Raw genomic sequence first — 254,289 nt, forward strand, 5'->3', positions numbered from 1 at the left:
TATTTTGTGTCCAGCGTGTGTGGTGGCAACCAGGTGAAGAGTACAAAGACAAGTGTGTCTTGCCTACAGTCAAGCATGGCGGTGGGAGCGTCATGGTCTGGGGCTGCTCCCCCTCCTCCCTTTTTTGGAAAGGGGAGGGGGGGAGGTGATGATACTGCTGTTGGATACACTGTAAATGACCGGTCACACAAAATGAGTCGCAGCAGGAAGCTGTGGGCTTTAAGTGTTTCTTATTTAATAGAGCAGACGTTTTTCATAACTCGTCCAGAAAAGGGGTATTGATAAGATGTCCACAAGCTGCCATTGTCTTCTTGCCGTCCATAAATTTTCTTGCAGCCTTGATTAGATGAAATAAGAGAAATGATATCGTGTGCCATCGTCCTTTCCTTCCTTGGAAATTGAGCATTGTTAGCAGTCACTTTCAGAAGACACTCACCTTGACCACATGTTCCCGGGTGATGGCATCGATGGCTTGGAGAACCGCCTCGGGCGGCCGGTACGCTGCGGTCTCCAGGGCCTGAGCGCCAATCTCGGCCATCAGGCCGTCCGAGCTCTCAGTTGACAGCAGATAATCCACTTTGGCCTGAATCCTGCACACAAAGTGTGGGTAGCAATGTCACATCTCTGCAGTCTGCATTCTTCGTTTGGATACATTTCAAATTGTATGAATGCTGAAAATGTCAGCTTCTCAACGGTCAATATCTGTTGTCCTCCCTGATAGCAGATAGATGTGCTAGATCAATACGAAACATTTGCGCTTATTATGGAAAAGAATGATGAAAATGTTTGGCAATTTTCTGACATGTTAATCAGTGTGCCAGTTTGAAACAATGTCGTGTCTTTGACACTGAAAGCGTATCTCTGCAATCTTCAGCCCAAACTCACTTTGCTCTTGTGATGTCATCCTCTGTTACGGTGCCCTCGGCCACGCTGCCCACTTGAGCGATGGCCACTCTGATGGCCTGTACAAGATGGCGACGACAAGGAGCATTGGGTGATTTGTGAGCTAAGGTCAGCTCGGCCTTTTTTGTGCGTGTGCGCCAGGACTCACGTCTCTGGCGACGTTCGCTTGCGAGATGGTGTAGACGCCGAACAGACCCGAGTCGGAATATGAGGCGTTGAAGGCTGAAGCCTGACAGAAAAGCAGAGACGATTTAAGTCGGGACAACACTATGTTGAAGATCATCTGTGGTGATTCAAAATAAATGTTATTTTTGGTCCTACAGTTTGTTCCAAGGAACTGTCTTTGTGTTTCCGCCGGAGGTGCGGACTTCACCATATGGATGGCCGTGTTCGGCTGCAACCAGCGTCGCTAATTGTTGCTGTTGGCTCAACGGGTAACATGCAACACCATCCCAGCGGCCAAACCAGAGGTTACCTTGGTGACGCCCTGGCTCAGTTTACTGGTGATGCCAGTGCCCCGCTTAACGTGTGGTTCAACTCCCAGGATCTTTTGCAGCACGGCAAAGGCGGTGGCCTCCGTGCCGCCCGCCACGCCGCCTTCGCTGACAACCAGCGCATGAACCTGGCTGTCCTGGTTCTGAACACGAAGCTCACCTGGAAGCAACGGAGCGCGGTTACGGTAGACGGCGGGGACGGCGATTTCATGAGGTGAACGAACATGGTCTTTACCGCCACGGTAAGTCGCTTGAACGAGTGGCGCTCCGGCCCCACTGCGGACACTGAGGAACCTCTTGCTCAGCTCTGTCAGGTCAGAGTGCTTTACTCCTGAAAACAGACACGTCGGAGGCAGGATGTTATGAAAAAAAAAAAAAAGGAGCCACCATGAGGAGCAGACACTCACCGAGCCCTACGACAGCCATTCGGCCGGTGGTGAAATGGTCCTCCACAAATGAGTGCAGCTACATGTGGAAGACAACAACACAGAGGCGTTCAAAGAAAAATCAGCTGCTTGCTAGAAAAAGGTTGAGCAGCTAAGCAGGTGCATCCAAATGTTTTCAGAGGCTCAAACTTAGATCAAGGAGCAAAAGCATCCATATATACCATAAGAAAGTAAGTAAACAATAAAGAGTGGATGAATGTTCAAGAAGAGCCCTTTGCTAGAACCGGGCGCTTGATTGATCAATAAATGACAATGTCAACCGGTAAAAACAGATCCACATTTCAAAGTTTGAAGAAGAAAAAAAAAAGTGCAAATTCATACTTGCTGAGGAGAGACTTTTCCGACCATGTGCTCTGGGCAGTACAGCGAGTTGGACAGGGTGTTTTTATAAGCCGCTTCATGCAACTTCTCAATCACACCTGAATGGAGAAGACGGAGGAGACTCATTCCAAAATGTGCATTGGGGTGCCTTTGCTGGGATGAAAAAACATCATCAGTTGGCAACATGTTAAAATGCTGCTCTAGGTCTTGTCTCATCAAGATGGGATGGGCACGCGGCGGCCTCCTCGGTTCTTTTAACCAGGTTACATAGTCGAGGGCAAGGGTCACCAACCTTTCTTAAACCGAGAGCTACTTCCTGGGTACTGATGAAGACAAAGGGCTACCAGTTTGTCACACACTTGTGAAATAGCCAATTTGCTCAATTTGGCTTTCACTATGTGTTATTATTGTCATTTCCAGTTCACATGTAAGTGTGATTTTAACAAGAATAGCAAAAATACAGTCAAACATTGGTTTTTGACCACAATCCGTTCCAGAAGGCGGTTCGAGAAGCAAATCGGTCGAATTCCGAATCTATTTTTCCCATTTCAAATAATGGAAAAAACTTTAATCCGTTTCAAGACAAAAAAAACCTCGCATTTTTAAGCATTTTTTCATTTGCGCATATTTGTCCGATCGCGCAACCATAGCGCGTCGCCCACCGCGCAACTGCACCGCGCTGGTTGCATTATTGTGACAGAGCCGTCGCTGAAATTTAGAAAATATCTTTAAAGTCCTGATGTACTTTCCAAAATTTAAGTGGACCTAAGTGCGCAGGGAGCTTAATTTTGTCCGATCGCGCAACTGCAGCGCATAGCCGAACACGCAACAGTAGCGCGTCACCGACCGCGCAACTGCACCGCGCTGGTTGCATTATTGTGACAGAGCCGTCGCTAAAATTTTGAAAATATTTTTAAAGTCCTGATGTACTTTCCAAAATTTAAGTGGACCTCAGTGCGCAGGGAGCTTAATTTGGTCTGATCGCGCAGGGAGCTTAATTTGGTCTGATCGCGCAGCAACCGCAGCGCGCCGGGCGCTCACTGTCGCATTGCTTTAAGAGCGTCTTTGTGTTTTAGTATGGCTTTACTGCTCCCACTTGCGTTCTTTGGAGGCATGATTAGGGGTTAATAAAATCCTCAAAGTAACGAAAATACAATAACAACAGAGTCAGTTGGCATCCGGGCCGCACGGTCGGGTTTTCTCGGGTCCTCCCGGCTCATCTCGCGAGGTTCGACCTCCGAATTTTGTTCGACAACCGAAGCAAAAAAATCTCGAATTTTTTGTTCGAATTCTGATTTGTTCGAGAACCAGGACGTTCGAAAACCGAGGTTTGACTAAAATAAATAGATGCAGCTCACTGACAAGTGCCGCTATTTGAGCTAATTTTAGAACAGTCCTGCGGGCGACTCATGCGGTCCTCACGGGCGACCTGGTGCCCGCGGGCACCATGTTGGTGACCCCTGGTCGAGGGTGCGGCCTTGAGCACAACAGTTTGCCAAAAGCATGTGGCCACAAAAGCCGATTGCCACGCGGTGGCCGGGCGCTGAGACCACTGACCTAGCTGAGGAGCTCGCTTGGCCCGATCCTTGTCGGCAATCACCCTGGATGTCAGGTCACACACCTCCCAGGGCCTGAACTCCTGTGCCGTGGTCACGTTGACCAAATACTCCAAAATGTTATCTCTGCTCACACACAAAAACATTGGTGTCAGCACGCGGCACGGCATCCATCTCTGAGCGGCAACTCAACGGAAGTGGGCCGACGGCATCCATCCTTACAGGTCATCTCTAAAGCAGCGTGCGGTGTAGACCATGGTTTCTCGGGACAGCGCAGCACTGCGGGTGGATGGCCGAGAGCACAAACAGGATCACGCTTACACTTGTCAGATAGGCACTCGGCGAGCACGAGAGAACCTGACCTCAGATTGGCTCCGAGTGCTTCAACGCCACGGCAGAGCTTGAAGGCAGAAACGCCTTTAGTGGTCTGCAAAACAAAAGGAACCTGTGAGGAAAAATCAAACCCATACCAAAGCCCAGAGCGGCACATTGGACAGGGCCACGACAAACTGGCCTCTTCTTTATCCTCTTGGAAGAGTGAGCCAGTGTTGCGGCCACCTTTGCTGCAAACATCTGGCAACTCTTGGATTATTACAATTCTACGACGTTACACCATTTCTGTATGGTTTCACAAAGTCCAACACTGCAGAGTGGTATTCTTCTTTTTTAAAAACACACGACAAAACGTTTTGCTAGGTATTTTGGGGGACTGGAACAGCTTAATGGCATTTCCATTCATTTCAATGACGATGGTGACACGTCCCGGCGAAAGGTTCAAAGGGATTGGACACGTGCCAACTTACCAGGCTGGCAGCCAGCCGCAGCACATGAGCGACACCCTGGTTCTCCACAGACTCATAGCGACTCCCCGCTTTCACAAACACACCCACGCTGGACAGTGGTGAGTAGTTCTCCAAGGACGCTATCACCAACCCGTTTGGGAGCTTGGACACCTGATGCGAAGCAGACGCTTACCTTTGACCAAGGCCGGCAAAATAAATTAATCCGTGAAGTAGCACCAACCTGGACATTTTGAGGAGCGGGCAGCGACACTCCGGACGACTGGTATCCCGTGTAGGACTCAGTCAGCGCTTCACTTGGCCTGGCAGCTGCATAGCAACGCTTCTACATGAACCACAGAGACACAAATTAAGGCTGGGGATACGGCCTTGAAATAAAATATTCACACAATTAGTGTGGCGATGAGAGCCAAAGAAGCCAAAAAGAAAAATTGTCATTAACCTAGTCCTACACCCAAAAAAATTGCATTCGACAACATTTTAATGCATACACCTTTCCACTGAAACTCAAACAGTTGCGGATTTCATAAGGCAAAGTCGACCTCCAGAGTCCAGACAGTCGCTGTCTAATAGTGCACGTTTACATTGCATTAAGGGGAAGTTGATTGAGTGTACACCAGACCAGCAAAACAAAACATGTTAGCGTCCATCTTGATTTAGTCACATTCAAGTTAATGTTAAGTTGAGAACGGCACAAGGATTGTAATTAAAAGGAGCGTCCATTATGATTTCAGTCCATACGGTTGGGACATTTTTAATTGGTGCTGTACCGTGAGATTTTTCCGATGTAAATGATGAACTTTGGCTCATTCAACGCGGGTTGAAGAAAAAATGCTTTACTAATGCAGGGAAAAAACAAGGCATTCCGAATATGACCTTCAGGTCGTGTCGAACTGAGGCAAGTAGAAGAGCACACGCGCATTGTCGCATATTTGACGTTTGGCACACTAGTAATGACCCAACGGAGACAAATGCACATAACTGCAGGATTTTTTTTTTATTCTTAAAAAACGCCGCATTAGCCAGCCCTGACAAGCTAACTAGCCGGTCGGCTAACCACAAAACTAAGTGCGAGTTCACATTTGTCAACTAACGACCGGTGGCCAAACTAAAATGAACAGCAGTGACAAGAAGAAATCCCACAACTCACAGAGAGATTGTTTAAGGATCGAATTCCCCTCATGTCTCCGACGTCGACGGCCAGAGGAGGACAAATATGGCGGACTAGTGACGTCAATGGGTCCGCTCCACCGCGGTGTCTGATGGCCACATTCGGTAAAGTTAAAGTCCCAATGATCGTCACACACATACCTGGGTGTGGTAAAATTTGTCCTCTGCATTTAACCCATCCCCGTGTGATTTTAATCCATCCCCTGGGGGAGAGGGGAGCAGTGAGCAGCAGCGGTGCCGCGCTCGGGAATCAGTTGGTGATCTAACCGCCCAATTCCAACCCTTAATGCTGAGTGCCAAGCAGGGAGGCAATGGGTCCCGTTTTTATAGTTTTTGGTATGACCCGGCCGGGGTTTGAACCCACAACCTTCCAGTCTCAGGGCGGACACTCTACCACTAGGCCACTGAGCTTAAAGAGCCAAATAGTTTGCAATCAAACGTTCTATCTTTGTAAACTCCGTTTTTGATGGATACTTGAGGACAAAGGCTGTTCATGTGACGTGCTTTATTTTTGCATACCAGAGTTGGTCCGTATGTCCTAAATATGTAAAGAATACCACACAAAAACGAAACACACAAAATGTATCATAGCGTACACTTGGATTCGATCAGAGTATGCCAGCTTGTTCACAACGAAGACAACAGTTCTTTGGTTCTGATGTTTACTGTGAGCTTGGCTTTCTTTTACAAGTCAAGACAAGCAGATGTTTTAAAATAACATTTTATTAGTCACTTTTGATTCTATTTACTGACACAATTACAAAAATAGTCAACATGAAGTTAATATAATCCTGAAAAAAAAAAACATTTGCAATAGAAAGCACACCTTACATTTGTCAGAGTACCTGAAAATAATATCTTAAAAATATTCACAGTTGGATTTGTTTGCCCATACAGCATATTGCTGATAGAACAATTGTCAGCATGTCCTTCTCACAGTTTGACGTAGTTCAAATAAATAATCCAAAAACACAGCTACAAGGACCATCGTGCCGTGTCCCCTGTAGCGAAAGGAGACTCACGGGCATCGTCACTTAGCTGTTTGGCAAAGCGGGGAAGTAGTGCGACACACCGTCTTTCCTCAGCAGAAGCGACACGCAGCTGAGCCAGCTTCGACTGGTGGGCATCTCGCCGACAATCTCCCATGTGTCCGTCTTGTCGCAGTATCGCTCGATAGTGTCGTGATATCTGACAGGTGGTGGGGAAGATCAGACGTCCATTTGTTAACGCGACAGAAAATGCAAAGGTGTGGACAGCTTTGCTTTCACCTCACCGGTCCCATCCTTCCTCCCCTCCCAGGACGAAGATCTTTCCATCCACCACAGCGACACCGGGCCGGTAGCGTCGTTCTTTCATGGGAGCGCACATGGTCCACTGGTCTGTCTTGGGGTCGTAGCACTCTACCTTGTCTGTGTTTTCCTTGGAGGCGTGCCACCCACCTAAAGTTCAGAACAAAAAACCTCAGGTTGCCATTTGATTTACTCAAGCAACTGAACTTGATACCCAAGTTAGCATCACACGGGGTTCGAACATTTACCGTATTTTCCGCCCTAAAAGGCGCACCTAAAAACCTAAAATTTTCTCAAAAGCCGAGTGCGCCTTATATATGGATCAACTGATGAATTTGTTGATCCATACTGGTTGTACACAGTGCTCTGCCAAAATGTTTCAGTACGTTTTAGTACGACTAATAAATTACAAGGTCGCATCGCTTCCCAGCATTACGGCAACTGTAGTCAGGGGGCGTCACCGAATAGCTGTTGTACCCGCGAGGCTATTTCCTGTCAAAATAGGCTGCTCTGTTAATGTTTCGAGTAAATCTACGGATCGATATGGAAGGGAAACATAGGTAAGTAGTACCAATGAGTTAGATCGAACTTTAGTCAGTTCCGATCATTTTATAGGAGATCGTTTGAGAAACGCGATTGTTTACACTTTGCTGAGGCTCATGGGAGATTGCGAGGTGAGGCTCGTGAGACTTTGCGGATGGCTAATGCTATTGCGATAGCTGCTATACGTACCAGGCTATTTCATGTCAAAATAGGCTGCTCTGTTAATGTTTCGAGTAAATCTACGGATCGATATGGAAGGGAAACATAGGTAAGTAGTACCAATGCGTTGGATCGAACTTTAGTCAGTTCCGATCATTTTATAGGAGATCGTTTGAGAAACGCGATTGTTTACACTTTGCTGAGGCTCAGGGGAGATTGCGAGGTGAGGCTCGTGAGACTTTGCGGATGGCTAATGCTATTGCGATAGCTGCTATACGTACCAGGCTATTTCATGTCAAAATAGGCTGCTCTGTTAATGTTTCGAGTAAATCTACGGATCGATATGGAAGGGAAACATAGGTAAGTAGTACCAATGCGTTAGATCGAACTTTAGTCAGTTCCGATCATTTTATAGGAGATCGTTTGAGAAACGCGATTGTTTACACTTTGCTGAGGCTCATGGGAGATTGCGAGGTGAGGCTCGTGAGACTTTGCGGATGGCTAATGCTATTGCGATAGCTGCTATACGTACCAGGCTATTTCATGTCAAAATAGGCTGCTCTGTTAATGTTTCGAGTAAATCTACGGATCGATATGGAAGGGAAACATAGGTAAGTAGTACCAATGCGTTAGATCGAACTTTAGTCAGTTCCGATCATTTTATAGGAGATCGTTTGAGAAACGCGATTGTTTACACTTTGCTGAGGCTCATGGGAGATTGCGAGGTGAGGCTCGTGAGACTTTGCGGATGGCTAATGCTATTGCGATAGCTGCTATACGTACCAGGCTATTTCATGCCAAAATAGGCTGCTCTGTTAATGTTTCGAGTAAATCTACGGATCGATATGGAAGGGAAACATAGGTAAGTAGTACCAATGCGTTGGATCGAACTTTAGTCAGTTCCGATCATTTTATAGGAGATCGTTTGAGAAACGCGATTGTTTACACTTTGCTGAGGCTCATGGGAGATTGCGAGGTGAGGCTCGTGAGACTTTGCGGATGGCTAATGCTATTGCGATAGCTGCTATACGTACCAGGCTATTTCATGTCAAAATAGGCTGCTCTGTTAATGTTTCGAGTAAATCTACGGATCGATATGGAAGGGAAACATAGGTAAGTAGTACCAATGCGTTGGATCGAACTTTAGTCAGTTCCGATCATTTTATAGGAGATCGTTTGAGAAACGCGATTGTTTACACTTCGCTGAGGCTCGTGAGACTTTGCGGATGGCTAATGCTATTGCGATAGCTGCTATACGTACCAGGCTATTTCATGTCAAAATAGGCTGCTCTGTTAATGTTTCGAGTAAATCTACGGATCGATATGGAAGGGAAACATAGGTAAGTAGTACCAATGCGTTAGATCGAACTTTAGTCAGTTCTGATCATTTTATAGGAGATCGTTTGAGAAACGCGATTGTTTACAGAGGGCTCGTTGGTTATTGGCTAGTGGATGCATACCGCAACCCTAGTCAACCTCAGTTTGATGCAGTATAGCTTCTATTTTATGCGCCTTATAAGCCGGTGCGCCTTATATATGGACAAAGTTTTAAAATGGGCCGTTCATTGAAGGTGCGCCTTATAACCCGGTGCGCCTTTTAGGGCGGAAAATACGGTATATGGGTGATTCTTTTGTGTGACAATGGAGGGAGCACATGTGAAAAACTACTGCTGCGGGGGGCACCACAATTACAAATGAATTTAGACAGTTTTTCTAAAAGTGCTTTTTTTTTTTTTTTTTTTACAGTTTTTAGATTTGCAACTAAAATAGTAGCAGAATGTGTCATCATAGCACCCATTGAGAATAAAGCTAATGCTTCATTTTCTGTTCAGTGTCAACCTTTGACACAATGAGAGTCAAGTAAATACAGTCAAGCCAAATACTATACCTATGACGTAAATCTTTCCATTCAGCGTACAAGCCGCAGAACCCGAACGACTAATCTGCATCCGAGAAACCTCCGTCCACATAGCAGTTTTCGGGTTGTACACTTGTGTGAGATCGGAGCCGTCGCCGTCTTCCAAAACGGCTCCGCCTACGGGACAGACAAAAGGCACACACGGTCAACAAGAGGCCAGGATCGTTTGACAATTTAGAATCTTAAAGTGAGGCGCTTTATTATAAATTAGGAGGGCAGCGTGTTCTACCTGTAACATAGAGAAGACCGTCCAGCGCCACGACAGCAGGACTTGTGACTGCCATCTTGACGCAGCCCACAAACTGCCAGCAATTGGTGTGAGGGTTGTAGCACTCCACGGAGGCCAGACGAAAGTGACCTTCCCAGCCGCCCACAGCATACACAAAACCATCCAGCATCACAAGGCCTGCCAGCAAGGACAGTGAGAGCGAGAGAGAAAGATGCTCATGTAGTCCAATGGCTATTTTGTTTTGTGTTTTTTTAAATACGATGACACAGAAGTTGCACGTCTTGCTGCGGCGAGTGAATGGAGAGCACTGCGACGTGAAATGAAACAGACTCACCGAGTTCTGAGCGAGACGTGTTCATGGGAGCCATTTCCATCCAGGTGTCGGAGCACGAGTCGTAGCGCCACATCTCCCTGCTGGCCGAGCCGTCTGGAAACTCCCCTCCGGCTAAATAAAGGGCGGAGTCTACAGGCGAGACGAGAGCAGGCGCACGCGGCTTGGTGGGGCTTGTGATCTCTTGGAGATTAATTGAAGTTCACGAGGATAATAAGAACCATGGACTTTACGGTCACTTTTGTCTCAGCCCACCTGACACCACCAGCCCGTGCTTGCTCACAGCGAAGGGCAGGCAGGCATGGTCCCTCCACTTATTCGTCAGGGGATCGAAGCTCTCCACGCTGCGCAGCACCACTTTGTCATCCTCGCCGCCAACTGTTATGATTACTTCCGATGTCCCTGTTACCATGGAAACATAAGAATGGTAACAGAACCCCCACTCCGGTAACATGATGCGAAGGGTGGCACTATTTTTTGACAGTCAAATAAATTACTCCCACGCAGCGTCTAACATCTGTAATGGTAAAATGTTGACCTGTGGATCGGCGCGGCCGTACCCGGGAGCAGAAGAGCTCCCTTCGGCGGTCCTTCAGCAGCAGGTAGTCTTTGGCTTCTGAGATGAGCCTCTGGCATCTGCGGTTCTCCTTCACCACTTCCAGAGATTCAATCACATCATGCAGATAGTAGGGACTTATGAGGGGCAGGCGGACGTGCTCCAAGACCTGCAGGAAAAGAGCTAAGAGTCGAGCTCTTCGAATTCCACCGCAGCACGCGGCAGCTACGAAGCGTTCACTTCAAATCCCACCTTGTCAAAGCTCTGCTTGCGAGTCTGACATTTATTTTGCCACAGCATGGCGGCCTCGAACACCAATTCCTCTCTGGACACGTTGAGGTGGTCGCTGGCGAGGATTTCAGTTAGTTTGTCCACACACAAGGTCAAGAACTCCTCCTGCGAGAAAGAATTCAAACATGAATCAAACCGCCCGAGATTTGTGAAAGTACGACACAAATAGTACAAAGGAATTCCCTGAGTGGATTGGCGGCTTGGGCTCCTTAGTTTATGGCAGGCTTTCATTCCGCAACGTAACACACCTGTTGGCAAACGCCGCTAAAGTGACTGAGAATGTAGTCCATGCTTCGTTTCTCCAGCAGTTTACAGGAGTGGGCCTCGGCAAAGCAGTGGATCCCCACGCAGTTGATCTCGTCCATCTGATGCTCCATGAAGCTGCAGCAGGCCTCTCTCACGGCCATCACGTCCAGCATGTTGGCTGCTGCCAACAGCGCCTAGACAGAGCAGAGTCGGTCAGGTTTCCACCACATCGGAGGGAGGGAGGGGCACGTAGACAGATGGCGGAGCTATGACTGAATTTGCCAACAGCCATGGAAAGCTGTGTGGCTGATGTTGGCTGCAGACTTACTCTTTTGAATGAGAGGCTGCTGACGTCATGCAATTTATATAACCGTGCGCTTGTGAATTGTGTTGAGGTCTGGCATAACAGTGCACAAGGGTGGGAAAGCTTTGCGAGTATACGTTCTGTGCAAAAAGTCAAAGAACAGAATTTGGCAAAACCTACCTGGACATTTGCTTTGGAAATGTAGACCTCAGACGTATAGGCATAGCTCACCAGCATGCCGACCATCTGCGGCTCTACTCCATTGATTGCCACCCGCTCCTGTTTGGACTCCTTCAGGGCAGTGCTAAACATTGTCTGGTGAATGGTCAGCAAAGGGGGATGAAGCCAAGCACACGTTCCACAATTAGGTCATCTGGGGCGGTTGAAACGGGGCGGTCTGAAAGGCACTTTAGGGTGGTATTGACTCATGCGTACCTCAAAGTAAGAGCTGAAGGAGGCCAGCACGATGCGGTGACAGGGGAACTCCTGTCCCCCGCAGCACAGCGTGACATCGCAGAAAGAGTTTTTGAGCCGCAGGGCGTTGAGACCCTGCAGGACCGTGTTGGGGTGCCGGGCTTCCACAAACAGGTAGCCTTCGCCGCACGGGGATCCCGGAGCAACATCTTCCTGGATGTTGCCAATTACAGAGTTGTCTGCCACAATCTCAGACATTTCTAACGCTGGCGAGGAACCCTGCGAGTCCGCCCGAGAAAGGGAGGGTGAAGAAGAAAATAATCGACACTTTGAAATGCTCAACACTGGGTCAGATGCGCTCAGAAGGACTTGGTTTAAAGTCATCTCAACTAGGTTTGAGAAAACATCTCACAAGTCAGTGACATCCCGAGATTAGCTTGTTAGCTCGCTGACTAATGAGGCTTAAGTAGCAGTGTCACGGTGCCAGTTTAGCAGGGGTTTGACTAACTCTTTGACTTCCCCCCTCATTTTAATTATTGGCGATATTGCAAGCTTAAAAAAAATCGAGTGCACTCACCAGTAAGCATAATCGTTAAACGACAGCGTTAACAAACACGTTCGATCCGGGCAGGTGAAACGGAACGCAGACGCTTTCTCTTTTAATAGGCGGTTGGCAAACCACTTTTCGGGCTCATTACTGCCACCTATAGGCAAAGGGGCAATGTAGTGTAACAGAATGCTGGCGTTCTTGTATCAGACACAAATACCGGGACACTACGAAACAAAAAAATTTGACCGTCAGAAAGTATGAACTTGCTCGTTAATCTATCTAGCGTGAAATCTGAAATCTAACTGAAAGCTGATATACTCACTTGTGACTTGTTCTGTGAAATGAATGGCAAGAGGTTGGAAACATGTTTATTGTACCTTCTGACATCTAATGGAAGAGCATTTCATTATCTTTCCTTAACTATACTTGACTGGTATAATGAATGTTATACAGCCACAGAAAGTCAAATTATTAACATTTTATTCATTATCCAGTATGAATGTTTTACAGGTGTATAGATCAAACTAAAGATTCCAAGTGTCATCTTTGATTGAGATCCTCACAAGCCGCTGTCTCCCAAAGCACCCGGTCTCGCCAGTGCATTCTTGCGGCGCGCAACAGCTTCCAAGATCTTCTTTCGGGGTCCCAACTGGATGCGAATGCCTTTCAGGTCTTGGTCGGAGCAGAGCATGAGCGCCTCCAGGTCCAGGTGCTCTCTGGTGAAGGCTAGGGCAAACTCGGGCAAGGAGACGGATGACAAGAATGCATCAAGCGGAGATGTTTCCTCCTCCTCCTCGTCTAGGCCGAGGTCGTCCTGCTCCCACGGGACCTCCGTGTCGGCGTTGCCCTCGAAGCCAGAGAGGTCTTCCTCTCCCTCAATCTTGTCGTTCTCAACGAGGTAGCCCAGGTTTTCATTGTTCCCACCGGCGACGTCGTCCGTGTCCAGGCTCATCCTCTTCATGAAAATAAGACCACCCAGGCCAGGCCTGTTGAAGATGGACTGTTTGACTTGGCCCGCCGATTCATCATCATCATCTCCATAGCCAAGCTCTCCTTCATCTTGAAGCATCCTCTCGTCCCGCTCGTCGAAGATGTCCAAAAACTCAGCATTCTCCGACGCTGCATCTTCCTGCTTGAGGAAAATGACGTTGGCGTCTCTCTGCAGAGTGCCCGTGTCTTTCTTCCCGAGCTTCTTTTGCAGTGTGCCTTTCAACCTGGCTGACAGCGAGCCGGATTTGTCGGAGGCGATGAACTTGGAGAAGTGCTCATCGACGCCGGTTGCGGCGCCCACGCTCGACGAGGCCAACGTGTCGCCGCCCTCTGAAGCGGAGCCGGCACCGTCCACCCCGCGGTACATCTTATCCATCTTGCTTTGGTGTCGCCTCTTCACCTTCTCGCAAATTTTCACCCGTTTCTCCGCTTCCCTGGCAGCCTCTTTCTTTAGCCTGGCGACTCTCTTTGGATTCTGGTTGGTCTGCTGGGAGGCGGCGGCGTCCAGGAAGCGCACGCACTCCATGCGATCCCGCGAAGCGGCCACGTCCATTGCCGTATGCTGCTCGTTGTCCAGCGCAAACAGGTTAGCGTCAAAACTGACGAGGAAGCTGAGGATGTGCATGTGGCCGTTGGCAGCGGCGTGGTGCAGTGGCGTGTTTCCCCAGATGTCACTTCTGTTGGGGTCTCCCCTGTAACACACAAATAGGATGACATCATCTTATCCAAATTATAGAGCTAGAAGTCAGTAAATGGGCGATCTGCTTTGATGAGGAAACTTGTCGTTTCAATAACTTGTTTATTGTGAAACTTTCAGAAAAAAAAACAGCCATTTTTTTTCCTTCAACAGACTGCAAATGTTAGAAAATGCGCTTTTTGCATCGATAAGACAAACATAATCAGCCCATGATTGAACGCAGACAAGAGTAATTGGTAAGCCATTAAGATGTAAAGTCCTCTACAGGCGCGCCTCGGTGTTCCAGCAATAAAAATCATTACAGCAGCAACTGTCGTGCGTGTCCTGAACATTGCGTCGATTGTTCACGGCCACGTTACAGAAACGAGCCTCGCCAGCATCCTGTGAGAAGATTGTCAGCGAGAATGACGTGCGAGTTAGTGAGCAGGCTCTTTTGTGGTGTCTAATGAGGGCTGGAGATGGCACGGTGGATAAAGCTTTCTTTTGTTTTGCGAGACATTTTTTTTCCTTGCTAAAACATTTGGCTCGGCCTGACAGGAAGTCGCTACAAAAGTGGAACAAAATTTTAGATAAAAAGAGAAGGCACTTTTTTTGAATAACAACATACTTTGTTATTCAAAACAAGTAATAGACACGTGTCTATCACTATTTATTAAAAGATTAAAGATTGAAGTCCCAATGATCGTCACACACACACCTGGGTGTGGTGAAATTTGTCCTCTGCATTTAACCCATCCCCGTGTGATTTTAATCCATCCCCTGGGGGAGAGGGGAGCAGTGAGCAGCAGCGGTGCCGCGCTCGGGAATCAGTTGGTGATCTAACCCCCCAATTCCAACCCTTAATGCTGAGTGCCAAGCAGGGAGGCAATGGGTCCCATTTTTATAGTCTTTGGTATGACCCGGCCGGGGTTTGAACCCACAACCTTCCAGTCTCAGGGCGGACACTCTACCACTAGGCCACTGAGCTGGTCAATTAATTTATATCAATTAAAATACTCGAATTGTATTTTGTGAAAGATAAGCTGAGATATTATATTAAGGTCATCTCACCAGGTTGTATCAGGAAAGGATGAAATGAGATCAGCTTAGAAGTCCACTTGGTTTATAGGCTATATTATCATCCAAACCCATCCACTGTTCATTTTTTCGATAAAGCGCACATTCAATACCGAATGATTCTCACCCTCTGCTGCATATGAGCTGAAGCGCATCCACATGCCCGTGAAAAGCAGCCAGCAGGGTGGGCGTCATGCCGTCTTCGTCCGGAGAGTTCAGGTCCTTTCTGGTGGCCTCCTTCAGAAGGTCCAGGTAACCGTCAATGGCCGCCTTGTGGTACCTAGACATGGCGGTCTTTTTCCAGGATTCGAAAGGGAGAGCACAAACAAATTCTTCACCTCCGTCAAGAGCGCAAAGTCTTCAGACCAAGTGAACTCGTGCAGGGCGTCGACGTCAACAGCTCAGAGCCATAAAACAATGGCAAAGTCCAGGTCCATTGCTGCACCTCATCCATCTCCTCCTGCACAATCGCAAACCTCCCACTATGTGATAATGAGTCTGGCCTTCTTTACTGATTCCGTCCTACAATACTCTTATATGTCAATCCGTGGTTAATGATAGCCACCACACCTAAAATCGGTCAATTAAAATGTGTCCATTTCCCCCCCCCCCATTATACTTCTTAAAAATGTACTGTAACGTCGGATACGGATATATGTCCCGGCCCCTTAGATGGCGCTCGTGAGGAATTCTGTCTTGTGCGCGCCACGAAGAAGGAATGCGGAAGCAAAAATGAATGGGGAGGGAAGTTGTCAGTTATCAACGATCTTTTTGTCGGATAGTTTGACATCTCCGCATGAATGATTGACAACTGACACCTATTTACTATAAGCGAGCCGGACAGTTAACACTCGAAGTTCTTGCAGGACCAACCGTGTGCTGTGACCGAGAAAAGGCTGTCAACATGTCCGCCAATGGAAGCTCACCGGTCGGTCTGCTCTCTTACGAGACTCTGGTCCACGCTGTGGCAGGGGCAATGGTGAGTGGAAGAAAGAGAAGTGCCATAACAAGACACGGCGTGGTGTGTCTTGTGTGCGTTGTGCGTAATACGCACAACGGTGATATTACGCACTTTACGCGGTGTGCGTAATATCACCGGTTTCTGCTCATTGTGAATCTCGGTTAGTAATTTTATTTGTCTTTTCAGGGCAGCGTGACAGCAATGACTACTTTTTTCCCTTTGGACACAGCTAAAAGTCGGCTTCAGGGTGAGTTCCTCCCTGAAAAAAGCACAAGTGGCCTGATTTTTTAGATACAAGCTGTTGTTTGGATGTTTTTCTTTTTTGACTCGCCAGCAAAAATTCGAGATAAGATTGCTGTTTGACGACAGTGAGGTCAACTCGCTTTATAAGAAGCAGCAGCTTCAACATCAAAGTGGCTTCAAGTTATTGAGTGCCACTCCTAACTGAAATTTACAAAGTTTAAAATTAATTAAATTACAAGTTGTGTCTTTAAAACAACCCGGGAGCTTTGTGTCATTTTTGTTGTTGTTGTTGTTTTTTAGTTGATGAGAGCAGAAATTCCAAATCCACGCCAGTCATCCTGGCCGAGATAGCGCAGGAAGAAGGCGTGTGAGTATGCCGATGGATTGGAGCCGCTCGAGTGATGCGCGCAAGTGACTCGACGCTCTCCGTCATGACGCGTCCGTGCAGGCTGGCTTTGTACAGAGGCTGGTTCCCGGTTATCTCCAGCCTCTGCTGCTCCAACTTTGTCTACTTCTATACCTTCAACACACTGAAGAGGCTGACGGCCTCAGGGCCGCAGCAGTCCAGACTGGGCAAAGACCTGCTCGTGGGCATCGTATCAGGTGAATCTCATGCCGCTCCGTGACGCTCGCTGGGAAATGTTCTCGAGTGGATTTGTTCCACTTGTCGCCCCCCTAATCGTGCAACCCGGTTGCTTGTGTTGCTCATGAAGGGGCGGTGAATGTGATCCTAACTACGCCTATGTGGGTGGTCAACACTCGTCTGAAGCTACAGGGGGCCAAATTCAGAAACGAGGACCTTCATCAGACGCACTACAAGGGCATGTTTGGTGCGTGCGTAGCTGCCCCCATCTTGTGTGGGGCGGAGGTGTTGCTTACCTCTTTGTGGCTTTCATTCTCTAGATGCCTTCTCCCAGATCATAGGGAACGAGGGGGTGCCCACGCTGTGGAACGGCATGCTGCCCTCTCTTATCCTTGTCCTAAACCCGGCTGTGCAGTTCATGTTCTACGAGTCCATGAAGAGGAAGGCAGGCAAAGGGGGCAGGAAGGTGAGCGGACACGCTACACCATCCAATGTGATAGACTTTGTGGGAAAATGCCCAAGATCCTCAGCCATAAACAAAGCGGAAAGACCACTAGAGAGCTGACCCTCTTGTCACATCTTCAAACGATCTGCTCAAAAGACTTTCGTGCATGGCTGTGCTACAAAACAGGAAAAGGCTAATTGGCTCTTCCACAGATCTCATCTGGTGAGATTTTCCTCATGGGAGCTGTTGCCAAAGCCATCGCAACCACCGTCACGTATCCACTGCAGACCGTCCAAGCTATACTCAGGGTAACTGCTGCATCGTGTAGAAAATTGATTTCTTTGTTGCATATAAATGCTAATTACAAAAAATGTGAGCTGAGCACGAGGCTTTACTAAGGAATGGGCATCAGTCGTGTAGGATGTTGTGGATTGGTCGGTCGTGAGCTTAATGAATGTATTGATTAATTGAGTCTGAGGCAAAAGGGACCGCACGACTCGGTTGCATTCACTCGCCTCTAGTTTGCAATCCGAGGAGGAACTTGCCTGACGCTGGCTATGGCACGTGTTTGATCCAGGAAACATTAACTGCCCCTCTACATTGACAAAATGTTCCCTAAATTGCGTTCTTGCACATTTGTCAATCATTTCCCCACAGGAAATGTGACTTCATCCCTCTGGAACCACGGTAGATTTTTTTCTTGCATTTTGTGGCATCTCTTCATCAAACATGGAGATGTGTCCTGTAGTGGCAAAATTTCTTTCGTGGTTGCTTTCCGACCAAGGTTTGACAGAGTTTGTTTCCTGCGTTTCAAGATAATTTGCTCGAATTTACATGTCGATACAACACATAAGCAGGTTCAAATGATAAGGCAAAATGCACTTGATTATACAACCTAGTCTAAACCGTTACTAAACATTCCTCTGCCCTATTTAACCACAAAAAAAATCTTAATCACTTTCTAATAAATTGGTTATAACACGTCCGTCTTTCCGGCTGAACTGAGCGTGTGTCGTCTTTTCAGTTTGGCCAGTACAAAGGCGATGGCAAGGGCGGCCTGATGGCAAGTCTGGCAAACATCTTCTCCTTGTTGATGGAACGAATTCGGTAAGCGCCGCCCGTTCTCAAGCTGCACCGTCGACCGCCAAGCGTTTGTAGTCAGAATTTAGATTTCTGGTCGGTCGGCTGGGTCGGCCATCCGTCCGTTGCTAAACCCTTGTTGCGTTTGTGACAGGAAGCGTGGCCTTCTGGGGCTCTACAAAGGCCTGGAGGCCAAGCTGCTTCAGACGGTGCTGACGGCTGCCCTCATGTTTGTGGTGTACGAGAAGATCACTGCCGCCACCTTCAAAATGATGGGCCTGCACAGGAAGCTCACGCACTGAGCGGCTCGTCGCTCGCGCTCCCAATCCCTATTGGAGAGGTGAAGGAGATCAGTCAGATCAAATGCTCCATTTGGTGGACTTCGTAACGTGAACTTTGGTTAAACCGACTAATGAGATGAAATGACTCACGGCAAATGATGAAAAGTGGTTTTTGGGGTTGTTGACTTTTGAATGGAAAGTCCTCATGACTGTCAGTCAGTGACATGACACGGGCTCCTATCACTTGTTTACATGATGAAAAAAAAAAACCACTTGGATTTATATTTCCAGTCTTTTTTTACAAGTCAAGAAATTATCTTTTAAAAAAGTGGTTTGTACTGTTTTAGTGGTAAAAGTGGGTTAGTAAAAACATTACAATTTAATTCAGAGACTTAAAGTTTATTTCTTAATAAAGATTTGACGCTTACGCCAGTTACTTCCTGGAATGAATCAACTCGCCCAACCTGCTTGTAAAACACAAAGGAGTGCCTGGTCAGAACACAGGATGGAAGACGTGGTTCAGTTTTGGTTGCTTTAATGCAGTGGTTCCCAAACTTTTGCAGGCTGGCGCCCCCTTTGGCTCCCCAGTGAATTCCTAGCGCCCCCCCCCCCCCCCAAGGCATTTATATAAATAAATAATACATTTATAAAAATAAATAAATAATACATTAATAATATCATTACCAATACGTTGAATTAGTGGGAGCACTGAGTTTGTTTCTCAGAAACGAGCCGGTCCCATCTAGACGTAATCGGAGACAATGACACCCGAAGTGATTTAAGGTTTGTCTTTTATTGCAGGATGCTTGGTCTCCATGTGTTGAAGCAGTTTTGAATGCTTCACTGCCTGGTTAGTTAGCCTGTCGCCACATATTAGCTTTGCGGGCTCGACTGGGGAAACATGTCACGTGACCGGGACGAGTGTCTTGACCTGAATTAATTGATCGTCGATAAAAAAAAAAATTCTGTGCGGCTTGGCGGCCCGGTACCAAGTGACCCACCGACCGGTACCGGTCCGCGGCCCGGTGGTTGGGGACCACTGCCCTAACCAGCTCAACACAACACGGCGCGTTCTGGCGAGTCCCCAATTTCATGTTGACTTGAACTCAAGATGATGTTGACCGCCAGAATGCGGTTTTTATTATAAGATAAAATTCTGAACATTACAAGCTTGAAATTACAAACCTGAGCTTTTACTTTTGTAGTCTATGCTGTCGGATCTGACTGGGCCAGAGCGGCGTGTTGTGTACAAATCGACTGCCGCCCCCCTACCGCCCCTTTCTTCCTCACCGCCCCCCCAGATCTTTCCACCGCCCCCAGGGGGGCGGTACCGCCCACTTTGGGAACCACTGCTTTAATGGATAATTGGCAAAAAGGGTATAGGCACACGTTTGATGATAGAAGGATGGTAGTAAGGTCGTAAGGATGTGAGAGCAAATGTGTGTAGTGTACATGGGTGCGTGTTTGAGTGTGTGAATCAGTGCCGGCTCTACGCAGGGGCAAGAGGGGGCAACGCCCCCTCAAACAGATGTCCTGCCCCCTCGAATCAAACTTTTAGAAGTGAAAAATCCGCTGATAGAAACACACGTTAATCCGCCCCCTCTTCTCTCATGATGGTGCAGTGTGTGTCCTCCCTCACACAGCCTGCTGTCAGGACTCCGCGCCCCTCCGTAAACATCCAATCACTGTAGGTATGCAAATGAGGCAAGACGCAGCCAGAGTGTGTCAAGTTACAGTCAGCGCGGTAGGAGTTGGAAGAAGCAGTAAAATCTCCACCAAACTCATCGTACTGACCCGTGATATAACTAATGATTAACGACAACTCAAATAATAGTTAATATAACATTCATATTATATGTTCCCCCCCCCCTGAGAGATTGCCACCTTATTGTGGTCAGGGGGTTTGCGTGCCTCAGTGACCCTAAGAGCAATACCAGCAGAAGCTTTAATCTTCAGGTGGGACACCCAAGCTGGACAGGTCTTAGTGTAGAGGCCTGACAGAGTGCAATCCACTTCTCCAGGTTGAGATCTGGACACACAGCTAACAACTGCCGTGAAGAAAACACAGTGTTAAAAATGTGTAATAAAAAAAAAAGAACATGCCCCCTTCACATTTCTGACTGCCCCCTCTTATGTGCATTCCTAGAACCGGCCCTGGTGTGAATATGGTTCTTGTGTGTGTGATTCTTGTGTGTATGATTCTTGTGTGATTCTTGTGGGTGTGTGAAGTGTGTGGTTCTGCAACAGACAGAAATACAGCACGTAAGCTCGACTTCTGACGTCACACAACACTGGTAGACGGCACACATTACATAACTGACTGGACGTAACTGCTCCACTATGCTAAACTAACCATGAATGAAATACTCTAGACCAGTGGTCCCCAACCACCGGGCCGCGGACCGGTACCGGTCCGTGGGTCACTTGGTACCGGGCCGCCAAGCCGCACAGAAATTTTTTTTTTTTTTATCGACGATCAATTAATTCAGGTCAAGACACTCGTCCCGGTCACGTGACATGTTTCCCCAGTCGAGCCCGCAAAGCTAATATGTGGCGACAGGCTAACTAACCAGGCAATGAAGCATTCAAAACTGCTTCAACACATGGAGACCAAGCATCCTGCAATAAAAGACAAACCTTAATCACTTCGGGTGTCATTGTCTCCGATTACGTCTAGATGGGACCGGCTCGTTTCTGAGAAACAAACTCAGTGCTCCCACTAATTCAACGTAATGGTGAGTTTTATTTTTGTCATTTGTACTTGTTTTTATGTCAGTCGTATCATTTTATTTCATCGTATTTATATATTTATTATAAATGTATTATTTATTTATTTATATAAATGTATTATTTATTTATATAAATGCCGGTCCGCGAAAATATTTCTGACATGTAACCGGTCCGTGGCGCAAAAAAGGTTGGGGACCACTGTCCTAAATGACTGATGATGATAAATAGAATGCGCCTGTGTGTAATCAAGTCTCCGTATAAATGCACCTGCTCTTTGATAGTCTCAGGGTTCTGTTTAAAGCGCAGAGAGAACCATGAAGACAAAGGAACACACCAGGCAGGTCCGAGATACTGTTGTGGAGAAGTTTAAAGCCGGATTTGGATACAAAAAGATTTCCCAAGCTTTAAACATCTCAAGGAGCACTGTGCAAGCAATTATATTGAAATGGAAGGAGTATCAGACCACTGCAAATCTCGACGGCTAAAACCGGCTGAACTGAGCGTGTGTCGTCTTTTCAGTTTGGCCAGTACAAAGGCAAGGGCGGCCTGATGGGTAGTCTGGCAAACATCTTCTCCTTGTTGATGGAACGAATTCGGTAAGCGCCGCCCGTTCTCAAGCCGCACCGTCGACCGCCAAGCGTTTGTAGTCAGAATTTAGAGTTCTGGTCGGTCGGCTGGGTCGGCCATCCGTCCGTTGCTAAACCCTTGTTGCGTTTGTGACAGGAAGCGTGGCCTTCTGGGGCTCTACAAAGGCCTGGAGGCCAAGCTGCTTCAGACGGTGCTGACGGCTGCCCTCATGTTTGTGGTGTACGAGAAGATCACTGCCGCCACCTTCAAAATGATGGGCCTGCACAGGAAGCTCACGCACTGAGCGGCTCGTCGCTCGCGCTCCCAATCCCGATTGGAGAGGTGAAGGAGATCAGTCAGATCAAATGCTCCATTTGGTGGACTTCGTAACGTGCACTTTGGTTAAACCGACTAATGAGATGAAATGACTCACCGCAAATGATGAAAAGTGGTTTTTGGGGTTGTTGACTTTTGAATGGAAAGTCCTCATGACCGTCAGTCAGTGACATGACACGGGCTCCTATTACTTGTTTACATGACGAAAAAAAACCACTATATTTCCAGTCGTTTTTTTTACAAGTCAAGAAATTATCTTTTAAAAAAGTGGTTTGTACTGTTTTAGTGGTAAAAGTGGGTTAGTAAAACATTACAATTTAATTCAGAGACTGAAAGTTTATTTCTTAATAAAGGTTTGACGCTTACGCCAGTTACTTCCTGGAATGAATCAACTCGCCCAACCTGCTTGTAAAACACAAAGGAGTGCCTGCATACTTTGCGGAGCTTCGACTGTTTCGCAAGCGGTGTAAAAAGATATGCAGTCATCCCTCATTTTTCGCTGGGGTTACGTTCCGAAAACAACCGGTGATAGGTGCAATCCGTGAAGTAGAGGGATTACTGTGGTGCCTCTTTAGCTCATTTCCGTCACGTACCATTCAGGCAGGAAAGAATAAATGGAGTCGCTGTGGATAGTGAAGGTCACGTCACTGCGCGCTTTTCGGGAGAACAGGTAGACCACACTGGAAGACCAGAGAGGAAAAAAAGCTTACAAAATGAAACTGTCCGAGTACTGGAACACAAATGCCGTAGAATTAGCGCAGATGTAGGAAATATGACATCTGTAAACGATCGTCAGCATTCACATAAGTCAAAGTACTTCCAACTCACCGAGGGTTGTCTCGGGTCACCACGCGCTTGACAAACGACAGAAACTCGCTGCAGAAGTTTAGGCACACCGACGGCCTCCAAGCCAAGTGCTCGCCCTGGCCCAGAGAAGACAAGTGCGTTCGTTGTGGGTACGGTTCTCTCGCCACGTGTGGCCGCGGGCAGCCTATACCTGAACCAGGTTTGGAATTTCGGCGGTGTGATAAGTCCGCACGGACACGATGACCCCATCATCATTCTTGAAGCCGGCCACGATGCGAGGGACTCCAAGGAGGATCGACTGTGCCCACCACTTGAGCAGCTTGAACCTGATGATGGAAAAATGCTCCCGAGTACAGTCGTATTATGAAGCTGGGGGGGAGGGGTGCTGAGTCACATGACTCGGGTTAAACACAAATTTTAGGACTCGCTCCGCTAAAAGCTACCTTGATTTAGACACGTCTTTCATCTGAGCTTCAAGGTCATTTTACACCTGTGTCAGATTCCATTATTATTGGTCTTTGAATCAAAGTTGACGTCACACCGATGTAGAAATCGACTCGTGAAAAAGCCAGACTGGATTTGGCATCGAGTTTGGCATCGACTTGCGCGGCATACATGACTCGATTCACGAACATCTCCTTATAGTCAGGCCTATAACAGTGGACTTCAGGTGAGACCCTTCACCACTTTCACCCCTCACTATCCGCAGTAATACTATTCTCTCCACAGACACCTTCAAGTTCCCAGGAACCACAATATCTCGGGACCTGAAATGGACCAGCCACATAGACTCTGTCCGGAAAAAGGCCCAGCAGAGGCTGTACTTTCTGAGACAGCTCAAGAAGTTCAAACTGCCGCGGGAGCTGCTGAAGACCTTCTATACTGCCATCATCAAGTCTGTCCTCTGCACCTCCATCACTGTCTGGTTTGGATCGGTCTCCAAACAAGACAAGCACAGACTGCAATGGACAATCAGGACTGCAGAAAAGATAATTAGAATCAACCTCCCATCTATCCAGGACTTGTACCAGTCCAGGACCAGGAAACCCAGACCCTTCTCACCCAGGTTGCAGTCTGTTGGAACTACTCCCCTCCCGACGGCATTATTCAAGATTCAAGAATTTTTATTCGCCATGTTTGAGCGTGCCAAACAAGGAACTTGACTTCGGTACATCACAGCCTCTGTTCAACATTTAGGTGACTAACAACACTCAGGACGTGTGAAAAATGACAAATATTCTCAAACATCCCCTGATCTTAAACTCCCAGGAGGGCAAGGAAAAACTCAAAACTCCAACTAGGAGAAATGAGAAACCTTGAGAAGAGACCACAGATGGGAGGATCCCTCTTCCAGGATGACCAGGCTGCAATGGATGCAGAGAGGACACATAGTACAATAGTGTAGACAATTCAAAAAAAGGTGTGGAGAGCAGGATGTTATTGCACAACAATGACTCTGAGACTAAGAGTGGTGTGAGTTCATCAGAGCGACAGCCTGGGGGAAGAAGCTGTCTCTGTGTCTGCTGGTTTTGGCGTACAGAGCTCTATAACGCTGTCCGGAGGGGAGTAGTTCAAACAGACTGCAACCTGGGTGAGAAGGGTCTGTAGAGATGTTAAAGTTAAGTTAAAGTTAAAGTCCCAATGATCGTCACACACACATCTGGGTGTGGTGAAATCTGTCCTCTGCATTTAACCCATCCCCGTGTGATTTTAATCCATCCCCTGGGGGAGAGGGGAGCAGTGAGCAGCAGCGGTGCCGCGCTCGGGAATCATTTGGCGATCTAACCCCCCAATTCCAACCCTTAATGCTGAGTGCCAAGCAGGGAGGCAATGGGTCCCATTTTTATAGTCTTTGGTATGACCCGGCCGGGGTTTGAACCCACAACCTTCCAGTCTCAGGGCGGACACTCTACCACTAGGCCACTGAGCTTGCACGTTTCCTAGTCCTGGACAGGTACAAGTCTTGGATAAATGGGAGGTTGATTCCAATGATCTTTTCTGCAGTCCTGATTGTACAGAGCTCTGTACGGCAAAACCAGCAGACACAGAGACAGCTTCTTCCCCCAGGCTGTCTCAGAGTCATTGCTGTGCAATAACATCCTGCTCTCCACACCTTTTTTGAATTGTCTACATTATTTGTACTGTGTCCTCTCTGCATCCATTGCAGCATGGTCATCCTGGAAGAGCGATCCTCCCATCTGTGGTCTCTTCTCAAGGTTTCCTCATTTCCCCTAGTTGGAGTTTTGAGTTTTTCCTTGCCCTCCTGGGAGTTTAAGATCAGGGGATGTTGGAGAATATTTGTCATTTTTCACATATGTCCTGAGTGTTGTTAGTCACCTAAATGTTGAACAGAGGCTGTGATGTACCGAAGTCAAGTTCCTTGTTTGGCACACTCAAACATGGCGAATAAAAATTCTTGAATCTTGAATCTTAAATCTCATGAAATGTGGGGAAACGTAATTTACGTGTGCTATTTTGGAGGCTTGACAAACCTGCGGAATTTGCTTCGCTGTTTATCTGTGCGCATCTGTCCTGATGTCTTGAGCTCCAGGTAGCAAGCGGGAGGAGCCAGGGCGTTGGGGTCTTTGTCCCGGCAGTCCACCTCGCCGGAGAACAGCAGCTTGTGGTCCGAGAGACTAGTTCGGACCACGCTGTAGAAGGCCTCGTTGGAGTTGACCACGCCGCTCGAATCGGGTAAGCCGTCAATGTTGTCTTTGGGGGGGACAAAACATTTTTGTCCCAAGCAATTCCCAAATAAGTAATGATATGTATACTAACAACTTGAAAACAATCACTTGTGGCGTGATACCTAGTTGCTTTTTTTTTCTGCGCCATAAAATGTCAAAGACACCACACTAATGTTGTCCAGTTGGTGTCAAGAAACACTGTTGAAGTTGATAAACTTTGTGTTTTGGGGAAGAGCTACAAAAGTTTAGCCTGGGTTGTTAGTGGCGATAAGGAGGTTTTCAATGCATCTGTAAACCTGTTAAGGTGAAGTAGGAGGAATTTGAAAGGATATGAAATTCTTTTGGGATTACACTTTAACTGCAAACAACAGAATCCCAGGCCGCCAACTAAGAAAGTCCTACCTGCGCATATGTACTGCTCAAACTTGAACCCCCAGTATATATTCTCATTGTGGCTCTCGGTGCGGTTCTGCCGGTCCTGGCAAGCGCTGCCGGTTTCCACTTCGTTGATGTAAATTACTCCTTTGAACTTTGTGACGGCCAGCGACCACTCAGTCAGAGCCTCATACGGTGTGCATAAAACCTTGGTCAAACGGCCTCGGGATGTCACAAAGTCAAAGTCATCCAAAGCACTGGGGAGGAAAAAAACAAACAAAAACACCAAGGGATATTGAGACCCAGAAGTAAGGTCACGTGGAGCCTGGAGATACTTGATTAATTGCTTCCATGACCTCGCTCGGATTAACGGCCGCCGGGTAGTAACTTACGATGACGCGGCTGCCTTCTGCATGAGGTTGGACTTATTGGCCAAGATCCAGTGCAGGATGTGTTCCAGGTTCTTCTTCACATTTTCATCTCTCCTTATGTAGCGGTCATTGTAGCCATCCCTCAGGTCAAAATTTGGGCTCTGCTCAGGTTTCACAAAGTATCGCATCTGACTCTTGTCGTGGTGGAAACTTCTCTGCGTGTCCAGGGAGAAGGAGCCCTCCTCCACTCGCTCTTTGAACGGAGGCTCCTTGCCTCCGTACGCCTCCTTTCTGGTGCTCAGCGTCTCACAGTACATCCTTGTCTGAAGGTGAGTGAGAGTGATCCAAATGAGAAGTGAGGCGGTTGAGCAAAAATCAGTTAGAAGCGGTGCAGGGCAGATGTATCATACATTTGAATTCCAGCGCAAGTTGGCTGGTGTGTGATTCCCTATTTTAAACAATGGGAATCCATAATTGCGTCTTCTTGCGTTCAAATGCCCACCATCCCAATTTCCGCACATGCACATTTTACTTCACTGAGTCAGGAACAACTCTCAGCATCGTACTGGTAGCTGTTGCCCCAATAAAAATATAGTGAGCATTTTGGACTTAGATCAGTACCGGTGTAGCTGACAGCCACTTAATCATCGAGGCTATATTCTCAGAGCTTTTCACCTCGAACATTTGCCCATAATCAAATGAAAGCATAAAGTAAGACATTAATAAGTAGATTTGCTTGATTTTCTACTCTATCAGCAATTTGAGCGCATAGAAATGGGAAGAGTCGCTCTCACCTTCTCCGAGATGGGGTGTGAACGTGTGACGATCCCACAGCACTGCTGAGACTTGTTTTATTCCTTCGGTTGGTTTCGTTTCCTCTGAAGTGGGACTCTGAGTTTCCATTCTCTGAGTGTTTGTTTCACTTTGGCAGAAACGAGGAACACATCTGCCAACAACATGACTTCACAAAGTGTTCAGTGGTCAGCCTGACCGAGGGCCTCATATCTTTGCTTTAACAAAGCTCTCTGTCTAGCTACAGAGTTCCTTTAACTTCCAATCATATACCTCCCTTCCTTTCTTATCTTCCTGTATATGCCTGCGAGAGGCCCTCACTAGTTATGAGTATGTTGGGATAATTTAAGTGAAGCCTTGGCCTGCCAGACCTGGAGGCCTTGTCTTTACATTTTATGACTTTCCTTTTGTTTAGATTTTTCCTTTTTAGTGACAGGGATGTCTTTTGATCCCTGTCAGCCATATGTCTCCTTCCTGTCCTTATGTTATCTGTGTGTTTTTGTTCCTGTAGGAGGCCTTCACTAACAATGAGCCGAGCTTATTTGCATAGGCGAAGTGTTCTTATTTGGTTCAAAGAACTTCATTCCTTTTATCTTACTGTAGGTTTGGTTCATAGATTGTTGTTGGTCAGAACTGTTTTTCTTTGTTAAGTGTTATATACAGTTTGAAGTAGTTGCGTACAAGTTATCCTATATTTACTCAATGTTTGTTTAAGGAACTGCATACCAGTTACCTTACATTTACTTAATGTGTGTTGAAGTGTTTAGGACAAGTTACTTATTATTATTGTGTGTTACTTTACCAAGTAGATAAAGTTACCCAAGGTTTAGTTGCATTGTTCCACAGGAAAGCGGCAATGGATGGATTTACCAAGTAGATAAAGTTACCCAAGGTTTAGTTGCATTGTTCCACAGGAAAGCGGCAATTCAAGTTATCTGATCCCACTCGAGGACAAATCAGCCAACCATGAGAAGAACAGTTGGTTGAGGAAGGAGGGCGAAGTCTGCGGGGGTCACGGGCCGATAATGAAGTGCTAATTCACACCACAATACATTCCTTAGCTGATAAGCGTTGCTACAGACACTATCTCCCCTCCCTTTAGTGTAGCAACGCCTCTGTAACCAGGGCAACCAAAACATTAAATAGAGGAGCACGTGAAGTGAGAACATGGAGATTGTAACTGAGTTTGCTCTCTCTATCGTTCTCCTCGCGAGTAAACCTGTTCTGGTTCTTTTCTCCTCTTCCTTCCAGCGTGTGGTTTAATGTCTGATTGTATTTAGACCTAACAGAGTAGAACGCCTTTGTTAAAGTGTTATAGAAAAGACATACATGTTGAAGTAGATGCATATAAGTTAGCCCATATTTACTCAATGTTTAAGTAACTCCATACAAATTATCTCACTTTTACTTAATATCTGTTAAGTGTTTGCACAAAAGGTATCAAATTATTTACTCAATATTATTATTGTGTGAAACTTAGCAAGAAAGTCTAGTTGCATTGTTCCACAGGAAAACGGCACTCAACACACTTCGAGATATCTAATCAGTCGAGGACGAGGCTGCCAACCGACTGAGGAGAGACTCTGCACTGCCGGGGTCACGGAAAGGCCAAGGTTCTGTTGGCCCGCTTTGTTAGCTAGGCAGCGTTGCTACAGCCACAAACTCCCCTCCCTTTAGTGTAGCAACGCTTTTGTAACCAGGGCAACCTAAAACATTAAAAAGAGTTGACAGCAGACTAAGAGCTCAGAACTGATGGAGATTGAGATTGTCTTCTCCTCTTTGATTCAGTATGTGACTTAATGTCTGATGGTACTTAGACCTGACACAAAGGACAAACATATGCCCCCCACCCCTAAGTGCAGGCCTGTTGGGTGAAAGGCCGGGTCCCTGCCAATTTTTCCCTTCAGTGAAGTAAATCTAGCTTGCACACAGTTTTTGGCCCGACATGAGACAATTTTGATGATGCCTGCTGTTTTGTTTTCAGTCCTCCCAAAAAGAAATCACGAGAATGAAATTACTTCTCTCTATTGTCCGAGAAGACGTTCACTACTTGACGCTTATGACACTTAGGGTATATTCAGACCTGACTGTTTGATCCAATTCAAAAGGACCAGAGTTTGATTCTAAGGCTGGTTCGGACCTTTTATGCAGGTGTGAATACACGAAAACGAATCCTGGTGCTCATTAAAGAACCAGACCGAGACCCACTTTTCAAAGTGGTCTCGGTTCGCTTCCAAAACAAACTCTGGTGCGGTTCGCTTCAGGTGTAAATACAAAAGGAGTAGATCTGAACCAACAGCTCAAATATGCAGAGCAGGAATACAGCACGTAGGACTCGCATGTTTTCCTCCATTTCCGGTTCTGTGCGCCGCCCTGGTCATTGCTGTCCAATGGGAGCACAGATCGTCACAAGCGTGGATGTGTTTACAAAATAAACTTCACTTGCAAAATGTACACTTTGAATAGGAATCGCACCAAACGAAAAAAATTAAGTCCGCTTTGAACAGAGCACTTCCAAACATGTAAACAATGGAATTTTTTAATTTCTTTGAAAAATAGCAGCAGATGATAGCCACTTTTGAAATTTCCACATGAGCGTGACATTTTAGCATTTCTCACGTTTCTCCCACACGCCGTGTTGCTAGGCCACAACACACACCTTCACCTGATTGCGGCACGCTGCATCAAAACGCGACAAGCTGCCAGCGCTTCTGTAAGAGCGCCGATGCTGCGGTTTCGACAGATCTTTGTGTGAACGTTTGTTGTTGCGTGTTCTTATTTAATCGGCCTTTAAAAAAAAAAAGGATCTGGAGTCGTTGTTGAGTGTTCTTATTTAATCGGCCTTTAAAAAAAAAAAGGATCTGGAGTCTTTGTTGAGCAAGGGCACCTCTCACGCGAGAATCTTTAGCTCATTTCCTTGACGTACCAGTCCGGCAGGAAAGAATAAGAGGTGTCCCTGTGGACCGAGTATGTCACATCACAGCCGGGATTCCACCCCAACAGATAGACCACTCTATAAAACACACCACTCATTTCAGCTCCTCATGATTTGTAACAAGATAATGTATGTATTATTACAGACAAACAAGGCAAAAATGTATTTTTTTTCCTCATTAAATATGCTGTGAGCTCACCGAGGATGGTCTTGGGTCGCCACACGCTTGACAAACGACAGGAAGTCGCTGCAGAAGTTCATGCAGACGGTTGGCCTCCAACAGTTGTCCTCGGCCTGCTCCACAAGATGCAGACACATCGCTGCCATTGTCCGCTTTGCATTACACGCGACCAACTCACCTTGATGAGCCGCGAAATCTCGGAGATGCGAAAGGTCTCCACGGAGACGACGACTCCGCGATCATCCCGGAAGCCAGCCACGACGCGAGGGACTCCGGGGAGGAAGGACTGTGCCCACCACTTGAGCAGCTTGAACCTGACGAGATCCAAGAGATTGGTTCATCCACGATGAGCCCCAAAACTGTGTCTGCCTATCTTGATTGCGTTTGACCCCACCTGTGAAAGTTGCGGCGCTGTTTGGGGGTGCGAATCTCCGCGGACGTCTTGAGCTCCACGTAGCAGGCGGGAGGTGCCGGAGCTCCCGAATCTTTGTCGCGGCAGTCCACCTCGCCGGAGAAGAGTAGCCTGTGATCCGAGAGACGCGTTTGCACCACCGTGCAGAAGGCCTCGTTGGTGTTGACCGTGCCGCTCGAATCGGGGTAGCCGTCAATCTTATCTTGTAAGTCAAAACAATTTCATTCGACTTGGTGATATTCATCTACTCAGCCAAAGACAGTTACCATGTTACGGATGTCTCGCAATAATTATGCTGGTGAAGCCTGCTTTCGCTGAAATGCCACATCCCTCTGCAGTTGAGTAAACAACCCAGTCCCGACATATGAGGAAACATGCTACGTTTGGGTCTGAGCATAAAAGTATACAAGGTGCCTCCCTACCTGCACACATGTACTGCTCAAACTTGTAGCCCCAGTACATCATTTCCCGGTGTCTCCCGGTGCGATTCTCTCGGTCCCGGCGAGCGGCATCTGTTTCCACCTCGCTGACGTAGAGGGTGCCCTTGAAATTGGTGACGGCCAGCAACCAGCCCTCCTGCGTCTCGTAGGGCGTGGTCAAAAGTTTGGTCAAATGGCCTCGCCACGTCACAAAGTCCACATCGAAGCCTCTGCTGGGAGACAAAGAAAAAAAAAAGTAAGTGTGGCCACGTGCTTCTATTTTCGTCCAAATTGTATTGCGGAACTTCTGCTTTCGCATGGATACGGATTCAAAGCAGCAAAGCTAGCGGACTAAAAGGCTAAGCTACTGCTATGTGGCTCTTAATAGGCAATGCCATTCAATTAAAGCATGAAATCATGATGCAAAAACTCTTTTGATTTGGCACATTCTGTCTAGTTGCTATGACTGTGTTTTGTATAAGGTACAGTTTGGCGTACTGCTTGAAGAATTTCCATTCATTTAAGTAATTTAGTTTTAGGTTGCGATTGCTGTTGTGAAACAAATCCAAATCGCGTCTGTATTGTGACATCATAAGTCCGCAATTCCCACCTCTACTTACGATGAAGACGACGCGTCCGACCTCCGTGTCAGCTTCGGTCTGTTGGCCAGGATCCATCGGAGGATGTGGTCCAGCTTTTCCTTCACGCTTTCGTCTCTCTTTACATAACGGTCCCTATACCCTTGCCGCAGGTTAAAGTATGGGCTTTTCTCAGGTTCCACGTAGTACCTCATCTGCCTGCTATCGTTGAAGAACCTGCGTTCTGAGTCTAAGGAAAAGCAACCAACTTCGACTGGCTGCTTGTACAGGGGGAAGTCTCTTTCGTACAGCTCACTGCTGGTGCTCAAAGTTTGAGGGCTCGGTGGCCCAGAGGAGCGGTGCTGCTGGTGGTTTGGTTTGGAAGATTTACTATGTTCTCTGTCATTTTGTTCATGATCATCTCTCCATTTCTTGCATGGTTGCTGCTGGTGCTGAAAGCTGGAATTGTGGGATCGGTGCTGGTTCATGTTTGCCTGATATGGAGACAACGTAAAATCATTCCAATCCTGCAAAAAATTAAGAGAAAGTACAAGAAATGATGCAGTGAAGAATTTCGATTGATAAGTCACGAGTAGCGGGTAAGAAAATGCAGGGTTGTCCAAAATACATTGTTAGAATAAAGAGAGACAGGCGTGATGTTACATCACAAATGTGCTACTGGAAGAAGGGTAAAAAAATCCCACAAATTGCACTTAGAAACGTTGTGGAAGGCCTCTAAGGGAGGAGTTACAGCTGTTATTACAGCAAAGGATATTTTATTTTAATGTAATTTTAAACGCTAAGTCAGAATGGAATGACAGATGATACTTTACGCAACTTAGTGTAGTTGCATACAATAATATTGCATATGGACGCGGGTGCATGTGCACTCATCAACTGATAGTGTTGGGGAGCCTGAGGACTGTATAGGGGGTTGGCTCAGAAGGTTATGCTCTTTTCGCCCCCGAGTGCTGGTCAGAACACAGGATGGAAGACGTGGTTCAGTTTTGGTTGCTTTAATGGATAATTGGCAAAAAGATGATAGAAGGATGGTAGTAAGGTCGTAAGGATGTGAGAGCAAGTGTGTGTAGTGTACATGGGTGCGTGTTTGAGTGTGTGATCCTTGTGTGTATGATTCTTATGTGATTCTTGTGGGTGTGTGAAGTGTGTGGTTCTGCAACAGACAGAAATACAGCACGTATGTCACAAGCTCGACTTCTGACGGCACACATTACATAACTGACTGGACGTAACTGCTCCACTATACTAAACTAACCATGAATGAAATACTCTCGACAACACACCAAGCATAAGTCATCAAGACAAACAAATACATTTGCTGGCGACCGTTAGTCATGCGTGTACGCTGCTCGTACAATGCGAGGCAAACTTAAAGGAGCGCGCCGGAGCTGTCAATCAAACTGCGATCGGACACACGACACAACAGTGGACAGTAGTAACAATTAAATGTATGTGCTCACTTTGAGTCAGAAACGCACAATATCACGGCAAACACGCTCAGTCGATATCAGCAACTTCTAACTCCCGTCTGTAACTTACCGCTGCGCAAAAAGCTGCAACAATCGCGATGCAACAAACTGCAACAATGGCAATGAGGTAAATCACGCGAGACTTAAGGCGCAGTGACGTAACTTTCCGACGCGACAACATTCAACCCAAAATATATATTGATTTCCAGCATCAACATAGGAACCTTTCTAACAGATAGACTAAAACAAATTAATTCCATCCGTACATAATCAACGTTTATAGCACTTAAGTCACTTACCTCAGAAGAATACCCCAGCCGGTAACACGGTTTAAGAATACAAAAGTAGTGACATTTTTCTGATTTATTACCAGTCGGAGTCGTAAGGTAAACGTAGGACAATGGTTCTTAACCGAACCGAGATACCGAACCCCACCAGTTTCATATGCGCATTCACCGAACCCCTCTTTAGTGGAATTTTTTTTAATTTTTTTCAAATTCAAGACATCACTGTTTATTACTGGTGCACAAAATGAGCTATGCATGAACATCACATTGTTTAAAGAACATAACACAATGCATGAACTCAAAACAAATTACATACCTGCAAATCAGTGTGAATTCTGCTGTTGCCTTTGCGAGACCAGTTCAGATATGCATCGTCACGAATTTACACAATAAATCAGGTGTGTTTGGACCTCCGCAGTGGAGGCTCTGCCGAACCCCTGAGACCGACTCACCAAACTTCTAGGGTTCGATCGAACCCAGGTTAAGAAAAAAGAAAAGGGACGTAATGGAAGCTAGGAAGCTAGCTAGCTAGCGGTTCGTGGTTCGATTTACTTCCAAACAGCGACCTGTGCTGTAAAAATGTGTCACTGCCGTTTGTTTCGGAACCTAGATCGCATCATTAAGGCAAAACCTGCTAGTTAGATTCGTAAAAATCAGCCCAAAATAAACACAACACCACATCCGGGTCACACAGGTAGCATGTTTGACCATAGATGGCAGTATTGCCATTGAATTTGTATTTCAGTAGAAGAAGAAAAATCCACGTCAATATTTTCGGCATGTAATGTCAAGCTAGTTCTATCGAAATGATGTATAGATGTCTACTATTGCCTCCCAGGTAAGTGCTTAAAGAAACGACGTGTTGTTGCAAATCACATCCCACTATTTTCTTATCACTTTCCATGTTCCTAGTTGGAATAGAATGTAACTTGTAAATTATCCGAATAAAAAAATTAATATCTTTCTTTGTACCAGCTGAAACGAAATTGAAGTTGTATAACATATTTTCTACATTCTCAGGTATGAACAGGAAACGAGCTCTAGTTTCCGATTTTTTCAAGGTGAAGAAAAGCCGAACCGCCACCGAGAAGTTTGGTCTCGAGTGTGAGGAACAAGGTGGGTGCCACTGCTAGGGTGACCAGATTTGGGTTTCTAAAAAGGAGGACACTTTTTCTTGTGGAGGGGGAATTAATCGGAGTACCGGTGTTTATTATGACACAAATGACATGGTGTATGTATAGCAATGGCATTTATTGGCCCGAATAACACAAAACAACATATGTACATTAACCAAAACATATTTATACTAACAAAAACATATATACATTGACATTTTTGAGTTTTATAGTTTTACACTAAGTAAAAAAAAGATAAAAGAAATACAGCCATCGGTGCAGCATTTGGAAAATAAATTCTGGCCGGGCAACGTTAGCCTCGGCGACTCTCACGGGCATTCCCCCGCCCGCTGCGACAACGTATACCCCCCCGCTACTTTTCCGTGCTTTTTCACATTTGCCATTCTCATCCCTGGTTTTAAGTGGCCATAGTTATAGTTGGGTCAAAAATGCTTTCCAACCCAAGGTCCGACTGATGTCCGAGCTAGCCTGGAGTACCTCATGACGCTGTCCCCCAGAAAGCTTTTCAATGACGCTTTGCCTCAAATTGTACTCAAGCACCAACTATACAGCATTCACCATGACAAGACTCAGGTGGACAAAGAAGTGGTGAGATTACTTTTTTTTTCTCAATTTCAAAGCGATTTATTCTTGTTGTAATAGCGTATCTGTGACATGCTTTTGTCCAAATATGTCAAGAGATGTAAATTACACTACACACCCTTTTTGTTCCTGTACTTGACTGATGGACTACCCTGCATCTGGAGCCAGAGAGCAGCCATCTTACATCGCCACTCTTAGTGACGTTCTTTGTTTACTTTTCGCTGAAAACACTGTTTTATGCGTGTTTTATGAAGACTCCCCTTATGGAGTAGCGGGAACCTTTTAAGCAATGAACTTCACTGTTTGCATAATTTATCGAACGCCTTTTAATCAGGAAGGGCTAACTTCGGTCTGTGAAAGCATTTGCCTCGCACTCGTTACCTCGATGGACTGAGTGTAAAAAGCACATACAAAACGCCTACAGAATAAACTGCGCGAGGATGGGGAGCTGCTCATGTTCCAGCTTGGCTTTGACGCCGAGGCGTACGGCCTGGTCTTCACGTCCGACTACAAGGCCAAAGTGTCCGCCGCAGAGGAGGGCAGAGAGACTCGAGGGACCGTGGACAAGTTCTTGGAGAGAGTGTTGTCTCCTTGCACGCATTTGAGCTTCAACAAAGACCAAATGATCAGGGAGTTCCTCTTCACAGATGCTGAAATCACGTATGTGAAGAAAAAAAAAAGTGAAATATTTTGAATATTTGATGGTGAAACTTAAGGCCTTTGCTAGTTAGTGTAATTGTTCATGTGGCATTTGCATTAAATCTCCTGTTCACAGTTGCCTTTGTGATGGTAACCAGAGCACAGGGTAGTAATAGAGCAAGAAAAAAATCAACAATTTTTGGGTTGGCCTCCAGGCAACTGGTGAAGGCCGGGGTCTTGACTGTGAGGGATGCTGGCAGCTGGTGGCTTTCCATTCCCAACTCTGGCAGATTCACCAAACACTTCATCCAAGGTAGTTGAGATATACTCGGACGGATTTATCTTGGTCACATTGATAACTGAAAGTGTGACATGGTGCTGAAAAGTTTTTCAGTAAACGGCCAAACGCTGTCGCCTCCTGCTAGGTCGCAAAGGCGTGCTGGGCATGGTGAAGAAGTCCAGGTACGGAGAAGCCTTGCAGGCCGAGCTTGAGGGGAGGCGGACCACCTCGCAAGTTAAATTCCACATCAAGTACCACATCCACGATCTTGTTGGCGCCGAGCTGGTGGACAGGCAAGTGGCCGTCTCGTGTTCTGTTATCCAGAATTGTCGACATCCGTGTACAGTGGAACAGTTCAGAGTTTAAGAAAAATATTTTTGGGGGAGAACACGTCTCAAGTCAAATAGAACTTGAATTCTTCTGTCTGACAATTATTCAAAGGAAATTACGATCCAAATTTATATTTGCAACTGAATTCTGAAAAGAAACACTTTTTTTCTCTCTCTCTCCAGCATACGGACAACTTCGGGAACTTTGTTACGATTTGTTGACAAAGCGAAATAAGCTGCTCATCTTGTAACGTGTCCGCAAAACCTTCGAAAGGGTCCATCTATTATATACTTTGTTCTTGTCAGGATTTGGATTTAAGTAATAAAAGTCACCTGCATTATTTGTTTGAATTGCGTTGGGCATATCAGTTAGCTAGCTGCCAGGCCTAAAGTCAGTCGACTCTGATGTGACTTAATGAAGAAGGGAGACAAGAAAGTATGTATCACCGAGTCAAAAGTGTATTTTTAACGATGGATGACAACCCTGTTCAATTCTATTGGACTTTATTGGCTTTTTCAAAGACACAAGAAAGTGACAACCGCTTTGTATCTATAAAAACGAAAGCAGTCACAAAGACGTTGGCTTGACTTAAAGCACAGCTTGATATCTGAACACAAAAAACAACAGATGAGCGATGGTTCCTTTAACCCCTTGTACTTGGAAAGAAGCAAAAAAATATATAGTGATACTAATGTTAACATTTTTCAGTATACATCGCACTTGCATGCCATCGGCGTTGAGACACAAAGTAGAGAGGTTAACGTCGGGTTAGTTGTTAGAGGTGGCGAACGAAAAAGCATATTCCTAGTGTTAGTCCAAAAATACAGTGAGTGGAGTGTAAGATACACAAAAAAAAAATCACATATAGCAACAAAGAGTAGTACACTCTACTATGCCAAAATTGACAGTAGTTTTGTTTGCTAACAGACACAGATGCTCATTGTCTAAGTGACTTCACTTTGCCAGTAGTGATGCGATTGAAAAAAATAAAAAGGTTGCTGATAAATGCCCAAGGAGCATCAATGGTGCTCTTGATTCCCCGCCACCAAAAGTTCAAAAAAATCTACATTGTGACAGTTTGCAACATAGCTGGGGGGGAGGGGGGGGGATGCTTTGCCTGGATGGTTTTAGGAGCGTTTGCGGGTTAATAGCACTGTCGGTGTAAAAAAGTAATTGCTGGTGAGGGAGCAAACAGCAGCGCGGATACATTTCCGGAAGCGTGAGGCTGCGTTTTGCAACCCGAGTCCCGCTGACAAGAACTCGGACTGTAAACAAAATGAGAGCAGCGAATGGATCAAACGCAAGGCCTCAAAGTTTGACATTTCCATTCTCATCTCAGCGGTACACAACGTAACGATCCTCGCAATGTCGACTCAATATCTGAACGGGAGAAAGTAGTCGCTCGAACCGCCGCGGCTACGTTTACAGGAAGCAATATGTACGGCGTTATCTGGTGGCTGTGTATACTGGCGTTGTTTCCGCTGGCGTCGTTTTCACCGTCGCGCCTCCCGCCACCGCCAGGATCGACCTTAGAGAAGGCTGCACTTCTTGCCCTTCTTCTTCACGGGCGGCGGGCACAGGACGGCGCGGATGGCCTCATCAAACACAGTTTTAAGGCCACGCTGGGTCAGGGCCGAGCACTCCAGGTACTTGACGGAACCTGAGTGGGTGGGCGAGACATCCGGTGCAACACAACAATGCTAAATAAGTGCGGACGGCCGTGGCATCTGCTTCCTCCGGAGCTGATGACAATTTGTATTTTATTTGGGAGGTACTTACCAATCTCTTTGGCCATGGCAAGGCCTTGGGGATAGGTGATTGGAGTCAGTTTCTTCTCCTTCAGCTTCTCGATGGTGTCTTTGTCATCTCTCAAATCCAACTTGGTGCCCACCAAGATGATGGGGGTGTTGGGACAGTGATGTCTCACCTCAGGGTACCACTGCCGGCCAAAGTTAGCAGAGTTAACCAAAACCAACCAAAGTAGTAAGACTGAAAAAACATTTTAGTTAACTCGTGTTTAAGAAACGAAAACAAACAATATTCTGGTAAAAACAGCCTCTGTGTGTGTTTCGCGTTCCTGATGGGCTTCAAAACAGATTCAGGCGGCATCACGTTGACTCACCTTGGCGCGAACGTTTTCAAAGGAGGCCGGACTAACGAGCGAAAAGCAGATGAGGAACACATCCTGGCGGGCGGGGAGAAACGCTAACGTCAGAGTGCCAAATGCTAATGCGGTTGTGTGCGCTCGCCGTTCCGGTCAGTACCGTTTGGGGGTAGGAGAGCGGGCGCAGCCTGTCATAGTCCTCCTGTCCCGCCGTATCCCAAAGGCCTAGGTTCACCGGCTTGCCGTCCACCATCACGTTGGCAGAGTAGTTGTCAAAGCTGAGAGAATTCACAGATGCACGTGTACAGACTCAAATCTGATTTTTTTTTTTTTTTTTTACAATTGAATTGGAAATCAGAAAACTTCTCCACTTGATGCATTAAGTCAGGAACTTTCCAATTCATGAAAAATACATGAAAAAATCTAGACCCCTCAGGAAGCTTGAGAAACGAGGGGAGGGGCGTGTATCGCCACAGGGCGCCTTATCTCTGACCGCCATGGTCATGAGGAGGAAGACGAAGGCCACTCACACAGTGGGGATGTACTCTCCGGGGAAGGCATTGGTGGTGTAGCTGATGAGCAGGCAAGTCTTACCCACGGCCCTGCAGGAAGGACAGAGAAAAGCAACCAATGTTCAACTGTTTGGAACACTTACTGCATTTGGACTGTACGCAATACTGCCAAATGTCTGTCTGCTCGGATTGTAAATGCACTGGAGTTGAAAAATGTGTCTTTAAAAAAAAAAAAAAAAAAAGCATTGTGATGATAGCAATGAGGAAACACACGTGGATATCCTTAGAACAGGAAATGAAAAATAGTGACGGGAAAGTCACATTTGCATTTTTTGGACTTTGTTCAACTGTATTGCACAATACATAAACTGTCAAACTTGCCCAAGCAGATGTAAATACTTTACAGCGGTACTTAGAAATTCAATTAGTTCCATGACAACGCTCATAGCAAATCAGTTGTGCCCATAAAACTGAATTGAAATGTTCAGACTACAGTCCAGCACAAAAAAAAAAAAGCCAGAATGACAAACAGAAAGTAGCTTTACTTCTCTTACCCCTATTAACCTTTACAGTTCATAAAATAACTACTTCAACTTGTAGCGCCTTCCAGAGAAATACAAATGTTTCTATACAGATACTGTAATATGGGTCATCTTCAAAGATGTTGTGTTCTGTTCTGGCTTGATACTGCACAGACGTTAACTTCCCGTTCCACTCGCTTGACAGTGAAATGACATGACATATTTGTTAATGTTTTCCAATGGTTACAGATCAAGCTAGAAAGAGACATTTTATTTCTGATGGCGCCAGATAAGTAACGTCAGGCATTATCAAATGTTTTACTTTGTTTTAGGTTTACTGTACATTTAACTTCTTCTAATGAACACCAAAACGTGTTGACACCTTTCTCTACCCATTATCTGTCTGTCAAACATCCTTTTTAAGCTTGGCAAGTGGATAATTTCCCTCCCCATTTGTTTGGCAGTTAATAACCTATACCAGGGGTGTCAAACTCATTTTTTTCGCGGGCCGCATTGTAGTCATAGCTTCTTTCGGAGGGCCATTATGACTGTCAACCCAAATAAATGTACGAGCACCTCATATTATATACAATAAAAGTTACAAAACAAACTGACAAATAACTCGTTTTCAAATCAGAGGAGTAAAAATTGGTCAAATATATATAAAAAAAAAAAGATATTAAAAGTGAAGACAATTTGCAATTCTAGTACTGACACACGAATTTGATGCACAATTTGTCTTCGCGGGCCACATAAAATGATGTGGCGGGCCGTATCTGGCCCCCGGGCCTTGAGTTTGACACCCGTGACCTATACGATTAATGCAATATTTTGTGGAAGTGATGCTAGCAGTTTAGACAAGCGACAGTCTAGTTCTATTCCCTGTGGGAAAAATGACAAAGGGAAGCAAGTAAGCACGAAATTAAAGCCTCAGGTCAACATGACAAATGTCCAACGTCGTGCGCGTATGCTGCAGATGTTGGCGGCGGTGTGTCAAAATCAAGGTGAAAAGGAACACCGCCAGTAGATCCATGCATGACTCTGCTGCTGTGGCATTTGCCGCCGCCACCACCACCACACCCAGAACAAGTTAGAAACGCGCACGCGCGCCCTCCCACGCGTTCCAAGATATCTCACACGCACGAGCTCATTTGGAGCCCAAAGCGAAAGGAATGCAAACATACGGTGACCGCCAAGGCATGCAAAATTAAAATAAAACGAGACCATTCTGGGAGTACAAATTGAGTCCCAACTTTTGAAGCAGAGCCAACATCAGTACCAACATTCATTTAAAACACAAAAATACCGACATGCTAACTTTTACGATTGAACAATTTACAGCCAAGTTGAGGGAGCACGAAAGATGCGTTAAATGTTAAACACGCAAGTTGACGCAGTCGCTCGGCTATTCTTGTGCAACGTCTAGAAAATTGTATTATTATGATTACCAATTAAAGTGCAGAGGCCGACTGCCTCGCCCTCGATTGACTTACCCGTCCCCGACAACGACACACTTGATGGCCTGCATTGCGCCGCGCTCGATGGAGGAATGCTAAAAGGTTAGCTCCAGGAGCTAGCCGACGTTAGCTCGCAAGTCTTCCCTTTGTCCGCTATGGCTTCGCCGCTCAAATGGCCCGCAAGCTTCGCACCAGGCGGTCCGTTGAAGTCGCGCAAGTGCTCCGAAGATACGGAAAGAGGCTGTCGTGGAATTTATGGCAACTTATGGAGGAGATTTACACAACTCTTTGATGCGGGTGGTTCCCTCGCTTACATTCCCATGCTGTCGAACGGTAAGCTAACGAAGCAAAACAGCGGCCACCACCCCTAAGAAGAAGGGAGAGGGAGAAAAAAAAAAACAGCTACCGCCCCCAGATGGTGCATCCGGGCTACGGGAGCGTTACTCCCACGATTTATCTTAAAATAGACATATTCTACTTCAATTAATTATATTATATCCGTAAATGTAATGAATTAATTTGAAGGTAAACTACTATTTTGAACAAAAGCAAAATTTTAGGTTTGCGGCGCGTTAAGCTATATAAGGAAAATGCCAGGCGGAAGACTTAATGTGTTACACTTACTGTTGCTCGAGCGGACTTCTGTCTTGCAGGCTGGTTCTCTAATTCCGGGAAGTGACAGCCAATATGCAATTTTTTCAAAATCAGGATCAGGTTACATCACCTTGAATGAATCACCAATACTGTACAAAACTGCAATATAATGACAAGCAACTGTGCCACGGACATCATAGAGGACCAGTGCTCTGGCCCGTGAGTGAACCTAATTCGTTAAAGACAAAATTAAATTGCTTACACTGTTTAAGCTATACCGGCAAGAATTATTGTTTAAGGAGGCCCTAGGTGGATTAGGTAGACAAAACAACATATAGAAGCTGAAATACCATTGACATTTTCTTTTTATCAACATTGACTGGAAGCGGTGAAGCCAAGAGAAGCGTTACGTTCGTTTATTTTGATGTTTTGCCTGACAGTCTAAAGTCGGGGTAGAATGACTTTGCGTGTGTCACAGCATTTTCATTCCTCCCGAATGTCAACAACACCATAACCAGGAATACGAAGAAAGGCTCAGCCATATGGGTGGAGCACTGCTGCATACACAAGTACAACCGAGCCGGTGTCAATCTCGTCGGTGTCATTCGGCGGCATAAGACATGAACCGACGCCGCTCAGCCGCCGCCTCTCTCCTCGCTGTAACCGCCGAGTGAGCCTCCGGGGTTGACTCGTGGGCTTCTATGACGGGGCTGTCTCACTTGGTGCTCCGCTTCTCGGGCACCGCGGGGCGCACCTACGGAGTGTTTTCCAAAGGCCTGACCAGGACTTTATTGATATTCTTCGATCTGGCCTGGCGACTGCGAATCCGATTCCCTTACATCTACCTTGTCGCCTCGATGATGTTTAATGTCAGACTTCAGGTACGTCAAGTGAACAACGCAGATGCAGAAAGCACAAATAAGTGTCCTGCCAACAAATTAAATGGCTGAATACAACCAAATTTAGATTCCTTGATTGCAATTAGTAAAATGTATTTTTCCATTTGTATCAAGCTCTGCTTAAAAATGGCTATAATATTTGAATATAAAATCACTTTATGTTGTTGTTTTATTGCCGGTTTGAATGGAATAATGACATTTCCTTTCTATATGGAACAATGATTTTCTACGTGGTTGAAGTTGCAAATGTGGAAGTGAAGGCATCGTTACGTTTCTGTCCTGAATGTTTAATTTACTTGCCCTCGCTCTTCCATGGTCAGGTCCACATTGAGATCCACTGACGTCGGCGTCCATGACCACGGTCGGACCGAATGCCGAGCCTCCCGATGAGGACGAGGACGCGCTCTCCGCCGGCCACGGTGACGAAGGCAGCTAGCAACGTTTCCTCATGCCCTCCCGCGGCGGGTCCAGTGCCTTTTTGGGGAGGACGGTCACGGTGGCGTGCACGCAGACTATTCGTGAGTGGAGACGATGGGTCCCGTATCAGATTCAGGAGCCGCTTCCGATTTTTTTATCCCCATTTTGCTCTCTGGATGGCAAACTATGATCATCCACTATCAGTAAAATTTGGGGGAAAAAAGGAACTAAAGGGGTTAGTTAGCCAAGGTTAACCAAGCTGCCACTTGTGTGAGTGGGCCGCCAATTTCCCATCTGCCGTGACGGCCACAGAAATCAAATTCTGAACCTGTACGTGGACACGGAGCGCACAAGCATGACTTTTTGTGCGTACACTTGAATTGAGGTTGCGTTGAAGTCCACCGGTTACCTCACCTCAGCTCCCCGAGTGGAAGCTTTGCAGACTTTAATGCAAATGTGTATGTGCTCATCCAGCTATTATGTTCACTTGTTAGTTCTGGGGAAAAAAAAGAAGGTGGCCTTTACAAAGGAAAAGAGAAAATGCTTTTCTCTTCTGTCTATTGCTGTGAGTATGTGTGAGGATGAAAATGAATGAATTTATAATAGCAATAAATTAACTGAGATAAACCATAACTTTCTTTCCACTAAATCAACAAAATAATTTCTTCAACATTTCCTCGAAAATTCTAAAACGTGGTCAGGTAAGATTTGATCCGTTACGTGGCTTGTAAGCACGATAAAAAAAACGTCTATTATTTTTTGTTGCCGGGTACACTCCTTTTTCAAAAATAAGAACAGAAAAGCAAAATGCATAGTAGCTGAAAAGTTTTTATTTTTTAGAGGGGAAAAAACTCAGCGAAATGAAAGAACCAGATGTTCACGACTGGATGAGGGGGAAGTCTGAGCAGCTTTGCTGTTAAAACAATCTTGTCCACACGGGGGCGGTAGTAATTTATGTTTGGCTGGATTGCTCACCTTACTGAACCCAAAAGCATAAATTGCCTTTTTACATTTCATATTTAATCTTAAAGTTAAAACGAACCAAAACAAAACTGTAATGTGCTAGCAAAAAGGGTGTGAATTCATCTTATTCAATCATTTGTTAATTAATTGGTCTTCTTTTGGGGAAACATACATTTTATTTATTTGATGAAGACTTAGTTACACGAGACAATTGCATGACAAATCCTGACTCTTGAATCTTGAAATGATGTGGCTCAATGTTTTTATTTAAAAATCCAATGTGGCCCTTGAGTGCAAAACTGTGCACACCCCTGTTTGAGAGCATAGTCGTCCCAAATGTAAGTTTGGGTAAGAAACAAACTTGCGCCATCCTCAGCTGGCACAAAATGTTCCCAGCAAACTTCCCATCATGATCCCAGGCTGCGGTGTAAAAAGCATCCCATGTTGCCAAGGCAACCACATTTCGCTTAGTGACAGACAAGTTCCCCCCACCCCCACTTGCTGGGGAAAAGAGGATTTATTTTTCAGGGGTTTGCCAGAGGAAAATATTTCAATATAGTCATTATAGAGAGGAGGCTGGCACGCATACATACACCGGTGGAGATCTATAGATGAAGGATAAATCGGATTATATTTACCCCCCGCCCCCTTGCATTGCTAACTGCCACTTGTAAAATGTAAAATGGGCAAGTGAAATAAAGAACATGAAAGCACGTTTTGTCGTTGGCATCTATGCCAGCTCGCAGATAAGAGACGAGAGCCACCGCCACGAGATGTGCTGCGTGCAATCAAAACAAATCCACACAGTCTGCTCCAAGATGTTGGAGTTTCAAAACTGTTTTTTGCCCAAAGGAGGTGATGTCACAGATGCCTCCATGCGAGATGCGATGAGAGGAGCCTCTTTGATCAGCGGCGACTGAGGCCGGCCTCGTTCACGCCTACAACAGTGCAGACCACCCTTATTCATTCAAACAGAGCCGCGTGTGTCTGGGAAATCATAGCTCCTAAACAATGCAAGGCATCGGCATCATTTATTGTTCCGCGATTGGTCATTCGTTTGGACCGAGCAACCGCAATGTTGTTTTCAGTTGACGGCAAGTGGCAAAGGTATCAAAGGTATCAAATTCTTTTGAGTTGTATTTGCACCTTTGAAGTTTGGCTGTTAAAAGTTTGAGATCAAGACCATTTCACGTTCTATTCTTTTCTGAAGGGGGAAAAAACCCTTTGCTGTTAATGTCGTGCCGATCCCAATCACGCGGAACAACACAATGACCACGTTGACGTTGGCCGCCAAGTCATATGCCGAGTGTTTGGAAGAATGCAACGGCGGAGCGTTGAGCCAAAGTGGGAAATCCTGCCACTTCCCGCTTCCCGTCAGCCCTTCCAAACATGCCATCGGCCAAGGTCGCCCTGCCAAGGATGTGCGAAAGACGCTCACATCCTCTCGCTGTGGAACCTCATTGCTTGAGGGAGGAAACCGCACAGAGCGGGTGCTCCATATTTTAGAGGCACGCGAGACAGAGTGAAATAAAGTATCAACACACCATGTTTGGACACCCTGACGTTGGAAAGTAATTTTAAACAGATTGATGCCGGGATTTCTCCTGACTGGGTCTGCAGTGGGGCGTGCCGGAATGCCCCTCTCGGCATCGCCGTAACGACTGGAGCATATGAAGTGGCTCAATCAGGTCACGTGAAGTGGGTCAGGAAACGTGCAGACATATCCCCCCACGACGTTCGGCCTTATCTGCCAGACGTGTGCCGCCTCAGGGGGGAGGAAGGGCTGCAGGGTAGGACCGCCCCCCCCCCAAAAAAAATCCTCACAACAAACCATAAACACTTTATGATGTCAATTGTTGGCTTTGTTTTGCGGTGGCGCTGAATATTTTGTTAATGGCGAGCCTCGTGAGGAGATGGATGGATGGATGGATGGATGGATGGATGGATGGATGGATGGATGGATGGATGGATGGACGGACGGACGGACGGATGGATGGATGGATACTGGTGGTTAGCTCGGTTCAGGGTTAGAATCTGGCCTTCCTGTGTGGAGCCGGACAATTTCCTGGCCTGAAACAAATGAAGAAGCATGAACTAAGCCTCATTTGCGAATGGGAAACTGCAGTGCAACACCTGATACCTCGTCCGGTTGTTTCTTTCTTTCAAAGATTGCAGTAGACTCATTGGAATGCGTACGTGAACGTGGCTAATACAGCTGTAGAAGCCTAACCATTGGAATATGAATAAAAACGGGAAGTGGCAGCAGCCAGCCCCCTTCGGTTGTGTGTGTGTGTGTGTGTGGGGGGGGGGGGGGGGGGGGTAGGAATGCAATAATCCAAACCATGTGTGTTGTAAAACCACACACAGGCTCCATTTGTGTGAACGTGTGTTTTCCATTCCTGATTTCCTCACCTGATAATTACGTAAGACTTGTTGCCATCGTTTCGGCTACACTGGCTTCCTCTGGAACTCCAAAACAGGCAGGTAATCTTTTGCAAAACTTCTCCACGATTCAGACAATTGACATGATTGGTTCATATTTGTCACATTCTGCACATTTATCTTTTTGCACAAAATAAAAACCCATTGAGGGAGATATTTATAACTTTGATTTCAACATTTCTCAGCTCACCCTTGACCGAAACGAGGATAATAATCATTTGAAAATGTATAGATGTGGACGTATATAAAAGACTGAGAGCCATTGAACGCATCAGGGGCGCAGTGAAATATAAGGCATAAAATATTTTTTTTTGTTTCAGTTGACTAATAAAAAAAAAAATTCTTGAAAATGTCAGCATTTCTTGAGTCCGTTTGTGTGTCTCGTGAGGTTCGTCAACGATTACCGCTCACGGTTTGTGTGAGAGGCAGCTTGCCACTGGGTTTAAATGTCAAAACACAACACGTTCCGTTTTAACCTTTCAAAATAAATTTGACCGAGACTCCCCAGTGCAGTGGCACTCACAAGCTTGTGTTTTTATTTTGAAATTACTTTTCCAGGTTAGTGTTAGGTGCCGAGAGGACGCTGCACAGCGTTTAGCTGCCCGTTACCATAGGAAAGAAGGAGGCGTACTTGGTATAGCCAACGCACTCCGCAATTGACCGAAGAGGGCCAGCCACTGACTCGGCGTTGCCGCCGCCTCCTAAAACGCAGCGCAAATGGAGAGCATATCCCCCCAAACGAGAAGCTGTCCGCGAAACGAGCCGTGCGTCGTCTGACGCTGCGCCGGCCGGCCCTTGAGGATTTAGGACGCGCGTTTGAGCCGTATATTGGAAGCTCATTCGTGGGCCGGACGTTTCTGTCAGCGGGGATCCTGAATCGCATGCTGCTAGCATGGACGAGAACAATCAAGGTATGACATGTTCCGTGCGAAAATAGGCTCATGACGGTCATGTTTTGGACTAAAAGTTGGTTTTCCCACCCGGAGTAAGTGTCCTGAAAGCATCTCGGGGGTTGCGCCACATGTGATAACAATGATTGTCAAATCTGCATTGTGCGCATCACATCACCCCTCACTGCATCGTTGTTGTCATCATCATCATCATGATGCAAGTGTCATTTTATTTGGACCCGTGAGTGATAACGTTGTATTTGAAACACCAATTAGGATAAAATATGATGAATAAAAATACATTAAAGCCAAGGATATGAGGGGAGAAACAAGTTGTAGTTACAGCTCAGCTTTGCGCTAAATTGCATGTCAGCTTTAGGACGGTGTGTTTATCAAATACTTTGCTTTTTTTTTTTTAAATATTTTTTTACGATATATATTTTTTTTTTTGTAAAATTGTTTTGTCCACCTAATTCTAAAGTCAGTAAAAGTTTCGTAAAAGTATCTATTTTTTTCTCAAATTGAAACATTTTAATTTTACACAATACATACATATAATTAGGATTAGGGTTACTTTTATTGGTAGCAAGAAGTGAAATCGTTCCTTTTTTTCTCAGAATTTTTTTCCTCAGAGTATTCCAAGTCAATTACTACTTTGCATAAGCACAAAGTGATTGGTGGCAAAAGCTGGTAAGCACAAGAAACGGTACGCCTGTCGTTCTCAAGCCAGCAGCAATAGGTGCAAATCTGCAATAGAGAGCGTCCACGTGAAAACCTTCTTTCAAAATGAGGCCATGTGTACTTGCTTCAAGTTTTTTGGTTGCTCCCAGTTGGAATTTACTGGCACAAAGCAAAAGTAAATGTTGTTGACTTGAACGTGAAGATGTTGAACTGAGCTGAAAGTGTGTGGACGATGAACGGGCATTTGCAGCCGGCACAGAGAAAGCACACGTGCTCTTTTCGAGCACAGATTCAATTTCCTTTTGGTGGAACAAACAATGACACGCATTCAAGATGAAGCGAGACAAGGTTGAGTGGAAAGGATCGTAAACAAATTGGCCCTTTTCAGAGTCTGCTTCATGTCTGGTGCCCCTGGAGTCATGTGGAGGTCTTGAAACTGGGTTTTCAGCAAGCTTGTGCTTGTGGGTCGTGACGCTGTGTTCAGGTTCACTGAGAGGAAGAGAAGGTGCGACGGATGGGAAAAGCTCCACTGATGGAAGTTTGCGTGACACGCAGGAAAAAGGTGCATCCCGTGGGCCGCAGTGCTCGGGCCACACCCGACTGCCCGCTTATCAACTATCGATACCCGTTATGGAAATTGGTTTGCCTGCTTGGGGTTTTGTCCAAATCTGGACTACTTCCAACAGAATTTATGACCACAACGTTGCATGTCACACATTGTTGTTTTGTTTTTGGTTCAGGATGAACGAACCATCACAAGGCGGGGTGCAAAAAGTTTTTTCCTGAAGCAGAACCTTAACACTAATTTCTTCCGATGGCATTTTTGCAAATGTTTGACCGCTCCCAGCATGGCCCCGTGTTTGGAAAGCAAAACCAAGTTTGCTTGCGTGCGTGTGAATTTGCGTGTAGGCTGGACCCCCCGCCGGCCTCCAGCATCTTGCAGCCTCCTCTGGCCACTTTACTGGCACAGAAAAGATTTGTGGCACTCAACGACTGGCTCATTGCGCTCAGTGACTCATTCAGTTCATTGACATGGCTCAGCACATTGTTTAAATCTTTTTTGCTTTTTGCTCTTCTGCTGCCGCTGCATCTTGCAAAATTCATGCGGCGAGAGGAAGAGCCACGACTCGTGGTGGCTGTCAAATGAGTGGCCTCCACTTGACCACAATGGCACATCCGATTCAAAGGAAGAGAAGCATTGCAAAGCTGCGCACGACGGACACGGAAAGGCGGCAATTGACAAAGAGAGATGAGTAGCGGCAAGGAGGATGGGTTTGTTCAGACTGTCTGGTTGTTGTTGGAGCAATGCACCGTGCACTGAGCTCGTGTGTGTGAGAGTGTGTGTGTGTGTGTGTGTGTCTGTGTGTCTGTGCGTGAGAGAGAAAGCACACGAGGCACAATCTGCTAGACTTCTATGTGAAAATGACCTACTTCCTGTCAGCTTACTTTCAACTGGATTGCTGTTTTATGATGAGCCTGTGTGTGTGTGCGTGTGTGCATGGGGGCGGGACGCCGGTGTGTGTCCTGCAGCGGAGGTTGCTGTGGCATGGTTAAATGGCGGATAAGTAGATGTCCCTGGGGACCTGCAGAGCCAGATTGCGTGTGTGTGTGTGTGTGTGTGTGCGTGTTTGAGGTCCTTGCAACTCCCTGCAGTGTTAATTAGCCAACAACAAGTGGATCAAATAAAATGTTGAAGCAGCCAGGCCAGCGTGCCAGATGCTTAGGTGTGACCACTTGCTCTTGTGTGACACTGGCACGCTTGCAAGCGTGTTGCCGTCTTGTCAAGATGGAAGACGGTGGTGCCTCGAGATACGAGTCACCTGATGGACGTTTATAAAAATGCACGCTGTCATTTGGACAATTCTGGGGGCTTTGGCTGAGTGTGAACTGCGGCTGCTGGTTCCTTCTCGTGCTCACTTTGCCCGCTATACGCAGTACCCGAAGACCTGTCGTCGGAGGAGCGTGATGAGCTGCGTAACATCCGTCGCAGGAAGAAGGAGCTGCTGGATGATATTGAAGTGAGTGGCGGGCGGCTCCTCCTGTTGCAGTGGCACATTGTATGGTTTTTCGATAAGTGACGCCATCATTAAACATATTGTGACCCTTATTAGACGCTTATGCTTTTTTTTTTTCTGCAGCGGCTGAAGTTTGAGATAGCAGAAGTCATGACGGAAATCGAGCAATTAACCTGCGTGGGGGAAAGGTGACTATTTTATTCTATGAATATGAGAATGAATGAATGAATGAATGCATGATTTAATCGGTTTTACTGGTCGCTGCTAAATGCTGTTGTTATAAAGAAACAAAACAAGACATGCAGGAGTATTCACGCGAATCGTCAAAAGCGACACGCTTGACTGTGGTTACTTTGCCTCTCGTGTGTGTCTGGAACGGGAACGGCTCGTATTTGTGTGGGACCCTCGTGCGTGTCTTGTCATCCCCCAGACTAAACATTAGCTCGGCGCCTGGCGTAAGCTTTCATGTGATTGGTGGATGAGGTGGAGTGAGGTGGCGCGTCCCAGGTGCGGCAGCCATAGCAAACATGGACGGGGGGGCTACCCACACCAGGCCGGGAGGCTCCACACAGGGCTCCTGCAAAAATGTGATCTCAACTGCCGCTTTTACAGCTTTTATTATGAAAACGGATCGTAAACAAACGTCTTCGGCAAGCGCCGAGCACTTTGTGCAATTTGATGCTCGCCTCATGGCTGTGTCCGTGTGTCCTTCTACGCAGCAAAAGCACACAACGAAACAAACAGATGGCCATGGGGCGGAAGAAGTTCAACATGGACCCCAAAAAGGTCAGCAAAGGATTCTTTGAGTCGGCTCGTCCTTGTAACGCCGCCTTGAGCTTGAGTCTGTGTTGCATTTGAAGGGCATCCGCTTCCTTCTGGAAAACGACCTCCTCCACAACACGCCTGGGGACATCGCGCAATTTCTCTACAAAGGGGAGGGGCTTAACAAGACGGTGATTGGGGACTACTTAGGGGAACGGTGAGTCCCGCTCCGGCATTCTCAGACATCCCGTCTTGCCTCCAGCCAATCGGAGTGCTTGTCTTTCTCAGCGATGACTTCAACATCAAGGTGCTCCAGGTTTTTGTGGAGCTTCATGAGTTTGCGGACCTCAACCTCGTTCAAGCCTTAAGGTGAGTCGGAGTCTTTCCCGCCACAGCGCCGGTTTGGGAAATGGCTTTGCGGGCCCATCTGCCGCCGTGCTCTCGTTCAAACGTCGTCGTGTTACAGGCAGTTCCTGTGGAGCTTCAGACTTCCTGGCGAAGCGCAGAAGATTGATCGAATGATGGAGGCCTTTGCCTCTCGCTACTGTCAGTGCAATCCTGGCGTCTTCCAGTCCACAGGTAGCGCACAGCCACGCACACACGCAAGCTGGAGCCTGAGTCCTGAGTGGATGTCTGCTTTTGACCCGCTCAGACACCTGCTACGTGCTTTCATTTGCCATCATCATGCTGAACACCAGCTTGCACAACCCTAACGTCCGAGACAAGCCGCCCGCCGAGCGCTTCATCTCCATGAACCGGGGCATCAACGAGGGCGGGGACCTGCCAGAGGAGCTGCTCAGGGTGAGACCTTCCGCTCTTGACCTTTGCGCAATGCAAGGTCCGTATGAGGCAACCCTTTGTGTGTACGCTCATTCTTGGTCGGAGTCCAAAAACAGGTGCTCGCATGGTTGCTCTTATCCGGCCTCTATTTTGTTTTCTTAGTTTTTTTTCCCTTGTCGCTGTCCAGAATTTGTACGAGAGCATCAAGAGCGAACCGTTCAAGATCCCAGAGGACGACGGCAACGACCTGACGCACACGTTCTTCAACCCAGACAGGGAGGGCTGGCTGCTCAAATTAGGTCGGTGGCGGCGTTTCATTCACCCCTGCCGAGCTTCCTTCGCACATCCGTCGCTTTAATGCCGTTTCTTGATGTAGAAACGAGCCAGCAGGATCGCCATTGGCTCCATTCGGGTAGCCCCCACGCCCGCAGCCATTTCTCGCACCGGTTTCTGCCGTAACGTCCCTAATTGGACTCTAAAAATAACCCCTAGAGGATGTGAAGCAGGGGGCTACAAGCTCGTGGACGCAAAGCGGAAATTTGGCCTGGCTCTGACGTCTATTGAAATGGAAGCAAAGCAAAGTCACTTGTGGCCTATTTAGCACGGGCTGGTGTCAGGCGCCAAGAAAACAGGAAAGAAATGGAAGTGGAAAGCTGGCTCAGAACACACGTACACACACACGAGCGCATCCGCGCACACACAAACGCGCTTTGACAGGATTTGGAGCGCAAGCAACGGTTTCCACATCCCTCTTGATGTGTTGAAGTCTTACCAATCGCTTTGTTTTTGGGCCACGTGATTTTGATTTGGGTGCAAAAGGAGTTGCCATTTTACAAGAAAAAAAGAAAGAGTAGGAATAAAATCATGATGGTGTCCAATTCAAGAAATAACATTTGACAAAACTGAAGAGGAAAACGTTGTTCGTCTTGCCCTCAGGAGGCCGAGTGAAAACCTGGAAGAGGAGGTGGTTCATCCTGACGGACAACTGCCTCTACTACTTTGAATACACAACTGTGAGTTTCAAGTTGTTGAAAACTCTCGCTTGTTGTCTGCGCTCTTCTGTTAACGTCACCCTTCTGTGGCTGGCCATTCCTGCCTGCTTTTGTGTTGGCGAATGTGCGTCCTTGCTTTACCCGGCCGACCAACCGATGGCGTGCCCTCATCATGAGCCACTCCATCGGCACGGCGCGTTCTCCAGCCTGCCGTCGTCAAAAGTCATTGCACGCCTCGTCCAACAGCAAACTGATGGAGCTGCTCAACCGGTTGCTTTGTGTTCCAGGACAAGGAGCCCCGAGGGATTATTCCCCTGGAGAACCTCAGTATCAGGGAAGTGGAGGAGCCCAGGAAGCCGGTGAGTGTCGCCCCCTGCTGGCCAAAAGCGGACGGGTCACACCAAGTACAGATGCGGCAAAATGATCAAGTTGCCGTTTGCGCTGGTGCAGAACTGCTTCGAGCTGTACAACCCGAGCCACAAGGGTCAGGTGATCAAAGCCTGCAAGACGGAGGCGGACGGCCGCGTGGTGGAAGGCAACCACGTGGTCTACCGAATATCTGCGCCCACGCCCGAGGAGAAGGAGGAGTGGATCAAATCCATCAAGTAAGAGCAAAAGTGCGCATGGCGCGATACTCGGAAGGGCACTCGAGACAAAAGACACGTGCAATTAGAACAGAGTGCAATTTGTTAGCCCCTCTTTGGCATTTGGCTTGCTATCATCAAGAGGCGAAAAGTTGTGAAAGCCTGCTTCTCTGTGTCGACTGGGGCTTACAAAAGGGCGCCAAAACAGCACCTGCGATGGCGTGTCAGTCGGAGGAGAGCGTCACTTCCACCCACAAACCGGGAGGAAACCATGGAAACCAAACTAGGTCACCACCCAAACTCCCCCCCCCCCATCTAATCAAAGCAAGGGCTTCCATCATTTCCATATCAAAGATGCTGGAGACGTCGCCTCCATAGCAGATCCCGCTCACCCACTTGTGTTTGCGTCTAGGGCCAGTATCAGCAGGGACCCCTTCTACGACATGCTGGCCACCAGGAAAAGACGCGTCGCTAGCAAGAAGTGAAGCGTATGGCTGCAATAGCCGCCAAGATGGTGATGTGTTTATTTTTTTAGGGGGGGGGTTGAAGTGAGTTGTACCTGGTGGAAGAGCGACAAGGTGTGCACTCGCGCAGACTTTTTGCATCGGCCTCCTCCCTCGCCTCATTTTACTAAAACATCCTTCAGATGCACATGCATGTGGGCCATCTGAGACCCACGTGCCTGCGCATGCATGCGTGCGTGCGTGAGAGAGATCCTCGCCACTGTGCTGCATGACAGAGACATCCAAAAAACGCCATGAGTCAGCTGGACTGATTTCCTCCACTAGTGAAGGGCAGACAATTATTAACTTGCATTTGTGTTTGTGATGCAAAGTCAGTCAAGTTTTTTTAGGGCTACACTGAAAAGAAAAAAAAACCAATACTTGGAGAGCAAAGCCATCATTTTCACCAAAAAAACTAACATAAGGAGACAAATGTGAGTTTTAATGTATAAAAAATATATATTTTCTTGAGGAAAAAGTCTTTATTGTTCAAGATCACTGACACTAAAAACCTGTTATCTCACAAAAATAAAAATGTAACATGCAAGAAAGAAATTCAGTTATCCGTTTTCTGTACCGCTTTGTCCCCACGAGGGTCGCGGGGAAATTCAGTTATAATATATATAAATTGTATTTCACGCAAATAAAGTCCTATTATGAGAACAATTTTAAGGATTAAATTATTTTTCATATAAAGTTGTCATATTATGAAAAAGTTGAGTTTTTTCTCAAGAAATTTAAGCAAATGTTTTTTTTAGAATAAGGTTATTCTTTTACACTAATAAAGTTTTACTGTGAGAAAAATGATAATTTTTTTACAAGTGAATTTACCTAAAGTTCTTCTATTACAGTATATAAAAACAGGTCTGAGAAAAAAAAAGTTGTTCTTCAAGGAAAATTACATGTTTATAATGATATTTTATAAGAAAAAAAGCAGTCATCTACCAAGAAGGCCTCACATGCCAAGAAAAAACTGTTGCAATAGGAAGAGGAAAAAAGTAATTCCTGAGTTTCAAAAAAGAAAAAAAACGTGTCGTGCTGCTGTGATCAAAAGTTGCCATTTTGTAACACTGAATTCATCTTGACTCTGAAGTCCTAAAATCCGAAGTTGTCATTTTATAAGAACAAAAAAGTAATTTTATAAGAATAGAAGAAAGTACTTTAAAAAATATTTTAAAAGAATAAAGTAATTTTACACAAATACAAAATTGTAATATGAGATTTAAAAAAAGAAACAAAAATAAAGTTATTTCAAAAGAATATAGTTGTAGTTTTTCAATCAAAGTCGTAATTGTACAAAAATGATGTCGATTTTCAACAATAAAATTATAATTTTTTACAGAAGATGATTTTTTTGGGGGCGGGTAAATACCTGCCTGGTGGTCTTGTCAAGTTACACTTTTGTCAACGTTATTATAAAAAAAGCTAATGTCATACTGTCCTGTAATACATTTTCCCCCACATTCAAAAAAATACAATAATGTACACTTATAGCTGATTTTTTTTTTTTTTTTAATGATTCCCTGGTTCTGAAATGTTAATCTCTTAACTTCCAATTCTTTTCAGTGTGGCCTTAATATGCCTCGTTTTTAAAATGTTGGCCAGCAGTCTAATGAAGCTTTTGGGTTTGTTTGTTTGTTTGTTTGTTTGTTTGTTTGTTTGTTTGTTGTCATCGTGGTAACATGTTTTGTTTTTGTAATCTTTGCTTGCTATTTGTGTTTTCCGACTATAATGTCAGTTGTTAATCTTATTTATTTTTAATCCGTGAAGGATTTGATGCCGCCTGTAAATGTGTTCATGTATGTATATAAAATGTGTTTGCTTCAATTTAGGAGTGTTTTTTAGAGCGAGAGAGGGAGAGAGAGAGAGAGAGAGAGAATTGTGACGATGTTTTATCAAAAAAGTCACGACTGACGTCAGTCGTGACTTTTTTGAAAAACATCGTGTGTGTGATATTCCAGAAAATGGTGCTAAATGTGACATTTCTGAAAATTGTAATGGTGATGAAAACAAACAAACTCCAGCCGAATCGGCCACTACAGGTTAATTAAAGGCCATATCATAGAAATGTGTCTTTAAGCGTGTCTTAAATGTTTCTACTGAGGTAGCAGTTCTAATATCCATCGGTAAGGCATTTCAAAGCTCTGGAGCCCGAATAGAAAATGCTCTAGACCAGGGGTCGGGAACCTTTTTGGCAGACAGAGCCATAAATGCCCATTTTAAAAAAATAATTTACCGTGAGAGCCATACCATTATAAAATAAAAATAAAAAAAAAGATAGGCTAAATACAATGCATGTATTTTAATTAAGACCAATGATTTTTTGAGTGTACTAATGTATTCTTTTTAATAACGTTTTAATATTGAAGCCTAGAGAAAAAAAAACCTCACCATTAATGAGACTTCTGGGGCTGCATCAGTTTGCTGATGGCTTTGTAGTCCGGTTGAGGTTGAGCTTCATGCAGGCGTTGAGGCTCTCATCAGTCATAATGGCCGGATCGTGAACAGTTCTTGCTGACAGAGGCATGTCTTTTATCCGTTTGAGTATCTTTTCTTTATCCGTGAAGTCGTCAAAAAGTTCATTAGCCACATCAAGCATAAATGTTTTGAAATACTCGCCATCCGTGAATGGCTTTCCGTTCCTCACAAGTGTTAATGCGCCAGCAAAACTAGCTGAATTAAAGTCACCTTGTCTGGTCCATCCACGGAGTTGCTGTTGAAGAGCTTGGACCTTTCTCTTGAGCTCTTCACACGCTTTCTTTCTGCTGTCCCCAGCTGGGTATTTGGTCACAAATGTAGCATGTCGTGTCTCAAAGTGGCGCTTGATATTGGAGCGTTTCATTGATGCAATTTTGTCATTGCATATGAGGCACGTAGCAGAGCCTCCTCTCTCTACAAATGCAAATTCTACGGTCCACTCACTCAGAAATATTCGGTAATCGTCTTTTGTTTTCTCGTCGCCATCTTTCTTGCTTGCCTGGCACACACCAGCTAGCTAGCTGAAATTTTAAATAAAGCGGATGGAATTTTTACCTCTCATGACCCCGTAGCACCTTTTTTTCCGTCCGACCTGGCGTCACTCTTCTGTACACCGAAGGGCAGCTGGGATTGGCTGATAGGACGCAACCGTGGATTTCAGCGGTAGATAACAGATGGGATGGATTGCAAACGTGATCATATTTTATATTTTGAAAGCTAATTTAACATTTTGATTTCAGTGGGTCTATTTTTTACTTTGATAATATAACGAAATTATTTATGACTTCAATTGTGTAAACAAAAGTCAGATTTGTCCGTGAGCCATACGCAGTCACCAAAAGAGCCATATCTGTCTCGCGAGCCATAGGTTCCCGACCCCTGCTCTAGACCCTGCAGACATTTTCTTGGCCCTCGGTGTCACTAAAAGACTAGCGTTTTGCGAACGAAGGTTACGAGACGGAACATAAGGAACAACTAGGTCGACGAGATATGAAGGCGCTAAGCCATGCAATGCTTTATAGGTTAAGAGAAGAACCTTTAAGTCACATCTTAAATGGACCAGGAGCCAATGTAAGTTGGCTAATATTGGGGTAATGTGATCAAATTTTCTTGTCCGTGAGAGCAGCCTTGCAGCAGCATTTTGTACTAATTGTAGACTTTTGATGCTGGACTTAGGAAGACCAGAGAATAATGCATTACAGTAGTCCAGGCGCGACGTGACGAACGCATGTATAATAGCTTCCGCATCACCGGTCGAGAGGATCGGACAAATCTTAGCAATATTACGAAGGTGAAAAAACGCAATTCTGGTTATATTCTTAATGTGCTTTTGAAAGGAGAGCGTTTGTTCAAATATTACCCCGAGATTAGTTACAGTATCGCTCTGAGTGATAATACGGTTATCTATAGTTATAGTGGTTTCCTTAAATAAGTGTTGATAACGAGCTGGACCAATTATCAACATCTCAGTTTTATCTGGGTTAAGACGAAGGAAGTTGAGAGACATCCATTGCTTGATCTTCGCAAGGCACGCCTCAAGATTACAACAGTCCCGCGGATCTGTCATCGATAACGGCATATATAATTGGGTGTCATCCGGGTAACATTGAAAACTAATATTATATTTACGTATTATGTCCCCAAGCGGAATCATATAAATATTAAATAGAATTGATCCGAGTATCGATCCCTGTGGGGCACCACACGTAACATTATTGAGCTCAGACGATGGACCACTCGGTGCGTCCTGTCTGATAGATAGGAATAGAACCAGCCTAGTGCCGACCCTGAAATACCAACTTTTAAGACGCTCTAATAAAATATCGAAGTCTACAGTGTCGAATTCCACGGCTGCAGGTAGTATCAGCTCTTCTGCAATGGTGTGTGTTTTTTTTTTTGCACTGAGCAATATGTTATGCAGCTTTATATGATGCTTACATTGCTTGCTGATTGACTGAAGTATCATTCACAAAGTGGGATGATTGTTGGCAATATTCATCCAGTTTTCGCTGAAAACCCTTGTTAGGCTACGGATTCTAGCTATTGATCTGACTCCAAATTATGATCAACACTTAACACAAGAGTTGTTACGTCCAAATCCACACACTGTCGCACCTAACAATTTTGCGAGTTCGTTCTGTCAAAGAGAAGACCAGTAGATCAATTAGGCCGAATTTACCAATTGTTTAATCCTGACAAAGCAAACTAATACAGGCCTGGGTCTCGGGTCCCTAACACAAAAACTCGTGTGCCTTCGTGACCATCAAAGACAACACATTCTTCCGGGTTGCCCAGTTTTAAAGAAACACAGTATGAATATTCAAGCATGCAAAATATTGTGTGGTGATTGGTCGATGGTCGATGGTCGTCTCCTCCTGGTTTGGGTTTTTCCCCTGCTCAGCACAGGTGTCTGGACCACAAAGACGAGTTGTTCCTCACCGGCCTTGAGATATCCTCCCTGTCTGGACATCCTGTTCCACAATACTTTGTAGAGAACAAATTCATTGTAGCCTGCACATTCCTTTCCACTTATTAATCACCACACGAGTACACTACTACTGATATGATTGATATGATTATAAGTCTAGCGCTGCCTTAACAAAATATGTTTGCAAACTGCCGAAAGCACATTTCCCTTTATTCCCTCTCATGACCTCATTTATGAGGTCATCACCAGTTACTCTAGTAATCAGCAACCAGCACACTGTCGGTCCTTTCTTCCCCCCGCGGCTCATGTTGAGCCACCAGGGTATATTGGCCCTTCGGTGACAACGGGCCAACGGTTTTCTCGATCAACCGAACAATGAGTGATCTAATACATGGAATACAGCAACAACCGCATAAAATCATTATTGTAGTAAAAATAGCCACAGCAACAAGCACAGACATGATGAGGCCTTTCCAGTTTCCGAACGTTTTCATCCAATCAGACCAAATATCGGTGCGTACACCTGAATGATCTTTCATCTTTTTATTCAGTATCCTTAGTCCTTCCAACGCCCGGGTCAGTCGGCCCCCTGGTGCCGTGTTGTTGGGGATGAAAGTACAACATGCATCACCGAACATTCCGCACACACCATGTTCCTTAGCCAATAGCATGTCCAACGCAATTCTATTTTGGAACGACATCAATGACGTCGCGGCCAATTGTTCATGGACCGCTGCAAATGATTCAGCTGTATAATTACCCAGCCGTTGGACATTGTAATGAACATAATTAATACGGTCAACATTTTTATTGGGGGTGATCCATAAGAAAATGCTTTCGAATCCCGAGGACACTTGATTAACGAGTTTATACTCATCTGGCACACCCCGGGGCACTCCTATAGCGTCAATATATGTCGGATCGTTGTCGCTCAACCATGGGGGCAAAACGTCTCTTTTGGCTCACCTTAGGAGCCCCGCCAGTGGGAACTCCATGTTCCAATTGAGATTCTGTATTTCAATGGGGACAACCACCACAGGCCTTATCAAAGACACAAGGGCACAGATACCTGATGCATTCTTCGGCAAGCGATCATATAATTTGTTGTCACCACACCACAACCAGAGGTCTGCACGAGAGAGAGGAGAGGGGACATTCAAAAACAAATTTATCCTGCACCATGTGTGATCTATTGTCCCAATACTTATGCCGTTTCCCTTTAACTTTAAACATGTCATATTTTGTTGAGTCACATGGCTATCAAAAATGGGCTTTCTTTTCTCCAAGCCCACGACTGGGAAAATATCATTATAAATCAAACAATCGCCACTGGTCCTGGACTGGGTCAACACCTGTAAAACACATGCTGATTCTATTGCAGCTGGAACAATTTTTAACACTACTCTTGCTTCGAGACAAACCACACAATCTTCACCAGTTGCATTAGCAGCTTGTTCCGCCATCAAAAGCCAATTATTGTTTACAGCGGTGACTCCCGTAGTGACCCGAAACCAATCATCTACGCTCCTAATCGCTTTCGCTAAAATTCGGGGGTCTGTTGAGGGACTCAAAGATACTTCTTGTTTGGCATCCTCACCTTGACAGAGGAACATCTGCCAATACGGGTATTTATACACATATATGTTTAACTGGAAACCCCAGCACCCTACTGTGCGTCTTCCTAAATGTAAATCGTGTGAAGCATTAACCCACAAGGTGATGCCTGTCTGCGTTTTTTCCCCTTTTATCATTTGCTGATGTTGTTTTGCTTGAACACTAGTCCCCCATGACTTATACCAATCTTTAGTGTCCCATACCAGATCTTTCCAACCCCTATTTACCAAATCGTTGGTCAAATACCAATCATAATCCCGATAATCCTGTCCTCTAATCTGCCCGTTCACCAAACTTTCAAACGGTATGATAATTTGTACTGTCACGTTTTTAGGGATGCAAACCTGGATCCCCCATTTAAATGATTGGACCGGTTCGCAGTGTCCCCGGTGTGTCTGAGTGACCCCGGTCACTTGTCTTTTGGACCGGATGTTTAAATGATGCTCAGACATGATGTTGTTTGTGGTGTGTGAAATTTGAATCTGGGACGTTTTCTGCTGGAAGGTCTCATCAATCGTCATCACTGTCCACACAAACATACAACTTACAAATAACAGTCCTAAAATTAATCTCGCAAATTTCGAAAAACCATTCAGGCCCTCCCCTTTCCTTCTCCGTATTGCTTCCCCTACTCCTTCTGTTCCCCCCCTCTTGGCCGGGTCCGGGACACTGCCAACCAGGAATACCTTCATCCTGACGGAACAAACTCTGGGGCCGGACGGAGTTGTGAGTAGTGATACCACCGGCGTCCTTTGAAGTCGAGTTGGGCCGCGTGAGACGTCCTGGCCAAGACACGAAAGGGGCCCTTCCACCGGGGGTCCGTCCACTTCCTGGAGATGACTCGGACGTACACGTACGGCGTGAGCTGTTTCTCCACCGACACACCTTCCTCCGCCGCAGCCGCAGCGGATTTTTCTCCAAGCTGTGCAGAAACACTGGACACCAAAGCAGACAAATAGGACCAGTATGCTGTATGAGATAAATTAGGTACCGGAACATCCTCTGGTGGGACGAGCGTCGTCGCTGGTCCCGGCATTAGACGGCCCGTCATCAACTCAAACGGTGCGAATCCAGTGCTCCTGTTAACGGATTGTCTCACAGACAGCAAAGCAAGCGGAAGTGCTTGTAGCCAATTCATTGCCGTCTGAGCCATAATTTTGGCCAATTTCTCTTTTAGCGTTCGGTTAAGTCGTTCAACGCGGCCTTGAGACTGAGGATGGTAGACACACCCGAATCGATGCTTCAACCCCAAAATTGATTCTACCTTGGCCAAGGCTTTGTTGTTAAAGTGTGTACCATTGTCAGAACGGATCAAGGCCGGAAAACCGTGGGTAGGGATGTAATGGGTGATCAAAGCCTTGATCACCGCAGCAGAATCTTCCTTCGAGCACGGATATGCCTCAGGCCAGCCCGAGTAAGCGTCAACCAACACAAGCAAAAAGCGTTTTCCATTCACTCTTGTATTCATGTCTGTGAAATCAATGATCACCTCTGCCCCCGGCCATGGGGCCGGCTGAAACAGGCCGGGCTTAGGCTTCAACGTAGGGCGTGCATTGAACGTCTGGCAAGACTCACAATCCGCAACGAATTTCCAGACCACATCTGAGAGTTTGGGATGCCACCAACTTCGAAGATGGATCATCATGGCATGGGGACCCACATGGGAAGGTGTGTGAGCCTGTGTTAGGATCTCCGACATCAGCCTTCCCTCCGGAAGAGCTGGCTGTCCTTTGGGTCCTACCCACAAGCCATCTGATCGTTTGACAGCCTTTGCTGCCAGCCAGACCGATTTTTGTTCCGGGGACGTGGCACCCTGGGCGGCACACAGATCGGCATGCGAGAGTGACAGAGGCAAACAGGAGTCGGGGTGTTCCCCGTCCACAATTAGTGGACCGCGGGACACCATCATGTCCTCTGCCCCGCCATACCCGGCCGTCTGCTTGGCCAATTCATCAGCCGCTCGATTCCCCCTAGCCACTAAGGTGTCAGCTTTGGAGTGACCAGGCACTTTGACAATGGCCACCTCGCTCGGGTACTTCAACGCCTCAAACAACTGCAACATCAAATCCTTGTGCGCAATCTCCGAGCCTCTGGCCGTCGTGAACCCATTCTGCAGCCACCCTACCAGATCGATTAAAGCCGCCGACACCGCATAAGCGGAGTCAGAATAGATGGTCACGGCTTCCCCCTTGCATTGTCGTAAAGCTAACACCAGAGCAAAGACTTCTGCCGCCTGGGCCGATGGGTGGGTGTTGAGCTTCATCACTTTAAGAGGCTGGAAGGAACCATCCCTCCACTCGACCGCAGCCGCGGCCGCATGGAGGGAGCCCATCCTGTCTCTCCAACAGCAGCCATCTGTGAACACCACACGACCGTGCCCGAGCGGAGTGGAATAGAGGTCAGGTCGGACTTTCGCCACCGTCTGGACCTTTGATGCACACTCATGGGGTCCCACCAACAATTGATCGGCCATGTTCACTCCGGAATGGACATAGTTGACATTTGGGGCAGTCAATATTTTCAACAACCGTGTTTGTCGCAGTGGAGTCAACGTGAACGCCGCCGATGCGACAAATGAAGACACTGCATGATCAGTTAACACATAAACTGGATGCCCCATGACCGTGTGGGCTGTTTTGAGTAAGACCTTTGCCAGGCCAGCCGCATATCTGGAACAATCGGGTTGTCGTTGCTCAATGTTGTCCAAGGGGACGCTGCAATACATCAACACTGCACGTCCATGCTGCATTTTCTGGTACAGAGCTCCATTCACATTTCCCTGAAATAGAAACATCTAGATGGAAGGGCAGAGTGTAGTCAGGAGTGGCCAAAGCCGCAGCAGAGGCCAGCTCCTGCACCAGTGACACAAAGACCTCAGCAGCCTCCGGTGTCCAAACCAGGCAAGCCCTGAGATTCCTCGCCCCCTGTTCGCGGATCAGGGCCCGTAGGACACCAGTTTTGTCAGCAAAACAGGGTATGTAATGTCTGCTGTAGCCGCACAACCCCAGGAATGATAGCATCTCCTGGACGGTGGCGGGCCGTGGGTGTCGGAGGATGGAGTTTCTATGTTCAGGCGACATGGCGAGGCCACTAGGGGTCAACACACGTCCCAGAAAAGTGACCTGTTGGCGACAGCATTGCAGTTTCTTTCTTGACACCTTGAACCCTTTCTCCCCTAACCACAACAACACTTTCTTTGTTCCTGCAAGACACGTCTGCTCGTCTTTTGCTGCAATCAACAAATCATCGACATATTGCAACAACAATGTGCCATCCGGCATTTGGCATGGTTCGAGGAGCTCTTTGAGGACCTGACTGAACAATCCTGGCGAATTTTTGAATCCCTGCGGCATGCGTGTGTATTGCAATTTCATCCCTTTGTAAGTGAAGGCGAACACGTGCCGCACTGAGGGGGAAAGCGGGAGGCAGAAGAAGGCATTAGCCAAATCAATTACGGTGAACCACTGATAGGCAGGGTTCAATGATGCAAGGATTCGGTGCGGGTCTGGCACGGGAAGAACAGGAGTTATAGTGACATCATTTACTGCTCTCAAATCATGTGCCATGCGCCATGTTTTCCCATCTGCTTTTTGGACTGGCCTTAACGGGGTGTTCCATTCGGAGCATGACACTTCCAACACCCCTGCGTCCCAGAGGCCGCACAGAGTGTCTTCCATGCCTTGGTCCGCCTCACTCGGCCAACGATATTGGGGTCGTTTGATAGGCTGCGTCTCATCCATTTGGAGACCAATAGGGGCCATCGAGTGACAAAACCCGACATCAAATGGACCTTGGGACCACAAGGTGTCGGGCAAGGCCGCGAGCATTACTTCAGCGTCCTCATGATCAGTTAATTCCCTGCCATGTGTGCGAGATACCAACATCATCTCCAGCAGCCCTGAGTCTACCATGGGTTGTTTAATTTGGTAAGTTTTCTGAGACTCTGACCAATACAAATTAGGGATGTGTGTTTTCCGCCAGTCGGTTTGCAGCAACAAATGTTTGACCATTGAGCCCAATTGTCTGGCTTCATGACCTGGGGCAAGAGCTAGCGAAATGTGTGGTACCCCTTTTTCTGTCATTTTGAACCACTGCATTTGTTCAGGTGTTAATTCAGTAGCTGCTGCAACTCCCTCTTTACCAATCAAAATGCATGATGAAGTTAAATCCCACATGTGCCCTTCAATTTCTTCAAACAAATCCCGATAAACATCATCACTTTTTCGGTCATAATATAGAGTGCAATGCAAAGGATCAACAGGTGGGTGGTATGGCGCCAGTGAGCAGATCCAGGGCTTCCACAGTAGGTAGGTCGAGAACACACCGCCACCAGCAGGGGTTTCTGGCTCCAGCCTGGCCCAGTAGATGGTTGCAGTTTCTGCTTCTGTCTGTAGGGGCGCCATCAGCCACTGGCCATGTTGTTGTAGCTGCTGTGAGCACGGAATGCTGACACCATTTGGAAATTGAATAATCACTCCCTCCGGCCCACACAGGATCTTAGCTTCAACGGCTGACAGCAAATCCCTCCCCATCAAATTGATCGGAGTGTCTGTAGAATGGATATATTTGTGCCACAGTCTACACCCCGTCTGGGTGATCACCATCTCAAGTGGTTTGGTAAAAGGCAGAGTTCGTGGTTGTCCCGAAAAGCCGACTAAAGTTGTTGTTTTCTTTGACAGTGAGGATACAGGTAGGGCAGTGTTTATTGATGAATAAGTTGCTCCTGTGTCCACCAGCATCTGCACAGGTTTTCCCTCCACTGTCACATGAAGCATTGGCTCCGCCGCGCCACTGCTTCTCTGGCTTCCCGGGCAGCCCTATTCAAATTGTCCACACCAGAGATCATCATGTTGGTAGTACTGACCTCCGTGTGTTTGTGGCTGTTGCCAGGGCCGTCCACCAGATGGAGCTGTTGCTGCCTGTTGCATCGGCGCCCCGGGTTGGGGTGGTGGGCCTCCGGCTGGGCGGGCAGCTCCGCGCGGTCGATATTGTGGGCATCCTTTTGCCCAATGATCGGTTTCGCCGCAGATGAAACATGCGTTGTACGGAGAGGGATGGTATGTCGCCCTCCCCTGGTAAGCAGGCGCACTCACTCCCCGGCCTCTGTATCCACCCCGGAACTGGCCCCTCCCGCGCCCAACCACCTGAGGAGCCTGTGACATTTGCATTTCCTTTTTCTGTGATTTTGACTGTTTAGCTTCACCATGCATCTTTGCCAATTGTAATTTCAGCAACTGTTTTGATAATGCGTCTGTCTCGTTCTCAACTTTAGCTTGTGACTCAGTGAACGTTCTGCAGTGATACAAAAGATGACGTTTAAATCGTGCTTCGGCACAAACCAGAATGTCAGGGTCTGACATCAGCTGCTGCTTCACGTCTGGCGGAAGTCCATCCACTAGCGCCGTCCGGAAGAGCACCTCTGCCTCGGGCGAGAGAGCCGGATGACGACCTGTGGTTTCAATCCAACTTTCCACACATGTTACATAATGCTGTGCTGGTGACATTTTCACATCATAAGGAAACATAGTGGGGGCCAGATCGGTGGGTTGTGGGAAAGTCAATTTAATGTTTTCAAACAGGGGCGCTGCTACTTGTGGCAAGGGCACTTCCCTCCCCAGTCTCGCTGTGCCTGCTGCTTCCTCAATCGCCTGCAATTGTACTAGAGAGCATGCTCCTGCCAATGTCTGACGCATGTCACCGAGTGTACAGCTCTGCCCACTCATCAGAGCCAAAAATTTGTTCAGCCACACTTTACCTCCTCTGTGAAGTGGGGGCATTTTTTCCATCATCGCAGTCACATCACGGAGCACCATAGGCTCGTAGTGCTGGCCGCCTGGTGTGGTCACCAGCGGAGCCATCACTCCGGGGGCGCCGTACGGCGGCGGTCCAACATTGGTCACTCCGAGTGTGGGGGCACTCGGGTGTGTCACATCATGCAAAGATGGATAAATGCCCTTGTATTCATTCCTTTCCTCGTCTATTTTCACCACTTTCTCTACCTTCTCTGCTCTTCTCTCACTCTCTGCATGTTCTACGGGAATTTTCTTTTGAGTAGCGAACAAAGCTGTTGCAGCTGTCGCCAAATTGTGCAGAGAGCGCCGCTCTTCCTCTTTCTCCCTAATGTGCTTCTCTAGCAACCTGCGCTTGCGCCAGTCGGCGCTTTTTTTCTCAACCTCTAGGTCAAGCTTTCCTTTCAACACCACACACTCTTTTTTCTGCAATTGCCTTGCCAGGCGTTCCATGTCCCAAGCTGTTGGGAAGCCCTGAAACAATTTGTCAGCTTCCAATTTCGCGAAGACTTTTCTGTGTTTCATGCGCTCCTTTGCAACTTCTTTTCGGTCAAATCCACTCACAATTTGCGCTTCCACATCAGCATACAATCCTTCAACCTCATTCCATTCATTCCTCTCACCACACACACTCTCACTCCATTCATTCCTCTCACCACACACACTCCCCCCAATTTGGTTGCTCATTTTGGACATTTTAGCGGTCTTATCTCTCACAGGAGGAACTGTTATCACCGGATACTTTTTGAGGAGGCCTCACTTCTCCTCGGGGATCTAAAAAAAAAACCACCCCAGCTATTTGAATACGATCGTCACCGCACCCTTGTCCGCCACGACGAAGCAAAACAAAGGAGCCCGCCCTCCCACCACGGAATTTAACTGTTTCTAAAAAGAAAACAGAGGAGCCCGCCCTCCCACTACGGAATTTAACTGTTCCTAAAAAGAAAACAGAGGAGCCCTGCCCTCCCACTGCGGAATTTAACTATTTTTAATTGTCTTAACTTCTTGCACACCTTATTTGATCTGAACGACAGTCTCCTCTTAAATTTCCTCTTTCAATTTGCAGAATTTCGACATATAGTAACAGGTATTCTGCTTACCTCATCGGTGATGAGCTCAGGGTTGAGGAGACGTCGTACCAGCTCAACGTTGTGCGCTTATTCCTTATTCCCAAATACGCCGACCGGGAGACAGCTGTCCCAGACTAACTGTCCGATGACCTGGATACAGACCACGAGTTTGTCAATTACCCTTCTCTTGACATCACGTTCGGGGTCACCAAGAAATTGTTAGGCTACGGATTCTAGCTATTGATCTGACTCCAATTATGATCAACACTTAACACAAGAGTTGTTACGTCCAAATCCACCCACTGTCGCACCTAACAATTTTGCGAGTTCGTTCTGTCAAAGAGAAGACCAGTAGATCAATTAGGCCGAATTTAGCAATTGTTTAATCCTGACAAAGCAAACTGATACAGGCCTGGGTCTCGGGTCCCTAACACAAAAACTCGTGTGCCTTCGTGACCATCAAAGACAACACATTCTTCCGGGTTGCCCAGTTTCAAAGAAACACAGTATGAATATTCAAGCATGCAAAATATTGTGTGGTGATTGGTCGATGGTCGATGGTCGTCTCCTCCTGGTTTGGGTTTTTCCCCTGCTCAGCACAGGTGTCTAGACCACAAAGACGAGTTGTTCCTCACCGGCCTTGAGATATCCTCCCTGTCTGGACATCCTGTTCCACAATACTTTGTAGAAAACAAATTCATTGTAGCCTGCACATTCCTTTCCACTTATTAATCACCACACGAGTACACTACTACTGATATGATTGATATGATTATAAGTCTAGCGCTGCCTTAACAAAATATGTTTGCAAACTGCCGAAAGCACATTTCCCTTTACCCTCAAGCATCTTATCAGCGTGATTGGGGTGCAATGACTTCATAAGTGCCGCCTTAATTTATTTTGCTTCATACTGTCCGCTGCCAACATTGTAAGGCACAGTCTCCCATCGTAGTCACACTGAAGTGGAGCGCTATGTTCATCGATATACATCGATTAATCGATATAATGCTCTACGATTTGTTGGCATCGATGCTAAACGTAAACATCGATCTATATCGCCCGTTTTTGACCTCGGACATTAGACGCGACTTTATTTTGAAATCCAGTTCATTGTTGCTTGCTTCCTCTTTCCGGGAGCAGTGCGCGGCGTGTTGTGTTGTGAGCAGAGCAGGCACGTGAAAGGGGAGGCGACAACTACGCGGCTCCTGGGCTGGTGCTATGGCTAGTGTCCAAGAAGATGAGGAAATTCGCTCCCCTTTGGGCTTCAAGTCATTCGTTTGGAAGCACTTTTTTTTTGCATTTAGATTAGAACACATGGTCAAGGTGTAATGTTTACTACATTCATTATAAAGAACTTATTTTTGTTTTGTAATTAAATAGTTCAGTAATGCACTTTAAAGTTAATGGTATTACAAAAAAAGAAAGAATATTCATTTTTCTTTACTTACTTATATGAGAAAAAATATAGGAATTTGATAAAGTTCAGTGTTAAAATAAGCACTTTGTATACTACAATACTCTTGTAATTTCCTAAATAGTTTGCAGTACCTTGTTGATTTTGCGTATGAATTGTTATAAATCAGGATATTGTTCTATATCGATCGTAGAGCACTATATCGTGATGTATTGTGAATGAATCACAGCAGGCTTTAAGATATCGGCAAATACCGTATCGTGATTTCTTTGTATCGATATGATATCGTATCGTGACAAAACCCGCGATTTACACCCCTACTATGTACGCTTCGTCATATTTCCTTGTCTTAGCTTTCGTGTGACTCTCAATTCTCTTATCTCCGTCTCTCTCCGCCGTTCTTTTCAACCCTGTTAAATATTTTTTCATGGTGTCCCACTGCACTTTTTATCGCTTGCTCTGTGCTGTGTGCGTATGTTCCGTGCGCTCTACACGAATACTCCTTGCGCACACTCTTCCAGTGATACCGCCACCTACTGCAGTGGATGTCTAATTACCCTTTAATCTAGTACAGCCAAAACGAAAGCATATTCCGTGGGGTCACACGCGCCCCCCTCGGTATCGCGCCGCGCCCCTCGCGCGCCCCACTGTTTGAGAAGCACTGAACTACAAGAACAACCCTCGCTGACGTAAGTAGGGAGAGCGCGCCCTCTAGGGCCTGCGTTGTCTAAACACAGTCTCGGAGAATCAACTTCAAATTTTGTTGTATTTGATCACATTTTAACGTTGAGTTTTTACGAAAATAACGCTAACACCCTCAAGCCATTCAAGTTTTGTACAAACCCACCTTGAAAGAAGTCAGGCCCACACCGACAGCCACCGCTGCATATTTGTTATACTTTATTCATACACAGCAGTCGCCATAGAGCACAGGTGTCAAACTCAAGGCCCGGGGGCCAGATACGGCCCGCCACATCATTTTATGTGGCCCGCGAAGATAAATTGTGCATCAAATTCGTGTCATTACTAGAATTGCAAATTGTCTTCACTTTTAATATATATATTTTTTAAATATTTGACCAGTTTTTGCTCGTCTGATTTGAAAACGAGTTATTTGTTAGTTTGTTTTGTAGATTTTACTGTATATAATATGAGGTGCTCATACATTTATTTGGGTTGACAGTCATAATGGCCCTCCGAAAGAAGCTATGACTACAATGCGGCCCGCGAAAAAAATGAGTTTGACACCCCTGCCATAGAGCAAAGACGAGAGGAACACCAAGACGAGTCGGCAAGAAACAAACAAACAATCATGGCCGTGCTTCCAACTCTGGCAAAACTTCGTCTGTAGCTCGGGAATGTCATTGTTTAAAATACACACGGAAGCTTCGAGTTGTTCCATTTTGACACATAGGCCTAAAAAAGAATATTCTCTGCCCATTTGACGAGCTCCTCCCATCCCGATTCTCAATGTGAGACACGTCAACGTTCTCCAATACTGAATGCGAGTGAATTGGGGTGAAATTTGGCAGCCGTTCAAGTCAGGTGGAATCCAAGAACTCCAGCCGACAGAATTGAGCGCAAGCGAGGCGACGCACTTTTGGCAACAGAAGCAATTCGATCCAAATGTGGAGTGACAAACAAGTGTGCACTGCGTCATGCAGAGGTTCTTGTTCATGCTTGGAACACGCCTCGCCTCACACACATGCACACGGCCCCAACCCGCTCTCCAGTCCACATGTTGGCCCACGACACGAGCGTATTTTCACAATGCTTGACTGCTGCTACTTGGACTGCCGAGTGTTTTGGGACTTGTAAAACGTTTGAGGAGCTCCACGATGGAGAGGAAATGTGACCGCAAAGCCAAATCTCACCTCGATGACGGCGAGGGGAAAGGCGAGGGGGCGGTCGGGGGTGTCCAAGCACATTCAGTTGTTGGTATAAAAGCTTTTTGTAGGCAAAAGTGTTGAATGGGGATGGCGCACGTACAACAAACACAGGCGGCTTCAAACATACGCCGTACGTTTTGTGGTGCTCAACTTTACACGTACGAGTTTGACAACGGGAAAGCTGGCGCAGAGTTGCCAGGTCGGCATGCAGCAGCTTAAGGAAAGAGCTTCTTGGAGCTGGATTGATCGACAGCGCCGCGTAATGGGCCCAAAACCTGCCGGGCAGCCCGTGCTCATTCCATTCAAAGTGCGACCCCTCATAATGTTTGGCCACTTGTACTTTGGCGCCAGTGTTCTTCTTTTGAAATCCCCAAAGTCGACACAGGTCGTACTTGTCGTGCATTGTGGCACGAGGGAGGCGGGCCAGTGGCGAAAGCACAAGGAGTGAGTCTGGGGGGGGGGGGGCTTCACGGGGAGCTTGCTCCTCAGTCACATCATGCAGAAGTGACAGCTAGCTGTCGGAACTTTAGAGGACAAGACAGGGGTAGAAGGGGCCGGCCGGCCCGTCCAAGGCGGTCCAGAGCGGCGCCGGCTCATACCACGCTGTGCAGTGACGGGTGGACAAACTGTGGGTTCATGTAGGAGAAGCCGGCAAACTCGCTCTGGTCGATGTTGGCAATCATCATCTGGTCGGGCGGCGTCAGCATGGGCTGCGTGCGCGTGAAGAACTTGTCAAAGTTCTCCGCTCCCTTGCCGCCCTACGAGCACATTCAAAAGGGAACACGCTGAGCGACTGCAGCCTGTTTTGCGATGTGGCGCTGGGAATTAATTGCACAATACCACTTTGGGCTTGAAGGGTGGCTGAATCTCCTTGTTGGCCAGTCGCACCCAGTCGATGCGGCGGAAGAAGGCCTGCTCCCGAATGTCCCGCTCGCCCTCGGGCCCGCAGCCCAGCCGCTTGGACGGGTGTTTAGTCATCAGCTGGCAAACACCCAGCAAGGGCGACAAAATGCCACTTGACCACTTTTCATTCTTGCAACCCATATTGCATCATTATCATCATCATCATCGCACGTACCCCTTTGCAGATGGACACGGCTTCTTTGGACATGGACTTGGGGTAGGACACGTTGTGCTCCATGATGGACTGGAAGAGCTCGTCCTCATCCTCGCCGTCGAACGGCGGCTGTGGCGGACAAACGCTCAATGTCAAGTCATTTTAAAGTGAGGAGGCGAGAGCCGCGCATCTTTCACTAGATTTGAATCGCAAAAGAACAACCAGTCCCCTTTGTTGGTGTTTCTGGCAACCCACACGGACTTCGGACTAGGACAACTCCTCAAATTGTGTTAGCACTAGCATTTATGCTAGCGTTCCTGTTTAGGGCTAGTCGTGGGCTTCGTGACGGAGTTGAGAGGAAATATTGGTGATTTTTAAAGTGAGGCACCCGGGGGAAAGGGGGTGATTCTAATTGTTGGGAATTTTGGACGGCAGAGGCAAGTAGTCATAAAGGGACGGCATCTCATGTCGTCCATTGAAGTGCGGTTCTTTACCTGTCCTGCCAGCATCTCGTAGAGCAGAACTCCATATGCCCACCAGTCCACTGACTTGCTGTACGGCTGGTAGGCAATGATCTGAGGAAGAAAAGGAGAGCGAGGCTTAAAAATAACAACAGGCATCCATGCCATCCAAGCCCAGCAAATTAACTACAGCCAGCTATTCACAGAGGCGCCAACAAAGGCATTTTCCCCTGCGCCCCAATTTACCAGCGCGCATGTCAGTCCCACGCACGCACTCGCGTGCGCAGAGAGTTGATGGCTTGGTGAGCGCTTCCTCACCATGCGCGCCTCACCTCTGGTGCAATATAGTCAGGCGTGCCACAGAAGGTGCGCGTGGACATGCCCTCGTACATGTTCTCCTTGCACATGCCAAAGTCGGCGATCTTGATGTGGCCCTCCGAGTCCAGCATCACGTTGTCAAGCTTCAGGTCTCTGGAGAAGAGAAGAGGGAGGGAGGGGCATGCAGTGACAGCCACACGCTGTTGAGCGTTTCTTTTCTCTTTTTACTCTTTCATTCGAGCTTGTAAGTACCTTCATACGTAGCTGGCCCTTGAGAACAATATTATTATTGTTTTTTTCTCTCTGGGGTGGAGTTCCCCAGTTCGGGCGCACAGTGGCGCACGTGTCCCCAAAAGCGCTAAGTCATGGTGTCAAGTGCGTCAAGGCAAGTTTTGCTTTGTTTCAAGTTGTGGTCAATTGATTTGATTACGAGCTCATAAAAGAACTCATTTTGATCGCCGTGAATGGGAACAGCTGATCGAGTGGACGTCGCTGGATTTTCGTTTCCTATTCGAATCGACTGGACATGACTGGATGGGTCTTGTTTTGGATTCTGACGTGGAGTGCACAAACTAGCGGCTTCCCAAGCTGCTACGGATCACGGACACGTTTGGATGTCAGGTCGGCCTACTTTTTGTGGAGCATTGAATGAATAGCCAATTCAACATTGTGTGTGCACTTTTATAGAAACAAATGCGATGCGTTGCTTCCAAATAGTATTTTAAGATGTTTAACTGAAAAGTCTTATGTGAGTTTGGTCATGCATGGTATGTGTGTATTTTGATGCTGGGAGAGGGGATTCCGCCTACCTATAGATGATTCCTTTCCGGTGCAAGAAAAATAGCCCGACAGCGATCTCGGCTGCATAAAACCTGTTGGGAACAAAGCGGAGAATAAATAATGACTCAAGTCGTATTGCATCGCAGTCATGGATGGATGGAAAAAGACAAGGGAAAAAGAACAACATACACGGCCTGTGGCTCCTTGAACTTGCCCATCCGCTGAATATGATACATGAGGTCTCCTCCGTTGATGTACTCCATTACAAAGTAAAGGCGATCCTAAACACAAAGGAGACTACTGAGTGGCACGATAGTTTTAACTAAGCGCAAACCAAGCCCTCCCCCACCACCACCACCCAAACAAAACTTCTCTATCTATTTTATGGACCGCTTGTCCTCAGGGGAGTCGCAGGTACGCTGGAGCCTGTCCCAGCAGTCGTCAGGCAATAGGCAGGGGACACCCTGAACAGGTTGTCAGCCAATCGCAGAGCACACAGAGACGAACAACCATTCACACTCACACCTATGGGCAATTTGGAGTGCTCAATCGGCCTACCAGCAATGTTTTTGGGATGTTGGAGGACACCAAACAAAACAAAGGAATATTATTGAGTTTGTCCTGCATCTCATTCCAAATCCTCCCAAAAATGATTAGGCAAACTGGCGTTGTAGCACAGTAGAAGAGCAAAGTGCAACTACGACATGCTTGCCTGCCATCTAGTGGTGATTGGTGAAATTACATGTGCGTGTTTGCACCCACCACGGTCTGGAAGCAGGAGTGGAGCTGCGTGAGGAAGGGCGGCTTGTCCCTCTGCGCCAGCACCCTCTTCTCCACCATGGTGCATTCCACGTCATCGTCCTGAATGACCACGTCCTTCTTCAGGATCTTGATGGCGTACAGCTCCTCGGTAGACTTCATCTCGGCCAGCATCACCTTGCCGAAGCTGCCTTTGCCCAGCAGGGCCAGGAAGTTGAAGTCGCTTAGGCGCAGACGCTCGGCGTTGCCCGACGGGAAGCTGAAACGCCGGTGGTCCGAAGGCGTGATGACTTTCTTGCCGTGGCCCATCTTGGCTTTCTGCAGCAATCAAAAGCGCTCGTGGATGACGACGCCTTTGGTCACCGACGTCCAAACAGGCCGCCTTTTCTGTGACCAAGGCGGCCGTCGCACAAAAAGTGAACAGCTGAGAGAATTGAGTAGGAAATTGTACCGGATGTGCGGCGGAACCGATGCTACGCCAACAAAACAACAGGTTCCAAAATGTGCTTTGGTGACTAAATCCTACTGAATTCTCAAGGGGACGGGCGTAGCAAAGGTTAGAGTTCAAGAAGCTTCTTATTAGACAAAATGGTCGTCTTTTGCACAAAACAGTGTTTCTAGTATCAAGGACCCAACGGAAAGAAAATCATGCATACATAAAAATACATGAACATAACGCTGCAAGAGAAAGACAGTGAACTGATTGTTTCTAATGTCCTGACTTGATTCCGAAAGGCACAACTTTCTTCTTTTGAACGCAGAATAGACACAATTACAGATTAGATGTTTTTTCTTGACAGTGATGTGTCGAGCGTGTGGAGGCAGTGCTTGAAATTTGAAATTTGCAGATTCTTGTTTTTTTGTGCGTGTTGTTTGAGCGTCGTCGTCCTTGTTTGTGGCCTGCGTCGCGGCCTTGGGCCAAGCGCACACAGAGTCAAGTCGAGCCAAGTCGCGTCGAATAGAGCCGAACCGAGTCGAGTCGGTCTGTCGGGCGGGTGGGGGCAGCGTCGGTGACTCATATTCACTTGTGGACGCACAAACACAAACAATCCAGAGTAGAGCATTGAGAAATAGAGAAACACAGGCAGAGCAGGCAGAGTGGCTACCTTCAGATTGTGGATATTTAACTGGCAGGCCTACGGGGGAGAAAAAAAACTCACTGGTTAGCTGTGGTTTTTTTGTTTGTTTGTTTTTTAGTTTCAGCGTAGCGAGCAAAGCCTCGACAAGAACGCTGCTGTTGTCAGAGCATCGAAGGCACGGCTGCAAACGAACGCCGTCACATTTGACCGCGTCTGGGTAACCGGCGCTTGTTTCCACGGCAACCGCGCCACTTCCCGTAAAGGCGAAAGGCAGGTCGGCCGAAAAGAAAGAAAGCGGTGTGGCGAGATGGGCAATAGTTCCGTTATTTTTTTTCAATTGGCCACTATATCATTTGACCCAGATTACAAATTCTGCCTTTACAAAGATAATATTGATTACTGATGTGTACTGCGGGATGAGAACTTCATCAAACTCAAATGATAAAATTATACGTGACAAATTTTGCTTTGCGGTGAATCCATCTAATGTATGACTTTGACTTGTTGAACTCCAGAACAAATTTTTCATGTGGCTTGTGAATGTGCAAGTGAACCTCCTTGGGGCTCGCTTCACCTCAAACTTTTGTCGGAGCTCCAAATCCACCTCGTCCACCTCCGGGATGGGTACGTTGTAGTACTCGCCTTCCTCTTGGTTCAGCAACTTGTACCTTAGAGAGACGCGCACACATGACATTTGTTTTCATCCAAGGAGGACGGCTCCCTCCAAATTCACTAAATTGCCTCTAAAGTCAAACAAACTATTGCAACCGCCCGATGTAACCCGTGTGGTAAACAATCGTCGTATGCTACGCGTCATGCTGCCCTGAATGACGGAAGCGGAGTTTCTAGACTTTGCCTCTGTTTGTCAAAATGCGGCAAATGCGAACGTTGCGCCGAAAGGCGACCGACCAGCCGCACGTGTGCGCTTTCATCAGCTCGGACACTCCGAACGACATGGAGCCCATGAAGTCGTTCCTGGTGGTCCGGTCCCAGTCCCACACCTCGATGGACAGTCGGCGGTCCTTGTCCGACACTTTCAGCTTACTGAGCATACACAAGGACAATTTTTTTTTGCAGTTTGTATTCATATCGGCATAAAAAAAGAAAAACAGCAGTGTGGCGCATGGGCGCATCGCTCACAAGGTGAAGGACTCGTTCCAGCATGGGTTCAGGGATGAACGGATGGTCCTGGTCTTCTGTTTGGTTTCGTTCTTTGGATCGGGGATGAGCTTGAGTTTGACATAAGGGTCCGATGAACCGTTGGGATCCATGGGGATCAGGTTCCTGGCTTCGCCCACTGGAGGAGGTAGGGAGGCAAGAGGAGATGAGAACAACTTGGTCACATGCTTGTTTCTTTCTCCCCAAAAAAAGAGCAGTGTGTGTGTGTGCGGGTGTGTGCATGTGTGTGTAGGTGTGAGTGTGTAGGTGTGTGTGTGTGTGGGGGGGGTGTATTGACTACGTGTTGACGTCACCAATACTACTTGGCCATTTTGCGTCAGGCGAAGTCTGACATTTGCCGGTGCAAGAACTGACAAGTGGCAAAGAGAAGAAGTCTGTTACATAGCAACAACAATGGAAAAGGAGTGTGTGTGTGTGTGTGTGTGTGTGTGTGCGTGTGTGTGTGCGCACGTGTGTGTGTGGTGGTGGTGGTTGGGGGAGGGGGCGGGACGAGAGCTTACCACTTTCACCATGGTGACAGTATCTACAGCAGGGGTCTCAAACTCCAGTCCTCGGGGGCCGCATTCCTACATGTTTTCCAAGTTTCCCTCGTTAAACACACCTGATTCAAATGATCAGTTCATCCTCACGTTCTGCAGGAGCCTGATAATTGAATCAGGTGTGTTTAACGAGGGAAACTTGGAAAACATGTAGGAATGCGGCCCCCGAGGACTGGAGTTTGAGACCCCTGATCTACAGTTAATGGCCAGACAGACTCTCCTGATCTTTTGAGATGTGACAAAAGCATCAACAAATGAAATCTTCCAGGAGGTCAAAAAAAGACACGTCATCGTAAAAGTGTCTTTTGTCTATCTATTGATTTTATACCAATTATTTTATTGAGCTTTCTTTATTGGAGGTTAGTTCACAAGCAACAAGAAAACACTGCTTTCATAGTTACGTTTTCCTTCATTTTTAACAGTGGATACTTAAATATTTCAATAAAAACACATGAACTCATTAAGAAACAAGATTGCCGTCTGTAAGGAAAAATGCTATGCTTTGAATGAACTTCCCATGCAACGTCACTTCCTACCAACAGAGGGCAGTGGAGTGGCTGTGTATGAAAAGCGTCAACGTCACCAATGTTTACCTTTTCCCCCAATGCGTGTGACTCAGCCTCAGCCGTTGAGTTTGATTCCTAATTGACTTCAAATTTCATAGAATCGCTGCCTCGTCCCCTCCGTCGCATCACTCCCATGACAGAAGTCAGTCGCACGCACCGAAAGACGCCAATGATGTCACGAGACGTGCACACAAATCAAGTGCGAGGAGGACATGAGAAAGCTGAGCGGCCTACGCCATCACCCCCCCTCCCATCGCGCACTTCCATGGCAACACCAAAGCAACTTTTCACATCCCAAATCAAGCAAACCAACGCGCACAAATGACAAGCGGAGGAAAACAAAAGCGTTAGAGCATTTCTTCACCAGCACACGAGTCACACCTGCCCCCCTACACGCACACATCCCCCCCACACACACTACTAGTGGCACTTTTGGCCAATTAGTACGACCTTGAGATGGATGTCAAGAATATCGAAGAAATGCTCAAGTGGCCGATACAAGAGAGCAGATAATTTATTTGCTCTGCTCGTCTTAACATCTCAGCACTTGTTACATCAGCAGTGAGGCAAAACTGTGCGCTACTTGACAACAAACAAAAATTATCCCTTTTTTTGTTCTTTTCTCTCTAAGACCTAATATTGGCCGCTTGAACGGGCCTGGCCGAAAGACGTGTACCAGAGGCCCCGGTTCTTTGTCTTACAAATGACGACAAAGATATATCATCTGAGCAGCTTTCCGTAGACTTGTGCTGTCCGCATTGCTAACAAGCGCCACGCACAACAAAAGTGTGATGGAGGGAGAACCATCTCGACCGTCTGTTGTTGCTTAGATACCACAAGAGCCACTTGCCGCGTGTTTCCTTGCGTGCAAGTTTGCCAACAGCATGGAAGAATATGTCCGCATGTGCTCTTTAGGACTTCAAAAGTTCCCGATAAGAACAAACGACGCATTTTCCTGCCCTTTAAAGCTAAAATATTTAGCGACTGTGCTCTTGCGTGTGAATGCCACTATGGCTTTCAAGACTTATTTTGATTTAATTACTACATTTATATAAATAAAGTTCTTACGGTGCTGAATTGTCACATGAAATGAGTGTTATACTACTATCGTGGCTGTAGCTTGAATTTCAATTTTATTGATTGATAAACAAATGTTTTTTTTGTTTCCTGTTTGGTTCAATAGCAAAAAGATGTTGGAAGGGTTTGAATTTTCTGAGTTCCATTAATAGAACTTAGAAAATTAAAACCTGTCCAGCTGTTTTCTTTTTGTTGAACAAATCCTATTTCATATCCTTCTATGCACAAGATTTGTGCAAAAGATAAAATGACCGTTAAAATAGAAGTAGAGGGGGTGCCACATAGAAACCGTCACTGGAGGGTATGTACGTAAAACGTTTTTTGTTTTTTTCCCCAACAGCTGAGCCCAATCGTTGGTTGCCATCCAAAATAAAAACGGCCAAATGTGCTCCCGGTTTGGTCGGCTGCGTGCAGCGCAGCAGCAGCAGCAGCAGCAGCAGCAACAGCAGCAGCAGCAACAGCAGCAGCAGCAGCAGCAGGCCGCCGGCATCGTGGCACGAAAGGCTTTGAAATTCAAATGCATTGTTACATAACAATGCCACGTGCCAGTTAAGAATGTCTGATTAGTTGGGGGGGGCGGGTTGAGGGCTGGGTGGCCGCATCCCTTCTGCAGTCCGAGCCAGCACGCTGCGATGCTGCCCATTCTCCTCATTTGCTACTTTCTCTTGCTTGCAGCACATGTTCAACATGTATGTTGGCTTTTTTTGTTGTCCAATCAGAGTTCGGCCTCTGTGTTGCCATGACAATCGAATTTTCCCCGGCCCCTCGCAATGCGGGCCAATGTAACTTCAATTGGATTGAGACGCTTTCTTTAACTAGTCCAGTGTCCCGTTTGTCCTCACCGTGCCAGAGCGCACGTCTGCATTTTTGTGCACTTTTGATGGTTCCTGGAATTGTGTGCAGTATTTGCTTGACAAGCCCGAGAGCATCGACGGATTTTCCCCTGCCTGTGCTTCGAACCCGAGGCGAGCATGTCAGCCAGAGCAAGTCAACCTCTGTGTGTCTGAACCTCAGATGCCCTTTCAGTGCACGCATGTGTGTGTAAGTGTGTGTGCGTGCGAGCGCACGTGCATGCGTGTGTGTTCAGGCCTTTTCTTGGCACTTCAAAGTAAGACATCTGCCGATGCCCTCGGGTTATTTGTCTCTTCTGCAAAGGAAAGATGACAAAAAAGAGGGGAGGGGGCTGCAGTAGGTGAGGGGGTAGACCTTAGCAACAATGACCAAAGGCGGGATGAGGAAGAAATGAGCAACACCGTCTATAGTCAAAAGTATTCATGGAAAGGCAAAAAAAGGCATTATTTCAAGTGAATCAAGGTCCAGGAAAAATTGTGCCTGGGCAGCGGAATGAAGCTGAGGGACAGGCAAACTCTATGTGACAATTTGGAGAGTGAGTATGAGGGGGGAACCAGGAAGTGGTGAGAGATTTGTCACTTTTGTTGACTGGCATGATTTCATCAAGTCAACACTGAACAGAAGCCCGCCACTTGTCTGCTGGAGCCAGAGGAGGGACAAAAAACAAACCAACAAAAACAAGAAGCTGTGTCTGCACTGCTCAAACTGAACACAAAACCAAGACAAGAAAAAACAGCATCCACTGCCTAGTTCAGACTCGGCACTATTTGTTTTTTTTACTTAAAGTTGCTAATGAGTTGCTTAACCTCCGTTCTCTGAATGCTAACACCAACTGCATAAATCCGCAGGCTAACAATTAGCAGTGTTGTTAGCGACACAAACGGTGCTGCAACACATATAGACAGAGCACATAACTACTACTCCCGACCGAGACTGCTGCTTCTGAACTTTTGCATACATGTTCTGCGATTATTTCGGCTAATACATCACGGACAGCAAAATGATGAGGCAACGATGTCCAAAGTAGACGACAGGCGCACGCACACACGCACAAATACACATCACACTTGTCACACGCTGATATACAAGCAATTACACTTTGATCAATGTGAATATGCATATTTGGTACGTAAAAACAGGACGGGGCCTTTTTCTGAATGGTGGCCACCTTCTCTTTGCTCAACGTTAAGAGCAGTTGAATTGGTCCCCTCTGATGGAGAGCTGCACTCTCGCCTCTCTGCTTGAGCAAGACATGTGCGTGCGAGTGTAGCACAATGGTCACCACGGAAACGCTTCAACTGTAGTCTCTGGGAGAAAATCATGGCGGTGGGGGTGGTTTTTTTGGGCCACCTGAATGGAGTGATGCCATCTCAACTCAGTTCAACGGAGAACATTACTTTGAGGAACAAACATCCCTTTACTGTAATTCTTTTGAAATTGCTTTCAATGTCAATTTTGCCTTACGCTTCCGCTTTGAAGCACTGCTCAATGACCTCAACCGCTTCTTTGCTCGCTTCGACGCTCAGAACAGCACTTGCCCGCTGAAGGCCACTCCCCCTTCCCACGAGCTGCCCCTGTGCCTCTCCGCCGACAGCGTGAGGAGGGCGCTTGCCGCTATCGACATCCGTAAGGCGGCGGGCCCGGACAACATCCCGGGTCGAGCGCTGAAGGACTGCGCTGGTGAGCTGACGGGTGTCTTCACGGACATCTTTAACACTTCCCTGCAGCAGGCCATCGTCCCGTCGTGTTTCAAAGCTGCCACCATCGTACCTGTGCCGAAGAAGCCTGCTCCGTCCTGCTTCAATGACTACCGCCCCGTGGCACTTACGCCCATCATCATGAAGTGCTTTGAGCGGCTTGTCATGGAGCACATCCGGTCAGTTCTCCCCCCCACCATTGACCCCTTCCAGTTTGCGTACCGAGCCAAACGGTCCTCTGAGGATGCCATCTGCTCTGCCCTCCACTCGGCCCTCACCCACCTGGAGGGGAGGGACTCGTATGTGAGGTTGCTGTTTGTGGACTTCAGTTCTGCCTTCAACACCATTGTGCCACAGCGTCTCATCAGCAAACTTGACAAGCTGGGCCTCAGTACCTGCCTCTGCAACTGGCTACTGGACTTCCTCTGTCAGAGGCCACAGGTGGTACGTGTTGGCGACAAAATCTCCGCCAGCATCACGCTGAGCACAGGGGCCCCCCAAGGCTGCGTGCTCAGTCCGCTGCTCTTCACCCTCCTGACGCATGACTGCGCTGCCACCTGCAGCGGCAACCGCATAGTGAAGTTTGCTGACGACACGACTCTGGTGGGTCTCATCACCAAGGGAGACGAGACTCAATACAGGCTGGAGGTTGACCTTCTGACCGCGTGGTGCAGGGACAACAACCTCCTGCTGAACGTCGACAAGACCAAGGAGATTGTTGTTGACTTTCGGAAGGGTCATGCCCAACACCTGCCGCTGACCATCGACGGTGCTGTGGTGGAGAGAGTGAGCAGCGCCAGGTTCCTGGGGGTGCACATCAGTGAGGATCTCTCCTGGTCCACCAACACCGCATCGCTGGCGAAGAAGGCCCAGCGCCGCCTGTACTTCCTTCGGAAACTCAGGCGAGCGGGGGCTCCTCCGGCCGTCATGACTACATTTTACCGCGGCACCATTGAGAGCGTCCTCTCCAGCTGTATTGCTGTTTGGGGTGGCAGCTGCACTGACTACGACTTGAAGGCCCTGCAGCGCATAGTGAAAACGGCTAGTAAGACTATTGGTGCTTCTCTCCCCTCCTTGAAGGACATTTACACCTCCCATCTCACCCGCAAGGCGACCAAGATTGTGAGTGATGTGAGTCACCCCGCTCACTCTTTGTTTGATCTTCTGCCCTCTGGGAGGCGGTACAGGAGCCTGCGCTCCCGCACCACCAGACTCTCCAACAGCTTCGTACTCCAGGCTGTTAGGATCCTGAACTCGCTCCCCCTTTCAGCGTAGCGTCCTGTTCTTGCTGTCTGCTGTATGCACAGGTTTTGCTCCTCTTATTTATTGGGTTATTGGTTTATTATTTATTCATCGCTCATTTTATTTATTATTTATTATTTATGGTTTGTGCCTTCTTGTTTTTGTTTTGTGTCGCCTACTTGTATGTCTCGTCACCGTGGGATGGAGGAAACGGAATTTCGGTTTCTTTGTGTGTCTTGACATATGAAGGGATTGACAATAAAGCTGACTTTGACTTTGACATATTGCAAGTGCAGCAGCCATCCGCTTATGTTGAGAGACTCCATCCATCCATCCATCCATTTTCTGTACCGCTTGTCCCCACAGGGGTCGCGGGCGTGCTGGAGCCTATCCCAGCAGTCTTCGGGCAATAGGCGGGGGACACCCTAAACTGGTTGCCCACACAGAGACGAACAATTTGGAGTGCTCAATCGGCCTACCAGGCATGTTTTTGGCATGTGGGAGGAAACCGGAGTGCCCGGAGAAAACTCATGCGGGCACGGGGAGAACATGCAAACTCCAAACAGGGAGGGCTGGTGGAATCGAACCCGCACCTTCCTAACTGTGAGGGGGACGTGCTAACCAGTGCGCCACTGAGCCACCCTTAAGAGACTCCAAGGGCTCTTAAATGTTTGCCAATGTTTGCCAACGTCTCCCGCTCGCAGCAGAGGAGCGGCTTCCATCCGCCGTCACTGGGGTTGCCACCTGTCAGACAAAAATCCTGTACATTTTGACCATTGAATCGACCTTTTCGTTTGTAAGCAATGGCGCTCATTGCCGATCTAACCCAAGATGAAAATCACCCTTCTACGCTGCAATTGTATAGCTATAATTAGTAAAAATGAAACTTACTAATTATTTATTTTGTTAATAGCAGGCCTTTATTATATATAGTTTATTTTCAACTTTTTTTTGTCGTGGACACCTGGGGGCAGTATTGAGGGAAAAAGGGGAGAATAAATAATTAGGTTCGGTTTACTTATGTGGAATAAAAATAAGTAATGTAATTTTTCCACAGTCCGTAAGAATAACCAAATGTAGCAATGTGAAGCGTAATGTCAAACAGATTACCAGGTTGCTTTGCTTGTGCTTGCCTGTGCCTCTGCTGCTTGCTGCTCTTGGCTGGGTTCGATTATGATGTTTTTTTAGACTTGGCATGATCATCTAATGCAGTTTTACCTCAATATTTGAAGAGAATCTTCGCTGGGCACAGGGAACAGCTAGCATAAAATAGATTGCCTGGGCATGGTCTGAGCCAAATAGTCATTGTTAAAACATGTCGAGCGTTTATATTTTTTCTTTCCTGGCCTGTCATCACCTCCTGTAGCACCCTTGTCATCCGTGTCTCCACCCATTTTACTCTTTTTAGTCACTGGATCCTTTCCTTTCTCTCTCTCTCTTTATACTACACACACTCCGTTTCCATCTCACCATTCCAAATGAGCCGCCACTGCCCGCCGCCCCACCAACACAAATGAGTATTCTATGTCATTTTTCTAGAGCCAACATGGCTGTGCACAAGTTTATGGATGTAGGCACACTACAATTAAACTGCAATACACATTTTGCACAACATGTACAAAAATCCGGGACATCTCAGTGTCCCATATTTTTTATTTTTTTATTTCTGGGACAGACCATGAAATTCTGGGCCAATCAGGAAAACCCAGGACAGGTTGGCAACACTAGCCGTCACGTACCACAAGGACCCACCTGTGACGTGTAGCCTGTCGCCGCCGACTTCGATCTTGAGGAAGAGGCGACCCCGGCGCTCGGTGTGGTCGGTCCCGCACAGGCTCGGCACGTTGACCACGCACTGCTTGTGCACGTTCATGTCACAGGCTGGAGGGAGAGCAAGAGGTGTTAGCTTTTAAACAAAAGTGATGCGGGGGAGGAAAATGGGGGACTGAGGGGAGGATCCATCCGTCTGTTCATTTGATATGCAGTGAACCAGGATATGCCCCAAAAGGGTACGCAAAGTTGTTGACTTCCCGTGGCCCTCCTTTGCTGTCATAAGAAACGTGGGTCGTACGTTGAAACACAGAGCAAAAGGCACCAGAGTGGAAACTGTGCCGTAAGGTCAGTTTGTGACTGCCCCATCTGCTCTGAGAGAGAAGTCATGCGGCCATGTGGCCGTGCGACCATGCAGCCATGCGGACGCCATACTCACTGTCACATTTCATGCCCTGGTGGATGAGGCCGTAGAGCAGCGAGCCGCAGTGGTCGCAGAAGGTGGGGCTGCCGTAGGAGTGGATCTTGAACTTGTGCTTGCTTCGGGGATCCTGGAAACACCGCAGCGGGAAGCATACTTAGCATCTTAGCGCTAAGACCACCAGTCGTATCATGAAGCACACAAATCATTCAAACGATATACAGCGCGTGACCAGCTTTCGTTCTTTCATTTGTTTTTGGCTGGGAACTTGCACGCAAGGAGCGAAACTGGGAATCAGATCCCGAGTCGTACAGGACCACAAATGGACTTGAGAAGATCCAAGCCTTCAAGAGCCCAAACCATCTGCGATGAGTCCAAACAATGATGAATTGGTTCTTTGCCATCCGCTGAAGCTCACCCCACTCACTGTTGCCACTCCCCTGTGACTTCTCTCCCCCTGTTCCCAAACGAAAGGACACAGGGCCGTTTATTTTGCCCCACCCCAGACGGCGACAGTGGCAAAGTGGCACGCCACCGCCAGGTGTGGCCGTGGATCCGCACTTCGGAGGTGTCACGGAGCGGATGGAGCAGGGCGACCAAATGCAACTTGGACCAGGGTTTATTGAAGGGAACTCAAAAGGCAAACTGACATGACTTAACAAGCAATAACTTGACTGACTGACCGGGACGTGAAACAAAAAGACAGCAGGACATGACGACAGCAAGACAGTACGACGACAACAACAACACACAATGATCCGACGGGGAGTGAGGGGCAGACAGGACTTAAATACAAAATACGAAACACGAGGCAGGTGACCGCGATTACATTGATTGAGGTGACACAGGAGGGGAGGGGCGACGCAAACAGAAACTATGGCAACCTAGATACATAGCAAAAGTGGGGACGAGACGTGACAGGAGGAGGTGAAGGACGGGGACATAGACTGCGCATGATCGATCAATGGTGTCGTTCAAGGAGCGGGATGACGCTGTTTGGCCCTTTAAGCACGCCTCCTGTTGGCAGCCTGCATCTTTCATCGCAACCCAATTGTCATCATCAAACGCAGCGAGGATGTGAAGCTTGTTTTACATTGCGATCTTTTCCGAGATTTTTCAGCATTCAGTCAAATTTGTATTATGGCCGAGTCCAGTTTGACGCGGCTTTGAAGCCCAACATTAAGCATCATTGATGCAACTTACTGTGTAGATAAGAACCATAAATAGAGCACAAAATGGCTATGCGGTGAACACTTGCATTGAAGAATGTTGTCAAAGTTTTAAGGGGGCAAAATGCAGAGAAGCAGAACTTCAGTGGCCATCAGTCATCCTCTCTGTTCCCCCGAGGTGCTTTGCCGCACGCAGTCCTCCTTTTACTCGTGCTTTTATTAACGCTTCCACTCCAGGAAACTTTCTTTTTACGTACCTGCACGTTAATCAGTGGGACATTGCCATGGAAACAGAGGAGAAAGGATCCCCAGGTGGATATTGCTCGCCATCTCTCCTCGTCCCGTGTCTCTCTCACACATGCCCGCATATGTTGACTTATAGCATGGCTAAATTTAGGGACAGCTCTTAGACTTGCAGTCTGGAACACATCCAAATTCATCTGGTTTGGACTTTGCTCAACAAGGTTTTCTCACAAGCACCGCTTTGACTTCTCATTCATTACAACCTCTCATCCACGGCTGTGAGTGGAGCGTTCCGAAAACATATCAGGCGCCAGCGACAGGAGAACACTGAAGCTTACTGTTCAGCAACCAAATGACACAACCTGAGAAGTCGAAACGTCTGTCGACATAGATTGCCTATGGGGGCGGGGGGTCACACGATAGACAACCTAGATTCGCATTTGAATTTGAACAAATATGATCAACTCCATGGAATTGTTGACAGAGCGACAACCTGGATAAACACAACTAACGTAAGAAAGCCGTTCATGTCATCTGAGAAGAGAGGATGTCGCTATGAAGCGACAATGACATCACCATCCATTATCATTATCATTGCAATACACTCACACGATTGGATCGTAATCATCTTTTATCTCGGCCGAGGATGAACGCACAGAGCGCAGGGCTCTCGGGGTACGGAGACATCAATAAGGCAACAAAACCAGGGGATTGCGGTTTGTGCATGAAGCTTATGGCATACATAAGATAAAAAGAGTGTGAGCTCCTTTGCAGCTGGGGATGTAATTAAACACGTGCTAATCCACAGTGGCCATCTGCAACAATAATGTGTTGGGATTTGATTATCTTGTGCAATGAGGGCAGAAGTAATGATCGTGCCTAGAAATGTCCACTCGAAATCATTTTTGAATAAATGCGTGGCATGCCATGTCTGCTTTTGTGAAGCCCAATTCATTTGATTCGATTCAATTTCAAAGTATGTACAGATTGAACAATGGGGGTCCCGGACTTGACCCCTGGGGAACACCACAGGCCAATAAGGCAATGTCAAAATGAAACTACAGACAATTACAAATGCTACGTGTGTTCAAGCTCACTGTTCATTTTGGGGAAATTGCGTAAGGCGAACAGCTGTTCTTTGTTGCCTTTGTCCGAAGCGGTGAAAGCACAGATTTGTTCCCAACCAACTAAGATACAGGCAGCTTATGCATCTCATCACTTTATCCGAGGCCCTCGCCTACTTGTTGACTGACATCCTTTTTCCTCCTATCTGTCAATTAATCGGAGACTTGTTACTCTAACGCCAAAAGATCAGCGAGCGACCCACAGTGGGTCGCTAATCCTCAAGGTGTTAGCGAGTGGTGAAGGTCGGATTATCCGTACGATCTCTACTCTTCCGATAAATTGAAGGGATGTGATGACATGAGACGATGAGATGACCTGTGACAGGACAATTCACTCAAGATAAATGCACACAGCTTTGCACTCCTGGTTTGTAACTCAATTTTGGTTGGCCTCGCCTTTATTTTGGGTATACAATTCCACCGTCTACCACAAAAATGGCAATTATTTCAGCTCAGTCTAGTTTTTGCCTCGTTTTCAGTCAACGAATGTCAAATCCTTTTCATCCCGCTTGTTATCCTTTACAGAAGAAACGGCTGTAATTTCGCTTCCTAATGTTCATCTTTGGTTCTTGATGTATATGGCGAGATAATAAATTTGTTAGTTTGGCACAAAAAACAGGAGCATGTCAGGCGACACCTGCAAAACACTCGTGCGTGAACATCCATAAATAAACTCCCCTGGGTGGGGGTGGGGGGGTTAATTTGGGTGACAGTCAGCGTGTGCAATGGTTGAGGACAGGGAGGGAAGCAGACAGCCCCTCGAGACCCGCCACGTCCCCGGCGGAGCTTTATCGGGGAGACGGCGGCAGACAGAAGAGCTCAGCATGACACCTGGGCCTGCCGCGTCGTGGGCAAAATTGATTGCCGTGTTTTGTCTGTACTGTTATCTGAGGGGAACCGGCCGCGCCCACAACGTGACCTGGAGCACTTGTTAAAAGGCCCGCGATGAGCCGCAGTGGGGTTGAAAAATTTTGAGCTGTGAACGGACGCAACAGAAGCTTGTTTAGGATGAGAAAAACAGCAGGGCCAGATTAAAAGGTGGGGGCAGGCCATGCATTTGCTGCCGCGGCCTTCAGCCGGCATTTAGCAGATTTAATCTACCTCTCTAAAGCATCAACACAAAACTAATACGCAACATAACGGCACAAAACTGTGTCGTTTTCATCTTATGGAACATCCGATGTGCATACGATCCCTCTGGCTCATCAGAGCTGCAGTTGATTTCGAGTCTTACTGGTTTTTGCATTGCTGCAGAAGCTTTGCTCCAACTGACAATAAGAGGATTGAAAATGGCCCTGGGAGGACAAATTTCTCAATTCTAATTCACATTGGCCAGTGCTACTGATTCTCAAGGCCCAGAGTAGATTAAATTGTCATAGCAACACAGGGCGATTTAGGCTGCGAGAGAGAGGTTGATTATTCGCGACGCAACTATGTCGCCGATTTTTGAAGCAGTAGATATTTTGTTGTTTTTTTTACAGTAAACCGGCAAATCCGGATTTAGACTTGCATGTGTTCAGTGTCGTACCGCAGCATTAAGATCTACTAGAAGAGATGCAATGCAAGTCAGAGCAAGAAAAAGAGGCAGAGAATATTTGTGGCCAAAACAAGATGGCGTGGATGGTGCTCAAGGGAAAGTGCTCGAGGGAAAACATAATTTTTAGATCTCAATTCAGGTAAAAAACAAGAAAGCCATGGCTGCTCTGCGGGCGCCCCACCCGCCCCCTACTGATGTCCCCTGTGGTCTCTCCCTGGCGGTGACATTAAACAGTGAGCTGCTTGTGCCTCCGCCTCCAGACGCTGGAATAGGTCAGCTCCCTGGTTGTGGTCTCACGCACGCACTCATGCACGCACTGTTTACCTATTTGCTAGCAAGACCATACATTTCTATACAAACTGTAGGTACGCTAGCTCCATAAACTATTCATTAAATTACATCCAACCATTTCTATTGCATGACTTGATTGGGCTTTAAGACACTTAAAGAACAGGAGAATTTGAGACATTTCAAAACAAAGTCATTGGCTTGTCATTTGAAAAACATTGCTGAGGCACTTTGAAGTCAAGGTCCAGGATTTGTAGTTTCCATCCAAAGGATGGGTGGCCTTTTCTGCCGATTCCAGTGTGCAAGTCAACCACAGGAATAAAGAAGTAAGCAAGCAAGCAAGCCACGGAGCAACACTCGTTTCGCGCCACGCAGCAGCTAACGCTCGCCACGCAGCAGCTTTCAAGAGCCAAAGAAACGAACGTGGAGAAGGATTAACAAAACCAAGGATCTCAAGAGTGAAAGGAAAATTTTGGATCCGGAGTTTCATCTCAAAGAGGACACTACAGGACTGAACAGCAGCCTATCCATCCTCGTGCCTAATCACCGCAGCGGGTCCACTTGTTGGACCCGGGTGGGTAAGTGTTGCTGCCTGAAGTATTCCTGATGATCACCATTTTTACCTAACCTAAACCATATCAACGCAGTGGGCTACAGGTGGAGCCCCTGTGTGTAAGTACCTGAATACGCTAAGCTAAAGCAGTCACCATCTGCAACTGGTTGTTAGTGCCAGGCACTCTTAGCCGTGTACTGCTGCTATTTCTTATACTTTACAGGCACGCAGCTAACGCTCGCCACGCAGCTAACGCTCGCCACGCAGCTAACGCTCGCCACGCAGCTAACGCTCGCCACGCAGCTAACGCTCACCACGCAGCAGCATTCAAGAGCCAAAGAAACGAACGTGGAGAGGAATTAACAAAACCAAGGATCTCAAGAGTGAAAGGAAAATACGCTTGGGGCAGGATTTTCCACCTAGCTTGGACGCGCTGCCATCACGGCGCCTCTGAGCCAGTGTTGACACTCTGTTGGACACTCTTTTTACCACCTTTTTACCATGCCGACGAAAGTGGAAAAAGAGCTTAAGGAAGCGCTCGATTTTCTGACTGCGGAGATGGAGGCCGTCAGACTGGAGCAGAAAACAATTCTCAACTTAATTGAAGAAGTTAGAACGCTACGACTACAACTCAATGAGAAGGAGAAAACAATTGCACATTTGGAATATCGAGTATCGGACCTCGAGCAGTACACAAGAATGAATGACGTAATTGTGACTGGACTTGCGATTAAACCCCGGTCATTTGCCCGGGCGGTGGCGGGTTTTGATGAGACCAACCAGGCCAACTCAACCAGCGCGGAACCACAGGTGACAGCCTTTTTCCTATCCAAGGGCATAGAACTGGACGGGCATAGCATAGAGGCCTGTCACCCACTCCCGCAGAGAAGGACACGCGACAAACCTGCTGTAATACTGAGATTTGCAAACCGAAAACATAAAACGGCACTGTTAAAACAAAAGAAAATGCTGAGAGGATCCGACGTTTACCTGAATGAGCACTTGACCAAAAAGAATGCGGATATCGCAAAGAAAGCTCGCTTTTTACGAAAGAACAGAAAGATCCAATCCACATGGACAGCAAACTGCAAAGTTTATATAAAGCTGAACGGAACGCCAGAGGAATCCAGAGTGATTGTCGTCAGAAGTATAGAAGAATTGAACAAGTATCAGTGACAATCAGACAACTACACAAGGTAACAATGCTGTCTATTATGGACTGGCTACCTGTGGAAATGACTGTAGACCAGGGGTCACCAACCTTTCTTAGACCAAGAGCTACTTCCTGGGTACTGATTAAGGCAAAGGGCTACCAGTTTCACACACACTTGTGAAATAGCCAATTTGCTCAATTTGGCTTTCACTATGTGTTATTATTGTCATTTCCAGTTCATATGTAAGTGTGATTTTAACAATAGCAAAAATACAGTCAAACCTTGGTTTTTGACCACAATCCGTTCCAGAAGGTGGTTCAAGAAGTGAATCGGTCGAATTCCCAATCTATTTTTCCCATTACAAATAATTATTTTTTTTTATCCGTTTCAAGACAACCCCACCCCCCCGCCTTTTTTAAGCATTTTTTCATTTGCACATATTTGTCCGATCGCGCAACTGCAGCGCACCGCCGAACGCGCAACCGTCGCTGAAATTTAGAAAATATTTTTAAAGTCCTGATATACTTTCCAAAATTTAAGTGGACCTAAGTGCGCAGGGAGCTTAATTTTGTCATTTGAAAAACATTATTAAACATAAGTCGCATTTTGGGGGAAATTTATTCGACAAAATCCAACACCAAGAAATGACATGAACGAGCAACAACAGGCTAAACGATAGGTATGCTGACGTGAAGAGCTGAGAACGGGCCTGACGTAACATTCAGAGTTATTCAAATAACTATTACATAAATAACACGTTTATAAAACCATCTGTGTCACTCCAATTCATTAAATCCATCAATCGTCCTTTATGTCAACAATGGGTGCGCGCCACTGACGGCGCTTGCACTTCAAAATATTCCACAGGCCCGTATAACGATCCATAAATTATATATCAAATACCGTTTTTTTCCGTGTATAATGCGCAAAATTTAACTAATTTATTGTCCTAAAATCTGGGGTGCGCATTATACATGGGTACAAATTTTTTTTTAATTGTTTTCAAAATTTTTTTTTTTTTTTTTTTTTTTTTTTTTTTTTTAAGAAAATCATGGTACAACAAAACTGACCGACAATAGTGTGTTTGTACTGTGCTCTGGTCATTTCGTCAAAGAAGGGATAATAGTCCTCTTCTCTTCTTGACTGACAATGAATGTGATAGTTTAATACAATCAGCAAATAACAAAATGCGTATTACAGGTAATATTTTATTTCACAACACTTTGCCTTGTTCCTTTCGTCTCTGCTGTTCACTTCAAACACGCTCCATACGAACGCAATGCTCTCGTATCAGACGCTTGCTCAATCACCTGCTCGTTTGCTGTCACAATGTACCCTACACAAATCCGAAACATTTGTTGCGGCTCCGAGTCACGAGGGGCAAGTTTTGGTTTCCAAGGGTGTTTTTATTCCTCTTCAACGTCTCTCCCATACAGAGCCGCCTTTTTCACATGTCCGCACGTCACTTTCCTCTCTTTTCATCTGATCGCGGTGGTGCCTTTATGGGCAGTCGGAGAAATCAACGCCAACAAAAAAATATACATCCAGCCTAGTTAAGACCATACCAAAGACTATAAAAATGGGACCCATTGCCTCCCTGCGTGTGTGACGATCATTGGGACTTAAAAAAAAAAAAAAAAAAAAAAAAAAAATTGGGTGCGTATTATACATGGGTACAGGCTTTTTTCCAGCATCAACATGCCATTTTTAGGGTGCGTATTATACATGGGGGCGCATTATACACGGAAAAAAACGGTAACTATTATATAAGCAATAATATTATCAAACCATCTGTGTCACTCCAAATCATTAAATCCATCGATCAAATTCCTCGTCCTTTGTCAACAACGCTGCGCGTGCGCCCTGACGTCAGCCTCGTCGTTATTCCACAGATCTAGTATATAACTATATTGTAGCGTTAACAAAGTACAAGGACCCAAGCACCGGCGTCGACTTCCAGGCGTGTGGCGGCGTGGACTTCCATCCCCGGAGGTGGCACTTCCAGCCACGGAGGTGGAAGAGAGCTCCATAGAATAGGACCGGGCGTGCGTAAAAGCCATGTCCGAGCCCCATCCACCGTCCCCGGACAGCCACCCGGCCGAGCACCGGCCCCCGGCTTCCATCCACGGAGGTGAAAGAGAGCTCCGTAGAGTAGGACCGGGTGCGCGTAAAAGCCATGTCCGAGCCCCATCCACCGTCCCCGGGCAGCCACCTGGCCGAGCGCCGGCCCCCGACTTCCATCCACGGAGGTGAAAGAGAGCTCCGTAGAGTAGGACCGGGCGTGCGTAAAAGCCATAATAGTTTTTCAAACCTTCTGTGTCACTCCAAATCCTTAAATCCTTCAAACTCTTCGTCCTCCGTGTCACTTACCAACAAAGCCGCTAATGATGCCGGTAGTACGTGGGGCCCTTCGTCATCTTCGTCATCCTGTGATCGAATCTTTGTCCTTTATGTAAACAACCGCCGCGCCGCGCTGCTGACGTCACTTGAAATTCAAATTACAGTAATCCCTTGCTACATCGCGGTTCGTTTATCGCGGTTTCACCTTTTTTTTTTAAATTTTTTAAAATTTATGAAAAAATTCACATATAAATCGCTCCTCAGTATAAGTCGCCCCCCCACCCAAACTATGAAAAAAAACGTGACTTATAGTCCGAAGAATACGGTAGTTGAACTCACTGAACATAACATGCATGGATTTGAAAATAACATTGATCCTGATAGCAACTTCTTTAAGAATGTAAACAGCAATTGTGGTTATTATACAGATGACCAATTTAATGCCAAAATCAATGTAAATCAAGGACTGTCAATTATCCATTTTAATAGCAGAAGCCTTTACGCCAATTTTCAACATATTAAGGAGTACTTATACCATCTTAAGAAGCAATTCAATATTGTAGCTATTTCTGAGACTTGGATTAACTCCAAGAAAGGTGCAGATTTTGAGTTAAAAGGTTGTGAACTCAAGTACAAGAGTAGGATGGATAAAAAGGGAGGGGGAGTGGCCTTGTTTGTAGACCAGAATCTCAATTTCAAGGTGATCGAAAATATGACTGTAACTATTGCTGATGTAATGGAATGTATTACCATAGAAATCGACATGGGAAAAAAAAGAAATGTACCGTATTTTCCGCCCTAAAAGGCGCACCTAAAAACCTAAAATTTTCTCAAAAGCCGACAGTGCGCCTTATAGGCCAGTGCGCCTTATATATGGATCAACTGATGAATTTGTTGATCCATACTGGTTGTACACAGTGCTCTGCCAAAATGTTTCAGTACGTTTTAGTACGACTAGTAAATTACAAGGTCGCATCGCTTCCCAGCATTACGGCAACTGTAGTCAGGGGGCGTCACCGAATAGCTGTTGTACCCGCGAGGCTATTTCATGTCAAAATAGGCTGCTCTGTTAATGTTTCGAGTAAATCTACGGATCGATATGGAAGGGAAACATAGGTAAGTAGTACCAATGCGTTAGATCGAACTTTATCAGTTCCGATCATTTTATAGGAGATCGTTTGAGAAACGCGATTGTTTACACTTTGCTGAGGCTCATGGGAGATTGCGAGCTGAGGCTCGTGAGACTTTGCGGATGGCTAATGCTATTGCGATAGCTGCTATACGTACCAGGCTATTTCATGTCAAAATAGGCTGCTCTGTTAATGTTTCGAGTAAATCTACGGATCGATATGGAAGGGAAACATAGGTAAGTAGTACCAATGCGTTAGATCGAACTTTAGTCAGTTCCGATCATTTTATAGGAGATTGTTTGAGAAACGCGATTGTTTACACTTTGCTGAGGCTCATGGGAGATTGCGAGCTGAGGCTCGTGAGACTTTGCGGATGGCTAATGCTATTGCGATAGCTGCTATACGTACCAGGCTATTTCATGTCAAAATAGGCTGCTCTGTTAATGTTTCGAGTAAATCTACGGATCGATATGGAAGGGAAACATAGGTAAGTAGTACCAATGCGTTAGATCGAACTTTAGTCAGTTCCGATCATTTTATAGGAGATCGTTTGAGAAACGCGATTGTTTACACTTTGCTGATGCTCATGGGAGATTGCGAGCTGAGGCTCGTGAGACTTTGCGGATGGCTAATGCTATTGCGATAGCTGCTATACGTACCAGGCTATTTCATGTCAAAATAGGCTGCTCTGTTAATGTTTCGAGTAAATCTACGGATCGATATGGAAGGGAAACATAGGTAAGTAGTACCAATGCGTTAGATCGAACTTTAGTCAGTTCTGATCATTTTATAGGAGATCGTTTGAGAAACGCGATTGTTTACAGAGGGCTCGTTGGTTATTGGCTAGTGGATGCATACCGCAACCCTAGTCAACCTCAGTTTGATGCAGTATAGCTTCTATTTTATGCGCCTTATAATCCGGTGCGCCTTATATATGGACAAAGTTTTAAAATGGGCCGTTCATTGAAGGTGCGCCTTATAACCCGGTGCGCCTTTTAGGGCGGAAAATACGGTAACTGTATTGACAATAAGGAATATGCGGTAGGAGTATTTATTGATTTGAAAAAAGCTTTTGATACCATTGACCATAACATATTATTGTATAAAATGGAAATATATGGGATGAGAGGTGTAGTATTGAGCTGGTTAAAAAGTTACATTACTAACAGACAACAGTTTGTTAAAATGGGTAATCATATATCATCATGCCTAGACATTACCTGTGGAGTCCCACAGGGGTCAGTGTTGGGCCCCATATATTTGTAAGGCAGGGGTGGCCAACCCACGGCTCGCGAGCCGCATGCGGCTCCTTGCCGGGTTTCATGCGGCTCCTTTACGTTCATATCAACATTTGTGGGGTTATTTGTTTGTTTGTTTGTTTGTTTTTGTGCGTGTTCGCTTCGCTTGAGTTCAATATGGTATTTTCGTCAAACGCTGCGTGTTCGCTTCGCTTGAGTTCAATATGGTATTTTCGTCAAACGCGCATGCGCATGAGGTGAAATCCCGCAAAGGAGGAGGGGCAAAACCATTCGAGGAAACAATTAGTGTCAATTTCGTTCTCAAAATGGCAGGGAAAAAATGCACAGCTAAATGTGGCCCATTTAAAACCGAGCAGCTGGGGGGGGGGGGGTTAGTTCATGTGTGCTCATGTGTATGATGTGGCTCTTTGCGGTACACAGTAAAAAATGTGGCTCTTAGTCTGACTGGTTGGCCACCCCTGTTGTAAGGTGTCAACTATCTATAAATGGATTATTTTTGCAGACGACACCAACATCTTCTGTTCTGGTAATAACTTAAAGATACTATTGGAGACAATTACAACTGAATTGTTCAAACTAAAAATATGGTTTGACATTAATAAATTATCATTGAATGTAGACAAAACCAAACTGATGGTATTTGGAAACCGTAAAATAGATACACAGGCTCAAGTAACAATAGATAATGTCAATATTGAACAAGTTTATGAGATCAAATTTTTAGGAGTAATACTAGAAAATAAATTCTGTTGGAAACCTCATATAAGATACGTTAGAACCAAAGTAGCAAGGAGTATTGCAGTACTGTGCAGTGCAAAACATTCTGGAGCAGAAAATGTTGTATACTCTGTATTGTTGTCTTGTTTTACCATATTTGACTTACTGTGTGGAGATATGGGGAAATGCATACATAAGCACTTTAAAACCATTAATTATACTACAGAAAAAAGCTATGAGAATTGTACACAAGGTTGGATTTCGAGATCATACAAATAATTTGTTTTTAAAATCAAACGCTTTAAAGCTAATGGACTTATTCAAATTTGGACTGGCACATATAATGTATCGAGCAAAGACTCAAAAACTCCCAGGGAACATTCAAAAATTATTTATTGAAAAAGATAAGGGATATAATTTGAGAGGAAAAGCTAACTTTGATAAGGTGTATGCTCGCACCAATCTCAGGAACAGGTGGTCATCCTATGGAGTAACTGTGTGGAATGGACTAGAACTAGAAGATAAAATGAAGGAAAGCAGAAATATAGTTCTATTTAAAAAAAATGCATAAAGGAATGATATTTGCAAATTACCAAAAAGAGGAAAATGAAGGTGACTACTGTTAAACTTTTGGATTATAAGATGTTTTTGTTGTTTTTCTTTTGTTCCTTTGTAGTTTTAATGTTCTCAATTGGAACTAAGTGATGGATAGGGGTAGGACATGATAAGCCAACGCTTCTTCCTACTCCTTTTCGAACAGTGATATATATTGTTTGTTGTTTGTTGTTTGATTTGTATTGTTTTTATTCTTTAAATCATGTTCAAAATAAAGATTCATTCATTCATTCATTCATTCATTGCTAATCTTGCCATTTAACTGTAAGCAAAGGAACAAAATTAATTTACAACTGGAGAAATGTCAACAGCAAGCGACACATCAAAAAATGACATTTGAAGGCGCAGCACAACGTCAACGTTGAGTAAAATATTTTTTATTTGCATTGGCAAAGTTGCAGGAGGCAGGTGGACCTCATGGATTCATCCGCTAACATTCACCTCAGCCGGATTCACGGCGAGGTGGAGGCTCTCGTTGGTACGGCGCTGCTAAATGACTCATTAAAGCACGCAAGCTAGCTAAATCGGATGAAGATCTTTGCGACACTCAACACGCTTTCATTCCTGTGCTTCATATCGCCAAGGAGCCTTGAGCCTTTCCTGGATCCTTTCAGCTGCTAACAGAGCCCATCACCTTCGCCAGCCTTTCCCGTCCCTTTCTTGGGGATAAGATAGAGCGGACGGTTGTCCTTGAGGAGCCGTAACAATCAAATTGGGTCAGCGCCAGGTGCATGAGACCCAGGAGAGGTAAACATGTCACGTGAACTTTTTTATTTTGAGTCCACCTTTCAAAGAAACGAGCTTCCTCTCAAATAAAAAAAAAACTGTGTTGTGCTGACATTTCTAGGGCAGCTCTGTGTGTGTGTGTGTGTGTGTGTGTGTGTGTGTGTGTGTGTGTGTGTGTGTGTGTGTGTGTGTGTGTGTGTGTGTGTGTGTGTGAGTGCGTAAGCGTGGTTTTCTTGTAACCTTTTGCGATCATGTCACTGCGAGACGCTCAAACACTAACAGAGAAGTAATACAGCCAAATAATGCCTACTTCCCCCGTTTTTCACGGTGAAATAAACGTATTAAAATGCAATTTTAACACATTGTTAACATATTGGAACATGAAAAAACAAGCATACCACGTATGGGAAATAAAGTAAATAATGTCGTGTGAGTGTACGTGAGTGTGCCTTGAAAAGGCGGGGCTTGCCGTGTGACATCAGCAAGTATGCATGCGAGTCCATGAGTGAGAGCCGTGGCTGACAGCAGCTTCTGTGTGAGTGTATTTGGTTTTGTCAATTCTCCTTGATTTGATCTTTTCTATTTAATCTTTTCTTGATCTAACTGGCCGGGACAGCTCTGGCGTGTGCACATATGTGTGTTGGGGGCCTCCAAGGACCTAATTCATAACACTTCCACTGCAGCGCAGCCCCTCCAATTTGCTGTGTTTCTTTGCCTTGCCAAGACGAGCACGTCTCAGCACATTTACGGTTATGAAAACGGCTTCAGTACGGCCACTAATTAGTCGGACGTCATTGGCATGCGCTTTGATTGGTGCGATTAACTCCAATTTATCTTTCATGATCATCAGCCTTTAATTTGCCAGCACACTGACTACAGCGTCTGGGGGAGAGAGAAGAAAAACCACAGAGTAAGAAGAGTGCTGGAGGATTTCCACTAATTGCATTCTCAAGCATGCGTGTCTTATTTCAAGCGCGCGGGTGCATCATCGTCGCAGTTCTCCAAAACTTGCACGTTTCCATCAAGTTGGCCGGCCGGAGAGGAAACGAAATGAGCTAGCCGTCACACCGTCGTCTCGGGTCCGCCAGCTCTATTTAGGCAAAATGGCTTCCGAATTTAAACGAGAAGCGATGGTAACGAAGAAGGGGACAAACAACGTTAACAACGAAAAAGCGCACATGCTGCTTTTACGTAACGGCATCATTAGCTGACGCACGGCTGGACAGACGAGAGGGGACGGACACAGTCTGTGTTGTTTGAAGCAGCCATCGCTCTTGTTTGGGCAGCTCACTGTCTTTGAATGCGGACACCTGCAGTGCTCACCAAACACGCAGCCAAGAAATTGCTCGCAGTTGCGCACACACTTGCAGAGCCATCGTTTTCAAAAATGCCTGCACCGTGTCACCTTTTGGAGATCTTTTCAAGTTTGACCTATAAAAACTTGCTGGCGCTAAACAGATTTTTTTTTTTCATTTCAAGCTAATATTCCACCGAAGCCTCAATTCATGAATATTATGAAATATGTTGCAATGTTGCGTGATATAGTCTTCTTGGATTATCTTTCAATTGAAATTGTCATTACTGTATTATATACAGTATTATTAATGCAGATAATGTATTATCTGTCAGATAAAAATGTTCCAGCTTCACGACTTGTCGAGCAAGCACGTTGGGCGCATCGCCACATGTAATCTAATGGAGCAATTTTTTCTCTGGGGCGACCTCTACACACCAAAAGGTCGCCATCCAAGTTCAGTCGGCGTATCTCAGGGCCACCACGTGTCGATGAGGCAAGAGAAGGTCGGCCTCCGCGGCGCTTCGAGCGTCTCTCTGCTCACCGAGCATCGAGAGTAAAAGAGATTTGCGATTGCGTAAGTACTTGCAGCTCTTCCAGCTGTTGCTGCAGGTTACCGCCGCCGCGCTGTGGAGATGTAATTACTCCAGACCGACATTAGGATGGCTGCTAAATATAGATGCTAGGCTCCGTTGGGAGCACATTGAGACTTAATATTGTATGGACAGTGCAAAGGTGGAACGCTCCCTCTGGTTACTGTCAACAGATCCTAACAAAGCTAAATGATCATTTGATAGTCAAGCATCATGCCCGCTGAAGAAAAGAGTTGATTTCCAGAAGAGACGATAGTGGCAAGTGGCACATGTTTCAAGAACGGCGTGAGGCGAAAGAAGGGAAGAAAGAAGAAATTGTGTCACGTGTCGGCTCAATGGCCCGTCAGTGTGACGCAAGCCTCGAATTTAGTTGGATGAACCAGATCTGACAAAGGCTACATGGCGGATTTCAGAAGGTGTGTTCACATCCCTATTGACATTTTTGGCAAAAGTGAGCCTCGTAATTGATGTTATAAACTGCCGCTGATTTTGTACACGTTTGGCTGCAGCTGATTTTGAACTACCGGACTGGAAGCAGAGTGTCAGGCAACAAAGACAGGGAACCAAGTGCAGCACGATCCTTTAATGGTGAGAGGGAAAACGGGGATGTAGAACGAGCAAGTAGTCAGGGCAGGCGGCGATCTGGAGCGTGGTCGAAGGTCAGGCAAGTAGTCAGGACAGGCGGCGATCTGGAGCGTGGTCGAAGGTCAGGCAAGTAGTCAGGACAGGCGGCGATCTGGAGCGTGGTCGAAGGTCAGGCAAGTAGTCAGGACAGGCGGCGATCTGGAGCGTGGTCGAAGGTCAGGCAAGTAGTCAGGACAGGCGGCGATCTGGAGCGTGGTCGAAGGTCAAGGAAGCTGTTGGCTACAAAGTTTGGTCCGGGGACAAAAGGGCAGCAGTATCACGTGCAGGGTAATCAGACGAACTGACAACTACTGGCAGAACACAGAGAGGTTAAATAGGGAACCTAACGAGCTGTAGCAGGTGCTGGCAATTCCATGAGTCGGGCTAGGCTGGAAGTCAGGTGACGTGGGGACGTGACAGAACCCCCCCCCCAAGGGACGGCCCCCGACGTCCCAAAAGCAGAACCCCAAGACGGAGCATGAGACCGGGCGGGAGGGGGGGAACCCAAGACGTGCGGCAGTCAATATTCCGAATCAGAACACGTCGACCAAGCCCCGTCATCAGGCGGCACTCCCGCCCAGTCCACCTTCCCAGCCGCGGCGTCGGGAGACGCCGACCAGGGGGCCGGCGTGGGAACCGGACGGGTCCCTACCGGACGACTCCGAGCAGGAAGCCGGTCAGACCCCAATACCCCGCCCACCGGAGCAGAACCCGGCTGCGGACGTCGCAACGGCAGCGGAGTAAGGGCCCGGGCCATCCGCTGCGGCCGACGGCGAGACCGGACCCGCGGCGGCTGCCCACGGATTGGAGAAGCGGAGGGCCGAGAGGCAAGGGCGCGGGCTGGAGTCGAGTAGTGGTCCTGGGACAGGGACTCGCGACAGGTAGTGGGGGGCAAAAAAACCGACCCCACACGGATCCTTGCTTGGCGGGTGTCCTTGGGTCTCGTCGGGCAAGAGACCACCCAGTGACCCTCACCCCCGCAGTACAGGCAAAGCCCCTCTCTGATGCGCTGACTGCGTTTCCTCACAGAGAGAGAGGTGCGTCCGATCTCCATGGGTTCTGACCTGCTGGGCTGGGTGTGAGGAGCAATAAAGGCGCGCTGACTTACGTGGACAGGGTCCCTGGCGGACGACAGGTCCGGTGAAAAAACCGGTGCGCTCCATGACACCCGAGGTGTCGGGCTGATGTCACGGTGACGGGGGGGCGGAGCCGCTCTCCTCTCCTCGCGTCGCCTCGACTGGATCCGCCGGTCCACCCGTACTGCCAGGTCCATGGCCACTTCAAGGGTCTGTGGGCGCTCGCAGGACACCATCTCGTCCTTGATATAGTCCGCGAGTCCGTGGATGAAGGCACCGACGAGAGCCGGGGTGTTCCAGTCGCTACGACGCGCCACCGTCTGGAACCGGATGGCGTACTGGGCGACGGATCTGCTGCCTTGGCGCAGCGTGAGGAGCTCTGTGGAGGCGTCCTCCGAGGCGGAGCCCAGGTCAAATACGCGCAGGATCTCAGCGGCGAAGGCGTCAAACGACGAACAGGCGGGTCCCTGCCGCTCATATTCTGCCGTTCCCCACAGCCATGCCTCGCCCGTCAGGTGAGTCAGCACGAAACCCACCTTGGCTGGCTCCGTGGCAAATGTGACGGGCTGGAGGTCGAACAAGACACGGCAGTTCGTCAGAAAGGCCCGGACGTACTTGGGGTCACCGTCGAACCTTGCGAGGTTGCTGAGTCTGGGCTCAGGGACGTCCACGTACTGCCCGGGTGCCGAGGCAGGACGGGGCGTGGACATAACGGTGGGCTGATCGGCGGGGCTAAGCGGCACGGACGTGGACAGAGATGGCACAAACCGATCTGCAGCAGCCAGAGGAGCCAAGTCTCTGTGATCCCTGAGAGCCTCTACCAGGTCCTGGTGGAGCTGGTGGTGCTGCTGCAGTTGCTGTTGCTGCTGCTGCAGTTGCTGTTGCTGCTGCTGCAGTTGCTGTTGCTGCAGCTGGAGCTGCTGTTGCAGCTGCTGGACGACCCTGGTTAACGCCGCCATCTCCTCTGTGGTCTTGCCGAGCTCCCACTCCGTGTGGGTCAAGCGGGCCGTGTCTAGGGAATCGTGCGCTGGTTGCATTTCTGGTCAGTTCGTTCTGTCAGGCAACAAAGACAGGGAACCAAGTGCAGCACGATCCTTTAATGGTGAGAGGGAAAACGGGGATGTAGAACGAGCAAGTAGTCAGGGCAGGCGGCGATCTGGAGCGTGGTCGAAGGTCAGGCAAGTAGTCAGGACAGGCGGCGATCTGGAGCGTGGTCGAAGGTCAGGCAAGTAGTCAGGACAGGCGGCGATCTGGAGCGTGGTCGAAGGTCAGGCAAGTAGTCAGGACAGGCGGCGATCTGGAGCGTGGTCGAAGGTCAGGCAAGTAGTCAGGACAGGCGGCGATCTGGAGCGTGGTCGAAGGTCAAGGAAGCTGTTGGCTACAAAGTTTGGTCCGGGGACAAAAGGGCAGCAGTATCACGTGCAGGGTAATCAGACGAACTGACAACTACTGGCAGAACACAGAGAGGTTAAATAGGGAACCTAACGAGCTGTAGCAGGTGCTGGCAATTCCATGAGTCGGGCTAGGCTGGAAGTCAGGTGACGTGGGGACGTGACACAGAGCGCCAAATCTTGTGTGTGATCTGCTTGGTTTTTCTTTTTTTTTTCCTCCTCCATGTGTGCACGTGGCCCTCTCGGTCAACAGGCACAGCCACACAAATTGTTTGTTGTTTTTTAAGGACGTAGCATTGCTAGCCGTCTGCGTGTGGTAGCGAGTTTGACACTTTTTACAAAGTGTTGCCGTGATTTATTGGCATCATAACAAGCTTTGAACGGTACTGGATTGAAACAAAAAATCCTGATAATCAATTTGAAGTTGATGGAGTCCCAATATGGAGGGACACGTTATGCAAACGTGCTCACGCAAATGTGCTAACACACACTGTCAAACGCCACGCGGCCGTGTCTCTCATCAGGGGAGGAAGACAGATGGTGGCAAAGAGGATTTTGCGTTGCGAGCGAGGGACATGCACAGCGTAATCTCCTGCAAATCTAGCGCTGACATGAAATGAAGCCCTATCAAAAAGGGGAGATTTGTAAGGGACGCCTTTTGGGCCCTTCTGGTGCACACGTAACGTGCTTCCCTATTGTCACTGGCGGCCTGAGTCACGGGTTCCCGAGTGCTCCTTGACGCCCTGAAACGGTACACGCCTCCGCTACACGACAGGCCGAATGAAAGGCAATTATGCTCCCTTTGCCTCATGCGAGTTGATCAAAGCATCTGCCGGCCGCATGACGCCATTCCGGTGACCCGGGGAGTGAAAAGGGGGCGACTGCGTGCATGAGCGTGTCAGAGAAAGCTATGACGCCTCACTGGTTCAGAAGATGATGAGCAGAGATGGAGGCGTCGTGGTACCATGGATGGATGGACACACGGGTGTTATTGAGTCATAGTAAATCTAGCTCAGGTTTAGTGAGCTGCTACGTTAGCGCATTGATGTGTGTTGCAGAAGTGCTCCCAAGTTGAGGTTTCTGATCACATTAGGAGGCAAATTATGACTTCAAAACAAAAGCGTTTTCAAAAGCAGTTGCCCACACTGCCATCTTATTTTCGACTGAGCCGCAGAATATTTAATCCCGTCACACGAGAAGCAACACGCTAGCAAAAGAAAGCTTCAACGTCTGGCTTCTTCTCTTCTTTAGTAATCAGCAGTGAGAAATAGCAAATTGAGTCACTGACAATTCACGCCTTCACCGCAGGCCACCCAAAAGAAGAAATGATCTCCCGTTCTTCGTTTTATAGACGGGCACGGCGGAGCGTTGGCCAAAGCGTTCACAACTTACGTCTGTGTCGGGACCTTTGTCGGCTCCGGGGCAGGAGAAGGTGACAAACTCGTGGCAGCGTTTGTGAACTACAAAGCAGCACACTGCAAAACAAAAGGGAAAGAGATGTCAAAAATGGAAGGGCCGTCCGTTGCAACGCACGAACACACAAGTGGCTCCTATTGCCGAAGGAGGGCCATTCATCGCAATGCACAAACACACAAGTGGTTCCAATTGCCTTTTCACCTCTGGAGACCATTGGCAGCGAGAAACCAGTTGAGGTGGGCCAAATGTAGTGCTTAGGTGCAATCTTGCACTATTTCGCAAACAAGGAACAATGTTGCTGTGAGTGGTGGGGCTAAAGTATCAGCTGGAATCTTAAAATATGTAACAAACAAACTAAAACTACGAGAAAATAGGAGTCCAAAGGAACACATAGCCAGGTATTTTTAGCTTCCACGTCTTCCTCAGAGTTTTTGGTGTGGATGGCCCGACACAAATGTTATCTAACAAGGCCACGCTCGTCATCCCCTCGCTCGCATTGCACCAAATGTGATTTCTGGACTCCTTAAGGCTCGCAACAGATGGAAGATGGTTGACTGTGTGAGTGCACTCCCACAAGCAAGCGGCACTCTTCATTCTTCCATTGAGTCCAAAACCAGAAGACCAAACAAAAAAAAAAAAACTGTTCACAACTTCATTAAATCCTTGAGAAAAAACTCAAGCTCTTTTTTACCCTCCTCCTCTTCTTGATCTTTCCACATCCCATCAACAACAATAGAAAAGCGTCTGCTACCAGCTGAGGAGCACAAATTGTCAGGGTTTTCCAAACTATCTTGATCGTATGATTATGTTGGAATGTAACCAGTAATAAATAACCTAGCTAGATTAGTTTTATGCTTATGTTGGTGTGTAACCAGTAATAAATAACCTAGCTTGTCCCATCCTACACAACGTCGTAAAACATTCCCTTGCTATGCTTTGACTAGAGGTCAAGGGCTTTCTCTTCTCTATCCAGTCCACTGTCACCCCCACCCTGTTTCTCTTAATAAAAATGCTCTTGCGGGAGGCGAGAGTCAGACCTCCATTCGATCATCGCTGTACGCACAGCGACGAATGGACTCTCCACCTGCAGGTGTTTAAAAGGGCAAACTGTCTCCCGTGTGGTTCTTGCAAAATAAGTTAGAGTGAGCACCACTCTAACACAAATCATCCTGGCTTCTGTCACGGCATGTAAGGACCAGTCGTCAAGTTTCTTCTCCTGCCCACACTCCGGACTCCAGACCTTTTGGCCACGTCCACTTTTCCATCTCATCATCAGTCAGATCTATAGTGTGCACCACTTTGCTCCAGCTGTTCTGGAGAAAAAAGGCGAGTTGAGCTGCGTGAAAAATAATGTCTCCTGAGATGGAACATCCCATTTTTATTTAGAAAGAGTTTCTACTGGGAACTTCCCAGATGGATGTGAGAGTCAAGCTAACAATCTGGCGTGTCAGGTTAGCAATTAGCATCACGTCGGCCGGAACCTGCTCATTCACCACCAGTCGATCTGAAGCCCCGATGTGCGGATGCAACCTCATATGTTGCCACAATGAAAGGGAAGAGCGTTGCAAAGTATGTCCTGTTTCAGGCTGGCACATGCCACACGTGCAAAGACAGAAGAGGGAAGGAATTGTGTCATCGGCTTGCCAACAGTGGAGGGGAAAACAAAACAAGATGGCAGATTCATACAAAAGGCCGGCGGGAGAGCGGCGGGCGAGCATCGTTCCTGCTGGCTTCCTGTGTCGGGTTCTCATGAAAATTTGAGGAGCTCAAGGGTGAACCTTAGCAAGCAAGCATATCTGTTTACCATCTCCAGCGCAACACCTGCCGACGGACGCTCATAGTGGGCTGCAACAACAACAAAAAAAAGAATGACGTCATGTGAAGGCACTCCGCATACTGTGGCTCGACCTTGAAAGCTTTCACAGTGAGTCCGACATGAAGTTGGCAAAAGCGCGCTGAAGCTTTCTCTTCACACAAAAGCAGGAAAGGTTCTCAAGAATTTTGTGTTTATCTCGCAATCGGCCCCCACGAGCTCAGATGTCTGAATAGGCAAAGCCGAGTGGTGTAAAAAAGAAAAGAAGCGAGGGCAGGGCGCGAGTCCATTTTGCCGCCGTGCGCGCAAGGTGGTGAGCAATTCTCTGCCTTTTAGTTAGCTGGCAAACGGTACAGTCATGTGCTCTTTATCTTCAGCATAGAGCAACCAGTATAAGCACCTTACTGATGTTGCTAGTTGTTAGTGTTGTCCCCGTTTTTCAGGGCAAGCACTTTTAGTTTGCCCCCCCCCCCACACACACACACACTCGTCATCACGATTCGACTGGGTTAATTCCCAGCCAAAAGAAGCCCTTCTCAAATTGCTGTGCCCACCATTACTCATGAACCTATCATATTTTTTAGTCAATCTCTTTAGAAATTCTGAAAATATGCAGATAGATTCAAGTGCAGATCACTGCTTTGTTTTGTGTTCCAAATCCACGAGGGGAGCCTGGGATCAATTATTCCAAACTACAGGTGGGGGTGTTTAGCTGGCAGACATTTATGAGTCACACAGTAGATACAATGACAAAGCATCATGAATCAAACATGACCACCACACTCTCTCGCTCTCACTCTCTCACACATACACACGCACATGCACCCACACACACACACTCACACACACGCACACGCGCACACACACACAGCTCTACATTTATGATAATGCTTGGACACAAAAGCACAAGCAAGAGCTGCGCATCATGGTGCATACTCGCTGTCAGTCTTCTTGGAAGGCAGCCATTTTTTTGGTTTTCATATCATTTTTTTCAAACAAGCAGGATGATGGTCCAAGTATCACCTGCCAAGTATCGGGTACGACAGCGCTCGTAATGTCACGCGTCTGACTAATTGGGAGCCTTCGAGACGCTCTCAAGTCTGACACGGCTGCACGGGGACCAAATTAGACGGTAATGGAGACGGCGTGTCAACGGAAGGCGATAACAAGCGCACATGTAAACACACATGCTAAAAAAAAGCAGCAAGCTAATGATGCATAAATGCTGAAACACAGCCAATGGCGGGGTCGGAGGGGGTGGGCTTAATGAACTTCTTGAGGGATTCCAATTTCACAGAAGGAGTCCAGTTCTGCTTGAATTTTCTCACCATACTTCAAAGCTGTGCTCTGAAGACTGAGTTTTTTGTTTATAAGATCGTTTTCATAACTCCCTCGTTCACCTCAACTCTGATTTGTTCCAGCCACCAAAATATGATCACGAGTCGTCAGAAACAGAAACTATGGCGCACTTGAGCACAAGACGACACGCTGAGTGATATCAGAAGAGCAATTTGAGCCTCGGAGGACGTCTCCACAACTTCATTGCTCCTGATACTCGACGAATGGCGTCACATTGTGTATATATATATAAAAAAAAAAATCCACAGAGAAAACAAACATGGCGAGCTCTGAATCGAATCGAATGCGTTTGGCCACACTTCATCTTGAACATTTACTCGGCGTGACATTTCTTTCTAGTGGTGCCTCAGCTAAGTAGAATGAATCAAAGGCCAGCTCATGCGATCGTATGAATCAGATTGCGACGAGGCAAGTCCAAAATCAGGATGAATCACTATAACCTTCGGCAAGCGTAGAAAAGCAGGTTGTAAGTTGCAGAAAAGAAAAAAAAAAAAAAAAACAATGTTGGAGAGACATTCACATTCAGAAACTGAGAATCACACACGGCAACATCCAGGCACCTCCAAGATGTGCACGCTGACATTTGAGGTGGCAAAACACAAAAACGACAAAACACACTCTTTGCCAAAAGACTCCAAACTGATGGAAGTGCTACAAGTCTCCCCGCTTTCTCTCGTGTTCGTTCGGTGGTGTGATTCCCTGTTGAAGCGCCAAAAAGACACTAAGGGCAGTTCTAAATTGTTACTTGGAGAGTGCATTTGAGTGCAAACCCACTGTGTGCTTCTTCGTGACGTTCTTAAGAAGTGGACGTTTTGTGTGTGTGTGTGTGTGTGAGTGTGTGTGTGGCATGAAAAGTGCAAAGCCCCAGAGAGAGGCAGTCACGCTGTATTGAGGTCAAGAGACTTGAGCCAGAAAACCTGGCCGCTGCGCTGCGAGCCCAAAGCAATCGGCTCCGCTGTCGTCTTGCTTCAGCAGCTTTAATGCTGATTCACAGCGCTGGATGGACAGAAAAGGGGGAGGGGGGGGAGGCATGGCTCCTCTCATCACTCTGGATCTTGGGCGTTGAGCTAATTGGCTGCGTTCATCCACACGCTTGCATCTGCGCCCTTGTGGGGCCTTTAGTGGAAGCAGCTCCTTTCAATCAACACTTGTGACCTTTCAATTGATTTTTTTTTTTTATTTATAAAAAGATTTCGATATTTTCATGCAGTCCTGTAAAACACCAAAATCTGTATTTCCCTTGTCAACAATTACTGACATGAAGTCAATTGCCCGACTCAGCATTTTCTTCAAGCAAACAGTTCTTGAATGAAATGCTGCCACCCTAATTTCAGTTGAGAGCTTTCGGGAAGGGAAAAAAAAAAAAAAAAACACCTTTTCAGCTTGGCGCGCGTGCGTGTGAGATCACGCAGGGGCAAATTTGCATATTTTGATGTGTTTACAGCACGGAATCTGTTTCCTGTGATGTAGACAGATGGAGTGGAAGATCAAAAAAAGAGAGAGCGAGAGCGAGGTGTGATGCTGACTAAAAGCTGAGCCTCAGTCTCTTACTTGGTGACCCTCAAAATGCACGCACGCACGCACACACACGCACACGCACACACACAAACAGGCTTCCAGCACCACGGGAGCAGGAAGGAGGAACACACGCTTCAGAAAACTGGCACACACATATTGCCTCCACCCCCCTGCATCTTTGTCCTTGGAGCTCCAGAAATAGCAGAAATATTACTCTGAGGCTGCTGGAGTCCATCCGTGTCCCCACCCCACTCAATGTGTTTCTTTTTCCACTGCAATGTTTTCATTATTTATCCTTTCTGGATGTTTTTAGATTTATCTCTAGACAGAATACACTTCTTCCTTTTTGCGTTTTGCGATGCTTTAGGAAAGAAGGTGGATACTAAGAAGGTGACGGGTTTCTAATTGCATGCATTGATGACAAAGAGCAAGAGTGAAGATGTCGCCGGCTGAGTTAGCATCGCGTGAGAGTTGCTAGCTAGCAGTAGGCACGTTATCCCTTTTCGAAGTTAAGGTAGTTTCACCCGAACTTGGACTCATCTCTATCTGCGCCTCTCGATTCTTCTTTGTCTCTTATCTACATCGTCCTCAGGCATCCCGGCAGCGGCACTCTGCTCGCTTCATGCGGGTCAAGACTGAAAATCTCTTCAAGGCCAAAATAATGTAATCATCTTCAAATTAATTACGCACAGCTACAGAGGGGTGCTGCACCCAGGTGAGCCACTCGCTCTGATCTAAATCCCCCTGAGGAAACGGCAAAGCACACAACACGCACACACCCACGGACGGACGCACGGACGGTACAACGTTATTGATCTATTCAGCGCCTCTCCGAGACGTGAGGGCTTATTGTATGTTGTTATGGCAACCGATGGGCAAGGTGGATAAGAGGAAGGAGTGTTAATGGGGTTAAATGTCTCATGCTGATGATGTCCTTTCTATCTTTTTTTTGTGGGTCTATTAAGGATGCTGACACGAGTGTGCCCTGCTGAGATTAATGGCATGACCAAAAAAAAAAAAACAGTTGCAAGCCTCCTTCCAGGGCAGCAATGAAAAATCTGATTCAGTCTGTCCACTCAATACAACACAGATGGGCATCTTTTATTTTTTGGGTCGCTTTAAGGTTCTGCAAAGTGAAGAAAAATATATCTCCTAAATTTGACGCAACACAAAAAAGTGTTGTGAGCAATCCACAGACGACTGATTTAAAAAAACAAAACACACAGTTACATAAAAAAGAGGCTTCAAAATTGTCCGCTTTCTAGTGTTGTCGCGACGACGAAGCAAAAATGCCAGTCTGAAACGCTGGGCTGCGTGCTGGCACTCTGTCGCAATCAACCCCCCCCCCTCCCACACACACACACACACACACACACACACTGCTCCCCCCACCCCACTCACTCACGGCCAACAATGAGGCACTCTAAAACATTTGCATTTTTGGGATGTAGGCAGAGCCCGCAATCGCACCACATATTAACCAATGATGGAAAGGGATGAATTATCTGAATATGAAATTAATATTAAAGGAATACGTGAAGAATATAAAACATCTTGTTGTATTTGTGTATGTTTGGCATTTGCTTCACACGCGCATCTGAGTAACATAAGAGACAAGCGTCTCTTTGAGGTTTCCTCAAATCGTGTTTTGCTGGAAAGGGAGCTCATGAGGGAAAGCGCATGTGTCATCTTATTACACAGCTTTGCGTCTCAGCAAAAAAGGTGGCGGCAGCGGCGGCGCTCCCGACAATTAAGGGCCGACTCCCAGATGAGTGGCGCCTCCCAAAAAGACTCCTTGGTTCTTTTTAATGTCAGCAAATTACTTTGGGTTATGTAAGCACAGCGCGGTGACACGATATGAAATGAAGGGTTGCACTTGCTGCGCGGGGAACCGGGCAGGCAGGAAAAATCCTCGCGGCTCGCTTTGGATATTCCAAAGCGTCGACGCCAAAGCTGGAGGTCCTCAAAACAAAAGGGTAAAGGAGCGCCGTTACTATGGCAACATGCGGCCCACCTCATCCGGCTGAAGTGGTGTCTTTTGCTTGACTTTGAGTTGATGATAAAAGCTGAAAACATCAAGTATGGGAATGGGACTGAGCCATTTTGAGACATTCCATTTTGGCCATTTCGTAATCGGGAGAGAGACAAAGGAGGAGGGAGATGTTGACGAAGACGTCCAGTCTGCACTTGGCTTCATTTGTTTAAACGCCTCTGCAGGTGCTGTTGTTTTGGTTAGTGACAGCCTGCAAAATTGCAAACGCCGGCACTAACAAGAGCGTGTAAGAGCACCTCCCTCCTGGACTCATCATGTCGGACTGCTCCTCTTTGGCTTCTTTTGCCAACATCTTCTTCCTCCTCCTCCTCCTCCGTCGTGAGCCAGCCTTGCGTTCGGACACTTTTCTTATTTCCAAACATAAGGCTGTCCTCTCAAGTTTCCAGATGGCCGCGTTATTGCCCACAGACGCCGAAGTTCAGAAGCTGCGGGGGGGCGACCGCCACGGAGCGGACTACCAATTCACTACCTGACGGTCTGCGAGAGACGTGGCGAAGGAGGAACCCATCATCCTTGGCATGGGCCCGGATTAGATTCCGATGGGTGCGATAGGCACGAGCAACAACGTTAAAGTTAAAGTCCCAATGATCGTCACACACACATCTGGGTGTGGTGAAATTTGTCCTCTGCATTTAACCCATCCCCGTGTGATTTTAATCCATCCCCTGGGGGAGAGGGGAGCAGTGAGCAGCAGCGGTGCCGCGCTCGGGAATCATTTGGTGATCTAACCCCCCAATTCCAACCCTTAATGCTGAGTGCCAAGCAGGGAGGCAATGGGTCCCATTTTTATAGTCTTTGGTATGACCCGGCCGGGGTTTGAACCCACAACCTTCCAGTCTCAGGGCGTACACTCTACCACTAGTCCACTGAGCTGGTTACGCTATTAAAATGACTGCCCTGCAATGACCGTTTTAAAAAATCTTTTGCTCGGGTCGCCTAACCCAAGTAAGTTCGGGCGACCACCTGGGACTGGACCAGACAAGCATCCACATAGGAATCCGTGAGCAAAGCACTCGGCGACCTCCCCTTCTGATCTATGCAAAGCAACAAATAAAAGATGGAAATGCATGCGAGCGGGGACACTCATTTATTCCTTCCCCGAATTAAAGGTTCAGCGGCTGAGTCACTCCAATGAAAATTTCTAGCTGAACCGCCGCAACGTATTCAAACGGCGCTAGCTAAAGTGAGACGCCAACAGACAGTCATATCCCGGATTATGGGGAATGTCACAAGCCGGGAATTAAAAATAAATCCTTGCAACTCTTTCCGGAGTTGGGCCAAATGGACCTTTCATGCTTGCTGAGGACGTTAGCGAGCAGCTGCGCTGACGTTCGGCAGCAAACTTTGTACGTGCTACACTTAAGCAGGAAAACAAAACATTTCTAGAAAGGCTTCCCAATAAGAGACGGGGGCATTTTGACTTGATCAGATTTGATTTTTAATGATGTGGGAAAGTTCTGAACTTGCTTGGACGCAATGCTGCCGCTTACAGGCAATGCTGAAAACCTAACTCGGATCGCAACGTCGGCAAAATGCTCAAATTTGGCCTGATCGCCGCCACGCCTGCTCATCTGGAAATGATGAGGGATGATGAAAAAGGTGCCACGTTGCACTCAGGCGATGCCATTAGGCCGTGAGGAGCACATCACTTGCTTAAGCAGACAGCCGTCGTTTGCGGCCAAGCAGAACCGCACAGCACCTTTTCAGCAGCGAAAAGCGAGAATGGTCTCAGCAATGGCATGCCGCGGCGCGCTTTGAGGAAAAGCGCTTGACTAGCTAGATCATGGCGGGAAACCTCGGCCGACTGTTTTAGAATCCCTGAAGGGAGTCCATCAAGACGTCCTGCGACTCGAGTCGTACTGCAAAGACAAGCAGCTTCAAACAATGCACCTCAAATGGGACTAAATCGGCTATGTTTACAATTTCTTCAATCCGATCAGGGTTCGGATTAAAATTGTGATCGGATTCACTGTTTCCATGGAGACAAAAAATATTGATCCGATTAGGACTCACACAAATCATTTTGACTTGCACAGATTGACAAAACCTTCCGAAGGTCAGTACAAAGCGTTTACAAATGAGGAAGCCTCGCCATAGACAAAATCTGCGCGTGTGTGTGTGTGCGTATGTGCGTGTACGCTGGCGTGCGTCCGCAGCCATATGTTTACTTTGTTTACAATTCTATGAAATTGAATCAAGTCATTGACATCAAATTGTCACATTGCTATTTCTAATGTGCTCAGCCAAAATGAAGTAAATGAGCCTGAGATTCAATTTGAATAGAACCCGACCCTTGCTGAGCGCCAATTGCGCGTCAAGGTACAGGTGTGCCATTGCGAGGAGGGAGAAAGGCAGGTGAGGCGCTGCCATTTCAGGGCTGCATTCGCTCAGGGTGCAGGTTGCTTCTCTTTTGTTTTCAGCTGGCAGCCATGATTCTCACAACGCTTTTATGGTATGTTTTATTCATGCGCCGGCCTTCCTTCTTTCCTACCATAATTGTTGGCAGACATTTTTAAATCTCATTTGAGGCCTCTGGATACCGGAGTGATTTCAAGGAATGATTGTCACCTGAAAACGTGACTTTAGACAACTGCAGCACTGTGGTGCAGATTGGGGGGAAAAAGCTGCAACTGCCAATTTGTGCAATGTTTGTTTTGGGTAAAAGGCTGATGCTTCCACTTTTTTGCTCAGTGCTTCACTGGCTTGTTTTCTGCTCTGTGCCGGTTTGCCAGTAAAACAAGGTGAGTCTGATCGCAGCTTATTCCATTTCACTCAAACAACCTTTGATTTACTCGACCCGGTCACGCTACAGATCACGGAAATGTACAAATTCCCAACGCACGCAACCGGGTGACCGGTGAGGACCTCCCTTGGGACCCGAGCAACGTCTGGCAACCCGCGACACACAGCCTCGGTGCCAAACGGCCCGACGTGTGGAGATACTCTGGACTGGTCAGCCCTCAAAGCGTTCTGAACCAGCCGAGCAGCCAGGGGAAGCTTCCCCGCTATGTCTATCCAGCGGCACCGCTGAGCAGTTCTGACATTGCCCAGTCTGGTTCTGGTAATCAAGACCAGAATGAACTTGTTTTTGAGCAAGTCTTTCAATTCCACCCTGAGGGGTCTTGGGTCTTAACTGATTTGCCATTTGACACCTGGTGGCCCCGCGACGCTGCTTGGCTTCCACAAGCTGGAGGGGAACCCGAGGAAGCAAAGGGGTCACCAACCTACATCATCCGTTCCAGAAATGGCCACGAGCGCGTCAACTTTCTAATTGCCAAAACCAGTTACAGCCCTCGAGTTGTGCACCCACTGGTCGGGTGCCAGGAAGCTCTATGTCAAGCACTTTGACGAGTTTCTGATGAGTTGTGAACGTGTCGAGCGTGTGTGAATTAAAACGTGCAAGTTTCGCATGGTTTCGCCTTTGCAATCAAAATCTTCTGCACACCCCCTTAAAAATTGCGTGCTTCAAAACAAGCCAAGTTGAGTCAAAAATTGGACTGACAATTAACCCAACTTCCTGGCTTGTTTTGCACAAACAAGGGCCAAGTTGACTTAACTTACTGGGTCGATCCAATTTTTAAGCCAGCATTTTTAATGGTAGATTTTATTTGTAAAAAGGCAAAATGACCCTACTCTATTTCTAAATGGGCGACACACAAACAATTCAAAGTCTGCAACATGAAATAAATTTTCAAAGTTTACCTTGGCATTGGAAGCCCTGTTTGCCGAATCCCCTGCAAGGCAAACAAACGAGTCAGCGCTGCGAGTAAAAGTTGCGTTTTAAGGTGAAGCGCAACTCACCATATGAAGTCCGTACAGTGGCTGCAGAAGGTCGGCTGCTTGAAAAACCTGGCGGTGAATTTGTGGTTTTTCACTTCGTGCACGTTTTTCTGCCGCAAAGCACCTTTGCGGGCGAATTTGTTGCCGACCCCGGCTGAGTCGTTATAATGTAAAAGGTGGTGATCAGCCATTATGGAAGAGGGTGGGGGGTGGGACCCAAAAAAAAAAAAGTCAACAGCGTCAACTTGTGTGAAGTTATTGCCTCTTCACCGCTACTGTCAAGTGATGCGGTTCCTGCTGGAGCGCTCTTGACTGCTCGCACGCCTCCTCTCTGTCTGAGCCACGGCAACCACTGCAAGCGCTTCTTTTTCATTCACGCTGACGTTAACCACGATACGTTTAAAGACTGTCGGATTTTAATGTAGCCAGTGCTTCAATCTGTTACAAACCCGAGCACCGCGTAGACTGACTTGATATATTGCACATAGAGCACCGATTCTAACTAAATTTAAATTGTGACACTCTTGAACCCAATTGTGTCTCAATTTCAAATGAACACCAGTAACCAGAGTTTTACGAAATACAGTCTTTGAATGCAGCATATGCCACCGTTGCAAGTTGCAGTTTGACGTCGCTGTGTGGCCATAATCGGTACTACATTTTCAGTAAACTAAGGTTTCCATAACAACCGTTGTGGAAACCGGAAGTGGCGTAGGGCGGAGACGCAAAGATTTTGAATCAAACTCGGCACTGCAGCGCTTCTCAAGGTAACTAAAAACAAGAATTTATTCCGTGCTCATCGCGTTTTTTTACACGCGCTAATGAATGTTGCATTGTAAGGAATGAAAATATCCGGCAAAGGTTTATGCCAACATCCTTTCAGTGTTGCTTGTTAGCTTGCAGGCGCTGCAATGTTTTTGTTTGCTGTCAATGTCTTTCGGAGCCAAGAACGTGAAAATAACATTGTGTTATTGTGTTAATGTTGTGCTACAAGTGCCTCACAGCCCGAATCGATCGCGAATCTCGTTTCAGGACAGAATGAACCAAAATGAGAAGTCCCTGGAAAAGCTGAACTCGGAATTGAATAGTTTTGTTGTGGAGATGAAGCCATATGTCCTCAAACACCCCAAAAAGACCGGTACGAACTTATAGTCAAGGAGTTTGAATGACATCGTGACAGACAGAACTTGTGCAGGAAATTTTCCAAAGTGTTGGAACCAAATTATAACCAAAAGTTAATTTTGCTTGACCATCCTCCCCACCCCGGGTGTCTTTGTCGGTGACAGAGCGCCACCACTGTGCCTTGTGGGTCAAGAAGCTGTGCGAGCCGGCAACGTGTAGTTCAAGTCTAGCGAGTCACGAGAACCGCAATCTGCATGCCCGTCTGCTTCTTCACATGCTCAAGAGAGGCGTCCTGGAAGGCCCGTTTGCCAGCAAACCGCAACGCGGCAGCCTCAAGTCGCTACCCGCTTACATGGTAAGATATCCAATTGCGAGGATAAAACGCACTTTTGGGCGTCGAAACGTTGTGAATAATGCCGACTGTCTGAGAAGTCCTAAATGGGCTCTTTTGTGTGATTTATTTAGTCAATTTACTTTGACGAGCCACCCATCGGAGGTTCGCTGGAGCGCAGCAAGGTGACTCTACCTGACTGGGTGGCGGCAGAGCTGGATGACGGCGCCCAGGACAGTTTGGCTGTCCCCTTGCTAGAAGACAGAAGCGCTTCGGCTCCAAGCACGGCTTTTCCCAGGTACGCTTTTTGCTTCACATCGTCCATGTTGAAGTCGCTCACCACCGTGGACACGAGACATGTGAGTGCACGCCAACGCCAGGCCTCTCGTAGTATGCGTCTCCTGCCTGTGACACAGAATATTTCCTCAAGCGCTTGCTTGCGATGCTCCATCTGCATGAAAACGTTGCACCTGGGGGCTTCTTTTCAGATTGCCTTCGTCGAGTATTTGCTCAACGGTGCCGTATGTGAAGAGCGGAAGGCATTGCCCACTCTTTACATCACTCTGCCCGAGCTGTCTATTTGGACTTTTCAAGGCGCAAAACAGCACCAGAGCGCCACGAGCTGCTCATCTCAGCTCCTCTTGGTTTTTTTTGCCTTCATCTTGCAGGTGCTCTCCTTCCTGCGCTTTTGGACTTGTTGAGGAGAATGCTCAACAACACGTTAGCTCGCTCATGTGATGTGAGCTCTTTTTCTTTTTCCACATCCAGGTTGAGCTAGACTCGAGCTGCTAGAGCAGGGGTCTCAAACTCCAGTCCTCGGGGGCCACATTCCTACATGTGTTCCAAGTTTCCCTCGTTAAACACACCTGATTCAAATGATCAGTTCATCCTCACGTTCTGCAGGAGCCTGCTAGAGCGTATCTCAGATGACTTTCCACATGGACTGCTCAGTCAATCCTTAAAACCCATCATAAAACACATTTTTATTCTTTGGCTTTGCACTAGGCATTGTTTTAGTGTTTTATGGTGTTGACTGTTTTTGATTTCGTTTTTACTTTTCGTACAGAACTTTGTGTTCAACTGTGCTCATTTTCAAAGTGCGCTATAAATAGAGTGAAGTTGAGTACCGTTTTTTTCCATGTATAATGCGCCCCCATGTATAATACGCACCCTAAAAATGGCATGTTGATGCTGGAAAAAAGCCTGTACCCATGTTTAATACGCACCCAAATTCTGACTCCTACTTAAGTCCGTAAACGTAAAATTATTTCAGAAAAAAGATCATCTTTGGGAACAACCGGATGTTATTCTGCCGGTCAGTATCACTGCGCATGCGCTAGCAAACTCAATAGCGAAGAAATGTTTCAGATTTGTGTAGGGTACATTGTGACAGCAAACGAGCAGGTGATCGAGTAAGCGTCTGATACGAGAGCATTGTGTTCGTATGGAGCGTGTTTGAAGTGAACAGCAGAGAAGAAAGCGCATCTGTAATGGCGGCCTCCGTATGATATCCGGATAAAAAATAAATAAATAAATAAATTGTACCCATGTATAATGCGCACCCCAGATTTTAGGACAATAAATTAGTTAAATTTTGCGCATTATACATGGAAAAAAACGGTAAAGAAAATGCAGTAGTCGAGGCGTATTTTCGTTCTCGTATTTTACTGCCCCCTGGTGGCCAAGACAGCAACATAGCCGCTCTCTGGCATGCAGATTGTTTCTGCTGAATTATTTCCCCTCAGTGACGCAACAACGGAGCAAATTTAAAGGTTGAGGTCAGCTGAGCAACAATTGGCGCTGTTTATACAACATTGTGAAAGCTTCCAGTGGAAAGCTCTTGAAGACAGTCGTGCAGTCCTCCAAGACACCACAAGATGGAGTCACTGGCTCATATGTTGTGGAAACAAATACATCATCCCAAGCAGCTTTGGCGATGAGTGAGCAATCTGCTCACTTTTCGGTGACGTCACAATCCCGTCAACCAAGGGCGACCGTGTTGTTAGAAAGAAAGCAAAGCAAGCTCATCATCTTGCTCCCACTGTCAAGTTCACTGCTGAGTTGAGCTGATGGCTCCTCTCTTGGGCCTCCCTTTTATGTCCTTGTTTTTCCTCCCCTGTGCGTCTCTGTCTCCCATGTGTGTGCTTTTCATCCTCATGTGAGAACTTTTAACCTTTCACCCCATCTCCTGACGTTTTTTTTCTGTGATAGTCGTACCGTACTTGCAGTGTCAAAAGTCATGAGAAAAAACCCTCTGGCTGGCTCAAAGGGGTGTCAGCTTGGTTCTGCGTCCCAAGGTCAGACTGATTTCCTGGTGCTGCACCTGGAGGTCAGTCTGGTGCACTCATGTCAGGCTACTTTAATCAGGCGAGCTGCAGCTTCTGAGGCTCTTCGTAGTCATCTCCTTGCGTGCGCGTAACTCTGGCCTGACTTGCCACAGCTTTGATCTCAGAGCCTCAGACTCCAGACACATCAGATTCAATTATCCTCATCCACCTGTTGACTTCGAGGCCCGAGATTGCGTAGCTAAACCCCCACCCGTGCACCCCCCGCTCCAAGTTTCACGGCTGTAACTACAAGTCAGGCTGCAGCTCAGACGTGGTCGCGCAACGTGAGCAGGCCAATGAAGCAACATGAAGTCATGACCAACTTGATTTGCCTCTCAGCCTTGAAATCAAGTGAAGCTTGTGCGTCTGAGCACGGAATTAGCTTGCGGCATTGATGTGACAAGGCGGTTGCTGATTGAGGCGTGCGGAGAAGTGCAGCTGTTTGTCCAACTGGGATCAGATGCAAAGTGTGCAAGCGGTGCCAGAAGTCGCTGCACACGCCAAGCCAGGCGGGCTGCCAACCCAACTCAACCAAACTCACGCTTTGTCTTTTGCCCCTCACGTTCTCCCATGAACACGGCTCCATTGCAGGTCCGGCCAGGTGACTGAGACCCCGCGAGAAGCTGGCGCCTCTGGCCCACGCGAGCCCTTGGCCATACGCGAGGCCAAAGCGGTGAGTTCATGCGGCCGCCGTCAAGGCCTTTGAGCGGCGGCTCCATACTTGCGAGAGATTTGGCATGCCACCTCAAATTGCTGGCAGCAATCCTGCCGGTGCCGACACAAGCGATTGGCTTTCTTCTTTCATGTGGGCCGTTTTTGGGGAAAGCCCGGAAGTCCGTTTCCCACCAACATCCAGGAAATTCCCACAACGTATTTGGTGCCGTGGCTTTTCCATTCACTGACACCTTGGCTAAACTTAACAAGTTGACGTCTGGTCCTAGTGTCAGTCTTCTGAGAACTTTCCTCCTTCAAACTTGTCGCTTGAGTAAGCGACGCTTGCATCAACACGGTCCCTTGCAAGTAGAAATGATGCAGCGTAAAACAAGTCCAAATGAGGTTATGCGAGGGTGCGTCGCCATCTTAGCTGCATTATTCCCCTTCGGTGGAATTGCTGGCGTGACCGGAATTTTGTGGGACCACCAAACATCTGGAGAGGGAGAAGCGTGACGGCACACTGGGTGGCGAGATGGCAGATAACAGACGGGTACAACGCTCTCACTGTTGGAGGGCAACACCTGTGGGCGAGGGGGTTAGCGTTTGAAGGGGCAGATTTTGTAACAGCCACCCACAGGATACTCAAGGCCACACCTTCAAACAACTGCTGTATGCTACAGTCACCTTTGGACAAAAAAGAATGTTGTAATAGCAAACTATACTTTTTAGAGGCCACAAAGTCGACTGCTCGCAATTTTTGTTGTTGTTGCCAAAAGCTCGTCATCTTACTCAAGTGTTCCTCGGGCCAAAGTGCCAATCACAGTGCTTGTTCCCAATTCCCTTGTTTGATTTCTTCATCTGTATTTAATTGCCAATTTGCATTTAGCAGGTGGATATGGGAGAGACGTCTCCCGCCGACAGCAACCTGGAGGCTCGCTTCAACGGCTGGAACCCAGCGGTGAGTCCAGAGGCGTGCTGAGAGCGCACCTGTAAGCCTCAGCGAGCGTGCCAACATCGGCGGGTCGTCGTGAAACTCAAGCGCTCTCTGTCTTGTGCGTATTGTATCGTTGTGGCATATGTGCAAAAAGCTTTACAGAATCCAAAATTGCGTAAAATGCGGCTGGGCCTGTTTCATTCCCGACAGACCCTACTGACAACGCTTATTGCTTTGCTCCGCTTCCCCCTCCGCCACCTCTTCCAGATCAGCAGATGTGTCTCGGCGTGTGTACGCAACCGAAGCGCTTGTAGTCAACACAAGTTGTTGGAGTTGCCGCTGTCCTTCAAAGCGGCCTCCTCATCGGGATCCGCAGCCGAGACGAGCCAGCGCTCGCTCTCGGGAGGCTTCGACTCGTCTGAAGCTGCTCAAATTGCTGGAACCAAATTGGCTCGGTGGACATACTGGACACTTCAAGATTGCCCAAGATGGCTTTTGGTTTCTTTCGGTCGTTCTTCTTCCAAAGATGCAAACTTTTAGTCCGCCATCTCTTTTAAATGTATTTTTGTTAAAGCGGCAGATTAAAAACTTTACTAGTTTGCCTCAATCTTGAGCGCTTGAAGTCGAGTAAAAAAAAAAAAAGTGTCGGCGTGGCGCGCCATGGCCACACGGGCTAACGCCAGGCTTTTTTTCTTCTGCTTCAGATGGAGAACCCGAAGTACCTGCAAGAAAAGATGATTCCCTTGTCGCCTGTAAGTTGTCCCACGTGGCCAACCCAATGAACATGTCGCACAAGCACGGCTTCCTCGTTTTTGTTGCCGTAGATTTTCAAGTCCAGCCCGGTTCGGAGTGCCACCTTAACGGATGATGTGCACTTGCGGCTGCTGGAGAGCAAGCAGGTATGTTAAAGCCAGCCCGATGCTTCCTGACAACAAATAATTCAGAACACCAAGGTAGGGCTAGCAGACCGCATCGCCATTGTGGTGTTTAATTATTTTGAACACAAATGGTGGAGCAACACACATAGACAGATGATATGACTATACTTATAGTAAAATGGATTTTGGACTTATATCACTATCAATGGCAGTGAGTGAATTCATTATATCCTGCCAGCCCAGTAGAAATGTATCTTGCATGTCAATGACTGGAAATGACCAAAAAGCATTTGGACAAACAGCAAGAAAGGTTGCGGGAATGGCCCAGAGGTAGCCGAATGACTCGTCCTGACAGTCACACGGCACAACATTGCACATCTCTGACAAGACAAAAGACGATGCACGGAAGCAACCTTGCTTTTCAAGCTCTGCAGATAGCCCCTCCCCCAAGGAAAAAGGCCTTGACCCCGCGCCGGTTCCGAGGGCAACCGTTTCCGTCTTTGCCTCCCCCGTACGCGCTCGTTCACGCGCACCCTCTCCTAGCTCCTCTCATCCTTTCAAGAGCAAAGTGTCAAAAAACATGGCATCTTACATTTCGCCAGCTCCGACTATGAAGAAGAGAGGCGGGGAAAAAAGCAGCGCCACCCAGACGGGCCGATTGAAGGCGCTTGTGAAGCCTTAGGTGTAGCGCACCCATCCCGCCGCCTTTTATAAACAAGTTTTGAACGTCTCTGATCTAGTTTGACAAAGTTTCTCAAAAGAGCATTTGAAGAGTGGCTGAGAAAGTGACACCTCCACATTTTTTTGCTTGCCATCCATCCATTTTTGAATCAGGTCTGTGCCGACGCTCCCGCTTTTCAATCACCACCATCTTACGCTTGCCCGTCCTTGCTCTGGCAACTCTCTTGTGGTCCTGCGCCAACAATTGGCGGCAGACCAACAAAAAAAAAAAAAAATGGAACAACCTCAAGGGGACAGTCATCAGAGGGAAGTGTTATTTAACCGTGATCAAGTGCTGAGGGGAAATGACATCAGGATCGTGGTAATGATTAATTTAATTGGGAACTCGATATTTGTATGTTATCGAAGAATCGCTTTTGTCACGGTTTTTAGGAATGGAGCCTGTTGTGTTCCACGGGTGAGTGAGGAGTGTTCCACAATGCAAGCCCCGCCTCGCATTCGCACACGTGTCATGTCACGCTTCACTCCTGTGGTTTGATAACCAAGACGTCTTGTTTATGACTTGGCCTGTTTGCAGGTGGACCTCAAAGTGTTGGAGTCCAAACATCAGGAGGAGAAACTAAGAATGCAGCAGAGACACGAGGCCGATGTTGACCAAGTGAGAACGCAACAACAATGCATTTCACTTTCAGCTTTCTTGATGGCGACTAACTTGAGTTCAGCTCTGACCTGGTTGTGAGTTTGCGTTTTCGCGCTCGCCACCAGAGTGACTGCAACTTCAGGGCCACGATGATTTCTTATCTCCACTTGGTTACTAATGAAAAGGAAAGGACTCACCCCCCCTCCCCCAATATTCTCTTCAAAGCGCCGGGGATGGTTTACTTCACACCGGGTGCCCATCAGATAAGCACCTGCTATCTGTCACATCCACCGCAGGACTTTCCTTTACGGCGACAGAAGCTTTTTATTAAAACAGGGGGGAAAAAAATCTCTGGCGGCTTTAAGATGCCCGTCCCTTTGTGCTTGATGAGACGCAATGACAGCTCGCTTCTCCCTCGAGCTTCTTAATTTAAGACAGATGGCGACTTGTGTCCAATTTCATTTCCTCTGAATGCGACTCTGTGTTCCATCTAATGGCTTCAAAGAGAAGCCATTTTGAGGCACTCTCTTGACGAGCCTCATGGAAGCTTTCATTTTAATTAGCCACATTTCGATAATGCAAAGGCCAACCAAGGACGTCAGCCTCCGCCAACCGCTTCATGTAACTCTCCAACTGTGTCCAGACTGGAGCGAGGCGGAGGTATCAAAAGGAAGACCAAGCCCCAAATTGGCCACCTAAAAGCCGTCCCGTGCTCTGTCTCTGGCCCCGTCTTTTTTCTAAAAAATTATTTTCTCTGGGTTGGTGAAATGGGCTGGAAAAAATGGGGTCTCCCGAAATGCATGATGCCCTTTGCTGCGGCCACGCCCTCTTCCTTTCATCACCCACGTCCATTTCATACCAAGAATGACAGCATTAGCTGTTCAACTATGCTGCCATGGGACAAAAAATTTCGGCCGTGAAATCTTTTGGTGATCTGCTTTAACAATGAAATGGGAACTCCATTTTCAAGGAACATTTTGTCATGGTATGGGGTACATACGTCTAGCCGCATGCTTTTGAAGTGCTTTTTGAACTCGTGCCACACCAACCCCCCACGGTCTCGTTGACTAATTGCGCACAGATGGCAGCATCGTGTACGTGTAGTTAGCACGTGCGTGCAGTTAGCACACGGTGGCACCTCAGTGCAGGTGCCGTCTTCCTCATTTGCATGTGGCACCCCGAGAAAACTGAGAGGCTGAGCGGTCCAAAAAATGCCACTCGGTTGTCACAAGCAAGACGACACATTATTCACAGGCATATATTCTTTAGCATCTGTGAAGAAAGACTATTATTGCTGTGGCTTACTCAGGGCTGAGCTCCTCAACGCTTGTCGCTTTCCCAATACCTTTGTCGCCATTTCAATGCATCACTTTGCACTGAATATTTATGGCCCGGCTCAGATCCTGCACCGAAGGAACGTGGAGCTTGATGAGCTGAAGAGTCGCTATCGGGCCCAACAGAAGGAATCTGAGGAGATGATCCACAAACTCAAGTGGAAAGGTGAGTTATGATGGGGGAGGTCACAGGATTGCAGGGTTAACCGCTAGGATGTTTACCGTAATGTCAGAGTGAAAGTGCTTCGGTTCCTGCATGGTGATGCTCAATCCAAAATGTCGTCCTGTAAAATGTTGTCATGCCTAGCTTGAAATCTGGAGCCGCTATTGACTGGATTCACCACCATTGCATTAGCGGGCATACAGGAAAACATCTCTGTGTGCTGCATACCCTGAGGCCCATCCTGACTACTCTTTGTGCCCCCCCGACTCACCCGCAGTTCAAAGTGTACTAAAGGAATCCGAGGTCATCCGCGAGAGCAAAGACAAGCAGATTGCAGAGCTGAAGAAGATGACAGATCTGAGTGCCGACGGCTTGAAAAATGAGTGGGAGAAGAAGGTAAAGTTGAGGCGCTTGCATGTGCTGCTCCAGCCTGAGCCAAAGGCAAAAAATAAAAATGTACACTCGCATAAGACTCAGGATGAATGTCACTGCCAGTTGTCAGTAGAAGCTGGAGTTCCCAAACTTTATTGCAAACGGTGTTTATGTTCCAAGAAATAGAATCATTCAACTTGATGTGATGCTTCCATAACCAGCTGCTTGCAGCAGTGGCCGAGGTGGAGAAGGAGAAGTTCCAATTGCAGAAGCAGCACACGGACAACATCCAGGAGCTGCTGGAGAGCACCAAGAGGAGGCTGGCCAAGATGGAGGCCGACTATTACGCCCGCTCGCAACCCACTGTGAGGACACAATTGTGTGCGTTTGTGTGTGTGTGTGCGCACTCGTGTGTGCGCGTGCGTGCCACAGGGAATGTCGTTTAGCTCCCACGAGAGTGTCCAGGTGGAGCAGGCCGAGCCGGGGCAGGTGCTCCTTCTCATCTCCTGCCAAAGTGTCAAAACGTGGCAACGCAACACAGGCCTCTTTCTTGCTCCTTTCTTAGCCTGCTGCACTGCTAGCACCCCCTCCACCACACACACACACACACACACACACGTGCTGTCGTCGTTCCACCCCACTCCTGCTTGCCATCTTTAATTAGAAGCCCATCAACAACCTTAGATTGTATGTCCTCAAAGTGGGCCGCAGTCCATTTTATTTTGTTCTATTTTTTTTCTAATGTTGGTCTAGTTGAGCGTGTTCCTGGTTTGCTGTAAGAACGGCCCAAAATAGCATTGAAGCGAGGTTGCGCTTTGAAACGATGCTAAAAGTAGAGCTTGAAGTTCAAAGCCTCGACACTTCCCAATCTGCCATAGTTGCCATAGTTTTTTCGTTTATAGTGGTGGTGGGGGGTCTTCTAAGAGACTGACACGATAAGATCTTTCCCATGCTGCCTGCCGCAGAGCTGCTTCGACCTTTGGCACAGTTTATGTAGTGAAGATGTGTTTTGCTTTTGATGACTCATATCTTGGAAGAAAATCAGTGTGAGAGGAGTTTATTTGAAGTCGCCGCAAGTTCAGACTCACTGGACTTTACTTCTCTGGGCGTGCGCGTGTGCACGCGCATTTGCTCGGCAGGCACAAACACTGCACGAGCTGGAGCGGCAAGTGGCAGAGCAGGTGGCCCGAGCGGAGAAGAGCAACGCCTCACTTCACAAGGCCATGCAGGAGAAGGCCCAGCTGGAGGTCGCCCTTGCCGCCGTCGGTGCCCAACTGCACGAGGCCAACACAAGGTTTTAGTATTTAGCCAAATATGAAATGTCCCCAACGGCTCCTTGTGTGGCTCCAAAGCCGCCATAGTGTGAAATTTTGTTGACTGGCAACCGGCCCGCTGCCTCTTGCCCCCCAAAAAAGTCCTGCTCGTGGCCAACGTGTTGAGTGAGCGCCAAGTTGTATTTGTGTATGGCTGCTTGCAGACTGGCGGCCCTCCACAAAGAGAAGGATGAGCAGAGCGCGTCGTTTGAGGAAACCTTGCGCAAGTTCCGAGCCAAAAGTGAGGCCGACGTCACGCGTTTACGCGGCGAGCACGCGCTGGCTGCAGCTAAGGTGAAAACCCTGAAATGCAAGTGCAACAACAGCGGACAGGATGAAGCAAACTCAGATTGTTTTCACTCTTGCAGGCCTCTGAGGTGATGGAGGACTTTGAGAAGACGCTGGCTGAACTCAAACAGCAGCTCCTCGTCAGTGAACATCAGCACCAGACACAAGTACGGGTACGATAATTGCCAGGCACATTGATTGATTGATTGATTGATTGATTGATTGATTGATTGATTACATGTCGCACTCTTGTCGGCCTCACATAAGGATCAGGATTTGAAGGCCCAAGAGGAAAAAGCCGAGTTACAGATCAGCTATGACAAAAAGGTGGGTGCTCCTCCAACCAAACTCCGACTTGAGCAAACCTGGATTTGGGTCCAGATGAAAGTCTAGAGTTCCCCGTTCTCCTCTTGCCTGTTGTTAAACCAGAGCTGATCGAGTGGCAGTCTTGAAAGAAAAGCGCACGAGACAGCGCTGGTTGCCACGAGCACGCACGCTCCCAATGTGGAGAGGTCCTCTTCAAAGCACTCATAAAGTGAGTGGCCTTGGTTAATGAGCTGAGCTGGACCAGACTTTTTAGCTTGAGATCAGGTTTAAAGACTGGACTGCACCTGGGTCATCTTCAAAGTACCACCTGCAAGAACTTAAAGCAGAGCCCTGCACGCTGACTTAATTGAAGTCCCTCCAGATGAAAGCCAGTCACGCCGTCTTGATGATTTTGCAACGGTCAAGGCCACATGCTCACAACTTGTCTGTCGTGTGCCATGAAAAGGGGCTCGTTTGCTGGCTCGCTCATATGGCGGCCAGAACGGCGCGCGATGAGAGGTCCCGATGGGCAGAAATGCACCCTTCGTGTGAGCTCGGCGGGCCGGCGTGTGCACAAGGTCACGTGCACATGCTCACCTTTCGCTTCCCTTCTCAGGTTCTGGTGCTGCACAATGAGGCAGAGGAAGAGAGGAGCCAAGCCAAGATGAAGATAGACAAGCTAGAGGAGGCTCTCAAGTATGCAGAAATTGTTTTAAATGTGTGCTTGCAGGCTGCTGCTGTTTTGGTTAGCAAACTGAGTGTTTGTGTCTATGAACTAAAGCAAGTTCCATTTGGAACGTCTTACGTTCGCCGCCAACCATTCCTTTCCATCTGCTGCTGCATCCATTTGAGGTTTTGCTCCACGTTGCCATAGCAACAACAGCCAGCACTACAAAGCGACGTCAAGGTGGAGTGCGATAAACATTCCATCAGATTTTTGGGAATTCATTTTCAACACGTTTTGCAGATGTTTTTCTGATGCTTTGGTTGCTCAGTTTGAAATATCTGTGATACGTGCAAACATCCAGCCAGCCCTCTGCGTGACGCATTTCGGCTCAAGTAACTCAAAGCGCAACGACAGCGAAGTGTGCGTGAAGGAGCTTCAAGCGATGTGGAGGGCCAATTGAAAGCAAACAACAATCAAATCCCAACACTGCATCTAGGGATGTGTGGTGTGTGTGGTGTGCGTGCGTGCGCGTGCGTGTGCGCGCTTGCGCCACTTCTCTCTTTTGACAGCAGTCCTTTGCTCTGTCCTTATTTCCTTTTGTGGTCTGTCTTTTAATCTGCATCCATCCATCCTCCCCTCTCTTTGTCTTTCTCTAGGGATGTGGATGAAAACCAAGCCTGGTTGATTTTCTTTTACGGAAGACGCTGAATATTTCAGTTTTATCTCTTACACTTTCTTTTTTTCTTTCCTCTTTGAAGCGCGTGTGGATTCGTTATCATTCCATTTGGATGAAGTCACAGGCACAGAGGCTGACTGGCTGGCTAGCAAACGCTTTCAGACAAGTGGCAAGCAAAGGCTTCTGTATTTGAGAGCGCTTTCCTTGTCGGCTGTGCGTCATGACTTCCATGGCACGCTTCTTCCATCACACAGTCCATCCAACGTAGCATTGGGAGCAAACATGGCAAACTTTTAACCGAGCGGTTTGAAGAGCCCGACATTTTCGTTTCTTTGGCTTACTGATGCGCAACGGTGGCAATGCCGGACCTCTCCCGCCCTTGTTGGAAAATTCCCACGCCCCTTTGGGACGGCGTTTCTCCTTCACCTCTCTCTTGTGCCCGCTGAGAATTTTCGGATGAGAAGACTTCCTGTTTAGCAAAGGCACATCTTTAATTTGCGCCTGCTGTCCTGAGCGGGGATCCGTTTGAGGGCGAGCGGCGCCGGCACCCTGCGCCTGCGTGTGTCTTGCTGCCAGGCCTCCGCACTGCGTTTTCTGCGTCCTCTCATCTTGGCCTGTCGCTCTGTTATTGACGGTGACGCGCTGTCTGCCACTCTCGCGACCACACACACGCCAAAAAAGTTATTTTCCCAGGGAAGGCCGTTGCTGCCGTGCGGTCGGCGGCGACTCTTTGGCTTTGGATGGTTTTTGAAGTTTCCTCCTCGGAGGTCACGGCTTGGCTTGGTTCAGGCGCTCCGACCGCTCATTGGCCAAGCATGCTTGTCAATCTAGTTCTCAACAGCCGTTTGTTTCCGCTTGCTTCTTGATGGCTGGCTGGGCGGACGGGCGTCCTCCTTGCTGTCATCTGCTGGTACTTGCATTGAGTCTGATTAATAATTACAGAGGACGCAAAATTGGGAAAGGGAATTTGGAGGGGGGGGGGGCAATTTCTTTGTCGTTTGATGTCCGACATGAGAGAGACCAAAATTACAAAGCGAGAACTATATAAAGAGACACGAAAGCGCACATATTTGTTTTGCAACCCTCAGTTGCCGTTCCTTTTTCACGCTCACAGACTCAATCGTGTGTCAACACATATCGCACAATCGCCCACTTTGTGTTCTTGTTGTGATTGGTTTCAAATGCTGCACGGGAGAAGGTCCAATCGGGATCATAAAATGCGTCAAGATTTTCAATCCTGTTTTCTTTCTATGTTGACGCCTGTCTGGGTTTTTGTTGACAGACACGCCAAAAAGCAGCTGGACGAAAGTCGGGAGAGCCACAAGTTGCACCTGCGCCGGGCTGATGCGGCGCTGGAGCAGTTGAGGAGCCAAGTGAAGCTCAGCTCCGACCAGGCCGAGGCCCAACTCAAGCTGCAGGTCTGCCGCCGCGAGCGCAAACTTTTTTGATTTCGTCCATTGAGACCTCTGCTCACGCGACATGACCCGCATACAGAAAGTTTGGAGTATTCATTATTCATCACTTTGACTGCTGATGAGTCTTGTTAGTTTTGCAAATGGACTATTTTCACAATGTCGTTTATTGTGTGATGTTGTGCTGCAGATGGAGAAGATGGAGGAGGAGCTGCAGCATTCCAGGTGCCTCCGTGAAAATCAGTCCAAAGAGTTCTCCCTGCAACTGGACGCCATCCAACAAAAACACCAGCAGCAGGTCTGTGTTGACTTTTCAACGTGGCAGAAAGCATTTTTTGTCTCGCCGCGGTGACCAACACCCGAGTGGGATCATCTTGTTATCCCCCCCATCATGATGAGGGACACGCTTTTGATTCGGATACCATGGCATCTGAATAGTTTGTTTGTCGCCAAAGAGCGACAGTGAAAAATGAAGGTAATTGCGTGGCAGATGCACCATGACCTTCTACTGGCATGCTTCCTCTCCGCTTGGAGGCGGAGAACGCAAGTCATTTAAATCTCGCTCGCTGATAGGATGACATCATTGACGGCGCCCTGGATTCAATTAATATCTGGCTTGGGTTGTTATCTGTGGAAGCCACGCAAGAATCAATTCTTCTCCACTTGATTGGCTTCGTTCTGCTCGTGACATGATTGTCACACGCTCGACTGGCAAAATGAATCGAAGGGCTCAACTCATGACCACGCTAAAGATGCGCAAGATGTTTTCTTTGTCAGTGGAAAGATTTAGGTGGCTAAATTCACACTTTCCAACCATCAAAGGATTATTTGTGGAATGAAAGCGACTCGAGTGTGGTTTTATCGGCACTTTGGATGCCAACTTCCCATTTTCACTCTTAGGCCTGTCTCGTGAGGAAAAGGTATACCATCAAAGATTGCAGAGTGGCGGGGGTGCGCTTGACAGCAGGCGACGTGGGTTAGCAGCACATCAGCCACACTTTTGTCTTGGAGATAAAAACGGCGAGAGATGAAGGCCCGCTTGTCTGTGTGACGGCGATGCAAGCGAGCGACATTCTTGCTGATTAAAGGGAAAGCGGGAAAGATATTTGCGGGACGCTGTCATCCGTCCTGTCCAAATCAATGCGCGTTTGAAACTCAAAGAGTGCAGTTAGCAATTCGAAGGAAGGTTGGCGACATTCACATTTTCAAATGCGCTCTCGAGAGGCTTTTCATGAACAGTGCGCTTTGCCGCGTGCTTTGTGTTGCTTTCCGTGCTGCTTCTGGCCGGACGAGCGTCCTGCGATGCAGATTGTGGCGACGCGGAACGCAAAGACACAAAAAGTCCCCTTTTCTACTCTCGGTCACAAACACGTGGGGTGTTGGTGTTCTGAGCGTGGGCCTGAGTTGCATCTAAGGAAGGTGCGCATCAATTGACCACAGCTGCGCTGCGAGTGGCAAAGACGTTGCCGCTCCGCCAACAAGAGTTTTGCTCATTGCGTTTTGTGACGGGCTTTGTCTGTTGTCACATTGCTCACCGATTCCAAGGGATGAAATCACTTTGATCCCACCACAATTGGCCTTTTCAGAAGCCGTGCGACAAAGAAAGCCGCAGGCTCGGTTTTTGCCCACGAAAACGAAATGAGCATTGTGGTAGTTTTCACAAGAGTGAGGGTGGAATCCGGCCTCCCATAGACGGCCGCTCATTCATTGCCTGCTCTGAATGGTGCGCGAGGTCCGGAGACGGCTTTAGGGACAGAGCAGGCGTCGAGCGTGGAGACGCCCGATCTCTCGGACCAGGTAGGGTGCCGTCAAACACAATGCGCCAGGGGGATTAGCGGCCCCTCGCTGTCTTCCCGGGAGGAACGGGGGGGAGGGACGAGTGAGCGGAGCCTGGGAAAAGGCTGGCCGGCTGCTGGCAAGACTCACCTCTCAGCAGGTGACTTTGCTCTTAGCTGCGATGGGCTGCCAGCTCGCCTAATCTTTCCCACAAGATGCAACCAGCCTCATCTCCAGACGCCACGCAACATGACTGGCCTTGCTAGCTTGTCGAATGGGCTTAGCATTTCGCTACTAGCAAAGTTCTCTCAGTCAAGTTGCCGCCGTTTCTTTCTGTTTTTGCCAACGTCATTTCTAAGCCGATTGTCACGTGCTGTCAGGCGCTTAGCATGGGGCACGGGCTCGTTGCAGCGGCCAGATGGCGAACCCCTGCCAGCTTCCAAACGAGATGTTCTTTTATATGCCGATCACAGAAGGGGGGGGTCGATTGCAAAAGCGACGAATGGCACGTTCAGGGCCAGCCTCCACGGGCAGGCGAGGTGAGAGGGCGGAGGGAGAGAGCCAGATGTACACACGCCACCTCGTGACCACCATGCAAAGACGCAAGGGAAACTTTTGGAGGTGTTGCCGCCGAGTGGACCGGAGGAGCCTTGGCGGAGGGACGGACAGACGGACGGATGAACAAGTTGTCATGACGACGAAGTCTGCCGAGTGTGTGTTGGCTGATGAAGTCTTTCTTTGCCTGCCTGTCCAATCAGATGGCTGAGCAACGCATGCAGCACGAGCAGGAGCAGGCGCGCCTGCGACAGCAGCATTGCGCCCAAAAGGACAGCCTGGTCCTGGAGCGCCAGCGGGAGGTGCGCAGCCTGGAGAGCCGGGCCAGGGCCGCCCTGCACGCGCACCAGGAGCGTAGCCAGGAGTGGAGGAAGCGCGACGGCCAGGTAGGGGGTCCCCGCTCGGCCACCTTGGACCCGCCCGCTCTCCTGTCGACCGCCGCTTCCTATGATGCCCGCCCGCCGTTTCAAAAGCACAGCGGGCTATTGAAATTCTGGCCGAGACATTCAAACGTGCTTGAATGTTTCTTGCGGGAAAGAAAGTGCGCGAAAGAAAGTGGGAATTACCGCAGCACAAGAATTTTTAATAGCGATCAATTAAAACAAAGGAAAGTGACGGAGAGCCCGTCTTTAGATTTTATTGAAATGTTTTACAAATGATTTTTGTGGGAGTGAAATTTGGAAAGCGGCGGTCGTTAGTTGTTTGAAAAGCATTTCTATCAATTTTTTTTTTTTTTTCCCCCTTTGTGGTTTAGCTCTTTGAGATTTTAGTTTGAGTTTGTTTAGTCGGCTTCCATTGCAACACGGACTGTTGCGCAGGTGCCACAAGCCAGATGATGATTTTATTTCATTTTGTATGTTTGCGGCCAAATTGGCGGCGGCTCTTCATCCCGTTCGGCCTTTGGTCGTTTTTTTGCTTGGCGCTCTGTGGGAAGCCATTTGAGTAACCTGCGCACAGTTGGAGATGAGCCACAGATTTTTTTTTTATGCTTGATTTGCTCTTAGCTGGGGAAAAAAAAACCATGGTCCTTCTTGGAGAAATGAAAGCGCCTGTGTAACTCAGCGACGGCGTAGAATGTAGAATGAATATCTTGGATGGCTTGCAATGTGGTGACGTTTTGAATTAAAACGTGGCATCAACGTGGCCGTGTTTCCGTCTCGCCCCGTAGCTCATTTCACGGCCATGACTTGCGTTGTACGTTTTCGAGGCTGCTCCTGGTAGTCTCCTTTTGACTAGATTTAAATTCCATATATGTGCTTTGTCTGCAAATTCAGCAGCGTGGTTTGCCATTCGGACCTCGCTGGGATGGAGGACAGGACGGCGAGCTTCTTGAAAGTGATGTCACATGTTCGAAGCTGCTCCATGAAGTTGTCAGCTTCATTGTTTGAATGTCTGCATTGCTGTTATGTGGAAATACTAAGCGCCTAATATCCAATCTGTGCACCACACCACGTGGAAAATTCCGTTTTACAACATCGCAGGTATCAAGCATGGCGCGTTCTTCTTGGCTGTTCCATATAAATGTCTTTTCTTGTTTTTTTCTACTCAAATGGTGTCTTGAATAACTATTTCTTCTCTCTTTGGTCATCAAAGAGCACGGCAACGTGCCGCTCTTCTGAGAGCTAAATAAGGCGGCCGTCCCTTTTTCAAAGCATTTCAATCTCGCCAATGTGATGACGACAAGCAACACGGCGAGTCTGACTTTTTTTTCTTTTTTCTGGGCTTCGTGGGCTCGTGCATTGGCTTTGACGATGCGACGGGCCTCTCAGCTGTGGGCTTGTCAAGGTGCTGCCAGTTTGCAACGGGAGACAAACATCTCGCCGAGCTTGCTCGCCAGCCTTTGACGCCACCATTGATTCCCATTCCGATACAGTAGGACGGATGGAAGTCATCTTGTATGTGTTGCATCTCCAACATGAGATGTGCGCCTTCGCTTTGACTGACAATATTAATGAGGAAGCATCGAGCAGGAGTGGTGTTTGGAATATTAACCAGCTTCATAAGTTATGCTCATCTGGAGAGAGAAAGCAGAGGCAGATTCTTTGGCATTTGATGACATCATGCTGCATTTTTATGTATTTCCCAGAGGTACTTGTCTATTTCATTTCAAAACTCTACATCTCCTTTTTATTTTCATTTTCCGTTTCCATCTTCTAGTTTCACCTCTGTTTGTACTACTTCCACTTCTTCTTTGCTCAAATTGCACATCAACATGAAACTCTACCACCCCTAGTGGTCAGAATCGCGCAATGCCTATTTAGCTCCTGTATGGATGTCAAACCACATGACTAGTGTTGCCACCTGTCCCGGATTTTCCTGATTGGCCCGGATTTTCATCGTCTCTCCCGGAGAAAAAAAAAAGAAAATGTGTCTGGCACTGATATGTCCCGGATTTTTCTACATGTTGTGCAAAATGTGTATTTCAGTTTAATTGTAGCATGCCTACGTCCATAAACTTGTGCACAGCCTTATTGGCTCTAGAAAAATGACATAGCATACTCATTTGTGGTGGTGGGGCGGCGGGCAGTGGCGGCACATTCAGAATGGTGAGATGGAAACGGAGTGTGTGTAGGATAAGGAGAGAGAGAAAGGAAAGGATCCAGTGACTAAAAAGAGTGCAGTTTTATCGTGAAAATGGGTGGAGACACGGATGACAAGGGTGCTACAGGAGGTGATGACAGGCCAGTAAAGAAAAAATATAAACGCTGGACATGTTTTAACAATGAAAACAGGAGAAATGCAGTATGTGGCTAAGTCCATGCCCTTGCAATCCATTTTATGCGAGCTGCTCCCTGTGCCCAGCGAAGATTCTCCTCAAATATTAAGGTAAAACCGCATTAGATGATCACGCCAAGTCTAAAAAACATCAAAATCGAACCCAGCTAAGAGCAGCAAGCACCAGAAGCACAAGCAAAGCACCCACCACACTCTAAGCAATCAGGTGTTGTACATTACACTTTACATTACTACATTTGGCTATTCCTTGCAGACTGTGGAAAATTACATTACTTGTTTTTATTCCACATAAGCAAATTGATCCTAATTATTTATTTCCCCCTTTTTCCCCCAATACTGCCCTCAGGTGTCCATGACAAAAAAACGTTGAAAATAAACCAAAAATAATAAAGGCCTGCTATTAAATTAAGCGATTAACAAAACAAATAACTAGCAAGTGTCATTTTTACTAATTAGAGCTATACAATTACAGCGTAGAAGGGTGATTTTTATCTTGGGTTAGATATGCGAAGGGCGCCATTGCTTACAAACAAAAAGGTCGATTCAATGGTCAGAATTTACAGGATTTTTGTCAGACACAGGTGGCAACCCTACAGATGACATGATTTGATCATGGCGTAGTGCGCAGTGGCACTTCCTCTGCTCCTCGCACATCGCAGTAAATGTTTGTGTGAAAGTCACATCCCGGCCATGAAAACGCGTGTGTGATCTTTGCAGATCATTTCTGAGTTGGAGGCCCAGCTGCGGCTTTTGCGCGAGGAGCTGCGGGCGACCCGCGGCCAGCATGAGCGCCAGCTAGCCGAGATGGCCGCGCTACAGGAGGAGGAAAAGCAAAAGGCTCACCTGGACAACCAGGCGCTCTTCTCCCACACGGAAGGCGTCCTCCGCGACCTCAAGCAAAGCTACCAGCAGGAGAAGGAAACGGCCCAGGAGAAGGTATGGAAATGAACTTACGCGACTTTGGAATTTGCATCAGGCACTGAAAAATTTTTTCTGCAAGCTGCCACCGAGGTCACTTTCCGCATGGGTGAACTTGACACGTAGCGTTGCAAGTGAACTACAGGTGGTGTGGATCAAAAGCGCCGTTGTTGTTGATGCGTGCGCCAGATGCGCGGCAGCATCGGCTCCCCGAGTCCAAACCCAACATGGTCTTTTTGGCCTTCATGTGGCCGGCCGGCACACAACCGGGGAGGAAACGGACCAGAGCAGGAGAATGTGCTTATTACAGGCTCAGTCCCATTTGAAAGAGATGAGCTGTACCGGTTCTTTTTTTTTTTTTTTTTGTCCAAGCTCTTTATTTTCGCGGTCTTCTGCTTCTTCTTGTGAGGATTTCAAATGGGTAAATGTTGAATTTAGGTGGCTGATAACACGATCTGTACATTAAAAAAAAAAAAAAAAAAAGATGAATGACTTTGCCATTCTCTTTAGTGAGTGAAAAGAAAAAAGAATCATAAAGCACCCAACACACACACACACACACACACTTTCTAAGTTTGACTTGGTGGCTGCGAGGGCAAACTTGCGACTTTGTTGCAGCCAGTTTTGGGCTTGAAGTGAGCCAGGCAGGCCTGCCTCAGATGTATATTGACTGCGTGGCCGTGTTTGCTGAGCTTCAAATGTCTACTTCTTTTTGATGCGCACGAAAACGCTGTCCTCTGCAGTTCGCCATGCTCTTGGAAGCACAGCCTGGGCAGGCAGCTTCCTTCTTTTCTTTTTTTTCAAACACATCTCACAGATCCAGGAAAAAAAGGCCAAATAAACCCATTAAATCCATGGATGGATTCTCATCAAAGACATTTAAAAGGGGGGGGGGGGGGGGGGGTTTGGGAGTCAAATAATGAGAAACAGAATATCAGAGCAGATAAGAAAAAGCTTGTTTCCCGCTGTTAGTTGAGCAGTCGAAACACGGAGGAAAAGGATGTGGAGGGGAAGGCTTTTTAGGTGTTGCCATTGAACTTTATCTTTGCACGTCTACGTGTGCACGTGCGCGTGTGTGTCCTCCAATCTGGGTGCTCAACTGACAGGCCTGTGAAGCCATCTCGCGGCCTGATAAGGACGCCTCATCTGCAGGATGCAGTCGAGCTCCGGCTCCCCTCTCTCACCTGCACCACCTCCCCATCTAGCTTTTCTTTTCTCCTCCATGCACACCAATCCGTGGCTGTTGCTGTACCCCCCTCCCCTCACACACACACACACGCACACACGCACACTGTCTCCTGTCACAAAGTAGAGTCAAACTTTCTACATGAGTCCGTCTGACGACAGGTCCAATGTGCTGCAAAGTGGGTGAATCTGCTCTTGATTTGGTCTTCTTCCGGCCCGTGTCTTCTTTCTGTCGCTATCTGCGTCGCCTCTCACAAGTATTGTCACGTGAGACTGCTCTCATGAGATCAATCCTACATGCATCTTAAAAGAAGAGATTGAAGTTCTGATCCATTACAACGCAATCATGAGGTCAAGATTAAAGCTCGTGAGCTCAGGCGCTCATTGTAAGCGTTAAACGCTGACCGGGCGGGGATCGTTACTGGACAACGGTTATGGGTGTAACAGTTAGCGTCTGATTCTTCTTGTACAATTTGGATGTATACTTGGCGTCAGTGCCATATTTGTGTCGTGTGACGCTGACAGCGAGCAAGTAAGCTTGAAGAGAATGTCTCCTGACAGGCAGCCGTGGCACACTGCGACATGTAAACGAAAGTCTCTTGTCATTATGGCAGCAGCTCCCTCCCTACGAGACGGCAATGATTACAGACAAACGAGCAAATAGCGTCTCCCGTGGCTCTGCCGCCGCCGCCGCCGTTTTGAACTCCTCTTACTGAGTCGTTTTGAATGCTCACAAACGCTGCTGCGGCTGGAGCTGAAGACCAGAATTCAATTCCCGCCTTAGCCCAACAAATCAGCCGCAACAATTTGTTGCCGCCGCTCCCTTTGCCCCTCGCATGCGCGTCCCGGCCTTTTTGTCGGCTGACAGTGTCATCTTTTGTATTCCCTGCCAAGTTGGGCTGCAACGCCGAAAAGCACAAGTGCTCCTCGGCGATACGAGATTATTGGAAACGTGTGGGAGGAGCCGAGGGGGGGATAAAAAATGCCATCTGGATGCAATATCCCGTTCGGGTTACGGACTGCGCTCGACACATTCTGAAAATTCTTTCCCACTGACTTGAAAAGACATGCAGAATTTATTGTTAAGAAGTCTGCACGAGGTGTTTCCGTTCCGTTCTGCAGTGACTGAGCTCACAGTTTGGCTCCTCCACGAGGTGGCCTTGAAACATCTTTTGACTTTCTTGGCTGCTTCCCGTTGCTGACGGTGAATTCAGTTCTGGTGAGCGACTTTCAGGCTGGCGCCCTTCAAAGGCGGGCGAGGCGCTCGAAGAGCGCGGCGCAGCCTCAGAGCGCCTTTGGCGCAACGCAAATGCCTTCGGCGAGGCGCAGGCCGTCGCTTTGAACGTGCTCACTCGCACGTACCAACACGATCGCACCGATGTGTTCGCACCGACACGTTCAGTACAAATGGTTCGGCTTTCAATTTGCCCCCCCCCTTTCGACAAGGTTGCACGTCTTTATGGGCTCATGAGCGCCTTCAACTGTATAATGCATGATGTTGTATAATTCTGCCTGCGATATTCCCTCGAGTGTCCGTCAGTAAAGGGAATTTCTGAGTAGTGAGCACTGTGCGTTTTTTTTTTAACCAACTTCTGAGCGTGCCTCCCAGTCTTGAGCAAGGCACTTCCAAGCTGCACCGCATCCTGCCACTCGAACATTCTGACGTCTGACATGCGGCTGGCTCATGTGTGGGATAGCTGGCTTTAAAAAGAATGAACAACTACAACGCATGTCTAAAAACAGCAAAAAACGTGTCGACGGCAAAGACACTTTCAAGGAGCCCCCTCCCCGCCCCGCTCCGTTTTCTTCTTCTTTGGCCGACGTCTTTGTTTGTCCCCTGTAGCTAATTGGCAGCTCGGTTTTAATTTCCCCAAGCCCCCAACCTTGTTGTTAAGCGACGCATTGTTGGCGTGAGATCAAATAGAAATGGCGTCCTACACGCAACGTGCGCAGTCACTACAGAGTGGCCCCCTGCCAACAGGGAGGGGGGCGGCACACAAGGTCACAGCTAGACTTTGTCTGATGGGCGGCCTGGTTGCTTTGTGTGTTTGTTTGTTTGTTTGTTTGTTTGTTTGTTTGTTTGTTTGTTTTGTACATCGATCTGGTAGGTTGTATTGGTTGTATTTTTGAATTCAACAAATCAGGCTGTGTGTGGCCAGTGAAATAGAAGTCACCTTTCACCGTTAACTTGTAATTAAACAAACAATTACTTTTTTTTTTTTTTTTTATCTTGGCCCAAAAGCTTTTCATTATATTGTTCTTCATCAATAAAATCATTTCGAAGTAATTTTTTGTGTTTGACTCGAAAGATAAAAAGCGTCTCTGTGATGGAAAACATGTGAGGAAGGCATAAAACAATTTAATGGCACTGTCACTTGATTCTAATGGTCATGCTTGACTCCCTGTCTGTGTCTTTTCAGACCAACAGCAGCTTGAAGCACATTGAGAAGGAGTACAGTCAGACACTCGCCAGGTCCGCAAAGGTAACCGCTTCACGCAAAACTGAATTCCCGTAGCCCAGTCCAATGTAAACAAGAGGCCTGTGAACCACAAATGTAAGGAAGCCCTTCTTGTCTGACAGGGGGCACAGCTCCTAATAGCCCAATTAAAAAGGTAGCATTATCCGGAGGGAGCTCCGCATTTACTAGCGTCGCGCCCACATAGGTAGGGGACGGTCCTACTCGCGTACGCAAACGGGCCCTAATTAGCGCCTCTGCGAGCGGGTGACCTGTGAACCGCTCCTCACTCTTCTTCTCCGCTCGCTTCACGAGCGGGCCCGCAGTGGGTGGAGCTGCCGTACTGGCGGGAGATGGCTCCTTTTATCCTCGGCCGGTCAGCAAGGAAGAAAGGAGGAGGGAATCGCCGCATGAGTGTTTGTATGACGCTCTCGTAGGAGGGCATCTCGACTCTTGGGCGGCCGTTGACGATGTGCTCGCAACGTGACTCGCAGGCACGAATCAACAAAATGGGCCATGTTAGTCCACTTGTTGCCACTTTAATAGAAATGCATTGGATGGACAGTTGCATTTTGTGTTTTTTTCTTTTTTCTTACTGCTGCAGCCTCTCTGACCTTTAGCTGGATCGCTGCCCCAGAGCTGAACGCATTTTGCATTCTAACATGTCCAAGTGACATATTAGCATCAAAATGTGCTGTTTGTTGGCGATCCCAATGACAAAAAAATGGAGGCTAATCTTCCTCCCTTTTCTGTCGTCCTCCCACACGCTGCGCAAATTCCAGCCGGGCTGCTCCTCCAGCGCTTGCACACACACTAAACAATTATCTGTCTGGCCCAAAGCGAGGAACGGCACCAGCACGCCACCGGCGCCCCCCCCATACACACACACACACACCTCTGTCCGCTTGGCTTTGCTCTGTCATCTTGCCTTGCTTTCCTGACGCTGGCTTAAATAGAATGTTAATTTTGGAATGCCAAGGCAAGGCAGTCCCTTTTTGCACCGCAAGTTGGCCAACACAAAGTGGCTCGGCGCTTCAAAGAGGAACTTGTGTTTTTGCCCTTTCTCATCCATTTTGTCGTTTGCTTTTTTCCCTTTTCTTCCACCGCGGGCAAGCCATGATTGTAGGTGAGCGTTCGTTAAAATCCACTGCACATGTGGAATGTGTTTTCATTACGACTTAGATGAAGAAGCCCGAGAATGTTTGCCCCTTGACGACGTGTTGCTCAAAAATTGGGACGGCGACTAAAGTTTATTTGCTGATTGACCGACCGACCCACCCGACCCCACCCACCCACCCACTCACTCACCCACTCACTCACTCACTCACTCACTCACTCACTCACTCACTCACTCACTCACTCACTCACTCACTCACTCACTCACTCACTCACTCACTCACTCACTCACGGGGGCTTTCGGTCTTGGGCTCAAAAGCATTCCCAGTGCACATTTCCTCATTCTGTGTCCTCCAGATAATTGCTGAGCTGCAGCAGTCCGTGTGCAACGCCAAAGAGGAAGCTGCTGCCCTGCGGCGGGCGATGGAGATGCAGCGCGAGGAGGCCGACCATCAACGGGAGCAAGACAGGAGAGATCTGAGCCAGCAGGCCGAGCAGGCCAACCAGGTCAACCAGGTCAGTGCGACTGCGGCTTTATGCTATTCACAAGGCGAGCACATGAAAATGGAAGTTGAGCATCAGATGCGGCGGCAGTTGAGCGGGCGCCCGCGAGCGGCCAAATCAAGACCGCCTGTAGTGTCTAGGCCAAGGGACGTGTTCCTAAACGTAGGCCACCAGTTGAAGACGAGTTTACGGGTCAAGCGGATGACGAGGCTCACTTAAAATGAGTGGAATGGCTATTGTTCTGTGACGGCGTCGGCGTCAGTGGTGGAGGCCTTTTTGGATGCTCATTGTAAGGCTTGCGCTTGGAGGCGGGCAGGCGACGTGTGGCCGGAGGGCTTTGTGTCTGTATGAGCAAAAATTTGCAGCTTGAAGTCATGAGCACGATTATGTCTGTAAAGTCATCAATGGTGATGCGACTCGCAAGCTTGCTCGGCAGCGCCTCCGGTCGCAAACACTTGCTGTGTTGCGCATCTGCCAAATGTGTCACGACTGCAAGCCGCGTTCCACTTGCCAAGTGGAAGGTGAGTGCACGCACGCACGCACGCACGCACGCACGCACGCACACACACACACACACACTCTTTTCCAAGACTGCCTTTTCCAACTCTTCAAACTGTTTCGGAGGCGCACATGCTCCTCTCGCCTTGCCAAAAGGTGGCTGGTGAATAAACAATGGCACTCCGCCCACAGTGTCACCCGCTTGGGCTTTGATCAGCGCTGCTGTTCTCGCTCCCCGTGGCAGCACTTCTCTATAGCCTGCCCGCCCGAGCACACAGACTGAAATCTTCTTGTCTGACGTTGGCCTTCTCTATCCACACACTCTTTATGTCCCTCAAGCTTGTGGAGCAAACCTAGCTTTGAGTTAGTACCCGTGTCTGTGGCGCAGCGCATGTCGGCCGGCTATATTGTGTTGGGGCGCACCTTTCTGATTCCTGGCATGCTTGTCAAAGGCAGGCAAGGTCTTCCTTTGGACATCCTCCGGGTGAAGTGACAGCTTACATAATGCGTGCTCCCGTCGTTTTTAGCCGGCAGCGCTAATGAAGGCTTCCCGGGCGCTGGCGCAACAAACAATGCGACTTGGCTCCTTGTGGCAGCTCGTGCCGACTTGCGCCGGTCTGATGTATGTCTTCGTTTCTGAGCGACTTGAAAGGATGGATGACTTTGCCTGTGGGAAGAAATGGCAGTAGTGGATCAAGAACAGGTGCTGTGGATACCTGCAGAAGCTGAGCGTGTGTGTGTGTGAGTGCGTGTGTGCGTGTGTGTCCGTGCGTGCGTGTGTGTGTGTGCAGGTGCGCATGTGCGCGCTCGTGCGCGTGTGCAGACACGTCAAGTAAATGTACCGTATTTTCCGCCCTAAAAGGCGCACCTAAAAACCTAAAATTTTCTCAAAAGCCGACAGTGCGCCTTATAGTCCAGTGCGCCTTATATATGGATCAATTGATGAATTTGTTGATCCATACTGGTTGTACACAGTGCTCTGCCAAAATGTTTCAGTACGTTTTAGTACGACTAGTAAACTACAAGGTCGCATCGCTTCCCAACATTACGGTAACTGTAGTCAGGGGGCGTCACCGAATAGCTGTTGTACCCGCGAGGCTATTTCATTTCAAAATAGGCTGCTCCGTTAATGTTTCGAGTAAATTTACGGATTGATATGGAAGGGAAACATAGGTAAGCAGTACCAATGTGTTAGATCGAACTTTAGTCAGTTCCGATCATTTTATAGGAGATCGTTTGAGAAACGCGATTGTTTACACTTTGCTGAGGCTCATGGGAGATTGCGAGCTGAGGCTCGTGGGACTTTGCGGATGGCTAATGCTATAACGATAGCTACTATACGTACCAGGCTATTTCATGTCAAAATAGGCTGCTCTGTTAATGTTTCGAGTAAATCTACGGATCGATATGGAAGGGAAACATAGGTAAGTAGTACCAATGCGTTAGATCGAACTTTAATCAGTTCCGATCATTTTATAGGAGATCGTTTGAGAAACGCGATTGTTTACACTTTGCTGAGGCTCATGGGAGATTGCGAGCTGAGGCTCGTGGGACTTTGCGGATGGCTAATGCTATAACGATAGCTGCTATACATACCAGGCTATTTCATGTGAAAATAGGCTGCTCTGTTAATGTTTCGAGTAAATCTACGGATCGCTATGGAAGGGAAACATAGGTAAGTAGTACCAATGCGTTAGATCGAACTTTAGTCAGTTCCGATCATTTTATAGGAGATCGTTTGAGAAACGCGATTGTTTACACTTTGCTGAGGCTCATGGGAGATTGCGAGCTGAGGCTCGTGGGACTTTGCGGATGGCTAATGCTATAACGATAGCTGATATACGTACCAGGCTATTTCATGTGAAAATAGGCTGCTCTGTTAATGTTTCGAGTAAATCTACGGATCGATATGGAAGGGAAACATAGGTAAGTAGTACCAATGCGTTAGATCGAACTTTAGTCAGTTCCGATCATTTTATAGGAGATCGTTTGAGAAACGCGATTGTTTACAGAGGGCTCGTTGGTTATTGGCTAGTGGATGCATACCGCAACCCTAGTCAACCTCAGTTTGTTGCAGTATAGCTTCTATTTTATGCGCCTTATAATCCGATGCGCCTTATATATGGACAAAGTTTTAAAATGGGCCGTTCATTGAAGGTGCGCCTTATAATCCGGTGCACCTTTTAGGGCGGAAAATACGGTAGTCCTCTTTTGTGAAAAAGTTGCTGACAAAGATACAATGCCTTGCTTTGGGACTTTTTAAGGGCGGCGATTGGTTGTTGCCCACAGCGCACTCGACAGCAAGTGACAAAATGTCTTTTTAAAGATACCTACGTGAAAAATCCTGACATTATCAAATAGACCAAATCAGGGCCGAACTGGGAGATTTTTTTCAGGCCAGAAGTCAGTTATGTAACCAGGCCACCCTGGCCTTGCCCACACGTGCATGTTCACACCCACACTTAAATGCATGGGCACAAGCAAAACGCATTTGTGCGAACACACATGCACACACAATAGTATGTTTTTGGCTGATTCAAAACAAATATGCACTCCAATATAAGCATAATAGTCACAACAACACTCACCCTGGATATTTTTAGTCCTGGACATTTCCAAGACTCAGCTGTGGAGGCGTTCACCCACCAAATATTTGGAAGCAAAATATGAAATACACTGTCATTATCATGTAAAGAAAAGGGTTAAGGTAGGGTTAGGTACAAGTCAATATTTCTGTTTTCATTTTTCAAACCAAATAATAATCAAATCAAATAATAATGTAGACAGGTAATAAAGACAGTCTCTTTATTTCTTTTTTAGACTGAAACAACAACTTCAACTTCTTTACACATTACCAAAATAAAGTGCTGGAAAAATAGGACCTAGCCCCCTGCTGACCCACTTGTAATTAAGTCTAGAATCCACAGTTTGTAAATGCTGCCTTAGAAGGTCAGGATGCGATGCATCAAAGCACTGGATTCTGCCACCTTATCAATGATACCATCGCTGTCAAGTTCTAGTAATATTTCCTTCTCTGTTGACATCAACAGAAAGGCCTCTAGGCGGTCCTGGCTCATGGAGGTTCAAAGTCTGTTATTCAGTGTGGAGAAGGTCCTTTCACAGGCCACTTTTGTTACAGACAACGTCAGCAAGAACTAGACCAATGACATGGTGGGCATCTGTGAGCAAGTTGAAATGAGACAGGATGTGATAGCAGCATATGGGACAGTCATTACAAGAGGAGTAGTGAGTGTTCTCCAACTCCAGGCCCTTCTCAGGATCCTCAGTGTGCACACCCTCTTCTGAAAGTTCAATGTCTGTCCTGACTTTACAACCAGGTGAAGGTGCCATCTTCAGTGTCTCCCACTGATTAGCAAGGCTAGTCAGTTCTGCCTGTAAAGCTGGAATTGTGGCACACTCATCAAATATGGCCAGGCATTTGCTAAGCTCTCCCAGAGCTGTTTTTGGAAGCCCTTTATCCCTGATGTGAGGTAAGTTTCTTGGGTCCATGCAGGCAAAGTCTGAGCAGAGCACTGCAGAAGCTGCATAACGACAGTGGATGCTCTCTGTGATGGTGTCGAGGATTACATTACTAAGAAATTTAGCCAGTGGCAGTTACAAAGTGTAGAGGCATGTGCATGTAAGAAAGAATAACAAATGACTCTTCAACTTACAAAATCAACGAGAACTAAATCTAACACAAAATCAACAGAGGGACAGCCTTATTACATGTCAGCGGCAAATATGCACACAACACATGCAAACTGGCATGCATGCATACACGCGCGGGCACACACAGAGTTTTTAATGGCACCGTGGGCAGGGCTGAATAAATCCGTAACTTTTCTGCATTTGCATCCTCCTCCGGCGCCTTTCTTTTTTTGTCCCTCTCCGCACCGCCTTTCCTCTTCTTTTTACCACGTTCGAAGTCCATTATCCTCACTTGCACCGCTCGCTAGCTACAGCAGCCGGCACCTGACGTACGTAACACACCTCTTCCTCCACACGTGCTCTGTGTGGTTGATACGGACAGTGGGGGCGGGTGTTAATTGACATAAACCAATCGTCTTTCCCTCCTCACATGCTCCTGGCCTAAATGGCCTGGCCTGTCTCTCTGATAGGCGCGCCGCCGCACCGGCAGACTTAAAAAACAAAACAAACACAAAAAAAAACACAGAGACGCAGGCCAGCAGGCCAATCCTAGGCCGGCGCTTCGAGAATACTCCCGGTTCTCCCTATGGTCAGTCCGGGCGTGGACCAAATATGGACTTTTTTATAGTTGAAAATGGCTAAATGAGTGCACTATGCTTCCATCACCAAAACAATCCACTGCATAGGGCGCACTCCAATCATAGAACAGGGCTCCATTTCGAAATGGAGCAATTTATTCTCTAAAATGCTGTGGCAGATAACTTGACCGGAGGCGGCCATCTTGAAATGGTGCAGAGGAGATGGATGTTTTGTTTGGCCACCTGTCTTTCTGCCCTCACTACATGTTTTTCCTCTTGCACGGCGGAAAAAAGACTCTGAAACAGCAATATCGCGTAACTTTAGTTTTGAACAAAAACCTTCAACATTCCATTGTGATTTTATTCTTTGATTTTATTCGTTGTTGCCCGCAGTGCTTTGGCTAAACCAGTGCTTCTCGATTATTTTCTGTGGACCCCCCCCCCCCCCCCCCCCCCCCCCCAGGTAGAAGAAAACATTTTGCACCACCCATGCTTGTACCTTTATTAATATGAAAGAAAAATGCAAAATAAATAAAAAAGAAAGATCAATTTACAAGAAAGAATAACTATTAATAACATTGTTTTTTAGTCTGTAACAGATCAGATTCCAAGTGCATCACTTTGCCTGAAATTTAAAAAATAAATTATAATTAAACTATAAACATTCTTGACCAACTGCCATTTTATGCTGAAAAAATACAATAAAATAATAATAAACATAAATCATATTAAATAACAGCAATAAATAATATTCAATTCAAAGTAATCAACAACATTAACTCAGGAGCACAATATATCAAACATTTTAGCCTACAAAACAAAAATGAATAAAACAATTTGTGCTGTTTTTTAATCAAAATGAGGCAGCATTCCACGGCTGCAGGTAGTATCAGCTCTTCTGCAACGGTGTGTTTTTTTTTTTTTGCACTGAGCAATATGGTACGCTGCTTTATATGATGCTTACAGTGCTTGCTGATTGACTGGAGTAGGGTTCACAAAGCAGAATGATTGTTGGCAATATTCAGCCCGTTTTCGCTGAAAAAACCTCAATCAGCGTGATTGGGGTGCCGCCTTAATATTTTTGGCTTCATACTATCCGCTGCCAACATTTTAAGGCAGAGTAAACACACCAGTCTTTCCTCGTCTCCCACCGTAGTCACACTGAAGTACACTACGTACACTTCGTCATATTTCCTTGTCTTAGCTTTCGGGTGGCTCTCATTTCTCTCATCCCCGTCTCTCTCCGCCGTTCTTTTCAACCCTGTTAAATATTTTTCCATGGTGTCCCACTGCACTTTTTATTGCCTGCTCTGTACTGTGTGTGCGTATGTTCCGTGCGCTCAACACTACAGAGCGAATACTCCCTCCGCACACTCTTACAATGATACCGCCACTCCCACCTACTACCGTGGATGTGTAATTTCCCTTTAATCTAGTACAGCCAACAAAATGCATCTTCCCCGGGGTCACCAAATTTCATCGGGGGCGCGCCCCACTATTTGAGAAGAACTGGGCTAAGCGTACTTGGCATCCCCAGAGCTACAGAACTTGATCAACCTGAGACACAAAGCTCGCAGAGCGCACGGGTGGACGTACGGTGCATTTAGCTTGGTTTCCAATTCTCTTTCTACTGATGCAGTGCGTCCACCTTACGGCCTTTGTGATGTGTCTTTATGACTGGACATCAGTGGCGTCACAATGGACAGCAGCAGAGTGGGAGAGGTGGGGAGAAGTTTCTCCCCTCTGACACCTCAGGAGGGAGACCACTCCTCCTCCTCCTCCTCCTCCCTTCTTTACTTTTCCCTACATCCTTTTGACTCAAGTGCAGTTCAAAGAAAATCTGTACTCATGTCTGGCAGTCAGTCTCTCCTCTATTATTTACAAGCAGTTCAGTAGACCCTCCTGCACACCTCCACTACTGCTGCTTGCGTGCGTGCGTGCATGTGTAGGTTTTTCCTGGCTGCAGCTTGAGTGTTATCTCTTTAATCTCGATTTTGGGAGAAACCTCTGACAGGTCTCTGCAACTAGAAGGCCCCCGCCCGTCGCACTTCAAGCGGCTCCGAACAAAAAAAGTCACGTTTAAAGAGGCCCCTGGCATTTTTCTTTCCCCTCCCCCTTCTCCCACTGGGAGACGCATCACGCTGGCCTGGCCTCGCTTATCTGCGCCAGGAGGAGACCACCCAGGAAAGGCGTCACAGAAGGGCGAGATCATACCGGCGCTCACTTGACGCTTTAGTGCGCACATCTCGGTGAAGTTTGTCTGTGGGCGTCAGTTGCTGCACAAGCCGCAGCAACAGGCTTGTTTCAGTCGAGTAGCAGTTGTTTCAAGGCGATCAAGTGGATTTGCTTCTCACCTTTCAGATGGTCTGCAACATTTCTTCTTCACCTTTTTTCCTTTTTTCTTTCCTGCATTCACTCTCTCTCTCTTCCTCTCTCTGTCTCACTCCCTCTCTCTCTCTCTTCCTCTCTCTCTTCCTCTCCCTCTCTCGCTCTCTCTCTCTCTCTCTTGCCAGTTTTCTCTGAGCAAATGAGATCCTCCCACTTTTTGCCGGTCTGTTTTGCAAAGATGCATGGCAGATAAAGGCCACATCACTCTCAGCATCTGGACGCAGTTAACCACAATCCTCCACAGACACAAACACACACACATAGACATTTGAACACTCTGGACTTTCTTGCAAGTGTAAAAGATGAGCGCAACATTCTACATTTGTTTGTGTGTTTGTTTGTTTGGTTTGTTTGTTTGTTTGTTTGTTGCAGCACATACGTACGAGCCCTGCATGTCAATAAGCGCTCTTTCGTAGAGCAGTGCGTTTTGAAAACGTTTTCCTCTGACGATCAGAACACCTACAAAAACGAAACCGGCATTCGTTTTTCTGAGCGGTTGCTATGGAGACAGACGCAACATATTGAGTAATAGCTATAGTGTTTTCTTCAGATCTTTGGATGTGACGTTTATTGGACGAAATATGATATGTGGGTGTTTTTGCCGTGTACATCATCACTATCTCTACCGTCTGCCCGCTTTAGCAGCGAAACATTTCCACCGTCTTTGTATGATTCATCAGGGGAACGATTTGGACTCTCGATTAGTCCCTATTATTGTAATGACTTCTACCCTCAGAGATGTTTTTGAAGCGCATAAATACAGAAGCCACATGAAAGAGACAAAACATGACACCAGCGAGGCCCACAAGAAAGTCTCGCTTCCCAGAAGACCTGCAAAATTGCTGTGTCACACTTGCGGGAATCACAAGTGGTTTTATTGCAAAGATGTGGCTGGGGGGGGCAGGGGAGGAGTTGTTGTTGGCTCGTCACGCTTGCTCGTCCTCTTCCGGCATACAGCGGGGATCCATGTTGAGTTTACGCTCCCACTGGATACTCTGCGTGCTTTCCAAGTTGATTTATACGTATGTCTGGCATCTTCTCATGAAACAGCCGCATGCAGTTGAAAAAGGCCCCATGTACTGAGCAGGTTTGGCAGGGCAGCCGTTGGCCAATCAACGTCCCTCATCTTACAAGAAACTTACTGACTTCAGCCATGTTCAAATTTCGAGGCCGCATCCTCCGTGGGGCGAATTCTGAACTTCCCGGGCGGCAGCCTCGGAAAGACTCTTTCGGAGGATGCAGCCTGCCATTTCAGACTAAAAAATTCAGACTAAACCAGTCAGGGCGGCTTCTTCAGGCAACTATGCTCAAATGCCTACCTGTTTGTTTGTTTTTTTAATTCTGTTTGCCTTAGTGGTCATGAACATACCTCATTGGCCATCATTTTTTTGTTGTTTTAGGGTATGGCTTAAAAGGTAGGCCAATCAGATAGATCATGAGCGCCAAGAGTCATCAGTCCTGTTCCTACAGCCCGCCTGATTCTGGTTTAAAACAAAAAACACAATGCTTCTTTGGCAGCGTGCAGCCTGATCTCTTTGTGCGCCACGATTGTTTACAAGCTGTTAAGTCACCTTGTCACGTCTTGGGAGATGGAAAAACCACACCTGAGAGCCGCCACCTTTTTTCTTTCAGTTTGAATGTTTGCATAACAAGGCAACTTTAGGTTTTCAAAAGAATGCCGCCCATGCTGAGACTCATTGGGTAGTAGGAGTTGGTCAAAGTTGGAGCTCTGGAATTCACCCTAAATGGCTGCTTCCAAACTTTATTTAACACAGCATCCACGCTAAAAATCTTCTTGGGCGTCGCCAATGTTTGCAAGCTGTCAGTCACATTTCCCTTGACGTGACATGCAAAATGACGCCCTAAAGCTGCCACTGCCGTTTGTTTGTTTGATGTTAAGTTGAAAAGGCTTTGCGTAATAACCGCGCTGCAGTGGTTGAACTGGCGAAACGGGGACTTTTGCACCGCTGCACCTTGTTGTTAACTTTTTGATATGGCATGCGATGCGGTTCGTGACGCTGATCACATGACACATTTTCCCAAAGCAAACAATAGTCATGATAGCAATCAATTATGAAGCGTGAGCACATTGTTTCAGGGAACATTTGAACAGTCTCAACTGCAATCCAGGTAAAGAAATGGAGTGGGTTGAAGTCCCCCGAGATCGTCGGTTTGAGTTGAGGTGTGAGCAATCGATTGGAATATGCCAGTTTCAGAGACAAGCTTAGCTTTCCCTCACATAACAAGCGTGTCGATCCGTCGGCTTGCACTCCCTCTTGTTTTTTGCAGCCTTTGGTTGACGATAAACAAAATGGAATGATGAAATCGCCGGCAACGCTTGTAGCCATGTGGGCAGCCAATCGGGACGTCTGCAAATTAGCATCGGGACGACCAACGAACGCTCTGTCGATCTGAAAATGAATGGCACCAAATGCTTCATAGAAATCGCCTGCCGAGCTCCATGTCAGCATGGAAAATGTTGAAATGAGCTCAGGTTGGAAGTCAAGCCTCGACGCTTTGGAGATTTGAAGAGCGTTCCGTCTCGTGCCCCCCAGAGCCCGAAACACATGCCAACGTGGGATTTCTGGCGTCTGGTGGTCATGCCTCTCACCTGGCCCCTGAGCACACCAGAACAGGACTCACACCTGGCCCGCTCACTCGACTCCCGCAAGGGGAGACGTGCCCCCCCCACACACACTTGTTGCTGTGTGTGTCCCGCACATGTGCACCTTTCACTCTCTGCTTTTCATGCCCAATAATCAAAGACGAAGTGTCCACATGTGCGCTCCAAACATCTGCTTCTGTGTTTCATGCGCGCCATTCTTTCCATACACACACGCGCATGCACGCCCACACACACACACACACACACACACACACACACACACACACACACACACACACACACACACACACACACACACACACACACACAATGCATTCATGACTTTCTTCTCTCATTGCTTATATTCCCTTCTTGCTTCTCTTGTCAGAATGTTGAAGAGGCAAAGTGATTGAAGCTGCCGCCCTTTTTGGTCAATGTCATCTGTGAGCCCTTGGAACGAATGCGAGACGCTGCCCCGCTTTTATTGCCTTGCAAATATAAATATAAGCGTTGCATTAATGATGGGCTTGGCCGCGCCTCGAAAACTTGGCTAATCCCCAGTGTGAGAAAGTCTCTACCCTGCTCTTTAAAAGGAGCTAAATGAGGTCAGCTTCGCCGTAATTACTCTCATGACATAATAATTACCCGTCAAGACACAGGGAGCAATTGGCTTTGATCACTTTTTTTGTTGGGGCCTTTCTTTGCCAATCATTATCTTATGAAGCAAATGGAGGACAGTCGCAACCTTGCTGTGCGGAAGCTCATCGAGCCGCAGTGGAGACGCAGACTCTTTCCCATTCCTCCTCCCGTCTTAATACTTTTGTCAATGGCAACTCACTCAAGTGAAGACAAATCCTATTCATGAAAATGCAACATCAAGTGGATGCACGATTATTTGCTTCAGTGAGCCACAGAAAAATGAACGGTGGTATCGAGTTTGAGAGCCGTCTTCTTGCTTGAATCTGAATTGTGTTTCGGAAACCATTTGTGCTGTGCTCTCAGTCAAGCGGCCTGCTTGATATTCCGCCCGTGTGGCTTTCACGCTAGCCTCGTCCTACGTCAGTTCCACGTTGCGCACACCTGGAGCTGATGTTCCAGCCCGCTGACAAGCGCTGATGCTCTTCTGCCTTCCTTCCTTCAGGCTCTGCAGGAAAAGGTGGAAAGTCTCCAGAGGCGTCTACGCAGCTCAGAGAAGACTCTGCTCGGCAAAGAGCTGAAGAGCCAAGAGAAGGTAATGGGCCGCCCCTCGTCTGGATCTCTTCACGCCGGGGTGACTCAGTCCAGCTTAATGTTGCATCATCGACGTGCTCCATCACATCTTTGCCCTTCTATTTAATGTGCCCCCCACCCCCATTAATTAAAAGCGCTTAGCAGTGAGCACCAAACAAGGTCGCCGCAGCGCTCAAAGGGGTCCACACGGGCCCCGCCGGAGCCCTTTGAGAGCCAAGTGTATGGCCGGCTTGTCGCTCCGAGTCTCTAGGTCATCTACACTTTAGAATTGAAGCGGAATTTTTTCAGCAACTGCTGAAGGTGACGCGTGTCACGTCATTGGTGTGTTTTTTTTTTCTAATAGCCTGTGTCGCATGTCACGTTATTGGTGCGTTTTTTTTCTAATGGCACTAATGGCAACCCACATCAGTTTATAACTTTCTTTTTAATTTGAAAAGTCGACTGACAGCCATATGCTATATATCCATATATGTATGCGCGTGTGCGACATTGCATTTGTTTCAAGTTTCTGTACTGAAAGCCTCTTATGGAGTTTTACAATACACAGTCAGGTCGGAATTTCGATTTGCGTGTCTCCGGTGCTGTACAATGGCAAAATTTTTTGGTGGAAAATTTCCGACAGCGCGCTCTTTGAATGTGCGGCGCTTGTTTTAAGCTTTGGCACGACTAACATCTGCACCTTAAGATTTTAAATGGGTGCCTGCCCTCAATAAAGTTTGGGAAACCACACGTCAGTTCCCACACCCTCAGCCAGATCTGAAGCCACTTTTAATCTTCTCCACCCCTTTTTTTTTTCTTTTTTCAAGTCCTTTCAGCAAGACAAGGAATCTTTCAAATCGCGGCACGCTCGCGACTCGGTGCAAACTTTGTGAGTGGCGTCATTCTTGATGTGCCGCCTTGTTCCTCACAAGGTTTTTTTTGTCGCTGGTGTCGCAAAAATGTCTTCCTGGCAACAAACGCCTTGATTAGCATACGTCAGCCTTCCCGACGACGAGGTGACAAACTTCACTTGAATGTTCAAAGTGTTGCGGGCTTGTTCCCTTCTGCTGGCAGCTGTCAAAAAGAAAAAAAAACACCACGCGTGACAGTAGCGACGGGGCCCCGCCATCTGAGGACTATATTTAGATGAAATGTTGTAATTTCTCAATGACTGAGCGGGGAAAACGCTCATCAGAGCAGTCTTCAAAACAATCTTGATGGGGAACTGCAGCGACGTTTGAAAAAAGGCTAAATCTTCAAGTCGGCTGCTTCGGGGATCGGCTTTTGGATCCAAAGGTTTTGTCACGAAGGATGGCCTCGGTTATACATGAGCGTCGATTTCAGCGGTCACCGGCCAACGTGACTCGCCGTTTTCAAACTTCTAAATGCTATGCTTCAGAAGCTACTGCTTCATAAGCAGCAACTTATTTTTAATGGGGAATATTTAGATTCAGCCTGCAAGTCAAGGTAGGCAAAAGTATTGGGAGGCTTCGGCCCAACAGCAATTTGGCATGGCAGTTCCTCTGTTCATGTCATCCGTCAGACTCGGGCTCCCAAAATCCCTGACTCAGCAAGACGATTCACGCCGCAGATGCTTTTGTAGCTGCAAGCCTGCGTTTGCGCACACTGCTGCGAGATGCCAAGCCCGGTCGGCGAGCCTTCCATTCGTGTCGCTTTGAAAGCCCTTCTCGGCTTCTATAATCAGACTCTGGTTTGGTCGGCGTGTAATTTTGCTCAAGACAGACTTCCTCCAGTTCCTCCCCCGGCGGAGACGTCGCCAGCAAACTCGCAGAGTCTCCACTGCCACAATGATGCGTTGTGTAAATGCACCGTGTCATCGAGTTAGCAACGCCAGTAGGGGGTGTTTTGCCGGCTTGTGCGGGACACCTGCCCCCCCGTGGTGACGTGAAGGCGCTCTGACTGGTGGGGCACTCATGAGCTGCGAATTGAGCCTGCCTGCCTGCCTGCTGACTGCACGTGCTCACGTGCGTGTGCGCTCGCGTGGATGCTGCTGCCCGCTCCAGAAAAAGCTGTGCATGGAGTCCGCAGCTCCCTTGGGTTCCGAGCGTCACAAGATACGGCCGCACTCAACTGTTTTTTTGCTCATTCAGGTGACCACGGTGTGTCGGGAGTATGAGGAGAAGATGAAAGGTTTGATTCCCGCCGAGCTCCGACAGGAACTGGAGGACACCATCGCCTCACTCAAAGCTCAGGTGGCCACTCTTCGTCCTGACTTGTTTTGACGTCAAGCTCTCGTTTACACACTACCCCTCCCAACTCAAACAAAAACTTCATCTAATGTTCATCATGCTTATTCCTGTTGCAGGTCAATTTCCTTCAGAGGAGGGCCGACATCCTACAGGAAAGCTCGGACGCATGTCGCAACAACAGGTTAGTCCATCAGATGTTCAAAAGAATGTCCACCAGTCAGATTTAAGGCGATTTTGAATTTGATTCTTTTTGCCACTCTTTCTATGCAGGTTGCCGCCCGGTAAGGCACGGGACAACAGTCCGAGAGGAACGTAGACAGCCAATCAGATGTGAGCATTGATCACACCGCCACATCCGCTGTACACTTCATTTTACGCTGGCGGTGTCGGAAAGTTCCTAAGATGCCGCCAGCGCTCGTTTTGACATGACACACACCAGCCTCAGTATTAGCTACATCTAAAAAAAGATAATATATTTTTATATAAATCTCTTCCACAGAATGTTAATTTCATTTTTCTACGATTGTGTCAAACTTGTTAGAAAGAAGTGGACGTTTATTTTTGCCGTACTTTTTTTTAACTCGAATATTTCTTATTCTTCTTTCAATTTTCTTAAGCTGGTCTTACTTTTGAGCCTATCACATATCCAAGATTCATCCTTGAGGTCAATACTTATTTGAAATACTTAAATCCTTATTTCATGTCATTTGTTGGAATGTCTCACAATTTCTCTTAATAAAAGACATTCCTTCATTTTCACAATTTTTTTCCCCTTGCGTAATGTCATTGATTTGATTTTCTCAATTCAGCCTTTGTTGAGACGTTTTTTTTTTGGGCGCGCGCAATGATATTTTGCCTGGCACTAGCTGAGGCGCTGTAACTTTGCCTTTGCCCTGCGCACATTCCATCCATACTTTGTGTCTTGTAAAAGATATTTTTCAAAGCACGTAATGGCCATGTTTTTTTCTTCACCTACACCACATGTGCGTGTGTGCCAGAGCCGCTCGACTGTCTCCCAATGAAACTTGACGCCTACCTTTCTGTCTGTGACGGCCTTCTTCATTCAGCTGCCTGCGCAGTGAGTGATGAGAGCAAAAAAAAGAAAGAAAGAAAGAATGTCATCTGAGAAAGAGGAATGTAAACGTTAAGGCATTTTTTCTGGAGCGCGACCGGAGTGTGACCCGCCACGTTTTTGAACTTTTTACAAGAAACCATCGTTTTTTTCTCCAAAAATTGACGTGGCCTCCAAATAAACAGCTCTGCAAAAAATTATGAGCCTCTGATTAGTTACCCCGACATTATTTGTGCCCTTCCGCAAGCAATTCTCTTAATCAAATGGACGCCTGGCTCGCATAAATACCTTTGGACTTGCAAAACCCAGTGCACATTTTGGCATCTGTCAAGCCATCAAGTGGCAGCGGTGTGGCTCGCTCCACCCTTGCACTCGCTCGCTTTCCTACAAATAAAATCCCCTGCTCTCAAATCTCAAATTGACACCGTTTGAATGCAACAATTATCTGTTGAGCAGTCAACTGACATGTCTTCAAGAACTTCTCCCTGCTAAACTCTCGGTACTCTGTGCCCATGAGTCATTTCTGCAACTATGAGGAAACACAGCACAATGCAGATTACTGGCAGCCGTCGATTCCTCCCTAATGAGTCGTCTGCGTTTTTCCACCGCTCACGCCCAATGTGGCTTTGATCTCCGGTTTATTACGCTGACAGCTAATTGATTGTCTCCGCCAAAATAAACTGGGTAATTGCATGTGTGTAAATACGAAGGGCCGCTTGTCGTCCGGGCAGCCCCATTAAGGATGAAAGCAGCCCACTTATCTCCACATCGCAAAGACTTTTTGACAGTAGCCTGACGCTCAAGGCTGCCCGCTAACAATCTGGCCGTTGACTGTCTTTTACAGGCAGAGGTTAAAAAAAAAAAGGCCGCGTGAAATTGCTTTATGACACAGTGGTAATCCAAAATAGAGATTATTCGGTTAATGCGTTTTCCCCTTCAAAGTTTTTTTTTGTTATCAGCGTTCTTTTGTTCCTTCGACAGGTTGTTTGAGGACAAGAGGCCGAGATAAGGCGGGCTGTAAAAAGACTCAAGGTCAGGGACTTTTTGCACCACTCCACACGGGCACCTGAATGACATCATGAACGTGGGCATGGCACTTGAGGCCTGCTTTTTGCCCTGAGTGACATCTTGAACGTGGGCGTGGCACCTCAGTCCCGCTTTTGCCTGCTCGCGTCAATGAACACGTTTGGCGGCGGTGACACTTTTCACTTGCGCTTTTTTACTGTCCACCATCAACTCCTTCGTCTCATATGATTCTTTGTCGCTATGGTATTTATGGCATGTGATTCTTTCTCCCTCCCCCGTCCCCGGCCTGTCATTCTGGCGGTAAAAAAGACACGCAGCTGTGTGCTTTGAAAGCGGCTTTAGAGGCGCTACCGCCTCCGCCGCGACGGCACAGCAGGTTGCGTCTGTGTCATTGTCTGACTTGACTTGCAGCTGAGGAGGAGAACGTGCAGCCATTTTTATTATTAGCGAGCGCTCCTACGAGTAGGGCTGCTCTCAAAAACCGGAATTTGTGCAAAACCAGTTCAAACTGATACATGCTTCCTGCGGTGTGCTCTGAATAAATCGTGGCCTGCTGGGTTGTCATGTGTTGTTACAGAGACGCCAAACGCTGAGGACACAGCGAGCAGATGATTTTTGGATGGATGAACGAACTATGCAAATCAATCATTAAAATTTACATTGAGCTTTTGATGACAATAATAGGATGCCAATACATAACATCCCGAATATCTCAGGAAGGATTTTGCTTCTGGTCGTCTTAAGAGTAGTCTAAATAGATTTATAAAATAAAAAGGGCAGTCGACATAAAGTTGTTTTGCGATGTAGGAAGCTGAGGTAAGACATCGATGGAGCGAGTGAGTTAATGAGCTCACCGGAGGCACGGAGGAGGAAGCCGGTCCGCAGGGTTCAAGTGATAGATTAAGGATGTGAGAGAGTCTTTGGGGTTGAGGCTGATTTGGGAGGAGGGCGGCCATCCCGTCAAGCATGGCGGAACAAAGTGGCGTCCGGCCGGTCGACTGTGTGCTGGCTGGCTTGAATGCCAAAAGAGGCGGAAATGAAAGTCATTACTGTCAGAGCGCAGCCGGCTTCATGGCCCAAACGGGATTAGACGCTGCATCCGACATTGTTTCTATACATTGCTAGACTTAAAAGTCAAGCACAAAATGGGATTAAAAAGAGGGAGGGGCATAAATAACCTTCAACGCCCCCTCCCTCTCCCATTTTGTATTTCATCTGTGCCTTTCTTTCATGTCTCCTTCTTCGCGGCCATCCCACTCCTGGTCTGACACATGCCTCTCCCACGTCCATCTTGCCATCATCAAACTGCACAGGTGGGCGACGACTCCCACGCCGACTTTGATCTATTTCCACACAAGAAACGCGCATCATTCTGGGCTCAATTGGTGCTTCAAATGATGCAACTTGATTCCCCTCCAACTGAACCCTTTTCAACGCCTCGCTCGACTTGAATATGTCCATAGGTGTGTGAATGGCTCTGGGATTGTTGGATGAGCAGTCCACCCTCTTACCCAGGCAGTAAAGATCGAGGATCGCCGATCTGAACAGAACAGCTCTGTAGAAGCGCACCTTTATCGCCTCACACATCTGCTGTGTTGATCCTCATGCAGCTCCTCGCTCCCATTAGAGGCCATTGTTGAACACCCCCCCCCTGTTGTCGCCTGCTTTGAAGAGCTAGCCTCCATTTCCTCTGGCGGCAATCGCTTGTGGCTCGGGGTGTGTATACACCAAACAAACTTGAAACAGAACCCTCTCCCGCCCTCCAACTCCACCCCCTGTGCTACATGGACTGGCCCTTTTATCTCCAGGCTTTTCCTCGCCGGGTCCGCGTGAGCTGACTTCCTCCTCATGGCCCAGCTTGATAATTGCGGTAAGCTTCCCTCTTGGTTTCGTTTTCCATTGTCCCCCCCCGCCCAAATTCTTGGCTTCGGCTCCAGATAAAGGGATGAATACTTCAAAGGGGTCTCGCAGAAGAGTTTAACCCCGAGCCGAGAGGAACGGCGGCACACAATCCTGTCATTCAGACCAGTTAGCAATCACAAGGCCACGAGCTCCGGCTAGGACAGCGCCGGTGGATGTGCGCACACCCGCCGGCGTTGATGGCGGCAACTGAGGTGGCCAGTAGCAGTTACGACCGCCATTAAAAAAAGCCTCTCAAGTTGTTGAAAAGGATGTGTTTCACGACTTCATGACAGCGGACAGACATTTGATTGATGCGCACTCTCCATTTATAGTGCTCTTTGTAGCTTGGGGTGAGTGTGACCTGTCCCGGTAATAATAAAATATTCTCCAACTGAGTGATGGTTATAGCCCGTAAACTCTTCTCTGCAAGCCCCCTTTCAAAGGTCTTCTTTTTTTGCGGCGGTCAAGAGCCAAGGATGCCCGCAGTCAGTCGCAGATCTCCTCTGGACGAGCCAACCTCAAAGGGGAACTCCCGTGAGCCTCGTTGATGAGGCTGGACGTGAGAGCCCAACTGGCCCCCACTACCGGGCAGCAGAGGCCCACGCCATCGGTCTGGCGATGCTCTCCACCCCGGCGGGTTTTCTGGCGGACGTCAGCCGATGCACTCTTGCGCAGCTTTCGTGAGCTTAGCCTTATCGAGCAATGTGCGTCTCGGTTGCCGTTGGACTTGCCGGCTGGCACTGTTTTCACTGCGATTTAAATTGTTTCATCACCCTGAATGGTTATGGTGCATTGAGTGCACCCTGCATCAGCTATCTGTTGCTAAATAAATGGCGACGTCGTCTGTCTGGCATTGTTCATTTTATAGCCGTACGACCCACATGAGTCGCTTCGAATTCAGCCTGTAACAGATGGCCGAGCTGTTCACGATTCATCTTTGTGAGGATTCTGGGCCCGTTTGGTTGAACACAGGAATGTTGTTCTGTTGTATGAATGGCAACAGTTAGCAAGCTAATTGCACACTTATTATTCTGCCTGTTGCTGTACGTACATCACAGCAAACCAATAGATTCTGAACAAATGAAGTGAAAGTGGATCATTTCCTGAGACACACCTAATGGACGCTCTTTCCCAGCACAGAGGTTGGGGATGTCCGCGCTCATCAATCATGATGTGAACTGAATGGAGTAGTCAATACATCGCGTTAGCCCAACAAGTACGCGTGCCATCGTGCATGCGGCGTTTGATCGCTTAAGGTGATGGCTTGGTAATGCAATCTCAGCCGGATCTGAGGTTTTGTGCTAAAATAACATGCTGTGCAGCTTCTGGGCGTGTCGCCACTGGCGGGTGCTGTTGAGTGACGTCTACTCTTTGCAAGTCTGCAGATGGGTCTTTTTTTTTAATACAGTACTATATATACTTTACCCTGTGTGGAATTACTGCATAAACAAACTGGGTAGAGGGATTCCAATATGCGCTCCATGACGCCGTTAAAAATCCTCTCGGAGCGAGCCGTTGCACGTCTGTGCACGCGTTGTGCATCCCCGAGGCTTCCAACGGGTTAATCTCGCAAAGTATGCAGAGGAAAAGAAGGAGGGGTAAAAAAAAAATCCCTTTTAAAGTTGATGTAGCAACAGAGGGATTGCGGCGATAATGCTATTGGGGCGGCGGATCAGTTACTTGTGACGCGCCAAAGCCTCGGGGAGTTGGCGCAAGATTGCTCGCCTTTGATAAGGTCCTGGTCACGCAACAGTCGCGCCTAACAGCCTCCCTAACCCCCTATCCCCCGTTCCCGTTATATGTGCGCCTACGGTGACGCAAGGGATCCACACGACACGTTTGCGCTACTTTGTTGGGAGTTTTTCTTTTGGGGGGGGGTGGGGGGGGGGGCGTAACACGACGCGGCCGGCGTCGGGTTGTTATGCAGCTTCCAGGACCCGCCGGTCGGCACTTACTTTGAAGTGAGGGAGGGAGGGAGGCAGGCAGTCGCCTTGAGGAGAAAAGGAGAGCCACAGTTGCGCCACGGCAGCCTGAAAGGAGCAGGCGGGAGGTGGAGGCGAAGGAGGAGACAACGACGACGGGGAGGAGGAGCGAGGAAAGCGCTGTTTTTCCGCCCCTTTTTGGCTCTCGCGCTCCCCTCGCCAGTTGCATTTTGCTCTTCGGCAAAGCGTGGACGGGACGGACTCGCGGACGGAGCCGAACGTGGCGACCAAGCAAGCCGGAGGAGAAGGGGGCCTCCCCGCTGTGGATTATAAACCTTCCGTGGATACAATTGGGACTATTTTATTCGTGGAAGGAAAGACTGGAGGAGCGAACTCGTCTGGGTCGATGGTAAGTTTGTGCTCGCCTCCCCTTTTCTTCTCCAATGGAGTTCACTTTGATGTGCCGTTCACTCCCCTTTGAAGTTGCCGTCCAAGCCAGTTAGGGGGGGGGGGGGGGGGGGGGGGGAGTCGCTTATTTTAGAACATTTTCAACTCCAAAGGAAACGTTCAACCAATTATTTTGACTTTGGCGTCGCTTTTATTGACAGCAGGTCTGTTTTTTTTCCAAGATAATACGTTTTCTAGGACTACTCTACATACTCATATTGGACGTTTTACACAGGTCTGAACGTAAAAACGTCCCAGACCAAAAACTCATCAGAGCACCTAAATTGGGTGTTCTTGGTGAGTTTTTGATGACGTCAAAATACCGAAGAAAGTCTTAAATGAATCCAGCGGTGTGCAGAAAACTTGGTCACTTTGGCAACGTTTTTCCAGTACTCTGGGAGAAGTTTGTCCCACATTTGAGTCTGTCAGGTACTCGGTTGTTGCGCGGAACAGACGTGAAGCACATGTCGCGACTGATCCAGAAACCTGGACTGGATGTATTGGTGAATATCCTTTTTCGCGCAAATGGATCGTTCAGGTCTTACTCAAAGACGTTTGGCAGGTTTCAGCGGTTTGGGGTTTAAGTGTGAATAAGACTCTCGTCTTGTACAATCGCGCCTTCTCGCAATTCTTCCACTAAGTGGCAGATGTGCATGCAATATGTTAAAATAATGGGGAAGAAATAGCAATGGGAAGCATGCGTATATTTATAGAGCTGCGGAATTTGACTCCTACTGTGTGGACTGCAATCTTTTTCCTGTTAAAGTTATCAAGGGGGAAAGCAGTCTCCAATTGAGTTTGAGGCGGATCAGGTTTTGATGAGATCAATACTTTGTGTTGTAGAGTGAAGACGGGCTGCCCGAGAGAAGCTCCCCGCTGACATAAGAGAGTGAGAAGATTACAGGCGAACCTCAGAAGGCGGGATCATCACGTACGCACGCGTCTTTGCCGCCGCCTTGAAGAGCCATGAGCTGGCTGCTTGTGGACCACATCACCAGCAGTTTCCGAGAAGATGCTCCTCGACCCCCGGTGCCTGGGGAGGAGGGCGAGGCGCCCTGCTACCCCGGCAAACGCACCACAATGAAACGGGAGCCCAGCAAATCGGTGGCGCTCGGCCCGCCGGGCCCCTCGGCCCGGAGGAACGAGGATGGTCTCGGGGAGCCCGAGGGGAGCGCCTCACCGGATTCGCCGCTGTCCCGCTGGACCAAGTCTCTGCATTCGCTCCTCGGGGACCAAGACGGCGCCCTCCTCTTTCGGACATTCCTGGAGGCCGAAAAGTGCGCAGACGCCTTGGACTTTTGGTTTGCCTGCAACGGCTTTAGGCAGATGGACCTGAAGGATAGCAAAACGCAGCGAGTGGCCAAGGCCATTTACAAGCGCTACATCGAGAACAACGGCGTGGTGGCCAAGCAGCTCAAGCCCGCCACCAAGACCTTTATCAAGGATAACGTCAAGAAGCAGCACATCGACTCCGCTATGTTCGACCAGGCGCAGATGGAGATCCAAAGCAACATGGAGGAGAACGCCTACCAGATGTTTCTGTCCTCTGACGTTTTCTTCAAGTTTGTGAGGAGCGGCGGCGAGAACGCCATTCACGTCAACCCCGACGGCCTGAACGAGCTGCAGGTCGTGTGCGGATATCTGCCAACGCTCAACGAGGAAGAAGAGTGGAGTTTTGATTTTAAGAGCAAAGCGGCCGCCATGGGACTGCTGGTGAAGTCGCCGCGGATGGCCGTGACCGTCAAGGGGCTGGAGGTCATGGAGAGGGGCTACAGGTAAGACTTTTTATTCTTTGGCTTCGCGTAGGATCGTAACACGTGGCTGCCATCTTTATGGATCTTGAAGACAGTCAAACTTTTTTGCATCCAATGATGTGCGTGTTTGGAAATGTCCAGCAGTCGGCCTGTTCAGCCAGAATGCGCCTGAGAAAATTCAGAAAGTCCAGTTTTTAGGGCAAGCGTCGGAAACGGCTAGGAATTCTGGCCTGCCCGGAAAATGTTCAGATATTTCAAACTGAAGTTAATCGGAGAAGGGCTTCTTCCCAGAGTAGTAGAAAGAAAAGAACGAAAGAATCACATGACACTGTTTTACTGCAATGCATTTTATGATGATATTTATGAAGACAAAAAAGACGGAAGCGTTTCCCATTGCTGTTTTTTCCCCGTCACCATTGTCAGCAGCAGCATTATTTTTGCTGGCCCTTGTGCACATTTCCGGTGCTTTGAAATTATTCCGCGGAACTCAGAGGATCGTCTCTCACCGGGAATGTTCCTGCGGGCCGTGCTCGCAAACGCGCGTTAACACAAGATAACGCGTCGGTCAGGCGCATTTGGTCTCGTGGCCTACAAACTCAATGTGTCGTCCGGCGGGTTCATCTTTGCAGATACTTTCGGGTTAAAACCCTATCGTGTGACGCTTCTTCGGCCCCGCCCCCCTCAGTATCTTGTCGTCGTCCGAATTCAAAACATGTGGAAGCCATTTCTCCCCCGTCCGTCTCGTTGCATCTTCTCATCAGACACTTGGAAAACAAATAAAAAAACAAAAAACCCAAATGGCAGCAGCTACAGTTGAGAGTAATGCCCCCCCCCTTCTCAACCCCACCACAGGCCCTTCTTCCCTCTTTCCTGTTTGCGTCAACCCTCCTCTGATTCCCTCCACCTTTCTCCACTTTTATCCTTTTTCTTCCTTTTGGAAAGTGAGGGGAAAGGAGCTGAAAAAAGGTGGAGGAGGGGGCTGGGGGGCTTAGTGCACCTCTTGAAATAAAGCGAGGGAGGAGAAAGGATAAATGAGAGAGGAAGAATGCAAGGCCAGCTGTGTTAAATACCTGACTCTGTGCGAGCCCCTGTGAAGGTCAAGCCCACTGCCGGGGCCCCAAGACGCTGTTAGTCATGCTAGCCCGGCCCTCTTTTTCATTCCTACTCTCAACACACACTCGCGTGTCGACTGTGCTTTTTTTTTTTTTTTTTCCCCTGGCCACTCCTCCTGGTCACCTCCCCCCGTACCATGGCAAGGATGCACGCGCAGCAGGACGTCAACCTTGAGGAAAGTGTGAGTGCGAACGAAGGAAGCTGCGGGCCTCTTAAGGCGGAGCAAGAGGGACAGAAAAGGGGGGCGGGGGCGGTTGGGTTCCCACTGCTTTTGAAATTGAATGTTACTTAACCTAGTAGCCATTTGAGGGCTTGGCTTGCATCACCTTTGACACAAAACACGAGCAAGATGCGACGCACATGCACCCAGCTCTCGGGTTGCGCGTCGTTGTTTGCTCACCTGAATGTTTGCGGCGTCTTTCAGGTGGTCCAAGGGAGGAGACGTTTGCCATGTGGGCTCCTTTGCTCCCGTCAGCAGCACCAACGACAGCGAGGTGTCCAGCGATGCCTTGACAGACGACAACATGTCTGTGACCGACAGCAGCGTGTAAGTGGGAAAGCATCTTTTTGCCTCAAACCGAGCGGATACGAAAGAAGCTTTTGAGTGATTCCAACCAGAAATGTTGTGACGAGCTCTTGCGCCTGAAGACACTCAGGTTGGGCCTCGTGATAATAATAATAAGAATAATAATAATACATAGGTGTGCTTGATGGAAAGAAAGAGTCCCCGAAATGGGCTACACTGTTGCGTATCTGCTTCAAAGGCACCGAAGCCCATTTTCCATTCGGCCCTACTTTGCTCTGTTGTGTGAGACCTGTCATTTGTGCCCATTCTTGATCAGAACGTCGGTTTAATGGGCCGCAAACGTGCGAATCCCATGCACGGATCAAGAACTGAATAGAAAAGAAGGAGGGGGGGCAGCAGGAGGACGCAGTTGGGTGGGAAGAGAAAGAGAAGCGGCGGAGGGGGAATTTTTGCTTATATCTTATTTATGGATTTGCTTGGACGCTGGGGAATGCAGCTGTATTCGCGCAGACTTCAAACATTACCTTATCTTACAAACCAGCCTTTTGATGTGCGGAGATCAGAGGCAGCGCTTGCCAAATGAAGATTGGGGAAGGGGGGTGAGCGGCGGCATTGGGGGCTACGCCGCTTATGCGCATGACTGTGGCATTTCAAAGCTAAAGTAGAAAATGCTGCTCGCTTCTGGCTCGGTCACCAGCAAAGGTGCCAGCCAGCCCATTTGGTGGCCGCCCAAAGGAAGGAAAACGGAAAGGTCTGTCAACCTTTGGTTTTTAGCGCCACTTTGATATTGATCAGAAAGATAAATTTGAACTTCAGACGAGATCGTCGGCATCTGGGTTAGCAAAACTGTGGTTAATGCTAGCTGAATTGTGCAAGGCAGCGAGGGAAAGAGGAGGAAACATGGCTCGTACTACACAACAGTAACCCTGAAACTGCAAACCCTTCAAGCTCGCTTTTTTTATTTTTAATAAATGTAGTACACCGTGAATCAGAAATGGATATGAAGCAAGTCTTCTTTCATTTTGGTGTAGAGCAAAATACTCAAATTAGTATCTGTTGGTATAGCACCAACTACTGCCAAGGATGACTTACTCTGTTAGATTTTTTTGTTTTTCCTCAAGTATCGTTGGACGGTATTGGCAGTCTACACAAGTACGCAATAGCTCAAATACCAATAGCTGGTGTCCTGGTGCCCGTCCTCATTTGAAAGGCATCGGCGGTGGTGCACAAACAAAGAGCACAAAGTGGAGATCGCACGCCACCATTTTCCACTTTGCTGAGTTAATCAGCGCGTTAAATGGTGTTGCCGTGCTCCAACGTCACCTTATGAACAAAGCCGTCCAAGTAGAAACACAAGCCAAGTCCGTGGCGAAACGGACACCCCGACTAATTGAAGTGAACTCGGTCTGAACCAAAACAGGAATTGGCTCGGTGCATCTTTAATCTGCCATTAAGCCTGAAAGATGAGAAACGGCATCTCCTTTTGCGTCTGTTTTGATCCTTGAATTTGTTAGACAATGACATTATTCAGGCGCTGTGTTTGATGGTTTTTCAGAGATGGCATCCCTCCTTACAAACTGAGCTCCAAGAAGCTGCTTCAGAGGGAGATGCAGCGGAACGTGCGCATGAACAGCAAAGTGTCTCTGCCTGCTTTCCCTGTAAGTAGATTAACGCACGCATGCACGTAGGCAGACATGTGAGACTTTTTCAACCCGGTAGCCCCCTGTCATTTCCATACCACCCTCTGTTCCGGGTCTCTTGGTTCTATGAATAGTTGCGCGCGGCAATCCCAACAACAGCAGCAAAGATCTAAGGACGAACGTCAAAAGACCTCGCCTCCCACCCGCGCGCACGAGCCCTCTCGCTACCTTTGGTGTCACCTCCAACCCCCATTAGGGTTCCTTGAAGTCTGCGGGAGAGCAGGAGGTCTCTAAGCTCTTTATCGCCACCGTGCTCACAACGCGCCAGGGTTCTTCTTCCCCAACCCGTCATGCAAATATGGAGAACACAGATGCCAGATGAGCGAAGATCGCGCGTCGCATTGTCCCGAGGGCTCGGAAATGAGCCCAACAAAGATACGTTCCCGCGCATGTGCGCGTGAACGCTGCGCTTTGATCCGAGGATGAATGGCGCACGCGCGCGGGAAAGTGACAACTTCACGCAGAGCATGCACCCCCCACCCCACCCCCTGAGGTGAGGGATCGAAAGGAAGAGTTTGAGCATGTCATGTGAGCTTTCAGTGGGTCAAAGGGGAGTTGCGAGCTTAAGGCTCTTAATGGAAGCTAACTTGAGGTTTGGGAAGAAGTGTGAAAATAAACTTTGTGTAACCTCAAGTTTGGTTTTGACACGCACCAATTTTTGAGGGTAGAGATGTTCGGATTGGCTCTGGCAAGTCGTCTCCCTCTCTGGCGCGCCTGCTTTGCTTTCTTTTCACTTTGTTGGCCTTGTTGTTGTTTCCCCGTCTGATTTTTGGCGATGGCTGCCGTTCCCTGGGTGCCGCACGCAGCCTCGGGCTCCATCGGAACGCTTCTTTTGCTGACTTTTTTTCTCTCTCTCGCCTCCCCTTCATCTCTACTACAAAGGAATGGGAGAAAACAAAACACCAAAAAAATCAAGAAAGCCTCAGTGCAAAAAATGCAAATAATTTAATACGCGTGTGTGCGTGTATGTGCATGTGTGTGCGTGTGCATGCGCGTGTGTGTTGTGTCACTTTAGTCGCTGAAAGGTGCCCAGCGTGTGATGGGCGAGGGGGGCATACATTATCTCAACCTTTCTGATCTTCCATCCTTTTTTGTGGCACCTTTTATGTGGCTCCTTTGCTCTCTTCACGTTCCTTTTCTCTGCCCTCCTGCGCTCATCTTTGCATCTCGGTCTGTTTTTAATCCCTCATCCTTCCTCCCTGGAGTTCTCTCCTTACCCCGTGTCGACATGTGCCTTTTTATTCCGTAATGTAAAGCGAGCTCTTCCCGTCTATCTCCCCTGACAGCAACACCTCGCCCTGCCCCTCACTGCGTTTTTGATTTCTGGTAAAGGGTGGGGGGGGGGCACGCTTTGAAGCCTGAAAGAGCCCCGCTAAGGACGGCCGAGGGAACCGGCCTGGTGCGACCCCCCCTCCTCCCGCGACCGCACCTGTCTCGGAGCCCGGCTAAGGGTTTTGCTTCTCTCTGCAGCGTGCCCGCTGTCCTCCCAAGGAAGGGGTCCCGGTGGAGCCGGCAAAGTTTGCCGCTCAGCTCATCTCGCGCCTGGAGAGCCTGAAGAGGGAACAGGACAGCCTCAGCTCTCTGGAGGAGAGGCTGCAGCAGATTCAGGAGGTTTGTGTGCTTCGAGTACACCTCGGTCACGGCTTTGTGCGCTCCTCTTGAAAATGTGCGTCTTTATCACCAGGAGGAGGAACGAGAGGACGCAGAGGTAGTGGGAAGCGCTCAGCACGTTTCCCCCCACCCGCAGAGCCTACTCCCCAGCTCGTCCGAGGAAGACCCCCAGGCCATCCTGGATGAGCACCTGTCGCGCGTCCTGAAGACCCCCGGGTGCCAGTCCCCGGCCGTCATCTGGCACTCGCCCCGCTCCCGCTCGCCCGATCATCGGCCCTTCATGCGGGCCGGCTCGGGACTCAAGGCGGGTTCCCTTTCCGGTCCCGACCAGGGGGCCTTGGCGCTCGGCCTGGGCCCTGGCGGGACCCTGGTGGGCAGCCAGGGCAGCAAGCACATCCACCACCACTACATCCACCATCATGCCAGCCCCAAGACCAAAGAGCAGTTTGAGAGAGAGGCGGCTCTGCGCGTGCACACTCTGTGCTCCACTGGTGGCGAGTTCCCGCCCTGCCAGGGTTATCAGCGTAGCCGCAGCCTGGGCCGAGACTTGTGCAGCGCCGTCACGGCCGATGCCAGCATGGGGTCAGTTTTTCTCCTCCTCTTAGCCGTGGTCACTGTGCTGTCTGAGTCGAGAGCAAACGCATGAACTTTGCCGACAGGCGTTCCAGCTCTCTGTCGCGACGCACGCGGCGCTCAGGGCTTGAGGAGGGCGTGGCTGAGAGGTGCGCCGAGGAGTGCGGCCCCCTCCAGCCACCCAGCGACACGGCCGACCCCGCTCGCAATGTCTTGCAGTGGATCCTCGAAAGCAAGCGACAAGGCAGGCACAAGTCAAGGTGAGCAAAGTTTGGCTTTGACCCAGCAAAATGCCCGTTTTGAGACGCTGTTGGGAAAATGGAACAATAAGAAAGTTGACTTTGTCCTGAGTTGAGTAATTTTTTTAATTTTATTCTTTTCTTGCAGTGGCGCCCAGAGCAGCAAAAAATCTTTTGGTGTCTCCTCGACCCAGACTCACACGTGGGGTGGCGGCGGAAACTGCGCTCATCTTCGCGGCCACCAGCCTTCGCAGCCGTTCGTCCAAGACCCCGCCATGCCCCCCCTGCCCCCTCCCAACACTTTGGCGCAGCTGGAGGAGGCGTGCCGCCGACTGGAGGAGGTCTCCACCGCCAAGAGCGCCAAGCAAAGGTGCGACGTGCTTTCCAAACCTTGAATCATGCTCGATGCTGATGATGCTCTCTCTCCGCAGGCATTCGCTGTCCAGTCTCCAGCGGGACAAGAGCCACGTTGTGCCTGTGCAGACTGAGGGGTCCGCCCTCATGTCTCCTGCTAACTGCCTCAACATTGCCGCCGGACCCAGTCCCCAGTCAGACGAGTATGTTGCATCTCTCCACAATATGAGAGAAGGCGAGACCAGACCCCCGCAGCGGCAGTCTTCTCACACCTTTCGTCTCCCTCTCGACGTCTTGCAGCACTGCAGAGTGTCGAAAGAGTTTGACGACCCACAGGCCATGTGACGGCGGCGGCGGTGAGACGGTGGTGACCTACTTCTTTTGCGGGGAGGAGATCCCGTATCGGAGGACCATGAAGAGCCACAGCCTCACCCTCGGCCACTTCAAGGAGCAGCTGCGCAAGAGGGGCACCTACAGGTGTGTACCAGCGCTTGAGGAGCAGTTCGCCAATTGCGAATTACCGAAAATTCAAAAGATGCCATCGCCGGTGACTTGGCTCCGTTTATCCCCCTCAGCTAAGCGTAAGAGGATTTTGCTCCCGTTTTCGGTTCGGGGCAGCCGTACTCGATTACACGATTAGTGCCCGGAAGTACCCTGGGACTTGGCATTTTCGGAAAAGTTTTAGCAAGGGAATCATTTCCTCGCATCCACAGCGCTTCGTCAGCATTGCGGCTGTGAGATGATTAGCGATCTGGCAACGCAGCGAGGTGTTGACACTTCGAAGCCAGCTTCTCCGAGCAACATTCAGCGATACTGCCCCAATGACTTTGGTGTAATGTATGTTGAGGGCAGTCGTGGGTTCCGATTCAGGCATGCGTGCACACGTGTTTCTGGAGGCGGAATGAGAAGGACAAGAGGGAGGGTGGCTTTGTGTCGGGGGTTAGTGGGAGAGCTTGAACTGCACCGATTTGGGTCCCATCTGGTATTGATTTCCATGCTAAGGCACACTTAATACGCCGCTTTGAAGCCTCGGCTGCTTTCATTTCGCCCAACAAAGACTCTCACAAATGGCCAGCATGCAAATGCCTCACTGATGCCATTGAGGGAAGGGGGCATTGCTCCCTCTCCCGCTATTCCCCCCACCCCCACCCCTTGGGCTGTGATGTTTGCACATTTCTGCCGGCATTGTATGCTGACAATGTTTACAGTTTGTTTCAAGGGGGGGGCAAGATGGCACCAGATCTGCTTGCAATGTCACTTGAACTCTCTGAAGGCAAAATGCTCAAGCGAGCCTGGTTTGGGCCACCCCATCCGCTATTGCTGCTTTCCCTCTGGCTCGCTATCTCGTCTTCCTGTGTCCTAGCATCTACATTTTTTTTATGCGGGGGCAAGAGAGAGCGGAGCGACAGGCTTTATTAGCAGCCAGAGAATGTGTGGACTTGGGTCATTTCTTCAACATGGCAGCGGTTCAACAAAGAACAGTAATGCTGCGCCCTGCCAGACGATATTGGTGCCAGATGTCAGTGCAAGCAGAGCGAGTGAGAGAAGGAAAGAGAAAAGAGAGGGGGAGGCAGATGTAGCCACATAAAACATGTTGGAGTGGAAATTCTGGCTGTGTGTCTGTTTCTTCTGACCTTTTGATGATTCCTCTTGAAAAGGGTGGAAAGACGTGCACTTTCCTTCACCATTGTGTCGGAGTGATGCTCGTAATTATCACTGGTCTTGTGTCCTCAACACGTTGACACCTCCTGTACGTTCGTTCCCATGTTGCTGCTTTTCATTAATGGGAGCCCGCGTGCTCATTGGCCAGCGTAGAGCCCACCTCCCGCCAGCCCCCCCCTCCCCCCTCCCCGCCTTCCTCTGCCATGTTTTTCTCAAGACTATACTTTTTATAAGTATTGCGTGTCCTCGTTAAAAAACAATACACACACATTCCAGTCGAACACACACACACTGTGCCAATCAAGGCATTTTTCCATGACATAGTTAATGACTAAATTCTTAGTCCCCCCCCACATGCACACACAGTTAGGAACTCACCCCTGCTGCTTCCTCTTCCTCAAAAATGAGGATGGTGCTGTGTTGCATCATTAACGGCCCAGTGAAGTCATGGCACACATGAACCTTGTACGCTCGTCTTCGACCGAGGTGCCCCGCTTTTGTTGAAGTGTCCTAACGTCATGTGCGATTTTGCATTTGCCACAGATACTATTTCAAGAAGGCCAGCGACGAGTTTGAGTGCGGCGCCGTATTTGAGGAAGTGTCGGATGATGGCTCCTTGTTGCCCACCTATGAGGGCAAAATCCTGGGCAAGGTGGAGAGGATGGACTGAGACCGATGAAGGACGACCGGCCGCGCGACTTGTCTCGAGTGCACCGGAAAACTCTCCAGAAACGTGTCGACAGGACTGAAGGTGAATGACCACTCGTCAAGCAAGCTGAATGGAGTGGAACGGAGCGGACCCAACGCCTAAACACCCTCCCCTGTATTGTAGTGTAAAGATTTGAATTGCTATTTATTGAAGCTATCTCATCCCCACAACCTGACAATTCCATGGACATGCTTCTTCTGATGATGGGCGGGAAAACAGAAAACTACCCTTTTTTTTGTAATCCTCACTTTAACAAGGAAATTATTCTTTTAGGCTGCAAACTTCACTTATACCTCTGTTGTTTCATGGGGAACAATCCTACATTTACTACTACTATTTGTGACGCCCACCCCTTTCATTTTCTCCGAAGAGCCACTTTCAACAAATTCTCCTCTCTGGGACTGGTCTTGATCCTTCTCATCACAGTGCCTTGGTTTGAGTGGCGCAGGCGTTGCACAGATAGCCTTCGCCTCCGCGAACAGAGAGAAAAAGACGTGTTTACATCTTGAAGAATTTTGAGCAACAAAAGCGCGACAGCCTGTTCCCCAAATGTGCTTATTGTATGTGCGCGCGTGTATGACCGAGTTGATTTGTGTGCAACTCAGAGCTGCATGATAATGACGAATTTTGTATGGAGTACAGCAGCTGTGCCTACATGGATTCTTGCCGTGTTTGACCCCATTTTAAGGGGTCCCGTTACTCCCTTGATTTTCACAAGGGGCCTAAAAATGTTGAACTAAAGATATTTGTATGCATTTTTTTTTATCTATATCTCGTTTCATCATCCTTTTATGTTTTATAATATTTTACATGGCTTTGTCGGCTCCACTTAAAACTGTAAATTATGCATTCTATAGAGCTCGGTACTTTAATTATTGTAATTATAAAGAGATGTAGCCTTTATTAAAATGTTCTATTTTTCAAATGAGCTAATGGCTTCCTATGGTTTTCTTGCGACGGAGAGTCTTCGTATGGACGGACTAAAATTAATTGGAATGTGTGCAAGTGAGTGTTAGTAACTTTAATCCGCATCCACCCTGCTGTGATGAGCGTAACTCGCCGGAGAAATCTCTGTCAGATTTGCATCCATTATCAGCTCTTAATTTAGTCCCTGTTGGAAATTAAAGCACATTGCATTAATTTAGCCGCCAGAGCCCAGCTGTGTTTTTATGCGCGAGCCAAGCACGCATCTTAAAGTATGCGATAATGAGATTGTTAGGCAAAACATGCTATTTACACGCTAAACCATTTGGCCTCCTGTGGCACCACCCCCCAAAACGCCGGCGCTACATGTGACGTCATTAGACGAAACAACATGGCGTCGCCCTGTAAACAAACAAGGCGTTACTAGGTTAATACCCACTTCCTGTCTCAGTGCTCGGACACGCCGCATCCATGCCGCATCCATTCAGCAGAAGACATGTAATTACAGCGGCTTGCAAATATGTAATTTTAATTTCAGAAATAGCCCGCTTGAAAGGGCACCGTGATGCAGTTGTTCTCAAGCAACGTAAATAGGGAATTTTTCCGTTTTATTTTTAGCGCCGGATTAAAATGCTCGCCCACTTGCATCCGGGTGTGCGCAATTATAGCTAAGCGCTACGTGGGAGTCGCTTACAGGAGGACAACTCAAAAGTGCCTTTTGGCGTATTATTAGCATAACAATTTTTCATCTGGATGCTGGTAATTTACCTATGCATCCATTTTCTGTTGCGCTTCTATCCCGTATAAAGCACACCTGTGCTTGGAGTCTGTACTTGCTTCCTTCCCACCATGGGCAAGACTGAAGATGTGAGGGAGCGATCACAAAATGCTGAGCAAAGAGCAGGGCGAGAAGATGATGAATATTGGCACTAAAGCAGACAACAGTGCATTCGGTCTGGAGCTCCGCGCACTTTGTTGAGTGACGAAGAAGGCAAGTGAGCCGTGACCAAGTTACTCCAAACTGTTTTCACTGCTAATTGTCGATTAAGAATTTGCAGACTTTCAGTCTCGAGGCAAGATAATGCCACAAGAGTGTTACTGATTGCAAGGTATTGTTAACGCTTTATCAATATAAATAACGAATTTGGGTCAGACCAACGGTAATTGTGACGTTACCACATTCGAACATAGCTTTGCGCAGACTACGTTGACAAAGCGATCTTTATGTGAAATTCAGTTAAAAAATACCCACCCATTGAATGAATGGTGGTCTTAAGCGCACACTTTTTCCCCAAGATCACAGTGGTTGGGATGCCGTCATGCATAATTCAGCGTAAATATGTAACAGCTCACAGGTGGCTGGCATACGCAGCACCTGCCTCCCTCCTATTTTCAAGTGGCTCCGGCTTTAAGAGCGCAGCTTTCATTCTGAAAGGGCATCGTGATATTGTTCAAATAGCATTTGGGGGGGCCGCTTTCATCAGCAAAGGTCAGTGCATAGATTTGAAGGGCAGCTTTTGGACTCTTCACAAGCGCTCGCTCAGCACTGGAGGACCTTGTCAACGGTTCTTTTGTGTCCATGGCTATTTTAGATGGACTCTGCGGGTTGTTGTTTTTCTGGGTTGAACTGCACCACACTGTTATGATTTTGGATTTAGGGGACATTTGAAGGTCCTTAAGGGCAACTTGGACGTGACGTAAAGCCAGTTCATGCTGCTCATTGGCTCCACGGTCTTGTGGCGAGTGGAATGTGACGGTACCTAGACGTGGCATTTTACCTTTGGCAATCACCTGTCCAAGATTTAGCACACCTTTTGTCAGCTTCAGCAATTATGAATTTACAGTTTTGCATCTTTTGAAGTACTATCAGCGTATCAAGGGGATGACAGGACAGGTTGGTGTGAGGTGTCAGGCCCGACTCCCGCTATTTTGTGTGGAAAGCAACGTTGTTGTTCCACGTACATGAAACCGGACGGCGACTGCAAGAGATCCTTTTGGGCCTTTTGCATTGTTCCGTTTACATTCTTGCGACGGCGACACCGTCGGTCTTTGGCGCGTTGGTATGACTGCGTGCCATCCTGCCGCCGCCGCATGCTTGCTCGCTCCCCCGTGTGCTATTGTTCCCCCGCCGTGGCTGTCCAGCATCCGCTACCTGCGCTCCGTCCGCAACAAAGGCTCCAGCTGTGAACATCAGCGAGGCGGCAACCTAAACAGGAAGTGCGGCCGGGATCACTCATAAGCGCTTTGATTAGACCAGTCAAGGCTTTGACGTCAACACTCGATTGTCTTTTTTCCAAAAAGAGACAGGGAGCCTGTCCTAATGTTTGTATACGGTCGGCGCCAGGGTACTTCCGATTGGTAGAAAAGCAAGAGGTGAAACGATGGCGGGTGGTAGAAAAGCAAGAGGTGAAACGATGGCGGGAATTTGTTGTGTATAGTCTTAAAAGCTCTCGCAAACAACATTTGGCCAGTGAGCGATATGAGCGAGCGAGACCCCCGATTCCAGGTCCCGAAGCCTTATGAGCATGATCCCAGACAGCCGTGGGAGACTGCGGTCTACCTAATGGGGGGCCTCATCTGGAACCGGGCCAGGCGCCGCTGCGGTGGCCTCGAGAGCACGTGAGCAGTCATATGACCCGAGAGTCATGCGCCTTCGGGCTCCGAGACAGACGCCATCCGTCAAACGGGAACGAGCTGGCCTATGATTGCGGCTTCATTTTGATGACCATTCATATAGTGGCAAGTTATAAAAAGATAGCATTAGAGGAGCTGACTGGTGCTTTGGAGCAATGCGGTCATGTTGTATTTCCCCTTTAGGAAGACACTCGATCATGTAAAGTGGAATCACGTTGGCATCCGCCCTCTCACCGACCTTCCCGCCGCCGGCCAATCTAACAACAACCATGCTTTTATATTTGCTTGCCAGACATGTCCAATTGTTTTGGCTTCCTCCTCTCCTATTGTTTCCACTGCTCCTGCTGGTGGTTGCAGGCGATGGGAGTCCGGGCGTAGGGAATGACGAGGAACGGGTGGGGGTGTGAAGTTTTACGGCTTACCAGGTCTTTGGATCTTGCTCGCTCGCACGTTCTTTCCCTTGACGAGGGGTCGCTCTTCCTGCAGCGGCCCGTGAAGAGAACCAGAACCGCTGGAACATGTGCTTCTTGTTTGGGCCTGGAGAGACGATGGCTCGTCTTCGCACATACCTCATATCTCAAATCCAAACATCGCACTGATTAGTCAACAACACGGATGCTCTCGCGCCTCCCTTGAGCGGAACCCGACACGACGGAGCCCGATCTCAGCAGGTCGATCTCAGCAGGTCGATCTCAGCAGGTCGATCGACGCGCATGATGGTCATTAACGCAAAAGGAGAAACATTTGACATGACGATGTTAATTCACGAACGGATTTTTTGCAGCCAAACACCGTTTTTGATTTGTTTTTATAACATCTTAGATGTCCCAGATCAGGTTTCCGATCAGCGAGTGGGCGGATATTAGCATGATGCCAGTGGGCGCACAACACTTTACAGCCGTTTTTGGGGTAGGGGCTCGTTTCTATGCACGTGCAAGCCAAAAGCAATCATGAAAAAAAACATACATGCATTATCCTGAAGATGCTGTATGGTATCTTTGCTTATCTGCACTCGCCAATAGCTCGAGAGCAGCGGGGCAATAAACAAAGTGCCAAACAACATTTGCTAGTTTTTCCAAAGCAAGAGAGTGCAAGGTCTTAGAAATGTAGAAGCAAGGGAGCCTGTGATCCAGATGAAAAGAGGAAAAAAAAGTCTGAGAAAAGGGGAGAAAATTTTTTTTTGGTTCTGCTCGTCCCCGGCCAGCAGACCGGGCGGTCAGAGTCGGAGTAAACAAACCCGCGTTTGATGTGTGAAACACTGAGTGGAGTAAACAGAAACATTAGCCCGGGTCAGCAACATGTGAGGATGCCGGGGAGAAGCGCGTCAGTGTGCGTGCGTGCGTGCGTGTGTGTGCGTGTGTGCGCGCACGCGTGTGTGCGTGTGTGTCGGGGGGCTGCACACACCTAAACATGTTGGTTGTTCTAAACTCAAAAGCAAAGAGACCAGAATTCTTGCTGTGGACTTTGCTGACCGCAGTTCAGCATTCAACCTGGCGCGCTTTGCATCATATGCGCGCCATCCGTCCACGCTCTGTATACTGGAATTTCCCTCAATCTAAAGAGACTATAAATAAAACGACACAGTCGACTCACTGCTTTGTTCTTTTTCATGGCTTTTGCTAATGATGTCTGATGAGAGAGCGAGTTAGTACGAGCGCACATTTAGTGCGGTGACCAAGGTAACAGTAGAGGTGGCCCCTACCATGTAATGTGCAATCACAAAATTAGGGAATAATCAAGACACACTTGTACTCTGCGTTGTTTAAAAATTCAGCCAGTACTGGAGCTATTAAATTCTACGTGTTAGCATGCCAGTGTGCTTTTGATCATATTTGACAGACGGAACTTTTTGTGTTAGCCTTGGTTTCTCAGAGTCCTCCCCCCGCAGTCGTATGGTGTTCCACAGAGTTCGATGAAGGGGCCCCTGCTGTTTTCATTGGATTTGCAATTTCCAATCCCAGAGTTGAGGTGTGTCTTTCGCCGGCGGGCAATATACTGCTGCAGTTCTCATTTAATCACAGCCTTCATTGTGAGGTGTCCTTTTTTTGTTTCGCCTTGATGGTTCATTCCGACAAGGCGCAGCGACTCATTTTCATGTTGCATTCTTCAGACAGCAACTGGGTTCAAAGGGGCGCAGATATTCTAATGCTATGATCATTGTTGTGGATGCACATAGTTTAAACGCCCTCCTTATGTCGGCCACTTAGGGCCGCACGGCGCCGTGTTTATCAATTGGCGCACATCAGAGGCCCGGCGATACTTTGGTGGACCTTTGAACGGCGGCAAAAGGAAGCGCGCCAGGCGGAAGAATCCTAATGACGTGCCTTTGCCTGTTTTTCCAGCCTTGAAGAAGTTCAAATTAGTCTTTTAAAAAGGCAGAATTCAAAGGCGGGAGCATGAAAAGGGGGGCAGAATGAAATGTCGGCACTGCGGCGTTAAAAGCGAGACGGGAGATGAGAGATCCTGGGCTCTGACTTTGGTGTGACTTCAAAAGCGTGTGTTTAAAGCGGGAGGCCTTAATGTTGGCCCGATAGCGCAACTGTCACGTCTGCGCGACCTCCTGCAGCTGGCCGCGCGGGGACATGGGGACGCATGTTGTGTCCATGTGCGTGTTTGTGTGTGTCATTTGTTTTCTTTGCTTTTGTGTGTGTCAGCACTCTTGTGGCCCTCGCTGCGGGTCTTGATGCGATTGTCTGCGTGGCCTTTAATGTTTGTGGGTTTGATGTCGGCCAGCGTGTTTTCCTTCGTGTGTGTGTGTATGCGTGTGTGCGTGCGTGTGTGTTTGTGAGAGAGGGTGAAGATCTAAGCCGCCGGGCTGTGGCCCTGGCTCCCCGTGCACGCAGGCCTCCCCCAGCCCCCCACTTCTCTTTCTTGTTAAGATTCAAACGCTGATAGGCTTTGAACTGCAGCTGTGGACTCTGCGGTCATTTGGCCACTTTAGCTCCACAAAGCTAAAGTTCATCTTAGTGTGCCACCCGCCACATTAGCACCGCATTCATTGCGCATTGGTGACGTGGTCAACCAGGGCCGTGGCACTCGACTGCTTTATGAATCTATTCCACTCAACGCAACATGACCAGTGATCTAATACGATGGCGTAAAAATGATTTTCCCGTTGGAAATTATGTCGGGCAGCACAGTGGAGTAGCGGTTAGCATGATTGTTTTAAGGTTAAAGGTCAAATTTCAAGTTTGTTGGGCTCCCTGGTGAGTGCATTTTCTTATATGGGTATTGTAAATGATATTGAATTGTTGCTGTTCTCGACGTTGGTAACATCACGACTGTCGAGATTTCCTTAAGCAAGGCAGCACTTGCTTAATTATGCAGAAACCTTAGAAATAGAAAGGGAGCAGCGCCTTTGTGCTTTCAAGTCCAACAGGCTGCTTACTGCTGAGAGCTGCCTCTCTTCTCTTGCATGTTTGTTCTCATTATTGCGCACACACATGCACTCACAACACGCATGCACACACGCTGGCCTTCGTGCCTTGTGCGCAACAGGGAATCTTTCCGTGGATGCCGGTCCATATCTTTCATTTCTCTTTTCAAAGGGTCCAATGTGTTCCTATGAGCTGATCAAATAAAAAGTATCCAGTGGTCAGCACCTGGCTCCACACTGCGAGGTCGCCCTGGACTTGGTGGGGGGTAGGGGGTCAGGGAAGCACCCCGATCTGCTTTGAGCAGTGACATCAAAGCTCTCCAAATTGTCTGTGCATGCATGTGTGTATCATTCATTTTACAGAATGTTAACATTACCCAACTAAACACCTTGCATTTGTTTTCCACAGAGGATAATGAATATATGCCAGTGAGTGTTATTTTGTATGTCTACGTATGTTGCCGCATTTGAACACATGCCTTTGCCTGTTTTTCCAGCCTTGAAAAAGTTCAAATTAGACATATGGAAAATCCACTTTTTTTGCTTTTATATTCATTCCATCAAAACAAGGAATTCAGACAAAAGCATCACTGTTTCACTTTATATAGAACACAACTGAATGAGTAAAACGTAAAACAGAAGAATTTATTAGCGTGATACGTAAACTTTAAAGCTTCTCGTTTTGCAAAATTCGCTCACTATGAGCAACAGATGCTTGTTGTCGAAAAAATATGCAGAGAAACTCACCAAAAAAATCCCCCCAAATCCCCCCCCCCCAATTTCTCTTAAATAGTTGTGGTGCTTGTCCCCTTCCTATCCGTGTCGTCGTGATGAAAGTGATCCGGCATCCTGCGCCAGCACGCATTGTTGGGACCCGCCTGATTAAAAATGCTGAAGTCCCCTGCCGGGTCTTTGATGCGGGACCCCCGGGCGCCCAAAGCCAGCCAAGGTTAGCGCCAGCTCGTGTAATCCTTTATGTTGAGCCCCGACACTGCGAGACACCCAGCTGAGAGGCCTGACGGTCACAATCAATCATGTCAGGGACGCGTCACGAAGGTTGACTGACCGGCCCGCCCTCCGTCCCCCTTAATGACACACTCTGCTTTAATTAGCAAATGAAGCAAAAACAGCACCACAAACACCACCTCACGAGCAAATTAAGCAAGCCGTTGAAGGAAACATTGCTTACATCTCTGGGATTCAAAGAGGAACACCAGGAGAGCCGACGTTTACCCTTGAGTCTTCTTAGCCCAAAGTCTCCATCAGATTGAAGCCACGGGCAGCTCCGGTCCCTTAGGACCGGACCTGGATGCATTACCCCCTCTCAGACTGACGTTTGTATTGTATGGATGGAAATCGTAAGACAGATGCCAAACGTGCAAGGTTCCCATCCGCACAGCAGAAGTTAGCTTGGGCTGTCAAAGTTGCGGTCTCAAGCTGTCGAAGGATGGTGGGCGTGAGGGGTCAAAAATGTGAGACAAAGATGTGCTGCTTGGTGCGTACAAACGAGAAATAGCAGGACAAGTGCGTCGCGTCTACGTTAAATGGAGGAATCCCCCAGTGAGGGCGTCAAGCGCTAGTCTATAATGTTCTCTAGCGGCAAGCCACCAGCAATATGTCAAGAATGCAGCAAAGGATGACGCATCAGACCAGAATATGGCATTTTTAACTGTTTAGCGCCAGTCGGCAGATAGTCCGAGTGTCTAACAGTTGGAAGGTTGCCGCTTTAATGCGTTCCTCATTCTGTGAGCTGCTTGGCACCTTGCATGACAGCATCTGCTATGAATGTCTGGTTTTCTCTAAGGAAGTTTATCCCAATTATTTAAGGCCACCAAGTGCTTCAGTTCTGTTACTGTAGCTTCTCTCACTTGCGTCCCTGGTAAATTGGAGAGACGGTGGAGTTGTCATTTATTCGCTCGGCCCTTTCAAAGCCAACTGGCCCAAGTCGGATGTTACTGTATCCAAAGTTTGCTTTCTGATAAAGACACGTTTCACACTGAGTGGCGTGACCTTTTGAACAAAACGTTAGTGTGTCAAACCATCAAGTAATCAGCCAATACTGTAGTTACACTAGTTAGCGCAACGCTAGCTGACCTTTTTTCTAGGTTAGGTCACGTGACGCAGAAACACTTTGTGACAGTTTTGGACAAAGCCAACGGCAGTTGCTAGCTCACTGCCGCGGGCTAATTAACAGCGAACTTCCCTCCATCTGCGAACAACCCGCAGTGCGTGACGTATTTGATGAGGCACAAAATGCTAACTTGTGCCTCAAGCAGCAGACCAAATTGAACGTTGCCTTCCTCTGTGATCCAAATGCAGATGTCATTTTAATCACAGCTTGCTGGCTCTTAAAAGAGCATCTGCATGTCTGAAGCTGCTGTCTGTGCCCCGACAATGAACCCTGGCTCCTTTTTAGATCTTCCCCCCGTTCTTCGTCTGTTCTCCATCCAAAGCGGAGATCAACTGGGCCTGCTCAGCATTTTGAAGCACACATCACAGAGCATGTTGTTATTTTGATTTGCTTAATTGTAGCGTGCAGTGTGTGGGCGCGTCGTGATGGATGATGTTTTTCCTTTTGCTTTATTCACTTTTTCTCTTAGAATCTCAAGCCCGGCCTTGGAGGCAACGTGAAGGCTAGTGGAGGCTGCTTAATACGTCTGGGTGGAAATTCTAAACCATAATTTGTACATAGCGTGTGCATGGGATTACGATGGAGCTTGTTTTGAAGTTTGTTTGTTACAAAGCTTGCCTCATCTCCGGCCAGGAGCCGAGGAACCTGAATGTTTTGTCATATTTAGAAAATGAGTGCTTTTCAAGTGTAAAAGTACGTTTTTACAATAACGCTTAACTGTACCGGTGACTGAAAAAGCCAAGTGTGGAGAGTCCCTGTTGCCAAACTGGAACCAAGAGTCTGTCCAAATCCACACGCTTTTTTACCTCTCATGATTAATCAGAACCAGCGCAATCTGCTTTCTGCGCCATCTTGTTTGTTTCCGTTAAAACAAATATTGCAGTATCAAATGTGTGGCGGCTTCGAATTGAACACAGCAGGCGCTACCGTTGTTTTAGTCAAATATGATCTGATTTGTTGACACTTATTTTAATGGCGTAGCTGTCAAAGCCTCATCGAAATTATGTGGGGAATGACGGCAAACTCGCCGGGCCGGCTGCTCATGGAGTACGACATGGAGGGACGGCGACACTGTGTCGAGGTCGGAGAGGCTCGAAACGGGCCTCTTTGCAAGCTATGTGAAGATGATTTGAAGGCCTTGTTTTATTTGTGGCTTTTGCTTTGAACCATTCAAATTAGTAGCAAGAACTTCAATTCAATGGACAATTGTGGTTCCATTCTTTTGACCACCTGAGGTCTGAATTCAGTGGAGGCTTGCTGAGGAGCAAAGTTACTTTTGTTGAAAGAAACTTCAGAATCCCTCGTGTGGAGCAACACCTGAGCAGACTATTTTCTTGCTCTGCTTTTATTTTGTATATTCTTAGCTTGCTCAGCCCTCAGAGCTTGGCATCAAGCTTATGCACGCAAGCGTGCGAGTGTGTGGCTTCACCACCATCTTCATCCTAGTCATCATCATCCTCTATGCTCAGAAAGTGTTACTGTCGCTTCACAGGAGGGCACACTCTCCGAGTGTTTGCCTGCGCACCTGAGTGGCTTGAAGGCTGACCTCGTGCTTGCGGCCGTGCGTGTGCGTGGTATGCGTGGTATGCGTGGGAGAAGGTGCCTTCTGGAATGAAGGTGATTACTTTCTGATGAGTTTGGCAGGAAGCAACATGTGACTTCCATCCTCCGTCTCCTTTGTCACCTCGCTTGGTGGCGCACTTCAAAAGAGGGGGCAGGAATGCTGCAAAAGGGAAACAGACAGGGAATGTCCTTTTCCCTGCAGCTAGTTGGCAGGTTTGAATGGCAGGTTTGAATTACCCCCCACACGCGCACACACACACACACACACATGCTCTTCAAAGCCTCTGTTGTGTGACGCTACCTCTGGGCTTATCTTTTCCTATTCCTTGGAAATGGGCAAAGGAAGGTTGCATCCTGCCATTGCAGGCAAGGTGCATGTTCTTGTGAAAGAGAATAAAAGTCGTCACACAGATTGACGAGCAGTCAGGCCTCCACACGGACGAGCCAGGGAGAGTCGCCGAAATTGTACTCAAGCACCTCCAGCCAAAGTGCAAAGTAACCCGACAAGTGGCTTTGGATAAACATCAAGTCAACACAAATGTGAAATAGGAAGGTGCAATTTGAGATATTTCTGAATATCACTTTAAGTACAATCATAGTGAATGAATAAGCCAATAGAAAGCGTCAGCCAACCCCACCCCACTGTTGCCATTCAGAGTTTCGGCGGCACACTTTTCAACGCACTTTGGTGTCGTTTACATGCAAATATGCAGCCTCGGTTCTCAGTGGATACCCCCCCCCCCTCAGCTCTGCAACCTAGTTCTGCTTTTTGATCCTGCAGGATTTGAAGCACAGCAACAGTGACTTGCTTTTGGAAGGCAGGATGTTGTCTACTTGTACCTGAGGATAATCCCCGTGGACTAAAACGTTGTCTTTTTTTTTTTTTTTCAATTTTTGGATTATAGTCACACGTTTTGGAGAAAAAAAAACAAGCCCGTTTTAGATTTCAGTCCACTGCATGCTGGCTGTGGTAAGTGGGTATGCTCTTCCTTCCTGTCTGGGCCTCGTGACCTCTCACCTGCACATTTTCTGCCAAGTCCGTCAGCTATGCAGGTGCAGCCAACAACAGAAGCTTTTGTGCTAGCTCGGCACGCTGCCGGACCAGCCAGGCTTCCATCAAGGAGCACGATCCGGACAAGCCGAGACCCCTGGTTCAGCCGCCTTGGCCTGTTTGGCCCGATGTCCTCACAGTCCTCCATTGCTTGCGTTTTTTTCCTCATTTGAAGCACGTCGGCATCCGTCTGTGCTTCTCAAAATGAGCGCGAGCATTTCACGTAAGTGAAAGCTGCTTTGCCGCAGCTGCCCATCGTACGGCCCCTTCCAGCAAACCAATGATGTGATTTACCGGCGCAGGTCACAGGTCAAGAGCCCCCGGTCTCCATCTGCGTCTTTCAAACAAAAAGCCATCAGGAAGGATTTAGCCTGGAGTCAATAGTCCTGATGACACGTCTGCCACCACACACACACACACACACACACACACACACACACACACACACACACGTGCGCACGCACACACACACACACGCATGAAGGTTGGGCATGTCTTAGACCAGGGGTGCCCAATACGTCGATCGCGATCGACCGGTCGATCGCCAAGCCACTATTGGTCGATCGCGTGATATTAAAATGTTTTTATTTTTTTTCGCACTTGACGCGTGTACAAACAACGGCGCTAACAACACAACACAAACACGCTAGCTCGCGAGTTCCCTCCAATTGTCAGAACCCTATTTTTTCTCTTAAACTTAAGAAAGGGTATAAAAATGAGTGGGGCAGCTGGCCATAGTAAGAAATATCACTTTCATAGGGAATGGGAGTAGGACTTTTTTTTTTCACGATGACATATATATATATATATATATATATATATATATATATATATAAAAAAAATTTGTGGGTAGATCTTTGAGACTTGGTCATTTCAAAAGTAGCTCGTGAGCTGAAAAAGTTTGGGCACCCCTGTTTTAGACAATGGGATTAGACCAAGAAATAGGCTGGACTCGTGCCCCCCCCCCCCTCCCACACACACACACACACACACACAGAATATTCTCGCAAAGAGAAGCACTATTTGGATCGTAACAAGCTTTCCCATTTCTGTTGAATGACTGGCATAATGATGATTTTCACACCACAATGAATGAGGAATTCCACGTGGAACGTTTCTGTTCGTCTTTTTCGTCAAATTGAAGAAATCTCAGTAAAAGGTGCCGGCTTGAGAGCTGCAAACCAATTTGTGGACTTTGCGAGTGTCTTTCAAGACAAAACCATCTTGTCGCAACTTTTATCTTCAGACGAGGCTTATTGGCCGCCTCTTATCTCCACCGACAGTCCGAGTTTCTGTGTAATCGTACATTTCTTTTTGTCAGCATATACGATGAACAAAGCCTTGGCAAATATGTGCCGGCTCACTTCTTGCGAGGAATTTTTCTCCTTTTGTTTTTAGCTCTTTGAGAGACCCCTGTCATCAAAAGGCGAAGGAAATTACGCTGAGTACAGCACGTGTATTCAAATGGAAAATTTTCCTTCAATGCGAGCCTTTGAAGACCTTTTCATGAGCACAAGTCATGAATTCGTCGCTCAAACGTTGGCTATCACTTTGTCTTGGCGTTGTGGTGACGAGTACCGGAATTTTTTTTAGCGGAAGCCCGTGTGCATTTTACTTGCCTTCTACATGTGCGACGTTGTGACGATTCACATTTTGAATCGTGGCAACATTTCTGAGCCACTATCAGCCACTCGGGGAAATGAGTTGCCAACCCCCCCTCCCTCGTGCGGATAAATGATGTTTGTCAAAACAAAACAAAAACACAAAAACGACAAAGTGCCACGGAGCGAGTAAAGTCTTTCCAGTCAGAACAAGGCAAGAGGCGAGCTAGCGTGCGGTGTTTGCCTTTGTGCGGGCCATCTGTCCTACAAGGCCGGCTTGTTTTTGAGGGTCCTCCCGTCCAGGCTTTGACCAGATTCCAAGGTTAGCCGGGACTCTCCGGGAAGCCGACCAGCGGGACGACAGAGCCCCGAGCCCCCCGCTCGCCATTGCACATTGATCAACGTCACATCTGAAAGAGTGGCGCATGTGATGAAGGCATGAGAGGAGACAACGTCAAAGGGAATGCAGTCGATGGCGGATGGAGTCAAGAAAAAAGGGGAGAGGGGGCCTCAAATAAAGAGAGTCGGGCAGATCAATGACGGGAGACTGATGCAAAGGATAAACAAACATCAGGAGGGCACCCGAGACCAAAGTGTTGTTCCTCCAGCTCGGTCGGCAAAGGCTCGAGTGGGCCTTTGAACTTGGCCCCCATTACAGGCCCGATGACGCTTTGAAGACCAGACCGAGCATTTTCCATCTTAATTTGTTTTTGGAGCGTCTGCGCGGGCGCGCGTGGGCCTTATTTCCCTCCCCCTCGTTCTTTGAATCTTTCCTCGTCATAGCCGATTTAACGCACTGATAAAAATTCATCCATTAAGTCTGCTGATTTCCGCTCTTTTCTTTTTTTTTTACTTTTATCTCACACACCTTTTTCTTTGTCTAGGGGAGGTGAGGGGGATGCTGCAATTGAAGCTGCAATTAATCTTTGGGGAAATTCTTGTCCAAGTTTTTGTTGTAGTTTTAGTTATCCATTTGCAAGCCACGTTGAAATCTTGTTTTCTCTCTCAGTGGAGACAGACAGGTTAACTTTGAGGACAAGTGTAAAAATCATCTTTTGCCTTTGAAGTTTGAATTAAAGCCGTGACCACTGGGAGCCGTGACCTCCCTTAGATTTATACAACCTTAAATCAAGTGTGTGTGAGTGTGTGTGCGTGTGTGTATGTGTGTGTGTACATGATTGTGCCTGGTAACCAAAGGAGGTCAGCTGACGCTTTAACAGCCTCTTTGCCCTTTGACCTGGGGGCTACAGCCGCCATCAGGTCGGCGGCACGGCTTCAGAGCGTAAGAGCCAGTCTGGCACCACCACCCCCAGGTTGACTGCCAATTTTTGTCCCACCCCCAGGTTCTGGAGGCAGGCCTTGTTGTGCGTCTGTAATGCGGTGACACACGAGAGAGGTCGTTGCCGCCTACGTGTCAGCATGCCCTCGGCCGCCGCAACCCATCTGACACATTAGATAGCCAGACGGCAGATTGATGTATTTATGCATTGTGTCGTTGCTGCTCAAAGGGATTTGGCTGTGGGGGGGGGGGGGGGGGCCAACAGGGGACAAAGATTGATGGGGTGATGAGGGTGGAGAAAGGTGGAGATGGGAGGCATTAAAGCACATGGGAAGGGTGGCATTTGTGGAGTGATCCGAGGAGTCTTTGCTCAATTATACATTGAAACATTTTGTAGCTATTTATTCAGGTGCCTAGTACAAGAAAGATCGGGGGCGGTTGTGCTGTTTTTGTACTTTATAAAATTGTAACATAATGGAATAAAAATGTAAGCCTTTCACAACTCCTGTAAGTGACTCATTAAGCTGTATGAATGAGTGATTCTTCACAGACGATAAAGAATATGAAAATCTATGAAACACACTGACAGTTTAAGTTTTGCTTAAAATGTGAGGGAAAACAGAGATTTATCAGATTGATTTTGAAAGGGCTCTTTGGAAAGATTCTTCAATACCAAACTTGACCATGTAGGGGCAGGAAAGTGCAAAATGATGGCAGACAAATAATTTTGATTGTCTTTTTCTCCACCAGCAAAGCTTAAAGAGAGAATAACAAAGATGAGAACTCAAGGAGGTGGGGGGAGCCTATGTCTGGCAAACTTGAATAGCTTCTCTGTGTCCCTCCAATATGTAGGGCTAGCATGCTGGGAGTTGGCTGGGTCCATTCACACAGAGCCCAAACTCATAAAGAGCTCCTCTATGGCCCCCAACCTGAAAGCCACCAAAGGCCCCTTCCATGGGAACTTTAAATCTGCAACGTAATCCCACTTGGGCCTCGGGAGGAGCCTTTCCAAACGAACCATGTGAGTCCTAATATCAAGGTGCCGCTGTACTTCCTTAACGCCACCAGATGACGCCAGTTTGAAAGCAGTGCAATCTGTTTTCAACAATTCCGGACTTTCTTTGTTTTGTTTTGATTTTAATTAAAAAGTTGAGTGTGTGGATGGCTTCTGTAGGTCAACGTGTTCTAGGCAGGAGGCACGTAATGTAAAAAGAAAAAAGGCTAGGTGGATGAAGTGAAGAAGGGGCAGCACTTTTTCATGCTACATCTGCTCCGCGCGACGAATGTCGGCACCCCGATAACAAAGCCTCATTTGCATATCATAATCCCCATCTCTCGACCTGATCGGGTGCGCTCGTGAGTAAGGCTGCGCACCCCCGGAAAGAGACGCAAAGAGGAGGGGGAACCTCACTTTGAACGCTTCTCTGGCGAAGTTCAAACAACACGCATTCATGTGCATGTACTGTTGAAGGAGGCGGCTGGGTTGGCTGCAATATTTTGCTGCTCCACCACCACCACCCGCACCGTCGTCTTTAGTAAAGCAAAAGCTCATTAGCATCAGCACATCAGAAGGGAGATGAACTGCTTGCATGCCTGCCTCGAGACTTGAACAGCAGGGGGCCTCATGTGATTCATCATGCGGGATCACTTTGCAAAGCTAGAGGGAGCAACAAGAACCTCACACCAGGACAAAGTGTGCCTGTGTGAAGTTATAATCACTGCAACACGTTCCTCTTTCTTTCTTATTATTAGACAATTTACAAAAGTCTGGTCAGAAGACCCGACGAGCGCCATGCACAGTACTGTACATTTTCTCGCCAGAAGGTGGTGCTGGTGATAACTGAACGTTTTATTGACCTGCGTTGACTCTCATGCTGACATGCTAAATATGACCGCTAGGTGGCATCATGTCCCGACGAACAAGTACTATGTGCGCCTGCAATTCGTTGGCTCAAATCTGACCAAGATATGAAGCATTTTGACAACATTTTCTGCCGTTTGCCCTTCTGATCGTGATGCAAAGAATTGATTGAATTTTGTTTGTTTTTTTAGGTTGATAAACTGTCGTCCATGTTCAGGCGAGACGAGGCTGAATTTGCGGAAGGGGAAGCGCGCTCCTGCGGTGCCATGACGCAGCTCGCCTCCTCGTCGTGCAGCAGCCGCGCGTCCTCCTGCAGTAGTCCATCATGACGAACCCGCGTCCACGGAGGGAGGGGACGCATATGCAATGTCACCGTTGACGAGGGGGTGTGGCGCGGACCGACTCCCATTCACCAAAACAAACACAGCCCAGCCCAACCCAACCCAGCCCAGAACGCGTATCGCGCCAGAGAGACGTGCCGCGTAGCAAGTTGGGCCGCTCGGAAACCCCCGCAACCAGCCATCTCTATTGTGTGTTGGGGGTGGGGGGTGTCCATGGTGCATGGGGCTCATCACGTCCGGAACCAGATCGGATTACGCAGATATTCAAATTCTGTTTTGGATGCTACACTGTGGCCTGGACATCCCCGAGATGAGGATGCAGTAACCAGGGTGAGACAGAAGTTATTTACATTCTGGATGGATTAAATTTGCAGCGGTTGGATTTGACAATGAACCGGATTATTTTGTCGCTGTAGATTAACAGCCCGAATCTTCCTCGCAATCGCCATAAATAGAGCGGCCCCGATGATGCTACACTCTAGCCAGCATACTGTGAGGCAAAAATGAAGTCGTGTCTCTTTAAGAGCGCGTTTATGGCAATTAACATCACGTGAATGCGTGAAGCGATGTGGAATCTTTTCCCACTCGCATTGTAGATCCCGTAAAGCCAAATGTGATGCAACAACAGCGCATTTTGGCTCTTCTTATGAGAATTCCTGTTAATTGATTGGGGTTTTAGATCGTTTAAATGGTTACCTACAAAAAAAGAGGCTGCGAGGATAAGACCGAGCACATTAATAGTAATATCGCTGTTGGCATTGCAACTGTCACATTTACTGTCTGCCATGCATTGATGTTTGCTGACAGACGTAAATTCTAAAAGGTTGAGTTTTTTTTTTTGTATTATCGGCCTTTACTAGTTAAGGCACGGAGAATGTCACCTCCCATCATCGCAGCTGAATGTACAGTTTGTCAGGAAATGAGTGGAGCCTGGGCGAGCAAATGCAGTTTGGACCGGGGTTTACTGAAGGAAAAGGGGAGTTGGAATGGAGGATGAAGGGGAACTAACATAACGACCTAACAAAACAATAACTGGACTGACACAGAACAGACAGACAAAGACGTGAGACAAGAAACAAGAACGAGGGTGGTGAGGGGCAGACAGGACTTAAATACAAGACAGGTAACGAGAGGCAGGTGAGGGTGATCACACTGATCATGGGCAGACACAGGAGGGGAGGGGTGAGTACACAGAGACACTAACAGAAACCACGACAACATACACATTACAAAATAACCGGGGACGCGTCATGACAGAGTTGGGATTTTGTAAGATGACATCATTTTAGGGATGTCTGATTTTGTAAATATAATTAATTAATTAATTAATATACAAACAAATGAGACAAAATCTTTTTTCTTGTTTGTTTTAATAATTTTCAAAATAATTAATTGAAATTTAAGCACGTCGAAGAGTGCTTGCATTTCCGTTCAAAGGGTCATGACAATTGAATGTACTCTGCTGTGCAACAGTGAGTTTTCATGTTGTTGAATGCTCGTGTCGTTGCCCTCCAGGCCTTGAGCCGCGCTCTGGGTGGCGATGAGCCATCACGGTGGCGACGGAAGGGGAGCTAGCCAACGTGCCAATACTCCACCCTCTCGGCACGCGCCCGCACCCAAACTGCAGGTCCAGCGCTCCCTCTCGCGTGACACCATTACCATCCACTTCTCCGCTCTGGGCAAGGAGGAGGACGACGAGGAAGAGGAGCTTTATGGAGGGAAGTCAGAGCTGGATGCTTCGGGAGCTCTGGAGGTTTGCAGGTCAAAAGAGGACTTGGTTTTTGAATCGGAGAGCACGACGGCTAGCGCTCACGCAAACGTCGGCTCTTCGGCCATGACAATCATGTCCACCTTGAGCAACCCTCAAGTGAGTTGCACTCCTCCCACCAGCTCCTCTTGGCCTTCCGAACATCCCTTCGCCAACCTCCCGGCCACGAGCTCCAGCTCCTCTTCCCCTTGCAAGTCGTCCCGACCTTTCCTCAGCCTGGTCGGGTCCATGTCCAACGAGGCGGAGGCCCGCGAAGCTGCCGTCGCGCCGTCGCACGCCCGCCACAGACACTTGATGAAATCTTTTGTCAAGTCCCTCTCCACAGAGACATCAAAGGTTGAGCAGCAGGAAGACTCCGTTCACCATGTTCTTCATCCCGCCCTCCACCAGCAACAAGCGCAGCCGTCGCAGCGGCCGCCTCCTCGCAACATGCAACTCTTCAAACAGTTCTCCCAGCCTCGCTTGTCCACCGCCCCTGTCGTGGCCACCCAGGTGGGCGGAGACTCTAAAACGGCCCCCTCATCTCCCACTGTATCGCCGGATGGCAGGTCCTTCTTCAAGGTTCAAGAAGTAGAAGCCAAGATCGAGGATACAAGGCGGCGTCTCTCCGAGGTGATGTCAGACCCCCTGCAGCTTTTTAGTAAGATCATGGGCGAGGAATCGGCCACGGGCAGCCCCCATCGAGCCAGGTTGCTGTCATCCAGTGCGTCAGAGCTGAGCGGCATTGCGGGGGTCAACGGACACTCGGAAGGTTACGGCAGCAGCATCAAGGAGGAGGAGGGAGCAGAGGGCCAGGAAGATGAAGAAACGCCCACCGGGCACGGACCCGATTGTGTCGTCCTCTCCTTTCCTCTCAGCCAGACCTCTGCATCCGCCTTGGCCAGGTCTCCGTCGCTCAATCTGGGTCGTTGCTCCATGTCGGCCCTGGCGGCCCGCCAGGAAGACGAGGACTTTTGTGAGCTTTACAGCGAAGACTTTGACTTGTGCACTGACACGGAGACCCCGGACGGGGATCGCCCCGGATCCCGCGGAAGCGCTGGCGAAATGGAGATGGAGGAAGAAGAGGAGGAGGAAGCGGCAACTGTGCCTTGGATGGGCCTGGTCTGCCTGACCCAGTTGGTGTACGGGTACTTGGTCCTTCCGCTCCCGCCGTATGTATGCGCGGTGCTCCACGGCACGTTGGCGGGCTTGACCTTGGCCATTCTGGTCCTTTGGCTGTCAGCTCCGCGGCGCTCCCACTTGGCAATGAGGAAGCAAAGACGCAGGACAGAACCTTGGAACGCGGCCCGGCTCGATATCCAAGAACCGGGCATTTTCAAGGTGAGACATCCGGATCTTTGCTGCTCAGCCAGTTGCACTCAACCCTCTTTTGTCTTCCCTTCTGCACGGCCGTCGCATCTCAGGGCTGGATGAACGAGATCCACAGCTACGACCCGGAGATGTACCACGCCACCCTGACGCACTCAGTCTTCGTACGCCTGGAAGGTTCCATTCTGCGACTGTCAAAACCAAACCGCAACATCTCCCGCCGCGCCGCTCACAACGAGCCTAAGCCTGACGTCACCTACGTCAGCCAGAAGATCTACGACGTGACCGACAGCAAGGTGCGCTAAACCTGCCCAAAGTCGCGAGCGTGCCCATGTACGCCGCTTTCAGCCCTGACCTTCTCAACTATGTCCCCTCCTCCAAAGATCTACCTGATGCCACAAAGCCTAGCAAGAAAACGAGTTTGGAACAAGAAGTACCCCGTTTGCATTGAGCTGGCCAAGCAGCAGGACTTCATGTCCAAGAAGACCCAAGAGGACGGGAAGCCCACAACGCTGGACGAGAAGGCAGAGCAAGGGGGCAACAAGGTTGAAAAAGCCGACACGTCCGCGGATGAGCTAAAGAAGCCGATGCCGGGAGGAGGGGATCTGACAATCTACCTGTTTGGGAGGACCGGGCGGGAAAAAGAGGAGTGGTTCCGGAGATTTCTGCTGGCGTCCCAGATGAAGTCTGATGGCCGAGGCGGCCGTCTGCCCAAGAGTGGTCAGTGTGCGATGCACCAAAATCTTCGCCCTAAATGCCACAATGTCCATTTGTTTTGTTTTAGCCTCGCAGCCCTGCTACAGCCACCAGTGTGTGGGCAGTCAGGAGGCCGACGGCCGAGGAAGCTCCGACGAGCCGTGCCACCCTCAGCCTCGCCGCCGGGAGAGCTCCTCGAGGCAGAGGACGCTCTTGGACTATGACGTGTACATGGCCAAGTACCTCAGCCCCCGGCCCGCAAGCCCGGCCGCCGCTGAAAGTCCTGGCGGACGCAGCCCCGACAGGAGCCCTTCGAGCATCAAAAAGGTAAGGAATGTGGTGAAACATCATTTAGATGAAAGTAGTGCTTTGACATCACCCTGTGGCACATTGTTGCGATTATTTGCACTGGGAGCATTTGTGAAATTCAAACAGCTTGGAAATTGGCAGAACAGACGGTTGAACTTTGGAGGTTCTGCTGCAGATGGTTCTGCTTCTTGATGAGTTGTAATTGATTCATTTCACTTCTCTTTTGGAAAATCTAGAAAATAAGCCTCTATATTTGGAATGTAGCGCTGCAAAATATTGTTTGATGTGGAAAAACACCCTCTGCCAAACCCGAAAAAGAGCTTCTGCTCCGTTTTAAAGCAATAGAATGTGCTCGGCGAAATAGGAAATTGAGTATCGTTGTATTTTTTCATTTCATTTTTGTTCCATCTAACCGTTTTCCCCTCAGAGGCCCGGGTGTTCACATGAGTCGGCCGAACCAGAAGCCTGGGTCAACGCTTTTTTGGGGAGAATATTCTGGGACTTCCTAGGAGAGAAGCACTGGGCCAACGTCGTCTCCAAAAAGATTCAAATGAAGCTCAGTAAGATCCGGGTGGGTGCTCCCCTTAAATTGATCTCAAATCCAACTCAAGTGCGCTTTAAGTACCAACGCACTGAAAGACCCTTTTTGGGTTTTTTTTTCCTTCCAGCTGCCGTATGTTATGAATGAGCTCACCTTAACGGAACTCGATATGGGCTTCTCCATGCCCAAGATTCTCTGTGCCTCCAAACCTTCTGTGGACCACCAAGGTAGGAACCTGAACGTGGATTCGCACCCAAAATCTCCCTTCGCCCTTGGCGATGACATCGGCGAGCGATGGTTGAGTTGATTTTCAGCTTGCACTTTTCTGAAAAATAAAACAAACAAACAAACAAACAAACAAACAAGCACATGTCCCACAAAAAGTGCTTTTCCGTCATTTTATGCCAACTCATTGAAATGACACATCTGTTTTTAGTTACTTACGGTCTTGGGCTATTCACTGAGAGCTCAGATATTACTACAGGAAGTTCACCCAGCTAGGAAGTGCAGCTGCCCGAGGCCTGACCTTTTCATCTACGATGACAGGATAAAAGTACTCTTCTGGCAAGGGATGAAATGGCTCGGCGCTAACAGCAATGGTTTTATCGCCATGGCAACCACAGCCACGTAGGTCAAAAGCTTTCTTCTTGTCTGGCTTGTCCCTCCAGGTTTGTGGTTCGATCTGGAGGTCTCCTACACAGGCTCCTTCCTCATGACTCTGGAGACCAAGATGAACCTCGCCCGTCTGGGCAAGGAGGGCGAGGGCCTTGGCGAGCACAGCAAGGAGTGGTCAAGGCCACGCACTTACTGTCTGGCGGACAGCGACGAGGAGTCATCCAGCGCCGGCTCCTCCGATGAGGAGGATCCTGCAGAACTTTTCAGTGACAAAGCCGTTTTCCTCGGAGGCGAAAGGTGAGCAGAGCAATATCTGAAAAGCCACACGAACGTGTTGGTTGGAAGCGAATGTTCCCACCTTCTGACCTAGCGCTGAATTACCTGAGCACCCAGCCGCTCCTTCCCATCATGGGGCCTTAGCAACTTGTCATTAAGAAATAATCAGCGTGACTCGCTCTCCGCTCAGCTACGTGGGAGGCCACAGGCCCAGCAAGATCATGCGCTTTGTGGATAAGATCGCCAAGTCCAAGTACTTCCAGAAGGCTACAGAGACGGAGTTCATCAAGAAGAAGATGGAGGAGGTGGCCAACACGCCGCTGCTGCTCACCGTGGAGGTGCAGGAGTGTCGAGGCACGCTTGCCGTCAACATACCGCCGCCTCCTACCGACAGGATATGGTAAGTTGACCTTTTATGCTTGAGGGGATAGCGCTAGTGCCCTCTGCTGGATAACGCGTCCCATTAAGGTGTACTTCTGGGCGCTCAGGTACGGCTTCCGCAGTCCACCTCACCTGGAGCTCAAAGCGCGGCCCAAACTCGGAGAGAGGGAGGTCACTCTTGTCCATGTGACCGAATGGATCGAGAAGAAACTGGACCAGGAGTTTCAGGTACTTGAACTGGTTGTTCTGCACACTGCGGTCCAATTTCAAGATGCATATGAATGTGGCAACCTTGAGAGCAGAGCATATTGCATGCAATTTGAAGATGCAGGTTGGAAATTGTAAAACGGCCATGCAATAAATTTTTGGCTGCATGCCGAACACGCACTTCAAATCAACGATAGCCGTTGTCATAAATTCAGTAGGGCTGGTGCTACCCTGTGGTACCCCGAAAGTCAAAATATGTTTTGTCCTCCCGACAGAAAATATTTGTCATGCCAAACATGGATGACTTGTGGCTACCCATCATGCACTCTGCCATGGACACGCGTTCCAATGCCAGCTCAATGAGCGAGTCACACGATGCCTTGAGGGGCCCAGAACCCGAAGAGTCCGAGGTCTGCCATATGTGAAGGCGACGTCCGGACTGCTGTTTTTTGTCACCGTGGCAACTGGATGTCGTGGCATTTTGAGAAGTAGCCATTTGATTGAACAATAAGCATTTCAATCTGTGAGTTACGGTTACACCAAACTTGAGTTGTACGCTGCATATTTAGTGACCTTTCCGACGCCTTGCGAAAAGTTTGTCAACCTGATTGACATTTGGCACGAAGGATGAGTAAATAATTATCCCCCATGGACGAATTTCCTATGGAGACTCTTCCGGCCATCTTTGCTGTGTGTGCCTGGCACGGGTTTGCAAACAGCTCAATGAACGAAACCTTGTTCCTTGCGGGAGAAGTACTTGAGAAAGGAGGCGGTGCTTGTATGGATTGAAATGTACAGTACGAGCAGACGCAGCAGCCAAACGCGTTGCCGAAATCCAATGAATGTATTTATGAGTCGCTCGTTCACTTGACAATGTGCTTCTTAGCAACACTTTTCATTCAAAAGTTAGTCATGTGATTTTATTGCCAAAGCATTCTTGCAGTGCGGCTCGAAGGGTCATTAGTGGCCAACGTCTGCAGTAGAGTACTCTTGCTTTCAAATCTGTACATTTCACTGACTGACAGTCATCTGCAGGGGGAATATTTATATATATTTTGCCAGCTCAACAGGATTAAAATACTGACATTTTGGGGTCTGTTTTCTGGATTTCAGCCATATTGTTTCAATCGTGTCAAGACATCAAGCCAACAAGTGCATCTTTTGCCATTCAAAAAACATTTTTCTGTATTGTGTGCAGATCTGCCAACATTTAGTTGCTTTACAGGTGACGGTTTCTTGTCAGTGTCACTGAGGCAGAAAGTGCCTTTAAAATAAGCAAACATTCCTCCACAGTGCACCATTTGCAGCCACGCTTAAAAAAATGTACCATTGTTGTACAAATTGTTTCCACAAGTTTTGATGTTCATTTGCACTGTGAAGAAACATTGCTGTTGTGTTCAGTGATGTCAGAATGTTACAGTTCAGGTCATTGTGTATCAATTAAAAAAAAAAAAAGCTAATAAATGGGAGTCATAATTTGATATGGATGAAGCAAAGAGCATTTATATTAAACATCACTTTATTAGGACTTCACGTAACCTGGGAAAATACTCAGAACAGACACCTAGTTGTTCAGCATCAAGCATTTCTGGTTATCCTAGCATTTCCAGTTTAAAAAAAAAAAAAGATCAACTGCCAAGTGATTGTAAAAATAACCGCCTCTCAATTGTGACAATTACACTACAACTGTGTCTTGCTTTAAAAGAGAAACTTGGGAAAGTTGCCAAGAAACTCCAGTTATAACAGGACTTGTGATTTTTGTTCTTGCACCATTTCTTTTAAACCTGCATGACCACCAAATATGTCAACCAGGATTCACATATAGTGCATTATTCATTATGTAAAACAAGACATTAAATGAAACTTGTTCTTAAGAGGAAAATGTGCTTTATTTGAATATATAGCACTCTTCTAAGCCAAGTGGATCCAGTTCCGTTCAGGCTGTCGTGGGGGGTGAGACGCCCTGCGTGATAAAATAGAAATGTATTAAATAAGTCAAACAGCGACAAACCTGGCATACAATAATATATGGCGCTGAATCCGATTTTAAGTTTACTTCATTGTACATCAAGAAGTCTAACGCATTTGAATCATTATGAACAGCGCCAACTTCTTAAAAACGCATTCTTACATAGTAAAGGCCTCTGTGGTGCACCACGTGTTTGCTAGCCACGTGGCTGCCTGCTACGTGACAACTATTTACGTGACTACCATGGCTTAGCATTCACTTCTGTGAGAAAAGAAAAGGGTCAAATTAAACCACCTTTTAATTCTCCATTAGTCCGGATTGAATCAAATTGCTTACCATAACATTTGTCAATCGATGCGGCCTAGTGGTGATGATGACGCACCCTGAATGAATGAGTCATGAAAATATAAAAAGCGACATAATCAAAGCGTCATCTTGCAATGAAATTTATAAATAAAAAATAAATTAAGATTTTTTTCGGGCACGAAGCCAGCTCCTCCGACGAGAATCCGTCTCGGCGGTGAAAACATGTTGGGCAGTAGCCTGCTCCCGGAAGTGATCTGAACCATTTCCGGCGCCTGTCCTAGTCTCTTATTTGCTGGCACCGCCCCTCGGGACGGTCCCTCCTCCACTCCTGTGTCACGTCTTCCCCAAAGTCCCACCCCCTCCCAGGTTTCATTTCAGGAAGCGAAAAAGCTAACTGGTATGGCCGGAGCGCTGCCACAATGCTGTTTTCGACTCTCGATCAAACCTTTCACAACATTCGCGTAGCCAGCAAAATGACGTCTTGTATGGAGTGAACGGACGTCAAAGACCAGTCGTCTCCTTTCGTTTCTCAGACCCTAAATGATGGACTGGACAGTGAGCAGCCGGGCCCTGCTCTGGTGCATGTTGCTCTACTATGCCGCTCTGCCACTCAAGGTATCAACTAGCACACGTTTGACTTAACGCAAGTGAAAAACTAATTCTTCCAGGTGATAACGGCACTGGCTACTATTAGCTTGGGCTCAAAGTATGGTGAGCATACTTTGCGTGTACCAAAAGCACATCATGGGCCAGGGAGCTTCACAGACCCTGACGTATAAACGTAAAATGGCGTAATTGATGACGTCGAATTTGTTTACAGAGTGACAATTTTGGTCAGATGTTGATAGGGCAGTAGTATGCTAAGGCGGTTGATACTCTTGTGACTGATGTGTCGTAAGAGCAGCATGTGTTTTTGTTATCGTATCTGTTGATTCAATCGTGTTGCACATCCTCCACTCAGCCCAATAAACATCAATCCAGCTGTGATGTGAAAAGCCGGTGTAATTTTCACCACAGGAGGCAGAGCGTGTATGATGGTCGATGGAGAGTGCAGTATGCAACTTGCTAACTTGCCGTAGGTGGGTGTTACAGATGACCAGAGATGCATGGAATGGATGGATTGCATCACAGCAGAGGAAGTAGATTTCGAGTTTATTGCAGTGAACTTGGGCTGGCACTCGGAATTATTGGTTAGTTTGCAGATTTTATAAAGGGCGAGCATTGAACAAGGCAGATTGATGAAAATCCAAATTCTGTTGATGGCAACATTTGTGGAGCACGCCGGAATCGCACGTCTGTGTGGAATTAACTTGTTTTACCAGTACAAGTTTTCTCCGGAAGCTTCATTGCACATTCCAAAAACCATCCGTTTTTGCTTCATTGAAAATGCCAAAGCTACACCGTACTGCGAAGGGACAACGGTAGCTTGCTCTTATTTGCTGCTGGTTGCTAAGTGACCCAACGGGAAGTAGCCCGGCGCCTTTTTCCGCTGGCTTGGAGGGAAAGTCAGAGTACTTTGATGTTTGTTGCCTGTTCCTGATCTCTGCGGACTTGTGGTCCCATCGCAGCGCACCAACACAGGCCACTTTGCTCACAAATAAGTTGCGGTCTTGCGCTATCTTATCACAGCTGCAGATTGGCTACGCGTGCCCACGCAGGGGTCCAACACGTGACATGACCCACGCTGGGCCGAAACACCGCCGCGCTTCTGATAAGCGCACATGGGCTTCAACAAATACACGGCGGCGATGTGAAATTTGCTGGCTCGATGATGACAAACTTGAGCTCAATGCGGATCGTTTGATCATTTTATGTTTGCGCATGCTAATGATGCCTCCAGTGTTGTATTGCGCATGAGCAGTTTCATCATCTGCCTCGCATTGGTGTCTGGAATACAATTGGGAAAAGCTGACAACAGTGGACATTTCCTCCATACAGCTAGTGTTGCTTTTTCCTTCTCCACCTTTGGCCTCATTGTTGTAGTTTTTTTTCTGCTAACAGCACATTACCGCTGAGGGGGCGGCGGGTACTTTGTGTTCATCTTAAGGGCACTTGAAATCCCCCAGACTCCACCCATCAAAAGTGTCTAAATGCTGAGATGAGTCTATTAGCAATTAGCGATGGCTAATCTGCATCATATCCACCCCCACCCCAAGGACCCTTCAGGGGGATTAGTGCGGGATTTCCATCAATAGCGGCGAGAAGATGACAATCTTGGCTGCTCCGTTGTTGGTGGCACAACAAAAACAAAACAGTGTAACTTTGTTGTCCAAGCTGCATTTTGCGGATTCCAAATCAGCTGAAAGTCCCCTAAAGCGTGCTTGCACATCACTAGCCTCATCACATTATTGTCAAGTTATTTCAACTTGTTTGCTAAAATGTGTGTGTGTGCATGTGCGTGTGTGTGTGTGCGTGCGTGTGTGAGGAGGGGGGTTCTGATTGTGCAGAGTCGCGGCTACTGGACTCTTATTTGTGGAATTTGTTGTTGTCTCTTGTTTTCTGAGAACATTCCAAAATGACATGCTATTATGCTAACGGCGCTATATCAAACTTTTCAGGACGCTGCACGGAGAAACTTCCTCCTTCCTTTATGCTTTACGTATTTTTGGTTTTGGGTAGGCTGCAAACATGAGTCGCTGAGGTATTTGAGGGGGAGTCCCCTGGCGAGGTTATCTGGTTTTCTTCTCGTTTCACTTGCACCACAGAAATGTAGCATCAGCATGTTGTTCAATGAAAAAAACTTTGATGCTCTTAATTGCACGTGACAAGGCATTTCGGTAATGACGTTGCTGTTTGTTTTTTTGTTCGTCTTGCCTGCCATCTTTTCAGGTGTTTTGCAACGCCGGCACGGTTTCGCTCCCCGAGAGCTTGCTCTTTGTGTCCACTCTGGATGGAAATTTGCACGCAGTGAGCAAGAAATCCGGTTCCATCAAATGGACGCTGAAAGAAGGTGAGCGCAGACTTGTTTTATTGTCTGATAGCTACCCGAGAAGGTTTCTGAGATGACTGCAGACGTTGCGGTTGGGCCGCACTTGAGATCTCGCTTTGACTGTGGAAAAATGTGTAATGATTAACGGCCAGGGGGGGGCAAATACAGCGCAGGCTGCTGTCAAGGTCGACACAGGCGAGCCAACAGGGCCGTCTTCTGCGCTTGCCAGAGATAAGACAGAAAAGAGTTGCCTTCTGCAGTGACCACAACCCTAACACCTCCCCTCTCACACACACACACACACACACACACACACACACACACACACACACACACACACACACACACACACACACACACACACACACACACACGTGCACGCTTGTTGACTCCTTCGGGCACGTCTAAAGGATCAGGACCATGTGGTCCACAACCTGTGTGTTCACACCAGCAAGATTATAATTCTTCTTACTTGTCTTTTAACTGGGGCCATTTTCAGAGTAGTGATTCATTTTTTAGTGTACCGTATTTTCCGCACCATAAGGCGCACTTAAATGCCTTTAATTATCTAAAAACAGAAAAACGAAGGTGCACCTTTTAATAAGGTGAGCCTTTTGTGTGGACCGAATTCCAAAATCTGTAAAGTTGTTTTGTGTGGCTTGTGTGGCACACAGAGAGGTAATATCCTGGCGTAATATGTAGACTCGATGAACCAATCAGAGGACATGACGTTTTATGTAGATCTGGGCAAAAAAACAATCACGCAACACGTAGAGTACGTACCTCCGCCGCCATTGATAAATAAATACTATCGGTTTGTGCAAAGCAAACGGCATTAGAACCTTCTAAAATGGCATCGACAAAGAGACATGCCTACAAGGCACAGTTCAAGGTTTTTGGAAAGCCGGGACCATTGCCGAAGACCAACATGACAAGGACGAGACAATTAACCTGAAGCGCCTTATGTTGTGGAAATTTTCCGGACTATAAGTCGCTTTTGAGTACAAGTCGCTCCAGCCATAAAATGCATAATAACAAAGAAGAATGACATAAGTCGCACTGGAGTATAAGTCGCATTTTTGGGGGAATTTTATTTGATAAAATTCAACACCAAGAACAGACACATCATCTTGAAAGGCAATTTGAAATAAAAATAGAATAGAGGCAACAACAGGCTGAATAATTGTACTGTATGCTAACATTACATGACACATAAACAAGAAACTGAGCACGTGCCTGATGTAAAATATTAAGAGTTATTCAGATAACTATAGCATAAATTACATGTGAACAAGTTTACCAAACCATCGGTATAACTCCAAATCACTGAATCCAATGAAATCTTCATCCTTTGTGTCACTTTCAAACAACTTCGCTAACTCCAGAGGTAGAAGATGCAGCGCTTTCTCTTCTATGTGACTTACGTCAACTCATCGTCAGTTGCAGTTCCAATTATTCCACAGGCCTAGAGCGCCCTCATGCGGTTTAGTGTGAAAATAACAAGTAAATTATATAATAATGTGTTAATAATTTCACACATAAGTCGCTCCTAAGTATAAGTCGCACCCCAGGCCAAACTAGGAAAAAAACTGCGACTGGAAAATACGGTATACAAAAACGATTTCATGCTGGTCGACCGATTTCTCAGAATTTCAAAACAACATTTGCCATTGGGATGAATAATTTCTGGTCACCGTCTGTTGTGCTGATTGATGCATCTGTCACTCTTGAATGTCAACTTTTTGTCCTTCCAGATCCAGTTCTTCAGGTCCCCACCCATGTTGCAGAGTACGTTGCTTTTAGTGCTTTCATGTATTTCCAACATTTTCACTGGTCCTTCAATTGCTTGCTGTCGGTGCGACATTAAAGGCGCCCTTGTTTTTCTTCCGCGTAACTTCCAGGCCGGCCTTTCTGCCCGACCCCAATGATGGCAGCCTGTATTCTCTGGGTGGAAAGAACAATGAAGGACTCACAGTAAGAGCAGATGCCTTGAATCTTGTCTCGCTCTCATAAGTTAGCATCCAATAATAGGATGTTCCCATTGGCTCATGTGTATTTGTCGTTCTTAAACAGAAATTACCGTTCACCATTCCGGAGTTGGTGCAAGCGTCTCCCTGCCGCACTTCTGATGGAATCCTATACATGGGTAAGGCCCATCCCGAACTCTGTGACGTCAGTTTGCAAAGTGCAGCAGATAAAAGAGGATGAGAACTCAGATGCAAGGAAGCTTACAGCCTTCCGCCCTGCACCAAGTGATCGCTGAATACTGACTAATGTGCGTGTGTGCGTGTAGGTAAGAAGCAGGACTTGTGGCATGTGGTGGACCTGTTGACCGGTGAGAAGCAGCAGACACTGACATCATCCTTTGCCGACATGCCGTGTCCGTCCTCCTCTCTACTCTATCTGGGACGCACGGGTAAGCAAAACGAAAGGCATCCCAGTTAACGCGTCGTCATTTGTGCGGCGAGTCGAATCGTGATGGGACCTGTTCCACTGAATCCACTTTGAAGTCATGGAGCTCCTTTGACGTTTTTCTCCTCAAACGTTTTTGGACGCGCATCCGTCAGGGTATTTATTACGCAGCAGCAAGAAAATGATCTTTGGCGCGACGCCTGACATTCGAATCAAGTTTTACTTTTCTGCATTGACAAGCTGAAATGGATACTGGCCGCTCTCCCTGGCTTTTGTTCACGTTGCATAACTTGCATGGCCTATTCAAAGTGGAAACATTGCGTCCCCGTTTCAGAATACACCATCACCATGTACGACACCAAAAGCCGCGAGCTGCGCTGGAACGCCACTTATTCGGACTATGCCTCCACCCTTCCCGACGATGACGCCAAATACAGTAAGGCAGATAGCGAGCCAGCGTTGGTCGCCACGCTAATCCGGGTGACTCCGCCCGCAGAGATGGCCCACTTTGTGTCCAACGGCGACGGGCTGGTGGTGACGGTGGACATCGAGTCTGGCGACGTCCGGTGGGTCCAAAACTACAACTCTCCCGTCGTGGCCATGTACATCTGGCAGCGTGAGGGCCTGCGCAAAGTCGCTCACACAAATGTCGCTGTGGAAACCCTACGCTATCTCACCTTCATGTCTGGAGAGGTGGGCCGAATCACCCAGTGGAAATACCCCTTCCCCAAGGAGCAGAAGCCGGACAATAAGCTGATGTAAGCAAATAGAAGCCGCTGGTTGCTTTGCTTTTTGCTCTGTGTCGGGGAGCTCCCAATGTTTGGTTTAGTTTTGAGTCTAAGGCTCATTTCCCCCCTTTAAGAAGGGGGACCGGAGGGTGTGTTCCAATTACAGGGAACTCACACTCCTCAGCCTCCCTGGTAAGGTCTATTCAGGGGTGCTGGAGAGGAGGGTCCGTCGGGAGGTCGAACCTCGGATTCAGGAGGAGCAGTGTGGCTTTCGTCCTGGCCGTGGAACAGTAGACCAGCTCTACACCCTCGGCAGGATCCTCGAGGGGGCATGGGAGTTCGTTCAACCAGTCCACATGTGTTTTGCGGACTTGGAGAAGGCGTTCGACCGTGTCCCTCGGGAAGTTCTGTGGAGGGTGCTTCGGGAGTACAGGGTGCCGAGCCAACTGATAAGGGCGGTTCGGTCCCTGTATCACCGATGCCAGAGTTTGGTCCGCATTTCCGGCAGTAAGTCGGATTCGTTCCCAGTGAGGGTTGGACTCCGCCAAGGCTGCCCTTTGTCACTGATTCTGTTCATAACTTTTATGGACAGAATTTCTAGGCGCACCCGAGGCGTTGAGGGTTTCCGGTTTGGGGACCTCAGCATTGCGTCTCTGCTTTTTGGAGACGACGTGGTGCTGTTAGCTTCTTCAAGCCGTGATCTCCAGCTCTCACTGGAGCGGTTCGCAGCCGAGTGTGAAGCGGTCGGGATGAGGGTCAGCACCTGCAAATGGTCCTCGGTCGGAAAAGGGTGGAATGCCCTCTCCAGATCAGGGATGAGATCCTGCCCCAAGTGGAGGAGTTCTTGGGGTCTTGTTCACGAGTGACGGCAGGATGCAGCACGGGATCGACAGGCGGATCGGTGCAGCGTCGCCAGTAATGCGGACTCTGTACCGGTCCGTCGTGGTGAAGAGAAAGCTGAGCCAAAAGGCAAAGCTCTCAATTTACCGGTCGATCTACGCTCCTACCCTCACCTATGGTCACGAGCTATGGGTCTTGACCGGAAAAACGAGATCCCGGATACAAGCAGCCGAAATGAGTTTCCTCCGCAGGGTGTCCGGGCTCTCCCTGAGAGATAAGGTGAGAAGCTCGGTGTTCCGGGAGAGACTCTGAGTAGAGCCGCTGCTCCTCCACGTTGAGAGGAGCCAGATGAGGTGGCTCGGGCATCTCATCAGGATGCCTCCTGGACGCCTCCCTGGAGAGGTGTTCCGGGCATGTCCCACCGATAGGAGACCCCGTGGACGACCCATGACGCGCTGAAGAGACTATGTCTCTCGGCTGGCCTGGGAACGCCTTGGAATCCCCTGGGATGAGCTGGATGAAGTGGCTGGGGAGAGGGAAGTCTGGGACTCCCTCCTAAAGCTGCTGCCCCGCGACCCGACCCTGGATAAGGGGAAGAAAATGGATAAATGGATGGGCTCATTTCCCCGCATCCTGTTGAACACCTCTTCAAGAATGTAAAGCATGCTCTTTGATGTTTCTTTTTTCATTTTGTGATAGGGCCACTTTGTATGTGGGTAAATATTCCACCAGCTTGTATGCGTCTCCCTCCCTGGTGCACGATGGAGTCACAGTGGTGGTGAGTGCCTCAGGATAAGGATGTCAACATAGTCGTGTTTGCTGTCACCTTTTAGTAATAAACTCGAGCTGAGCCCGCAATGGGAAAAATGTTGAAGTGGGGTGAGTGCCTTCGTTTGTGAATGGCTTAAATATTTGTTTGGGTGCGCAGCCTCGAGGAAGCACCTTCCCCATGTTGGAGGGCCCCGACAGGCAGGAGATGGATGAGGACGAAGAGTGCGTCATCACGCCCAGCACCAGCGTCCAATTCAATGCGGCGCTCCGCCAGCGCAGGCGCATGAACTTCATGCGCAACTACCTGCTGCTCATCGGTAGGCCCACCGCACGCCGACATCCTCGCACTTTACCGTTTTAAACACAAGAGGCTCGCCTTCTAGGTCATCACGAGACACCGCCTGAAGCTCACAACAAGATCCTGGAAAGATTCCCTGACAACTTTCCTCGTAACCAAGGCAACGTCATTCCACCGACTGGCAACAAGAAGGCTGAAGAGGTGAGCGTGTGTGTGTCCTTCCATTGTGTCCTTCCATTAAAAAATATATATATATTTTATTGGCTTGTGTGAATGTGACTAATGCTGTGGTCCTCAAGAGTAAAGGTTTCTTTGGCTGCTCGCTTTCTTCATCTTCTAGGAGGAGGACAATGTTGTCAGGAATGACATTCCGCCTTCTCCTATGCCTGAAATCTCGATCCAAGAACCCGGGCTGAGTGGTCGCACCGTACGCCCGGAGGCCCCTGTGGACTCCATGCTCAAAGACATGGCCACCATCATCTTTTCTACTTTCCTTCTGGCTGGCTGGGTGGCCTTTGTGATCACCTACCCCAAGGCAAGTTAAATAGCGACATCTAGTGGAGCAATAATTGTTGCACTGTCCTTTTAATCATGCTTTTGTTTGAAGTTTCAGCTTCCGCCGTAGCTTGTTTCCATATTTCACAACTGACAAGAAACCACAAGACATTTTTTTTTTGTCCAAGATCCTTTAGTGCCTTTTTTGTTGCAGAGTGTCCACAAGCAGCAGCAGCTGCAGCACCAGGAGTTCCAACGGCAGATGGAGGAGAGGTTGGAGATGTTGCAGAGACAACAGCCTTTCCCCACCGCCGACGCGTCGCTTCCTCTGGTCTCAGACAGCGACTACCTGGAAGCGGCTCGTGCTCGCTCGGAATGCTCAGACCACAGCAGCCCCAACGTGACCCCGCGCGCCTCCAACCATTCCAACCTCTCCCTTTCCGAGCTGGGCGCCTCTGCCAATGAGCACGAGGACGGAGGTGAAGTCAAGATGGCGTTCGTCGACGCTCCTCGTTGTCGAGAAGACACCGTTGACGGTTTGTCCTTTTTGTCTCATCAGAGGACGACTCCACCATTGTGAGAGTGGGCAACATAACGTTCAATCCCAAACGAGTGCTGGGTCACGGCGCCGAGGGCACCATCGTGTACAAGTAAGTAGAAGAAAGGTAGACGGGATTTGGTTGTCGGGCTCGGCTCTCCAATCTATTTGGCTTTTGCCGCCAGGGGTCAGTTTGACAACCGTCAGGTGGCAGTAAAAAGAATTCTCCCGGAGTGCTTCAGCTTTGTAGATCGGGAAGTTCAACTGCTGCGGGAGTCGGACGAGCACCCTAATGTCATTCGATACTTCTGCACCGAGAGGGACCGCCAGTTCCAGTACATTGCCACCGAGCTGTGCGCTGCCACGCTTCAAGAGGTTCGCCGTCGTTGGCTCAAGCGTTTATTTGGCATAGTAGGGTGTGTGTGACGTTCCGCTCCGTTGCGTTCTGTCCAGTATGTAGAGATGAAAGATTTTGACCGTCGCGGACTGGAGCCGGTGATGCTGCTGCAGCAGGCCACCTCGGGACTGGCTCATCTGCACTCCCTCAACATTGGTCATTGTTTTTAAATGCTTGTTCTGCATTTTCGAAAAACACTACATCGTCCGCCCCCGCCTCAACCTTGACTTCTCCCTGCAGTTCATAGAGACCTGAAACCTCACAACATCCTGGTGTCCATGCCCAACGCCCACGGGCGGGTGCGGGCCATGATCTCCGACTTTGGCCTGTGCAAGAAATTAGCAGCGGGCCGTCACAGTTTCAGCAGAAGGTCCGGCGTGCCGGGGACGGAGGGATGGATCGCTCCCGAGGTTCTCAGCGAGGACTGGAAAGACAACCCGGTGAGTTCAAAGTCCAGCTGTGCCAAATGGCCACATATCGGAGAGCTATAGCATCTACACTACAGTACAATTCTCGTTTCTGTCGACTCACCGCTGATGTTCACAGTATGTTTTGTCTCTTGTCCTTTTGAAGACCTGCACTGTTGATATCTTCTCTGCCGGATGCGTCTTCTACTACGTGGTGTCTCAAGGTCGCCACCCTTTCGGCAAGTCCCTGCAGAGGCAAGCCAACATCCTGTTGGGCGCGTACAGCCTGGACCATCTGCAGACCGACAAACACGGTGAGGCCCGAACCTGATCGCCAGGGGATTTGCGAGCGCCTCGTCACGGCCCGTCTTTCTGTCGTTGTCTCGAACCAGGCGACATCGTGGCTCGAGACCTAATCGAGCAGATGTTGAGCATGGAGCCTCATCTGAGGCCCTCGGCCGAGTGTGTTCTCAAGCACCCTTTCTTCTGGAGCCTGGAGAAGGAACTGCAGTTCTTCCAGGTCTGTCTTGTTAGTCGCACATAAATGAAACGAGTCGAATCGAATGGGAGTCATGGGAGTTAGGGTTAGGGGGGTTGGGGGGCAGAGCGGGCTAATCTTGTGAGCTGCATTACTTGCATGCTTGTTGTCGCCGGCAGGATGTGAGCGACAGAATAGAGAAGGAGCCGCTGGACGGAGCCATCGTGAGGCAGCTGGAGCGAGGGGGGCGTGCAGTGGTCAAGAGTGACTGGAGGGAGCATATCACGGTGCCGCTGCAGACGGGTAGGACACAAGAAAAACGCCGTCGCCCCGCGGCCGTGGCTCATTCATCCATTTTGTCCTTTCGTTTGACTTTATGGCCAAGGGCAGATATGTTATGAGCCTGGCGCTTTGAAGGCTCATTTGATGTTGTATTGGTGAACAAGGTTCGAAATTTAGGAAGCACGTTCCACATGGCATAAAAAATAAAAACATATTTCTCTAGTTGATGTAAGTTACAAGACTCCGATTCTAAGCACTTTGTGCTCTAGGATGTTTAACCTTCTGTGTTAGGATGAAGCTCTCTGAGGCAAATTTCCATGTTTGTTTTCAACACAACATGCAATTCTCATGGCTTGCAGACCTGAGAAAGTTCCGTTCCTACAAAGGCAGCTCAGTCCGAGATCTGCTCCGTGCAATGAGGAACAAGGTAAGCGTGCGGGTGCTCTCCTCCTTTGTGCTCACAACTTCATGGCCATGGCCTTTCAGAGCCTGACACTCGCCTTGTTTGAACAGAAACATCATTACCGGGAGTTGCCCGCCGAGGTCCAGGAGACGCTGGGCTCCGTCCCTGATGACTTTGTTTGCTACTTCACTTCCCGTTTCCCCCACCTGCTCATGCACACATACCTGGCCATGCGGACGTGCGCTGCAGAGAGGTTTTTCCTGCCTTACTATTCCATCGCGGCAAAAGCGGACCACCTGCCACAAAGTCGACACCCATCGACGGACTCATCGCGACCCCCAGAATCCGCACACTGCTCACAAGCGGAAGCGCAGGAGGGACACGGCCCTGTGGGACCGCACCAGTCCTCTGCTTCTGCAGACCTGCCGGCCGAGACTGTTGAAGCGTTGCCGTCAGACCCGCACTGTCATGTGCTCACCTCTGAACCCCCGACATCTCATCTCAGGTTAAGTGGGTCTGACGGTAGATCGATGCAAACGTAGTTCGTCCGCATCTCGCACACGATTGGCTTTTTCACCTTAAAGAGTGGCGGGCCAGTCGCTGAGTTTGGTACCGGTGAGGACCAGGCCTGCAGTGCTTGGGAGCCACTCAACCAGAACAGCTGCTGCACCGTGGATTTAACAAGTGCCTTCTTGACTTAAATGCAACAAAGCTCAACAACTCAAAAGGTTGTTGGATTGTGTGTTGTAGCGGAACTGAGTATTTTTCTATTTTCATTTTAATATCAAGTCCAAAAATAGTATTTGTCCCAAAAATGTCCGGCCTTCTATTGTGGGAATTGTTGATGATAATTGTTGAACATATGGGGTAGTTTTATTGTGCAATGTTGTATTTTGCAGTGAATTTGTTCATCGCCAAGATACTGTATGAATATTTTTATAGACTTGGTCCATGTGGCAAATGTGCCTTTAAAAAAAAAACTCAACAAAAGCACGGCATCACTGTGCTGAATGGCTCCAGACGGTTGTAGTTGACTTTTGTAAAGCGCGATGTGCTGCGAGTGGACCTTTGTCTGAGGTTTTCAGGATGGAAATACTGCAGGTATTTTTTCTTTAAATGATGTGATTATCTATTCAAGTGTGACTTTTAAGGTCAATGCAGAATGCTCGTGCTTTGGAACGTTCCACATGTGTGTCAAAATGAAGTTGATAACTTGCACATTAAATTCTATTTTGTTTTTTACTGAAATTGACTATGGTGTGTATCGGTTTAGTCTATTTCAACTGGTTGAATCATCAGCGTTCATGTTGTGCAGGTGTTTTCAACAGTTTTTTTTCCAAGGGACCACCATTATAACCAAGAAGTAACTTGGGGACCACTGCTTTGGCAGAATATTGTTTTATTTTACACCGAAGGAGAATAGACATATACAGGCTATTTATTTGCATCTCTGTCTATTTTGGGAATTTCAGCTGCATTTGACATCATTTGGATGGGTAAGTGATTTACAAAATTACCTGGAAAATAAATAAAATCTAAATAATGAATTAATTTTATTTAAAAAAATGTTACAATTATTTTCCATTTCCCATTTCGAGGACCACCTGCAATACCGCCTCGAACCACGACAGGGTCGCGGGCCAAGGGTTGACAACACCTGATGTCGTGGTTCACTTGCGGCGTTGTTCTGTTCCAGTTATCTGTGATTTGGGTGTTGTCCGCCTGTTGCTTAAATGTATAGTGTTCTCTGGTAATTGTGTTCGGATTTTCAACTTGTTTTGACCTGTTTACTCTTTTGGTCACACATTATTTCTATTTCCTCAGGCAGTCTGTGTGTCAATTTGACCTTCGTTGATTGCCGTCGTTGATTTGTCTTTTAAGGACACGTGACAAAGACATTGGGAAGTTGCACTTATGTTTCGCACTTCTAAGTTACTTTCACTCGGTTGTTTTGTTACCGCGTCAGTAATCGAGCAGTTGATGACGTCCAAATTTTGTTCGAACAGTCCACCATGGCTTTATGTGTCAAGCTAGGTGTAGCCGTGCTTGTGGCTTCAGCATTTTACACATTCTCCGATTTGGGTCTCATTCTCGACAGCAAACTGGTTCAAATTGGCGAGTCCAGCCCCCGGGATGTACTCGAACCACCACGAGTCAGTGACGTGCGAGTCCAGGCCTCCCGGTGCCTCATGTCCCCGGAAAGACGCTTCGACTGTGCCCGGGACCGAGCGCTCACGAGGCGACAGTGTGAAGAGCGGGGTTGCTGTTACTTTCCTCTCAACGCCTCGTCAAAAGCTCCGTTGTGCTTCTACCCTCATTCGTACCCGGGCTACAAAATGGGCGACCTGACGCCCACTGCACGAGGCCAAGCTGCCACTTTGACCCGCGCCTCGCCGTCTTACCTGCCCCAAGATGTGGCCACTCTTCACCTGGAAGAAAGCCAAGAGTCCGCAGGCTGCCTGCGCCTCATTGTAACAACTACCCACCGCCCCCTCGCAATCAATACACCTAAATAATCCCCAAGGTTATCAAATATTTGCTTTCTCTGCAGTTGAAGGATCGATGGTCAGACCGGTATGAAGTTGAACTCCCCACCAGAGTGCCTCAGGGCAAAATTAGTCACCAAGATGCCTTGTATGCCATTGAGTACCAGTCCAACCCATTTGGATTCATTGTGAGACGTGTATCAAATGGAAGGGTCATGTGAGTTAATGTAAAGCACAACAAATAAGTATGCTGTTTTGCTGAGCACACACTGCAAAAAACATTTGGTATGTATGTTTTATGTAATCTACATCATTCTAATCCAATGCTCATTTCTCCCTGTTATTTTTTTTTTTTTTGTGCCCGTTTAGTATGAATAGCACGGTGGCTCCTCTGCTTTTTGCCGACCAGTACCTGCAGCTGTCCACCACTCTGGCCTCGTCTCTAGTGTCAGGCCTCGGGGAGCATTACACGTCTCTCCGCCTGGACCTTAACTGGACCTCCCTGACTCTCTGGAACAGGGACATGGCTCCTCACGTAAGTATGCTGGACTCGTTTAGTATCAGCATAGTATGCTTCGATATCGGCATACCAATACTGACAAGCCACGTCCGCACTCTCTTTTCTCCAGGCTGGTGCAAACCTCTACGGCTCGCACCCGTTCTACGTGGTCCAGGAAGGGGACGGACTGGCGCATGGGGTCTTCCTTATCAACAGCAATGCCATCGGTGATGCCTCTGTTCAATAAGAGCTACTCTTCACCCGTCTTCTCCTAATTCCAAGTGTATGCCCATGTGCGTGTCTAGAAGTGATCTTGCAGCCACTGCCGGCTCTCACGTGGGTGACCACGGGCGGAATCCTTGACCTGTACGTCTTCATGGGTCCCGACGCTCAGACCGTCATACAACAATACCTGCAAGTCATTGGTACAGTATGCAGAGTCAGCAGCGACCTTCTGCTTTTTAAAGGACTGCCATGGAAAGGTTTTCTTCTGTAGGTTATCCGGCGATGCCTCCGTATTGGTCACTGGGCTTCCACCTGTGTCGCTGGGGCTACAATAGCACGAATGTCACCCGGCAGGTGGCTCAGCGGATGCACGACGCTAACTTCCCCATGGTACCTTCATGTGATTGTGTATTCCAATCTTTTAGCCCAGATAAAATTGACACTTCACTAAACTAAGAAACCAATAGTGCACATATGTTGAAGGTTGTCATCTGGTAATTGGCTTATTGGCGATTATTTATTTTTTTCCCCCCTAGGATGTGCAGTGGAATGACCTGGACTACGCAAACAAAGGCAGGGTCTTCACCAATGACCCAGTGCGATTTGGGGACCTCAAAGAGATGGTGGAGGAATTTCACCAACGAGGCTTGAAGTACGTCCTCATCCTGGTGGGGGGACATTTCCAACCGGCTGCCAACTATTTGCACTCAGCAGGTGGCAATATGACCCTTGCTAAAATGGCGTGTGTGTTGCATTCCTCTTGAGGATCCTGGGATCAGCACCACCAGTCCTCCGGGAACGTACCATCCCTTCGAGGATGGAATCAAACGAGATGTATTCATCAAAAATGCCAGTGGTCAACTCCTAATCGGCAAGGTGGGCTTTCAATTTGAAAGTCTGAAACGTAGCATGTGCCAAGAACTGTAAAACAAACGCATTTCCTGCGTGTGCCTTCAGGTCTGGCCCGGTGCGACGGCCTTCCCCGACTTTACCAACCTGGAGACCAGACAGTGGTGGGAGGACTGTATTGTGGATTTTTATTCCAAAGTACCAGTGGATGGATTATGGATCGTAAGAATATAGCGTGCGCCAAAAAACGTGAACGTTGGCTTGGTTGCAAACGGGAATCGTCCTTAGGCATGACTGCCTGTTTGTCTTTCTGTGCCTTGGGATTGGCCGGCCTAATTCCAATTCCACGCAGGACATGAACGAACCAGCCAGTTTTGTGTCGGGTTCACTGGAGGGTTGTCCTGAGACGGAGCTTGAGAAGCCACCATACACGCCCAGTAAGCCCGCATGGTTGCTCGTTATCGCTATCCTAGTGATGGATCAAATACAGTGCGCAATATTCAGAGCACCTATCTGGGAAATATTTGTGTGCGTGTCCTAAACAGGGGTGGTCGGAGGCCGCTTGAGCTCTTTCACTCTCTGCATGTCGGCTCGGCAAAACGCGTCCACTCACTACAACCTGCACAACATGTATGGACTGACTGAAGCGTTTGCCACTCACAGGTTGGTCAAAATAACTCGTAGTGTTACATCTCGGGCCGAGGTGTGCACCCTCAACGTAGTTTGGTTTTTAGAAGCTGCTGTGTTTTGGGGTTTGTAATGCCCTGCGACTCTGACTGATTGGCAAAAACATAGGTGGCATACGGCAGACTTGCCGTCTGTTTGGAGTTCAAAGGGCAAATTTGCATTTGTCTCGAGTGGCTTTTTGCAAACGCGCTTTGTGTCGTGTGGGCTCCGATGCTGTTTGCAGCGCTCTAGTGAAAGCACGCGGGAAGAGGCCCTTTGTCCTGTCTCGTTCTTCCTTCCCGAGCATCGGCCGCTTCTCCGGAGTGTGGACGGGAGATGTGAGGAGCAACTGGGAGCAACTTGCATACTCCATCCCTTGTGAGTGCTTGAGCGTCTTTGATGCACTCCATTCGGAGGCATGACCTTCGTCTGTGTCAAGATTGTGTACGTTTTGCCCTCAGCCGTGCTGAAGTTGAGCCTCTTCGGGGTGCCCCTGGCGGGCGCAGACGTCTGCGGCTTCGGAGGTGACACTGCGGAGGAGTTGTGCGTGCGCTGGATGCAGCTCGGGGCCTTCTATCCGTTTATGAGGAACCATAACGATCAGCCGTACGCTGTAAGACACGCGCCGGCGCCATGACATCGCGTCGAGCCGCGCTGCTGTCTTCTCTCACGGTGCGTCTTGACCGTCGGCCACAGCCTCAGGAGCCTTTCGTCTTCGGGCAGAAGGCCCAGGCGGCCATGCGGAGCGCGCTGAATCTTCGTTACTCTCTGCTACCCTTCCTCTACACGCTCTTCCATCACGCACACACCTCTGGGGACACGGTGGCCAGGCCTCTCTTCATGGAGTATGTCCCGTCAACACTACATCTTGTGCCACGACAGTGACGCAGACTTTTGTCATTGCAGGTTTCCCACCGACCCTCACTGTCAGACCATAGACCGACAGTTCCTCTGGGGGAGTTGTCTCCTTCTCAGCCCCGTGTTGGAGGAGGGCGCAACGGAGGTGGCCGCCTATCTGCCTCCCGGGACTTGGTACAACCTGCGCACTGTGAGCTGAGCGGCTTTGATTTGAAAATTTAATCGTTTAGCACGAGTGCAAACATTGCGCTCTATGTCAGGGTCGGCTGGCATACAGTACGGGCGAGTACCGGCTTCTGCCTGCCCCCCTGGATACCATCAACATCCACGTGAGGGAGGGCCACATTGTCCCCCAGCAGGTCGGGGCACCGCTATTGCCGTCATCGTACATGAATATGTTCAGTATGGAGGAACGACGCTGTGTGTGTGCATTTTGCTATTGAATGAACTAATAATTTGCCCCCAAAACAATTAATGAATTTTAACAATGAATAGAGATTTCTGGTAAGAAAATGATAAAGGTCTGAAGAAGATGAGTAGAAAAATGGGACTGGTGGAAATATGCAGCTCTATTTTCGATGATTTTTTATCTGCGCTTGATTGTTGTGGTATGCTCAACTGGTTTGTCCGGTTGCCTCCAGCTAATGTCTACAATGACATCCGCATTGAAACGCTGAAGGAATTCTCAAAGGAATGTTTCCATTCGCTCAAGGATGATACAGTGGTATTTGTATTTATTTATTTGGCTAATGAAGACAAGCAGTATAGAAAATAGATGTCTGGATGAATGTCCCATTTTCACATGTTGATTTTCTTTCTACCTTTTCTGGAAGGAGCCAGCTTTAACGACAACGGTCTCACGCAGGAAGCCTTTCTTCCTAACGGTGGCGCTGTCAGCAAAAGGCTCAGCCCAGGGCGACTTGTTCTGGGATGACGGCGACGACATCGATAGCTTTGAAAAAGGAAATTACTCTTACGTGGTCTTCAGCGCCAGACAGGTCGCTCGAACTTCCCGACCGAAACGGTGACTTTCTGTCAGCGTACAGGTGACATCTTTCTGACCTTTACCACGGTTTCAGTCGCAGGTTGTGAGTGAGCCCATCCGGCTAAACGGTGCCCTGGATGGTCTGGCGCTGGGAGGACTGCGGGTGTTTGGCGTGCCCTCGCCACCCCGATACGTGGTGGCCAACGGCATCAGAGTGAGGGATTTTACGTATGACCCTGACACAAAGGTGAGTGAGCCAACACACGGTGATGACTTTGCAAAAGGATAACACCAGCTCTCTTTCGACAGCTTTTAAAAGTCGGCAGTTTGACCTTGCCCATGTCAAAGATGTTTGCGGTCCAGTGGGCACTGTGACGCGCCTGTTTTTTCTGCCACCGGAGATGAGACGTAATTTTTCTTGCAGGTATTTCTCCTGCCATCTTGTTTGATTGTCACTGCTACACTGGATCTTAATGATGCCCACTCTTTTCGGGGTGGTAAATATTAATGTATTTACCGTATTGGCCCGAATATAAGATGAGTTTTTTTGCATTGAAATAAGACTGAAAAAGTGGGGGTCATCTTCTATTCGGGGTCTAGACATTATACCCATTTTCACTTGTGCGCAGCGGTAAGTTAAAGGTTGCTGGTATCGACTGAGTATGTTGCTGTGATCGTGTTGTCCGATCGCGGTTTGCTTCGTGTGTGTGTTTGGTGTGTTGCAGAGTGTATTTCATTTATGGTTATTTATTATTTTTTGCCAATAATTCAATAAAGCAATCAAAACTGAACCACGTCTTCCCTCCTGTGTTCTGACCGACACCCGGGGGCGAAAAAAGCATAACTATCCGAGCCAACCCCCTATACCAGGGGTGGGCTATTCCGGTCCTCGAGGGCCGGTGTCCTGCATGTTTTCTATGTCACCCTGTTGCAACACACCTGATTCAAATGGTCAGATAATTAGCAAGGTCTGCAGAAGCTGGATAACAATCCTGATCATTTGAATCAGGTGTGTTGCAGCAGGGAGACCTATAAAACATGCAGGACACCGGCCCTTGAGAATTGCCCACCCCTGCCCTATACCAGGGGTCTCAAACTCCAGTCCTCGGGGGCCGCATTCCTACATGTTTTCCAAGTTTCCCTCGTTAAACACACCTGATTCAAATGATCAGTTCATCCTCACGTTCTGCAGGAGCCTGATAATTGAATCAGGTGTGTTTAACGAGGGAAACTTGGAAAACATGTAGGAATGCGGCCCCCGAGGACTGGAGTTTGAGACCCCTGCCCTATACAGTCCTCAGGCTCCCAACAATAGCGGTAGCAGTTTGCATTATTTTATTGCAATGTCTTTCCTTATTCAGATTTGTTTCAAGACTACAGTTAGACTTCACTTTAATGGTTAATGCAGTTATTGAAATGTTGTTTTATCACAGTAGATTGGTTTATTTACATTTCAAAAACCAGAGGCCATTCATTTACAAATGTGATTGCACTTTAGTTTACATATTTAAATGTTCAGATATTAAGATGTAATAAACAGTATTTGCATGATTTGAATGAGGCAAAATAACATGCTTTTTCTCTCGAATATATTGTTATAATTATTTGTTTCAGATGTAATTATTTTCTGTAGAAAAATTTCATTTGGTGTTCAAAAAGTCTTTTTTCAAACTTGAGTCTTGTAAAAGAGGTGCTCGTCTTATAATCGGGGCCGTCTTATATTCGGGCCAATACGGTATTTAGTATTTTGACATTTAAAAAGAGAAAATGGGATATGCATCATCAGAAAAGGACGCTTTATTTCCCTCTCATTCTCTCAGCAATTTAATTGGGTATATCTGCATTAATGTAATGAGAGCTGCATCAAAAACTCTTGACGGGCAATATTATCGTGTCTTTTATAACAGAATCTGATTAAAAAAAGTTTATTCAAAACAGGACATTATTTCAAATTTACAGTGTAGAAAATTCTGAAAAATAAATTAATTAGGATTCGGTTAGTGCACTTAGTTTGTAACGTGTCAAAAACAGGCAAAATAGTTAATTGTTTTCTCAACTAAAAGCTGCTGATTGCACAGATATTCTTTCATGGACGACAACAGAAATAAATCTCAGAGCATTTACTACTGCGAGGTTGAAATTCCGACCGATGATTTTAAACGAGGTCCCTCAACAATTATGGGAACAGTTGCTGATCATTTTCAAAATCGATGAGTTGTCGATGAATCTTTGCGCCTCAACTGCCATTCGTTCAAACGATCGTAACATAAGGTTTGCTCAAGAGGGACTCTTGTCCTCCTGCCTTCACAGCAAAGTTATCAAACTGGGCCAGTTCAAAGGAGCGCGTCCCAATGGCCACCCAGCCATTCTTTGGTGTCAGCACCACGGCGCTCGTCCACAATGTATAACCATTCAGCTTCCCCGATGCCAACTGGCCATTCACGCTGAGCGACAGCGTGTGCCAGGCACCGGCTCGTGTACCGGACGGTCCTTCGGCCAGAACGCTTTGACCCGCGAGGTCATTAGTCACTTTGTACGTTCCATCGGCAAAGACCCAGAAGAACACTCCCCTGGCGCTGCGGATTGTCTGCCCTCCTTTATCAACCCGGGCTGCAATGAAAACACCTCCAGTCTTTACACGCTCCATAAAGACATCACATTCGACATTCAGGTCATGCCATGTGTAGTCACCGATAACGCTTATAGTCTGGTCCGCATCCGCTGCCCAAGTGATGGGTCGCTCGGTCAGAACTTGACGCAAAGTGAACGTATGAAGCCCAGAATCTGTCTGGTTGGTGTAATATTCAAACACTCCAGTCTGGTCGGCGAAGTTTGGAGCTTCTGAGAAGGCAGCTTCTCGGACATTGAAGTCATCCGTGTAGTGCTTTGGGAAGGGAGATGAAGCAGGTGGATCTGGGTGTTTGCCCTTCTGTCCTGTCGTCAACGTGGTCACCGTGTAAACCTCGTCTTCGGAAAGACTTATTGTGAATTTGCCCTTCTTGAGCTTCAAAGGACTTTGACGCTGAAACAAAGTGGGCTTTGCTGTCCTGAAATTAAAGCGGGAGCCCCATACTTGTAACTCCTTGATGGAAGAAAAAGGGCCTTCCAGCTGAAAGGTTGCGTTTTGTGACGTCACTGAGTACGGAGGGAGCGGAGGTCTTATGCACAAGGAGTGATTATGGGTCATGGTTTCTATGATAACTGTAAGATTTCCCTTGCCGTCAGTCAGGGCCACATAACTTCCACCATTTGCCAAATGTCCAACAGTCTTCAGGTAGGTCCAGCCTGGCTTGGTGAACTGCGACGTGTGCGCTGTCATCCAGATGGGCGACTCCACAACATAGTTGCCACTCCAGGGTTGGGCCGCCGTCATAAGACCATCTCTGCCAAACGGCAGCGCCTCGTAGTAGCTGGCAACGAGGTTCCAGCAAATGGTAGCAGTCATGAATCCGTTAACGTAGTTTTGATTGAGAATGCGCGCCCAACAGCCTCCTCCGACATCGTCGTTGAACGTGCTGTAGTCCTCCGAAGACCACAGTGTCTTCCTCGTCTTCAGGGCCTCCATGACAGTGGTTGTGCCGGGGTAGTGGGCCCCTATCACATCCACAGCATTGCTGAGCTCTGGATCCAGCAGAAGAGACTGGGAAATGGGCTCCCACAGGTTGTCATTGGCTATGATCCTAACACTCTCCAGGCCACTCTTGTCCAAATTGTACCGCAGTAGCTTGATGTACTTGCTGTCAAACGTGCGTTCATTCCAAATGCCAACATAGTCTATGTTGAGGTGGTGGAACTGCTTTGCGCCAAGGATCCACTTCACTACGTATGTTGCAGTGATGTCTGGGAATTCGTAAGGCCACTGCTTTCCGCGGCCCACCCAAGCAGGAAATGCCCAAGGCAAGCCGATAAGCGTGATGTTTGGGTTCCTCTTCTTTGCCTCTTTCATCAGCCACCATTCATACCCTCGGAAGTAGTTCTCATCATCCTCATAGTGCATGTGCGACGGCTCCGTCCCATCAGTAGTTTGAGCGTCCCCTCCAATTTCAACCTTAAGGATGTGCAAAGAGGCACCAAAATTTGGCTTAAAAAGGTAATCGAGGATCTGGCTTCGGTAGGGCTCCGCATAATTGACGAGTAAACGTGTCGTCGCACCTCCACCACTCAATCCTCCGATTCCATCAAACACTTGTCCCTCTGTGTCGTTAAGATAATAGGTTTGTGAAAAGCACGAAACTAGAAAAAAGCTTACAGATATTAAAAAAAAAACATGTATTCTGTACGCCATGGCACAGCCGACCGTTGCTCCGTGGTTGGTAGGGTCATTACTTCCTGGACCGTGTCATGTGATCAATCGTAAACAGTGGGGAAGCGGCGATTTTTATTTATTTACTTGAAATTCCAAATTACTATATTTGTGAGCATGCATAAACAATCATCAGAACAATAGATCACCAACAACAACAAAACGTGCATGAAACCATGATTTGGAGGGTGGGTCGATTTGAGCTGGCCGGAAAATCAAGCTAAACGCTAACTATGAGAAGTGACGAAATGTGGCTTTCAACTTAAAACGGCAATCGCGCTCCGGTCGTTTTACTTTGAAGGTACTATCCGGAAATGGAATCTTTGGCGTCAGCGAAAAGGTCGCAGCAGTCAAGATGTATGGCGTCACAAGCTGAACACACAGAGGCAAACAAGACTTGTAACCCGTAAACCTCGAGCTAAATTCCCGGAGAGAGGCAGTGATACGACGCCGGTACACGCTGCGGCCTGACATGGACGTCCAGCGTGGGTTGTAGACTTCTGCATCGGGACGAAGGTGAGCCGCGTCCGTGTTCTAGCCCCGACATGCCGCTTGGCTTTCCATTCATTTGGCTTCTGAAACAGGTGCACGCCAGACGTCTTTCCCCCCGCTTCTGTACGCCAATAACGCGTCACTATTAATTTTAAAGTTCACCTCCGAGACTATGGACAAATGTCAATGGAGTCATTTCCATCCAGGCAGGTTAAAATGGCATGTAGTCAGTGAGTGGTTCGTGTGTTAGTACGGGCCTGTCTGCGGTGATCATGCCAGGCGGGTTCTGCTTGACAGTCCAGGATGGAGCCCCCAAGCAAACATCCCAGCCTACCAACAAGACGTGCATTACTACACGTGACCCGCCCCGCTCACTTGATTTTACTTTCATCCTCGCCTTGCAGCTGACGCAAGCACTTTGAGCACATCAAGTGTCCCGCAGGAGCTGCTCCAACTGTGTACTGCGTGCCATTTTGGTGCAGTTACAGCCCCCACCTTTAAAAAGAAAAATCCCTGACGCAAATGTGAAAATCTTTCAGTAAAAGTCTTGTTAGACTGGGCATAAAAAGAGTAAGTCCACTACCGTACCATACACGTGAAATTTTTTTAGTGTCTTGTTAGACGAGGCATCAAAAGAGTAAGTCAAGTACCGTACCAGACACTTGTGTGCCACCATGGAAACCGGGAGCTACCACATCCAACTGACCCGAGTGGACCACAATGTGACTGTCGACCAAAATAACTACAAGATAATAGCGCAGGAATTAATATGGCACAGTCGGGGGCCTCTTCAGTCCAAAGTGCAGTTGTGGAACCAAGTCAATGTTCTCCTCAGTTTTGTTTTGATTTAATGTCTGCGTTCACGAGTGAAATTTTCATTTCCACTCACGTTAAACTTTTGCAGAGCCGCTTTTGATTGCTTCACAATATGCACATATCAAACAGTGCTTCTCCCCTCTGCAATCTCGCCTCGGGTGCCCAAACCTTTCTGCCGGGGCACTTTCCATCTTGAGCCGGGCATCGGGAAGTGGGCCGTCTGCTCAGTCAGCAAGGCGGAGGTAAACATACCGAGTGAGTCAGGAGGAGGAAGAAGAAGAAGGGAACATTCCTGGCTTAGACGACGGAAGCAGGCGACACAAGGGCAAGTCAAGCTGACAGCGAGGCACAAACATTCAGAAAAAAAGTAATAGGAACCAACATCAGCGTGAAGAAGGCAAACAGGCGGTTTCTTGACGTGTCGCTTGAGGGTGACGAGCGAGCGAAGGTAGCGGCTGTTTTCCGCACATGCTGACGCGAGTGGAGTGACTTGTGTTGGCTGCTGATATGAGCCTGGACCGCCATACGAGTGGCGACGCGAGCGCACATGCTCGTTCGCCTCCCGGTGCATGTTGTTTGCTCAGGGTGGGCCGAGCAACGGCTGAGCAGACGCCGTAGGCAAAATGAACAAGGAAGAGTCAGGTTAATGTTTTGGAGCGTCACAGAGAAATAGCACTTCATCTCTTCTCTTTGCTCTCCTCCGCAGAGGATGGGCCCCGCATGCCGCTTTCTTAGGAGATGTCTCTGGGTCGGCTCCTGCGGCGCGCCTCATCCAAGGCCTCCGACCTCTTGACCTTTAACCCCGGCGCGGCGCAGCGCTCGGGCCTGGACGGAGAGATCATTTACTCCAAAAATAATGTGTGCGTGCACCCTACAGAGCCGTTGCCGGGCCTGGCGGAACACCACCCAGGTCGGTGTGCGCCTGTTTGCATGTGAGAATGAAGAAAAGATTGGAACCTCAACAACGTCTGTAACGTTCGTTAAGCTTCCACTCGAATCTTCTTGCATGTTGTGAATGTACGAATGCCAATTTTGTGCCTTTGAGTTTGCTCTTCCCTGCTGTGTCGTGACAACGCCCCCTGCAGGCTACCTGTGCGTGCACGTGGAGAAGGATGAGAGCCTGGGCACCACTCTCATTTTGACCTGGGTACCCAACTCGCGTATCCAGAGGCAGGACGAAGAGGCGCTGCGCTACATCACGCCTGACAGTTCGCCCGTGCGACGCCACGCGCGGCGCAGAGGCAGACGGTAAGCGGTGTCGGGAGTCACCTGGTTACTGTTGCTGCTCCTGGCAATCATGACACCGGAAATGAAACACCACCCGTGTGAGGAATAAACCTCTCTCAAGAGTCATTAAAAGCTTGAGGGCTGAAAGTTTGTACATTATTATATTTGGAAAGGGCACATTTGCCATACTCATTAGACTGTGTACCTAATAAAGTGTCCATTGTGAGTGTCAGCAGTGCTGTTGAACTTGTCCCCGCAGAGCGCACTCGCGCCCGCCAGCTGCGCAAGTGGAAGAAGAAGACGAAGAGACGAACCTCACTTGCAGCTCCTCTGTGGAGAGCCACGGTTCGGCGGAGAGCGGGACGGACCGCCCCCCAGTGCAGCACAAGCGGCTGGGCGAGGAGGGCGACGAGGGCTCCTGTGAGCTCTCGGACGAAGTGAGCACCGTGGGCTCTGACTCGGACACCTTCTCCTCGCCCTTCTGCTTGTCACCCGTCAGCGAAGCGCTCTGCGAGAGCGGCAGCTCTGTCTTCTTGGACAGTGATAGCAGGTTAGTGTGTAGCTTTACAATTTTTTTATAAACTCCCCTGACACTCTTTTGACAATTAGCCAAAATTCAAACATTCAGCAAACAAAAAAGTCACTCAAATCGGCAATGGGTGAGTTACAGTTACTCCAGCTTGCCACAAAGTAGAGCCCTAAGCAAAATTATTCCAGCCCCCAGGGTGCAATACCGCATGTGTCCAGTAGGCGACTCACTTCACCGTCTTCCAACGGCGACTGCAGGTAAATGACGTCACAAGGTGGCAGACACAATCGGGGCTGCACGTTTACTCGTCCAGACTCATTCTGCGTTTATCTGTGACTTCTTCGTTTCCACTCGATCTCGTTGAAAATAAAATGTGTGTGCACGCGTACGTGCGTGTCGCTGAAGCCTTTTTAATCTCTCGGCCCCGGCCGGCCTGCCCGCTCTAAGTGTGGCCAGTGTGTGACTTGGCAGCGCTCTCAGCTTCTAACATTTACTCTGTGCTCCCCTCGCCTTCTTCTGCTACCCTTTCTTTCCCTCTACCCTCGGCACCATGTCCGTCCCGAGTGTGTGCGCACATTTTCCTTCCGCTCCGGGATTCTCCTTTTCCCATACTTGTTCCACCCTTGTTTTTCCAAATGTTAGATCTTTTCCTCTCACTTGCCCATTCCCAATGTTTTTTTTTCCTGCACTCGTGTTGCCCACCTCTCAAATATCACCCCCCCTTCTTCCCTTCCTCGAGTCTGTGTGAAACTCTTTGATTTCGAGCACGCCTGCCTGCCCGGGGGTTGTTGTGCTGGGCTGAATGTCAGCTCGTCGGATTAGAGGAGGGAGTGAGAGAGAGCGAGAGGAGAGGGGCCAATACCCTGGAACTCTCTCCATCTCCCTTTCTCTCTCCCTCACTTTAATTGACACCGTTAAGGGGGCCTGGAACTGGAAACATGTCACTTGGAATCATTCAAAGAGAAAAGGCTTGCCTATGAGAGAGCAAAATTGGATGAAAGTGTGTAAAGGGGGTGGGGGCAAGAGCGAGGAGAAGAATCCCCAGGCGAGCTTTTTGAGGAGTTTCTTGACACTTGTAACCAAAGTAACAAGTGTCTGCTGCCAATCTGGCCTCAAGCGAAGACGCTACATTAGGGGCACCACAAGTCATCAGAAAGCCTTTACTACTTTGCAAACAAGACAAGAATGGATTGTCCCCATCGATCGTCCTCGTCTTTCGGAAGTTGGAGACGGGTCGCTCAAGTGTCACTCGCATGTTTTTCATTTGTGCACATTCTTGCAAACTCGGCGCTGAATTTGTTACGTAAGATTTATAAGTCGCAAAGACAATGAATTTGGTGAATGTTTTGTATAATGTGTGACTTAAGTTTTAAGTATGAGCAGCTTGGACACATTTCAGCACTTTGCGCTGGTTCTCACCACTCTCATGTCAGGAGACGTGTAGGGGGCAGCAGCATGGTCATTAGCTATGCTCCATTAGCGCACTTGTGTGTGTTTGTGTGCGCGTTTGTGTGTTGGAAAGAGAAAGTCATGCCAGCTGCCAAACGTTCAGCAACTCAGCCATTTTTGCCTGTTTGAGCATTCTGGTCTTTCCCTGCTTGGGCTACACTTGACATGTGTGCTTGAATTCACCAGTTTGCTTTTTGTCTTCCCTACAGGGAGCTGTCGGAGGAGCTCATGCAGCAGTCGGTGAGCTCGGCCTCTAGCCTGGAGAGCAACGGCCAGTCGCAGGGCGCTCGCTGGGAGGAGCAGCAGAAGGTGCTGGCGCTGGAGCAGCTGTGCGGCGTCTTCCGAGTAGACCTGGGCCACATGAGGTCGCTGCGCCTCTTCTTCAGGTAAGTGTGAGCTGAATGGCAATTTGTCAAACGCAACTGCAATGCCCTCCTCCTCCTCAGTGATGAAGCCTGCACCGGCGGCCAGCTGGTGATAGCCAGCCGGGAGAGCCAGTACAAGGTCCTCCACTTTCACCACGCAGGCCTGGACAAGCTGGCCGAGGTTTTCCAACAGTGGAAGTGCTGCAGGGAGACACAGCAGGTGGGAAAGGCAGCAAAGCCTCAACTTACGCAAACAAAATATGCAGCCCAATCCATCACTCACGTCTCAGTTGAACATTTCCACAAAACCTTGACCTTAAATCCAATCAGTCTCTTCCATTCTTTTCATCTTTTCTCCTCTTCATTCCGATGCCTAGTTTGCCCGTTCCGTCCTTTTCCCATCACCCCCTGCTCGTCTGTCTGCCCGCGCCAGGTGTCGAACGAGAAGTCCTGCATGCAGTTCTCCATCCAGAGGTCCACACTGCCGTCGGCCGAGAGCCATCCCGAGGAGAAGCTCTACCGGAGGCTGGATGTCGGCTCTTGGCTACGGCATCTCAATCAAAACGGCCAAGTGGAGGAGGAGTACAAGCTGCGCAAGGTGAGTCTTTCTCCTTCCAGAAAAGCTGATCCTGACCTTGAGCTGCGATGGATCATCCATGTCGACAGGTTGTCAGCCTGTCCTGCTCAGTGACTTTCAAACGTCACAATGTGAGCCATGTTACAGGCAATCAATCTGCTGAAGCCAGTTTCTCACAGCCCCCCTGGTGCCTGCTATAATGACATGCAGTAGGATTGCAGGATTTTTATTTATTTATTTTTTTTAGAAAAGACATGACATCCTGACATTCTCACTATCGCATTGATAATACCTCTTGAAAATCATCTCAGTGCTTGTCTCATGCCCAGCCTCGGCGTCTGGCTTAGGCTCTTTGCGCTCACCGCGTTTGCCCCCACACCAGGCCATCTTCTTCGGGGGTATCGAGCCATCTATCCGCGGCGAGGTGTGGCCCTTCCTCTTGCACTACTACAGCTACGACTCCAGCTCGCAGGAGAGGGAAGCGTGGAGGCTGCAGAAGCGGACGCAGTACCACGACGTCCAGCAGAGAAGGTGAGATATTTGTCGTCTTGCCGACTATCACATGGCTGCGTGATTGGCCGCCAAACGTTGGTCAGATGCGGCTGAGCAATCAATGGGAACAACGAGGTGTTGAGAGGGAGGCGGCGGGTGCGAAATAAAAAGCTCTCTGGAGGAAAAACATGTCAGCGGTTATCAGATCGTATTCTCCTGTCAGTAAGAGTTAAAGACACAGCTGCGGTGTGCATGAGCGCACACACACCTCCCGTCCTCCACCCGGGCTGAGCGTGCACATAGTAATTCCACGCGACCGTAATCGGACGGCTTTGATCGGTGTGGCCTGTTAACGTGTCTACTTGTACCATCAAGCTAATTAAAGGCCTTTTGAAAGGGTTGTTTGTCGAGAGCCGCCCGCGGGGCCTCTCGTCCATCATTAGCGGGACGGACACGTGTCTCTTGACCTCGCTCACGATTCCTCAGCTGTTTGAAACAATAAAGTGACGCAGTCAATCACGAGAAGGTGATCATTGAAATGGGCCCAAAAACATGCACACAAAAGTAAGAAAGTGTAAAATACACCCAAAATAAATAAACAACAAACAGAAGAAGTTAGGTTTGCTGCTCGTTAGCTTGTCCAGTGCACCTCCCGAACTATCAAGGGAGGCTCCACAAAGTAAACATTCAAAGTGGATCCATTTAGCCGACTCATTGCTGCTTAGCAATAAAACTCTAGAGAAGCAAGCTTGAGAGGAAAAGGTGTCGCGGGGAGGCGCGCGGCGACACAAACACACCGCAAGTCCAATACTTGCATGGCGTTGCGTCAGGTGCCTGCCTGCATGCTCGTTATTCCTTGCGGGCGGATGGGCGGGGCCGCGTGCAAAACAAACACTGTTAATGAAATCCCTTTTGCTCGTTAGGACTCGGCTACATTTAGTGCTCAAGAAGGTGCTTGGAGCATTTATTACTCCAACAGCTCAACTTGGACATAAGCCTTTAAAGTCAATAGCAATGCTTTGTAAATGTGAGAAGACACATTGCAAAATTATTGGGGAAAACAAGTATGTAAAATAAGCAATTCAGCAATTCTTTTCAAACACGTCTCATGTACTTCAAAACGAGTCTCCAAATTTCCGCGACGGGCTTTTTGACGCACGTTTTTCCCGCCGCAAGGTTGAACATGAGCCCCGAGGAGCACAGCGACTTCTGGCGGAAGGTCCAGTTCACGGTGGACAAGGATGTGGTGAGGACGGACCGCAGCAACCAGTTCTTCAGGGGAGACAACAACCCCAACGTGGAGATCATGAGGTGAGTGCAGGCCTTCTCTCTGCCTGCTCTCCCTCCCTCCATCAGTCACCCTCATTTTTGCAGCTCATCTGTGGGGCGGCAATATCTTAACAAATTCCCTCCAACTGCAGTAAAAAAAGTGGTTGCATCTTGAATCAGCCGAACCAGTAACGGCGCGGGGCTGCACCATTCAATCCTCTCTTCGGCTGGTTGGTCTTGCTCTGCCTTTTTGTATTGTGACATGAACAGAAAATGTCCTCGAGGCTTTCCTTCTCTGTTTTTCAGACAACTTAATTATGCATGAGTGCTACCAGAGACACTTTAAAGTGCTATCCATAAAAAGAAACAAAAAAAATGCACGCACACAAGATCAGTAAATAGCTCTGTAGCGACCATAAGGGTTGCTATAGCAACCACTTTAAGTAGTGCTTGTTGTTAGTGGCTTTTTTTGGTTCATGTCTTTTTTTTTTTTTTTTGCAATTAACCACATTTTCAGTACGGCCGGGAGGAACGCTGTTTCCCGGCAGCGTCCATAAAAGACGTCGTCATGTCTTGAAGTCAAACCAGCATTTTTTTAAATTATTATTTATTTCTCTTTTTTTTTGCCATTAGCAATTTTAAATTCCCATTAAATATAAGACCTGTGTCAGGACAGTAACGGCAAAAAGATTTTGTTGACCATGAAAGGAAAATGTAATGCAGTGGAAAATGCGTCTTTGTTTGCCTCAGGCGCATCCTGCTCAACTATGCCGTGTTTAATCCCGTCATGGGCTACTGCCAGGGCATGTCGGACCTGGTGGCCCCACTCCTGACCGAGATCCAAGACGAAAGCGACACCTTCTGGTGCTTTGTGGGCCTCATGGAGAACACCATCTTCATCAGCTCGCCGCGGGACGAGGACATGGAGAGGCAGCTGGTGGGATCGCCGAGCTCGACCTTGCGAGTGTGTGTGGCCGGCCAGCCCTAAGTGTGCGTGTGTGTGCGCGCAGATGTACCTGCGTGAGCTGCTGCGCCTGATGCTGCCCGACTTCCACCGGCACCTGATGGCGCTGGGCGAGGATGGGCTCCAGCTGCTCTTCTGCCACCGCTGGATCCTCCTCTGCTTCAAGCGCGAGTTCCCCGACACGGACGCGCTTCGCATGTGGGAGGCCTGCTGGGCGCACTACCAGGTCTCGAGACAAAAACGCTCACAAATGAAATGACTCATTACAAAAGGATTCTTTGAAAATATAATTTTGAAAACCTATTTTAAAAAATACATTTGAATGTGAGTGAGGAAATGAAACGGATGATTCAGCAGAAAAATAATTATTGAGAAAACATAACGCCATTCAATATCCAGATACAATTTTGTCAGTTGCAGGCCTCAAGTGTTAAATCGAAAAAGTTACTAATAAGCAAGATGACTCCCAAAGCATCCCGTATAGTTTTGATTTTCCCCCTCCAAATCAAGACGTTTGTGTTGACGTTCTTTTTTTTTTCCTTTAGCCACAAAAGTGAAAAGCTAAGAGCTCTCCCTTTTCCAGACGGATTACTTCCACCTGTTCCTGTGCGTGGCCATCATCGTCCTTTACGGCGAGGATGTCACTGATCAGCAGCTGGCCACTGACCAAATGCTGCTGCACTTCAGCAACCTGTCTATGCACATGAACGGAGAGCTGGTGCTACGCAAGGTGACGCCTTTCATTGCACTTGCACCGCATGCATGCGCATGGACCGCCAGCTCGTTTGCGTGCTTGCTCACTCACTCGCCTGCTTGCTTGCTCACTCGCTCGTTCATCGTTCTGCTTGTCCCGTTCATTTGCTTTTGCGAGCAAAGTTGCCAGTTGCAATATTGAGATGCAAAGTATTCAACAGTAGGGTCGGAAAAGTCACCAAACAAAATTTAGCGACAATATAACGGAGTGATAAATGAATGACTGCTCTTTTGTATGCTAACGCCACTCTGTTTGCAGTCAAAATTAGACCTTTAGAAAAAACATACTGACAAAAGGACTGGAGTGAATCAAGACCACAGATGAATTGCTCAGCTCAGGTAGCATGCTACATGCTAACATAACAGGGTAGCAGTTTGAAGGGAAAAAAGAATTCGAGATCATCAGTGTGTCAGATTTTGAGGTATATTTAGTGATTGGGTAAATCATGTTTAGTTTTGTTTTATTTCTGTAATGTTCTAAAAAAAAAAAAACGTGTAAAAAACCCAGAAGTGGTTCCGTGCTTGTAATTGACCAAAATAAGTGATCTGGTGTTGCCGTGGCAACATCCAAAGTGCTACCGCCTCATTTGTAGCCAGTTTGCCATCTGGATGATTTGAAGAGCCACCCATTTTCGGTCAATATGTTATGTGTTGCTGTTTGAAAATGTGAGCTGCCCACACGGGCGAGTGACGATTGACGACGAGCGTGTGCGCTGCCGCCCGCGTCCTCATTTTTATGCATGCGGCCCAGCCCGTCTTCTGCTTTTGTTTAGCTCGCATTTGCATCATTTTTTTTTTTCCCCCCATAGCTGACAACCAGAATGACCATGAAGGGTTTTTTTTCCCTCAAGGTCATTGCTTACATTAAAATTCGCCGCTTGTTATGAAAATGCGCAACAAGCTGTTTTGCATCCACTGCTTCCAAGCTCTCTGGGTTGATCTTGTCCCCCCCCACTTGGTCCCTCCAGGCACGCAGCCTCCTCTACCAATTCCGCCTCCTACCCAGAATCCCTTGCAGTCTCCACGACCTGTGCAAATTGTGCGGGCCGGGCATGTGGGATAGCCGCTACATCCCTGCTGTGGAGTGTTCTGGCGAGCACGCGGACTCGCAGAGCTGCCCTTACGGGGGCACGTCCACGCCGCTGGCCTCCTCGCCCGTCCCCACGTGCACGCCCTCGCCCTCCACAGGCGCCAAGTCCCTGGATATTTTCACCTTCAGGAAACAGTCCTGAAATTTGTGTCCTCGGTGCCGGGATTCCTGGAGTGTCTTCCGCTCACCGTCTCGCCCAGGACACCTTTTATGTGGTGCGGCGTCAGCCGAAAGCCGAGGTGGGCCGGGCCTCGCTTTCCAAGTGCAGCGGACAATCGGCAGCCTTTGCGGACTCACCGAGGCGCCTTTGTCGTCAGCTGTTTGTGAACATCTTTATTAGAAGACGAATATTTTTCAACACAAAGCCCTCCTGCGCCGTGGAGGCTGATTCTACTTTCTCTCTGTGGATGCAAATCCATCCATCAATCGTATATCATGTGCGCTCAGCTATGTCCACACAGGACTCTGTCAAAAAATCGACAAACTCGTTCACCCAATCCCCCCACCCATCTGCTTCTTCTTTGTTCTCACCTTACGCAAGTGACAATTGCTGTTGTTTCAATTTTGCCCAAATGTTTGTTTGCTTCACTCCCACTTTTTTTGCGCCAACTCTTTAGTGCGTGTGTCTGTTAACTGGCGTGACCTTTTAAAACATCTGGTAATAAGTGGAGCGTAGAAGCACCCCTGCGCCCCCCATTCTGTAATTACAGCATTCATCGTGAAGATGGAGCTGAAGAAAAGCAAGAACTTTGTAGCAGAGATTCTTGAGCGATTCTTAAAAGGGGCTGTGCCACATGAAAGCGTCTATCTCAGTTTTTTGGTTGTTTGGGGAAAAAAAACAATGAGGGCAAATCTTTTCTAAATGACTCCACCTTAGATTGGCCTGACTATAGCGTGCTGCTATGACACTCAATGTTATTCGTTTCAAGTCAGATGACTTGGAATGGACCATCGGTTAAAAATCAAGGGGTGATAATCGCATCTGTCTGTCGAAAAAGAAGGAACCGTGTGCGCTTCGAACGAAGGCCAAGTGTGCATGAGGGCAAGCTGTAGTTGTGTTCATGAATCATCAGGTGTCTACTACCTAAATCTTGTCGAGCCTTCAGGGATTGCTGCTCGGGCTCGCTCACCATCAAGACAAATAGAATCCAAAATGCTGAGGGCAACTTTCAACCGCAACTGAACATTTGGCCTGCATTCGATGTGTGTGCGTGTGTGGAGCGGGTTAAAGTCCTCTGTGAATGCACCAGATTGTCATTTGTTCTTACATCACTGGTCGTGGAAATGAGCCTTTTTCTTGTTATTCATTATAAAAAATTAAAAAAAGCTTTACCTTCAAGAACTCTCTGGATTTTTATTGAAGCTAATGCACTGCATTATATGTTTTGCTCGCGCAATGATTCCTCATTGATTTCTCTCGTGTCGCGTATGAGTGATGACGTCGACGCTCATTTTGCTTCTGAACCTTTCCAATATGCGTCAAAGGAGAAGCGCTTTAAAGTTTGCCTCAATTTGAGATGAAAACTTTTCATCTATCATTTGTATTATTTCATTCCCTCACCCATTTAGAATCTATGAGCAGAATCGATAATGAAATCAGTCGATGTGTGTTGAAATTATTTTAGCAGCCGTTGCGCTACGCGTGTCTCGAATGCATTTCTTTCTTTGAGCCCGTCTATATGGGAATCACCTAATTCCTGCATGGCGTCGCTCAGATGGCGTTCGGAGGGAAAATGAGGCGGAAACCACTTGAACCTGCGCCCCAGCGGCACCCAGCTTTATCATAACAAATGCTGACTGTACGTGTGATTATCGTGCTACGCCGCGACCCACCGTGCACCACCCTCCGCCTGTGGCGTCTGCATGCAATTAGGAGCCATTAGACGGCGAGGCCCTCTGAGTATGAATGCACAGCAGAATGAGTTCAAGACAAAATGACGGTCTGGATGGAAACGAATAATACGCCACCTATTATTAAGTCGTATCTGTGACCAGCATTGCGTCAGCTAGCTAAAACACACACAAAGGTTGTGACATTAAATGGGTCTGATTGGAGGAGGGGCACAGGCTGATTGACCAACTGCAAAAAGCAATTTTGTTCCTTAAAACCGCACGAAATGAATGTCAGTTCATCTCTATCCATTTCGCTCTGTAGGCACACAGAAACTGCATTGGCATGGTCAGACAGGAACGCCTTCAGCGATTTACTTTCATTAAAATCCGAATCCATCATGCTCAAAGTTCGCTGGGACAGGTTCCGCCTCTGCCAGGAGTCTCACTAGGATGAGCACGGCAGGAAATGAGCTGATGTCAGTTGCAAAGGAGAGCTTCCGCTGTCTGTGCGCGTCACGCTGCTGCCATTAGCAACAATGAGCGACCACAAGCGCTTTTTCATAACTTGAAATTAGCGCTGAAATCACATTGAGCGTCTCTCCTATCGTAATGTCAAGGCGCCATTCAAAGATGGATTACAAATTGATGTAGTCGTTACAAAAATCCCGCATGAGTACAAACGACCTAAAATGTGTTGTCGCACTTTTTAGGGTTTGCAGGACTGTTCGCTTCCTTTATTTCTACACAATCCTAATAGTCAAACTCATTACACAGAGTCGAATATTCTTTATCCTCTGCAAAAAAAAAGACAAAGAAAAGCTGCTAAATCATTTTGAGAGAGGGCGTGTGTGTGTGTGGCACATAGTGTGGTGTACTTTATTCGGTCGTGAGTGACGACACGCGTTTGCGATGTTGCCAATGATGCGTCGTCGCATGGAGTCCCCAGCTGGGCCTCAGCGGGCCTGTGGGACATGGAGCGCTGACGCAGCTTGCACTCCCCCGCCACTGGCAAAGTCAATAAACATGTGCGTGCGTGACAAGGGCATAAAATCTTTCCTTAATACTCCACTCGTCGTGGTGCATTTCTTGATACCTCTCCTGATGGTGATGGAAATCACTTTGAATGCCGCATGCCGAGCCATTTGAAGAAAGTCTCATGTTTGCATTCGCAACGAGTATGAAGGACAAGTTGCTTGTTGTCAACATCGACGTGAGAAATGAATCTTTATCTGGAGCGTCTTTTGTATGCTTAACACATTATGGTTGTGGTTAAATAGTCTCTCATTGAAATCTAGTGAATGATCATGAAATGTCCAGTTTGGAGTTGCTGAGCGGCTTTGGAGGAGCATTTCGGCAGCCATCTCAGACACTCGTTTATAAATGTACATTATAAATGTATATTTATAATTTTATATAATTTGAATTTATAAATGTAGGCAATGAAGAATTTGCCTATGAATTATTCACGACATCAGATTAATTCGTGCTGTACGAAACCTATGAAATCTAATGCTAATAAATCTATGAAATCTCAGTTGAAGCGTTTTTGTCGCATATTTGAAGCGAGGCCTAACAATTGTTTGTGTCCTTAGGTTCCGATGGCGGTTTGAGAACACGGCCTCTGTGAGGAGATCCTCCAACGAGCACGTGTCACATCAGCGGGGGCCGCGTGCTATTTTGCCTTTTTAGCACGATGTGCCGCCGCAGCTCCCCCAAGGGCACTCGCAAGCAATTCAAACCGTTTGCCCCTTTTCGGATGGGCCCTTGTGTTCTCTCACCATATGAATAACACATCGCCGTCAGCTACGGCAGGGGGGGCCATACATATAGCCCGCGCTGTGGGGAGGACCTCCTAATCCAGGATTATTGCCCCAAACCTGCAGCCGGCTGGATTAAGAAAAAAGGTGGGGGGGGAGTTGTTGATTGGAAAAAGTGCAAAGTCAGCACGTTTTTCCCTGACCAGCTCAGGGGATTAAAGACCGGCCTTTTTCCTTGGCCGAGCCTCTGCGCGCCAAATATGGACACGGAGAAGAGGGCCGAGAGCTCAGTCGTGTTTGTGCTCGCCTCCTCGTCGGGGACGCTTCAATCATGTGCAGTCACCGCATCTTTAAGATTGTTGGCTTTTCCCCGTAATCGGGGGGGGGGGGGAGTCCTGAGTGTCCCATTAGGATAATTTACACAGCCGCGTGCTGACAAGTAAACACAAGAGACCCTCGTTGTCCTCCGCTCTTGTCATCTGCTTTGCGTTGGCCGCGCGCCGGCTTTGCGACGACAGCGGGCCCTGAGGAGCAAAGCGGCCGAAGCGACAAATGCCGCCGGGGGTGTCGGCGTGCAGCTGCAAACTGCCAGCTCTCGTTAGGCGTCGGGACACAACAGAGCCACTAGGGAAGATCTTTCTTCTCTCAGGCTCGCCGCTTAGTTCAGCCACTCATCGGCCACTATTGATCGTAGATGAAGTTGATGGCTCTTAAAGCGTCCGCCATACATGGTGGCCTGCTGCAGCTCAGCAGTCTTTTTTTGTTTTCTCACCCTCGCTTGCACTTTTATCTTGGTAAAGCCGCAATATTTGTTCCAGCAGGTGTACCTAATATTGTGGCCGGTGTGCGAACGGGCTGTGTCAGACAGAACGGCAACCACATGCTATCGACTTGATGCAGACAAAGAGGCCATATTGGAATTGCCAGGTGCCTAATTTGGTCTTTGTTGCTGATAATTGAAAGCACTCATCCCTCCCCCCGTGCCGCCGAAAGGGAGACAGAGAGACGGACGGAGCATGGAGGAGGGGGGGGAGAATTGCCTTATAAGGCAGTCTGCAGTTGTGTGACGTCTCGTTCCCAGCTGCGTGCAAGTAGATGATGATACCGAGACGTAAAGACGGCGTCTCGCATCCATCCTGAGGAACGTTTCCATGATGATCGGTCTCATTGCGGCCAACCAAAATGTTAGCAACTGAATCAGACACCACCATAAACCAAAACCACATTCCGAATCGTGCCGCAGTCCAACACAGCTTACTTGACGCGATCCACGTCCTCGTAGTACCGTCGAACGCATCGGTAGTGGCGGGAAAATGCACATCAAGCCGAGTGTGGTCCAAAAGACATCGCAATGCCCTACGAAGGTGTGCGGATATTGCTGCGGCCGGCCAATCAAAGGAGAGAAAAATACTGTCATCATCGAGGCCCTGTGAGGGGCAAGGTCAAATCTCATTCCAAGAACAATCATAATACTATTGTAGATTTTGAAAGGGACCCAATGAGGCCTGACAATCACTGGAGACTGTACTTAATTGTGCGTGCGTCTGTTTTCACATTTGGGACTGTGTGTTGTTTTATTGATTTCCCAATTACTCCTCTGCAGGGGGCTTTGTCACAAAGTGCGTGCGTGCCTGTGCGTATAAACTGGCAGGAGTGCAGAGGTGATGAATAGTGACAGAGTGCATGCTGCTGAGTCAGGTGGCGTGCATGCATGTGTGTATGCGTCTGTCTCCTCGGTATTCCTCCTCGTGATGTTGCCAAGCTTGCTTTACCCTCCTCTGTCCTTTTATGTGCCGTTCTAGCAGCATCCCTGCATCCCAGTGAGCCCCTCCCCCATCCAGACAGCTGGGCTGGACGTGTATGTGTGCGTGTGTGTGGCTTCCCAGCTGGGGGCAGCAGCAGGGAGGGATATTCTTTGGGGAAATGGGAGACTGAGTATGCTGCTGCTGCTTGCTGCTGCTTGCTGCTGCTGCTGCTGCTGCTGCTGCCGCTGCTGCTCTTCTTTTGTGGCTGGCGCTCTTGTACATTCATTTCTTCAGGATTTTTCAATTGAATCTTGCCTCTATTGGCACAGAAAATATTGCACTCCACCTTTCACCCCTCCCCTCTTCCTCTCCCTCCTCCTGCCCACGATCTCTCCTGGATTTCTTGTTTTCTTTCTCCGTGCACTGCTACCACTTGATGTGTGCGTGTCGCCATAGTGCCAGCGTCTTTCCAGTCAAAAGCTGGGCCTCTGTCCTGTTCAAGCTTCTTTCAATTATTGCCCGATCATCTCCGAGGCGGCTTTTCCTCGTGCAAATATTTGCTCTTCATAAACATGCCGTCATTAAGGTGTGTGTGTGTGTTTTGCATGTGGGTGGAAGCCACACCGCTGAAATGTTAATTGCGGCTCGGCGCGTACGTTCCTCCCTGACGCAAGAATCCAGCCAAGGGGGGCTCGGGCCGCGAACAGACGTCTGGGTCAGGAAGGGAGGGAGGGACAGAGGGCAGCCCAGAAGGAAAGGATACAAGCAGGAATAGTCTTCTCCAGCTCAAGAATGCTGCATGCATACTCGTGAAATCCTTCCTAAAGGGCATAAAAGTAATTTGTTGTCCTCCCGCTCTTGCTTTGGGCCTGTTTTTAATTACCGCACTCTTCCATTTTCTCTTCAACATTGCGCTTAATGAAACATGTGTTAGCAATGTACTGTCACTGTCATTAAGGCCTTGCACACGGCAACAAAAAAAAGGAAATTCATTGTGAGTGGCAGAGAGACGCGAGAAGCGGTGATATTAGCTAGGAAGCTGTGAGAGTGGCGCTCAAAGGCCAAACGGTGTCTTGTGTTGCAATGTGGTGAACAGCAACAGCTTTGTTTTGGCTCAAGGAATGCAGCCAGGCAGGAAATGTCCTGGCACGGCTGGCACAACAACCAGCCAGCCGTACCAATTTGCAAAGAAAACTTCAGCAATGATCCCCTTACCCAGAGAACATAAACAAAAATAATCATTGCTACATTGGTGCTGCTAACCCTGACCTTAAACCCACAACCAAAGTGTGATTTCCTATTATGTGTGAAGCTAATGGCAGCTAGCGGTTGTTTTAGTGACAGTCAACTTGTCTCTCAGGTTCCCAGTCAGTCATGGGAGGGACGCGTCTCCTCAAGAGCTGCCATTAGCCATGCATGTGTAGGGTGACCAGACGTCCTCTTTTTCCCGGACATGTCCTACTTTTGAGACCTAAAAAAAATCTGCGGGGGGAATTTCATAATCATCCGGAATTTTGTTCAACTGCCTCAAACATAATACATGTACAGTACATAGTCAATAGAATTGCCACTCCGTTCCATTTCACTCAATTCCAGGTTTCTTTGTATTGTTCGCAAATACGTCACGCCCTTCTCCTCAAATCTAGTCACTTTGCTAGGAAGTAGGGTGGGCCTGCCAGTCTACACCGAGTGTTTACAAGCAATGCCAAAACGAAGATGCACGTTCACAGCGGAGTTGAATAAAAAATTCCTGTGCTTTCGCCAGGGTCTTGATCCGAATGAAGCTGAGTGCTTGACATGTAAAGCAGGCACTTACGTATCTGTGGCAAATAAAGGTGCCAACGACCTCCAGGCACACATAAACACTTAGTGTACCACTATAAAACTCAAAAATGTCAGTGTACATATGTTTTTGTTAGTGTAAATATGTTTTTGTTATCGTGCATATGTTGTTTTGTGTTATTCGGGCAAATAAATGCAATTGCTATACAGATACCGTGTCATTTGTGTCATAACAAACACCGATGACCCCCCCCACACACACACAAAAAAGGCGTCCTCCTTTTCAGAAACCCAAATCTAGTCACCCTATGCATGTGGCGTGTTTGTTTTGCATGCTATAGTTACACGTGTTGCTGTCTCCATCAAACACCTCGCTATTATCCATAATCATGTGCCAAGCCACAAGCGTCTGACACATCACTTGTGTTTACATCCTCTAATGAGATGTCATCTCTCCCTCGCTTTGCACAGGTGAATCACCCCGCAGTCTCTTTGTCTCTGGTGTCCTTTATCACTCCCAGACAGGAGAAGCTGGCTCCGTGAATATGATTTCTGGCATTCGAGCCACAGTTCTCTGACTCCGTACTTTTCAGAAGTTCTTTTGCAACATTGTCTTTTCAAGTGTGCATTCAAAGCAGCTGAAGACTGAGTGACAAGCAAAGATGGCCGCCGCCATGCACAGTGGCGATAAGGTGACGGCTTCACCTTCCTCCTGCATGTTTGTTGCAGCGAGAGTCTTGTTAACAATGTTGCCTTCTGTTCATTCATCCTAACCCTCAACTTTTTTTTTTTTTTGATGGCGCCGTCTTGAGTGGTGCAGTGTTTTTTCACTCCTTTTCGCTTTATTTTCATCTTTCCTCGTTTCTCTTTCTTTTTTACTGGAATGTTGGCCCGTAATGATGTTTGGCCACGGTCAGGCAATCCCAGGTTCAACCGTCCATTCGGTCCATGCCAGTGCCTTCTACTCGCATCTCGGCGTATGCAAGATCGGCTCGGCATGGACAGATATTTTTCCTGTGCATCGGTCGGGAACAGCCTGACTCAGCGACAGCCGTCCTGCTCACCTGGCCAGTGCTCCCGCGCCTTGGCCTCGCAGTGGCGACCCCTGTGAGAGGTCCACTCCCTCGTGCTTGTTGGACCCTGGATGTGGCCGACCTTCGCCGTCCGTGCCTGCCCCGTTGTGACGACGCACACCATCTGCATCTGAGTCCCCCAGGACGCTGCTCACAGGTTTGCCTGTTTTGTGTTTTCACACTCGTTGGTTTTCTTTTGTGGCGCCGTTGTGAGTGGCAGCCTTTTCTAGAAGCTTATTGAGTTGCGCGCATGTCATCAGTATGTCTTTTATACAGTGGTGGTTCTACACTGAATTACTGTAATTTTTATGAGAAAAAAAGCTTACAAGTCAGGTAAGTATACCCCTGGACTACATGAATCCAATGGTCCATCCATCCATCCATCCATCCATCCATCCATCCATCCATCCATCCATCCATCCATCCATCCATCCATCCATCCATCCATCCATCCATCTTCTCCCGCTTATCCGGGGTCGGGTCGCAGCAGCCGACGCTGCACCGATCCGCCCGCCTCGCTTGTGAACAAGACCCCAAGATACTTGAACTCCTCCACTTGGGGCAGGATCTCATCCCCGATCCGGAGAGGGCATTCCACCCTTTTCCAACTGAGTAATATGGACTCAGATTTGGAGGCGCTGATCCTCATCCCGACCGCTTGGCTGCGAACCGCTCCAGTGAGAGCTGGAGATCATGGCTTGATGAAGCCAACAGCACCACGTTGTCTGCATAAAGCAGGGACGCAATGATGAGGTCCCCAAACCGAACACCCTCAACACCTCGGCTGCGCCTAGAAATTCTGTCCATAAAAGTTATAAACTGAATCCAATGGTCACTACATCAAAATATGACATTCCAAAGATGCAGCTTGAGGCACGATGGTACGATGGTGGGATACCTTCTGACCGGCGCGGGCCACACAAATGGCCACGCAGCGGGATGCCAAACATACACAAACAAACACACACACAAACACACACACATGCACACACACACACAAACGCACACACAAACACACACGCACTCGTGCAGATGTCGTCTTCTGCAGCGCATAGGTGTGACAATAATCTAACACTTTGGAACCGCGGATTTAAAAACAGGAGCAGCACTCACACTTTCACCAGTTTCTTGCTCAATGTTACTTCGCGCCTTCACAGTGTGTGTGTGTGTGTGTGTGTGTGTGTGTGTGTGTGTGTGTGTGTGTGTGTGTGTGTGTGTGTGTGTGTGTGTGTGTGTGCGTGTGTGTGTGCGTGTGTGTGTTAGACATGTGCAGGTGTGAGCTAACAATAAACGCAGCTGTCTGCTTTGGCCTTTTTGTTGCTCCAGATCACACGTCAAATTTGAGGCACCGGGGCCCGGGGATTCGGCCCGCCACATCCATCAAATTTATGTTTCAGAACTCACTAAATTAGGACTAAATTAGTAGAAAAAAAAATCTTTTTTGGCAATCACGAGTTTTATACCAAAATATTTAAAGTATTTACATCGTTTCCCATTTCAAATTCCACCTGCCGTTAACTATATAAAACTAACAATCTGTAATAATATGATGGATGAGGTTATTGTACATTTTCTCATGACTGCATGGATAAAATTGTCAATACGATGCCATAGGGTGATTATTTCAAGGCTTAAATGAAGGAAGATTCCTGAATGGTCCATTTTGTTGATGGATACTTCCGGATAATAAAACTGGATGAAGCCGCAGGGTCGGCGTACAAAACCCTCGAGAGTCAAACACAGCTTGTCTTCAACTTATCGATTGAAATGACCAAAAGAACAAAGCGTGCGTTATTGACGGCCGCTCACACAAAGTCTCATTGAAAACTCTAAACTATCGGCAAAAAAAACAACAGAGGGAAGGGTGTCGGTATCAAGGGGGGGGGGGGGTGTTCACCCTCAGAGCTGTAGTTGGAGATGACGAATTCAGACAAATAACCCCACCCTTTTGGAAGTTTTATTACGTTTGCAATAACACAATTCAAGTGGTTCAGGCATAGAGCCCAGGGAGACAACTTTGTTTGGTTGTGAATCTAAAGCCCATACGTCTTCATGTCAGATCATGTTTTCACGTCTAGGGCATGTCGAAATTTTGTTCCCCATAGGGGCATTTGAGGGCTGACCTCACATTAGAAGAAGAAGCCCGATTCCCATTTTGACGCGGCGCGTCATCCATCTCACGTTGACCTCCATTGTCGCGCGCTGCGTTTAAATGACAGTGATACATATGCCGCATTGCAAAGACAAAGGCTTTGACAACCCCCCCCCCACACTTCCGCCCCCATTTGGTGTGCACGTACAAAAATATGACGTTTTAAGAGTGAATTCTTTGCTTTGGCATCTGGATGGGTCGAGGACCACAGTTCCCATTAAAATGCACTTGGGGGGAAAATGAAATTTGGCAGAGCGGGCTTGTAATCATCTCTCGTTCCCTCTCAGTTTTATCTGCAGAGGATTTGGAGGATCCCCCCTCCCCCGTAGCATGCATTAATATTCATAGACAAAATTCCCAGCTTGTTGTGTTGCCGCCTGTAGCGCTCTCACTTCAGAATGTAAAATATGGCCGGCAGCCTGTGTGCGTGTCTACGTGTGTACGTATCTACGTGTCTACGTGTCTACGTGTGTGTATGACGAGGCCGTTAGGATTTTCATACGCCGCTCGTGCACATCAACCTTTCAACCTTGTTTTGGAACCCATGCGCTCATTCCAAATGTATATTATGTTTCGCTAAATGCCAACGATAACAGACACACACACACACACACACACACACACACACACACACACACACACACACACACACACACACACACACACACATATACAGGACTGTCTCAGAAAATTAGAATATTGTGGTAAAGTTCTTTATTTTCTGTAATGCAATTAAAAAAACAAAAATATCATACATTCTGGATTCATTACAAATCAACTGAAATATTGCAAGACTTTTATTATTTTAATATTGCTGATTATGGCATACAGCTTAAGAAAACTCAAATATCCAATCTCAGAATATTAGAATATTTCCTCAGGCCAAGAAAAAAAAAAGATTTATAACAGCAAAACAAAATCAAACATTTGAAAATGTCCATTAATGCAGTCAGTACTTGGTTGGGAATCTTTTTACACGAATTACTGCATCAATGCGGCGTGGCATGGACCCTGTGGCATTGCTGAGGTGTTATGGATGCCCAGGATGCTTCAATAGCGGCCTTTAGGTCATTTGCATTGTTGGGTCTGGTGTCTTTCAGCTTCTTCTTCACAATACCCCACAGATTATCTATGGGGTTCAGGTCAGGGGAATTGGCAGGCCAATCGAGGACAGTAATGCCATGGTCAGTACACCATTTACTGGTGGTTTTGGCACTGTGGGCAGGTGCCAGATCGTGCTGGAAAATGAAATCATCATCTCCATAGAGCTTTTCAGCAGACGGAAGCATGTAGTGCTCTAAAATCTGCATTTACTCTAGATTTGATGAAACACAGTGGACCAACACCAGCAGCTGACATGGCTCCCCAAACCATCGCTGACTGTGGGAACTTCACACTGGATTTCAAGCAACTTGGATTTTGCTCCTCTCCAGCCTTTCTCCAGACTCTGGCGCCTTGACTTCCAAATGAAATACAAAACTTGCTTTCGTCTGAAAAGAGGACTTTGGACCACTCTGCAACTGTCCAGTGCTTCTTTTCCATAGCCCAAGTCAGACGCTCCTTCCGTTGTCTTGAGTTCAGAAGTTGCTTGACCATGGGAATACGGCTATTGTAGCCCATTTCCCAGACACGTCTGTGAACAGTGGCTTTTGATACCGAGACTCCAGCTTCAGTCCACTGTCTTTGAAGCTCCCCCAAATTCTGGAAGCGACTCTTCTTCACAATGCTGTTAAGGGTGCGGTCATCTCTCATGGTTGTGCAGCGTTTCCTACCACATTTCCCCCTTCCAACAGACGTTTTGTGGATGTGCTTTGAAACTGCACTCTGTGAACAGCTTGCTCTTTGAGAAATTTCTTTTTGTGTCTTACCCTCCTGATGGAGGGTGTCAATGATGGTCCTCTGGACAGCAGTCAGATCAGGAGTCTTCCCCATACTTGTGATTTAGTTTACTGAACCAAGCTGTGTGGTTTTCAAGGCTAAGGAAACCCTTGCAGGTGTTTAGAGTTAATTAGACGATTCAAGTGATTAGTTGAATACCCTACTAGTTTACTTTTTCATGATATTCTAATATTTTGAGATAGTTTATATCTTCTTCTTCTTAATATTTTCTGAGACAAGCCTGTATATATACACACACACACACACATATACACGTGACGCTTTCAGTTGCTGTCTGAAATGGGTTGGCTCTCGCTCGTTCTGTTTTGCCTGTGTATTGATTTGCCATTATGTGGCATGAGGGGGAAAATCCATGGCTCTCCTTTTAAATAAGCATCACACGAGGATAAGAGAGAGATATCACGGACAAAGCGTATCGAATGGAAAGACGCGGGACACGGTGTGGAAGTCAAGCAATCTCCTCAGTGCCTCTTGCACTGGTTTAAGACGAGGCTTGTGAATTATGTTAAACTTTGCTGAAGCAGGCTTTTTTCCGTTTTAACCGCATCTGGCTTCTTTGTAGTACTGCGAATGAAAATTTGCATGTATTTGTATTAGTCAGGATCGATGTAATTCCATCTCTGTTGCTGTTTGCGCTTGACTGTGAAACCAAAAACGTAGGACGACAACACTTCACTAACCAAGACGGACGCGTGATCAGGCCGCTGGCAAATGATGTGCCGGGAGAATTTTGTAAGCCGGCTGCTGCTGGTTGTCAGTAAAATGGGCGTCTGTCACTGACGGGGGGGACAAGAGCTTTGAAATGGACAAACAAAAAAAACCTCAATCATTTACTGTGTTTTAGAGAGTGCAGCCAAGAGAACAGCTCTAAAATTAAAAGAATGTGATGTTGGGAGTACGTTGAGCTAATTTTATAAAAGAAATCCTGCAATCCTGTTTATAAATGTAAAAGTGCTTTTTGTCTGCAAAATATTCACACACTCTCACTCACTCACTCACTCACTCACTCACTCACTCACTCACGCACGCACACACGCACACACACACGCACACACACACGCACACACACACACACACACACACACACACACACACACACACACACACACACACACACGGGGGGGGAACACTCACGTTAAGCCTCAAAGTCTTTGTGTGCGTGTGTTGTGATCTCAAAACTGCTGCAGAAGGCACTTTTTTAAAGTGATTGTCACCACTTCTTTTAGGCAAACAATGACGAGCGGCTCCATTATCTCCGTAAATTGAATACAAATCTCCGTAGCGCTCGTGCAAATAAATTGCGCGCTTTATCGCAGTGCTCCTCCCCAAACGCACGTCTCCTCTTTGCAGCCAATGGAAAGCGAATCATGCATAAATAAGAAAGAGGAGGGATGCAGGCGACCAGCGGGCGGGTGGGCGAGCGAGCGAGCGAGCGCACGTGTGGCTGAATTTCCATATAGATAGACACGCACATTAAACTTGGTTATCTGCAAGCTCGCTATCCACTCGTGCTCTTATTACGTTTTTGATGGAGAGACGGCCACCGGCTCGACTTTGACGTTAACGGCCACCCCCACCCCGCTGCGTGTCGCTCTGCCCCGGACACTTTGTTGGTTGCTGGCTCCGATCTGATGGGTCTTTTATCAAAGGAGTACCACAGGGAACAGTGCTCGAACCACTTTTGTTTATGTCTCGTCGCAAACATCTTCAGAACTGCTGGAATTAATTTTCAATTAGATTCCAAAGCGTTACATTACTTTCTCTGAAAATAAGACCAATGTTATTCAGTGTAAAAGTATAATTTTGTCATGACCTTAAACATCAATCTATGACTGAGCGCAAGCTAGCAACCAATGTTAGCAACTTTGCCATCAACATTGCAGAGGTGCAATGCGACATACAACACTTGGCGCTTAGCACGATATGCTGAATGAAAGAGGAAGGAAACAAAACGCTTATCCATCCCGCGGCTTACGTGTAAATTAAAATGCAATTAGAAAGAGGCAAATAGGCTGCTCCCAGGAGATTGCCATAGGGGTGGGGGGCGGGGGACAAGAGGGGTAAAAGGCTCTCAGGATAAGGGCCCGTGTCACTCATCATTAGTGTGGCATTAGACAGGAGGGGAGCCAAATCTCAACACAAGCTCGCGGGCACATTTTGTTCTCGTCGCAACGCTGATGATAACGACGACGGGAATCTGAGTACCCCAAAGATTAAATAGATCCTCCATGTTGTTTTTTGTTTGGTGCTATTGTTTCCCGCAGCCTTTTTGTCATCGGCGGCAATGCATCCATCAAAGCGGCACGACTGTCCTCCTCAGCTGCATACAGTATTGACAAGTGTCCATTCTGACAGAATTCCAGCACCCCATCCCCGACGGCTCCCCGCTGACCACTCCGTCCCCCTTGGTGTCTGGTGCCCCCGCCCCCCTTCCCTCCGCAACGCCCCCCCACCCGGCTCCCGGGGATCAATGGGCGTATAAGCGTATGGCGGATGAACCCCACACGACGGCAGCCTCGCAGGCAGGGGAGGGAGGGGGCGGGGCATGCGTGAGGAAGAAAAGGGGAGCCCATCCTGGCAGGGCAGCACCCCACAATGCAGACCTGTCGCTTCGCTGCAACAATGGAGGTGACAATGACACTGGAGGGGGAATTTCCGCTACTCACCCCACCCCACCCCACCTTTCAAGCAGAGGCGGGCTTATAGAGCAGACTCAAATTCATAGTTTCTTTCCATTTCAAGTATGAACGTTGAAGGCTTCAAAGGTCAAAATGCTGCTGGTATGATCGTTTGGAGCGCTCCCGTTTTGAAATTCAGTTTAAAAATCATAATGTCTTAAATTTGTTTGCCGAAATGTTGTTTTGTAAGTGCATCAAGTTGAGTTAGCTTGCGTATGAAATACGCCAAATGGTTTGTTTTTTGTTTGTTCAATGATGTCCCTGTTAAAATACTCATCATGAATCATTTGTCAAGAACAAAATTGTGTGCCTGGACCTGAAGCAAGAACGAACGTGGGGACAGTCGTCGTTTTGTTTTGTCTCGTCACAAATCCACCCAGCAGATTGACGCTACTGAAGACGCTGGCTTCGTTGAGGTGTTTCCACCAACTATTTGCGGCCCCCACTGTTTGATAGTGTACTTTAATGACCGCCCGCTAAGCACCGCCAGGCTCTCGAGCCCTCTTAACATTTTTCTAATACCCCCCTCCCTCCCCCTCTCCACTCTGTCCTTGCATTCTGTCCCAATCAAGTCTTTTCTTCCAGTGGAGGAACGAATCGGATGCTTCTCTGGGCCAATGCGGAGATCTCTCATCATGGCCTCCTCCTCCTCCTCGCCTCTTTTATCCCCCACCACCCTGAACTTACTTTACCTCAAGCCTTCTTTTACATGCACGCACCCACAGCCCTGCCCTCCCCACCCCTTTGCTGAGAATATCTCCATTCCCTGAGCTGGCACTCCCGGCATGGTAGGGGAGTACTCCTAGCTTGGCCTGAGCCACTCTTTTATTTTTGGGGAAAGGTGATTGAAATATCTGTGTTTCCTGCAGAGAGAGTTGCAGAGATCATGACATTACTTGACCCTGGTCCTCCCACACACGTGCACCCATATATAACATTTGAGCAAGCGCATAAAAACCACATGAGCATTTCTAAAGTGCTTCACAACCCCTGCCCAAATCACACTTGGCAGTATTTCTAAGCACTTTATATTACGGCACATACTTTCTATCTTTCTACTATGCTGCATTCAAACGCAGACAACCTTGTCAAAACAAAACAAGGCCGTGTAGCGATAAGAAATGCGCGGGGGGGAGGGGGGGGGCAGACAGCCTGACCTTGTGTGCTGCAGATAAGTGTTGCTTTTTGACCTTGGTGTGTTGCAACAAGGTCAAAATAAACAAGGTCCTGTGAGAAAGCGTTTCTGTCGGTTTCTGCAGGGAGTCCAAATGCGCTGTCGCTTTCACGGCGCAAGGATGACATCAACAAGGGGGGACGTGGGTTGCGCGGATAATTCAATCGTTTCCGTTTAATCCGAGTCCTGTTACACCCACAACATAGTCAACTTGTTTATGGAGACGAAGATTTTGCCAAACTTTAGCTGCTCGTGCATAGGTGCTTTCTTAAGGAAGACGAGAGTGTCGCTGCCAACTTTGAATGAAATCGCAAAGTAAATCAAATAAGAGTTCAGCGCCATGAAAAATTAAGACAACTGTCAAACGCTGTATATGGGCGCGTTCGTTATGTTTAAGTTATGAAACACCGCTTTTGTACGTTCGTGGGTGTTTCCACTTGATGTTACCAATTTTGGTCGCTGCGCACACACGACGCGTGTCGTGTCGACACGTCACGCACACCTGCTGAAGAAAAAGCTCGTGCTGTTATGTTCACGTGCAATTTAAAACGTGAACGCATTTAACAATTTCTATTCTCGACAACTGGGCGGGCGATGGATTAAAAATGTCATACAGCCGGTGAGGTGAGCAACGCCCAAATCCACAAACACGATAACGTTAACCCCTTCCACTTCTTCACGTACTCAAAATGCATTTTGGTGAATATAATGTACATTTTCAGAGGGTGTACATTCCACGCTCAAAGTCTTTAGCAGGAATTGAATTTCTCTGCGTGTCACTGTCTCTTTTTGCTGTTGCTAGGCAAGCAGGGCGTGTGTGCTCCGTGGCCGCGGCTGGAGGGCACCGCGGGGCGGGGGGGGGGTGGCAGAAAAAAACTGTAATTGGGCGCAAATTCAACGCTTTCAATGGGCGATTTCGCTGCCAAAGGGATCTTAAGCCTCCCCTGCGTTCATCTCTATTGCAAAAGTGCAGAATTGGAGGGCGAGCGCGGGTGGATTTGGCCGCTTTCTGTGCATGACCATATATGGTAAGGCAGAGATAGCTCGTGCTCGCGCGCAATAGGCTGCCCGCCGCGGTTCGGCTTTACAGGCTCCGTTTTAACCCTTGTCATGCTGAATTATTTTTTTCCACAATAAAAAACTCGTCCGATACAGCGCGGTTGTTTTGGGGCGGGGAACACTTTTGCATTTCGGCTGCGCATTTTCTAATCAAGTCCCCAGTGATTTTCTTATCTCGTGTGTTGAACTGTTACTGCGCACGTAAAACTGACATGGTAATTTGCACATTTCTTTCTCACGTGAGGCGAAATTAAAGGGGAAATGAACTGCTCCGATTAATAATGGTGGCGTGCAAGCGGAAAAGTTGAAGATTCACAGACTTGGAACGTGTTAAATTAACGGCGGTTGAGCCCAGAGGACACAGTACTGCTCTCATATCTGTGTGTCTGTGTGTGAGGGAGAGAGAGTGAGAGAGAGAGTGTGTGACCTATATTTGCTCAGTGCAGTGAGCAGATCCAAATGTAAGCCTCCGCGATGCAATACTGGGATTTTTTATTTATTTAAGAAAAGGTATAACGCAAAGTAAAATCATAAACAAAAAAAAGTCAAGAAGCTGCAAGACGACAAGCACGTGCATTGGTGGAGGATTTGAAAGGGTGAGTAAATACAAAAAGCAGAATTACAACTGAAATCTGGCAACACTGACAGAATATGCCCCCCCCCCCCCCCCCCACACAAAACGGAGTCAATTTTCACCATGAGTACTCACAATTCACTCATTTTTGGATTCTGGGTAACTGTAGCTTATTTGAACTCCGTGACCAAGTAAGATCTTAAACTGGATGAAAGTGAGGGAGAACTTTCATAATTCTACAATATCACAATATGCGTCCCGTCCTTGCTGCTGTCGTAATTTTGCTGTTTCTGTAAAATCCCTTAAAAAAAAAAAAAAAGAAAAGATGCACATCTTATCTTTATCGGACTTCCAAATCTCCCCACCAACAACACCTTGAAACTCACGATGGAGGAATTTGGCACCTCTATATCTCAACATTGTTTTAATGCGGATTTGGTTCATATATCAGAATGACCTTTTCCCCATTTAACTGCCCAGAGATTAGCCTTGAGGGAGGAAAGCCGAATTGCACCGGAAATTCACCTCTACATTATGCATTTCACCCTGGAAATTCTCCCTACAAATAATCGCGGAAGGATTTCATGCAAAATATCTTAGAACGCAACAGCACGTTTCGTCAAGTAGCATTTAACATATTTTGTTTGTAAATCGTAATGGGCTTTCATTACAAAGAATTGTGCTACGTTTTAAAGTCCCAAAAGCATTCCGCACCTGTCCCTCACCTGTTTCTATGCCACGTAGTTCTTCAGTATTTAAAGACACACAAGACCCTAAATTAAGGTTCGTCTTGGAACCCTAAACGCGTTGCCTTTGTTTAAAGCTGCTCCAGGTTCATAACTGAGTCGTGCTTGCCTTTTATTGAGTCATTTAAAAGCGCGATTGCGGTGCCATTTTCCCAAATAACCAGCCTGCTTGTGAACGAACGGACCACTCCTCTTTTTGTGCTTAACATTTTCACACGCATTGCGCGTGCAAGATTGCGCGCCAACATAAACACACTGGAGGAGGGCGGATCTTCCTTCGTGACATGAAATAAAGCAGGGGCACCTATGTGCCGTGACACTTAACGTGGTGATTTATGTGAATTCCCACACGTCCACAACGAAGGTGAAGAAGGGATGGAGCCCAACCAGGAGAGGTCTCCACCTCCCCTCCTGACGTCATGCGCCAAAGCCGGAGCTCTTGCACGACTGGATCAGTTCACTACCGCTCGCCTGTGACTCTCTCTGCACACTGCCAGGACTGTGCGTGGACTGTAAAAAAGGAGGGACTAAGCGAGCTGGAGGGGGATAACACTTCGGATTTGGATACACACTGGAAAACTACCAAGGCAGCGAACGAACGCGACCACCCTGCCTTGTCTGGCTTTTTCCCCCTTCTTCCTTGCACATCGCTTTCGCCCCTACCCCGTCGCTTGCGGTCGGATTGCGGCGAGAATGGAGCTCCCTGCCGCCGGAGAGCACGTCTTTGCGGTGGAGGGCATCGAAAAGAAGCGCATTCGCAAGGTAAACTGCGTGGCGCGTTTTATTTTTTTATTTTTTGGGCGAGGGTAAAAAGGCGCACGTATTGCATTGGTGCGTTTAAAGCCTCGGGGAATATACATCTCTCTCTCTCGCTCTCTCTCCCCCAATGAACGCAGGGGAAGATTGAGTACCTGGTCAAGTGGCGGGGATGGTCTCCCAAGTAAGTCCTAATGCTGCATGTTCCGCTTAATTTGTGGATAATACAAATCGGCGAGGGCATACATGGGCGCAGTGTGTGTGTGTGTGTGTGTGTGTGTAGGCGGGCAAGTGTTTCATCCGTGGATGCCTTCACTAATTTATGCGAGGGGAAAAGGGAGGGTAGGCACGGCTATGTAATCCCGTTTTAATTATTTCTGCTCTGCCAACGAATTTGAGAGACAGTGCTGCTAAAATGGCCGACTGTATGCTGGCGCGCGGAGACAGCACACGCACACACACACGCGCACACACGCACACACACAGATGTGTTTTGCTTGATTTCACCCTCTTCCTAACCAATTGTTTGCCGTCAAACGTGCTGCTTGTTATGTACTGGCTGTGCTTATGTCCGTATCTAACCTCTAAACTATTGTCGGTGTTTTGTTGTCCCATCATCATAATGACATTTGTTTTTGGCCCCTTCCTGCAGATACAACACATGGGAGCCGGAGGAAAACATCCTTGACCCGCGCCTCCTCGTTGCATTTCAATACAGGTGAGACTCGCTGGACTTTGAATGTGGACCTGCTCCAACTCGACCGTGACCTTATATGGGCATGGGGGAGGGGCTACACTCCACTCTCCCTGATACCCCTCTTGACCCACTCACTGGTTGCTATCCTGGGAAAAGGGCTGGTGGGAGTTTCTTGAACAAGGACACACTCGACATAGTTAGGAAACATTGATTATATCACGCATCTTTTCTGTGAATATGATGCAGTATTATTATTATTTAATTATTCTTATTATTATTATTACTGAATGCTAACGTGGCCAAAGATCACGTACGGGCCTGCAGGACCCGTAGACACACTCACTGTAAACAACAAATTAGCATTTTCCAAAGAGGCTAATGGACACACCGACTTGTACGGCGCGTGTGCGTCTGACTGCGTCCTGATGGGCTGCCCGTGCGCAGTTTGCGTGGAATCCTCCCCGTCCGCTCCTGGCGGATGGATGGGGGAGGGGATCCCACAAGGGAGCCCGTAATTGCCAAATCTTCTGTGAATAGGGGTCACCTCGTTGGATTTTGCGTTTGCGCCCGACTGTTTATTACAGCAGCCTTGATGTCTTGAACATCTGTCGGCCCAAAGCGTGCTCGGTTGGCCGGCCTTCATCCGCCGCTGGTTATTTACGAGTCAGTGATTCGTCAAGGTTTATTCCTGGTAGTAACGTTTCATCCTGGCCTGGCCCTGACAACCGCATTATCCACGTTGTGTCTTCAAAATCCCCCCTCTTCTTCTTTTCTTCTAAACTATGAGCCCGTATTCATGCTCGGGGGTTATCTACAAGCATTCGTCCGGTTTGACATGTACCTCATGACCCTGATTACCGTTGTGAGGACGTGGAATGGCAGAAGGGAGAATGTCTGAACGAGACGCAGCGAGTCTTAATTAAATTTCAGCAGGCATAATGACAACACATAGCGGGACGATTACCAATGCAAATAAGGACCACAATGCTTTGCGATGGCTCACGCACATCACGTGTTGGCTTTTCATAGCCAAACTGCACGTTTGACCTTGAATACTAGGTGAAGGAAAACGGAGGACGGTCTCCCCCGCCCTTTCGGCTTCGTGTGACGTGACGCGCCAAGCTATCATTTTGCTTTGTTTTCGCAGGGAGAGGCAGGAGCAGCTGATGGGATATCGCAAAAGGGGCCCCAAAGCAAAACATCTTCCACTGCAGGTAATTGTCATCACGCCTCTCCATGGGTGAGAGGTCAGACGGGAGAGGGGGAGGGGGTAGATTCTTGTCAGGTGTTCTCGAGCGGCTGTTATTATGCTGGGCGTTATTTTTAGTTTTCCTTCAGATGGCGACGGGAAGGGGAGAGAGGTTGTCGTTCTGCCTTGTCCTCACTTTGTTTCCCAAGGTTGCGCCCGATCTAGCTTGTTGTATCTGACTGTTTAGTGTTTCCTCTCACCGGGTGGATAGTCACTTTTGGACGCACTCAGTTTAGAGCTAGTTGTTCTGTGTTTGAGCCTGGCACAAAATGGCTAAAATTAGCGCTGTGTTGTGCTTGGGTTTGTCTCGTTTTCGAGGTTTAATGGAGCTTGTTAGGAAGCAAATATGGACGTGCAGGCCCATCGCTGCGCTCAGTCGGTCGTGGTCGGGAATCATAGCTGAAGCGTGACATGTCTGCTGGCACTTGTCTGACCTGAGGTCACAGCCAAAGGTTCTTGAGCGTTCCGCTCTGAGGGGTCAGCCTGTGCCAAAGGGAAAAAGGGGCGAGCTGGTGGCTTGGATCTGCTACAGCGCAGTCCTTCTATTTGCCAGCGTGCCTTTTAATCAGAACTAAAGAATTGAGTCTATCTGTCAGGTATTGTGCATCGCCATATGATGCGTTGCTCGAGCAAGACTGTCATAACTCCCGAAATATGCAAGGCTAAATTATTACGGTGGGGCAAAAACATTGTGGAGCACTTTATTTGTTCATGTCAAACAGTGTAGACAAAAAGAATTGTCTGCATTCCTTTGCGCAATCAGCAAAGCTTTGGAGAACTAATGCCTCTTGCTCAGGTCCACTCGAGGTGGCCAAAACATTCCGACACAGTCATAAAGACAGGAATCCCCATCCTTTTGACTAAAATATCTTGTCTATCCTTTTAGGTTCCCTCGTTTGCCCGGAGGTCGAGTATCCCCGCGGGCTTGGAGGACGCCTCTCCGGACGTAGATGACAGTCCCAAGGAGGATGCCGTCCCGCTCCAGCGTTGCCAGCCCCAGCAGTATCAGCTGAACAGCAAGAAGCACCATCAGTACCAGCCCAGCAGCCAGGAGGTGCCTGTCGATCAGCTGGCCAGCACCAAGAAGAAGTACGTCTACCAGCTCAACAGCAAGAAGCACCACCACTATGAGCCTGACCCCAGCATGTACCAAGCTCAGGCCTCAAAGCTCAAGAAGGTGGTCAAAGTTCAGGAAGCGCCCAGCAAAGCCGCCAACCCCGGCTGGAATCTGCCGCTGGCGCTGCAGCAGAAATGGCTTCGCGACAAAGACACGGGCTGCTTGAGTAAAGTCAAAGAGCTGGCGGTGGAGCTGCGAAAAGCTGGTCCCAAAGACGCGGAAAGCGAGCAAGCGCTCAAGCCTAATCCCAAGGACGCCACGCTCCCGAGCGCCGTCAGTGGCAAAATGAAGATCATAAAGAACAAAAACAAGAACGGACGTATCGTCATCGTCATGAGCAAGTATATGGACGCTCACAAGGTTCACGGGGCAAAGGGCAAACACGGGGAACCGTCAAGCGCTGAGAAAAGCCAAAGCGGCCAAAACAACCCGGCGCACGGAAGCAAAACGGCCGAGAACGGTATTCCCAAAGAGATGTGCAGCAGCAGTTCCCTCCCCGCCACAGAGTGCTCCCCGAAGGACAGGCACTTTTTCAAGCCTTCGCCCAGTACAGCTGAGGAATACAACACGGAGGTTGCTCGGGGTCAGGCTGACCTGCCCGATGATCTCCCGCTGCAGCTGACCGCCAGCTCGCCCCCGACCTCCTGGCCGGCCGACGCCAACGTCCCCACGTCCGCCGCCATGATGGACCACATCCGGATTCCGTCCTACCCCGGCAGCCGCAAGAGAAAACTCTCCGAGCCTGCGGCTGAGCGCGGACTTCCCAAGGCTCCCAAAAGCCTCGGCCTTTGCGACAGCGCGCTGGGGCCGCCTCAGGACAAACCCATGGACCTTCACTGCGCCGGACGCGTCGGTGCGTACCCGTCTGATGCCATGGACTGCGCTGGCCAGGAGGAGCCCATGGATCTGAGTTGTCCAAAGACTAAGAAGCAGACTCAGCCGGAAATTCGGCCTGAGCCGCTGCGGCCTGAACTTGCACCTGAGCCTGAACTGCAATCCCAAAGTGAACCTGCTCCCCAAGCTGAATCCCCGCCCGCTCTCCAAGATACCAACACAGCAACCCAGGACACGCCGAACAAGACGAAAGCAGCGCTGACTCAAAAGATCTCTCCTTTTATGGGAAATATCATCATCACTGATGTCACAACAAACAGTCTGACAGTAACCTTCAAGGAGTACGTCTCTTTCTAAGGAAGCCACTGACTGGACAGACGGATTGTGTCCAAATGTGCATAGTGTAGAAAAGAAAAAAACATACAGAGATTTTGTACATATGCAAAGTTATAATTTATCATTCAAATTTAATATGTTTCCTACATGTTTTATACTGTAACTCTGAAACGTAGCCAAGCAAGTGCCCTCGAGGATTTCCGTGGATACATTCAACGAGATGTGTTCCGCTTCAAAAAAAGAAAAACACTCTACGAGTATATTGCGTTGTTTCATACCTGTACCAAACTTGTAATCTCAGATGTGCAAAGGTTTATACGTCTTTTGTATCAAACTCGATCAATTATTTGGGGTCCCGCTGCGCATTAGAGAGGAACTTGTCATGTTGGTATAGATCAAAGATCAAATTGAAAGCACTTCATTACTTTTTCTCCACCAGGCAATGATCGCTAATTGCCTTCATTATTCAGTTTGCCCTCCTTCAGGTCGTTTTCAGAGGTTTGGACTCGATTCAGTCGTGGGCATTATAATCGATTCATCGTTATGAATGTGGTTGATTGCGTGGAAACGATAGTTGTCGTTATGTCTCGAAGTAACAAACTGATTGTTTATCAAGAAAATGAATTGTCCCGTTTTTGTGAGGCACGCGTCTTGAGATGCAAACATGACAAAGACGTACGCAAACTCTCTTCCGTTTGACAAATGTGAGCCCTCACTTTTTTAGCATTGTTCATCTCATGAATATTCCGTGATGGGAAAAGGCGGCTGACTGCCGTTTGTTAGGCTCGCTCGTGACCCGTCAAATGTGACTCATCAAGGTTTTGCTAGGCACACTTGAAGACGAGCTTGCTTTTTGTTGATGCTGCTTGAAATGCAAATGTTGACTCTCGCCTTCGAGATGCACACTGAATGCAAAACCAGCTTAAGAATGCTAAAATGCGACAAGAATGAATCGGAAGCGAGCATATTTATTTGGGAGAAGCTGCAAGGGATCTTTTAACAATTGTTTCCATGAATTTTGCTGTCCTTTTGGGTTTTGTTTTGCTTTCATTTGTCGATGCACTCGCTTACAAGGATCGTCATTACGTTGCTTAGGGACACGAGTTAGCTTACTGCTGTTGGCACACTTTCACAATAAAGAAAGCAAAGTTCCTCGTAAGGCTTGGCTCTTGATCATTATTTAAAATTAATGTTTTGAATCTAACGCTTAATGTGAATGTTGAAAAATATGTGATAAGATGATTCCAAAAAATCATCAACTACCGGGGCTTCAAAATCGTCCAGCATGGAAAAATGGACACTACCTAAAGCTTACATATCACGTTTATAAATTTTTACGTTTTACTCATTCAGTTGTGGTCTATATAAAGTGAAACAGCAATGCTTTTGTCTGAATTCCTCGTTTTGATAGCATCACAGGTCCCTCTTTTATACTTGTTCTGAGGTGCGACTCAGAGCAAGCCGTTTTACGACCTGTCACTTTAAATGCAAATGAGATACTTTGCCCCACTCCCTCCCGACCACAAGACGTGCGCCTGCCTTTCTGGTCTGACATATTTGTAGTTTTTTAGCCGAGGTAGAGTTTATTTGCGCCGCACACATTTTGATTGATTAAAAGATGTCAACGGCAGAAGACTTGTCCATACAACCATACATAACATGTAACAAAATAAATTCCCTCACAATATTTATGAACATGTCTTGTAAACTGCAGTCAAGTTAACCAGTAAGCTAATGCTAGCGTTAGCAAGAAGACAACGAATGCATTTAACACATTATTGTATTCCCCAAGAATAATACAGCACCTTCAATGCAATTCATCTGATATAACTACTCAAAATACATCCACAAGAAGTGAAAACAGAGCGCACAGCTCTAAAATCAGCAAAAAGACTGACGCTAATGCTATGTAAACGAGTGCATCATAGAATAATATGAAAGTGAAATACAGTTGATTATTTTTGTGTCATCTCAAGCTTACTGCTATACTGTGTCCGTTGTTTCCATAGATTGAAGGAACTGAACCATACACGAAACGAAGTCTTTCGGCGAATCCTTCTCTATTCTGACAAAAGATTTCAGAAACACCTTGTCCTTGAGTCCTTGAGCAAGCAGGACTTTGCCCACAGATGTGGGAACACTGCTTGAAAAATTTAATTAGACCGGGCACTTCTTTGAGGTTCTGATGCTGAGGGACAGTGCAATGAGTTGTGTGGATTGATGCATCCAACAACGGAACATTTTGATCTCTCCACTTCAGCATGGACTTCAAAAGTCTCTCCGAGTAATAAAGATGGCGGATTTGCGAAACCGTTTGGCCGCACCCATTACCTTGTTCGGTAGTCCCGCCCCAAAGGATGTGACGTATTAGATAAAAATAAGTAACAGAAAATGGAGAAAACTGAACAGAGTAAAAAATAGCTCCCAAACAGATCATAAAGTATCTTTGCAACACCTGGAGGAATAGATTACACTTTTCTACAATCTTGGAGACCCCAAGTGCACGATAAAATGAATATAAAAGAAAAAAAAAGTGGATTTTCCATGATATGTCTTTTTTAATGCAGCAACTTTTGCGACATGTTTGAGTCTCAAGTCAATTGTCCATCCATCCATTTTCTATAACGCTTGTCCCCACGGGGTCGCGGGTGTGCTGGAGCCTATCCCAGCAGTCATTGGGCAGTAGGCGGGGGACACCCTGAACTGGTTGCCTGCCAATCACAGGGCACACAGAGACGAACAATTTGGAGTGCTCAATCGGCCTACCAGGCATGTTTTTGGGATGGGGGAGGAAACTGGAGTGCCCGGAGAAAACCCACACGGGCACGGGGAGAACATGCAAACTTCACACAGGGAGGGCCGGAGGTGGAATCGAAACCGCACCCTCCTAACTATGAGGCGGACATGCTAACCAGTGCGCCACTGAGCTGCCAAGTCAATTGTAATCCAGTTAAAATCTCAATCAAAACGGAACCCCCAAAGATGCTCAAAAAAATAAACGCTTCTCAAAGAGCAAACAAAAGTGAAATACAAGTGAACTGCACTTAGCCTGCGACTATTACGTGCTAGCAAGAATTGCTGAAGGTGCTCCAAGATTTGCACTTTGTTCAGATTTTACTGCCGTCATCGTGAACTATAGACTGTCTTATCAAAAACAATTCTGCATAAAGGTCACTCACATGATTAAACTTCCCTTCTACATAAATCATAAACGTGGAGGAGGGCAGTAAATAAATAAATACGTACGTACGTACGTTACATACATACATACATACATGAATGAATAAATAAATAAATGTTTTAAACAATAGAAGCATAGCATTACTTTCTTTCCCTGCTAGCTGGGCTGACTTGTACTGCCTCCAGTGAGGCCTGACCAAATATGGTCGTTAAAGGGCAACAAGCAGAACGAGAGCAGGAAAGGAAGGACTGTCAAAACAAGCCAGTGACATTTCAAATATGTTTCCTCGGGCACGCTCGAGTGAGTGCGTTCGCTGGCTCAAGGTTAACTTCGTGGTTCTCTTGTCGTCGACTTTTTTTAAGTCACCGTGACTCAGCAATTCTGGTCATAAAGTCGAAAACCGTGCGGGTCACGCGCGTCTCTCCGGTTTCTTTACACTGGAAACTTATCTACGGCATAATTTGATTCTCTCGGTCATGTGACCCGCTTGTGCACGCGTGGGGCCCGTGTGCGCGACACGATCATGCGTCGAACTGCAACGCACATTCCGCCTTTATCGTCAGACCTCGTCTGCCTACAGCCTGCAGCCTGCATGTCGGGTTCGAATACATTTCGGGCCTTACTGGCCTGTATAAATGCCAAGGACATTAGAGTATGTTGTAGGTAATTCTAACTGTACACATTTTGAACAAAAATAAAACGGGGGGCAGGTTAGAAATGTATGTTCGCCCTACAATAATGCTCAATTTTGACTGACACTTAAACAGCGTTGGTGCAGTGCAGAAGTGTATTGTGAAATTATTGGAGACACGCGTACCCCTTCATAACCGAGCAGAGAGATGCAGAACTTGTAATGCCTTCTCCCCTCAATATGACGCAGGTCTTTTCGCTCATTTTAACACGTCACGCCGCAAAAGCAAAATGTCGCCTGCGCATTGCTGCAAATGGAGCCGATGTGTAGCGTGCGCCAGTTGCCCAGAAACCACACAGCCAATGGCTCACTGTCTCTCCCTCTCCTCTCTCTCTCTCTCTCTCTCTCTCTCTCTCTCTCTCTCTCTCTCTCTCTCTCTCTCTCTCTCTTTTATTTTTTTGGGGGGGGTCTACGTCGCGTCAAGCGCCTGCGCCCAAAGGTGAAATGCAAGCGTGCATGCTTGCGTGCGTGTCAGCAACAACCTGGTTTGCACACCATCTCGACTGATTGGCGTTTTCACGCGGTTTCGCCTCGCATCACGCTAGTGCGCGCTTTAATGCAGCAAACGTGCATGGGTCTCCTGCTTCACGTTGGCGTGCAAGCTTCCCTTATTTGCTCACAGCCTCAACATCGTCTAAGAGAGGCAACAGACGCTTGTTATTATTGTTGTCAATAAATAACTTTGACTTTGCTTGAA

The 254,289-nt window shown here is 47.9% G+C and overlaps 19 protein-coding genes and 4 long non-coding RNA genes across 52 annotated transcripts; 12 read left to right on the top strand and 11 right to left on the bottom strand.

Annotated features, from left to right (window-relative positions):
- Nucleotides 1-211: 211 nt before the first annotated feature.
- On the bottom strand, nucleotides 212-5,778 carry LOC119126119 (cytochrome b-c1 complex subunit 2, mitochondrial). Its single transcript, XM_037257231.1, has 14 exons — nucleotides 5,671-5,778; nucleotides 4,744-4,845; nucleotides 4,524-4,673; nucleotides 4,083-4,147; nucleotides 3,943-3,999; nucleotides 3,722-3,846; nucleotides 2,165-2,262; nucleotides 1,805-1,862; nucleotides 1,633-1,728; nucleotides 1,379-1,557; nucleotides 1,052-1,132; nucleotides 886-962; nucleotides 437-590; nucleotides 212-337 (listed from the first exon to the last, which is right to left on the bottom strand). The coding sequence occupies exons 1-14, from the start codon at nucleotides 5,701-5,703 to the stop codon at nucleotides 254-256; spliced, it is 1,359 nt and encodes a 452-aa protein (XP_037113126.1). The 5' UTR covers nucleotides 5,704-5,778; the 3' UTR covers nucleotides 212-253.
- Nucleotides 5,779-6,395: 617 nt separating this feature from the next.
- Nucleotides 6,396-12,661, bottom strand: si:ch211-256e16.3 (kelch-like protein 5). 3 transcript variants are annotated; one of them, XM_037257170.1, is made up of 12 exons: nucleotides 12,548-12,661; nucleotides 11,992-12,249; nucleotides 11,737-11,871; nucleotides 11,255-11,446; nucleotides 10,968-11,111; nucleotides 10,698-10,884; nucleotides 10,415-10,561; nucleotides 10,163-10,291; nucleotides 9,829-10,005; nucleotides 9,570-9,716; nucleotides 6,964-7,129; nucleotides 6,396-6,878 (listed from the first exon to the last, which is right to left on the bottom strand). In XM_037257170.1, exons 2-12 carry the CDS (start codon nucleotides 12,226-12,228, stop codon nucleotides 6,725-6,727), a joined length of 1,815 nt encoding a protein of 604 aa, XP_037113065.1. In that variant the 5' UTR covers nucleotides 12,229-12,249; nucleotides 12,548-12,661; the 3' UTR covers nucleotides 6,396-6,724. The 3 variants fall into 3 exon arrangements, with proteins under 3 accessions (XP_037113065.1, XP_037113067.1, XP_037113066.1); XM_037257171.1 differs by having other exon boundaries at nucleotides 6,745-6,878; nucleotides 6,959-7,129; XM_037257172.1 differs by lacking the exon at nucleotides 12,548-12,661 and having other exon boundaries at nucleotides 11,737-11,929; nucleotides 11,992-12,066.
- A 215-nt stretch (nucleotides 12,662-12,876) lies between these two features.
- Nucleotides 12,877-15,880, bottom strand: anks4b (ankyrin repeat and sterile alpha motif domain containing 4B). Of its 2 annotated transcripts, none has more exons than XM_037257247.1 (2): nucleotides 15,391-15,880; nucleotides 12,877-14,202 (listed from the first exon to the last, which is right to left on the bottom strand). In XM_037257247.1, exons 1-2 carry the CDS (start codon nucleotides 15,549-15,551, stop codon nucleotides 13,080-13,082), a joined length of 1,284 nt encoding a protein of 427 aa, XP_037113142.1. In that variant the 5' UTR covers nucleotides 15,552-15,880; the 3' UTR covers nucleotides 12,877-13,079. The 2 variants fall into 2 exon arrangements, with proteins under 2 accessions (XP_037113142.1, XP_037113143.1); XM_037257248.1 differs by lacking the exon at nucleotides 15,391-15,880 and adding an exon at nucleotides 15,258-15,328.
- A 90-nt stretch (nucleotides 15,881-15,970) lies between these two features.
- On the top strand, nucleotides 15,971-22,694 carry LOC119126139 (peroxisomal membrane protein PMP34). Of its 2 annotated transcripts, none has more exons than XM_037257275.1 (9): nucleotides 15,971-16,242; nucleotides 16,411-16,471; nucleotides 16,768-16,834; nucleotides 16,916-17,070; nucleotides 17,181-17,297; nucleotides 17,371-17,516; nucleotides 17,708-17,803; nucleotides 22,106-22,182; nucleotides 22,310-22,694. In XM_037257275.1, the coding sequence occupies exons 1-9, from the start codon at nucleotides 16,168-16,170 to the stop codon at nucleotides 22,455-22,457; spliced, it is 942 nt and encodes a 313-aa protein (XP_037113170.1). In that variant the 5' UTR covers nucleotides 15,971-16,167; the 3' UTR covers nucleotides 22,458-22,694. The 2 variants fall into 2 exon arrangements, with proteins under 2 accessions (XP_037113170.1, XP_037113169.1); XM_037257274.1 differs by lacking the exons at nucleotides 22,106-22,182; nucleotides 22,310-22,694 and adding exons at nucleotides 18,520-18,602; nucleotides 18,730-19,283.
- A 116-nt stretch (nucleotides 22,695-22,810) lies between these two features.
- On the bottom strand, nucleotides 22,811-27,628 carry LOC119126128 (decapping and exoribonuclease protein-like). Of its 3 annotated transcripts, XM_037257258.1 has the most exons (7): nucleotides 27,524-27,628; nucleotides 26,751-27,052; nucleotides 26,386-26,615; nucleotides 25,789-26,008; nucleotides 23,487-23,622; nucleotides 23,318-23,418; nucleotides 23,045-23,169 (listed from the first exon to the last, which is right to left on the bottom strand). In XM_037257258.1, the coding sequence occupies exons 2-7, from the start codon at nucleotides 27,044-27,046 to the stop codon at nucleotides 23,061-23,063; spliced, it is 1,092 nt and encodes a 363-aa protein (XP_037113153.1). In that variant the 5' UTR covers nucleotides 27,047-27,052; nucleotides 27,524-27,628; the 3' UTR covers nucleotides 23,045-23,060. The 3 variants fall into 3 exon arrangements, with proteins under 3 accessions (XP_037113151.1, XP_037113152.1, XP_037113153.1); XM_037257256.1 differs by lacking the exon at nucleotides 27,524-27,628 and having other exon boundaries at nucleotides 22,811-23,169; nucleotides 26,751-27,077; XM_037257257.1 differs by lacking the exon at nucleotides 27,524-27,628 and having other exon boundaries at nucleotides 22,817-23,169; nucleotides 23,318-23,412; nucleotides 26,751-27,076.
- Nucleotides 27,629-27,724: 96 nt separating this feature from the next.
- LOC119126176 lies at nucleotides 27,725-29,233 on the top strand. Its single transcript, XR_005098605.1, has 2 exons — nucleotides 27,725-27,855; nucleotides 28,816-29,233. It is a non-coding gene; the product is annotated as an uncharacterized LOC119126176 (long non-coding RNA).
- A 1,106-nt stretch (nucleotides 29,234-30,339) lies between these two features.
- LOC119126117 (decapping and exoribonuclease protein-like) lies at nucleotides 30,340-34,196 on the bottom strand. 4 transcript variants are annotated; one of them, XM_037257227.1, is made up of 7 exons: nucleotides 34,140-34,196; nucleotides 32,089-32,573; nucleotides 31,472-31,701; nucleotides 31,032-31,251; nucleotides 30,816-30,951; nucleotides 30,656-30,750; nucleotides 30,340-30,534 (listed from the first exon to the last, which is right to left on the bottom strand). In XM_037257227.1, the coding sequence occupies exons 2-7, from the start codon at nucleotides 32,532-32,534 to the stop codon at nucleotides 30,426-30,428; spliced, it is 1,236 nt and encodes a 411-aa protein (XP_037113122.1). In that variant the 5' UTR covers nucleotides 32,535-32,573; nucleotides 34,140-34,196; the 3' UTR covers nucleotides 30,340-30,425. The 4 variants fall into 4 exon arrangements, with proteins under 4 accessions (XP_037113122.1, XP_037113119.1, XP_037113120.1 ...); XM_037257224.1 differs by lacking the exon at nucleotides 34,140-34,196 and adding an exon at nucleotides 33,607-33,675; XM_037257225.1 differs by lacking the exon at nucleotides 34,140-34,196 and adding an exon at nucleotides 33,607-33,674 and having other exon boundaries at nucleotides 31,472-31,698.
- Nucleotides 34,197-34,543: 347 nt separating this feature from the next.
- LOC119126148 (serine/threonine-protein kinase 19-like) lies at nucleotides 34,544-37,648 on the top strand. The gene is made up of 7 exons (XM_037257297.1): nucleotides 34,544-34,661; nucleotides 34,844-34,939; nucleotides 35,405-35,547; nucleotides 35,966-36,201; nucleotides 36,396-36,493; nucleotides 36,606-36,753; nucleotides 36,973-37,648. The coding sequence occupies exons 2-7, from the start codon at nucleotides 34,846-34,848 to the stop codon at nucleotides 37,022-37,024; spliced, it is 771 nt and encodes a 256-aa protein (XP_037113192.1). The 5' UTR covers nucleotides 34,544-34,661; nucleotides 34,844-34,845; the 3' UTR covers nucleotides 37,025-37,648.
- Nucleotides 37,277-41,775, bottom strand: LOC119126154 (ras-related C3 botulinum toxin substrate 1). The gene is made up of 6 exons (XM_037257307.1): nucleotides 41,421-41,775; nucleotides 39,425-39,496; nucleotides 39,055-39,172; nucleotides 38,913-38,975; nucleotides 38,570-38,729; nucleotides 37,277-38,450 (listed from the first exon to the last, which is right to left on the bottom strand). Exons 1-6 carry the CDS (start codon nucleotides 41,453-41,455, stop codon nucleotides 38,320-38,322), a joined length of 579 nt encoding a protein of 192 aa, XP_037113202.1. The 5' UTR covers nucleotides 41,456-41,775; the 3' UTR covers nucleotides 37,277-38,319.
- On the bottom strand, nucleotides 39,642-41,369 carry LOC119126179. Its single transcript, XR_005098608.1, has 2 exons — nucleotides 40,738-41,369; nucleotides 39,642-40,399 (listed from the first exon to the last, which is right to left on the bottom strand). It is a non-coding gene; the product is annotated as an uncharacterized LOC119126179 (long non-coding RNA).
- Nucleotides 41,776-42,440: 665 nt separating the features above from the next.
- LOC119126162 (small integral membrane protein 10-like protein 2A) lies at nucleotides 42,441-45,254 on the top strand. Of its 2 annotated transcripts, XR_005098582.1 has the most exons (3): nucleotides 42,454-42,859; nucleotides 43,198-43,395; nucleotides 45,125-45,254. XR_005098582.1 is itself a non-coding variant. In XM_037257320.1 (2 exons), the coding sequence occupies exons 1-2, from the start codon at nucleotides 42,680-42,682 to the stop codon at nucleotides 43,216-43,218; spliced, it is 201 nt and encodes a 66-aa protein (XP_037113215.1). In that variant the 5' UTR covers nucleotides 42,441-42,679; the 3' UTR covers nucleotides 43,219-44,523. The 2 variants fall into 2 exon arrangements, 1 of the variants encoding a protein (XP_037113215.1); XM_037257320.1 differs by lacking the exon at nucleotides 45,125-45,254 and having other exon boundaries at nucleotides 42,441-42,859; nucleotides 43,198-44,523.
- Nucleotides 45,255-47,275: 2,021 nt separating this feature from the next.
- LOC119126127 (cytohesin-3-like) lies at nucleotides 47,276-54,355 on the top strand. Of its 6 annotated transcripts, none has more exons than XM_037257249.1 (13): nucleotides 47,277-47,610; nucleotides 50,206-50,288; nucleotides 50,409-50,473; nucleotides 51,005-51,071; nucleotides 51,146-51,264; nucleotides 51,336-51,416; nucleotides 51,514-51,626; nucleotides 51,700-51,848; nucleotides 52,015-52,171; nucleotides 52,764-52,840; nucleotides 53,107-53,178; nucleotides 53,270-53,424; nucleotides 53,599-53,809. In XM_037257249.1, the coding sequence occupies exons 1-13, from the start codon at nucleotides 47,592-47,594 to the stop codon at nucleotides 53,720-53,722; spliced, it is 1,281 nt and encodes a 426-aa protein (XP_037113144.1). In that variant the 5' UTR covers nucleotides 47,277-47,591; the 3' UTR covers nucleotides 53,723-53,809. The 6 variants fall into 6 exon arrangements, with proteins under 6 accessions (XP_037113150.1, XP_037113144.1, XP_037113146.1 ...); XM_037257251.1 differs by having other exon boundaries at nucleotides 47,278-47,610; nucleotides 52,015-52,126; XM_037257254.1 differs by lacking the exon at nucleotides 53,599-53,809 and adding an exon at nucleotides 53,816-54,355 and having other exon boundaries at nucleotides 47,279-47,610; nucleotides 53,270-53,436.
- A 6,759-nt stretch (nucleotides 54,356-61,114) lies between these two features.
- On the bottom strand, nucleotides 61,115-66,284 carry LOC119126194. Its single transcript, XM_037257328.1, is given in 3 exon segments — nucleotides 61,115-63,206; nucleotides 63,208-64,629; nucleotides 65,599-66,284. Coding segments are annotated over 3 exon segments (4,200 nt in total).
- Nucleotides 66,285-69,920: 3,636 nt separating this feature from the next.
- On the bottom strand, nucleotides 69,921-114,509 carry si:ch73-374l24.1 (protein kinase C alpha type). Its single transcript, XM_037257166.1, has 16 exons — nucleotides 114,179-114,509; nucleotides 114,080-114,111; nucleotides 103,611-103,693; nucleotides 84,404-84,515; nucleotides 83,947-84,075; nucleotides 76,183-76,339; nucleotides 75,952-76,086; nucleotides 75,617-75,710; nucleotides 73,967-74,281; nucleotides 73,394-73,485; nucleotides 73,234-73,296; nucleotides 72,439-72,577; nucleotides 72,140-72,220; nucleotides 71,667-71,774; nucleotides 71,429-71,569; nucleotides 69,921-71,346 (listed from the first exon to the last, which is right to left on the bottom strand). Exons 1-16 carry the CDS (start codon nucleotides 114,346-114,348, stop codon nucleotides 71,182-71,184), a joined length of 2,016 nt encoding a protein of 671 aa, XP_037113061.1. The 5' UTR covers nucleotides 114,349-114,509; the 3' UTR covers nucleotides 69,921-71,181.
- LOC119126187 lies at nucleotides 76,568-85,263 on the top strand. Its single transcript, XR_005098616.1, has 3 exons — nucleotides 76,568-76,577; nucleotides 79,709-79,717; nucleotides 85,159-85,263. It is a non-coding gene; the product is annotated as an uncharacterized LOC119126187 (long non-coding RNA).
- A 336-nt stretch (nucleotides 114,510-114,845) lies between the features above and the next one.
- Nucleotides 114,846-153,586, top strand: cep112 (centrosomal protein 112). 7 transcript variants are annotated; one of them, XM_037257130.1, is made up of 27 exons: nucleotides 114,846-114,924; nucleotides 115,190-115,295; nucleotides 115,444-115,634; nucleotides 115,745-115,908; nucleotides 118,529-118,610; nucleotides 119,478-119,549; nucleotides 120,230-120,277; nucleotides 120,350-120,424; nucleotides 121,662-121,742; nucleotides 123,125-123,224; nucleotides 123,499-123,617; nucleotides 123,815-123,958; nucleotides 124,733-124,887; nucleotides 125,071-125,200; nucleotides 125,275-125,367; nucleotides 125,462-125,521; nucleotides 126,117-126,196; nucleotides 128,126-128,261; nucleotides 128,446-128,553; nucleotides 130,790-130,972; nucleotides 134,040-134,258; nucleotides 137,846-137,908; nucleotides 139,355-139,513; nucleotides 150,363-150,452; nucleotides 152,542-152,643; nucleotides 152,757-152,821; nucleotides 152,911-153,586. In XM_037257130.1, the coding sequence occupies exons 2-27, from the start codon at nucleotides 115,196-115,198 to the stop codon at nucleotides 152,954-152,956; spliced, it is 2,865 nt and encodes a 954-aa protein (XP_037113025.1). In that variant the 5' UTR covers nucleotides 114,846-114,924; nucleotides 115,190-115,195; the 3' UTR covers nucleotides 152,957-153,586. The 7 variants fall into 7 exon arrangements, with proteins under 7 accessions (XP_037113025.1, XP_037113028.1, XP_037113027.1 ...); XM_037257133.1 differs by having other exon boundaries at nucleotides 139,355-139,504; XM_037257132.1 differs by having other exon boundaries at nucleotides 125,275-125,361.
- Nucleotides 153,587-158,550: 4,964 nt separating this feature from the next.
- On the top strand, nucleotides 158,551-170,178 carry LOC119126093 (axin-2-like). 3 transcript variants are annotated; one of them, XR_005098578.1, is made up of 12 exons: nucleotides 158,551-158,971; nucleotides 159,853-160,784; nucleotides 162,301-162,423; nucleotides 163,958-164,060; nucleotides 165,573-165,713; nucleotides 165,787-166,295; nucleotides 166,373-166,546; nucleotides 166,674-166,895; nucleotides 166,957-167,082; nucleotides 167,180-167,356; nucleotides 169,085-169,288; nucleotides 169,352-170,178. XR_005098578.1 is itself a non-coding variant. In XM_037257143.1 (11 exons), exons 2-11 carry the CDS (start codon nucleotides 159,976-159,978, stop codon nucleotides 169,209-169,211), a joined length of 2,511 nt encoding a protein of 836 aa, XP_037113038.1. In that variant the 5' UTR covers nucleotides 158,551-158,971; nucleotides 159,853-159,975; the 3' UTR covers nucleotides 169,212-170,178. The 3 variants fall into 3 exon arrangements, 2 of the variants coding, with proteins under 2 accessions (XP_037113038.1, XP_037113039.1); XM_037257143.1 differs by having other exon boundaries at nucleotides 169,085-170,178; XM_037257144.1 differs by lacking the exon at nucleotides 158,551-158,971 and adding an exon at nucleotides 159,395-159,512 and having other exon boundaries at nucleotides 169,085-170,178.
- Nucleotides 170,179-185,701: 15,523 nt separating this feature from the next.
- Nucleotides 185,702-206,617, top strand: LOC119126081 (serine/threonine-protein kinase/endoribonuclease IRE1-like). 2 transcript variants are annotated; one of them, XM_037257113.1, is made up of 31 exons: nucleotides 185,702-186,341; nucleotides 187,527-189,099; nucleotides 189,183-189,383; nucleotides 189,471-189,807; nucleotides 189,872-190,110; nucleotides 190,520-190,663; nucleotides 190,761-190,860; nucleotides 191,302-191,545; nucleotides 191,715-191,924; nucleotides 192,013-192,133; nucleotides 197,217-197,337; nucleotides 199,071-199,104; nucleotides 199,218-199,290; nucleotides 199,390-199,462; nucleotides 199,610-199,732; nucleotides 200,063-200,164; nucleotides 200,225-200,486; nucleotides 201,996-202,074; nucleotides 202,225-202,384; nucleotides 202,451-202,566; nucleotides 202,706-202,900; nucleotides 203,075-203,339; nucleotides 203,420-203,510; nucleotides 203,584-203,773; nucleotides 203,852-203,951; nucleotides 204,036-204,235; nucleotides 204,369-204,516; nucleotides 204,595-204,722; nucleotides 204,860-204,983; nucleotides 205,322-205,389; nucleotides 205,476-206,617. In XM_037257113.1, the coding sequence occupies exons 2-31, from the start codon at nucleotides 187,552-187,554 to the stop codon at nucleotides 205,905-205,907; spliced, it is 6,228 nt and encodes a 2,075-aa protein (XP_037113008.1). In that variant the 5' UTR covers nucleotides 185,702-186,341; nucleotides 187,527-187,551; the 3' UTR covers nucleotides 205,908-206,617. The 2 variants fall into 2 exon arrangements, with proteins under 2 accessions (XP_037113008.1, XP_037113009.1); XM_037257114.1 differs by lacking the exons at nucleotides 185,702-186,341; nucleotides 187,527-189,099; nucleotides 189,183-189,383; ... (5 more) ...; nucleotides 191,715-191,924; nucleotides 192,013-192,133 and adding an exon at nucleotides 194,736-195,002.
- LOC119126169 lies at nucleotides 193,291-194,655 on the bottom strand. Its single transcript, XR_005098598.1, has 2 exons — nucleotides 194,244-194,655; nucleotides 193,291-194,075 (listed from the first exon to the last, which is right to left on the bottom strand). It is a non-coding gene; the product is annotated as an uncharacterized LOC119126169 (long non-coding RNA).
- A 400-nt stretch (nucleotides 206,618-207,017) lies between the features above and the next one.
- Nucleotides 207,018-212,437, top strand: gaa (glucosidase, alpha; acid (Pompe disease, glycogen storage disease type II)). 2 transcript variants are annotated; one of them, XM_037257140.1, is made up of 19 exons: nucleotides 207,020-207,836; nucleotides 207,917-208,068; nucleotides 208,221-208,386; nucleotides 208,481-208,577; nucleotides 208,656-208,775; nucleotides 208,847-208,965; nucleotides 209,112-209,243; nucleotides 209,341-209,451; nucleotides 209,533-209,646; nucleotides 209,777-209,861; nucleotides 209,970-210,087; nucleotides 210,335-210,468; nucleotides 210,552-210,703; nucleotides 210,787-210,935; nucleotides 210,997-211,138; nucleotides 211,209-211,307; nucleotides 211,782-211,946; nucleotides 212,028-212,180; nucleotides 212,243-212,437. In XM_037257140.1, exons 1-19 carry the CDS (start codon nucleotides 207,378-207,380, stop codon nucleotides 212,306-212,308), a joined length of 2,733 nt encoding a protein of 910 aa, XP_037113035.1. In that variant the 5' UTR covers nucleotides 207,020-207,377; the 3' UTR covers nucleotides 212,309-212,437. The 2 variants fall into 2 exon arrangements, 1 of the variants encoding a protein (XP_037113035.1); XR_005098577.1 differs by having other exon boundaries at nucleotides 207,018-207,836; nucleotides 211,209-211,672; nucleotides 211,782-212,180.
- Nucleotides 212,438-213,739: 1,302 nt separating this feature from the next.
- On the bottom strand, nucleotides 213,740-216,436 carry galcb (galactosylceramidase b). The gene has a single exon (XM_037257161.1). The coding sequence runs from the start codon at nucleotides 216,216-216,218 to the stop codon at nucleotides 214,185-214,187; it is 2,034 nt and encodes a 677-aa protein (XP_037113056.1). The 5' UTR covers nucleotides 216,219-216,436; the 3' UTR covers nucleotides 213,740-214,184.
- A 118-nt stretch (nucleotides 216,437-216,554) lies between these two features.
- tbc1d16 (TBC1 domain family, member 16) lies at nucleotides 216,555-227,601 on the top strand. 4 transcript variants are annotated; one of them, XM_037257155.1, is made up of 15 exons: nucleotides 217,848-217,992; nucleotides 218,251-218,292; nucleotides 218,361-218,454; nucleotides 218,630-218,792; nucleotides 219,031-219,321; nucleotides 219,489-219,557; nucleotides 220,959-221,135; nucleotides 221,196-221,334; nucleotides 221,548-221,712; nucleotides 222,074-222,222; nucleotides 223,360-223,494; nucleotides 224,203-224,389; nucleotides 224,463-224,642; nucleotides 225,000-225,146; nucleotides 226,138-227,601. In XM_037257155.1, the coding sequence occupies exons 2-15, from the start codon at nucleotides 218,254-218,256 to the stop codon at nucleotides 226,399-226,401; spliced, it is 2,199 nt and encodes a 732-aa protein (XP_037113050.1). In that variant the 5' UTR covers nucleotides 217,848-217,992; nucleotides 218,251-218,253; the 3' UTR covers nucleotides 226,402-227,601. The 4 variants fall into 4 exon arrangements, with proteins under 4 accessions (XP_037113049.1, XP_037113047.1, XP_037113048.1 ...); XM_037257152.1 differs by lacking the exon at nucleotides 217,848-217,992 and adding an exon at nucleotides 216,556-216,752 and having other exon boundaries at nucleotides 218,251-218,454; XM_037257154.1 differs by lacking the exons at nucleotides 217,848-217,992; nucleotides 226,138-227,601 and adding an exon at nucleotides 216,555-216,752 and having other exon boundaries at nucleotides 218,251-218,454; nucleotides 224,962-225,048.
- Nucleotides 227,602-245,003: 17,402 nt separating this feature from the next.
- On the top strand, nucleotides 245,004-250,876 carry cbx4 (chromobox homolog 4 (Pc class homolog, Drosophila)). Of its 2 annotated transcripts, XM_037257183.1 has the most exons (5): nucleotides 245,004-245,493; nucleotides 245,628-245,671; nucleotides 246,140-246,205; nucleotides 247,332-247,398; nucleotides 248,320-250,876. In XM_037257183.1, exons 1-5 carry the CDS (start codon nucleotides 245,425-245,427, stop codon nucleotides 249,739-249,741), a joined length of 1,668 nt encoding a protein of 555 aa, XP_037113078.1. In that variant the 5' UTR covers nucleotides 245,004-245,424; the 3' UTR covers nucleotides 249,742-250,876. The 2 variants fall into 2 exon arrangements, with proteins under 2 accessions (XP_037113078.1, XP_037113079.1); XM_037257184.1 differs by lacking the exon at nucleotides 245,628-245,671.
- The last annotated feature ends 3,413 nt before the right edge of the window (nucleotides 250,877-254,289 follow it).

This window comes from Syngnathus acus, chromosome 8 (assembly GCF_901709675.1).
Source record: "Syngnathus acus chromosome 8, fSynAcu1.2, whole genome shotgun sequence".
Taxonomy (NCBI): Eukaryota; Metazoa; Chordata; class Actinopteri; order Syngnathiformes; family Syngnathidae; genus Syngnathus; species Syngnathus acus.

Excerpts from the sequence above, each read along its gene's own strand:
- si:ch211-256e16.3 (XM_037257170.1), bottom strand. The coding sequence starts at position 12,228 with ATGTCTGAGATTGTGGCAGACAACTCTGTAATTGGCAACATCCAGGAA. Across the intron at positions 10,562-10,697 it reads ACGGCCGCGCCGATCCACAG|GGACATCGGAAGTAATCATA; the intron begins GTCAACATTTTA and ends CCATGGTAACAG. Across the intron at positions 10,292-10,414 it reads GCACGGGCTGGTGGTGTCAG|ACTCCGCCCTTTATTTAGCC; the intron begins GTGGGCTGAGAC and ends TCTCGCCTGTAG.
- tbc1d16 (XM_037257152.1), top strand. The coding sequence starts at position 218,283 with ATGTCTCTGGGTCGGCTCCTGCGGCGCGCCTCATCCAAGGCCTCCGAC. Across the intron at positions 218,455-218,629 it reads CCTGGCGGAACACCACCCAG|GCTACCTGTGCGTGCACGTG; the intron begins GTCGGTGTGCGC and ends CGCCCCCTGCAG. Across the intron at positions 221,713-222,073 it reads AGGAGTACAAGCTGCGCAAG|GCCATCTTCTTCGGGGGTAT; the intron begins GTGAGTCTTTCT and ends CCCCCACACCAG.
- gaa (XM_037257140.1), top strand. The coding sequence starts at position 207,378 with ATGGCTTTATGTGTCAAGCTAGGTGTAGCCGTGCTTGTGGCTTCAGCA. Across the intron at positions 208,776-208,846 it reads ACAATACCTGCAAGTCATTG|GTTATCCGGCGATGCCTCCG; the intron begins GTACAGTATGCA and ends TTTCTTCTGTAG. Across the intron at positions 210,704-210,786 it reads ATAACGATCAGCCGTACGCT|CCTCAGGAGCCTTTCGTCTT; the intron begins GTAAGACACGCG and ends CGTCGGCCACAG.
- anks4b (XM_037257247.1), bottom strand. The coding sequence starts at position 15,551 with ATGTCTAGGTACCACAAGGCGGCCATTGACGGTTACCTGGACCTTCTG. Across the intron at positions 14,203-15,390 it reads CAGCTCATATGCAGCAGAGG|GGGAGACCCCAACAGAAGTG; the intron begins GTGAGAATCATT and ends TGTGTGTTACAG.
- LOC119126127 (XM_037257249.1), top strand. Across the intron at positions 52,172-52,763 it reads CTGCCGAGCTTCCTTCGCAC|GAGGCCGAGTGAAAACCTGG; the intron begins ATCCGTCGCTTT and ends TCTTGCCCTCAG. Across the intron at positions 52,841-53,106 it reads ACTACTTTGAATACACAACT|GACAAGGAGCCCCGAGGGAT; the intron begins GTGAGTTTCAAG and ends TTTGTGTTCCAG.
- LOC119126093 (XM_037257143.1), top strand. The coding sequence starts at position 159,976 with ATGAGCTGGCTGCTTGTGGACCACATCACCAGCAGTTTCCGAGAAGAT. Across the intron at positions 166,896-166,956 it reads GCCAAGAGCGCCAAGCAAAG|GCATTCGCTGTCCAGTCTCC; the intron begins GTGCGACGTGCT and ends CTCTCTCCGCAG. Across the intron at positions 167,083-167,179 it reads CCCAGTCCCCAGTCAGACGA|CACTGCAGAGTGTCGAAAGA; the intron begins GTATGTTGCATC and ends GACGTCTTGCAG.
- cbx4 (XM_037257183.1), top strand. The coding sequence starts at position 245,425 with ATGGAGCTCCCTGCCGCCGGAGAGCACGTCTTTGCGGTGGAGGGCATC. Across the intron at positions 245,494-245,627 it reads AAAAGAAGCGCATTCGCAAG|GGGAAGATTGAGTACCTGGT; the intron begins GTAAACTGCGTG and ends CAATGAACGCAG. Across the intron at positions 246,206-247,331 it reads CTCGTTGCATTTCAATACAG|GGAGAGGCAGGAGCAGCTGA; the intron begins GTGAGACTCGCT and ends TTGTTTTCGCAG.
- cep112 (XM_037257130.1), top strand. The coding sequence starts at position 115,196 with ATGAACCAAAATGAGAAGTCCCTGGAAAAGCTGAACTCGGAATTGAAT. Across the intron at positions 115,909-118,528 it reads CCAAGCACGGCTTTTCCCAG|GTCCGGCCAGGTGACTGAGA; the intron begins GTACGCTTTTTG and ends GCTCCATTGCAG. Across the intron at positions 121,743-123,124 it reads ACGAGGCCGATGTTGACCAA|ATCCTGCACCGAAGGAACGT; the intron begins GTGAGAACGCAA and ends GGCCCGGCTCAG.
- galcb (XM_037257161.1), bottom strand. The coding sequence starts at position 216,218 with ATGGCGTACAGAATACATGTTTTTTTTTTAATATCTGTAAGCTTTTTT.
- LOC119126117 (XM_037257227.1), bottom strand. The coding sequence starts at position 32,534 with ATGAACCAGCACCGATCCCACAATTCCAGCTTTCAGCACCAGCAGCAA. Across the intron at positions 30,952-31,031 it reads CAGCGCCGCAACTTTCACAG|GTTCAAGCTGCTCAAGTGGT; the intron begins GTGGGGTCAAAC and ends GGATCTCGTCAG. Across the intron at positions 30,535-30,655 it reads GCGACCCAAGACCATCCTCG|AGTGGTCTATCTGTTGGGGT; the intron begins GTGAGCTCACAG and ends TGTGTTTTATAG.
- LOC119126081 (XM_037257113.1), top strand. The coding sequence starts at position 187,552 with ATGAGCCATCACGGTGGCGACGGAAGGGGAGCTAGCCAACGTGCCAAT. Across the intron at positions 190,861-191,301 it reads ACCTTCTGTGGACCACCAAG|GTTTGTGGTTCGATCTGGAG; the intron begins GTAGGAACCTGA and ends TTGTCCCTCCAG. Across the intron at positions 203,511-203,583 it reads GAGGGCACCATCGTGTACAA|GGGTCAGTTTGACAACCGTC; the intron begins GTAAGTAGAAGA and ends TTTTGCCGCCAG.
- LOC119126119 (XM_037257231.1), bottom strand. The coding sequence starts at position 5,703 with ATGAGGGGAATTCGATCCTTAAACAATCTCTCT. Across the intron at positions 4,846-5,670 it reads GATCCTTAAACAATCTCTCT|AAGCGTTGCTATGCAGCTGC; the intron begins GTGAGTTGTGGG and ends TGGTTCATGTAG. Across the intron at positions 963-1,051 it reads AAGCGAACGTCGCCAGAGAC|GCCATCAGAGTGGCCATCGC; the intron begins GTGAGTCCTGGC and ends CATCTTGTACAG.
- LOC119126162 (XM_037257320.1), top strand. The coding sequence starts at position 42,680 with ATGACGGGGCTGTCTCACTTGGTGCTCCGCTTCTCGGGCACCGCGGGG. Across the intron at positions 42,860-43,197 it reads TGTTTAATGTCAGACTTCAG|GTCCACATTGAGATCCACTG; the intron begins GTACGTCAAGTG and ends TTCCATGGTCAG.
- LOC119126148 (XM_037257297.1), top strand. The coding sequence starts at position 34,846 with ATGAACAGGAAACGAGCTCTAGTTTCCGATTTTTTCAAGGTGAAGAAA. Across the intron at positions 36,202-36,395 it reads TTCACAGATGCTGAAATCAC|GCAACTGGTGAAGGCCGGGG; the intron begins GTATGTGAAGAA and ends GTTGGCCTCCAG. Across the intron at positions 36,754-36,972 it reads GGCGCCGAGCTGGTGGACAG|CATACGGACAACTTCGGGAA; the intron begins GCAAGTGGCCGT and ends CTCTCTCTCCAG.
- LOC119126154 (XM_037257307.1), bottom strand. The coding sequence starts at position 41,455 with ATGCAGGCCATCAAGTGTGTCGTTGTCGGGGACGG. Across the intron at positions 39,173-39,424 it reads GGAGAGTACATCCCCACTGT|CTTTGACAACTACTCTGCCA; the intron begins GTGAGTGGCCTT and ends GAATTCTCTCAG. Across the intron at positions 38,451-38,569 it reads TGCCATGGCCAAAGAGATTG|GTTCCGTCAAGTACCTGGAG; the intron begins GTAAGTACCTCC and ends CCACCCACTCAG.
- si:ch73-374l24.1 (XM_037257166.1), bottom strand. The coding sequence starts at position 114,348 with ATGGCTGATCACCACCTTTTACATTATAACGACTCAGCCGGGGTCGGC. Across the intron at positions 76,340-83,946 it reads CGACAGGCTACACGTCACAG|TGGGCGAAGCCAGGAACCTG; the intron begins GTGGGTCCTTGT and ends TACCTCCTCCAG. Across the intron at positions 71,570-71,666 it reads CCGTGTCCATCTGCAAAGGG|CTGATGACTAAACACCCGTC; the intron begins GTACGTGCGATG and ends GGTGTTTGCCAG.
- LOC119126128 (XM_037257256.1), bottom strand. The coding sequence starts at position 27,046 with ATGTACTGTGAGACGCTGAGCACCAGAAAGGAGGCGTACGGAGGCAAG. Across the intron at positions 26,616-26,750 it reads CAGAAGGCAGCCGCGTCATC|TGCTTTGGATGACTTTGACT; the intron begins GTAAGTTACTAC and ends TTTCCTCCCCAG. Across the intron at positions 26,009-26,385 it reads TGAGCAGTACATATGCGCAG|ACAACATTGACGGCTTACCC; the intron begins GTAGGACTTTCT and ends TCCCCCCCAAAG.
- LOC119126139 (XM_037257274.1), top strand. The coding sequence starts at position 16,168 with ATGTCCGCCAATGGAAGCTCACCGGTCGGTCTGCTCTCTTACGAGACT. Across the intron at positions 17,517-17,707 it reads CAGGCAAAGGGGGCAGGAAG|ATCTCATCTGGTGAGATTTT; the intron begins GTGAGCGGACAC and ends GCTCTTCCACAG. Across the intron at positions 17,804-18,519 it reads CCGTCCAAGCTATACTCAGG|TTTGGCCAGTACAAAGGCGA; the intron begins GTAACTGCTGCA and ends TCGTCTTTTCAG.